We start from the raw sequence: 259,388 nt of genomic DNA, 5'->3' as shown, positions 1-259,388 counted from the left end.
TTAAATTGTTTTTAATTTCAGAAACCTCCTGAATCTTGATCAAATGTATGATGCAGTTAATGTTTAATAGCAGATCATGTTGTTATAGATTTTCTAAAACCATGCCAAGTCAACTTATTTTGAAGAATGATTAGCTACTTAGTGTTTAATATTCCAAAGAATTAGTAATGAAAATAAATACAGCCTTACATATTGCCTAAAATTACTGGTTATCACTTCATTCATTTTCAACTAAACCTAAGTTACTGTTTGAAACAACTATAGAGAATTGCCACAGTTTTCCTTGGCTATATTTACAAGCAAAACTTACATTCGCCCTTCCTCGATCAGTGAAGGAGTTGAAATGCTTAGATAGTCCTTTGAACTGTGATTCGTCTATTCCATCTGCTCCAGCCATGTTTCTGAATTAAAATTCAAACAAATTAGGTCATTTCACAAAATTAAATTGCTGCTATAGGCTACATTTATTTAGGCCTCCAAGTGGAGTACCTGTTAATTAAAAGTACAGTGTGTTACAAGTAAGCCATAAGTTAGGCCTATTTACTTAATTCTTACAATGGTTACCGGTAATTTAATTTGCACTTTCTTAAAAGAAAAAAATACAGAACTAACCACTAGATTTTGAAATCAACACGAATGAGAGGTTCTAAGTAAGAAATCCTTTTAAAACAACACAACTAAATTATTTATAACTCACAACATAATCAGTTAAAAGAAGTGAAATTTATTTTTAAACTACCTACTGTACATTTGTTTTTAAGTGAGATTGGTTTATATTTACTGTACTTATTCATCATTATTAAACGCTGAATTTGTTTATTTTAAAAATTAAAATGAAACCTCCAAACAGGCATAGCCTTAGAGGCCCTAAGTTAAATTTTCTCTTTATGTATGTAGCATAAAATCACAATGAAATAATAGGTAGTTTAGATAAACTAATCAATTTTCTTGATTTTCTGTAGGCTTAGGCCCTAACTGATTGTACAAATTGTAAAATGTTTGTTATAAAGAGAAAATAAATTATTATTTCATTTTAACTACATAACTTAGTCCTAAAAAATACGGTAACTTAAGGCTAGCAATGATGAGAAGAAACCCGATTTAGTTGACAAGGTCGATAATAGGGGTTCTTGTAAGTTGAATTCTCTTTTAACAGCAAAGCCTTTTTACAGCATAAAAGATTTCTTTGAAAACAAGTTCAATTAGTTTTTTATTGTTAATGTCAGATGTGCTGTTTGTTTTTTATTGTCTAATGTTAAATGTATGTTTTTATTGTTGAATCTCCTGTTACCGCCCATAGAAATTTTAACAATGTTTTTGTACTATATATTGTTGAGCTTTATTTTGTTATTGTGACTTTTTTAACTGTTTAAAAAATTTTATGTATTGTTGACATTTGTTTTATATACCGGTACTTATAACTTATACTTTTTTTTCAATCAACTTCTGTGATACTTAACTTACTCCCGTTATAAGTGGTAGAAATGTGCCTCTTATTGACTAGTAGAAATAGTCGACTAGTCAATTGAAATTCGATAGAATAGGCTAACTTAGGTCTTACAATTAGTAGTCGGTAAAACAACTAAACTCCGAGTTGACTGGACCCCATCACTATCCCCCATGATAGCCTAAATTTGACGGCTGACATACCATTACTGTAATTTTATCGTTGGGATTGTATATTGGAGTGACAAGTATTAGACTAATTTAGGCCTGCATTAATCCTGGAAGATTAGCCATCAGTTTCTGCTAAGATTTGAGTTACCTTATTACCGGTCCTTTATCTTTTTCCCCATGGGGGATTGATGGCGTCATTAAATAACATGAAAAACACTTTACGCAAATATGTAAGTTACATTATTTACAAATTTCAAAAAACATATTTTTAACACTGAGGCTGTGGACAGGCGTAACTTAAGTCAGCCCAGGCCTAATAGAGGGTCATCAAAATACTCCTTCAGCGAGTAGTAGGCTTTTCCTTTAAAGTATGCAGTGAGTACCTTAAGGAGTTCCTTTTTGTCAAGAAGTACGATGGAGTTTGGCAACTTATTAGGCCTATATATTGTTAACTTAGGGCTCCATTACTAAAGTTCAATGGACTTGCAACTTGCAACATTAGACTTAGACTATTGAAGTCTATTAAAGGTCTTGTTTAAGGTTACTAGTTTTTACCTATAAGTAGCAACTCGGTTAGGACATGGTAGGTAAGTTAGATAGGCTAATCTTAGCTATTTTCACCTTGTGAAAGTTGGATAGGTTAGAAAATAATTTTTATATATTTAGCCAAAAGTTATTTATCTCTTATCCAAAGTCATCTACGGGATTATGAATGGCTAGCTAGCTTCAAAAGATAAATTTATAGTCAATATAATACAAAAATAATATTTTTAAATCTTACGTTTCTTATTTCTCAAGAGCAGACAAGGGCAAGTAGAAACTTTTTTGACGGACGAAGACGAAGAAGAACAACCCAAGAAGAAGAAGTAAAAACTAAAAAGTTACTTACAAAATCAAGACGGTAAACCAGGAAAAAACTTTGAGGCAGCTCAGCTGACTAAAATGCTGGTTACTGTATTCAATACACCGTCGTGAAGTTAGCGGCTCTTTTCATCGGCGCTTTTTCGGTTTGTAATAGATGTGGGTTGGTACTCCTGCGGACGCCACAAACGTGTTGTGCAGGGATGTCGGAAACACAACACAATTCAAAGACAATACGGTGCGAAATGATGTTTTTATATTTATATAATGTCAATTATACATTGATAAAACGTGTATACAAGTTAAAACTAATTAATTGACGTATTTTAAAAGGCATATTTGAGACCGTAGTGTACATTATACGTAGCTATGGCTTAACATAACGCGATCAATTAAAACTCCGAACATAAAAAGTGCATAATCTTTTTTCCCAAGCCCATCACATCAACTTTGAGCTATTCTAATGGTAATATACAATGTGTAGAATACTCAGTATAAATATGATTAAGGCAGTCCAGTGAATTACGAAGCTATAAGGCAAAATGTATATGGTTGATAGTAACTCGTATCAGGAAAAAGTGCACAATCTTTTTCCTAAGCCCATCACATCAACTTTGAGGTATTCTAATAGTAATGTACAATGTGTAGAATACTCAGTATAAATATGATTGAGGCAGTCCAGTAAATTACGAAGTTATATGGCAAAATGTGTATGGTTGATAGGAACTCGCATCAGGAAAAGTGCACAATCTTTTTCCTAAGCCCATCACATCAATTTTGAGGTATTCTAATGGTAATATACAATGTGTAGAATACTCAGGGTAAATATGATTGCGGCAGTCCTGTAAATTACGAAGTTATATGGCAAAATGTATATGGTTGATAGGAACTCGCATCAGGAAAAGTGCACAATTTTTTTCCTGAGCCCATCACATTAACTGTGAGGTATTATAATGGTAATATACAATGTGTAGAATAATCAGTATGAGTATGATTGCGGCAGTCCTGTGAATTACGAAGCTATAAGGCAAAATCTATATGGTTGATAGGAATTTGCGTCAGGAAAAGTGCACAATCTTTTTCCTAAGCCCATCACATTAACTTTGAGGTATTCTAATGGTAATATACAATGTGTAGAATAATCAGTATGAGTATGATTGCGGCAGTCCAGTAAATTACGAAGTTATACGGCAAAATGTATATGGTTGATAGGAACTCGCATCAGGAAAAGTGCACAATCTTTTTCCTAAGCCCATCACATCAACTTTGAGGTTTTTCTTATGGTAATATACAATGTGTAGAATAATCAGTATGAGTATGATTGCGGCAGTCCAGTGAATTACGAAGTTATATGGCAAAATGTATATGGTTGATAGGAACTCGCATCAGGAAAAGTGCACAATCTTTTTCCTGAGCCCATCACATCAACTTTGAGGTATTCTAATGGTAATATACAATGTGTAGAATACTCAGGGTAAATATGATTGCGGCAGTCCTGTGAATTACGAAGCTATAAGGCAAAATCTATATGGTTTATAGGAATTTGCGTCAGGAAAAGTTTCGGTTTGTAATAGATGTGGGTTGGTACGCCTGCGGACGCCACATACGTGTTTTGCAGGGATGTCGGAAACAATCAATGACAATACGTCATTTGTTTACCATTCTAAACAATTCTTTAGCTCTGACAATGACCGTTACAGAACAGAATTTATAATTTCACACAAAAGATATCCACTTGTGATTGGAATAACCTTTATAAACAAAATTGATCGGCATAACTAGTTCTAGAAAGCGCAATTATTGTTTGAAAGAATTAAAGGGTAAGGGACCAAGTCCTAAAACCACATCCACTTCAATTACTATTGATCCATCCGCTATTAATAAACTTCAAAATGACGCCTCAATTAGTACCAATAGTACTATAATACCAACTAGTAGGGAAGTCATTATCACCTTTGGTTTGTGTGATCAGTTATCGGTGGAGGGGAGGGGGTGGTTTCAGGACGAGCGGGTGCTGAAGGTGAAGAGTACAGTATTTTACGGTACAGCAATACGGCATTATGGTATTTTAGCAATACGTAATAAAATAACTGTACTACGTTTTTAATTACAATCTCTTCTAGTATGTGATAGAAACAAATATAAATAAAATACACAAAATGTACAAATCTACTAAACAAAACCGGCAGTTGCTATTATATAAATTGTAGGTATCCATTTATCAGCGCTCTACATCGCCCTTTATTTTTATATAATTACCTATACAGTATATAGCAATTTAGTTCAAATTGCACATTTTTAAATAACGTGGGAAGCATGGGAATATTACCAAAACATGTTTGTAGCGTTTCTCTGGGGGTGATGAAGATTCTTATCTGAAGTGATCAAAATGTCGAGGTTTCTTAAGAGTCTAGCCTAGGAGGATTAAACATTAAGGAGAGGGCATGCGAATAGGGATATACATGTTGCGGTGAAGCCTAGTACCTAATAGTGGTGAAGCTTATGGCAGAACCGTTAAGGATTTAAAGTCAACGGTAGAACACTCGAGTGGCAAAAACCGTAGCTACCTATAATAAACATGGATGAGATTGGGAAACTTTTGCGTAGAATGTTTTCTGTGCTTTTACTAAAAAGCGAAATCTTTCTGCTATCGCATCCTCTGACGCCACAGTGCGTACGTAGAAGACCCTATCATTATTTTATAGTTATTTGATTTGTTTTTATGCAAATATTTTCAAATAGGTACTTCTACTTTTTTATGATTTGAGTATATGATTATGAACCACACAATCTATATTAACACAACTAGCTGTTACACACGGGCTTCACCCCGTTTGACTTCATAAGTATTAATAAAAATATTGGTTGGTTAAGTTAAACAGAAATTAGCAAAACATAATACAGTAATACAAACAAATAATAACACCTAAATTTAATCTTCTATATAAATAAAATTAGAGTTTTGTCTGTACATTGCTTAGAATAATGAACTTTTTGGTTATTTTTACATTTCATAGGTCAGAGAAACCGAATCAAACCTTATCTCAATTTCTGTCTGTCTGTCTGTCTGTCTGTCTGTCTGTCTATCTGTCATTCTCTTGGTAACGCTAAAATACGCACTTTATTACAACTACTCCTCAATAACTATAGCACTGTCCCGCCTGAAACTTATTTTCCAAATACTATACATATATGAGATGGTTTTAGACGTATTTCATCGAATATGAGACAGTTAGATATTTAACAGTAAACCCTTGAAAATCAAGTTTTTGTCGATTTTTGACGTGGAATTTCTGGAAGCCCATGTTAACCTTATGAGAAATGAAATTATTGAATCTTAACAGCTGTTTCAATTAAACAAGTTGGTTCTGTTCTGTGATGTTCAATAGCATTAAAGTTACAAGGATTACCAACAGGGTGCAGCACTAGCACTATTATTTCTTTTACATTTATGACAACAGCTAATTTGCAACCTGGAGGCGAGTGAGCGTAGCGAACGAGCTAACCTGAAGGCAAGTGAGCGTAGCGAACGAGCTAACCTGAAGGAAAGTGAGCGCAGCGAACGAGCTCCAACATACAGGTGAGTGAGCGTAGCGAACGAACTTCAACCAGGACGTGATTGAGCCATGCAAACGAGATCAGATAGTAAAAATAAAAGTAAGCCTACCGTTATAGGATCGACCGGCAGACACAGAGGTAATTTAACCTTTTATTGATTGTCATACCGATCCGGAACAACAAAAAACAACATAAAATGAAGCTATGTATAATAGTTTGGCCAGCATATCTTAAAATATGCAAACCAACTGCTGTTCTTTATATAAGAAGGTTTCAACTGAATATTATAAGATCCCCGTGCGTAGAACGGGTACACAGCTAGTAAGGTAATAAATTAAAATATTAAGAAACAAATAAGTACAGCTGAGGTATTTTTAACATTAGGTATATAAGTGTTCCCTTTAGAAAGGAATTGCGACCTTAAAGGGCAATTTATGGCATAATGGATAGTTTTGAGCAAGGTTTCTCGTAATGACAAACATTTTAAGTATATGGTTTATGGGGGTGTGACTTGTATTTTTCTCATGTGGGATTTATGGATAGTAGTAGGACAAAAAACATGAATCCTTTTTAAAACCACATTAACTGGCCATCTTAGTACATATTATTCGTTCATTAATACATTCTTCCTCTTATGTAGGTTTCTAATATTCCGATTCCATAATATGAGTTATTAATTTTGTTTGCGTGATTTATGTAGACCTATATAAATCTTTTAAATACTTCACTGCTATTTCAGTAACTTAATCTCTAAAATGACATTCTAACGGTCCTAATTGGTTGGCGTGTACGGTTGCCTTAAAAATGTTATATTGTAATGCAGGTATCTAAAAATCCCCCCCCCCCACACACACACACAAAACGGATCGGCGCGCGGTCGGGCTGGCTTCAACAAAACTAGAGCTTTTCCTCTATCCTCCTAAAATTTAATCCTACTACATTCTAGCTGTGTTAAATTTGCTACTATAGTTCGGCCGCTTAGAAAGCGACCTCCTCCAGCATTAGTTTAGCATTAGCGCGCAAGTCGTTTTCTAAGCGGCCGAACTATACAGTCAAAATCATAAGGGCATTTGTTATTATTATTCAGTTTGTTTACGTAAATATTTCCTCAAAATCTTCATTATAACGAATCTTGAACTTTTTACTTTATCACTGTAATTTGGTAACTTTCTATGTAGTTCTGTTTGTACATCAGATGCATTTACCTATTATTGTTTTGTGTGTGCATTAGATAAATTATCATGGCTATGGAATAATCAATAATCAGTATCCTTAAGCATAAATGCCCTTTTTCCGAAAACTGTATTCATTAAACCCCATTACTCGTTATTATTTACTCGTTATAGTGCAATTTTCAACGTAATGCTGTTATTAACTGTTTTCCAGTAATTTATTGAGATCTTCCACTAGTATAAGGTTTGTTAGCTTGTTCAGTTAGTAGATTTTATGACCTGTTTATGTCAGTCGTAAAACTCCAAAGAACATTTCCTGTCCAATACAGTGTTCATAGTATTAGGTATTGGTTTTTCTTGGATATTTTAGTCTCCTTTTGTGTTAGTCGTGTGTTCATCAGAGCCGGCCTTAGGTACAATGCCCACACATTGGGTATAAAATACAGAATAATTTAAAAGTATTAAAATTTTACAATATTTATGTTAATTATAAAAAAATAAAAGGGGGAATTATTTTATCATCAATTTTTTGTTTGCACCATCCAAGGCCGGCTATAGTGTTTACAGTTGAAATCTATTTAAAATTCGATATCTATCTCCACTGATTTGACAGAATTTTTTAAAAAAAGAATCGTCTTTATTACCTTATATAACGTATCTATTAAATTTTGAAGTAATACAAATTTTATATAAAATACTTTTCAACCCATTTTTAATGTCTTAAAAACAAATCATTTATTATGTTGAATAGTTGCTAAGGCTTAAAGTTAAAGAAAAACATTTATAAAAAACATGCAAAATTTAAATTTCCATGTTATTTATACTACCTACGTAGAATAATTAAACCGTTGCAGTTTGCTTGTTTATGAACACATTTGTATAAAATTTGGCAAATAAATTTATTTAGTAATAATCTATTAACATTTTACAAAAAAAAAATTACCCTTCGTTGTAGCAACTCGCGTGATAACTCATTAAACTTAGGTTATTATTTAACTTCGGAATAAACATGACTATTTAAGGAGATATTTTGATGAAAATCCAATCGAGCAAATAGAAATTCACTTATTCCGCTGGTTTTCTGTGGCTGGGGTATCTTGTTACTTCAGTTATACTACTTAAAACATTGATTAAGCAAATAAAATTATCCGACTATTGTAATACAGTGGAACAGTAAAGCGCTACTCATAAAACTCACAAAGAAAAATAAAATAATACATTGTCGACTTAAGCGTACAGTGACACTAACGTCTTGAAACAAACATAAAAAATCGTTTTACAATAGGATGAAAAGTCTATAAGCTAATCGGCACAATAAATTCGGACACCTAGACTAAAATCTAAAACTACAAATGAAATTATTTGATTCAGAGGAATCATGGATCAGAGTTTCGGTAAAACATTACAGTATAATGGAACAAATTAGATATTATTCTAGTTAGTTGTTTTTTTATCTTTATGTTTTCCAACATGTTTTGCTTACGTTTATAGTTTAAGGTTGTGTAAATAGATTATTTTCATACACGATATGTTTATAAAGTAAATAAAATAGCTTATTTAAATTTTTATCTTTTTGAAAAAGCAGTTTCATTTTGTTTCCCTTTCGTTAAGGTTACCTCTCCTCAGATTATACCTCAGATTTCTCCACAGATAATTGACTTGATTGCCTCAATCATATTCATAAATATTATATACTACGATGTATTTTACAATTGGAATAGCTCAAAGTTGTTGTGATGTGCATAGAAAAAATATAATGCATTCTTATTTGTTGCAAGTTCCTATCAACCATATACATTTTGCCATATAACTTGGTAATTTACTGGACTGCCTCAATCATATTTATACTGATTATTGTACACATTGTATATTACCATTAGAATACCTCAAAGTTGATGTGATGGACTTAGGAAAAAGATTGTGCACTTTTTCCTAAAGCGAGTTTCTATCTACCATATACATTTTGCCATATAACTTGGTAATTTAGGGGACTGCCTGAATCTTATTTATACTGACTATTCTACACATTGTATATTACCATTAGAATACCTCAAAGTTGATGTGATTGACTTAGGAAAAAGATTGTGCACTTTTTCCTGATGCGAGTTCCTATCAACCATATACATTTTGCCATATAACTTGGTAACTAAGGGGACTGCCTCAATCATATTTATACTGACTATTCTACACATTGTATATAACCATTAGATTACCTCAAAATTGATGTGATAGGCTTAGGAAAAATATTGTGCACTTTTCCTGACGCAAATTCCTATCAACCAAATACATTTTGCCATATAACTTGGTAATTTACTGGACTGTCTCAATCATATTTATACTGATTATTGTACACATTGTATATTACCATTAGAATACCTCAAAGTTGATGTGATGGACTTAGGAAAAAGATTGTGCACTTTTTCCTAAAGCGAGTTTCTATCTACCATATACATTTTGCCATATAACTTGGTAATTTAGGGGACTGCCTGAATCTTATTTATACTGACTATTCTACACATTGTAAATTACCATTAGAATACCTCAAAGTTGATGTGATTGACTTAGGAAAAAGATTGTGCACTTTTTCCTGATGCGAGTTCCTATCAACCATATACATTTTGCCATATAACTTCGTAATTCACTGGACTGCCTCAATCATATTTATACTGAGTATTCTACACATTGTATATTAGCATTAGAATACCTCAAAGTTGATGTGATGGGCTTAGGAAAAAGATTGTGCACTTTCCTGATGCGAGTTCCTATCAACCATATACATTTTGCCATATAACTTCGTAATTTACTGGACTGCCGCAATCATACTCATACTGATTATTCTAAACATTGTATATTACCATTAGAATAGCTCAAAGTTGATGTGAACTCCTGTCGGTTTCAACTTACTACAAGATTCCCGTACGTAGAACGGGCAAACAGCTAGTTAAATATAATAACCAAAAAAACAAGTAAAACTTCCACTCGTACTTTAAGGGTACGAGTGTGCTCAAAAGTTTAATTTACATATTAAGCTAAAATAGTTACTAGTTCCCTAAACCCCTTGATTCCCCCCTTCCTGAAAAATTTAGAACATATTTATTTAATTAACTATACCTAAGATAACTTATCGTTCGTAGACCATGTCCGGCATTGACCAGGTTGCCTACACACTCAAACTCCAGGAGACTGCCACTCTGTCTCTGCGCTTCCTACCCCCTCCCCAGTTTTCCAGTGATCAGCTGATCTTTACCGTCTGATGCGTCGCCGCTGTGACGCAAGAGTCACACATCTGATATGTGCACTGCTAACTAAGCTAATTAACTTGTGCTTATTAAAAGGGTCCTTTCCTGACGTCCTTAAAGTAGCTAGGACCATCCCACGATTACTAGAAAAATACCGGTATGGATCATAAACATAAACAAAGTGACGTTGTTGGTCCGAATCCTATACTAATAGCATTGAACATATGTTTTGGCAGTTCCATTTAAGCAATGTCAAATAATGTTTATTTCGGGCCAAAAACGTCATTTGTTTATGTTTATGATCCATACCGGTATTTTTCTAGTAATCTTGGACCATCCCAATCTTTAAAAAGGGAGATCCCTCAGATCCGTTTAACTACCGCCCCATATCTATCTTACCGGTGTTCTCTAAGGTAGGCTACTTGAGACTGTGATGAAGAGGCAGCTGATTAAATATTTTGAAGGTAACAACTTGCTTTCGGATGCCCAGCACGGCTTTCGAAGCGGGCGCTCAACTACTACAGCCCTAATGAATCTGACTGACCTCATCTCAGATGCCTTCGAGTGCCATGACTCAGTCATGCTGAGGTTATGTGATCTGAGTAAGGCGTTTGATGTTGTTTCACATAACATCCTTCTAGGGAAACTGAAAAAATCTCCTAGGGAGGTTGAGGTAGTAATTTAAATACTTTTAACCATTGTGGAAAGTAACTTTTTATTATAGGCCTACCTTAGGGCTATGTCTCATAGATCTATAAAGCATTGTTTAGTTTAATCATTGGATTTAACTTATGGACCAACAAGATCCGGTGACATTTAATTGTGAAGCATTTGTTTTGGCTTGAAACTGTCAGCTACTGTATTTTCGAAGGTTTATATATAATAGTTTGCCAGCATATCTGAAAATGTACAAACCAACTGCTGTTCTTAATGTAAGAAGGTTTCAACTGACCACGATAAAATGCCCGTGCGTAGAACGGGCACACAGCTAGTTATTTAATACAGTAGTAAACATAGGGAATAAACAGTACTGTACATTACAATAGAAACTATTACGGTGCATATACCAATAAATACAATATCCAATGAAGATCTACTGTTCTGTGTATAGAGTACAGCAATGAGGCGTTTGGATTAGTGGACGTTCGGATTACGAGAGTTCGGATTAAAAAGGTTCTACTGTAAAATAATTTGACTCTTGCACGACGTCCAAATCTCCTCATGTTCAAAAGGTACAGTAACTGCAATAAACATAGTCTTTCTTCAAGTCCTGGACGTCATTAAATTGGTTGTCGTGAAACAGGGCACATTCCACTCTTTAAAAAGTATTTTTTGCATCCTCGTACAAAGCCACTGCCAGATGTACGATGTCCAATATCTCAGCGCTGTCCCGTGACGTACAAAGAGCCTGCACACTGCAAACTGTTTTACCGACTATAGTGTATACTAACCTAGCCTAACCGACCCTGACATAAACTAACCAAACTTGACCTAATTTACTTCCGTATGCAGGAGCTCTGAATGTCGAGCGACAGGGTTGAGCTATTAGACGTCATGCAACTAGCAGCGGCTTTGTACGTGGTGCTACTGCTAATTTTTAAGAACATGACGACCAATTCCATGACGTCCAAAGCTTGTAGAAAGACTATGTTTCTTGCAGTAACTGTACATTTGGACATGATGAGATTTGGACACTGTGCAACCAGTCAAATAGTTTATACTGGACGTTGTCAAAAATTATATTTTGTACGTTGTGAAATTGACTTGTATCATAGGACAACGTGTAACACTCCCAAAAAAGAGGGTCGTCTGTTTGATCCGGAAAGATGTCAGAAGCTTTGATGGTTTGAAACTGGTCCTTCCTGGTTCATTGGGTCTTTAAACATCTTGTCTAAAGAAACGACTGATCTTAGTCAGTAACATAGACTGCATTTTACACTCACCCTACATTCATATTCAGCTTAAAGTAAGTAGGCCTAGATGAAGTGTTTACGCCTATTACTGCTTAGCTTAGTAAAGTGATTATTAATTCTCTGTGTTTCCCCAGGCCCAAATTCCGGAGTTACGTTCCTGAGGATGAATCACTGAAGGAGAACGTTGTTCCTGCAGCTAAACCTGGAGATGTAGACAGTGAAGTCAAGTCCCAACTAGAGGCAGCGAACTCCAAAGTGGTCATTGAAGAACTGGTCAGTGTTTAGTTATGTAATGTTTATGAAGGTTCTTTCTAAGTCAGTACTCATTATTGCTACGATTGCGAGCTGATTAACACGTTCGCTGCAGGCCACTCACCGGTGACTGCACTAGTTCCTTTCTGCCACGCTAAACGCTCACCGGTGAGTCTGGCATCGCCTACATTCCATTCAATTTTTGTGCAGTAGCACACCGGGAAGGATGGGTATTTTTATGCATGAGTTTAGCTAGGAATGGGTGCTTTACTGTGGTGTAGGTTAGTTGTAAATTTCCCGGTAAAATATGTAATAAAATAAAATAGAAGAAAAAAATATTGGCAGTTTAAAATATTTCTATTTATTAAACACATTTTGGGTAATTTTGTATTTGTATCCAACAAATATTTAGTAACAAATATAATGAGGACAATGGAGACATTGTTTAGGCGTATTATGCTCTGAGCCGTATTTCCCTAAGGGTGTACACGACAGTTGCCAGGGGCCTCTCTGGGGGCCTGCAAGGATTTTTTTTATTTAAGAAAATGAACTTCACAAAATTTGTCAGTGGGTTACAATTTTGAGCCGAGCTTTTACCTACGCGGTTGCTGAATGCACCCTATCTCAGTACTATTGGACACGTAGTTTTCACGTGATGGAACAACAGGAACAGACTAACACATACAATCATTCTTTCCCATTATAATTGTATTACATTATTTGGATTAATTAGATTGTACTTTAAATATGCCTTAGACTACTTGGTCATTGATCAGTATATGTGCAGTATTCCTGGCTACTGAAACAGCTGATCTTGGTCAGTAAAAAGCTACACAGATCATCTCACTCCATTCTACACTCATCTTTCGCTCATACTTGGGTTAAAATACGCACCTAGGTGGCGTCCCCCTCTCAATTAATTGATAATTAATTGAGTAATAACCCCAAAGTACTTGTTTCTAATCAAGGAGTTCTATTATTGGCTATAAGATACTGAAGAAGACATCCCATCTATATAGACCAGCTGTTGCCAATTATTTATTGAAAAAGAACATAGTTGTTGTGTGAGCCAGTCATAGAATGCGCTAGTGTCTAAAATTCTATTTTGTACGTTAAACTTTGTCGCTAACACAGTTTATGGGTCATGCCAGTTGCTATAGCTCACAATAAGTCGTTAAATCAGTCTGACTTGGAAAACAGTTCTTGTACTCAAAAGAAATCAATAAATTAGATCAGTGCTATCTGTAGGTGGCTCACATCAACTACGACAATTTTGTTTAAACAACTTGCGACAACTTTAACATGGGGATGGAATGTCTAATAGTCAAAGGTTCTATTGAAAGAGTTTGTTTCTAAACCAAAGTAATAAACCCAGCTCTCCAACATTGTAGTCCTAAGCTTGACTTCTAGGTTGCAGCTCATGTCAACTGTTTTTGTTGAGATTCACTTGCAGAAATAGTTGTATAACAATGTTTGTCATGGTAGCCTACTTGTGATGGTCCAAATATCAACCTTTGATATTTTAAGATCCTTGTTAAACAATCAAAGGTAAAAATAAAAAGGAACGTCAAAAGTTAATGATTAAAAATTCCTTTATTTCTGAGTCTCTCAGTAAAAACACTGCTGAAAGATTTACTCTTGTCAAATAATAATAACATAACATATGCACTATGCAGTAGGCCTAACTATGATCAATACAACGAGTATGATAAAATAAGAACCATACATAGAATTATTTTACAATTTTTTCGTGTATCTTTTGAAAGCTAGGACTCCCCGCTGTTTGAGATGTTTGGCAATATCATTGTAGAGCTTTGGGGCCAAATTCAAACTTTCACCCTCTTTTAGCTGCACTTTTAGTGGGCCAAGGCGTTTGCTGGGTCTCGCGTTTGAGTCACATCCCCTTGTGCCACAAGCTTCCGCACCAAGTAGGCTCTTGTTGTACTAAGATCCGGTGGCTGAGGCTGCAAGTCTGCACCCTGTACACAGCATCAATTCAAATTAATCTTTAATCAAATCATGCAAAGCATAGATTAATGTGTCATTGTTATTTTAAACTACTTGAGTCTAATAATAAAACAAATATATACAAAAATATTTACATTCATTGACAACAACCCCATAGCATCCTGAGATGGAGATACCCGATCACGCTTATGGATTGTGTAACTGAAACACATTGCATCTGCATGTTTTGCAAATGGGACATCTCTTGCCCAGAGATGCTGTTGCCGTTTGTAAAAAAACTGTGAGCACTGTCAACGCTATTGACTGTTTCAGCTTGGCTGTTTCTGATATTTTTGTATTGATACAGACCACACAATCTTTATTAAATTATTTTAATATTTAATTATATTTACACTGTTGTGTTGCTATGTTTCAGGACCTTTAAAATTTGCCTCCTCGCAAACCAGACTGGGACTTGAAGCGAGACGTTGCGAAGAAACTCGAGAGGTTAGAGAAGAGAACTCAGCGGGCCATCGCAGAATTAATCAGAGATCGGCTCAAGACGGGACAAACGGACCTTGCCACCAGCGTCAACATAGGAGCTCGTACAACGCAGGAAGATGTTGACGAGGACTAGACACTTGTAGATCTTATGTTGTAAATATCCATGTAAATAATACCAATACATTTTTGTACTGAACCTAAGTAATTTATATTTTGTGAAACACCTTGGTGGTAACCTATTTAGTGTTTAACTAACTTGTGTAATTTTGATCAGGAGAAAGGGGAATGGTGTGGTTCCTTTGAAGGTAGTGTAGGAAATTGATTATAATTCTACCATTATATAATCACAAATTGTCCACCCATACAAAATATTATTATTACATTATTTCAGTCAGCTGTCTGTTAAAATAAAATTGAATGTTTTTGAAATTGTAAATAGGATAAAGTTAGGTACCTTTTAGTTATTTTTGTTGGTTTGATTTGATTTGGTAATGAACAAATTACCTTTTTAGCGAATTTCCTATATAGGGAATAAGCTATTTCCGTAGGTCTCATGGTAAGACCCAGGCCCGGGACCGATTTCCTTTTTCGTTTTGAGGTCCCCAGAGGCCAAAAACACCATCCGTTCAAATTCATATATATATTTATATATGTGTCCGTTAGCGCGATAACTCGAGCAAAAATGATCCGATTTTGATGAAATTTTTGATTCCATTTTTTACTACTTGGTTTACGGCTCTCTGGGTCCGGAAGGTGTCCAGCATAGCCTTAATTGTCTTTTCCATGTCACGGAGCCGGGTTTCAATGTTACTATCTGCGTCAAGATATTCCTGACGCAGAAGCACAATCTCAGAGCTTTCCGACCGCGACGTCGCTGTGAAGGTTTCTTTCGGCATCCCTACAACAGTTCCTGGCAGTTCAACATCTACATCGCCAACATTTTCTGGACCGTTTCCAGCTCCACTTGCCGAAGGAGATCCTAACAGGGGGAACGTAGAGCACTTGAAAGGTGCAGGTGGCGGAGATGAACTTACGTTTTTCGGTGGTGGCGACCTCTTAAGCTTGGAGCTTCGATCAAAGGGGTTTTGCTCCACTTCAGACGTTTCTTTTTGCTCATTGGAGCTCCTATTCACTGATGTGTTTGTAGGATTTTTATAAAAACTCATCGTGTTTTCTCCAGCGCATCGTGCGGCAAGGAGCGGCCCGGAATCAGTCAGGAACGGGTATACCCTCGGGGACAAAAAACCCCTACCCCGGTTCCCCGGGGCCCGACCTCCGTTTGCCCAGCACCGGATACCTGACATGCCGGGGGTCGCCCGTCGCAATGCAGAGCCCGACCTCTGCATCCATGCCGCACTCCCTGACCAAGGACCGAAGTGGCTGGTTTCTCACGACCCACTGATAAAACCCATCGGCAGTGCAGAGCACACATCAACCCCTGCAACACAACAGGGGCACTCCCAGGGACTCCCAGTGAGTTCGTCGGTCACTATTTTAGTCGCCTCTTACGACAAGCCCGAGAAGGCTGCGGTGCTATTCTAACCCGGTACCGCACGGGGACAAACTAAATCATAGAGTTGCTCTATTTTAAAACGCACATCAGCACCACTTTAATAGCTCTCTAGGTCACATATTCTTCCCGTTGCAAAGCACGGGTATAGCAGCTTGTTTTTTTTAATGCATTACTATTATGAAAAGGCAAGTTGTTGCATTTTATTGGGTAAGACACTCTATTTAGATTCGGACCTTTTTTTGTGTCTTATAAACTTGAACTTTGAGACTTTTTTTGCTGTCAACACTGGAGATAACTTTTCCCCATTTTCCTTCGCATAATGGAAAATTTTGACAGAATTAAGTTAAATTTGCTTGGTAAAAGACTTATGATTGACAATGTCAAGGTTTGGGTTGAACGGATTTTATGTATAATAGCTGATGTGAGAACAAAACGTCTATCTAAATCCATACTGTAATGTAGTACCAACTGCACTCAAACAAATAAACTTATGGGAACAGAAAATTAAGATTTTAGGTAACTTGCAAACTATTCTACAGGAACTTAAATCAATATATTAATAGTGTGTCAATTGATTATTCTTTTCAAAATTGGTAACCAATAGGGCCTACACTTCCAACTAGATCCCAAGCATGACGCGAATGAATGTGCAATTAAATATGATATAAGAGTTTAATGTGGGGGGGGGGGGCTGAGAGGTGAAAAATGCAGGGTTATAGAAGTTTGTGGAGCGACAAAAGTTGAGAACCCCTGCTAATTATATTGGAGTTGAATTTCTGAATTATACATTTAAATATCTTTTAATATACAAGATTTAATGGAAACCAATTTTTATCTGAGACTCTGGAGATCATCTACCTTCTATATATATAAAATCCAATGTATGTTTGTTTGTCCTTTATGGACTCTGAAATCGCTTGACGGATTGTAATGAAACTTTCACGCACTATTAAGCACTATTCAAGGATGGTTTAGTGTGAAGTTTGGTGCAGATCTGTCAAAAGGCCTCCGCCTCATGGAATTAAAGAATCTTGAACAGCTTGTTCAACCATACAATTTGATTCTGTGATGCTCTATAGCGTTAAAAAGGTAATAGGTTTACCAACAGGGTGCAGCACTATTATTTTTTTTTTAATTTATGACAACAGCTGATTTATGACAAGTAGCAAACGAACGTCAACTGGAGGCGAATTAGCGTAGCGAATGAGCTAACCTGAAGGCAAGTGAGGGCAGCGAACGAGCTCCAACCTAAAGGTGAGTAAGTGTAGCAAACAAACTTCAACCAGGATGTGATTGAGCCATGCGAACGAGCTCATCTTGAAAATGAACGAGCATTGACAAAAAAACCACATTAGGACAGGACGATGTCTGCCGGGCCAGCTAGTAATTTATATTTTAGAAACTGTAGTGTGGGTACATCTCTCCCTGAATTATCCCTGATTTTTAGTATTTTAAACACCTAGTTAGTTCCACAATTGTAGTATGTGTGTTATGTTCAAACAAAATGCAATTCTTGATGGTAAGTTCAATCCATGATATAGGCCAACATCCTTCTATTTAACAATTTTGATAATCCAAATATATTTACTCGTGTAATGTACGTACAAATTTTGAAAATTAATATTAAAATCTAAAATGTGAGTAACCACACGGAAAAGCATTATTTACTGTGCAAATAACTTTAAAAATCACCATATTGTTTGACAAAAGCTGTACAACAAACTGGCATCTTGCACATTTGAAGCGCCTGCATTTTGTCCACGCAACACCCTCTTTTCACTCAAGCATTGCGAGTTGCGTTGCGCAGATGAAGGAACCAACAGAAGTCCATCATGGACTACTATCTACTGAATATCGATAAGATATTTGAGTTTTATCATTTAAGTCCAATAAACCTGCAGTATGGTATACTAACCTTTTTTTCACATTAATCACCATTGCAAATCAAAATGTTAAAGAAATGTAAATAAAAGTAATAAAGGAGTAGTTTTAAAACGTACACAGTTTACATGATAAAAATGTTCTCAACACATTGTTTAAATAATTTTGGATCGTTCTGTATACGGTAATTTTAAATAAAAAGATACACTCGTATAATAATGTATTCATATATTCATATTTATTTCATTTATATGGCCACGTTTAATGTGTTATATTGTTAACGACAATATTTGTGGTGTTGCGAAAAATATTACATGAGAAATATAAGATTAAACACCTACAAAAAACTACAACTTGTACTACTTTTGTACCACGAGAAACATTATTTTATCTAACCTCTAAAAACGAACATTAATAATATAACATTACAAAAAAATATAACTAAAATTCAAATAACGAAATAACATAAAGCAGACTTAATAGTTGGGATAAAATATATAATTAGCCATTCATTATAGTCCACATTTTGTTCATTAGTAATGACAAGTTTTGTCTAATTGATATGGCATGCTGGTAAACTTGAGAATCAGCTGTTCTTGAGTTCATAGATGCTGATTATTGCTGAGTCAGAGTGTAGTTCGTAAGAGTTACGTTCTTTTCCAGAAGTCATGAAACGAACAGCATCTCTTAAATGTAGTGATATTAAGTTTGTGGTTTCTTGATCTTTATAAAGTAAATAAAGCTAAATGTCTAAAAAATCATTACATACTACGATAAAGGCTTTATCACTATTTGCTCCCTAGGTAAGAATATATTTAGAACATAATAGATTATGCAACTTTTAGAGTTTTTAGTACAATTAATCCAAGAAGTAGAATTCGTCAGAGTAATTTTACACAATTCGAAGAAGCGGTTTTGTTCGTGTATACCATGAGTAATACAGGTACAGAAGGAATTTATTCACTTTTAGCATTTAATAAATAAATATAACGGTGATTAAAAGCGAAAACTAACAAAAACTTGAAACCTTTATAGCAAAGCGGTTTGGACATATCTATGAACAAATCTATTGTTTAAGTGGATTTACATTCTAAACTCATAATGAGTATGAATTGCCGCAGATTGCCAATTATTTTTAGAGTGTAACTAAACTCTTATTCTGTGATTTATTACTGTGATGATTAGACTATAATGTACACCGATAAATATCCTGATAACACGGCTTGAGTATCAGCACAGCCACCTCTAATATCAGCCTAAAAAGCGTTGAATAAATCCTTATCTTACAATATGCAAGGTTTCATCACTAACTGCAATATACTATGGCAGATTTTTTATTACGCCAAATATATGTGATATCTAATACTCCTTTTGACTGTGCATTTCAAGGCCACAGTAGAGTATTGTGTGATTATCTCATTTGAGGCAACATTCGAGACAACTGGTTTAGATCTATTTTTGTCTAACGAAAACAATCAAAATATTGCAAAGGTAAAATATTAAAACATAAGATAAGCTTAACATGCAATGATATAGACCATGAATACTGTACTACAAAATAATTAGGAGTTACAACAAAATCTTAAATCAAGTTGAAATTTTCCTAATTTTGTAGGAGTCGTTAATTTTAGTAGGTTGATATACTTGAGCGTCAGCAGCTGTTGCTGATTCATTGTCTGCGAATTCGAAGAATGTTCCAGATGCAGATAGATTTTGAGTCGAAATTAATGTTCTTCTTCTCTCTCGGTTGGTTTGCAGTACAGGATTAAAACTAAATATGATTGTGTGAAGGGTTTATTAAATAATTCAAAGAAATTTTTGTATTTATTAGAAAGAGGTAAACATAATATACAGAAATATTAAAATTTTTGCTTTTAAGGTGTGGAGTTTTAAATTTTTTAGGCCGATATAAGGTAAATTAGTAACGTTTACGAATTTTGCTTGATTTGGTTATAACTTTTAACCAATTTTTAAGAACATAGAATAAATTGTGTATTTGTGTAAATGATTTTACGGTTTATTTGCTTTTATGAATGGCACCCGATTCAATTGGTACTTGGGTAGTTATCAAGATGAACAATAAGGCTGGAATAACATATATGTTTTAGTATTTAGTTTTATTGAGATAGAAAACATAAGCATTAGGCCTAGTGTTGATGGATGAGTGAGCATCTTAAACAATACACTTTTCATAGGCTTGGATCTTAACTACATTGGAATTAACTACATTCAAATTTATAATTATTATGGGCAATACAGTAACCTGAACGTTTATTTTAACAGTTAATTTGTTAGTTGATTCTGACGTTTAGAGGCCAATCAATAATGAAAAAAACTTTTTTTATAAAGTAGACATCCGCTTTTCTGGCCATCCCCCATAATCAGTTAATGTTGGTCCTTGTTATAATGCAGAAGTCTGATGCATAGCTTGATAAATATTAAAATTCAACTATAAAAAGTAGAAACTGTGATAATTGTTATTATTTTATAGCCTCATCATGTATTGCATTTACTAAACATATTGTAGATCGAAAAACTACAATTCTGAAATGTCTGATGTCACAAGTCTTATTAAAAAGGGGTTTTGGTTTTTAACTCAAGAACACGGTACTTAATTTAAAAACTAAATTGCATTTTTATTCAGGTCATATTTCACTTTAAGATCAATTAACTGATTACTTTTACAGTGACACCTAACTCAAAGATTCTATTGATTATCGTACTAATAATTTTACAGACGCTTATCGACTTAACATTTTTTTACAAAACTGTTCTGTATAACAACTAAATAAGTAATTTACAGGTATAATCGGAAACTTGAGTGGGATTACAAAATAAAATAATCGCGTGGAAGCGTTGTTTATCTGTCTACCAGCTGATCGGTGAATTTGACCTAGTTTAACCTCCTCCTTTTTGAGGGTGGGGGGGGGGGTTGGTGAGGAGAGAGGGGAAGTCAGCTGTTGCATTGTTGTCTAAACTGTATCCAAATCCACTTGTTTTGTAACACTCTTATATCTTTTCCCTTTTGTATTGTAATATTTTTCTCATTGAAATCAAAATTTTAAAAATCAGATCTGTCGATGGATGTCGACTAGCGAATGTTTCATTTGTTACCGTGTTTTCTGAATACAAAGAGATGAACAGATTGTAAATAAAATCGTGATTACCGGGCAAAGTATTGAACGTAACACACTTTTGTTCAGATATGTCAACTACCTTTTCATACCACACTTAGGCCCCGTTTATGCACCAAGTGCGGGAGCGGTGCGATAGCGGGCCCGCTCCCGCTGTAAATGAGTCTGTTTATGCACGAAGAGCGATAGCGGTAGCGGTTGGTTAAAGGAGAATGGAAGGGGGACACAGTCTTGCCAACTCAAACTCTGCCAAATAATTAACACAACTATTTGTCCTAAGTGCACGTGCGCGTGGGTCAAGTTGGCAACCCTGTCTTCAGCCCAAGCAACCGCTGCGATTCCTAACTACACAGCGGGCGAATTAGAAATCGCAGCGGGAGGTCAACCGCTATCGCTATCGCTCTTGGTGCATAAACAGCCCCATTTAACTCAATGGTGTTAGAAATCGCTCCCGCTGTCGCTACCGCTACCGCACTTGGTGCATAAACGGGGCCTTATAGGCCTTATACGACGACGGAATTTGAATTCTCTTTATTCTAATCCACGTGACTAAAATTATCATCTGAAAATCTGCATGGAACTTTTTTGTTATGGTGTTACCTAGTTTCAAGAACTTATCATAATTAAGTTAGGTACCTGTTTGTATTTCTTATTGTTGTTGATTGATGTGGCATTTATTTGGCTGTTGGTTAAAGTGGCATTGTAGAAATACCCTCGCAGCAGCAAACCTGCAGACTAAGCGAATTTCCATTTACCTGGCTCGATTTCTACTAAAATAATCCCTAAAAATCCGATTTATTTCCTATTTGATTAAAATTAATTTTAGTGAGTACTTAGGTTTGCTGTTACAGGGAATATATTGAGATGTGTTTTTTTATTGCAATGTATATAGCTTAGTATTAAATAAAGACAATTTCCTAATTTGGATTAAATATATCCATAAACAACCAAACTACAACAGTTTATTTATTCTCCATAAGAATAACATGGAAATTTTAAATTTACAATTTTGTAAATTACCTCCATAACCATTGGGCATACAACAACACTTCATTATACAAAGTTATTCGTTTTTTAAGCTCTACAAAAAATGGGTTGGAGAGAAATTATGAAATTTTGTGTTTTTAGAGTCAAAAATGGGAAAAATCAGTTTTTACCCCATAAACCCCAGTTCCCATAGTCCGATTATGCTGGTTGTCCTGCAGGTTTGCTGCGGCGGGGGTATTTTTTACGTTGAGTGAGAGAACAGTACAGTAATTCGTTTTCCACACCTCCATAAAAGTAACATTCGATTTTAAAACGAGTAGGATAAAGCAGAAAGTGTTCAACTCATTTTGTGAAACCTGTAAGGGAATTAGGGAGTTTAACATGTTATTTTACTAGGTAATTAATTGTGATTAACATATTGAAGAAAAATTCAAGTTTTAAGTCAAAGTAATTTTACGCGGAAACTAACATTTTAGCTGGTAATTACAGAGAAACATCAGTTTGTACACTTGCCGTAATTTACATGATAATATTTGATACTAATATTTACTATTTATTTAATAATTGCTTTAAGTGTAAACGACAAGCTCACTGTTAGGTCAAGACATTAGAGAGAAACGACCTGAAGAATGTAATTAAAAATAACAATTAACAGATCTATGAGAAGAACTCTAAAAACGTGTGATGAAAGGGATTTGTTCCGAAATTGACGCAGAGAAAGCTTATCAATCAATAAGGTATTGCTTAAAACAAATCACGTATATTTAAACAAAAAAAGTCAATTTTACAATAATTGAGACATAACCTCAATCACAGATAACTGTTTTACCAATGGTTTTACCGCCCAGATACGTTGTTTTCACTCCACTCGCGAATCTGAGTCAATCTACTTGCAGGGGCCCATTTCATAATAAAGTACAAACTAATATTATTAGTAAATCAGCTGATCGCCCAATGCAAATCTAATGGAAATTACAAGTTACAAGTTGTAACTTGTAACTTGTAGTTTATTATGAAATGGGCCCCAGGTGTTAATCTCCAGCGATAAGATAACAAACGCCGCAGAGCTCAGCGCTGATTATTTATTTGCGACACCTTTTTAGCTAGTAACTATTCGGCGTTTTCGAAGTGTCCATAAACGTAATTATTACTACGGTGATAAATTATAATGGCATTTAGGTTGAGTGGAAATATGTGTGCTTACACGTTACTGAACAGTATTGTCTGATGTATATACAGTAGTTTATTTGTATTAATTGAATGCGATACGTTTGGATGTAGTAGGCCTAACGCTCTAATCTAATACTGATGGTGTAGTCTTGGAATAAAACAACCTTATTAACATCTCTGACAAAACTATACAAATCAAAATTGCATATAATCTCTTACTCGTATGTATAATCAATGATTCTAGATTATATGCATTCATTATTATTGAGTAATCATGACAATAACATCTGAATTATTTAATAAATATATCTAACACTATATACCTTTGTGTGAGTAAGAGATAAATTTATAAATAGTGTTCGAATGAAGTTTATCAAACATTAAGTGAATAAGTTATTTTTATCATCAAAATTAAACTGAAGCCATTTTGAGTATGCATCACCTAAAAACATTGACTCTAGATACCAGGATAGACATCAGCAGAGATATAATGATTAAATGGAGGTTGCACTCCTCGGGTGGGGGGGGGGAGTGGGTTGTACCTCTGGCGGCTATTTTGTAGTGTATTTTAGTTAAAATGAAGCAGACATAATATTTATTCAAAACTATCGGCAGTAAGATTTATTTCAAGGGAAGTATATTAAGTAAAATGTTGCACGCCCAAGAGCTATCATGAGTAAGACACAATAACACATTTCAGTTACTCCCACTTAATATTTGGGTTTAAAACTAGTGTCACAAATACATAATTAACGCGTCCCCGCTAAAAAACAGTTAAAATTCACGCTTCTGACTGATCGGAATAGGTCGGCTATCATCGGGTCCACTCGGTTCCGAAACAACGTATCCCGATGCGATGATCACTGTGCAACAACTTAATTAATTAATCTATGAAAGGTGACTGGCTAGTTTTTATCGCCAAAGGTTGGCACGCCCGACTTGGCGCACTTATCTTCCTTGCTCTTCCGGTTGAATTATGATTTTCCGGCTTTACTTTCCTTTAATCCTTTTCGCTGACGCCATTATTGTTCGTTCATAGATGTTAAAAGTGCTGCGTTATCAGTGACGCATGAAATTGAATTATAAAGTAAAAAATTGCGTTATAACATTAAATTTAGTCTCAAAACTTTTAAATAATGTACCAAGTAAGTAATTTTCAACTGATTGTAGTTGGTTACTTGGTTTTTGTTGTTAATTTCGACTGAATAAGTCTAGGTACCTCAGAAGCAATTGGACTAGGCCTAATAGCATTAATTTAGGATCGGATTTTGTCGTTTGTATTAATATTGCGTTAATTTGTTCGCGTAATTACACTAATAATGTAAGGAATAATGTTGATGGGTTATGTGTGTAAAATATTAATAACGTATTAATGAGAAATGATAATTTTCAGTTTCAGCCTAAACTTGATTGTCGGCAGTTTGGAAGGCCGCCATGTTGAATTAAATTAATTAGGTCTACTGATTTTTAGTGATACATTTTTGGAGAGGTTTTATGATTGATTAGGTGAATTATGTCGCAGCCTATGTTATGTTTGATATAAATAAAACGGTTTGCAATTATATAGAGTTTTTATCAAATAATAGTTATATTTAACGTGTATTTTATCACTGAAATTATTAATTGTATCAATGCTACGCCGACGCTATCTTAAAGCTCCCTTCTCATTGGTTGAAGGCAGTTGGGGGATTATTTCAACGTTTTTGTTGGCTTTTAATGACTTGATTATTATTATTAGCCAACTATTTTGATACTAATCTGTTGTGAAATGTGTTCTTTATGTATTTAATTCTTATTTTATGTTATTTCTGTGCATGATATGTTATTTTTTGAGGCAAGTAACCGAGCCTAAAATCTCCGGCCTAGGTTTGGGACTTGGGATATTAGGACATGAAGATTGGGATTTTAGAGTTTTATTTTTGTAATTAACGTCAGTTATTGGTAATACTCTTTTAGTTTATGGGTTAATGATACTACAATACTAATTATATATTATATCCTACTTGTATCAAGCACCTAACCTATGTGTGAGGTCAGGCCTATTCTAGCCTAGATTTCAGACAATCTGATATAGGCCTGGACTGTTTTATCTGGCGTTTATTTCTACTAAGCCTACTTCTTTTTAACAACCTAACATAGGTAAACGGGTATAGGCCTAGTTGACTTTAAAATTAATTTATTAAAACGGTTTAGCCTATATTTAATTTTTGAGATACCCATTACAGTTAACAGTTTTTTTAAATGTAAAATGTTATGAAATCAGACCATAACTAACTAACTGACAAGATTTCATTTTTTAACTGGTTGTTATAAAACGGCTAGCACAAATTGAGAAAAAAATTAAAGTTTATATTCATACCTTTGGATTCTGTTGATGGATTTAAGATTTAAGATAACAACAGACCCCTCTGACTTTATTGGGATTGAAATTCAATAAATATATTAAATGTTAACTTACTTAAAACCTATATTTTAGCGCCCCTGACCCTTAGGTTTATGATAGTTTTCAAATGAAGTTGAAGGGTTGTTTTAACAATATTTATGGCCTAATATAGGTTCAAGACTCAGATAGGTTAAGCTGTTCAATTGTTGTGGACATTACCATCATTTAGCCTTTTTAGTTTTCAATGCGTTTACATGTTTTTGTCCTAACTCCCCCTCCACCCCTTCAAATGAGATCTATTATATACACGTTGTTTAAATGTTAAGAACTTAATCTAAGTTTTCCCATTTGATAATTTATATTACAACAGTTATTATTATTATTTGTCAGCATCATTGGCTTAATGACTGTAACCCCAATTAATTAAATTATCACCCCCCCCCTTTCTACAAAGATGCTTTTATTCAAGCATATATATACACTTGAAAGTTTTTAAACTGAATTTTATCCAGTACTTTTTAAAACTCCTCCACCCTCCTTCAAATACAAAAAAACCGGTATTCAAATAAAATTTATGTTTAGTGTCATAAAAGACCTCGACCTAAGCATGTACTCCAAATTTTATCCTTTAGACCTACTTCCATCCAAGGGGGCGTGGCATTTTTTTACTTACTTTTATTTTGAGCCATAATGATATTTTAGTAAACGTGCAACGTCCAGTGATTTTTTCATACAAAACCATCTATACACGAGGAAAGGTTAAATGATTAGCTACATGTTTGTATTTTTTTTACCAAGTGTGGTAATACAATTTTAATGATCGTTGAAAAAATGTTGTACCTATGTAAAGGGATTAAAGTTAAATCGTACAATGATTTATCCGACCTATTAACGGCACTCACCTTTTAATGGTATCCGTTTTTACACAACACAAACACTTATACACAAACAAATGACTTATTTCACATTAGGGCAACACACTCGCGATCTCAGAGACTTTAACGCGTGTCGCTACCGGACGCGAAGCGATCATTGGTGTTCCAACAAATCGGCGATGGTATGTGAGATTCATACGAAACTGTTGCTCGTCCTAAATGCATCGCGTTAAATTAGTGTGAGTTTACGTCTGTCGTGCGAGTTCGCGGTTCGATCACAGCCTCAACGCAAAACTTTTCACCTTCCTTCATCGCCGCAAGAACTCAAGATACACGCGTGACGGTAAATGTTTCGTTTGTTATAAACCAACCCGCGTTTATTCCGTAACAAAATCGATCAGAGTATCACTCCGACAAATAAAATACATGCGTCGCAGACGGTTACTAAACCCAGACTGACTACTAACAATTTCAACACATGTGTATTGTGTAATGTCTTGTCAGCACTCGATTTCATTTTTTTCCTCGAACGTAGGAGCGATAAGATAACAACTAACGGTGCTTCTATCGACAAGTCTCTATCACATAAAAAGCAGCCAAGTGGTATATGTTTGATTGGTGTCCTCCTGATTGCGAACAGTCCTGATTGCGAACAGTCCAGACTGCGAACATGTTTGGGTCTACGAGGTGGAGGGGGTCGTCCGTGGGGTGGGGAGGATTCCTGATTGCGAACACATTTTGAGTGGTTGGGGTTTTCATCCCTTTCATAGAAACCCTTAACAGAATGATTTTGCCTAAATCACAACTTAAGACTGGTAATATACATAATGGAAAGGATGAATGTTCTTGAAGACACATATCTTTGTGAGACGTAGTATAATTTTAGGTAAAGCCACTTATTAACAGACAGATTCTTCCAGACTCACAAATTCGTTCTGATAATAGGCATTTAAAGTGGCTGTTTATTTAAAATTAATTATAATATGTTTGACTTAAACAAGCAACTACTAAACAATCTCAAAGTAAAAGAAATAAAACAATCATTTCATATGAACTAGGGTACCTGTTGCTCGAAATCGAGCAACTGTCAAGTGCCGGTATTATAGGTACAGAAGTTATTTTAAAACTACAGTTGTGGGGAAAAGGTAGTTGAAAATAAGAAAATTAATAAAGGAAATAAATCGAAGGACCAGCCTAAATTAGGCAAAGAAGTGAAACAATTCAAAATTGATATTGTTGGGATTTGTCAACTAAATATTTTACATCAAATCCATTATATAAAAGAAGTAAGTAACAAGAAAAGTTCCAATTTAATGTACAATGTTCAGGTTTGAGAGTAAATAGTGAAATTGCATTAAACTTAATACTGAAACTCACCGAGGCACCTCAGAATGTCAATCATTCACAATTTGACTGATGTCACAAATAGCCTTGGTAGATTCATAACTGGCTTCTTGAGTGATTAAGTCCAAGTTCATGTCTTGCTGGTTGATAGTAGGTATCACTTAAAAATGTCTTTTCATTCATGCAGAATTTAGTAATGTTCATGATAAGAATTGTATAAAGTAGTTTTACAAGTAAAATGAATAATATTTAGCTTGAATCCCATGACAAATGTATGTAGTTTTTAAAAATAAAATTGAGAACAAAAATTATGTGTGGTGATTGTGCTGAAGATAGAAATACAATGTTTTTTTTATAATAATCAAAAATATGATGTAAATAAACATTAAATTAAATAACTTTCAGCTGTCAAGAAATTGGGATGGGAAAGAAAAATAGGAAATTGTATTCAGAACAAAGAAGAAATAAAATTATAAAATATTGAAATCAATTTTGAATGAAAATATGGAAAGTGATGAACTAGTACGCAACAACAGTAATAACAGTAATAATTTTCGATGAGTTTAAAAGACCCGACTAAATACTTATGTGACTAATTGTAATACTAACGCTATTAAATAGCTCTTTGAAATAATAAACGCTTCTTGTATTTTAGCATTTTGTGGACCCGGCCTTATTTTTTAGTGTTTTCTACAAATAAATGTTTCCCGACTTAAAGCTTTTAACCAGTAAACATTTTTTGCATGTATTTATTTGATCGGACTTTATAGGTAGGTTTGCTTTATCACTGTGACAAAATCTGTTGTATATTCTTCATGTTTTTAAGTTGCTTAGCATAACTGACAAAAATGATTCAGCTCCCCAAGTGAGTGTGTACCTGGATTCCTTACTGTGAGACCAGGCCTCTCCTCTACTCTTCTTATACGTATAAGATTTCCTATTAATTTTCTCCTCCTCCTGTTTTCAACATTTCTCCTTTAAACTCAAGAAATTGTCTGTTCTTCCAACAAAACTGATTGACTGTTTAGATTTGTCTATTACCTCATAAATATTACAAACATCAATATTTACTCCCAAAAAGCTGGTGATTTTCTTTTTATATACAGTTGTTTTTTTTTTTATGTAATTCTTATGGGGAAGATGCGACCTTTGATAGCGTCTCGTGCCCTTAAGGGTAAGAGTTTTTTTAATTATTTGACACCTCAAACGTTAAAATCGGTCCAGAAATAACGGAGAAGTTTTGTTCACAAAAATAGCCTCACATATTAATATAAGAGAAACTGACTATAGTTTAACATAATTAGCCGAAATATCATGCATTTGCCAATATCACATTCCAAACTCAATCATTACCTAAAAAAACATCGTCAACGAGCAATTTAAATAGCAACTAAAATAAATACCATACTTACATACATCTTACACCCGAAATAACATGTATATGCATTACACATTACAACATCAATCATTCAATCACATTCCCAACTCAACAAGCAATTAAAACTCACGTTCAACAACAGCTACTAAACCATCTTTACAGATTCCAAAATATTTGTTCGCAGTCTGGACGACTCAAGTTCAGGTAGTCCACAGCATTTTTGAGGTGTTCGCAGTCTGGACGATTTTGCCCTTGTTCGCAATCTGGACTGTTCGCAATCAGGACACAACCGTTTGATTTTCCATGTAAATAACATATGTCTCTCACATGATCGGACTATGGAAACTAGGGGTAAAATTTTGTTTATCCTATTTTCTACCCTCGACATATAGCCTAAAGTTTAGCCATATAGGATTTGATAATAATTAACAATTTTACATTACTAGGTGAAACCCGTCGAAATTGACGGTTACTTTCAAGTATTACGCTAATTCATCTAACTGCGATAAATTAAGATAAATTATACATATTTTGAGCATTTAGCATATATTTATTTTTTGAGATACCCATCGCAGTTAATCTAGATGCTGACTAAGTAAAGTGTTATGAAATCAGACCATAGTAATCAACTTTATGTAAAGCTATTTATACAAAACTGCTATCACAAATTGAGAAAACATGTTAAGTTATTTGTGAACGAATTTCCCATATAGGGAATTTTAAGCTATTACCGTAGGTCTCATGGTAAGACTTGGATCCGGGACCGATTTACTTCCCTAGAAGCCAAAAACGCCATTCGTTCAAATTCATACAAGTGTCCGTTAGCACGATAACTCGAGCAAACATTATCCGATCTTGATGAAATTTGGTACAAACGTGTAAACGTTCATTCGAACGAGTTCGCGAACCAGCATGATCGGACCCCGTGGACGGGGTTTTTGGGGGGATTTATGGGGTAAAAATAGGGTTTTCTCGTTTTTGACCTTCAAGACTTAAAATTCCACAAATTTTCTCTGGACCATTTTGAAGAGCTAAAAAACAAATAATTTAGTAATTTAGTATATTGAAGTTTTTCTGTATGATTTTTAGTTGCGGAGAAAGTTTTAAATAAAAAATTCCCATGATATTCTTATGAAGTAAACTGTTGTAGTTTGCTTGTTTATGGATATATTTGGATCAAACCTGGTAAATCTATTTATTTTATACTTACCTATTAAGATTTTACTAAATAACACACTTTATTACCCTCCCTGTAGGCAGCAAACCTAGGTAGTTAAGCCTAATGTTATTTGAATAGATTTAATTGAAAATCTAATCAGACAAATGGAATTAGCTTAGTCTGCAGGTTTGCTGCGGCGGGGGTATTTAAATTTCCCTATAGGGAAATTGGGCTATTTGGGGCTATTACCAAAGGTGTCATGGCAAAACCTAGACCCAGGACCGATTTACTTTTTATTGTAATTTTCCCAGAGGCCAAAACACAATTCGTTCAAATTTGTATACATTTATATACATACAGAATATATACTGTATACGCACATATTTAAATATACACAACAGAGAACGCGACAACTTGAGTAGTTTTGGCCCGATTTTAATGAGATTTGGCTTAAAAGGTATACTACTAAATAATCTTGAATAAGTTCGCGATTTAGCAAGACCGGGGTCATGGAAACGGGGTTTTATGGGGGTTTAAAGTTTTCAAAAATAGTTTTTATAAATGTTTACTTAAAAAATGAACATTTTTATTTTTCATTACAGCCATCTAGCTTGACAAACAAATAATTTTGTATATTGAGGCGTTGTTGTACAATTATGTTATACAGATAACCCCCCAAAACTGTACATTGGATTCACATGTTATTTTTATGGAGAAAAAGGGAACTGCTGTAGTTTATGATTGTATGTTTTCCAAATTTGGCAAATTTATTTGTTCAATCTGCTATTCGATTGGTAAAACACCTTTTACCTTCCCCGTAGCAGAAACAACCTAGGTAATCGTTAAATCTAATCTATATAATTAATACGCTACATGGAACTTTGTCGGTTAAACTCCTCCGCCATTTCTCAACCGATTTTATCCATTGACGTCTCATTGGAAAGAGCGTGTTGCGTAGATTTGCAAACTGGTCTTACATTTTTAAAAAGTCCCTTGGGCTCTGCCCCAGTGGCTTTGAAAGTTCCCATGTTATCCTTATGAAGAACATAATTGTTTACATTTTGATCAGCTGTATAATTTAATTGCTGTTATTTATTTTTCAATTCAATGAAACTCATTGAGTATATTTATTTACTATTTTAGTTTGTGTAAACATAACCCCCAAGACAGTTTGTGTTAGTGTGGTTGTATCTTAAATTTGTATATTTATCGTTGTTTTGTGTCGCTATGACGGGTCGTATTAGCATGATTGTAGCTTAAATTTGTGCATTTATCGTTGTTTTGTGTAGCTATAATTAGTTTTTGTTGTTTTTTCTTTAAATGCCTCCGACGCGACGACAACGAAACATGGACAGGAGGCGTAATCGTGATAACGACCGCAGCGAAAGAACAGTGGCGCGTAAAAGCACAGATACATCCCCCTACTAGTAGGGGTTATATTATCTGTGGTATAAGGCTTAACTCATCAGTCAGCACCTGACCCTGAACAATCTGCAATGTTAGAGAGCTAATTTAGTATTTTGAAGCTAAGGAGAAACCCCCCAAAAAGTGTATGTTAAAAATGCTGAAGTTATTCATAAGGAGAATTAATAAACCGTTTTAGTTTGCTTGTTCTTGTTATGGGATATATAATCCAATTCGGCAAATTTGCCTATTTCATACAAAGCTATCAACATTTCAATAAAACCCATATACAAAGTCCCTTCCTTGTACAGTAGCAGCAAACCTAAACGTTTATTCAAATTGATGTTATTTAGATAGGAAATAAATCCTTAGAATTTGAAGCGAATGTTTTAGGGGTAATCCAGCCTGGTAAATGGGAGGCAGGTTCGCTTCGGTAGGGGTATTTATTTAATCCATCGTCCAAGTTTTGTGTTTGACAGCCCTGAGCTTTTCACCCCCCCTTCACCCTTCAGCTGTTTTATACAGCGAATTTCCCTATTTAAATACGTGGGGAATTTGTTATCTGCTCGCTAAAAAAACCGAATTGAATTTATATATCAACAAATATTTGATTCGATTATCGTTCAAACGATCATCACTTGCGTCGCAAATGTTAGCTATAAACCACAAACCTGACTGTTTTATCAACACTCGCGTTATCGGGCTTCTTGAAAAAAAAAACAGATAACACAATATAGAGTCCGTTTTACTGAAAATATTGATCGTAGCTTCTCCATTCCTCCAAATCCAAGGCGATAAGATTAAACTACATGATGCTTCTATTGTGTAGAACCAAATAGAACTATCGCAGAAGATAACGTCACAAAACGGGCTCGGTCTTTCTTTTACTAGGGTTCCTTTTTGTTTTCGATACTTTTGCATATCGTGGACATGTTGTGCAATTCTATTCTAATTATTCTGTTTGATAAATCACAAATATCTTACTACTTTTTATAACGATTTACCAAATTAAAACAAATTTTAAACCGTAATAACAGCTATAACACATCCACATATACCTGGAGACGAGTTAGCGTAGCGAACGAGCTAACCTGAAGGCAAGTGAGCGCAGCGAACGAGCTCCAACCTAAAAGTGAGTGAGCGTAGCGAACGAACTTCAACCAGGACGTGATTGAGCCATGCGAACAAGCTCACTTATGAAGTTAAACGGGGCAAAGCTCGCGGGTACAGCTAGTACTGTATTTAATAAATGATTAGCTACAGCCACGAATACTTGAACAGAACCTAACTGCAGTTTTCAATTTATCTGTGGGTTCTTCGGGTAGTCAAGTTGTAATGAGAAGGTATTCTTGTGACAAGGCGTATACAGTAAAACCTCAGTAACTCTTGAGAGCCCAAGGGTTGTCGAGCTTGGGGGTTGGTCAGTTATCCAGAACATTTAAATTTTAATGGGACTTAACAAATACTTAACAGACAACATTTTACACAAAAACTTACGTACATGAATATTTTTACATATTGGGTAAACAATCTTCAAAGCAATTTTGAATGTTCAACAATTAAAACTAAATGTTCTGAAAATTGTTTTTTGCGTACACCCAGTCAGCCGTTGCGTTTCGAGTGATACAATCATTTGAAACGTTATAGTGTTTTTATAGTGAAGTTTTGCTGTAACCCCTATTATTCATCCTAAATTAAATCTAAATTAAAATTGACTCTACTGTTTCCAAGTTAACTGTAGGTGTAAGATGCAGGAGTCGACATACAGTGACTGCAAAAATGCATTATTTGACACCTTATACTTATACTTTTCAATCAAATGGCGACCATACAAAGTAGGTATTTTAAGCCAAGTGTGAATGGAGATGAGTGTAGGATGAGTGAAGCAATCTTGTAGTCTTGTTAGGGACTAAGGCCGAATACTATAGACCTATCACTTTGTTTTAAATACTTATGACACAGACAACTTTTTTAATATTTTTAATTCGCTTTTTATTTTCAGGTTTATCAAATAAGCTGTGTTTATAAACAAGCAGCGAAGTTACAAATTGATGTTTTTCACCAACTAACGACTGTCGAACTACATCTATGGTAAGAATTCAACCTAAACCAATTTATGGCAGTTTTATTTTGTGTATGTTATTTTATAAATTAATCGGGCATAGAATATACACGAATTCGGGACGCTAACTCGGCTAGCCACTCAAGACAATTCTATATAATCTACTGAGGTAATTAAAATTCGGTTATAATTAAGCGTTATTGTTAGCCGTGTAGGCTAACAATAACGCTCACCACTTTATTTATAACAACATTCACCAATTTATAACAAAGTCGCCTTCTTCTAACAACTTCTCCTGTTTCCTTTCCGAGGGTGTATTCGCTCACACTCACTCACTCCCATGGCCATTTATGCCCAAGGCGGGATTTGGCCGCACCAACAACTGCTTTCCATCTCTCTCGATCTTCTGGTATTCGCAGCTGGTCTAATTTTCGCGACCGCGGCTTCTTAACTATGTGATTCATTAACTCCTTCATTTGATGTGATGCAGGTTTGCAGTGCAGCGCTGTCATGCAGGCAGTTCATAATATCTTGAAGGCGCTATAGGCTGTGTTGGTTACCGTAAAGCATTCGGTATTACTCCACCGTTCATGTCTCCAAGAGACATGCTAGGCCCCAGTGATTCAAAAGATAAATAAATAAAAAGGCCTTTATTTACAAGCGAGTTTCATATACATGATTTTCAAACTTACTCAAGTCAAACTAAAACTAAACTAACCTAATATATACAGAAATTTAATATACAAAAAAACTACAAAGAAAAAACATTTACAATTTACATTTGTTTTTCTGCATTGCGGCCCTGAATGAGCCATACGATTTGGAGCTCTTTATGTCTTGAGGGAGGCCATTATACAACTGCGGGCCAAAAAAAGAAAATGACTTTCTTCAAGATTCAAAGATTCAAATGCTTTATTCGCCATTCAGTACAAGAAGTACGATAGGCTTTGTCCCCTACATTAACAAATAACTGCTGAAATAATATTACCAAATAATTTCACTCGATTATTTAACAAAATTCAAATTCACACAGGAAACCTGACAGAAAAAATTAAGTAACAAATCACAACACATGATTTTTTTAGACAAAATACAACACAACAGCTACATCATTAGGCAAAATAAACAGTACAGAAATGGTAACAGCTGCATTTGAACAGAACAGTTTATAATTTGAGTTCAGTCCCGACAAACAACACTGATGGTAGAGAATATTCTATACACTGTATACCAAGTTTATGATCCATACAGTCTCTGTTCTACTAATATCTGCATTAACGGTTTTGATAATTAAATCAGCTGTTTCCCAGTGTACTGCATTTAAGTCAACAGTTATCTTATGCCATTTTTAAAGTGTTAAACACTGCTTCCACAAGGATTAGTTACAATGAAACTTTGAGACTCGTGTAGCGGATTACAGGGCCGATTTACCGAATAGGCACGGTAGGCACGTGCCTAGGGCGCGAGGCAATTGGCTTTTTTGGGGGGCGCCAAAAAATTGGGAAATAAAAAAAATTGGTAGTTGTATTTGCATGATCGCAGTAAACTTCCAAAAATCCCTCCCGGCCGTGTAGAAATCGTAACCGACTCCCGCAATTGAGGCAAAATTCTTACTATTTTTCACGGTCGTGTATACATAATTATTGCCTTCCATGATCGCGGCAATATATGAACATTTCCCGCAGTCGTGAGGAGATAATTATCGTGTACCGCGAATGAGGCAAAATTCTGATCACCCTACGCAGCCGTGAAGACATCATTAATTGTACCCCGCGGTCGTTTGTTTATAGCAATTGCCTCCCGCGATTGAGGCAAAATGGTAATCATTTCATGCCATCTTGTGGAGATCATCATCGTGTCCCGCAAATGAGGGTAAATTCTGAATTTTCCCGCGAATGTATGGACATTATCATCGTGTCTTGCGCTATCGCCATTAAATTCTAAACATCCCTCGCGGCCGTGAAGACATCATTGATCGTCCCCCGCGGTTGTTTGTACATAGCAATTGCCTCCCACGATTGCGGCAAAATGGTAATCATTTCCTGCCATCTTGTGGCGATCATCATCGTCTTCTGCGATCGCAGCAAAATTTTTGCTGTTTCCTGCGTTCGTGTGGACATCATCATTGCCTTCCGTTATCGCGACAATATTCTGATCATCCCTCGTGGCTCTGTAGATATTCAATTCAAATCAATTCAATCACCATCGTCTTCTTCGATCGCGGAAAATTCTGATAATCCCTCGTTGCTGTGTGTAGACATATTGTCGTCTCACGCGGTCACGGAAACGTAACTATTGTCATTCGCAATGGCGGTAAATTGAAAATTCCAGGTGCATATACAAAATTCACGCATATTTCCTGGTTCAAAAAAACTCAAGCAGAATTCACGGATTCCCAGTTTTCCTGGTCGGTGGACACCCTGTATATATATATATATAGCAAAGGGGCGCTACTATATAGTTGTGCCTAGGGCGCTGACAGGGTCAAAAACGGGCCAGAGCGGATACCTGGGAGAATTTTTCAGTGTCATTATAGATGTGGCACTCTTTGATATGGTCTTCTATCACCACAACAAATTTTAAAAACCATTTCCTCAGCCGTCCAAGAGGATTTCCGTGTTGACAAACGCATAAGAGACGTATAAGATCTTCTCTCCTTTTGCTCGCTCCGCTCTATACATGGTTTTACAAGGAAATTGAGCTATTTAAGCTATTATGCTTTGTTTAATGGAATAATTTCTTATGGCATTCGTCTGTGGGGGAATGGCCACAGTATTGATAAAGTCTTGCGCTTACAAAAAAAGGCGATGCGTATAATCACACACTCAGCTTTTAAAGCACACTGTAAACCACTCTTTGTCAGCGAAGGAATTTTGACAGTGATTAACCAGTATATTTATGTTTGCCTGTTGCATGTTAAGCAACATCTGCATGAGTATCCACTCAGAAGTAGTGTGCATGGTTATTGCACTAGAAGCATGTCCTCACTCAATCAGCCTTATGTTCGTTTGAGTAAATCACAATCCCAGCATCGCACTATGTATATTAATCTATTTAATAAGTTGCCTGTTTCTGCACATAATGTGTCTTTCACTAAGTTTAAGTTGTCTGTTTACAATTGGTTGGTTGCAAGGCCATTCTACAAGCTCGATGAATTCTTTGTATTGCCTGTTGATATTCAATTTTAAATTCTGTCTGTCTGTGATATAGCCAAGGGCTGAGTTGTTTTATAAGTTATTTATCTGTTTGTTTGTTAGTATTGTCTTTAAATTTTATACTCTTTTCTTGCCCCTGCTATGTTTTTTTCTAACTTATTTTAAACACACTGCATGTATTGTATACACATTGCACCTGTTTTCATGTTTGTTCTAGTCTTTGCATACCTATGTTTTTTATAAACTTCAGTATTTTATTTTTAAGATGACTGTGATACTTTTGCATGTACTCTGCACTTGTTTATATTTTATTGTCTATATTTATTTAGCCTTATTGCCTGTAAACTTTAGGCTACTATTATGACGTTCATCCATTGCATGTGTTGTACATAGCGTTAACGATGAATAAAAATTCTTGATTCTTGATTCTTAAAATATGAACCGAAATCGGAATGCTTTTACTAGAAGAGCTATTAAATAGAAATCTATCTTCCATATACTCATATATTATCTATACTATTATAAAAAAGAGGTGGTGTCTGTGTGTGTGTATGGGAAAAGTAAACGCGAAAACTACTGGTCGGATCGGGCTGAAATTTGGCATGATGATAGCTCACATTCCCGATTAACATATAGGCATATTTTTATCCCAAAAATCCTTTCGGGCTCCGCCCCAGTGGCTCTGGAGTTTCCCATGTTAACCTTATGAGAAATGAAATTATTGAATCTTAACAGCTGTTTCAATTAAACAAGTTGGTTCTGTTCTGTGATGTTCAATAGCATTAAAGTTACAAGGATTACCAACAGGGTGCAGCACTAGCACTATTATTTCTTTTACATTTATGACAACAGCAAAAGGTGAGTGAGCGTAGCGAACAAACTTCAACCTGGAGGCGAGTGAGCGTAGCGAACGAGCTAACCTGAAGGCAAGTGAGCGTAGCGAACGAGCTAACCTGAAGGAAAGTGAGCGCAGCGAACGAGCTCCAACCTAAAGGTGAGTGAGCGTAGCGAACGAACTTCAAAAAGAACCGAAATTTCTTAAACCATGTCCTCACTCATAACTGCTATAAGCATTTGATACTTATATGCCAACCCCGTACGAAGGACGGGTACTCTGCTAGTATCCTTATATATAATACTTGAAGGAAATTTATACAAAACACTATTTATTTAACAGTAACAGTAAAACAGTATTTTTTGTCCAGACGCCTCCTTTCACCAATTCCTACGATAAAAGTAATCGGGATTTGCCCCACAGGCCATCAAAATCACAATGTATTTTTTATGATGAAAAGTTTTTGTTTACTTAAATAGACAAATAATTTGTATTAATTGCATACTAAAACAGCTGTTCATAGTGAACTCATGATGCACACAAGAGCGTTCGTTTTCAGAGTGAATTCATTTTCAATTTCAATAACTGGAGTGATTGATTATATTATCTTTGAGTTGACTTCGAGTCGTCAGAAATTATCACTGTTACTCGTCTTGAAACTAATGCCAGTAATACTTTGCAATTGCTCGAATTCGAGCAACAGGTGCACTAGTATACATTTAATAGGCAAACATGACTTTTTATGATAATTGTTTTGAAGTTGTCACAAAACCGATCACCATGTTCAAGGTGTCGTTGGATAGGTTGATTTGCCACCAAACACAAAATTTTGAAATTCCTAAAGACCTCTGCCCCAATTGTCTTCTAAATTTCAATGTTATCCTTGTGGAGAAAATGTTTGTTTACATTTAAACAGATAAATAGGCCAACTTCAAAATTTCTACTAATATTTTAAACAGTTGATTATATTTAAATAGTAATTCATTCCTACATAGGCTATTAAGATAAATTTAATTATCCTTCGTTCACAATATTTAGGCAATTAAAGAAAGAAATCTATCCCCTCCACTTGACCATTTCCTTGAAAATAATAGCTCAACTGCTGATTAAGCAACAATGTATGTATATACAAATACCCCCGCCGCAGCAAACCTGCCGACTAAGCGAATTTCCATTTGTCTGAATTGATTTTCAGTTAAATATATTTTAATAACATTAGGTTTAACGAGTACCTAGGTTTGCTGCTACAAGGAAACTAATAAAGTGTGTTTTTGAGTAAAATATTGATAGCTTAGTACAAAATAAATAAATTTGCCAAGTTTGATCAAAATATATTCATAAACAAGCAAACTACAACATTTGACAATATTCTCCATAAGAATAACATGGGAATTTTAAATTTAAAATTTTTTTAATTTTCTCCGTTACTAATAATCGAACAAAAATACTTTTATATACTAAATTATTTGTTTTTTTTAAGCTCTTTAAAAAGGTCTAAAGAGAAATTGGGAAATTTTGTGTTTTGAGGGTCAAAAGGGAGAAAAACCAATTTTTACCCCATAAAACCCCCCGTAAAGCCCCGTTCCCATGGTCCGATCGTGCTGGTTCGCGAACTCATTCAAGTTTATCCCACTTTACACCTTTAAACCAAATTTCATCAAAATCGGACAAACATTACTCAAGTTATCGCGTTCACGGACGTATATATATATAAGTCTATATATATATATATATACATATATACAAATTTGAACGAATAGTGTTTTTGGCCTCTGGGGACATCAAAATGAAAAAGTAAAACGGTCCCGGGTCTAGGTCTTACCGTGCCACCTACGGTAATAGCTACTTCCCTATAGGGAAATTCGCTAAAAAGTGGTGGGGGAGCTTCCCCTCAAACCGCCTTGTGAACAAATTATAGTTAAAAATCAAGAGATTTACTGCACTAATTGTTGTGTTTTTAAGATCTGTGTTTTACTGCAGCATGACTAGCATGATCTAATTTGTTGAGGATACAATGTCAAAAAACTTATGGCTTTTTATCCAGTTTCATCTATTGTAAGGGATGGCACCTGCAGTCTCCTGTGTGATTGTTTATGATAGGTGCTCCAGAAACATGATCAGAAGTTCTTGATATTAGTATATTACAATATTATCCATCATTGAAAAGAATATTTGATGGAATCATATTGGTAGCGATAAATGGGTGACAAAATTGTAGGAAGTTTTCAGAGAAAGTGTATTTTCAATCTTCAAAGGGGATTACATTTAGTTTGGGATTTTCTCGGGACGGGATTTGTTCCAACCATCAGCGATTTTGCGGCGTCGTGATTAATGATATGATAATGCAATCGTGGAATATGTTCACAAATTTGACATAATGGCATTACATGTTCACGGTGGTCCCAAGATCGAAGGGGAGGGGTTCACACATTTGCTGTGATCCTGGGAGATGTCCAAGATTTTACTAATGTTATTGGAGCACGATGATGATGTCCTCCGTGGTTGTGGGAGCTATATAAGGTACAAAATAGGATTTTAGACACTAGCAGTATTACATCTGTGACTGGCTCACACAATTAATTAACTATGGCGACAGCTGATTCATAGATGGGAAGTCTACTTCAGTATCGAATAGTCAATGGTGTAGCAATGTATGCTACAACTTTTGGAATCACATTAACTGTTTTTTATATCACTCAAATAATTGGATTTCTTGATGTCATTGGACATTGAAAAACTAAAGAAAAAGACAATCCCTATATGGATCCAGGAATCCTGTCGGTTACTTCAGGACGGTTTCTCAACTTCCTGTACAAATGATGAAAATCACTATAAATTTCCCTTCCAAAGTTCACAGGATTACCTACTCATGGCCATCATAAAAAGTCTTTGAGGAATAACATTTTATCATTGCTCCTCGTCAAGACTTAATCATCATGAGGTGCTTCCATATTGAATGATATCACAACACAAAGCGAGCAAGCATAGAGGGAGGATGTGTCCATTCCAGTTAGGTACTCATCTTGAAATAGTAATTGAGTAAGCTACCATCCTAGCTATCTGTGTACAGCCAGGCACAGCTGTTTACATATCCTAAGGCTATACACCCACTAGAGTGATCTGTATATAAATTATTATTATAACTGCAACGATTTATTTTGTTTCTAGAACCAAACGCACACTGTCCGATGTCTGTAGAGAGAGAGCAGGGGATTTAACAAAAACTGCCAGTTCAGCATATACAAGTTTCTGATGCATGTACAGCTATGCCGCCTAAAGAAGGTACTGTTATTTGCTTAAATATTGTATTAATAATAAAAATACTGTAAAGTTTACAAAAAGTAGTGATATTTAACACTAATAAAAAAAAATTAAAAGAATAATCAAATATACTAATAACATTTTACCTTGTGATTATGGGACCTCTACTTCAAAAAATTCATCTCTTAGAAATTAGTTTGAATTCAAGCGATAACTATTCATTGGTAATGTAATATATCCCTTTTCTACCAAGCCTAATTATTATGAATAGTAAGTAAACCAGTATTAAGAAGATGAGTAATTGGGACAAAACCACTAAACTGAGATAATTAGATTAGGCATGTGTGGATTTTCTTAGACATATCTTTGTCTAGACATTTTGCTGAGCCGTACTATACTTACTTACTTACTTACTCCTGTGGCCATGTAAACCCAAGGTGGTTTTTAGCCTCGCCAACTCCGCCTCCATTTTTCCCTGTCTTCGGTCAATTCTTCTCTTTTTTCTTATCTCCCAATTTTCTTACATCTTTCAAGACTTGGTCACTCCAACGCAGTCTTGGCCTTCCTCTGGGTCTTCTACCATTTGGTCTACCCGTGTATACCTGTTTAACTAGACTCTTCCCTTCTTAAAACGTGGCCTAGCCACCTCAATCGTTTACTCTTTATTAAAGCAATTAGGTCTGGCTCATTATATAAGTCTCTCAGTTCACTATTTTTCCTTACCCTCCACACTCCTGCTTCATGAATAGGTCTGTATATTTTCCTAAATACTTTGTTTTCAAAAGTAATTAGCTTTCTTTCTGAATACTTTGTTAAAGCCCAGATTTCACAGCCATATAGTATTATTGGTTGAAGTATCGTCTTGTAAATCCTTATTTTAGTTTTCTTACTCAATAATTTGCTGCTTAATACCTTATTCAGGCCCCAGTAGCACCTTTCCGCAGATCTTATTCTACTAATAATTTCATTATCTTCTCTATTATTACTGACTACTGTTACTCCTAAGTATTTAAATTCATTAGTTAGTTTAAAGCTATGGTTCGATACTTCTAAAGGTGCTTCATTAATATCAATTTCTCTACATATTTTCATATAATGTGTTTTGTCTTCATTAACTAACAGACCAACTTTTTTAGCTTCCACTAATAAATTTTCTGCTAGATTTATTAGGTCCTGTCTATTTTCTGCAATAGGAGCCGTACTATAGACAAAAATAATTAAATATAGACCAAACGCAGTTCTGCGGTTAGCATATGTTCTGGCGTCCACTGCTAGGAGTTCCATGTAGCTACGGCGCACACCGCTGCATTGTCTGCTGATAGCATACAGCGAGGAGACAATGACGGCAACGAATCGAACACAGAGCATGCTCTAGCGGTACATCGCGGAACCTTCTTTTGACAGTCTATATTTATTACATTTGTTTTGAGAAAGGGTTGGTTTCCCCAGAAATAAGAAGTAAAATCGTATATAACAATCAAGCCTTTATTTTAATTGAGCTCTAAAACAAACAGCAACCCTACAAATAAGACTATTATAACTACAATGTGAGAGCCGACTACAGAACCGATCTGGAGGCTGCGCATTCGCTAATCTAGGTTCCCTGTTTTACGTTAAACCTTTGAAACCTGAATAATAGGAATGAACTTCTCCTTTTTTACTAAAAAATGACGACTAAACGACAACCCCTTTGACTCCCAAGTTATTCTGATAGAACAAAACTGAACTCTACTCTTTCTCCCAAAAACATGACTTAACTTTTAAAACTCCCCGTCGGAGCTGACCTCAACAATAGTAATTACTACATACATACGTAATTACTACTTTTGTAATCATGTCAAAACATTGGTTTGAGTATGTCAATTATTCGGAAATAATAGTTAAAAACATTGTTTGTTGCAGATATCTCACCTGGACGAGTTATGAACCGTAAAAAAAGATCAACCGTACCATTTCAACACTAAGGTGATTCAAGACTCGATAGTGTGAAGGAAGCAGCCATCTGGATTCCCCTGTTTGCAGGTTTTTGGTTACTGTCATACTAAAAGTATTACCTTTATTTTCATATAGGGTGGGTCTTTGAGAATCATCCTTTGGATTGAATCTCAGCACTTTTACTGAAGAAAGACAGGTTAACCAGCACTGGTTTTTATTACCACAATTTTTGAACAACTGTTAAGCAAGCCCATAAAATATGAACATCAAACAAAGTGATGGTGTTGAATAAACAAAAAATACAGAAGTATTTTAGCCTGGAAAGGTTGTGAACTACAACAAGTAGTCAACAACATCTTATTTTCCCAAAAACAGTCCGACATATGGGATTGGGATATATGCAGTTCTTTGATGCTGCAGTTTTACAAAGTATGTAATTGACCATACTTTACAACAAATGTTTATGACGAGCAACACGATTGTTCAATAGCAGAGAAAAATTGGGAAAGTAGGAGTATTTTGGCTTGGAAAAGTTATGAAATACTACAATTGGTCAACAATTCCTTCTTTTCCCTGGAACGAACCGACACATGGGACTGTGATTTATGCAGTTTTATGATTCTGCAGTTTGCAAGTTTTCTGGGTCCTGTCCTATCAAACGTTAACGTGCATGCTTCTGGATTTGTTACGAGGGGAACCGATGACTTGTAATCTTGTGGATTCCTAGCACTACATTTATTGCAGACTCTTAAGTCAGTTCATCTCAGAGTTCAGAAGGTCTTGAGCACCTGTTATTTTTTGCATGTATATATTGCCTGTAAATATTGCCTGTTATTTTTTGCATGTATATATTGCTTGTTATTGCTTGCCGTATTTATAGCCTTGTCTACCCTGGAACGTACCGATACACGGGACTGTGATTTATGCAGTTCTATGATTCTGCAGTTTGCAAGTTTTCTGGGTCCTGTCCTATCAAACGTTAACGTGCATGCTTCTGGATTTGTTACGAGGGGAACCGATGACCTGTAATCTTGTGGACTCGTAGCACTACATTTATTTCAGACTCTAAAATCAGTTCATCCCAGAGTTCAGAAGGTCTTGAGCACCTGTTATTTTTTGCATGTATATATTGCCTATTATTTTTTGCATGTAAATATTGCCTGTTTTTTTTTGCATGTATATATTGCCTGCTATTGCTTGCCGTATTTATAGCTTGTATTTATAGCCTTGTCTACCCTGGAATGGACGGATACACGAGACTGTGATTTATGCAGTTCTAAGATTCTGCAGTTTGCAAGTTTTCTGGGTCCTGTCCTATCAAACGTTAACGTGCATGCTTCTGGATTTGTTACGAGGGGAACCGATGACCTGTAATCTTGCAGACTCCTAGCACTACATTTATTTCAGACTCTGAAATCAGTTCATCCCAGAGTTCAGAAGGTCTTGAGCACCTGTTATTTTTTGCATGTATATATTGCCTATTATTTTTTGCATGTAAATATTGCCTGTTTTTTTTTGCATGTATATATTGCCTGCTATTGCTTGCCGTATTTATAGCTTGTATTTATAGCCTTGTCTACCCTGGAATGGACGGATACACGAGACTGTGATTTATGCAGTTCTATGATTCTGCAGTTTGCAAGTTTTCTGGGTCCTGTCCTATCAAACGTTAACGTGCATGCTTCTGGATTTGTTACGAGGGGAACCGATGACCTGTAATCTTGCAGACTCCTAGCACTACATTTATTTCAGACTCTAAAATCAGTTCATCTCAGAGTTCAGAAGGTATCGTACACCTCTTGTTGTTCATTCATAACTCTTCTGAGCCAAATTTTTCAGGAGAGTAATCAGCAGCAAACACAAGTTCCAAGTATTTACCATGATATATTATTACTCTATTTCATATGAAACTATTGAAGAAAATATCACATATAAAGTGAAATCATAGGGTAAGGGACAGAATGGTTCCTCCATGACTCTTCTGAGACAAATTTTTCAGGAGAGTAGTTTGCAGCAAACACTAGTTTAGTGTAGACCAAATATTTATCATGTATGCCAAAACTAGGCATGAATATAAAGTACAAAACATACAAAGTACAGGAACAAAAACAATTACTTGTAGGTTCTTTTTCAGTTGATATACCTCTTGCCCTCTTCTAAAAACTGTCTTTTTAGACTCTGTTTTAGATTTTACAATTGTTGTGAACGACTAGTATGACCATGGGAATTCGTAGAATCTGCTTCCTGACATCTTAGAACTTCCTATACAAAGGCGATGTGAGCTCTGCCTCCTCTGATAAATGCTAAGGTAATTTTGTTTGATTTTGAATTAATCAATTTTATTATCAATTTATTGAATTATCAATTTGATTTTGATTTTATTTTAATTGAGCTCTAAAACAAACAGCAACCCTACAAATAAGACTATTATAACTACAATGTGAGAGCCGACTACAGAACCGATCTGGAGGCAGCGCATTCGCTAATCTAGGTTCCCTGTTTTACGTTAAACATTTGAAACGTGAATAAGAGAATGAACTTCTCCTTTTTTCTCAAAAGAATGACTAAACGACGACCCCTTTGACTCCCAAGTTATTCTGATAGAACAAAACTGAACTCTACTCTTTCTCCCAAAAACATGACTTAACTTTTAAAACTCCCCGTCGGAGCTGACCTCAACAATAGTAATTACTACATACATACGTAATTACTACTTTTGTAATCATGTCAAAACATTGGTTTGAGTATGTCAATTATTCGGAAATAATAGTTAAAAACATTGTTTGTTGCAGATATCTCACTGTTAATACCTCACCTGGACGAGTTATGAACCGTAAATAAAGATCAACCGTATTATCTCAACACTAAGGTGATTCAAGACTCGATAGTGTGAAGGAAGCAGCCATCTGGATTCCCCTGTTTGCAGGTTTTTGGTTACTGTCATACTAAAAGTATTACCTTTATTTTTATATAGGGTGGGTCTTTGACAATCATCCTTTGGATTGAATCTCAGCACTTTTACTGAAGAAAGACAGGTTAACCAGCACTGGTTTTTATTACCACAATGTTTGAACAACCTTTAAGCAAGCCCATAAAATATGAACATCAAACAAAGTGATGGTGTTGAATAAACAAAAAATACAGAAGTATTTTAGCCTGGAAAGGTTGTGAACTACAACAAGTAGTCAACAACATCTTATTTTCCCAAAAACAGTCCGACATATGGGATTGGGATATATGCAGTTCTTTGATGCTGCAGTTTTACAAAGTATGTAATTGACCATACTTTACTACAAATGTTTATGACGAGCAACACGATTGTTCAATAGCAGAGAAAAATTGGGAAAGTAGGAGTATTTTGGCTTGGAAAAGTTATGAAATACTACAATTGGTCAACAATTCCTTCTTTTCCCTGGAACGAACCGACACATGGGACTGTGATTTATGCAGTTTTATGATTCTGCAGTTTGCAAGTTTTCTGGGTCCTGTCCTATCAAACGTTAACGTGCATGCTTCTGGATTTGTTACGAGGGGAACCGATGACTTGTAATCTTGTGGATTCCTAGCACTACATTTATTGCAGACTCTTAAGTCAGTTCATCTCAGAGTTCAGAAGGTCTTGAGCACCTGTTATTTTTTGCATGTATATATTGCCTGTAAATATTGCCTGTTATTTTTTGCATGTATATATTGCCTGTAAATATTGCCTGTTATTTTTTGCATGTATATATTGCTTGTTATTGCTTGTTATTGCTTGCCGTATTTATAGCCTTGTCTACCCTGGAACGTACCGATACACGGGACTGTGATTTATGCAGTTCTATGATTCTGCAGTTTGCAAGTTTTCTGGGTCCTGTCCTATCAAACGTTAACGTGCATGCTTCTGGATTTGTTACGAGGGGAACCGATGACCTGTAATCTTGTGGACTCGTAGCACTACATTTATTTCAGACTCTAAAATCAGTTCATCCCAGAGTTCAGAAGGTCTTGAGCACCTGTTATTTTTTGCATGTATATATTGCCTATTATTTTTTGAATGTAAATATTGCCTGTTTTTTTTTGCATGTATATATTGCCTGCTATTGCTTGCCGTATTTATAGCTTGTATTTATAGCCTTGTCTACCCTGGAATGGACGGATACACGAGACTGTGATTTATGCAGTTCTAAGATTCTGCAGTTTGCAAGTTTTCTGGGTCCTGTCCTATCAAACGTTAACGTGCATGCTTCTGGATTTGTTACGAGGGGAACCGATGACCTGTAATCTTGCAGACTCCTAGCACTACATTTATTTCAGACTCTGAAATCAGTTCATCTCAGAGTTCAGAAGGTCTTGAGCACCTGTTATTTTTTGCATGTATATATTGCCTGTAAATATTGCCTGTTATTTTTTGCATGTATATATTGCCTGTAAATATTGCCTGTTTTTTTTGCATGTATATATTGCTTGCCGTATTTATAGCCTTGTCTACCCTGGAACGGACCGATACACGGGACTGTGATTTATGCAGTTCTATGATTCTGCAGTTTGCAAGTTTTCTGGGTCCTGTCCTATCAAACGTTAACGTGCATGCTAGTGGATTTGTTACGAGGGGAACCGATGACCTGTAATCTTGTGGACTCGTAGCACTACATTTATTTCAGACTCTAAAATCAGTTCATCCCAGAGTTCAGAAGGTCTTGAGCACCTGTTATTTTTTGCATGTATATATTGCCTATTATTTTTTGCATGTAAATATTGCCTGTTTTTTTTTGCATGTATATATTGCCTGCTATTGCTTGCCGTATTTATAGCTTGTATTTATAGCCTTGTCTACCCTGGAATGGACGGATACACGAGACTGTGATTTATGCAGTTCTATGATTCTGCAGTTTGCAAGTTTTCTGGGTCCTGTCCTATCAAACGTTAACGTGCATGCTTCTGGATTTGTTACGAGGGGAACCGATGACCTGTAATCTTGCAGACTCCTAGCACTACATTTATTTCAGACTCTAAAATCAGTTCATCTCAGAGTTCAGAAGGTATCGTACACCTCTTGTTGTTCATTCATAACTCTTCTGAGCCAAATTTTTCAGGAGAGTAATCGGCAGCAAACACAAGTTCCAAGTATTTACCATGATATATTATTACTCTATTTCATATGAAACTATTGAAGAAAATATCACATATAAAGTGAAATCATAGGGTAAGGGACAAAATGGTTCCTCCATGACTCTTCTGAGACAAATTTTTCAGGAGAGTAGTTTGCAGCAAACACTAGTTTAGTGTAGACCAAATATTTATCATGTATGCCAAAACTAGGCATGAATATAAAGTACAAAACATACAAAGTACAGGAACAAAAACAATTACTTGTAAGTTCTTTTTCAGTTGATATACCTCTTGCCCTCTTCTAAAAACTGTCCTTTTAGACTCTGTTTTAGGTTTTACAATTGTTGTGAACGACTAGTATTACCAGGGGAATTCGTAGAATCTGCTTCCTGACATCTTAGAACTTCCTATACAAAGGCGATGTGAGCTCTGCCTCCTCTGATAAATGCTAAGGTAATTTTGTTTGATTTTGAAGAATATTCCATTATAGAAAATGAGCTATAACCTTACCCTAAGTGTCGTGGTAAGACCTGGAACAGGGGCTGATTTACCTTTTTGTTTTTAGGTCCCCAGAGGCCAAAAACACCATCTGTTCAAATTTACGAATATTATTAAATATACGAATGTTATTTAAACGAATATACTAATAACATTTTACTTTATGATTATGGGACCTCTACTTCAAAAAATTCATCTCTTAGAAATTAGCTTGAATTCAAGCGATAACTATTCATTGGTGATGTAATATATCCCTTTTCTACCAAGCCTAATTATTATGAATAGTAAGTAAACCAGTATTAAGAAGATGAGTAATTGGTACAAAACCACTAAACTGAGATAATTAGATTAGATTTAGATTTAGATTTAGATTTAGATTTGTTGTCATGAGAGCCGAAGCCCCCTGACTGCTTACCCGGTACCTATCCTTCAGGACATACCCGGGCCCCATGATGTAGGCCGAAGCTTACGCATCAACCTTTAGCACATCATGGGCGGATGACTTAAGGTCATCAGGCTCGCCGGCTGCCGAAGCAGACCCTTCGGAAAGAGGGTTGCCCCTCAATCCTAACCAGGGATTCCGGCTGCTTGTTTAAGCGTCACTCCACCTGGGTTCCACTAGGTCGGAACCTAGAGGTCCATAGTAGAGCGCCCCGACGCATTTAGTGCAAGCAACACTCGGGACCTATCTCATCCCTGACAGGCAGAACCCGCCATCAATAGCCAGGAGGAAGGGGACCATCAGCACGCTGACGGGGGGAACCCCAACCTCCCATTTACACCGCTGCCCGATCGAGGCCTGACCCATTGCTGGGAACCAGAGATATCCAGAGCGATAGATCCCCAGATACCCCTGGCGGGCTCGGACCCAGCACCCGATCTACTTCGTTTGCCCGTCAGACCCAACATCACTGCCAGGCCATCAGGGTTTCCCAAAAGGAGGCAGGTATAGAAGTGGGACCCACCCGGATGAACCTATCCACCAGAGGTGGCGACACCCTTGACTCAATTGAGGTTCCGGGAAGAACCCCCCACACTCAAGATAACCATACCGTCCGTGCTCAGAGACAGGGATAGGTTTGCATAAGTACCTACAAACCGTTGCCCTCACACTGCGGAAAGTTACGTTGCCCTTGAGTGTCCCCGTGAGCTGCGGGTACTTGCCCGTTTTCACCTCCAGGAAAGGTTACTTCCAAAGTCGAGGATCTGCCCACTGAATGCTGGTCGCACACAACAAGCAGGCCGAAGCCCAAAGAACCACAGACACAGGTAGGTTAGAGATTATGATGTACTTCCATCTCTCCTAGAGCTAAACACCCCTCCATCCTGGATAAAGGAATGTCACTGGGACCCGATGCCCAGTCGACCATGTCTGTGGCCAACTTGAAAATGCCGATACCAACACGGAGCATTTACCTCCCCTCTGGGGGCTAGGTATTTCACCTCCCAGGACGAGGCTACTTCCAAAGTCGAGGATATGCCTCACAAAATGTCAGTCGAACACAGCAGGTAGGACTCAGTCACAACCACAGTTACAGGTAGATGAGGAGAGGCGGAATTAACGGCATCACTGAGAGCTAAACACCCCCCCCCCACCCTGAATGGAGGGAATGTCACTGGAGGCTCCCCCTAAGGGGCTGGCGCTTACCAGTCGTCCATAACTGTGGTCTACCTGAAGTGCCGGGTCTGACACCGGGCAGTTACCTCCCCTCTGGGAGAGCTAGGGTCCGCGTGGTCGCCCAGGCCACGAACCCACGCAAGCGTGAGCCCCCTGCGGTGAGATAATTAGATTAGGCATGTGTGGATTTTCTTAGACATATCTTTGTCTAGACATTTTGCTGAGCCGTACTATACTTACTTACTTACTTACTCCTGTGGCCATGTAAACCCAAGGTGGTTTTTAGCCTCGCCAACGATCCGCCTCCATTTTTCCCTGTCTTCGGTCAATTCTTCTCTTTTTTCTTATCTCCCAATTTTCTTACATCTTTCAAGACTTGGTCACTCCAACACAGTCTTGGCCTTCCTCTGAGTCTTCTACCATTTGGTCTACCCGTGTATACCTGTTTAACTAGACTCTTCCCTTCTTAAAACGTGGCCTAGCCACCTCAATCGTTTACTCTTTATTAAAGCAATTAGGTCTGGCTCATGATATAAGTCTCTCAGTTCACTATTTTTCCTTACCCTCCACACTCCTGCTTCATGAATAGGTCCGTATATTTTCCTTAATACTTTGTTTTCAAAAGTAATTAGCTTTCTTTCTGAATACTTTGTTAAAGCCCAGATTTCACAGCCATATAGTATTATTGGTTGAAGTATCGTCTTGTAAATCCTTATTTTAGTTTTCTTACTCAATAATTTGCTGCTTAATACCTTATTCAGGCCCCAGTAACACAAAAAACAATAAGTCAGTAAACTCCAATTCCGGGGAATTCCTCCACAGTTGGCAACACTCCTCCCAATTACCAAGTTGTTATGGAAATGGTCGCTAGCGCTTGATGCTCCAGTGGTGTGTGCCATAACTACACATTACCCCTAGCGGTCGGCGCCGGAATATACGCTAACCGCAGCACAGCTGACAGTCTATATTTATTTCTTTTTGTCTATGATAATATTAAGGTCATTAGCTTATTTTGTAGATAGGTTCTTGCTCCGTTGAGCTGATCTGTTTCCCATAAAATGTCCAAAGACTTGATTTAACCAACTTTACGTAAAAAAGGCTTGTCATAGTATTCAAAATGTTGTGAAAGAAGAATTACTACCTCCATGGTAGTACTTTTATATGTCAATGAATAAGTTTTTAAGTAAAAACCAATTTCACCATTTTTATTCACTATTCACTACTTTTTATTCCACACAGGTAACTGAAAGCAAGTTCCTGTCAAATTGAGATATTTTTACTTATTATTTAATACTGTTTTAGATCTTTGTCTGTAGTTTTAGAAAATTGTCTATAGTATATAAACAATAAATAAACACATTATTTGGTATTTAAAACTAACAATTAAAATTACCTGACAGTTCACTAGTGTTGGCCCAGAAAAATCAGAAGAATCGATATATGGTGAAAGAATATTATGGTGAATAAAATTCTAAACTAGGTTGATTGTACAAGAAATGTATTTATTAGTAAGTGTGGTTATTGTCTAACCTCTTGACGTATTTTGTTGTAGGCATATCACTGCGGTGTCTGCGAATGATCAGCACGGATTTTGATGCAGCTGTATTCTGCCCTAAAGTCAGGCTCCTTGATCTCAAAGGTGAATATCCTAATTGAAACAAATAAATCAATTGTTAAAAGTTGTTACACACATGGATACTGTAAAATGTCTCTTAAGCATTTTTAACATTTTTGCCATATTGAGCTGATCTGTTTCCTACATAAGATTCAAGGAAACTCTTTCAGTGGTGGAGCGAAATGCCAAACTACATAAAGACTATAACCTGTTAGACGATATAAATAGAACATTTAGTTAAAAACAGATAAGAGTCATGCCCTTTTTTATGGATCGGTGACTGATATCAATAGCTGTTGGCCACTGAGACCAAACAAACCTAATCACAGAACATTATGAAATTGTCAATTTTTGAAACTATGTTTTTGAATACCAAACAAATACATGATTTATATGACTAATAATCTTATATTAGTGGGACCACCAAAAATAGTAGAATCATTTAACACTAGTAATTAGAAGTGTGTGCCGGTCAAGTTAGGATACATGTTAATAATTCTTTGATTCTGTTTTAGATCACTTTTCGTGCGCGTTAAATTTTTCAAGAGGATCACACATGAACTTTCTATACGTAGATGTTGACATCAGGTGTCTTCTGTAAGAATTAGAGGTAATTTTTTTATATTTCTTGTAACTAAATATGTATAATAGTTTGATAAAAATCAATTGGATGAAAGATATTTTAAAAAACGCAAGTAATACAAATTCAGGTGTCTTAGTTGAATTAGCCTGCTTTACTGGGACGTCAGATCGATGGAGACTTTATCTACGAACAAAGTCATAATCATTCATTAAATTTAAACCAACCTTTTGGTTTCATGGGATCTTATTTCATGTATTTTGCATTGAAGTCTACGTGTAATTTGCAATAATTACGTATAATATACAACATTTCAGTTTAGTATGTAAATAGATACCAAATAGGTATAATTTAAAAGGCAATATTGGAATATCTTTGTAATTATAAACTCACAAAATCTAATTTTTAGATGATGTTTGCTCACTTGGACTTTGCTATTACAGGTTTTGAGTTGCTGTCATACCAAAGGTAGGAACTTTCCTTTTGTGTGCATTATATGTTCTGCCATCATTCATCGGATTGAGTCTTCGCTTCGCTGAAGAAATCCCCGTCGTTTAGTTTTAGGTGAATACAAAGAGGTTAGGGATGGTTAGAGTTATCACAGTTAATAAATTCATTTTATTAAAATTTTGATTAGATCAGGGATTTTCAGGTTTTTTTATTATACAGTGTTAGGTGAAATTTTACCTTATCTTCTCATGAATTGATTAGCCATAGGCTTTTAGAACAGATTAGGGATTTTCAGGTTTATTTATTAGATAGTGTTAGGTGAAATTTTACTATATTTTTTCATGAATAGGTTAGCCATAGGGTTTTAGAACAGATTGGAAATGTTTAGGTTTTTTAAAGTATATAGTGTTAGATCAAGTTTTACTATATCATCTCATGAATAGATTAGCCATAGGCTTTAGGACAGAATAGGGATTTTCAGGTTCTTTTTATCAGATAGAGAGTTAGGAAGATAATTAAGATATTATTACAGTAGCTCACAAAGGCTTTATAGCTATGATAGGTTAGTGCCAGGCCATCCTCTACGAGACATCTTCGAGAGCAGATCTTCAAATTCAAGACGCTTAATTATTTGTTTGTTTTGTGTGTGTGTGTGTACTTTTATATTTATTTCCATGTCCAGCTTCAAATCAACTGATATTGTTGCACGAACATAGTGAAAAACGTTGATTTGACGCGATTTCAGATATGAGTCATAAAGTTGGATAGTTTGAGTTGATTGTTAGATTTAGTTAAAAGAACCAGAAGAAGAAGAAGATTAAGGAAATCACAAATAAAAAAATAGGGGTAAGTTGCGTAGTTTTTCGTAAATTCGAATTTTATTGATTCCTTAACAGTTGCATACTGTACATATATTTTTATTATTAGATATTGTTTTCCTTTAACTAGGTGTTATTAATACGCCTTCTTTAAGTTAAGGAATAATTGTAGGATATACATATATTTTGTATTAAGTTATTTATTAAGTAATTTTTCAGTAGCCTGGTAAAATTTTAAGAAGTTTAACCATGAAAAGCTATTATATAACTTTTATCTACTTAGGCAAAGCCAGTAAATAGGGAATTATTTATGCCTTCAGCAGATGGGGACATCAATTGACCAAAAAATATATATAAAATAGATTCCTATGGGATGTTTTGCATGATTAAACTTCTAAGATTCTTACCAGGGGTGGCAAGGAGGGATAAATGGGCTTCGACCCTCAAATTCTTTCAAAACTCATATTGTGCGATATATTTCATAAAATTAAAATTTTTTTTCGAGTTTTTAAAACAGTTTTTGATTAGTAATACACTCCTTAAGCTTGTGTTACGGCCCTACCACAGTTCGGTAATATTGTGGTAGAAACAGGAGGCCCTCCAACTGAACATGGCCGAGGAGGCGCTTGTGGGTAGAGAGAAGAGGTAGATAAAAATAATTGTGTCTGGGCCTCCTCTCCCTACCACAGGTGTCCTTTATCCAAAGTATCCCGTGAACCTTATTCCAACCCACTGACATGATTTCCTTACTTTCTTCTCTTGATCCTCCTAGCTTCCATAAAGGCATCGTCAGAGCTGTATTCGACTACCTAAGTAAGTATCTTATCTACTCTACAAACAGAAACAGTAATACCAACTTAGTGTAAGTAGATAGCAGAAATTTACGATCTCAACCCATGGAATATTTAAAGTATCCAATTTTTCTGGGTCCTGTCCTATAAAACGTTAACGCTTGTGGATTTGTTACGAGGGGAACCGATGACCTGTAATCCGGCTGATTTCAAGCACTAAATTTATTGCAGACTCTAAAGTCTGATCATTTCAGAGTTGAGAAGGTATCGTACACCTCTTGTTGTTCATTCATAACTCTTCTGAGCCAAATGTTTCAGGAGAGTAGTTTACAGCAAACACAAGTTAAATGTAGACCAAATATTTATCAACAAAACTAGGCATGAATACAAAGTACAAAACATACAAAGTACAGGAACAAAATAATTACTTGTAGGTTCTTTTTCAGTTGATATACCTCTTGCCCTCTTCTATAAACTGTCTTTTAAGACTCTGTTTTAGATTTTACAATTGTAGCGACTAGTATGATCAGGGGAATTCGTAGAATCTGCTTCCTGACATCTTAGAACTTCCTATACAAAGGCGATGTGAGCTCTGCCTCCTCTGATAAATGCTAAGGTAATTTTGTTTGATTTTGAAGAATATTCCATTATAGAAAATGAGCTATAACCTTACCCTAAGTGTCGTGGTAAGACCTGGACCAGGGGCTGATTTACCTTTTTGTTTTTAGGTCCCCAGAGGCCAAAAACACCATCTGTTCAAATTTATCTATACATATTCATATACATGTCCATTAGTGCAATAACTTATGAAAAAATGATCGGATACTTCTAAAACTAGGTCCAAACTATTAAACATATCGTGTAAACATGTTTATTCAAACGAGGTTGCAAACCAGTATGATCTGACAATGGGAACAGGAATATATAGGTCGTTTTATGGGATTAAGATAGGTTATTCCCATTTTTTACCCTAAAAATATACAATTTAGCAATTTATTTCTAAATCCTTTTATAGAGCTTAAAAACAGAGCATTAAGCGTTGTTTAACCCTTACCGTTATGGAGAAGGTAAAAAAATTGTAAATTTAACATTTTTATGCTCATTGTTATGGGGAATAAAGTAAACTGCTGTAGTTTGCTTGTTTATGGATATATTGTAATACAATTTGACAAATCTTTGTATTTCATACTAATTAGCTATCAACGACTCAATTAAAAACACACCTTCTCTGTAGCAGCAAAGCTAAGTGTTCATTAATATTAAGGTTATTTGAAAGGTAATAAATCTGGTAATTTTAAGTTGATATTTTAGTGGGAATCTAGATAGGTAAATGGAAATTGGCTTAGTCTACAGGTTTGCTACGGCAGAGGTATAATGATATTTAAAATTATTTTTAGATTACAAATCAGTCATAAACAGAAACGAATAATCAATATTGTAGTATAAAAGCAAGTGTGCTGTTTGTCTAACCTCTGGACGTGCATTGTTGCAGGCATATCACTGTGGTGTCTGTCAATCAACGCAACTGTAGCCTTCACTACGTCCATCTCCTTCAGCACTTTGGTGCTAGGTGAGTAGCCAACGTTTTATATCCTAAAAGAAACAAACAAATCAACAGCTGTTACGTACATTGACACTGTAAAAGGTTTCTTAAGCTACTTAATATTAAGGTCATTTGCTTATTTTGTAGATAGGTTCTTGCTCCGTTGAGCTGATCTGTTTCCCGTATAATGTTCAAAGACTTTTTTTTTTATTTTATTTATTTACTTTACAATCTGTTCTATTATACATTGAACAATAAGTAAATACTATGTAATACGAAAAATTGACTTTGGAACATTAAAAATAGCTGTTAAGCACTCTCAACAACAATTTTTTCAATAAAAACACTTTACAAAAATCTGTAGGGCAGGTCGAGAATTGATGGCCTCTTAAGTCTGTAAATTGTATCCACGTTGTTTAATAAGTTAAGAGCTAAATGATTTTGATGAGATTCCAATTTCGTAATATATCGTTCACTTATGGTCATGATTTCGTCCTTAACTGTAGGCATCTTAAGGTCTTGATGTAGTGTCCTATTGCTGACATACCATGGTGCATTTGTTATCTTCCTCAGCATTGTCGATTGGTATCTTTCGAGAATTTCTATATTAGAAGTACTCGCTGAGCCCCATAGTTGCACTCCATATGTCCAGATTGGTTTCAATATAGTTTTAGCAATAATTTATTTTCTAGACTAAGTTTTGATTTTCTTCCGATGAGCCAATTTAAAGACTTGATTTAATCAACTTTACGTAAATAAATAAAAATGTCTTTCTTCTCAATAGAAGAATACATTCTTTATTCTGAATTGAAATCAAAGCTTTAAGACAATAAGGCTTGTCATAGTATTCAAAATGTTGTGAAAGAAGAATTACTACCTCCACGGTAGTACTTTTATATGTCAATAAATAAGTTTTTAGGTAAAAACCAAATTCAGCATTTTTATTCACTATTCACTATAAACACACCACACATTTAACTGCCAACAATATAAAACAGATTGAATCGTTCCACACAGGCGATTGAAAGCAAGTGCCTATCAATTTGAGATAACTTTTACCAATTATTTTATACTGTTTTAGATCTTTGTCTATAGTTTTAGAAAATGTTCTATAGTATATAAACAATAAATCAACACATTATTTGGTATTGAAAACTAACAATTAAAATTACCTGACAGTTCACTAGTGTTGGCCCAGAAAAATCAGAAGAATCGATATATGGTGAAAGAATATATGGTTATTAAAATTCTAAACTAGGTTTATTTTACAAGAAATATTTATAAGCAAGTGTAATAATCATTTAACCTCCTGACGTACTTTGTTGCAGGCATATCACTGTGGTGTCTGTCAACCATAGCAAAAGTTTATCAAGGGAAATAACGGAACTGTAGCCTACACTACGTCAACCTCCTCCAACACTTAAATCGCAGGTGAATATCCTAAGTTTGATATCCTAAGAGAAACAAATGGGTCAACAGTTGTTTCATACATTAACACTATAAAAAGTTTCATGAGCTACCCGATATTAAGTCATCATTTGATGGATAGGTTCTAGCCTTATTGAGCTGATAGACAACAGACAACATTGTTTATTATTATTTTCTCAACTTTGGTTGAGTAAACATTTTTAGTTGAACTGTTTAGCATATTTGGTTCAATGATGCTCTTGTCAGTGGTGGAGCAAAGTGCCATACTTCAAAAAGACTGTAACCTGTTCAACAATGTGGATAGAACATTTAGTTGAGATATGCTAGAATCAAACCCTCCTCCATGAATTGGCAAGGGACATTAATAGCTGATGCTGAAAACTGACGCCAAACAAACCTAATCATGGAACATGGTGGAAGCGTCAATTCTCTTTCACTATGTTTTTGAATACTACAAAAGTGGCTCTAAAGGTGGGATACATCAAAATTAAACACAGATAATTAAAATTAATTGCCACTCAAGCTAGTGTTTTTAATACTATGACAAGCCTAATCAAACCATAACTGTGGGACCACCAAAAAGTGTAGAATCATTAAACACAGGTAATTTAAAATAAGTGGCGGTCTAGTTAGGATTCATTTTAACAATTCTTTGACACTGTTTTAGATCTTTCCGACTGAATTGGGTGTCAACTTTTGGGAGAAGATCGTCATAGAATGAATTACAACTTTAAGCTGGACTTGAACTCACAAAAAATGCTCATGTGGACTTCGCTATTTGCGGGTTTAGTGTTGCTGTCGTACCAAAGGTAGCAACATTCCTTTTGTGTGCATTATGTGTTCTGCCATCATTCATCGGATTGAGTCTTCGCTTCACTGAAGAAATCCCCGTCGTTTAGTTTTAGGTTATTACAAAGAGGTTAGGGATGGTTAGAGTTATCACAGATAACTAAATTAATTTTATTTATAATTTTAATTAGATCAGGGATTTTCACTTTTTTTACTATACAGTGTTAGGTGAAATTTTACCTTATCTTCTCATGAATTAATTAGCCATAAGCTTTTAGAACAGATTAGGGATTTTCAGGATTATTTATTAAATAGTGTTCGGTGAAATTTTACTATATTTTTTCATGAATAGGGTAGCCACAGGCTTTTAGAACAGATTGGATTTTTTTAGGTTTTTTAAAGTATATAGTGTTAGGTCAAGTTTTACTATATCATCTCATGAATAGAATAGCCATAAGTCCTAGGACAGAATAGGGAGTTTCAGGTTCTTTTTATCAGATAGAGAGTTAGGAAGATAATTAAGATATTATTACAGTAGCCTACAACGGCTTTATAGCTATGATAGGTTAGTGCCAGGCCATCCTCTAAGAGACATCTTCGAGAGCAGATCTTCAAATTCAAGACGCTTAAATATTTGTTTGTTTTGTGTGTGTGTACTTATATTTATTTCCATGTCCAATTTTAAATAATCTGATATTGTTGCACGAACATAGTGATGAACGTCACTTTACGCGATTTCAGATGTAAGTTATAAAAGATGGATGGTTTGTGTTGATTGTTAATATTAGTTTGAAAAAAACCAGAAGAAGAAGAAGAAGAGGAGGAAGGAAATCACACATAAAAAGTTACTGGTAAGTTGTATAGTTATTCAAGATAACTTGAGTAATTTATGTCCGATTTTGATAAAATTTGGTTTGAAGGTGTAAGGCGGGATAAACTTGAACCAGTTCGCTAACCAGCATGATCGGACTATGGGAACGGGGGTTTACGGGGGGGTTTTATGGTGTAAAAAAAGGGTTTTCCCATTTTTGACCCAAAAAACATTAAATTTAGCAATTTATTTCCAGACCATTTTGTAGAGCTTAAAAAAACAAATAATTTAGTATATTGAAGTATTATTATGCGCCTAATGGTTACGGAGAAAATTCCAAAAAAATGTAAATTTAAAGTTTCCATGTTATTCTTATAGAGAACAAGTAAACTGTTGTAGTTTGCTTGTTTATGAACATATTTTGATCAAATTTGGAAAATGATTTCATTTCTTACTATTAACTATTAACATTTTACCAAAAAAAAACAAACAGTTTTGCCCTCCCTGATGCAGCAAACCTAAGTACTTGTTAAACTAATTCTATTTAAATAGGAAATAAATTTTATATTTTTTAGTAGACATTTTAGTGTAAATCCAATCAGGCAAAAGTAAATTCGCTTAGTCTGCAGGTTTGCTGCGGCGGGGGGTATTATTAGATATTGTTTTCCTTTAACTAGGTGTTATTGATACGCCTTATTTAAGTTTATTTTTTCAAATCATCTGATATTGTTGCACGGACATGGTGAAGAACATTGATTTGACGCGATTTTAGATATGAGTCATAAAGTTGGATAGTTTGAGTTAATTGTTAATATTAGTTGAAAGAACCAGAAGAAGAAGAAGAAGATTAAGGAAATCACAAATAAAAAAAAGTGGTAAGTTGTGTAGTTTTTCGTAAATTCCAATTTTAATTGATTCCTCAAATGTTGCATACTGTACATATATTTTTATTATTAGATATTGTTTTTCTTTAACTAGGTGTAATTAATACGCCTTCTTTAAGTTAAGGAATAATTGTAGGATATACATATATTTTGTATTAAGTTATTTATTAAGTAATTTTTCAGTAGCCTGGTAAAATTTTAAGAAGTTTAACCATGAAAAGCTATTATATAACTCTTATCTACTTAGGCAAAGCCAGTAAATAGGGAATCATTTACGCCATCAGCAGATGGGGACATCAATTGACCAAAAAATATATATAAAATAGATTCCTATGGGATGTTTTGCATGATTAAACTTCTAAGATTCTTACCAGGGGTGGCAAGGAGGGATAAATGGGCTTCGACCCTCAAATTATTTCAAAACTCATATCGTGCGATATATTTCATAAAATTAAAAATTATTTTGGAGTTTTGAAAACAGTTTTTGATTAGTAATACACTCCTTAAGCTTGTGTTACGGCCCTACCACAGTTCGGTAATATTGTGGTAGAAACAGGAGGCCCTCCAACTGAACATGGCCGAGGAGGCGCTTGTGGGTAGAGAGAAGAGGTAGATCAAAATAATTGTGTCTGGACCTCCTCTCCCTACCACGGGTGTCCTTTATCCAAAGTATCCCGTGAACCTTATTCCAACCCACTGACATGATTTCCTTACTTTCTTCTCTTGATCCTCCTAGCTTCCATAAAGGCATCGTCAGAGCTGTATTCGACTACCTAAGTAAGTATCTTATCTACTCTACAAACAGAAAAAATAATACAAACTTAGTGTAAGTAGATAGCAGAAATTTACGATTTCAACCCATGGAATATTTAAAGTATCCAATTTTTCTGGGTCCTGTCCTATAAAACGTTAACGCTTGTGGATTTGTTACGAGGGGAACCGATGACCTGTAATCCGGCTGATTTCAAGCACTAAATTTATTGCAGACTCTAAAGTCTGATCATTTCAGAGTTGAGAAGGTATCGTACACCTCTTGTTGTTCATTCATAACTCTTCTGAGCCAAATGTTTCAGGAGAGTAGTTTACAGCAAACACAAGTTAAATGTAGACCAAATATTTATCAACAAAACTAGGCATGAATACAAAGTACAAAACATACAAAGTACAGGAACAAAATAATTACTTGTAGGTTCTTTTTCAGTTGATATACCTCTTGCCCTCTTCTATAAACTGTCTTTTAAGACTCTGTTTTAGATTTTACAATTGTTGTGAGCGACTAGTATGATCAGGGGAATTCGTAGAATCTGTTTCCTGACATCTTAGAACTTCCTATACAAAGGCGATGTGAGCTCTGCCTCCTCTGATAAATGCTAAGGTAATTTTGTTTGATTTTGAAGAATATTCCATTATAGAAAATGAGCTATAACCTTACCCTAAGTGTCGTGGTAAGACCTCGACCAGGGGCTGATTTACCTTTTGTTTTTAGGTCCCCAGAGGCCAAAAACACCATCTGTTCAAATTTATCTATACATATTCATATACATGTCCATTAGTGCAATAACTTATGCAAAAATGATCGGATACTTCTAAAACTAGGTCCAAACTATTAAACGTATCGTGTAAACATGTTTATTCAAACGAGGTTGCAAACCAGTATGATTTGACAATGGGAACAGGAATATATAGGTCGTTTTATGGGATTAAGATAGGTTATTCCCATTTTTTACCCTAAAAATATACAATTTAGCAATTTATTTCTAAATCCTTTTATAGAGCTTAAAAACAGAGCATTAAGCGTTGTTTTACGCCTTACCGTTATGGAGAAAGTAAAAAAATTGTAAATTTAACATTTCTATGCTCATTGTTATGGGGAATAAAGTAAACTGCTGTAGTTTGCTTGTTTATGGATATATTGTAATACAATTTGACAAATCTTTGTATTTCATACTAATTAGCTATCAACGATTCAATTAAAAACACACCTCTGTAGCAGCAAAGCTAAGTGTTCATTAATATTAAGGTTATTTGAAAGGTAATAAATCTGGTAATTTTAAGTTAATATTTTAGTGCGAATCTAGATAGGTAAATGGAAATTGGCTTAGTCTACAGGTTTGCTACGGCAGAGGTATAATGATATTTAAAATTATTTTTAGATTACAAATCAGTCATAAACAGAAACGAATAATCAATATTGTAGTATAAAAGCAAGTGTGCTGTTTGTCTAACCTCTGGACGTGCATTGTTGCAGGCATATCACTGTGGTGTCTGTCAATCAACGCAACTGTAGCCTTCACTACGTCCATCTCCTTCAGCACTTTGGTGCTAGGTGAGTAGCCAACGTTTTATATCCTAAAAGAAACAAACAAATCAACAGCTGTTACGTACATTGACACTGTAAAAGGTTTCTTAAGCTACTTAATATTAAGGTCATTTGCTTATTTTGTAGATAGGTTCTTGCTCCGTTGAGCTGATCTGTTTCCCGTATAATGTTCAAAGACTTGATTTAATCAACTTTACGTAAATAAATAAAAATGTCTTTCTTCTCAATAGAAGAATACATTCTTTATTCTGAATAGAAATCAAAGCTTTAAGACAATAAGGCTTGTCATAGTATTCAAAATGTTGTGAAAGAAGAATTACTACCTCCACGGTAGTACTTTTATATGTCAATGAATAAGTTTTTAGGTAAAAACCAAATTCAGCATTTTTATTCACTATTCACTATAAACACACCACACATTTAACTGCCAACAATATAAAACAGATTGCATCGTTCCACACAGGCGATTGAAAGCAAGTGCCTGTCAATTTGAGATAACTTTTACCAATTATTTTATACTGTTTTAGATCTTTGTCTATAGTTTTAGAAAATGTTCTATAGTATATAAACAATAAATCAACACATTATGTGGTATTGAAAACTAGCAATTAAAATTACCTGACAGTTCACTTGTGTTGGCCCAGAAAAATCAGAAGAATCAATATGGTGAATGAATATATGGTTATTAAAATTCTAAACTAGGTTTATTTTACAAGAAATATTTATAGACAAGTGTAATAATCATTTAACCTCCTGACGTACTTTGTTGCAGGCATATCATTGTGGTGTCTGTCAACCATAGCAAAAGTTTATCAAGGGAAATAACGGAACTGTAGCCTACACTACGTCAACCTCCTCCAACACTTAAATCGCAGGTGAATATCCTATGTTTGATATCCTAAGAGAAACAAATGGGTCAACAGTTGTTTCATACATTAACACTATAAAAAGTTTCATGAGCTACCCGATATTAAGTCATCATTTGATGGACAGGTTCTAGCCTTATTGAGCTGATAGACAACAGACAACATTCTTTATTATTATTTTCTCAACTTTGGTTGAGTAAACATTTTTAGTTGAACTGTTTAGCATATTTGGTTCAATGACGCTCTTGTCAGTGGTGGAGCAAAGTGCCATACTTCAAAAAGACTGTAACCTGTTCAACAATGTGGATAGAACATTTAGTTGAGATATGCTAGAATCAAACCCTCCTCCATGAATTGGCAAGGGACATTAATAGCTGATGCTGAAAACTGACGCCAAACAAACCTAATCATGGAACAAGGTGGAAGCGTCAATTCTCTTTCACTATGTTTTTGAATACTACAAAAGTGGCTCTAAAGGTGGGATACATCAAAATTAAACACAGATAATTAAAATTAATTGCCACTCAAGCTAGTGTTTTTAATACTATAACAAGCCTAATCAGACCATAACTGTGGGACCACCAAAAAGTTTAGAATCATTAAACACAGGTAATTTAAAATAAGTGGCTGTCTAGTTAGGATTCATTTGAACAATTCTTTGACACTGTTTTAGATCTTTCCAACTGAATTGGGTGTCAACTTTGGGGAGAAGATCGTCATAGAATGAATTACAACTTTAAGCCGGACTTGAACTCACAAAAAATGCTCACGTGGACTTCGCTATTTGCAGGTTTTGCTGTCGTACCAAAGGTAGCAACATTCCTTTTGTGTGCATTATGTGTTCTGCCATCATTCATCGGATTGAGTCTTCGCTTCGCTGAAGAAATCCCCGTCGTTTAGTTTTAGGTTATTACAAAGAGGTTAGGGATGGTTAGAGTTATCACAGATAACTAAATTCATTTTATTTATAATTTTAATTAGATCAGGGATTTTCACTTTTTTTACTATACAGTGTTAGGTGAAATTTTACTTTATCTTCTCATGAATTAATTAGCCATAAGCTTTTAGAACAGATTAGGGATTTTCAGGTTTATTTATTAAATAGTGTTAGGTGAAATTTTACTATATTTTTTCATGAATAGGTTAGCCATAGGGTTTTAGAATAGATTGGATTTTTTTAGGTTTTTTAAAGTATATAGTGTTAGGTCAAGTTTTACTATATCATCACATGAATAGAATAGCCATAAGCCCTAGGACAGAATAGGGATTTTCAGGTTCTTTTTATCAGATAGAGAGTTAGGAAGATAATTAAGATATTATTACAGTAGCCTACAAAGGCTTTATAGCTATGACAGGTTAGTGCCAGGCCATCCTCTACGAGACATCTTCGAGAGCAGATCTTCAAATTCAAGACGCTTAATTATTTGTTTGTTTTGTGTGTGTGTGTGTACTTATATTTATTTCCATGTCCAATTTTAAATAATCTGATATTGTTGCACGAACATAGTGATGAACGTCACTTTACGCGATTTCAGATATAAGTTATAAAGATGGATGGTTTGTGTTGATTGTTAATATTAGTTAAAAAAAAACCAGAAGAAGAAGAAGAAGAGGAAGAAAATCACACATAAAAAGTTACTGGTAAGTTGTGTAGTTATTCAAAAGTTCAAATTTTATTGATTCCCAAAATATGTAGCATACTGTACATATATTTTAGCGAATTTCCCTATAGGGAAGTAGCTATTACCGTAGGTCTCATGGTAAGACCGGGACCGATTTTCTTTTTCATTTTGATGTCCTCAGAGGCCAAAAACACCATTCGTTCAAATTTTTATATATCTATATATGGATATATATAATTATAGGCTATATGTGTCCATCCGCACGATAACTTGAGTAATTTTTGTCCAATTTTGATAAAATTTGGTTTGAAGGTATAAGGCGGATAAACTTGAACCAGTTTGCGAACCAGCATGATCGGACTATGGGAAGGGGGGTTTACGGGGGTTTTTTTTTTGTGTAAAAAGAGGTTTTTCCCATTTTTGACCCAAAACACATAAAATTTAGCAATTTCTTTCCAGACCATTTTGTAGAGCTTAAACAAACAAATAATTTAGTATGGTATATTGAAGTGTTATTATGTGCCTAATGGTTAGGGAGAAAATTCAAAAAAATTTCAATTTAAATTTCCCATGTTATTCTTATGGAGAAGAAGTAAACAGTTGTTGTAGTTTGCTTGTTTATAAACATATTTTGATCAAATTTGGAAATTTTTTTAATTTCTTACTATCTATTAACAATTTACAAAAAAAAATCAGTTTTGCCTTCCCTGATGCAGCAAACCTAAGTACTTGTAAAACTAATTCTATTTAAATAGGAAAAAAATTTTATATTTTTAAGTAGACATTTTAGTGTAAATCCAATCAGGCAAATGGAAATTTGCTTAGTCTGCAGGTTTGCTGCGGCGGGGGTATTTATTATTAGATATTGTTTTCCTTTAACTAGGTGTTATTGATACGCCTTCTTTAAGTTTATTTTGTATAGGCCTAAGTTATTTATTAAGTCATTTTTCAGTAGCCTGGTAAAAGTTTAATGTCCAGTTTCAAATCATCTGATATTGTTGCACGGACATAGTGATGAACGTTGTTTTGATGCGATTTCAGATATGAGTCATAAAGTTGTATAGTTTGAGTTTATTGTTAATATTAGTTAAAAGAACCAGAAGAAGAAGAAGAAGAAGATTAAGGAAATCACAAATTAAAAAAAAGTGGTAAGTTGTGTAGTTTTACGTAAATTCCAATTTTATTTTTATTTTAAACATATATTTTTATTATTAGATATTTTTTCATTTAACTAGGTGTTATTAATACACCTTCTTTAAGTTAGGGAATAATTGTAGGATATACATATATTTTGTATTAAGTTATTTATTAAGTCATTTTTCAGTAGCCTGGTAAAAGTTTAAGAAGTTTAATCATGAAAAGCCATTATGTAACTCTTATCTACTTAGGCAAAGCAATCTACTTAGGCTTCAGCAGATGGACATCAATTGACCAACAAATAGATATAAAATAGATTCCTATGTAAGGTTTTGCATGATTAAACTTCTAAGATTCTTACCAGGGGTGGCAAGGAGGGATAAATGGGCTTCGGCCCTCAAATTATTTCAAAAATCATATCGTAAGATATATTTGACAAAATTCAAAAATTTGTTTGGAGTTTTGAAAACAGGTTTTGATTAGTAATCCACACCTTAAGCTTGTGTTACGGCTCTACCACAGTACGGTAATATTATGTGGTAGAAACAGGAGGCCCTCCACCTGAACATGGCCGAGGGAGCGCTTGTGTGTAGAGAGAAGAGGTAGATAAAAATAATTGTGTCTGGACCTCCTCTCCCTACCACGGGTGTCCTTTATCCAAAGTATCCCTTGAACCTTATTCCAACCCACTGTCGTGATTTCCTTACTTTCTTCTCTTCATCCTGCTAGCTTCCATAAAGGCATTGTCAGAGCTGTATTCAACTACCTAAGTAAGTATCTTATCTACTCTACAAACAGAAACAATAATAGGGTAATACAACCTAAGTCTAAGTAGATAGCAGAAATTTACCAAAAAAAAAGTAAGTAAAGTAAGTAAGTAAGAAAAGTATCCAAGACAGTTTACTACAATGGAAAATATAATATGTCGGCAAATAACATTTTAGGTCAAGCTATTCCATATTTAAAATTACTAATCTAAAAAATAACTGCCAACTATTAAACTGTCCCTTTAGGATTTGGAAGTCAAATGCAAGTAAATGAAGAGACTCAGGTAAATAGAAGTAAGTTTTGTTCCAGATAGGATTACTTTTAATAGTTCGTTGATCCTGTTTCAGATCTCTCCGATTGTAGCGGGAGAACTTTCCTGAGAAAATCTCACAGCAAGTAATTCAACTACTTCCAAGTATGAACTTCCCGCTTCGAGAAGCTGTTAATATCAGCTGTCTTTTTTATCATTTGCAGGTAGCTTTTTACATATCTAATAACTAAATGTTTAAATTGATAAGAATACGATACTCAATGGATTTACGTTACGACGTACATGCTCCGTAACTACACAGCGCTCCCAGTGGAGTGTGCCATAACCTATGGTAACCGCAGATCGTAAACCACAGTTTATTCTTTTAGTGTATGAAGATACACAATGGATTTACAGATCAGCATTACTAAACAGTAAACATGCAACACAACACCCAGTATGTTACTGAAAAATAAAGTAACAAATAAAATAGATCTCATGATATATTTAAATTACCTAACTGAGTACTGGCGTTTTTCCAAAATAATCAGTAAATTCTATATATATATCGAAGATATGATAAATTAAATTCTAGACTTGCTTGACTTTACAAGAAACATATATATTTAATTGTAATTGTGTTAATCCTTTAATCTTTTAACCCCTTGATGTGCCTTGTTGCAGGTATATCACCGTGGTGTGCTGGTGTCTGCCAATCGTACCAAAAGTGTAGCATGGGATTTAACGCTGCTGTATATTCTGCCCCACGTCAGGCTCCTTGAACAGTTTCGTCCCTTAAGGTGACTATCTAACAAATGATTTACTATTTAAAACAAAGAAATTAATAGTTGTTAAATACATAGCCACTTTAAAAGGTCTCTTAATTTTTTTAATGTTCTTGCTATATTGAGCTGATCTGTTTCCCATATGAGGCTCAAGAAGAATCTTGTCAGTGGTAAAGCAAAATTACAAACTACATAAATACTCAGGGCTGTATTTCCCTAGCAGTGAACACAGCAGTTGCGGGGACCTTGGCCTAGGAGGGGGCCCATCTATTTTTTTATTTGTTGATAAAATAATTGCACTGATTTAATCCGTTTCTCCGCGATTGAGAGAGACTTTGATGTCCACATGGTCGCGGGAAAAAGATAAGAATTTTGCCTCATTTGCTGAAGACAATGATGGTCTCCATATGACCGTGGGAGATAATTACCATTTTGCCGCAATCGCGAGAGGCAATTACTATGTCTACACATGTGTCCATATACAACCGGGGGTGACGATATAATGATTTCCACACAGCCGCGAGGGGTGATCAGAATTTGACCTCCCCGGCTATCGCGTAAGACGATAGTAATGTCGACACAACTGCGGGAAAAGATCAGAATTTTGCCTCATACTTGGTAGACAATGATAATCTCCCCAAGACGGTGGGATTTTTTCATATATTGCCACGATAATGGAAGATGATAATTATGTCTACACGGCCGTGGAAAATGGTCAGAATTTTGCCTACACGGCTGCGAGGATTATCAGAAGATTACCACAATCGCATGCAAATACAATCACTATTTTTTTTTTATTTACAATTTTTTGTCGCCCCCCAAAAAAGCTAATTGCCTCGCACCTTATATCGGCCCTGCACATTCCAATTAGTAAACCAATGGATCTTATGAGCGCTTGCCCACTGTACTACAGTCTAACAACTACATCATTCTGTCGTTGTGCATTTGTCCACTGAATCTGTGATCCACAACTGTCGCCTGACTGTTGTGCTCGCAATGGCGTACATGATTAAATGGGCGTTCACCCACACCACAATTTTTTTGTCGGATTTCGTGCGTTCTCCCCAATAGTCCTAGTTCTGGTTGCACCTTCTCTCTGTGCACTTTGCATACTGCGTTTGTTTTTTGGAGTGAATAGTGACAGTTGTGAGTGGAAATGGCATAAAATGAATTATCGGGTAGATCAAAAATAGCAACTGAAATGATAATCGACAATGATGATTTGATTTAATTAGTAGAAGCAAACCCAGTACTGTGGGATAAAACTTTAAACTATTATTAGGACAGAAATTAAACGAAAGAAGCAAGGAAACTAGTTAGCTCTGCTCTGAGAGAGGATTTTGAACAATTGGAGGGTAAAGAAAAAAAAGTCGGTTTTTTACTCAATTAATAATTTGATTAATTGGGTGAATCCAGTACTTCTGCTCAATCCTACGCTGCCTAATTCTGTGCCTCATTGCAACAACACTTAACAGATTCATTGTTTTACTATTTTTAATACAGAACCACTGTTAATATATTGCGCAACACACACTCACTCGTCCACAGCTACCGAGCAACTGGTCATTTACCCGATTTAAATGTGTCACACATACGTTAAAAATACAGTAAAAAACAGTAAACATGCAATTGTACGTAAATAAACCGATGTATAAATTGGAAAAATAAACTAACAATTAAATAAGATTTTTGTATCTATATCTTTGAGTTAGATTAAGTCATCTACAACATATTGTAAATTGGTTCTTGACCGTTGGAAGGTAAAATAAAATAATAAAAATAAAAGATCAAACGATAGATATTCTAGATTTGGTTGATTTCACAAGAAACGTATATAATTAATTGTAATTGTGTTAATCCTCTAATCTTTTAACACCTTGATGTGCCTTGTTGCAGGCATATCACCGTGGTGTGCTGGTGTCTGCCAATCTTACCAAAAGTGTAGCATGGGATTTAACGCAGCTGTATTCTGCCCCACGTCAGGCTTCTTGAACACTTTCGTCTCATAAGGTAACTCATACACTTGATTAACTATCTGAAACAAAGAAATAAATAGTTGTTAAATACATAGACACTTTAAAAGGTGTCTTAAGATTTTTTTGGTTCTTACCATATTGAGCTGATCTCTTTCCTGTATGAGGTTCAAGAACAATCTTCTTGTTACAGGTAGAATTTAAAATATATTTCTAACAGTGCATTTAGAGTGGAGTCAACATTTTAGTAGCCACAGTTACCAACCTTTTGTGTTTTAAAAAAATACACAAATACCAGTTGCGTCGAAACAAAACCGCTGTTACATTTGAACCCTACTTGCGACGTTGCCACTTCAATGGCTGTGGCCTAGAATTAAAGGGGGCCTGAATGTAAAAGAATATTACAATAAAAGGTTTAAATTACCCGTATCCGTCAAGTGATCCGGGTTTGTGTTAATTGACTACAGCCGTTTCGTGTTGTAAAAACATATCATCAGGTCAAAGGTATATTGATCTATTCCATGGTCTTCATAAGTTTTAAAGTTCACAGAAATAACACATACACGTATACAAAACATTAAACATAAATTATCCAAAACTAAAAATACAAAAACTCCTATGACCTACTTTCTACTGGCGCCATACGTGTCCGATGTATATTACGCGTTTTTCGTATTTTTTGTTTTGGCCAATTTATGTTTAATGTTTCGTGTACGTGTATGTGTTATTTTTGTGAACCTTAAAACTTATGACGACCATTCCATGGAATAAATCAATCTACATTTGACCTGAAAATGTGTTTTTACAACACAAAACGGCTGTAGTCAATTAACTACAAACCAGGATCACTTGACGGATACAGGTAATTTAAACCTTTTATTGTAATATTCTTTTATCTAGAGGCTATACCATAAAAATTAAAAGAATACTCATTGAAAGAGACCATATACAATTAATTAGGTCCCAGGTCCTACTATCAGAGTTGCGGTGGTTAGATATGCGACATATGTATTATGAGCGACTCATCAGTATTCTAAGTATCAGCATTGACTATATATACCTACATATATATACTATAAGGTGTATATAGTCAATGGTATCAGGTAGTGTGTCCCTGATACTAGTGATGATTGTTATCTTTCTTCTGTTAAGATGGAGGGAGAGTACTAGTTGCCAACTTGGACCTGCTCTGTGTCGCCGTCACCACAGGCTGTACAGACCGACTCGCCACTCTGAACGACTTTGGAAAGCAAAGTATTGGAAAATGCTCTGTTTATTTCTAATCTTTTTTTGTATTAAACTCTGTTTACAAAATTTTGGTGGTTATAGGGGGTTCTTTACATTTAATTACCTATTGAAAATTCATTAGACTTGATGAAAAAGTATATTTTTAACTGAGATAAAATTACAATGAACAAACATTAGAAGTGTAAAAGTGTATTTATTATTTATTTATTTATTTATTCATGCAACAAAAGATTATAAACAAAATACATTTTATACAAAGCTTCAAACACCTCAGTAGGCTTGTCTGCAGCTATAGATAGAGTCCAGTTCAAATTCCATTCACAAAATGCCAGTCAGTTTCATACCTTGTACAAGCTATTCTTCCAATCTGTTAAATACATAGAAAAGTAAACAAGCAAACAAACAGATGTTAATCCTAACATCTGCTTATTATTACAACATCTCCCCCTTTTCAGTTTCACTCATATCTTTTTACAGGTTTTACTAGTCTTCCAAACTTTGTTCCAATTTCTTCATTAGGATGACTAGATCGTAAAGCAGGATGATTATTGTTATTATTATTACAACAGAAACAATAGCTGGACAGATGTCAATAAGCTCAACCGCTTAATCAGCTGTTACATACATTAAGAGAAAAGTGTTGGGGAAACCCAGAAAAACTTCCCCTTCAACCACCTGCATTTTGTAAACGGACTATAGTGATGTGATTATTGTTTGGTACTGTGTTGTCCATTTATGTAAGGGTAAAAAAATATGCTATACTCTAACATCGTTTGCACGGAGTGCTCCGTTTTTTGTTTGTAAAAATATTTTGGTGCTAGACTTTATTAAATAGAATCAGAAAAATTCCCAGATGTATGGCTGGAATGTAGGAGCGACGAAAAGGTCTATACAGCGCTGTACCTCACTAACTCCCAATACCCTTTCCTAACCCACCCAAAATAACAAGACTGGATCGTAGTCTCCTCTATTCCCAGTTAGAGCTCTGAGAGGTAAAATATAAACAATATGTAAAATGTTTAGGGAGATTACTGGCGTAATCCTAGATTGGCCTTGTTTAGAGAATAGCCGGCTCTCTAACCCTGGCTACTGAGCCGGAGCACTCCTAACAAATTTACAGTTTTTTTCATTATTTTATTTTTATTTTGTGTAAGTTGTTACACAAGTAGTGTAAGGAGTAATGGTCACTTAAATATTACATCGGTTTGCTTTGTTATAGTATGAATAAAATTATTTAAAAAAAGATTTTTTAAATGCATTTTTTAGTAGAACATATTATTATGTAGAACATATATTTACAATGTACAATACAGTACTCTAGTTTTTTGTATTGTGGTGTATTTATGCATGACTGTTTAAAGGTATATAAGTCGATACAAAAAGGACTTAGTAGACTAGCCATGCACAGGAGTCCGGTGAAAGCTCCTGCGGTGTGTGTGTTCTTCACAGAGCAAACAAATAGCTTTTGAAATATAAACTGATGCGCTCGAACGCACCTATTAAGTATATCTTTTCCGACTGTTATTCAATTTCCGTTTTCCAATATAGGGGATAAGCTATTACCGTAGGTCTTATAATACCCGGACCTGGGACGAATTAACTTATTCGTTTAGATGTCCCCAGAGAACAAAAACACCATCCGTTGAAATGCATTCATTCCATTAGGACGATAACCGTTAACTTGCGTAACAATAACCCAATTTTGATTATATTTGGTATAAACATTTAGTAAACTTTACGCTTATTCAAATAATGAGTTTGGGAACCAGCATGCTTGGGCCATGGGGATGGAGTTTTAGGGAGGGAGTTTATGCGGTAAAAAATGGGTTTTCTTTTCATTTATAAAATATAAAATGTTCAAATTTTTTTTCAAACAATTTGTGAAGCTTACAAACCCAAATTACTTAGTAGATTGTTCCAAAGAAAAACGGTAAATCCGAAATTTCCATGTTATTTTATAGAGAATAAATAATCTTAAGCAGTTTTCTTTTTTATAAATATTTTTAATCAAACATGGCAAATTGATTTATTTCATACTCGCCTTTTAGTATTTCACTAAAACACACTTAACTGTCCTGTAGCAGCAAACCTAAGCACTCACTGAACCTAATGTTTTAAATAGGAAATACATTTTACAAGGTATATGACAGTGTTTTAAATATCTTTTGCCATCCCAGATTCAAGAACTTGCATTATAACTATTAGATCTACCTTTGTTGTAGTTGCCTAAGTTCTTCTTGGTAGGAGATTTGTATCACCCCATGAATTTCTCCACCTTGTGTTTCATCTTCAGGTGTTTTCTTGAATTCATCTTATTAATACACTAATTTATATTTACAATAATATTTACACACATGGTCACTAGTATTGCGGTCGGGTCGATCGGACAGTGACGATGTACATGTGGCAGAAGTATGGTGGATGGTCTTTCTTCCTCCGTTTCATTTCTAGACTTAGGGATGTCGGCATTAGGGCCGATCAACGGTTGAGGTTAATTTGACTCTCCTGGTTTATGGTCGGTGCTTTGATCTCTGTTGTTGCTGATGGTTAGGTGCTGTGTTTCCAGATTTGCTTGTTTCAATGTCGCTGTCGTAATTTGAAAATTGTAGGACGGTGTAATCTTCTTGTTTGTTTAGGAGGGTGTTCGATCCATTTATATTTTGTAACTTTCTTGTACTTTTGCTATGGGTTTTTGAGTCGGTTTTGTTCTGAATTGTGAGGGAATCGGGAATTGTAGAATTCTAGAGCTGTTATGATGACTTGTGTCATGCTCTTTAAATCGTTGATAAACTGTTCTGTTGGTGTAACCTATGGTATTGGTTGTTAGATGGTGGTTATAGGAAATATTTTTGTGACTCTCCCATCTTTAATTAGCCTGTCTTTTATATAAGGAATTTTGTGATTTGGGATGAGGTTGGTTTTCACTTTATAGGTAGGTGTGTCCAACTCTTTTGGAATTTCTAGGCTGATTTGTCTATATAGTTGGTGGATACATACGTATCTTTTGGTTGGGTCATGTACGTCTGGTTGTTTCCTTTTCCATTTGGTTGGTTATCGTGTCAAACCTCGAATGGTCTAATGCTGACAATCCTAGTCCAAGAATTGAAACAGAGGAAGAAAGACCTACTGCCATGACTACGCCACTTACTCATTGACACGTTGTCCGATCAACCCTACCGCTATACTAGTGACCGTTTATGTAACAATATTTTTGTAAATTTAGACATTAGTGTAGTGTAATAAGGAGATAAATTCAAGAAGACCCCTGAAGACGCCGCATAAGGTGGAGAAATCCATTTGGTGACACAAACATCTTACCTGCAAGAGGTCAGGCAACAACAACAAAGGTAAATGTGACAATTTTTTGTTAAACGCAAATCAGGCAAAAACAAATTTTCTTAGTCTGCAGGTTTGCTGCGGCACATGGTATTTATTCCTCACAATTTCTAAGCGATTTACTGGCAAGTCTGCAGGTCCTTGTGGAATGTAATTCAATTCCAATCTGGATTTGGGGTATATGTAAGTTTTTTGGTTTTTGTTAGCTAATTTTCTGTTCTGTGTACTGTAGTTATTTTTGTTATTCATTCACTATATTTAGGTGGTTTTAGGGGAAGAATCCCCTCCACTTGACCCTTACCTTTGAAATAATAGCTCAACAGCTGATTAAGCAACATACATTAAATACAAAAAATTGGTGGGGGAGCTTCCCCTCAAACCCCTTAAATATTGTGGACGGAGTAGTAATGCAGAGTCAACAATCATGTACACCATGTAGTTATAAGTTTCTTTTCTCTTAGTATATTGTTCTGTTAACATTTCATTCTACTTGATGCTGCTATTAATTTAGTTTGGAAAAAAGTAAAGTTTCTAAAGTCAGTAAATCTTAATGTGTTAATTGTAGTCTTGTAGAATCGACATGTTAAGAAAATTGTTCATGTAGGTTTATTTTTTGTGGTATTCAAAGGAAAGAGTAAGTGATGTAAGTTCAAAATTTGAAAGGGGTCAGATATTTTGAAAGAGGGCAGAATTTTAATCTGCCAGGGGCGGACATCATATACTAACCATGTCCAGAGGTATTATATTTTAATTAACTTCCTATAAGTATCCAATTGATTTTTAAAACCTTCCAACCTAAACTTGTATATTAAAAAACGATGGCAAATATTATGACAGCTAGCCTGACCATACTACTGGACCGAATTACTTGGGGGTGTACCAAAAGACAGGTTGTCGGTCCTATGCAGATTTTATTTGTATTTTTAAAATATTCATGTTAATTTTGGGTCTAAAATGGAAACTAAACTTTTTATGGAGATTTGACATGATGGGGCCAAATTTCTAAGCTTACGACAGCCACCCTGACCATACTATTGGACCTATTTACACGTTAGTTGTACAAAAATAAAGATTATCGGTCCTAAATGTGCAGGTTTTATTTGTATTTTGAGAATATTTATGTAAATTGGATTGAAAATGGAAATTTCTTTTTCTTTGAGATTTAACATGGGGCCAATTCTGTATATTAATAGACAAGCGTGTTTTTGAAACCCTTTTTTCTCAGCTCCTCTGCATCACAGGGATAATCTGTTAGAAAGATATTTGCCTGTAGATGTGCAGAATACTTTTATAAATTAAAAAAGGCTCAAAAATAAGGACAAAAATTAATTTAAACTTTTAAAAAAAACTTACATGGGCCTTATGGGTTGCCATTTTGGTGATTAAATAACAACAAAATATATTCAGAAAATAAAAAAAAATTGAAGAAATTCCAATTATAGATTTTGTTTTCAGCGTGGGGTGAAAATACCGAAGTTTGCAACAATACATACTTTTGGTTGAGTTTTTGACCACAGGGCGAGCTCTAGTTCTAACCATCATAATTCTACACAATTTATTAATTTATTTCTTTAGTTTATTTATTTATTTACAATCCTAACAAGACGTCATGGCCTGGCTGGCTATACTGTATTATAAATTGTGCTAACTCCGCAGAATGCGGTGACTTGAAACTACGGCAGCAAGAAACCCAAGCTGACTAAAGCTGATTAAAGAAATAGGTTTATTAACAATTTAAGATATTTAAACCAACCTAGGGGTAGGTCCGTGTCGCGACTCTCTTACTTTTTCCTTACTCCTGAACTTTATTGTAAATTATTTATGTCTAAATTTTACTTTTATTCAGTTTTACATTGTTTCAAATTGTTTTCATTAAACAAAATGTATTTATTTTAGTTAAATTAATAAATTGTAAATCCACTTGGTGAGTTTTCCTTAATCTTCCCACTCCCATTGGGTTAAACAAGCCAGCTACTACTCGTAGCTAGGTAGAAAAAAGTCATTTACCGTTCGTTTAGGGTCAGTTTGTTTTGCAAATATATCTGCTGTTTTATTATTATTCATTGCAGTGATAAATTGATGATACTGTAGTTACAATTGTTAATTAAATTACTTAGAATACCCCCAAAACTACTTCCAGAGTAGGTAATAAATTACCCTACATTTGCAGACAAAACAGTGGCCAATCGAGTTGAGGGTTGATTTTAAAGATCAAATTTATTCGCAAGTAACTTGTAAGAAAATGCGAAACCTGTTCTCGCCGCTTTAGCAGAGATGGTGTTATGAAAGAACCTTGTGATTTATGAGCGGGTGTCAGATGGCTGTTTTCTTGCTTCGTTGTTGCTGGAATTCAGTTCAAATGTGTCTAATGAATTACTATAAAATATTACATTCTTAAACGAAATAAACCCAATCAAAAACAAATAGTTGCATTATTCAAGTTTACAGAATAGTAGCCTAAAGCTTGTTTGTAAACAATTTGAGAAGCCAACTGTTTATTCTATTCATCTTTCAGATGATAACAATTTTTTATTTATTTATGGACATTAGGATAATATGCTCCATCTAAGCAGTATCACATCTTCTCAAAAAACTACTGTAATTCCATAAGAATATCTGGATGCTAATCAACATCTTGTGTATAGAAAAAGAACATAATTATGTTACATGCAAATATATAAACAAGCTCAAATACAGCCTTGAGTAAATACAATTTTTGTTTTTTGAAACAGTGGTAGGATTGACTGCCAGTGGCTCTTGAATCAAAAGTAAATCAATTAAAATCAAACATTCAATATGAAAGCTACAGCGATTGAAAGTTTAAACTTTCCCTTACAAATATTAATTAATTATTTGCAACTTATAACCCATTTACATAATTATAAATTATTTTTACTATCCTCTCTGGTAAAACAACTTGAGAGTTTGCAGAAATTGTAAATATAATTTTTAAAAATAAACTTAACTCAACATTATAGTGTATTTTCATCTGACTAAGACCAGATGTTTATGGCGTAGGGGTTGGCGATCCCATCGCCCGGTGGCTTGTCCATCGCAACCAGCCTCCCTGTCTCCCTACTCTTCATCTGAGCAGGGGCTGTGTAGCAGTGCAGTGTACATGATTAAGAACCTGTATGTGGCCCTCACGGATGTTTTAACTATAGTATTAATGCAAACACATTTATTTAAAAAGTAATAAATCTTAATTATATCTCTCATCTCTCTAACTTTGCTTTTACTGTCAACTGTTATTAAATTTACCTACTCGGGATTTACCCAGTCGATGAAAATAGTCATATCCATATTCATATTCAAACATCATTATTTTAAACTATGCCAGCTTTAAAATTTTGTCTTGTTAAATTTTTTATTCCATCAAAGTTGGTTTTTCTCCTATGAGGTTAATATGAAGGAATCTATTTATTTAATTGGAAACATTGTCTCCAATAATTTGAGAAAACTACTGGGCTTAGAAGCTTGGTAGGGATGCCCAAAGAAAGGTCTTGGTCTGTAGATGAGCCATCAAAAGAAAAAGTAAATTAATTCCCTCTTGTTTACATTATGGCCATATGCATAATTTTTCACTACATTTTAATGAAACAGCTGTTAATATTTAAATTGTATTTTAAACATCACACATTAATAGGGAGTTACTGAATTAGTCAAAAAGAAGTACAGTATTTGCAATGTTATTTTCTGATTTTAAAATTTATTTTCTTCTGCATCATGTCATGTTTTGCAATAAAACGTACCATTACGAAATCAGTGGAAAACCTTTATATCACACTAACTCTTAAAATTATTTCTTTTTGAAATTTATCATATATCCATATCTATTGTGCGGGTTTGATGTCTGCCTTTTTGACAAATTTTGCTTATAATTTATCATATTATTCAAGACAGATCATCATAAGTTCATGAGATTATTGTCATACATGTTTTCAATCATTGGAAACATATTCGGTTGTGTAATACAATACAAAATAATACAAGTGCAGAAGAGCACATTGCCCATATGAGCTGAGTCCATATTTTGTTAAATCAATAGTGGTTTACAGCACCCGAATAAAACTTTTAATAATGATTAAGTAGAAATAATATGTACATGATTTAGAAAGTCTTTAAGCTAGAATACGTACTGTGTATTTCCATGTCCCGTTAAAAGAGGTAGCCTACAAATGTAACCCATTTTGTTGCACAATCGCGATTTCAGGTACACAAACATTTGGGTTGGTTTAGTTTGAACGTTTGAAGAAGTAAAACCGCCAAAATACACACAAAATAGGGGTAATAGGGGTTGTGTAATCTAAATGTTAATACAAATTTCATTTATTTATTCCTCTAACATAGTTAACATACATTTCTATTATTTGATATTGGTTTCCTATAAGTAGGTGTAATTGAGGCGCCTACTTTAGTTAAGGGGTAGTTTAGGATAGACATAGATTTTGTGTTTTAAGTTATTCTTAACTCATTTTTCAGTAGCCTGGTAAAAGTCTCAGAACTTTAATCACGAAAGGCCACTATACTATACATCAAGGGTTGTCTAAAGGGGCAACCTTGTTAAGTAAATTAGAAACTCCTCCCTTCACCCAAAACAGGGCAGAACTCCTAAACAAAATTCACTAACTTTTCCAGATTTCCTGATAGAAAACCTGGTTTTCCCAGTCGTGATTACTAGTCACCGAGTGTATCTTATACTAGTGGTCTGCGAGTACACCATATTTTTGGATCTGGTCGGCCCTCGGACCAACGGTTTGCACGAGAGGTCTGTACGGACTGAAAATGATTATCAAGTCAAGCTTGGATCAAGTTGAGCTGAGCGTAAATTTCTGTGACCACTGAAAGCGTTTATGAAGATACACGTTTGAAAATTAATGATTTTACCCTGATCGTAGGGGACGATGATGTCACGTAAATAATGTCCAAGATTTTTTCTTAACCTCCAGAGTTGTGAATGATTTTGCTAAGTCCGTGTATGAAGTTCTCAATTTCGCCATGACGACAGAAGATGTTTTCGATTTTGTAATGATCGCATACAATTATCTCGATTATACTGTGACGGTGGAAGATGTTTACAGTTTCGCCGAGATCGCAGATTATGTTCTTTATTTTGCCATGACTAAAAAAGATGTTTCTCCTACCATGAAAAAAGTTGATAGTTTAGCCGAATTCCAGTATTAGCAGATGTTCTTGATTTTGCCATTATTGTGGAAGATGTTCTTGATTTTGCCGTGACCTCGAGAGGTGTTAACGATTTTGCCAACACCACGGATGACAATCACAATTTTAACGAGACTGCAGACTAAAACGGGTTTCCCTAGTGCAAATTTAAAATTCCCGTATAGTTCCAGATTCAACATGAATTTACACAAACTTCCTCAAACTCTCGGTCCGTATGGTCACCCTGGTGGGGTCTCATGGGGGAGGCTCCTCGCCCATATCGATGGAGGCGCATGAATACATTAAATGGTAAATTTAAATAAACTCTTAAGTATGGTTTTGCATGATTAAACTTCTAAGATTCTTGCCAGGGGTGGTAAGGAGGGATAAGTGGGCTTTGGCCCATAAAAAAATTCAAAACTCATAAACTGCGATAGACATTTGATAAAATTCAAAATTTTGTTTACAGTTTTGACACCAGGATTTATTTTTTTACCTACTTAGTAGTAATATACGCATTAAGCTTGTGCTACGGCCCTGCCATAGTACGGTAATGTTGTGGTAGAAATGGGAGGCCCTCCAACTGAACATGGCCGAGGGAGCCCTGGTGGTAGAGAGCGGAGGTAGATAATTGTGTCTGGACCTCCTCTCTCTATCTTAGTTGTCCTTTATCCAAAGTATACCTTAAACCTTTTTCCAACCCACTGGCCTGGTTTCCTTACTATCTTCCCATCATCCAGCTGGCTGTTATCAACGCATCATCAGAGAGGAAGAGCTGTATTCTACTAACTATGTAAGTATCTATTCAAGGAATAACAGTCATAGGGAGTAGAACCTTAATGCTAGAAACTACACTAAATATAGTGGAGCCACAACACGTTACATGAACATTATTAGATCGTGAAGAAGACAAAAAAAGGCTATATTTTACAAGGAAGTTGTTTGATTGCTATGGGAAGATTTGTTATGATAGGATCTAAACCTTTCTAAGTCCAAAACGTGTAATATCCGCACTTAACACTTGCGTCTGAATTGAACCACAATTGCATACTTTAGAGCTCAAGGAGAGTAAACCCATAGAAAAGATTTTCAGCGAATAAGGTTTTAAGTGAAATATCCTAATTATTTTTTTAACTGCTATTCAGTGAAAATACACAGATAACTATCTCTTTAGGATTTGGAAGAAGCTACAAAGACTGGCTTTTTACACACATTTTACTGTTTTAAGAAATTATTGATCATTGACTAACTATGCTAACCAATTCTACAACTTAAAACAGGTTGCACTGTCTAAAATAGGTAATTAGAAGTAAGTTTCGGTCAAGTTGGTATACCATTTAAGAATTCTTTGATACTGTTTCAGATCTTTTAATGAGTGTCAACTTTAGCAAGAATCTACTTAAGCAAGAGTCTACATCAGTGAGATGATTGCATACCGGTAGTACAAAGTCTGGCCTTTCTTTGAACTTCCTTTGCAAACATGTTGTCATCAGCTGGCATGTCTTCTGTAATTCTAAGGTAGCCTAATTTTTTGCATTTCTTTTAGGTAGCTGAATGTTTAAATCATTTATGTCTACAATAAGTAACAGTTAAAATACCTAGAAGATATTTTAACAATGTAAATCCATAGGTTTGTAGATAGATTTACTTGAGTGACAGAACCAAATGATAATTTTGGTCAGATATACGACCGCACACGGACATCGGTTTGCGCTATGTTTTGATGAGGTATTTGGTATTAATGAAATAATTTGCCGAGCAACATTTAAGTTACCAGTAGTTGCAATGAAATTCTCTATACCATAAGAATCCCTAGAAACTGTTAGAGTAACTGGAATGCACTGTTTCTAATATGAAAGAAAAATATTGAAAAATCCGTATAGTCCTACTACAGTAAATTATGTAAATAAAATTACCATAAAGTGGGTTGGTCTGAGGTTGTTGAAGTGTTCATCTTTAGAGTTCTGAACCAAAAGAGATTTCAATCGGAATATTTACTATTGAGAGTTCTGATAGTTCTTCCTGACTCCTGAGGCTTCAAAATAGCTTCTTTTTGCCGGAAAAACGTCAGTGTCATCAAAAACAGTAAGAAGTATAAGTAGGCCTAGCTTAAGCTTAAATTAGAAGATACCTAGTGTTGGCTGTTCCTCCATCTAAGTAAAAGTTTAAGTTTGGCGTTTGAGCTGCGGTTATTTCTGAGGGACATGATTGAATTTAAGTTTAGTCACTGATAGAATTCAATGTTTCAGAACATTTTGAAAAACTCATTTATAAAGCTAGGTCTACTCTTTGAGTAGTCTACCATACCTCAGCAAGTTTTTATAGACTATTGTAAATAGTTGGAGTTAGAGCATTGTTGACTATGTTGGAGGTAGCCTATTTGAGAAGGGCAGATCAGGGTTAAATTATATAGAGGTTTCTTACAAACTTAATTTCTGATATAATTTATTGAATATACTTACGGTTTTTTCATTGACTTTGAGATATAAACATAAACATAACCCTACTTTTCAGTTTACAATAATTTACATGACTTTGACTTGTATTGTTCATCATTGACTAAAGAAAACAAGAGCTGAAAAAATGAAGCAATGAATATGGAATATCAGAAAGAGAATGGGTGAAGCAAAGCGATGATATAATTATTGTGTACAACGAGGAATAACAACAGGACCTGAGTGTGTTGTACGACGACAATATTATTCCAATAATTCCGTGTGCACATAGCGTCCACACTAGTGAGTTTTATGACTATCCGCTGTACTATCCTGATAATTAGACCAATTTGTTAATTACAAGGCAACAAGGTGGTTCGGATTCCATTAGAAAGTACTGTAGGTCCCTAAGTTGCGATTGGCTATTAACATCTGTGTCCAAGGGCCGTTTTGGACTTAGTCGCTAACAAGACTACAAGATCGCCCCACTCATTTTACACTCATCTAAAATACCTACTTTGTATGATCACAATTTCAATGAAAAGTATTAAAGTATTAAGAGTAAGGCCTAAGGGAGTGTTTTATCTATTTTTATGGCAACACGTAATGCGATTGCGAATCTTATTACTTTCTACAGTCATCAAAAATTATATCTATCAGCATAGAATAATATAATCATTGTCTTGTAATTGCTAAAACTGTAATTTCTTTACCTGTCTTATGTGAATTGAAAAAAATATCAACATGGACTGGACTGAGACTTGCACTCGCACATGAATATGATTCTAATCAAGACATAGACAACGATTTCTTTACACCCCTTATGCAAACTAAGATTCGGTCATCTATAATGCTACAAGACTATTTCAAATGAAGAAGAGGGAATCTCCGTATTGCACCAAGTGTGGACTAAGACTAAGACAACTTGAAACAATAGAGCACATCATTACAGAGTGCCCAGCCTATAATAGGATGAGACATTGCCTTTATGCAAAAATAAAGAAATTTAAGTTAATTGGAATTCACCACCAACTGTCCAAACTCCAAACAATCCTAATGGAAAATAATTGCAAGCTATGGCCAACATTACTATAATGTTTAAAAGGAACAGGAATCCAACCTTGAGATATATTTAAATAATTAAACAAGACATTCAAATTGAAATTTCTTAACTAGAACTAGCATCATGCTGGCATTTTGAAAAAGCCCGGGAAAAATTGTATCAATGCAATAGTGTGGCTACATGGTTAGTTAAACCAAGCTAGCTTTACTAAAGCAAACTAGAAAAGAAGAAGACCTGCACATGTGAGAGAACAGAGAACGGCAATCAACATTACACAAACACAGAGGATACGCGTCCGGTAACCAGACGTGGATTAGGTGTCTGGTAACCAGACGTGGATTAGGTGTCCGGTAACCAGACGTGGATTAGGCGTCCGGTAGGGGGTCCCAGAACGCCATTACCACAACACAGAGGATACGCGTCCGGTAACCAGACGTGGATTAGGCGTCCGGTAACCAGACGTGGATTAGGCGTCCGGTAACCAGACGTGGATTAGGCGTCCGGTAGGGGGTACCGGAACGCCATTACCACAATGATACGATGTTCAGCCATCAGTGTTCGTGGTGTAGTGGATAGAGTGTTCGACTGAAATGCGAGAGGTCCCCGGTTCGAAACCCATCGGTAACTTTAACTTTTTGTCACAGATTTTGCTTTGAATGTAATTTCTTCTTAACTGTACATCTTTTGTTAGAATTGTTGGCATTTATAATTTTATGTTATGAAGAGAATTGAACCTTCATTTGATTTTTTTCACTATCAGCAAGTTTGGTTGGTTAGGTTAGGTTATGCCAGTAACTGCCGGACGCCTAATCCACGTCCGGTTACCGGACGCGTATCCTCTGCGTTACCACAATGATACGATGTTCAGCCATCAGGGTTCGTGGTGTAGTGGATAGAGTGCTTGACTGATATGCGAGAGGTCCCCGGTTCGAAACCCATCGGTAACTTTAACTTTTTGTCACAGATTTTGCTTTGAATGTAATTTCTTCTTAACTGAACATCTTTTGTTACAATTTTTGGCATTTATAATTTTATGTTATGAAGAGAATTGAACCTCCATTTGATTTTTTTCACTATCAGCAAGTTTGGTTGGTTAGGTTAGGTTATGACAGTAACTGCCGGACGCCTAATCCACGTCCGGTTACCGGACGCGTATCCTCTGCGTTACACAAAACATAACCTAAACCTATTTGTTTACATCATGCATGCAATTACAATTTTATTTTATTTCATGTTAAATTAAGTACCAGACTGTTTCGACTTTTGAATAAAAATATCGGACATTACTCCCTGGATCCAATTCTTACTGAAGTTAATTTTAGTAACCATTTAATGTAAGTAGGGTACTAAGTAAAGTAAAGTAGAGTTGTAGAATAGCCTAACTAGGCCTAGGCCTTTAATTTTTTTAACAAGGTTAAAATACAATCTCATAGGTAAGTTAGCTGATACTTTTTACTTCGTTATTAGGTTAAATTATGAGCTGTTGTTCTGTATAAATTGGCTGAAAGCGGGATGTGAATTAAATAAGTTAGTGCATACAGCTGTAACATGGCTTGAGAGTCAAATGCGGAAATGAGTTGAATCAGTACTTAGCCTATTTTATACCACTCGAGTATAAGTTATATAAGTATAACCGATATATAAGTTAAGTTAACTCAGTCACTATGAGTCAACAGCGCTGAATATAAATTTTTAAAAGCACTTGAATCTAAATAGCTCCTTAAATTGTATTTACAAGTCCGCATTGCTGGCAACCATAGGTTTGTGAAATACGCGAGTACTGACTAGAATCAGAAGAATCGAGCACATTTTACCCTCAAGTTGACTGAATCCTTGACTTGTCACTTCACTAACTTTAAGCCAGAGCGTTTACAGTACCGGTACCTTTTATTTTAGTTAGTTTTATGAGTCCATTTACTACATAAGGATTGATTTAAAAGTGTCTTTTCTTAATGCGGACATACATTATTAGAATGTCCAAATCTATGACCCCCCCCCCTCCTCACAAAAGCTAGTTTCTCTTGTTTTTCAGGAGGCCACAGAATAAAAAATTAAAGGGATTTTTATTAGGTACCGGTAAATAAACATTCACTAATTAGTAGGCCCTTGTTTATAAAACTATAGGTTTTCTATCATTTTTGTTCTAGATGGGTAAACTACAGAAAAAGGAGGGAGGAACAGGTGCAAGAAGAAAAAAGTTTAAAAAACCTCAAAAACCAGTATCAAATATACAACATGACGACCGAAAAAATACAAAAGAAAGTCGTAAACTCGCTGAAAAGAATTTAAAAACTTTAAAGACATTGAGTGAGACCGCTAACAGAAAAACAATAGTAAAACGGTTTGAACCTCAAACAAACAATAAAGATGGTACCATTAAAACTACTGATAAAGAGAGGATACCGGTGCCTGAAGAGCTCTTGAAAAAATACAGTCGTGGGGAAGGCATTAAAGGAGTTGGAATCAAAACCCATTTAGAAAAAGTTAAACTTCTGAAGAGTGATAAAGTTGTAGAATGGGCAACAGAACAGGCTGCGAGATCTACGGTTTTACTAACAGAAGATTCTGGGTAAGTTGTAATTTTACTTTTTACTAACTGAGCCTACTACTAACTTTTGACAGTACCCTACATTAAATGTGGAGTGAGCTGGTCTTAGTGGTAGAGCGTGGGGCTTCGGTCTAAACACAATTCTAGCGAGGAATCTAATCTACTCTAGAATGGGACCTACTTTAGTTAATCTAATCCAACATTGGTTCACTTTTTAATTTTGTTATACATTTTTGTAAAACAATTTTAAACCAATAACAAACGTTAAAACAATAAAACACTGTTAATTTTGTTACCATCTAAACTTGGTGGTATTTTCAAGGAGGTAAAGAGGAAGTACACAATCATCTCCACAATGCTAATAAACACATCCCAACAATTTGTTAATCGTTTTGTTACAATTACAGTTTTATTGAACCTGATGAAAACGAGGTAACAAGACAGTACAGCCAAGAGCAGATATCAAATAACGTTGACATCACCAGTGCTGCTAAAAGATTTGAATTAAATCTTCAGTTTGGACCCTACAGGTAATCAAATTGTTTTATTACTTTTTGTTTGACCAATAAAATACCTATAGTTGTGTGTATGTTACGTGACTTTTATGTTCCATTCCAATAGTCCCGTTTTCAGGAAGTATGTTGACTCAATAGACTGTTTTTCGAACCAAATAAATTCTTTTTAAATAAGAAATCTTTGGGAATTGGCTACTTTGAGATTGAGGACTTTATATTCTAAGTGTTTTGAGATTTTAAGTTTGAGAGATGTAAAGTAGGCCTAAAATATTGGCTACTGTATTTTCTTTCTTTGATTTAGAAGTTGTTCATCTTTTATTTTATAACTTGTAAAAACTGTGTGTTCTTTTAGTGTTATCTTTTTTCAAACTAAAAAATTGTTGTAGGTCTAGGCCTTTATATTTTTTAAGTAAGACACCATGCCTTTGACAAAATGCTCCTTTTTTTCTCCTAAAACATATTTAGTTAACTGTTGTTCATTCAATAAAAGGTTTTAACAGTTCACATTATTATAGACCTAGCTTAATATTATGAAATAAAAATATATGATTTATGGTATTGAAAATTATTTACAGAATGAACTACACAAAAAACGGACGTCATCTGCTGTTAGGAGGCAGACGTGGGCATTTGGCTGCTTTTGATTGGGTCACAAAGAAACTTCTATGTGAAACTAACGTAATGGAGACAATCTCTGATGTTCAGTGAGTACATAAATCTTAACGTTTGAAAACATCGTAACTCATTGGCCCACTTGTTTTTAGATTAGCCTTGAGGAATCCTATTAATTTTGGAAATTTACAAGCTTTCACAATGCTCACAGAATTCTTAGTTCTCTTAAAAACTCTACTTTTTTAATGTGTCTAACAACACATGTTTTTAAAGCTTCGCCGGTAAAATCGGCACCCAAATAGTTAGTACCAAAAGCACATCACTTAAACTTCCCTCCCCTCAGCTATGTCTCAGGGAAACATATTAAGTTTCAGTGACAAATCCCATTACATGTTACATTTAAGTAAGTCTGCTGAAGCTGAGTGTTATAGTTCGGCCGCTTAGAAAACAACCTCCTCCAGCATTGGTTTTGCATTAGCGCGCAGGTCGTTTTCTAAGTGGCCGAACTATAGTGTTATCCCTATTGCCTGGTAATCAAATGGTTGTCGGTTCCATCCTGAGATGAGTCGGTAGGTTTTTGATGATTCAAAACTGGGCTCAGCTGTCTTTGTGGGCTTTAAGTAACTAACTAATAAAACAGCTGTTCTTAGTTTGTAACAAAGCTACACAGGTCGTTTTCATGTTAACCTGCACTCGCCTTGTATTTATATTCAGCTTAAAATACACACCCAAGTGTACTTAACTAACGTCTCAAAGAATTGATGAGTAGGCAGAGAATATAAGTAGACACTCTCTTTGACTTTGAAAACTCTTGGATTTTAAACCTTGTTTATTGTGACAGGTGGTTGCACCAGGAGACAATGTTTGCGGTAGCGCAGAAGGACTGGGTCTACATGTACGACAACCAAGGCGTAGAGTTACATTGTATCAAGGCACTCAACAAGGTGTTACGCATGGAGTTTCTTCCGTACCACTTCCTTCTGGCCACTGGAGTGAGTCAGTTAGTTTATTGTTTTGATTTTTTTTTACGTTTTTGATAAAACTTAATTTTTTTTAGTTTTTCTTTTTACGTTTTTCCTTGTTGTGTCATGTGTTTTATGTGTAATCAAGGCTAATCTGGGCTCTGTCTACCACGTAAGCTAGCTGATCCCTATCCTTGTACATAATAATCCTAAAATACCATTATGACAGTGAAGAGTGCTAAGCAGATGTCAATCGGTCACTGAAAAGTCACTTATTGTACAAGGGATCATGCCAGTCATTGAAATGTCACTTTTTTTACTAAGGGTTCTTTCAAGTCTTTTGAAAATTATTCTTTCTACTAGTGCGTGCCACACCTAAAAATTTACTATCTTTAGTCTAAGGCTACTGCTACAGCCACACTTGGCGACCTAGTCGCTGCAACCAAATCACCAAAAAAATCATCAAAAAAAAATTCATCTGCGACCTGGTCTGAAGAGGTGTCACATTTTAGCGACTTCTATCTGTTGACTTAGCTTTTAATGAGAGAGAAGGACTTGTTGCTATTTGTTGCGTGTTGTCTAAAATGGAAGGAGAAAACACAAATTCAGAGTACATAGACTTAAACATTTGCTTAAGGATGATGTAGTTTCAAATTAAAAATTATTTGTAACATTTTTTAATGAGCGTAGATTTTAGATGATCTACCGACATTAAACATAACATAGTGCAAAAAATACAAGGTTTTGGATTCCTTCCTATTGTGTCAGAAGATACTTAATCCTCTAGGCTTGCATTTCATAGCATACATGTGTTTATTTTGTTCACAAAGATATCTGTATTAAACAGCATATTTTCCAACTGCACAGTAGGAACCACTGTTAGACCAAAACTGAACAAGATATACAGTAAAACAGTGCAGCAGCAACTGTTGAGTTTCATGTTTACCGCTTCTGTTTCTATCCTTTGTCGCAGTGACAAGTTTTCAAGTGTGGCTGTAGCCGAACAGTATTTAGCTGTGTATTATCATCTAAAAAAAAAATAAAATAATTAAAGATAGGAAATCATTTTTCATCCCACAAAATCAAAAACAAGAAAGAACACACTTTTTTTGCTTATTCATTATGTCTATAGTGCAAACAAAAAATATCTACAGTGAACATAGTAAATACCTTGCAATCAACACCTGGTTCCTTGAATTCAAAGAAGTTTTCCTACTTTAATAACTACGCACAAAACAACTCTAGTTCTTTACAGTTGAAGGTTGTAACTGATGGATACCTTGTGTAGCAACCAATCACTAATTAGAAAAAACTTGTGGCTCAGATACGTTAATAACTGCAACAATATTACAGACCAAACACTTAACATTAACAACCTCTAGGTTGGTGTTATTGAGCAAATCATACTCTTGTACAGTTTGAGAATATAAATCATGTATTAATTATTGAAATGAAAATTTTTTTAAATTTCAAATTTGTTTAGAATCAAGATGGATTCCTCGGCTGGTTGGATGTTTCCATCGGCAAGATGGTGAACCATTTCAACAGCAAGCAAGGTCGTCTGAAGGTTATGACGCAAAACCCCAGCAATGCCGTGATTTGTTTAGGCCACACCAATGGTGAGCTTTTACAAATTAATAGTTTTACACAGAATCTACTCACAGCTGCGTATGTATTGGAAATTTGGAAACACATGTTTTCAGTAACTTTATGGGCTTACTAAATACTAGTTGCTTTTCCCATTCTTCGCAACGGGGTGAGGACACAGAAGATAATAATGTGGTTCTTTAAATGTACTTTAAAAACGGTTATACATCCATCATTAACCATATACCTAGAGGGAAACGTCAATTGTACTGCTTAGTATGATCTGCGTTTTGATCAGTTGGGTTTGGTGTTCATGATGAAATTGCCTTCTGCTGCATAGTGTGGTAGGAGAGGTTTACTTAAAATAACTGTGAACAGCTAGGATATAAATTGCTGATGGGTGTAGGCTAATTCTTTGTCATTTTCACCTCAAATCAGACATTTTGCTTTCATTTTTGATACATACAATAGGGGAACCTAAAAAAAATGGTTTTCTATTAAGCCTCTAAATCACTGATCAATACGTGTTCTGGTGCAATTACCTGCTGCCAAGTGTTCCTTGTGACCTTGAAAGGCAACCGGTTTCGATCACCACGGGATCATCTTCAGACAAACATCATCATCTTCATTTCGTTCTTGCAAACACGTCGATTTAGAAAAAAAAATTGAGTCATGTTACAAAACACTTACACCTAACTTGTAAAAATAGCCAATAACCAATAGGTAATAGTAATTGGCCATTTTTACGTGTTTTGTAACATGACTCAATAGAACGAAATAAAGATAACAACGTTCGCCTGAAGATCAACCTGTGAGGATCGAAACCGAGGCCTTTCAAGGTCACAAGGATCACTTGGCAGCAGGTAATTGCACCAGTACACTAACAAAAATTATAATTACCGAATGATCATGTTCAAAAGGTTAATTGTACTAGTGAGACGTCCTTTGTCCGACAGGTACAGTGACAATGTGGAGCCCTACGGTGAGGGACCCCCTGGTGAAGATGTTGTGTCATAAACAACCTTTAACTAGTGTGGCCATCGACATGCGTGGACAGTGAGTTTATATTGTATCTCCTTACTTACATCTCCGTAGTGTTACACTGTGATTCCTTACTGATTTGGCGTTTGATAACCTGGAACCAGTTTAAAAGGGGTTTTTAAACTGGATAAGGCTTGTTTCCTACTTATAGCACATTCAGCAAAGTTTATGTGCAATTTTGAGATCAGCCAAGGTCTGAAAATGGTCTCATACCTATTTGTTGCCATGTAATCCTCAATTTCAGCAATATTTCAACTAGGACCAAGAAATAATGGCTAACTTTCATGGAAATCAGTTATACAGCATTTTAATGATCTGGCATTGTGGAAGTCCTGATTTACATAGTGTCTTCTATAGTTCCAAGAATTAAATTTTAACCAACTAACGTTATGCAGTTCTGTTACATAAAAAGGTTTTACACTTACACACACAACTGGGTGTATTTACACAAATTTAATGTAGTTTATTGGCTGAAAGAAATGGATTCAGAACCAACTTGCTCAAGAAAAGAAGTTCCAGAAAATCCAACATTAATCAAAAACTTCTAAACACATTTTCTTCTGAAGGCTTCCTATTGTAGTACCGGTAGAGGAATATCAAATAAATTGTATTGTGAACAATTTTTGTGCTGTCAACCTGCGTCCCTATCGCTGAGAGAACTGATGTTGCTATCAGCTGTTCATAAATACATGTGAAATGTATACTTAAAAAACCACAGCGGCAGTAACACTAGATTCTGGTGTCCAGCAGATTCAATCACAAAGATTTTATCGGCTCAGAGAGTTCTTTATTTCTTGCTGGAACTCTTGTCTTGGCAAGTTAAGATGTGTGACCATTCCTCCTTATACTAATATATTGGGATGTACGCAGACACATGGTGACGGCTGCGGTGGACAGGTCTGTTAAAGTGTGGGACGTTCGTCAGCTGACAGGACCTCTGCAGGATTACCGCATGTTCTCTGTCGTCAGCAATGTTGCCATCAGCCAGCGAGGACTGGTCGCTACCTCGTCTGGTAATGTTGTGGAGGTAATATAATAGCAGTATGTGATAAAAGACTGAGTTTTAAGGAGTTTGCGGATAGTAGCTTTGACTTTGGGTTAAAGTTGACATCCTATTCCTATGAGATACAGTAGTTTTCGGCAACTGCAAACTCATCCGTAAATTGCTGCCAGATGTTTCACCCTTATGAAGAGGCATCCTCAGTAGTAGCTATTTACAAATGATGATGCAGTTGACGCCGAAACAATCATGAATTAGTATCCTATTCCCATTTTTTCTCCATCACCAGTTGGGCAGTTTTAGTATATAGTTGAATTTTGATCCTTCAACAAAACATGCTGCTTTCAAGCACTGACTTCTGTTGAAAAACACACCAATCTTTTTGCCATACTGAAAGGACAATTTATTCCGAACCATATTCTAAATCATATATGTAAGATCAACTATCATAGTACTGAAAACTAAGCTTAATTTGTGAGAAGCTCATTCGAATAAGTTCTAACTACGCCATTAGGGTGTCTTTTTCAGAATCCAAAGTTTATGAGTAGGTTTACGAGAATGCAAAAGAATCCACCCTAGCACAAAAATACAAAACTTATTTACACAAATGAGAATATCTCTTAAAATTCATTTCCATTCTAGCTCCTGAGCTGTTGTATTCATTATAATAAATAGGTTACATACCTTATAAATCCGACAAACAGCTCATTTTAATTGAAGGTCGTTTACATGTTTCGGCTTGTATCGGCCATTGTCAAAACGTTGCAGTTGGATGGTGAAATCCTTGTCATTGTTTTCTACTAAAAGTACATACACAAACACATACACACGGACGGGACGAAAACATTACGAAAAACGAATAAAACTTTAAATAGGCCTATTAAATACACGGGCAGGACGCACGCACACCGTTGTCAAGGTCAGGATGCAGACTGGACTAGTTGTGTCGGTGTTGTCTTATCAGCTGATGTGGACTGCTGACCAATGGGCGTCGAACTCTGCCTTTGTTTTAATATGCTATTGAAAATGTGATGGGATTTGAATTTAAGTTTTTCATTCAGAATTACGCTCTCAAAATTGTTGTTCTCATTAACCTGTGCCTTATAAATTTCGAATTCTTCGAAATGGCTTTTGGCTGATATATACCTTAACCACATTGAGAATGAACATATATTTTCTGATAAAAATAAACTCAAAAATAAAATACTAATGTACCATCGTTATGTTGATGACACTATACTGTTGTTTGATGGAAGTGCTAGACAACTTGATATATTACATAAATATTTAAACAGCATTGATCCAAAGCTAAAATTCACCCTGGAAACTGAAAACGCCAATAAAATCAACTTTTTAGACCTCACTATTGAGAAAATCAACAACAAATTTGATTACAGTGTTTATAGGAAACCAACCACAACAGATATGACAATCCACGCCTCATCTTACCACCCGCCATCTCAGAAACATGCCGCTTACAACAGTATGGTACATAGGCTCTTGAACATACCCATGTCTATTGCGAATTATGAGAAAGAACTAGGCATAATAAAACACACTGCCATAGCCAATGGTTACCATATTAATTTAATTGATAAGCTCATTCACAAACATAAATCAAAAGCCAGTAAATCTGAGTTCACAAGAAAGGACAATGAGAAGTATGTTTGCGTTGAATACAGTAACATTCTGCATAACGGCCTATCCAAACAATTGAAAAAACATGGTATAAATCTATCCTTCAGAACAACTAATCGTTCCGTAAATATTTTAAACAATTCAACCAGATGTGGTGATAAATATGACAAATGTGGTGTATATAAATTAACTTGTGCCAGTTGTCCTAGCATGTATACTGGGCAGACAGGTAGAGATTTCAATACTAGATACAAGGAGCATAGACCAGATCCTCGTAATAAAAAACAAAAATCATCGTTTGCTCAGCATTTGGTCGATAAAAACCATGATATGAACGATATTAGTAAAGGCCTTGAAATCCTACATATTTGCCAAAAGGGAAGCAGACTTAACACTCTCGAAGAATTCGAAATTTATAAGGCACAGGTTAATGAGAACAACAATTTTGAGAGCGTAATTCTGAATGAAAAACTTAAATTCAAATCCCATCACATTTTCAATAGCATATTAAAACAAAGGCAGAGTTCGACGCCCATTGGTCAGCAGTCCACATCAGCTGATAAGACAACACCGACACAACTAGTCCAGTCTGCATCCTGACCTTGACAACGGTGTGCGTGCGTCCTGCCCGTGTATTTAATAGGCCTATTTAAAGTTTTATTCGTTTTTCGTAATGTTTTCGTCCCGTCCGTGTGTATGTGTTTGTGTATGTACTTTTAGTAGAAAACAATGACAAGGATTTCACCATCCAACTGCAACGTTTTGACAATGGCCGATACAAGCCGAAACATGTAAACGACCTTCAATTAAAATGAGCTGTTTGTCGGATTTATAAGGTATGTAACCTATTTATTATAAAGAGAATATCTCACCGTTTCTGCCAGCATTTTTAACCGAGGAAGTTTTGAGTTGGAAATGGAGTTGTGGTGAGGTTCAATTATGGCCAGAAAGTACTTCAACATGAAACCTTGTTGCTTGTTTGAAAAGTGTTGTAAATCAAATTCAAACAATTTAGTTAACTCATAAACAATGTATATAATTTTTCATGAATTTGTCAACTTAAAGAAATGTGCAGTATGACAAAATGTGTAGTTTGTTATTTTTTGACCCTCGATCGAAAGTTCCATGTTTAAAAAATTTTTTGTCCAAAAGATTCACATTACATCCTAGTTACCGATTGTATATCACAGTGGCATTTCAAGTATCAGTACAAATATCTAACATATTGCAAGATAGTGATTTGTTGACTTTTTCCAGATATATAAAGATTTCTGCTCGCCAGGAGAAGGGGATAAGCGAGCTTATTTGAGGCAAAAACTTTACAAAGGCGTTGAGAACTTACAGTTTTGCCCCTTTGAGGACATTCTCGGAGTTGGAACTTACAATGGATTTACGAGTCTTTTAGTACCAGGTCTGTTTTGGTTTTCAAATATTTTAACCAGATACTAGCTTCAGAAAAATATGTAAAATGATTAGGTAAAAGAATTGTTAAGATAAAATCGGCTGTTAGTTTCAGTTACATTTGGTTTTAAATAAATAAAGTTACCACACACTTATAATAATCTTCTTTGATAAGATTTATTGTTGGCGATGGTAGGCTATGTCGTTACAGGAGTTATTGCAGGTAAAAAAAGTAAATCCACTACTTAGGATGGACAGGTCCAAAAATTTTTGGTGAAATATAAATTCTTGGTCTTGCGCTTGATTCAATTTAATTAAGGATTTTCTCAGTGCGAGATTTGCCCCGACTGTCAGCTGTTTTGCTGCAGCTGTGGGAGAAGATCATGTGTTGACGTCAACTATACAAAATGTACATTTGTAATTTGTTGTGATAAATTCTTGATTCTTGACGATGATGATATCTCCGTGATCATATAACGTCCTCGATTTTGCTTCAATTGCTGGAGATAATGATTTTGTCCCTAGGATCGCATAAAACCAATTTACTCTCGATACTTCCTTATTTAGATAGTTTTTAACTTATTTTGTTTAAAAATATAAATTATAACTTTACCTAATCTTATGTTTCCCTTGTCTCTCTAACACTATAGTTAACACACTGCTGTTGGTTAAGTTATTTTATAACTTCTTATTTATTCCGACTTATTTGCAATATTTTCTATGATGACAGGTAGCGGAGAGCCTAATTTCGATGCTTACGAGGCAAATCCATTCCAGAGCAAGAGTCAGCGTAGAGAAGCCGAAGTGAAGGCACTATTAGAAAAGGTAAGGTCAAGTTTTGTTTAATTACTCGTAACAAATCAATAAATAAAATTGAAAATCTGTCTTTGAAAGTAGATGTTCTTGAAACAGGAACAGGAGTTTTGTCTCAGTTCAAATAATTGACTGAGTTTGTTTATTACGATCTACCTAGACGGTTACGTGTATGAAGTTGCTGTAATGTGATATTTTGGCATTTAACAACATAAATTTTTATTACATTTTTGCATGTAAATAGTGAACGTTTTTTCTTGAAAACATGTGTCTTTCATAAATATTGGCTGGGTAGCTGAGTGGTTTAAGTGCTTGTCTAACAGTCAAAAGGTCGCTGGTTCGATCCTGAGAAAGGTTAGTATCTCTTGATGGTTCGAAACTGGACCCAGCTGTCCCTGATCCTGACTGATGAAACAGCTGATATTAATCTGTAACAAAGCTACACATATCGTCTCACAACATTCTACCATTTCCAATCTTCCAACCATAAACACATCTACATTCATCCTTCACTCATACTTGGGTTAAAATACACACCTAGGTGGTGTCCCCATCTCAACTAATTGATAATTTATTAGTTGATTGATTTTCAAGCCCTCAGGTTTCAAGTTTTTGAAGTCAATTTAAGAAGTGTTGAACATGTTTCTGTTATTGTTTTCTTCAATAAAACTACCTTATTTTTAAACAAATGTTTGCTGAAAATTCTATTTGATCATTTTTTATTTGCTATGCTAAAACCTATATTTTACTGGTGGTATTTGACTTCCGTGGTACGTTGTATTGATATTCAAAGGTGATCATGTAACCCATAACCTCAAAATGTAAGTGAACTCCGCTTCTGAGATTCCCGGTAACCGAGGCGACACGGTCCCAACCTTGGTTTATCGGGAGTTTACTGTATTTCACAAATCAACAAGAATATTTAATTTTACAGATTCAACCGGAGATGATCACCCTGGACCCAGCCTCCATCATTGAGGTGGACTTGCCTTCCCTCAAAGACAAACTGGAAGCCAAGAAGTCTTTGCTGGTAAGCCCAAAACAGAAGTTTACTCTACATTTGTCCTTATTGGTCCTGACTAAATAATTCACTTTACCTATTTTTGCAAATATTGTACAGTCGCATAACTTGGTTGTTTGGATCTATTATCGTTTGTATATACATATACGTTCGGTCTTAGTAATATACAACCACAGGATAGAGTTCTGTAGAACTCACATGTTTTCAGGGTCGAAGAAGTCCAGACTGCCTGGTTGTCCCATGACAAGTCTGCGAAACTAGACAGCAATACTGTAGTAAAAATTAAAAGATTTTTTGTATGTACTGTCACTGGTAATCAAAATGTTGATCCTGATAGTTGGAAGATTTTTGGTGGTCCAAAACCATACGCAGCTGACCTTGATAATTGGGCTTTTAGTTTTAAATGGACCTGGCTATATTACTTAGTCGGTAAAATTCATTTGTGAATCTAACCTTTTTGTCTTGGCAACCTTCCAGTTCCTGAAACCACCAAACATTGACTTCACTCCTCGTAAAAAATCCAAGAGGCACGGAAAAACAGTCCAGATGGCAAAAACAAAGAAGATTATGAAAGAAAAGCAGAAAAGAGTGAGTATATCTGCCCAGTGTATTGTGGAAAAACGATAACCATTGTAAATATGCCCAAGTAATTTACTTATCCTAAATTATTGTTATTGTAAATTCACTATTTTCTCTGAAGGCTTATTTTTTTTAAACACTTGTACAGTAATAACGCATTTGAGGGACTTTTTTACTTTGCTTACATTTGGATTGATAATACTTTTTGGCAAAAAGAGCCAACCATGAAATAAATTATAATCCTAGTATCAACTAAATGTAAATGTTTTTAATTATTTTTTTATTTCTTGAATTTTAACCATAACATTTATATAAGGCAAAATTGTTAAGCAAGTTTCTCTCAGCCACTAGTTCTTGCTATAAAACGAGTTTGCAAATTTTTTCCAATATTTTGTAAATTTTAACTTTTTACCTTTATGAACATAAAAATTGTATTTTTTAAATTTGGATTAAATATTATCAACCACATGTAAGAACAAACACATACGTTAACATTCTGTTGGAGATGGTGTATAGAGTAATGATAGGAGTGTAGATGTACATTCGTTTGCGGCATTTCATAAAACTTCTCTTGAGTGGCTTTTGTATGTTCCATGAATTTGGGCATATGTTGTGTTAATGTTTCATCTGTTTGCGTGACTATTGTCCAATAGTGGCGAATGCCGTTGGCGGTGAAATGGTCAGGGTTTTTTTTTCAATGTAGGTACATAAGCTTTCCTTTTACAGTATTATCATTCAAGTTAGGATTATTTCCACACTGTCCATCATTTTTGTTTAATTTACAGATATATATTTAGAATCTGACAATGTCAAATGCATAATTTTGTATGACTAGAAACAAAAAAATAAAATCTTTAAGATTTAAATTATCAACTTATATATTCTGAAATCTTATTTATTTTACCAACAGCTAAATTCTTTATTTACAGGTATTAATCAGTGATTTGGAGGCTTAACTAAAAAAAAATTAAAATTATTTATTTTAATACATACAAATTAGTAAATTATGATTACACCTTTTCATGATTTCGTTAGTACTGGAAATATAATTATTCGGAAACAAATTTCTATTAGTTGAGCACAGTTGGATGTTGGCTAAAAATCAATTCTTTTTATTTTTCTCCAGGAGTTTTTGAAAGCTGTACAAGAAGCTCAACAGCAAGAACAAGAAGATGCATCTCAAAAACCAAAAAGTGTTTTGGATAGGTTTAAGCCACCTCCAAAGAAGAAGAAACAACCACTTTTTGTTCCATAGTCGTGTAAATAAAGTATGTAATTTTCTATGACATTTTAATAATCTACCTTTCTTTAAACTAAAGCTTGTACATTTGCTTATTGTCATTTCCCAAGTAGTTTACGTAAAAATGGTTGGATGACAATTTATGCAGTGTTGCCAAATCTCTAAGAAATAGAATTGGAGTTACAATCAACGGCAGTTCCTATTGAACTAATTTCATGCGGTCAATTCTAATTTTTATAAACGAATAGATAAAACATAGACACTTAATGCAATTATTTTAGTTTGAAAAGGCATAGTTAAAATACTATATAACACAAAGAAATTAGAAACACTATATGATTACGTTCTTTTTTAAATTCTCTTTTGGTGTTTATCTACACAAGTGGTATTTTTTAACGATTTGTCTAAAGGAACGCTCAAACCGTGGTCTTGTCACAACTTTCACCTGTTGTTTAAAAGCATCATTAAGCCTGGTTACGATATTGCTTGGAGTCGAACCAGCAACCTTTATACTTCCACCCAGACAATAAAAGTTCTATCTATTTGCTATAAAATGTTTTTTTATTCTACATTTAGCTCAAATACAACTGGATTTGAAGTGATTATAAATTGACAAATAGATGATTCCTTCATTTTTCTTTTTTATTAATAACCTAAAAACTCAAAATAGCAAACACGTACAGGAAAGGTGAAGTATATATGAAAATAGGTGGGCAAAACTAACACTCCTGGCACACAGCACGATTTTACCTGTCTGGGGAAAAATCAGCCGGATTTTGATTGTGGGTTTGTTACTTTCAATCTGTGCCAGTTTTTAACCAGGTGAGTAAAAATCGGATCCCCTTTTCACCAAAACTGAGTTCTGCATTAGAGTTCTCCAAGTGAATTTTTCTTTTTGTCTCCAATGGTTTCAAAAATGCGGTTTCAATGCATAGTACACTTCCTCTCAGATTTGTTTTGTAGCTTTTATCAATGTCTTTATAAATGTAATCTTTATAAATTTCCATCGTTTTGTCCCATAACACAATTTTGGATTGAAGTCAAATTAAAACTCCAGGGTCTATTAGGCCATGATTTAAACTAAAAACGCACAAATAACTAAATAAAATACAATAATTACGTATATTTAACTCAATAACTAAATAATTGAAACTGTATAAACAGAATAACTCAAAACTACACAAGATGAACTGAATTTGTGGACAACTTAACCTGCGTAGTGTGCCAGCGCCCATTTGGTCACGTAGTACACGGAGGTAGAGGCCTGGTTTTTTTCTGACTCGGAGCCGGCCTCCACATTGGCATCAACTGCGCCCAACCAGGGAAATAATCGGGCCCAGTTTGTTACCGGCTGACGAGAAAGGTCTTGTACGCTTAGTCGGTCGACTACAAATATTCACCCGTCCGATGTTCTGCCAGAAGGCTGAAATTGTGTAGTGGGCAAGGAGCACAAGTGTAGAAAATGTTATGTGTAACTTGGGTACAATATGTTTTCTGCATTTGAGACACTATTTAGCAGACATAACTGTAACTGTAACTCAAACACAATAATGTGATACCAAGTATTTAATAATTTTATAGAAATTACTACCAATCAAAATATTGGACTTAATCTTTGTATTATTTTTTTATTTATCTGACTACATCATTGTGTTGTTTCTGGCTTCACCATTATGTCTTAATTTTACTTAACCCTGAAATAGCAAGTTTTTATTATAAGATTAGTTCAATAGTTAGTTATGTCGTTTTAGTTTATTAACGAGAAAGCCTTCTGAATTGGGTTATTCATGATTCACCTAGGTATTGGACATTGGTACAAATCTAGATTAGATGGTGTCTGACATTAGGACACGCCTCTGTTGGAAGTAGAGAAAACATCAAGGACATGAATCCAAATCTAGAGGGAAATTAACCTAGTTGCGTGAAATTCAATCTACCTTCAATTCAATTTTATTTATATAAATGAATAGTTTCATTTATATTCTAGAGGTTAAGTATGTGGTAGAGATGACTTGCAAGATTTTTTCCTCTGAAATAAAGACTTTTTTACTTGATTACCTGGTAAATAAAAGACATATTTTAATGTTACCAAACTTTATTTATTCGTTAAATGCAAATTTAAATAATCACTACACCAGTTGCTGAACTATTAAAACTATATTGATAATGTGTTACCATCCCAAGCAAAATTAAAGCATTGAAACTAAACGACTGAATACAGACTTTAAATAAAGTGGAAAGGTGAAAAAAACCTGCGGAACCAGCTTTGTATTTTCAATTTTAACATTCTGATTGGGCCGTTTCTTTTGATAGTAATACGACCAATAGGTTTTGCATATTTTCCACTCATTTTGATGGTTTTTGATTTTTCAATGAACTTCCCAACAGCCATGTAATCTATATTATCTTTGTTAAAAGAAACAACTCTTTTAAGATCTTTTAGGAAGTCATTACCGTAGCTGTGAGTGAAGAAATCAGTCATAACTACGTTGTAGAGTACGTCCTTTTTCAGTTCCCTGTAGACCTTCCCTTCAGCCACCTTCACGCTGACCACACGTTTGCCTACTGGTCTCCCCAGATCGAACTTCATTACCAGCCCGGAGACTTGTAACAAACTAGCTTCAAACAGATTGCTGTTGCGTTTCTTCACATCACATTTCCTCACAGAATTCTCCAGCAAGGCCTTCAGATGACTTCCCTTCATCACTACAACTTCCAGAGAGTTTCTGTAGGGAAGAACATTCACCAAATCCTCCAGGATGATATCTCCCGTGTAACCAGGAACAGACTTGCCGAACAGAGACGCCTTGATGGATCCAGAAGGCACCAGAGCTATTAATACAGGCTTGCCATTACTAGCTTTGTAGTTTGCACTGACAAAATCTACAAAAGCATCAGCAATCAAATTTCCGATTGTGCACTCTCCAAATTTGCAGTAAGATGATCCACCTTTCAAAGCCACCTCTGTGGTTCCAATTTTTTTCCCGTATTTTGCAGCTATGATTTCGTCTTTACTTTTCAAAACTTTTTCAATATCTTTAAGAGCTTTGGCATCTGGTGACCCATTTAATAAAACCGGCTGTCCTTTGAAATCTTTCAGCTTCATCTTATCGTCAAACTTTAATTCAAGATGGCCCATGTACTTGGTTCCGTAGTACGCTTGGACTATCGGGATTCGTTTTTTTGGGTCCTCTATTGGCGAAACAATCGTCGGATAGGGTCCAGCCTTTTTATTGTTCGACATTTCATAATCGCTCAAAAAGGTGTGAGAATGTCCTCCGACAATCACATCGATTTCTCCTACATGTTTGGCTATGATCTGGTCCATGTCGTACCCGGACTGCCCCAGAGCGATGATGATGTCTACTTTCTCTTCCTTTCTCAACCTCTCTGTCTCAGCCTTTAGAGATTTAATTTCATCTTCAATCTTCGCTTCAGCCTCAGGAGAATCAGGTTTTTTAAGATTCTTTTTAGATATAAACTTAGTTACATATCCAACTATGCCGATCTTAGCTTTGTTTTCTCCCTCCTCCAAGGTTATCACTGTGGACCGACTGACTGATTGGAGGTCAGGAATCTTTGTGGTGTCAATGTTGGAGCAGACTACCGGTGCCTTAACTTTCTTGATGTATGGAGCGAGCCCTTCTATACCGTCATCAAATTCGTGACTCCCCAGGCCCATGGCTTGTGGCTCTAGCAGATTCATCATGTCTGCGGCAAGTTCCCATTTGAACTCCGTGTAGTACACTGTGTCTCCGAAGACGTCTCCAGAGTCCAAGTAGAGTGTCGGGACTCCTCTTCCCTTGGCTTCCCTACGAAATCTGATAAGGGAGCTCAGGACTCTGGCGAACCCTCCGTAGCACTTTGCTGACTGCTCTTGACACCGAAGTAGGTCTTCGCTGACCTCTTTGTAGTGTGAGTGCATGTCGTTGGTGTGCAAAATAACTAATGAGAAGTCACATTTTACATATTGAACCGCAAGTACTGCACACATCACAACAACCGTCACCTGCATTAGGCCAATCATGGTTTTACCACAGAAGAATAGTAGAAAAGAACAGCATTGACGGTTACACAAAAAGATCAAGTTAAGCAATATTTCCTTAACTTTTTCTTGTTAAACACTTACTCGCACTACCCTCACAACTTTCATCTCGAAACTGATGCTGTGTTTGCGCAATTGGTGTGATGTACGAGCAATTAGAGCTATTAAGTCTTGATGGATGGCATAACATCATCATTTATCGAAGTTTCAACTTATCATTTATGTTTTTAGTTAGTTTTTGAAGATTCATAAATGCTGAAAACTGTATGGAGAGCTGAGAACAAATGATTACCAACACACAGTTTGGCTTTTATTTACTTTTTTAGGAAAATTTCTGTATAAAGCACTTTGATTGCATTATTTAATAGTACTGTAATCATATCAAAACTGACATTTGCAGAGTAATAATATCGCTAGAAATAGAATATATTTTTTTATAAAATTAACATTTCAACGATTGTAATAGATTTTTTTTTAGATTTTAATACATTGTAGTAAGTTAATCGTTTTGGGACAAGCTATCGTAACTTAACTTAGTTATGCCTTATGACTTAACTTTTGTACCTTCAACATCTCCGAATCTACCCTAACGTAACACTCTTTAATTGTTCTCAAATACAAGACATATTTTTATTTATCATTTAAGAATCCAAAACTACTCATCATAACAATTTTCAGTAAAAACAAAATCTTACAAACTGGTGTCTTGGTATGTATTTTATTTAATTAAATATCATACCAAGACTTAAATTTTAAACATTCTAATAAATTTTGCTTGTCAACCTTTCATATAGAACTATTTTGTCACAAATAGGGATGGGTCGATTCTCGATTCCACCGATTCTCTGCAGTAATCGAGAATCGACCGCTAAAAGTCGATTCCTATGCCGATACCCGACACGTCTGTGAGAATCGCGCGGTCGGAAATTTACCGCTATTGCCGAGATCGCGCTAGACGATGACGATGACGATGATTCGTTACCGCGGAGGACATTCAGGATTTTGCCGTCACCGTAAAGAACAATGACGATGTATACACGACATCAGAAGATGTCCATGATTTTGCCGCAGTCACGAAAGACGATGACGTTTCGTTACCGCGTGGGTTATTCAGGTTTTTGCCGTGACGGCGGGAGACAATGACGATGTATACACGACTTCGGGAAATGTTCATAATTTTGCCGCGATCACGAAAGACGGTGACGTTTCGTTACCGCGTGGGTTATTCAGGTTTTGCCGTGACGGCGGGAGACAATGACGATGTATACACGACTTCGGGAAATGTTCATAATTTTGCCGCGATCACGAAAGACGATGACGTTTCGTTACCGCGTGGGTTATTCAGGTTTTTGCCGTGACGGCGGGAGACAATGACGATGTATACACGACTTCGGGAAATGTTCATAATTTTGCCGCGATCACGAAAGACGATGACGTTTCGTTACCGCGTGGGTTATTCAGGTTTTTGCCGTGACGGCGGGAGACAATGACGATGTATACACGACTTCGGGAAATGTTCATAATTTTGCCGCGTTAACGAAAGACGATGACGTTTCGTTACCGCGTGGGTTATTCAGGTTTTTGCCGTGACGGCGGGAGACAATGACGATGTATACACGACTTCGGGAAATGTTCATAATTTTGCCGCGATCACGAAAGACGAAGACGTTTCGTTACCGCGTGGGTTATTCAGGTTTTTGCCGTGACGGCGGGAGACAATGACGATGTCTACACGACCGCGGGAAATCGCCAAAATATTTCCGCGATCGCGAGTACGATGCGATGATATCTACACGACCGTGGAATATGTTCATAATTTGCCCATGATCGTGGAAGACGACGATGGCGTTTCTGATGATCAGAATTTAGCCGCGATTGCCAAAGATGACGATATTTTCTACACTACCGCGGGAAATTTTGCCGCGATTGTGGAAGACGATGATAATGTGCCGTTACCACAGGTGTTATTCAGGGGTTTGCCGTGTTTTAGGAGACAAATTACAATATCTTAAACGACCGCGGGAAACTTTTTTTATCATAATGGAGTCTATGGGATTGGAAATAAGAATCGATTACAAAGAATCGGAACCGGAACAGGCATCGGAAATGTCTGAAATCGACCCAGCACTAGTTACAAGTCATACTTAAATAGCTTGAATCATGCATTAGCATTACAATGGACTCTAGCAGTGGAGTTGTATTATGTGTGTAATGACTTAATTAAAATTCAAACACAACCTTATAAAATTGTCAACCTTCAGTCAATAAACTAAAAGCAAAAAAGCACTATTCAACACAATGTATATAAATTTAAAATGGCCATATGTTTCATCTAAAGCGCAGATCATATGAGAAGAAATGTACAATAGCTATTCTCCATTATCATTCGACATTTCTTTGGAATGCAACATTTCATTCCCATGGTATGTAGACCTACGTGATGAGGGATCAGCGAAACAAAGCATGGGAATCATAACAATTAGATAGGCAGCTTTGGTTGAATGCTACCAGAATTTTAACTATTGAATCCAGCAAGGCAGTTCCTTCAGAGCATTTTTTCCCTTGGAATTACTAATAATGGACTAAGTAATTCACCCGTTTGTCTTTAATTGTTAGAATGTTAATAGTTTCCCTAGTTTTGGTTTATATATACTGTATATTCTTAAAGAGATGTTTAATAATGTTTGCGTGGCTTTTACATAACTAAGTATAATAACTAAGTAAAACTAAGGGTATAACTAAGTAAATTGTAAGTATGCCTAAACCATGAACTATATATAAATTATAACCGTCAACACAGATTTGCATTAGTACGATTAAAGCATACAGTTTTTTTAGCTTCTCAATTTGGATATAGCCTATTTATTATTTTATTAAAATTTAAAAAAAATTAAATCAGTCAAAATATATTTATTAGCTTAATATAATATAACTATTGGAATAAAAAGTGTAGTTTATGTCTTATGCTTGATCTCTTCCTCTATACATAGACTACATGGTTTTAAAACACACATATGGAGAAATTTGTATTGGTCAACATTTTAGAATTTGAATTCTGGGGTGAATATCTCTTTTCGGGATCCCCCCCCCCCCCCCCAACCCAAAAAAGGGATTTTCGAAGTGATGTCTGTGTGTGTCAGTTTTGATCTTATTCGGTATGTGGGTCCTAATAAATTATATCTCCAGGAGTTTTTCATTTCTTAAACTTCTATTTTTATTGGGGATTTTTCCATAAAACCACTTAAAATAACAAAAATTACTGATTTTCACAAAAACAACACAAACAATTTTGATAAAAATTTAGTATCTTAGAATCCTTTTGACCCTAAAAAATTACACAACCCCCATTGCTGTACAAATTCCGGTACAAAAGTTTTTGCGGCTATTGTGATTTTCCCAATATCAGTTACTCCTACTCCCATCACTTGCGGAAAAAGTAGGGTTAAGGGTTTTTGACAAGCTAATGGGAGAAAGTGTACCAGATATTGCTGATATTGTTAATACTTTATCAAAGAGTAAAAATCAAACAAGGCCTTAAAGATCTCAGAAGTAATTATGAAAAAGAGGTTAAATTTCAGTATCCAAAGTAGATGGTCCCAACTCTAAGATCGACCTTGATCAGCAGTCCTATGGCCGTTGTACCCACGATCCTGTAATCCTACAGCCAGTGTTCGTTGTTCACAGCAGTCCTACCGGCGACACCTCAGGATGCGTTTCTATATTGCATTGTTGACTGTCTTCATTCCCGATCATTTGACAGGTAAAAACATATGTTTTTATAGATTCAGTTAAGGACCAGCTGAAGACATTTTGTGTGTTTATGTGTCGTTGTAGAGCGTATTTTGTCCATAATTTATAATCTTGTTTAACCGACTTTTAGCACAGAAAACGTACTGTACGTTTTCTGTGCTTTTAGGTACTATGTGTAGAGCGTATTTTGCCCATAATTTATTTCTTGTTTAACCGACTTATAGGTATATATAAAAATTGTTATCCAATAAATTAATATACACTAGAGGTCGTCTAGTGGTCGAAAACTCTAAAAAAAATATGTAATGTACAGACTTCTCGATTTGAATTCCACGCTGTTAATAAAACATGTGATTAGGATTTCTTCCATTTGCTTTTATTTTCTGTTTATACGTTGATATTATTTCGTTGCCGGCATGGCTACCCATAAGGCCCATGTTAATTTTTTTCAATTTTAAAATTCATTTTTGGAGCCTATTTAACAAATAATATATTTCTAACAGTATGCGAGGATTTTCTCTGTGGTGCAAACGAGCTGAGAAAACCGGGTTTGAAGAAACATGCTTGCCTATTAATACATAGATGTGCACTCAAATAAAAAAAAACTTACTAAAATGCATTTATTTTTGTTTGTGTAAATTTGAATAATTTTACTTTAGAAACAAACATGAAACTTTTAAAAGTTTTTAGTTTATACATAAGTATTATATACTGTATTGTTAAATTTTACGTTTTTATGGGCGGTTTTTACCTGTGATATTTGTAGGATTTCATACTAGGTATTTGTTTTTATTACACAGTAACATAGTAGGTATGAGTATAAACAGTAAGTAAATTATCTTGTTCCGTGTAACCTTGAATTGTACGGTCTGGCGAATCCACGGCGTTTTGTTATGTTTAACCTTTGACTATTAATACTTAACTAAAAAAATATCTTTTAAAAATAAAGTAGGTACCTAGTAAAATATTGGGTTTTTGTTTTATTTGTAACGACCTTTGCTCCATTTTAGTACGAATCTTGTCTGTTTTTCTTTCACGTTCAGTGCTGAACAAACATAACTTTCGCATAATAATTAATGTAAAATAATTCTGAAATTTAAAAAGCAAATCAAGTAAGAATAAATTGTATGTATTTCCAAAAGGTTTACAGTTTAAAACATTAACATATACCTACACTTTCGTGAAACAAAACACCTTGCTTACAAAATAAAAGAAACGTACATAAAAACTTAAATACATGGTCTTTTTAAAAGAATGCCGGGATTTTAAATGGTAATTGCTTGGATACTATTCAATGTAACTAAACGTTTTATACATCAAATTAACAAAGTTTTGTAATCCGTGTGGCAAGGGAAGAAGATTTGACTTTGGCATGAGTAAAACAGGTGCGGGGTGATAGGCTGTTATTGTGACTCATACGTAGTGTTATATAGTCAATGCTCATACGCCTGACGCCAGTCACCAGTACGACGTTTACGGCGCAACAGAAGGCACATATTTGTAATCTGTAGTTCACAGACTTTATATCCATTGCTAAATTAAACTAAATTTAAATCTACTTGATGTTAAAGAAGCTGCTTTAATGAGTTGAGTGGCACCGAAGTGTTTTGAAAAGACATTCACCTGGCCGGCTAAAAACAAGTGATGACAAAGTCGAAGAAATCCGTAAATTCTGCATCAGATCCCGAAAAATCGATTGCCTGACAAAGTCTTTAGTGTAACAAACCTAAATTCTTCACTTTATGATGTTATCTATAAAATATAGAGTCTTTGGGCCGAAAAGATATTCCGTTAAGACACCAGATAAACCCGCCAATCGCCCTAAACTTACATATTTTACCAGTTTTACGCTCATATAAGATTAAAATTAGAATTTAATTAAATCATTCCGAATCGTATGATAGAATGAGAAAACAGCTTTATTCTTTTCCCGTCAATTTGACGTTCAAATCGTTTAATTATCTTGAACAGGCCCCGAGCAACGACCGTTTGAAATCCCGGCATTCTTTTAAAAACACCCTGTACTTTTGAATGTTTACAAATTCAACGTTTGACCAGTTAATACACATGTCGGTACCACCAACCTCATAATTGTATCAAATATATTTCAATTAACTTAAAGAATTAAACCTTTGGACTCTGCGGGGCTGGGAGAGAGGATTAATTTATTTCGCAATGAGAAGACGCTCCTCGCAGGACCTATCCAAAGTTCAAGGAGACCAGGGATCCTTCGTCCTTCCTTAGTAATGTATCTTCATTATCATACTGGTACTGAAGAATAACTCCCGCTTACAGGGGTTCTCTAAATGCTAGAATTAATAGCCTGTCGCGGATGAGTGGCATCTCTTACGTACCTGGGAAAGACTTCAATTTAAAGGATGGTTCGGTTTTGAGAAAAGCTAGTATGCCTTTGACCGTATTGGGCTGTGTTTTATTTGGTTTTCTATGGTGTATTTAATTAATGCCATGTCGTAGTGGCAACTATTATATGGTATTATACTGTACTTATGAACATGTCGTCGGTGCACTGTTGGTTTAAGTGAAAAACGTCAGTTTTTCTTATCAGACGAGGTAACGTAGGCTAGTGGAACCTCGATAACAAGACTCTCGAAAACTAATCACTCTTGATAACAAGTGTCATTTTTAAATCCCCTAGGATTTATTTTACCCCTAACCACATGTTAATACAAACCTCGATAAGAAGACAACCTTCATAACAAGTCTTATTTTATAATCACCATGAGAGTCTTGTTATCAAGGTTCTACTACTTTAATTTGTTAGTACTGGTACATGTGCACGATAAACAATGTATGTACAGCTTTAAAACAATATAAATTGTATCTGGACACAAACTTGTTTCACTCAGTTAACTAATCTTTGGTCATGTTCTCACAGGACAGTTATACCCTCTTGTTTATCAAATGTTTGTTTTCCAGCTGTATTTGCCATTAGGTGTTAGTTGAGAAGTGATATTGATCTGTATTTTGACGATGTTATGTTTTGACACTGGAACATAGTATGATAGTATCGTCTAGATTCCTTTGATACAAAACAACATGTTCTATAAGAATTATCTGATCTATGATATTGTGTGCCCTTGAGTGTTTAACTAGGCTACGTCTTTTATATTATGTTGCACAAGTGTATGCGTCATCTACGTCCAAGTCCAAGTATGAAGATAAATTAGTTGTATTCCTACGCTGTTTGTTGTGCAACGTTCTTGGAAACCCGAATTTAAATCCCGACCAAAGCTGTATTATGTCGTAATTATTTTAGAGAGTAAAATAAAGAGAATTCAACGCACTTATCAAACATAGGACGTAAAAAACATGTGGACAAATCTACAATAGAATTTGTTAAGATACTTGTCCTCATTATTCGTACTCATCGCCTTTGTGGATCTCTGACCCTTATGGACCAGCGAAAGACAATTTTTAGGTTAATTTCTTTAATTGTTTTATTGTTCCGATTTTTCAACCAAAGAGAGCAAAGCAGTCTTGTAAAAATGAAATTAAAATAGGAAAGAAACGTTTAGTTGACGCCAGCGCACACCGTAGGGCCTATAACCAACATGAAACATGTCACATACTGTACTTAAATTCTGTCAAAATAGTTATTAGTGCCGCGGTTGCTGAGCTCGGGATTTAGCTAAGTTCTAGACTTAAACCAGCTCACTCTGGAGTTTTTTGCCATCCCATGGCTGTGGCTTTCCTCTTTATTAAGAGTGTTCTTAAACTGTTGGTGATTATTTTACGGTTCGGATTAAGTAACAGTTAACAGAAGAGCTTTCAAAAATGATGTAAGGATCGAATGTCCTTGAACGACCCGTTATGACGCAACTCGGGGGAACATCTCACACGTTACACACACAAACGTGCATTTACATACAACTTATCACACACACACACACAACGTGCATTTAAAAACGACACATTTACACATACATCGCGATGCTGCTTGCTGCACTTTCCCTTAAGTTTATCGACCAGTTAAGTTTAAGGACATCGTCACTGAACACCCCGTGAAATTTTACAGATTTTACAGAGAATACTGAAAACCATAATAAAAAAAACCATGATATTATTATGTTAATTTGTTTGTGACAACATAAAAGGACTGCTTGCTAATTAGTAGTTATGACCCTCATAGTTATTGATAATATAATCGTGTAGTGTAACCAACACAGTAGATAGATCGGTGTGTTTTCTTTAATAATTATATTGAGATTTTTTTACTTAAGGAGATCCTACTAGAATATTACAGTAGCGGTATTGGTACTTACAATTGTAGATTAGATTAGAGCAATAGTTTTAACTATTTAACTCATCAAAAATGTCAGTGAATAGTTTAATAATCCATCATTTTCCATTTTAAAACGCTTCATTTTTTTATCACTGTGTATCTTAAACTCGCCTGGGATTGGAATCGCGTCCGAAAATTTGCAGCATTGTCACTTTACTATTGTATATACAATATAATATACAACTATGCCATTAATTAAACCGTCCGGGAGTCTCCAGTTGGTCCACATACCTCTGTCGTCAGGCCCCATGACTTGCTTGCCTGTCTAACAATAAAATAATGTCCCATTGGTATCTGAGAAGTTCTATACGTTGCTGCGATTCAACCTGTATCCAGCATAAGTCCCTTATACTTTTATCAATGCTACAAGAAAAATATTCAAATACAAAAGTATGTAAACCGTGAATTATATATTTTATTTTACTCTATTATGGTCTGTAAAATTCTCTTCAGCTCTTGGAGGGGTTGGGTGGCCATAATGCTCCCCTGTAAATTTACCATCCTTTGGTATCAACTTAAGATGGGTTCAAGGTGTGTTCCTGTCCGGTATGTAGACTAAAAATATTTTATTTCTTAACTTTAGCTTGTTAAATCAAAGATTTATTTGTACTTTGATATTTTAAAGAAAAAATTAAGTACATACTGTAACATTTACCCCAAAATAAGAGTGAAGCATCGAGTCGAAACCATTGTAGGTGATAAAACTCTTAACTGCAATCAACTGTTTCTTTTTCAGTGGATGGACAGTCAGGGTCAGGATGTCCGGAGAGGAACGGTAGATTCGCCGTCCCGAGCCAGTGTGATGCCTATATTGAATGTGTAGACGGAGTTCCTGAACAGAAGTTGTGTCCGGACGGACTACTGTTCAATTCCAACGCAAAGTTCTTTGCATATCCTTGCCAATATCCTTCCGAGGTCGACTGCGCTGGGAGATCTGCAGTGCGTAAGTATCAAAAAGAAATGTCAAAATGTTGAGTATTAGAATTTTTGAAAAATTTTGTTGATAATTTTGATTGTAGACTTTTCCTTATCTTCTTGATTAGGATAGCATATGGGTATATCTCTTCTCACTTTTCTACAATAAACATTTCTCGTATTTGTAAGGTTTTCAATATATTTTTGTGTAAATCAAAGAGGTAATATTACCTGATGTCAACTTATTATCCACGCTTAGTCCTTGATTGGATTACACAGTTCTGGCGATCTACCAATGTATGTCAAATACCTCTTCCGGAAGTGCAGCGAAACAAATTTAGCATTTTAGTATCCTGAGTGTATACTACATAACTTTATAAACTTCTAAAAACGTTGTTTATTTCAATTTCAAAGAAACATTTCAAAAAGTAAATTCCATGATTAATAATTGATACAATTGTATAGAGCCCGCCCAGGCTACAGAGCAATGTCCGCATCAGTTTGGATACTACAGACTCGGCGACGCGCAGAACTGTGGCCAATTTATGATCTGCGCGAGCGGCGTGGGTCATGTGTTCGACTGTCCAGACGGGCTGGCCTTCAACGAGTACAGCCTTCGCTGCGACTGGCCTGACCAAGTGGATAATTGTGATGCAGAGGGTGAGTTGGACAAGGAACAGATTGGATGAAGAAATATCATGAAGTAGTTTTACATGGAACGAACTGCTAAAGAATTACAGGTTTTGTGCCATAACACCTGCTTCATATAAGTCTGTCCGAAATAAAGGGAACTAAAATGTCTCAGGACAGGACATTCCAGAGATGATGTACCAGAGGATTTTTTTAGAATGTTTCAAAGATGTTTTGCAAGTATCCCAGAGGATCTAGAATTATAAATATACATTTTGATTTTCCTAGAGAGCCATTGTGACCTATGAATTATTTAATTTAGAAATAAACTAAGTAAATCTACACTAAGATCTAAATGAGGTGACCACCTAATACATATGTTTTCCTCTGTTGCAGCGTACTTGGGATTCTCTTGTCCCCAGAATGATCCCAACACGATCTTCGCCAAAGAAGGTTACCGATTCTTCCGCAGCCCGGCCGACTGTCAGAAGTACTTCATCTGTATAGACGGACGGCCGAGGAGATTCAGCTGTGGTGAAGGATACGCCTTCAATGAACTTATCAGCAGCTGCGACGGAGTGGAGAACGTGACAGGATGGTGAGTCATAAGTAAATGCTTTAGTCGGATGAGTTGCTAGCCTAGTGGTTAGCGTCTCAGACTTCGGTGCGAGAGGGACGGGTTCAATTCCCAACACACACAAATAATATGGGTTTGGACTGATGGCCCTACAAATGTTTGTGTACCTCCAAGGGTGCATTCAAAATGCAACAGGGGTGGATAACAAGACAAATTACTCAAGAAACATGTTTGATTTTGTCATGAGTAAAAAGTAATCCCAAAAGTTTCCACTTGACATAACCGTTTAGAGAAGATGTAAAAACACCTATCGATTCAAGATCCAAAATAAAAATGACTTTGGAACATTTGTTGTGGTCGTCCTTTAAACATGAAGGTTTTTGTTTGTAAGAAAGAAATAAACCAAAATATTTGTATCTGTTACAGTGGATTTCCTCAGCAGAAACGACAAGTTGAAACGCAGAGACTTGATTTATTTGACCGAAATCAGCTGACATAGAAAATACAATTGCCGTCAAAGGAAGTTAAGGTTAAGTTATAGTCTTTACTGAAGTTTTAAAATTGAAATACTGAAGTTGAAATATTCCCAACTCCAACTGATATTAGTTTTCCTTGTACAAAGAATCCTTAAAACATAAACTCTTACGGTTTTGTCCAAAATACACCAAATTAGTTCACCAAATAGAATGTTATGTCATTGATTGACTGAAAACATGTTACGTTTCACCTTTTAGAAGTCTGCAAGAATCAGTGGACAGTGCAAAAATATATTTGCCATGCATTAGGTGAGAAACCTATACATTTGAAAATTGTTTATACCATAATTAGCAAAAATACAATTAATTGTTAGAAAAACTTGGATTTTTATTTTCCTTGCAACCACAACCCAAAGTTGTCAATCATAAATAATAAACCCCTGTGTAGCCAAAGAAAATGCCATATTTAACAAATAGTATACTTATTACTTAGTAACTAAGGCCTGAGCTGGGAAAATTAGCGAGTGTCGGCTAAAATTTTTTTTAATGGGGTGATGAACTATATTTTTGTCCTACTGCATCTTTCCCTAAGATAAATATAACTTAAAGTTTGTACATTGATTACCTTCAAATTTACCTCCCATAATGCTTCTTGTTTCGCTATATACAAACAGATGTTGCTGTTATAAGATGCAATATATATCGCTCAATCAACACAAAGTCAATTAATATTTACTTAAAAAATTCTTTTGTACCTTTACTTTACTATTATGTTGATAAAGGGGGATATTTGTTGTGAAAAATACAATGAAACATTAGAAAAAAACATATTTGCCAAAAAAATATGTTTTACAAATACGTTGGTAAGTCAGTAATTAAAGCAATTAGGACACAGCTGCCTACTTAACAAATAATGAGCCACAAATTAAAGTCAGCACCAGTTCTGGTTATTGCCGTCAATTCACAATATAGTAAAAACAAATTTTCATGAGAAAACTCATGAGATTTCCAAAATTCTTAAAAAGCTTTTTAAGGCAATAGTATATTTCGCTAGTAGTCACGAGATCGACGAGTATGGGAAACACTATCAAGCCCCGAAATGGGACTTTCGTGACGAGTATTGAACAATACTTTTTATCACGATGAAAAAACTACTTCATCAAAATAAAAAATAAATATCTGATATTTTGTAATATGTTCATTTTTCTAATCCAAACAAATGCTATACAATTAATTTTAGTGCATAAATCAGCTGATTGTAACTTTGTTGATGTCAGGCAAAGTATTGTTTGTGTAGTGAAAGTAATGTTTATGTCAGGATTAGTCAGCTGATCACTATTTGTTTTTGGTGTATGGAAATTGAAGATTTTTGAAGATCTCAGCTGTATGGAAATGGGCTATTTTCGAATACAGAGTGATGAAAAAGAATTTACAAATAAACACAGAAGTGTTCTGTGCAGCCGGTTTATAGATAAAATCATATGGTCTTCTAATATTTCTAGAATTACATGAGTCAAGTAATCCTTTTCAATTCATTGTCAAATTATTGAACATTCTTTCGTTAAGTAACCAAAACATCTTAATATACAGATTTAAAAATCGGTTCAATAAAAAAGCCAAACAGCCTTAATCCTTTACTCTCAAGAGAAAAAATAACAGTTTCATATAAATAACAAATATATAAAATAGAATATCAAAACAACAATGAAAATAACATATTCTTTTAAATTTAACAGAAACATTATGCTAGGTCCATATACATTTTTAAAGAGAAAGTTCAGCTCTTAGGGGAAGAGTTTTCTACCCTAATTACATGGAAAAAATACTTCCAATGGGCAACCAACTAAAACAATGTTAAAACACTTGCGGCACTTTTATTTTGTCATTCCATAAATGACACATAAACCACAATCCAACAACTTTTATTTTTAGTTACAACACTTTTATGTGATTTGTCGTCAGTGTTTCAAAACATATTTATCGTTAGTTGAAACTTCTCAAATACAGAAAATAAGGAATAAAAAGTCTCATAATTTATGTACCTCAATTATCCAATCCCAACCTTGGATTTTTATGGTCCAATAACTTTTTATCAAATCCTGCAAATTTGCTCGGAAATTAGCACTTAAAAAATATTGCAGAGTTTAGAAAGACAAATGGATGCACCACCTAAAAGTATTCTTCTATATTTGCAGAGACAAGTTATAAAATTCTTTAGAAGAAATCACCTTAGACTCAAAATATATATACATTTTATTTTAATAGAATTCATAATTTGTAACATTGTAACTATACAATACAAATACATTACAATTCCAAATGTGTATAATATGCAGAATACAATTACACCTGTAGATATACAATAGACTCATTGATTATAAAACAAAAGTATTTGACAATGGATTAAATTATAACACACCTATGTACACATTTTAAGTATTATTGGTGAGATGGTAAGCTTATCTGAATGGGAATGAGTCAATTCTGGTACAAGAAATACAAATACAATTACACAATTCATTCACAATAGTTAGCAAGTACTGTAATGATGTATATATATGTTTCTTGTACCAGGATGTCTTTATTCTGACACAACCCTGCCATTCCAACATCAATACTTAAAACCTTGGCTTGTACGCCATACGTTGCAGAATTATTAATTAACCTTAAACTATGTACAAACTTGTAGGAACTAACACATTTTCCCGATGGTTTTTAATTTTAGTAAATTTACGAGATTATAAATGAGTGTTTGTGAAATCAGTCAATTGATGTACGTTTACTTTTTCTTGTAACATTATCAGAGTTTTACTTATTCTTAAAAACTCTGTGGGTTTCATACAATTTTAATAACTTGTTTCAACTGGTTATTCACGATAAAATACAAAATAATATTAAAAAGTGATGTGTGTGGAAAAAACAATGTGGACGATATTCAACATTTGGAATGTGTTGCTAGTGGATAGCATCTTTAGACTTAGGTGCAAGAGGCCATATCTACATATTGGTCAATGCCAAACACTTTACACTAATAAACCAATAACAATTTTAAGCATTTGGACTACTTTAGTTTTAAAGTGTTTGCGATTCTTACATAACAAAAGCCACTGGAGTAAAATTAACTAAACGATTTGTTTAAACCTCTATATTTGGTAATTGTTGTTCTGAGAAATGAACGTTGTGTCTAAAAAGTGATGTGAATTAGTTAATTTTGAGCTGTATTGTTTTATTGCATGAGAATCCCTGACAAAGTTAAACGTAAACTACGTAATACTTATATTTGTAGCTGGTTTTACTTTTTTGAACACAGCAACACCTGTCTTAAGTTCTCGCTCTTGGAGTGTTATTCAAAAATTGTCCAATCTAAATTAAACATTTTAAAATACAACTAAACCGATCCTGTAAAATGATCAGTTAATAAAATGTCCTAATAAATGCTTTAATCGACAATACTTACATGGTATAGAAAAATTAGATACTAGAGTTTACACTTATGTCTTAGCTAACGGATATTTGGTTGTCGTTGTCGATGTCGTCCCAAGCATCAAAATCTTCGCCCCAGCCGTCCGCCTCGAGGTCGGTGGAAGGGGCGAACTTATCCGTCACTTTGGCTGCTTCAGTCACATGGACTACTTGGGGTTTAGAGATCACAGGCTCCATGTCACGGAAAATGTCTTCAAATTCGTCCTTAACTTTCGGTTTTATTCTTAGTTCCAAAGAGTTGATTCCGCCTTTTACGTCCTTTTTGTCTTTTGCAGCACTTTGCATTTCTGTGCTTTCACTTTTGCTTTCTTCTTCAGCCATGGTGAGGGTAAAACTTGGTTCTGCTGCAGTCGGGTTGGTCTAAAAATTACATAGATTACAAGGTAAAGTGTAATCAGGAGAGGAAACAATATGTAATGGTAAACAACACTCTTTGGAAAGATAGAAAAAAAAACAATGAAAATACCTTTGATAATTTTTTTAAGGTTAGAAGCCTATTTTAACCTTACATTTGCCTGTCCTACTAGACTACAGATCTGTGCGTGGAACGTATCCAACAAAGCAAGGAGTGAGCCGTTACAGTACAAGGGCGATCTGTACTGATAAAAAGTAGTGACGAGGATCTGAACCCACGACAACGCTGCCTTGAGCCCGAAGTCCGCGACACTACTGACTGAGCCACCGAATCACCAAAAAGAAATGCTTTGTTTTTCTTCAGAGTAAAGAAAAATTTACACAGTAAGGCCTGAGAGCTAGATTAGGAATAATGTAAATTAATTTGATATTAATAAAAAAAATGCTTCACACTAAACATTTAATTTAATTAGTTGATGTTTGGTAGAGTAACCAGTGCTCAATATAATTTAAATATTTACTACATTTTTGGTCTGTAGTTATTACTATTTTACTTGATATTTTGATGACAACCCCATCAAGCTTATGTAGAGTTAACAGCGACCGACTGTACCCTAGAATAAATTATGGATCCCACAACAAACATACCTTATAGTCCCAGTCTGGCCAGGTTTCCTCTTCCTCGCTAGGGGAGGGGGTTGGGACGTACTCCCCTCCGTCCGGTGACGGTCTCTCCGGCAGTTCTCCCTCAACGGCGCCCTCTTCTGTGAAGAAACAGTACGTTAGACATTAGACATATTAGACTGGCTGGTAGAGCCAGGTTTGAGAACACAATATCTTTGAAGAGTGTGCAGAGGATGTATCATCACTGCAGGAGCCAGATCCTGTGCAACTCCAGCCTTAGAGGTAATCTTGGACCTGACACCTTCTATGGTTGGAGGGAAGTGTGTCAGAAGTGAAGGAGGCTTTACTTAGGATAGAGGAAATAGACATATTATATTCTTTAAAACTGCATTAAAACTCCTCTAATCAGTCCTTGTGAGACCGGGACCTTGACCGGAACAGTAATAAGGTATCTAAGGAGCAGTTACGGATTTTGCCTTGATTGCAGGAGGCGATGATGATATCCCCACGAGTTTGGGATATATGCTCAGTATAAACATGATTTTTTGATGACTGCAGAAGATAAATAAGTTTTTGCCTTGGTTGTGGGAGATGGTAATGATGTCCACTTAATGCTCATGATATTACTGTAATAACATTGTCACCCCCCCCCCCCCCCCCCCACGACTATCGATTGCACAGTTGTATTAAGCGATGAGTCAAACTAGCCGAGGTCGTATTAATGGTGTTCTACTGTACTGAGGAGGCACTTGTTATCTTATCAGATAGCCAAGCAGCCAGGAGCTCTTAGCTCATCACTTAACTGATCCTAGATGATATGGAACTGTCGGAAGAGTCTAAATTAACTTGATCAGAGTAATAGATTCAGTGTCCACTGTGTTCCTGAGACCAAGGCATGGAGGTTCCGAGTAGGCAGATAAGCTGGCGAGGTATTGATTGAGCTACTTTTTATACCCGTAACCAGACTAGTTAAATTAAGTTATAAATAGATCCTACTAATATACTAACCAAGGAATTGAGAAGGATCTTCTTTAAAGTCTTTACTCTGCTGGTGTTTTGTTGAGGGTTTTACAGTCTGAAACATCAAAATAAAATTGTAATTCAGTCCATTTTGTTTTGGTATTGTTGTATATTGAATAGAAAAATAATTATATTTTATTATATGATTTTTTTCAATAGGTAGTGTGGATTTCTACAAGCAAGATGACACTAAAAAGGTTCTTACAGTTTTTGAGATCTGTAACCTTGAATTGAGACTATAGTGTTTCATTTGTTGTTACCTTTGGCCGGCCATCTGCAAACAGTTTCGCTCGCTTTCCTCCAATCACAACAGCACCGCCCAAGACTGGCACCAGCTCAGCAAGGGCTCGAAGAGTGGAACAGACGACACTGTCGTTGACATCCTTGATGCCTACCAGCAACTAGAAATAGCAAAGAAGTTAATGTTACAACACCTTAAACTATGATGTTTGAGATAAACACTTTATTTGGAGTGCTACCCCCTAACCGTACCAGACGATTACACATCTACATCCAACTAGAAACTTCTCATAACCATGATGTTCGGCTGGTTTTTAATAATTGTTATCTTATGAAATTTTTCTTGTGAAGGAAGGATGTGTTCAAGAATACACCCCGTCACATTACTGTTCACACTTTAACATTTCATATCTTTTAAGGCTAACTAACAAACAGAGATAAGGAAACCTCCCATTAAAGGCTGTATGAATAGAGGAGTAGGTCTCTACCAAAGTGGGAATCACTTATACCATAATGCGGTGCCAACGAAAATGACAAAGTTACAGGCCCTCAGCTACTTGTTGTTAAGAAGAACAGAATTTTTAGAGAAGAGAATGGAGAAAAATAGAAGCTGGTTAAGATTTTTGAGGTTTATTACAAGTATAAATAGAGGGGATGGAGTTAGGAATTGAATATCAGAAACAATTGAAAAACAGCTTAGTAGGGAACGTGGAGAAGGTATGACCAAGACGGTTTGGACTTGTGAGAAGAAGATAGCAAGAGACAATTCCTAGGAAACTGAAGCTGATAGTGATAGAGGAAGGAAAATGAGAGTAACACTTATAAGACGGATAAAAGGGGGAAGATATATGTTGAGTGAGGAAGCAAATGGCATAGGAAGAGGAAGTGAGGAAGGGGAAGATAGTAAAACCTAGTTGACATCTACGAATAAACAGAAGAATAAAAAAAAGATAACTTACCTCTGGAAGTATTCTAGTCTGCAATTGGACTTGTGAGAAGAGAGCGCAGTAGGATTGGAAGTAAGACAGTAGGATGAGCCTGATCTGGACATCTCGCACACAGAACAGCGGCAGAAGTCGTGGTACCATGTGTGTCTTGAATGTGTTCTCAGTGAACAAACCGTTCTCACTGCTGTCCTCTATAAGATTCAAATAACCAAAGATATAAAACATTGAAAAAAGGATAGTACATAAACTTCTTGCTACAAACCTTCAATCTATCATTTTAATGCAAATTTGACTGGATTTGTTCAACTGATTAAGGGCAATGGAGGGAGAAAATCAGGAACTAAGAGAACTTGTGGAAGGAAGAAAGTTTGTGGAGGCAGATATGGAAGCAGGAAATTCAAAAGACTTTGCTTCTATCACCAGAGGACAAGATCAGATTTCAGACCCCGAAACGTTACGTATTGTATTTTACCATTGTGATTGGAAAATGTCCCAAACAAACATTTAAACAAGATTAACTAACACCAACACTGAAATTCAAATAAATAATTGGTTCTGATGTAATACTTAACAGAATATACATGTTTTTGTTTTTTGTTCCTTTTTAAAATATATTTCTACATATTTATCTTCTACAAAATAAAAAGCCTAATCCCAATGTCTTGATGGCTCTCTTAACTTGTTATTTCAAAATTACCGAGGTCATTGTTGAATTTATACAAGTGACATAAAAATCTTTTATGGATCTTTTTTATGGATCTTTTTTAACAGTAGCAGTATCATTACGAATTAAGATGTTTACAGGATATGAATATCCTCACTTTTTGAATTTACTTTTAAATAGTTTTGGACAGGATATTCCATGAAGTGATAGCAACAGTGGAAATGATTGTGAAGTTTATTTAGGTGCTAAACATGCTTTCTTTGTACAGTTTCTAGGTTCAAGTGGAATCTTGCCCAATTCAAAGATGGCGGTGTTTTTGAACCTAACCTACCTCTCCGTGGTACAAACACCTGTGGCAGTAGGAACGCCTGGGCCGTGGAGTCGAGCAGAACCATCCGAGACAACAACAGTGAGCCCAGCTGACTAGCTACGGTCTCCTCCGGGAAACTGTTCAGCTTCTGTGATAGGTTCCTGCAATTACCACCAAAACGTGTCAGAGGCCGTAAAATATGTTATTGTAAACTAACAATACCCAACTCTAGAACATCTTAAATTTGGATCATAGTTTGGCAGTAATTTGTTATATTTAGACAAATTAATTAAGTAAAATATCAAACAAAATTCAATGGCAGTAATATTATTTTCATTTCAATTGCCAATTTCTTTAGCTTAAAAATACTAAAAAGTACTTTCAGAGTGACCTTTTTTCATGATTCTTCCAGTCAGAAATCCAACACAATCTCGATACTGCTATGTATGGCTTCAATAAAAACGTGGTGATAATTAAAAGCAGATAATTGGTAATGTGACCTTTTAAAAATCATCGATGGATCATGGAGAATACCAAACACAATGTCACACAAACCTGAAGAAGTCCTGTTTTTCTTCTTCTTTCTTGATGGGGAGATCCACCAGGAAGTTATGTATGGAGAGGAACTCGTGGGAAAAGAAGGGATGGGAGAGCAGGGAGGAGAGAGAGGGACGAACTTCGCAGTTTGGACTCTGAAGTTGCTTCTTACATAGCTCCAGAAAGTCTGGCATTCCTGGCACCTCATCTACAAATAAACATCTCGTTAGTCATAATAACGTAGCTCTTAAACAGGTGACATTGTCAGTCAAAATTGCACTGTTACAAGAATCAGTACATAGAGGAAACGAAAGTAGTATTAGCCATTACTTGAACTTCAAGGATTGATCACTGATTAAATTATGCCTACTTTTTTCATGTTCTTCCCACATATTATGAGTACAAAAATGAAAAATATATTTTTTCCCAAAACAAGCTTTTGGTAGGTCTAGATACCAACAGTGAGGACGAGTACAAAAAATTCGTAGTAAAATGCCTGATTTTTTTACTGACAAAAAATCTATCTGTCCAATGTTTAGCCTACAGTTTTTTTCTTCTTTTAGGTGGACCTAAAATCAAACCTACCTGGATTCTTGTTGATCAGCACTTCCGACGCCAGAACTCCGAAGGCGTACGCGTCCACAGCTGACACGGGTTGTGGAAGTGATTCACTCTCATTGGCCGCAACTGACGGGTCGTAACGGCGAGTTCTTGTCTCTTCTAGATAGCGGCTGCTCATCTCGTTAAATCTGGTAACAGATTTTATTGCTTATGATGATTCTAGGAATGTGCTTGCGAGTAATATCCATAACATCAGAAAACAAAGGAGGTTTTTGTGTATAATCTACCAACACATAAAATTTAAGCACAGTCAATTCCCTAGTTTGGTTCATTTTCCAAGATCACTGATCAAAAGCCCAATGGTCTAGGACAACGTGGTCCCTAGAGTTTCAAACAATTACAAAACTCTTGACTTTTCAGAATCGAACCAGCAACCATTCTGCAAGACAAGTGCCATAACCACTCAGCTACACGGCTCATACGAGATATTATTCAAATCCATTCAATCCTACGATCTTAAAGTAGATGTAAATTCTTTGTAAAGAAGATAAAACAGTTCACTAACCTGCAAAGATATTCTAGACCTCCGAGTTTCCATGAGCCTCCCTGGGTGACGTAGACGGACGCACGACAAACGTTATTGTGAGAAGCAGTTCCCTGGAAACCAGCCATGTTACTAGTCAAACTTGAAATACTGGATCTAAAACCTGCAGAGTTACAATTCTCCGTTCCATCCGACATTACTCCACTTCTCTCCTCCCCCTTCATTTTGTGCAGCCAAAATCAGGAAAAGAATACACAGTAGGCCTAAGCATATTTGGAAATGTATCTTTAAAGAAAACAATTCCACTATGTTTTCCCTCTAATTGAATTAATCGATAATAACTAATAGTTTAAATATTTACAATTCCTCAACAGTTTAAAGTTAACGGTGAACTGAGCTTCAGGTATGTAGGCTATACAATTTATACATTTGTTTGAGAACATTTTTTCCCTATTTAATAAAAACTTAAAACAATATTTCCACAAACTGGACTCGGATAAAAATATGATTTTACACTTTATGATTTCATCATTATATTGTTCGGTTTATACTGTTTTATATCCTATCCATGTTCTATTTTCACTAGGTTTGGATGGGAAAAGTTGGTTTTAAAATATTGAGTGTGTTTTTAGTCTAGGTTAGTTTCTCAGTCTTCGGTGTGTGAGGGGAATTTGATCTCCTCGGTAGGTATTTACAAACATGTGAGGAGTTTAACCACTTACTTGTAACACGAATAAAAAGGAAAAAATTATTGCGTCTGATTAAAAAGAGTGCGCAGTTAATCATTAGAGAAACCGAACTACTCACAGATTCGTGAAGGAACACCAACGCCTTCAATACACTCTGGAGACCCACGCAGATCTGCAATGAGGTTTGAGACGGAAGAACTTGAGCGAGAGGCTGAACTTGCTCAGTGGCTAGATGGAACTTGGAGCCCTTGCGCCAGTGGGAGACATACTTCAGAATACAAGGATGTCTGTAGACCATCACATTCTGTAAAGTGCTTTGAATGAAATAGTTGCAAGAGAACAAAGTGTATGCAATTATAACATTGTATAGCCTAAATTATGATTTCTTAGAAAATACTGAATTGCAGCTAACAATTCAAACAGCTCGCGCTGATAAAATTTGAATCCTGGTCCATTGCGACACTATCTGGATGCCTAAGTTTATCAGTGGCCAAAAATATTGGTGTCGTGTTTGGATTTTACAGCATTTTACTTAGTTAAAATTTAAAAACATGTATTTCTAAACTAAAATTAATAATTGGTAAAATTAAGAAGTAGTTTCATTATAACCTAAACTTTACCTTCCCAATCTAAATTAATTACATTCACGAATCCACATAAAACCCCACAAAACAAACCTTGACTTAGCCTATCATAGGCTGAATAGAACTAGTAAAACTCCAAACAACATGGGGATCAAAATGTTTAAATCTTTTGCCAAAAAAAGTCAAAGAAACAAGTGAAAATAAAACTTTTAAAAAACAATTCAAACAATAGGCCTACCAATACCTTATTAAACAACCATTAAAAATACCTAACTGAATTGACGAACACAAATATAGCCTAAACAATAAATAGGAAAGCAATGCTCAAGTACACTCTCACACACATACAAATTCACACAAGAAATTGAGGATTCCCCTTTCTATGAGGACGGCTTCAATGGTAAATGGTAAATGGAGTTAAGGATTTGAAATAAACCTTTGTGAATTTCTCTAGATGTGAACTCTCTGATGACACAGGGCATGTTGAAACAAATACAGATATTTTGGGAACACTTCCGACTGCATAAGTGGCTCCATGCAAACTCCAGCCATCCGTAACTTCAGTTGGAGTTTCATCTATGGTTAGGCCGGCTGGTTGACTCTTTTCATTGCCCATAGTCAGCTGAAACAAAAATTCCTAGAAGTAAGATATGCCTAATTAAGATTTGGAGATTAACATATTTTATAGGCCTATTGAAGTTTTTTTAACTTGTAATGTGTTGCGCAAATTAACGTAGGTTTAAGGTCTACAAAAAAAATTATTAGTTAGGTCCTATTGTGTTTGATCATAGCCATCTCTAGTATAAGGCCGCGGCGAGTGAAATCTGGCAACGTCGCATCCGAGGCATAGTCCAGTCGGCTCCTGCCATTAGTTTACAAAGGGGAGAGCATATTAAATGTGGAATTGACTCTAAAACTCATGAATATCAAATTAAATTTAGACAGAATAGAAAACTAGTGTTTAATTGAATCAAATCAAATCAAATCAATCAGGGAAAAACACAAAGGGAATAGCCAAATATAATCATAAACATATGACTTAAATACAATTAAAAGTCACGTGCTATCTTGTATACAGATCATGAGTGAAAGTCCAACATTTTGCACTTATAGACGGCGCATCACCGGTGATTAACCTGTTTGTTTTACACAATTAGAGACAATATGGTATTCGTAGTGACACAGTGTTATGCCTTATAAGTGTGTCATGCCAGGGTGTAAAAATGCCAAAAGCATTAAAAACTTAGGAGTATATACAATTATTTCACTTCCCTCTAGAAGGTCCGCGTAAATAAGACGAGTGGGTTAGAGCTATAGAAGTCCATGTCACTTGCCCGGCCATGACGGAATCAGTAGCCTACATAAGAATTGTGCTAATATTTAGTACCTATTTTGTAGCCTACTATATAGTACCAACAAACGAAAAATTAGTACCCCACTCGGTACCGGATAACTAATTAATTTAGGATTCCAGGCCAGTGAAACGCTGGCCCAGACATTTTCAAATTTGATCCTAATACGTATACCATCATTTAGTACTTATTTCGCACTATTTTGTACCTCCATCAATATAATTTGTACCTCTAAGAAAACTAAGCTACCAAGCTTAAACTGTACAGGTCAATGACCCCTCAGCCCGGCCATGTCGTAAACTTGTAGTTATAAGCTATGCTACTATTTAGTACCTATTTCGTACTTCAATTAAAATAAACTGTACCTCAAAGATAACCAGGCTGCGGGCCTGTAAACTGTAATGTACCATGCCCCCTCTGCCCGGCCATGTCTCAATCTGTAGTATGAGGTAAGCCTTTATTTAACACCGGCTATTAAAATATATCAAACTAACAAAAATATTTTAAACTAGACAAACAGAAAAAGTCTAATATTTCAAAATGTTGGCTGCACTTTAGTTTTCGTCCTACACTCATTGAACATGAACACATTGATATATAGATTATTTGATATATCGATTACTTCGTTCGGTTAGGTTAACCTCTCTAACCAAACTTGATAAATCGAATGAAATAATCGATATATCGATTCCAATGAGTGTAGGACGTAGACTAAGTGTAGCCTTAAAAAAAATTAATCTTTAATTTTATGTGTATCCTCAAATTAAAGTTTAACTTTTATGGAGTTAGGGAATTAGAAATACGAATCATGAAAATAGTGTATTAATAACAATCTTATGTTGTCTATATTTACATTTTGTCCCAAAAAAATTAGCCTATAGATAAACCACGATTACTAGAAAAATACCGGTATGGATCATAAACATCAACAAATGACGTTTTTGGCCCGAAAATAAACATGATTTAACATTGGTTAAATGGAACTGCTAAAACATATGTTCAATGCTATTAGTATAGGATTCGGGCCAACAACGTCATTTTGTTTATGTTTATGATTAACGTGACCATATATTTTGGAGTTCAAAGCGGGACAAACCTTGCCGGGGGGTCTGGGGGGGATGGAATACCCCCCAGCCAAAGAGGGGGGTCCGGGTCCTCCCCCGGAAAAATTTTGAAAAATAATAGGTGTAAACTAGCGTTTTTATGCAATCTAGACGTGATATTTTTTAAATCATAATTTGATTTTTATTTGAGTTTTTACTATATTTAACCTATTTGTTTAAGGTGTTTAAACATGAATTTAAATTAGTTCATTGGACGGAACATATCTTTACTTCGAAATATCCTCAAAAGTCAAAGTGGATAGCTTCACCAAGTGCACCCTAACAGCGGGAAATGAGCAAAGGAACTGAATTTACAAATGACGGATGGATGTCATCGGGATTCGGGAATAACTAATAAAAAGTAACATGGACAGTTTTTAATGTAATTTTTTATAATATTCATACAGTAAAAAAATGCATTGTTATCCCTATATAACATTTTATTCAAAAGTAAATATCCTAATACACCAATAAATGCTCAGTTTAATTGGTAGGCCTGCAAAAATCATCAAGTTTAATCTTGGTGTTCAATTCTAATCACCAAATAAACATTTGTAAATTATTATTCCACTATGTAAATGTTAACCAACTTTATCCTTAACATCCAACAAATGGATTGACAATGAGAATCTCAATAAAAAGTTTGCCATTTATTAATTTACAGTGCAAGAAATTCACAAAATCATCCTTAATAATAAAATAACCATTGACATTACATTACAAAAACATAACAAATAATACTGTAAATGAATACTAGCTCAAATTGAATAATTATTTGCATCTTAGTTTTTCTTAGCAAACGTAAACACACTACGGTAAACGACACAAGGGAACCACTTAACTTAATTAAATATTTGCTCAAACCGTAGCTCAGTCTACTTGATCTCAGAGTTTAGTGGTATATTTGTCACTGGAGGCTATTTGTTGCAACGCTTTTGGAGATGATCGTAACATTGCATAAAAGTCCTGACAACTCAAATTGAAATTAAATTTTGTTTGAAGAATCGATTTTAAAACATTGACAGAAAGTTGAGTTTTTTCAGATGTCCACACTTTTGTCATTGATGAAAATACTCTTTCAACAGATGCATTGCTCCCTGGGAGAGTCAACACATATTCCACAATTTTACTTGCGTATTCGCAGTTTATTGAGTTATCTTTAAAGTGCGTGAAGATCTTAGACCATCTTGAATCTGTTTCAACTTGTTCTTCGTTCCAATTAGCAACATTGCTTTCAACATATTTCAACACATACCCAATTTCATCGAATACTTTAGTATCACAATCTGGTGGAAAATACTTATTCTTAATTAAATAGTCAACTGACGGTTGGATGTCCTCCCACTTTGGAGTGTTCTTCAACATCACCCATTGAAATATCTCCAAGTTTTGAAAATGGACAGTCCATTGATCTAAATACTGCAGTGATGTCTCGTAAAACGAAACAAAGGTGTTAGTGATACTTTGTTTTTCTTCTTCTGAGCAACATTTCGTCATCAAATTGCGAACTATGTGTGGAACAAATTTGTTCACGGCCTTCTGTTTGAGATTTTCCTTCAAGATTTTTACTTGAACAGTTACCTCGATTGCTGAGACCTTGTCACCTTCTACATTTGAAACAGTTTGTTGAAACGTAGCTGCTTGGCTATGTATGAAATAAACCCATACTTCTGAATGTGGGTTTCCAAAAAACTTCCTCAGGATCTCAGGACATTTCGGCTGGTTAAGAAAGTACTCTTTAAGTGGCACAAAAAGCTTCAAAATTCTTTCAACTGCTGGCATTAAAGCAAGCCAGCGAGTCTTGCTGTATCCCAACATTTTGTGGTACTCAATGTCGACCGAATCACATATTTCTTTGAAAGCTTCCACCCTTACTGTGTACAGATAGAAAAATGAATACACTTTAACGACAATAACCTCTACATCTACTGGCAAACAATCTGATGCACTTAGTATGGCGTTATGCACTATATGTGCTGCACATCCAATGCCTACAATATCTCTGCCTAAAAAACCTTTTAGTTTGAAATAGGCCTAAACATTTTCTTTCCCCTTTCTAGCTGCACCACCAAAATTTGTATTGGTGTTATCCCCGCTGAATGAAATTACTTTTTGTGTTAATTGATGTTCTTGCAGCACGTCCTTCAAATAATTGACAATAATATCTGATGTTTCTCCGGGGAGGGATTGCAAATCTAAAACCTTTACTTTAATGCCGCTAAATTTATCAAAATAGCGTACTACAACAGGAAACATTTTTTGTGAACCATGATTGGATGAGTCTGTCATTATACAAACATAGTTGCAACTAGTCAGATCCTTTTTAAGCTCAGCCTGAGCTAATGGGGCAATAACTTGTGTAACTATAGCCTGTGTCTTGGTCTTAGCACAGTGGAACTTTGGTTCAAAACAAGTATTTATTACCTTGGATGCGCAGTCGTTGGAGCGGAAGCTGTGGTTCTCACGTACGGTGTGGTAGGCCCAGGCACCCTCAGCCGCTGAGACGTCCAGGTCTTTTTTGTTCGGGACGTTGCTTTTGAAAAATGAAGATATAGTTTTGCTCGAGCACGCAGCATGGTCAGAAGCAACATGTTTGTTTGACTTTAGGTGTTTATCAATATCATTAGCTCCTCCATGAGCAACGCTAAACTCAGTACAACACTTCTCACAGACTACATCACTTTTGTTCGTCTCAAACTTAAGTTTAATAAACGGATATTTCGATTGTAATTCACTATTAAATGTGCACTTCCGTTTGGGCATTATCTAATGCAACAGTAATTAAACCGTAGACCTACAATAGTCAAATCACAAACAAACTTGCACCGAATGTAAAGTTAGAGGTTAAGGTACACAAACAACTTGACAGTTTAGTTTACTGACAACATGCGTCTTTTGAGGCCGTAGTAGCCTACAGCGCTTCAACACTCGCGCGGAAATAAATTGTACTAGTGCCGATCGTTGCCTAGTACAGTATATTGTATAGTCGAGTTCACGCGATCGATGGATGAACGATGAAGTGCTACTTGTACAGTTAACCAAATAGGTTAATAGGTTGGTTTCCGTCAGCTTTCCTTAAAATTACTAACTAGTATTCTTACACGAACTAAACATTAGTGTGAAAAGGCGAATTTTCATATTCCATTGAATATTTCAAACGCCTGACCTCCAAAGCGGGACATTTTGGCGTCCCCCGGCCGATTGTGGGGACAGCGGGACAACTTGTTGTAAAGCGGGACTGTCCCGCCGAAAGCGGGACGTATGGCCACGTTATTTATGATCCATACCGGGTTTTTTCTAGTATTCGTGAGATGAACTTTCAATGTAAGTCATTTTTAAGTACCGAGTGAAACATTTTATTAGAATCAAAACGAGTTTTGTAAGGTTAATAACGCTACACTTTCATAAGTTTACATATTGATAATATTGCTATTATTACATTGTGTTATTGTCAGTATGCATAATGCCTTTCTGTACATTTGATGTCAATCGAATATTATTTAAGCACTTGGTTAACACCATTATTACAATATTTAGGCCCTAGCCTAGTAATAAATAAGTGACAAGTTCATGATAGGCTAGGCCTAGTGATTTTGGATCATGGATATTTGATTTCCTTAATATTGTTTTTACCTGATTCGAGATAGGTTAGGTTATGGCAGTTTCATTTTGTAATTGATAGAGAAAAAAATATCGATTATTTATCGATACTAGCGTAGCCCAGTTAAGAAACTGAACCCCATACCATTAACAAGAGAAGGAGAATATGAATAAACAAATACCTACACAGTTATTTAGTGAAGTTTCGCTTGGTTCATAAATATAAATGTCAGGACGGGAAGTTAACCTTTCAGTTTCGTCACCTGCCCAGCAGTCCAGAGCACTCTGCACTCCTCTGAAAATTCACTCAACCTCAGCGATCACTAATTTTTACTAATAACTCAGCATCAGCAGCTATTAAAGCAAAAAGCAATTAATTAGCAGAGTAGTAAGTGAAGGTTTGAAATTAATTGAAAGAAATGTCGTCTGTCACTTTACTTGTCTGTGCTGTCTTGTTGTTTTCATTTAGTTTTTTTTCGTTTTCAACGACCGTCTGGCCGCAGTAATGCAGTAAAATCACTGAGCTATGAGTAAAATCATAGATTAAACATACTCCTCAAGTATCCTTGAGGAGGGTATTTACTCAGGGGAGGTACGGAAGAGGTTACGATGACAGCTGTGGACTTCTTATTAACTGAGGGAACGCTATTACCGTAACAATACGGTTTGAGGACAACGGCTTCGGTGGTCTAGTGGTTAGCGTACCGGGCTGGCATGCAAAAGGTCCCGGGTTCGAATCTCGCTGGAAGCATTAACTTTTTGTCTCAGATTTTTTCATTATCAGCAAGTTTGGTTGGTTTGGTTCGGTTATGACAGTTTAATTTTATTATTAAGTCATTATAAAATTGTAATTGAGCAATTTCTAGTTTTATTTAATAAACATAATTATTTTTTCTATTACTAATCTTTTTTATATTATTTAATTATCAGCAAGTTTGGTTAGTTCGGTTAGGTTATGATAGTTTAATTTTATAATTAAAAAAATTATAAAATTGAATTTGAGGCATTTATAATTTTATTTTGTGAACAGAACTATTTTTGCGAATAGTAAACCTTCATTGACAAAGTGCTCTCTACTACAGCGCTGTTCGCGGAGGAATTTTGAACTAAATGCCTCATTCGTACCTCCCCTAAGTCAGACCCCTTGAGGAGTATGTTTAATCTATGGTAAAATGCATTTTCATTTTAGATAGGAACTAAATAAATGTAACAGCATTTAATAGTTAACAAGAAGCATTGCTTTTTCTTCAGTCTGCCCTGCCTTTGCCAAATCCCAATGGATTTTATATAAGTGATAATGCTGCAACCCCTAGGTCTAGCCTTAAGTAAAGTGAAAAACAATCCCGGACTCGTGCCTAGCGTTTTCGGGGGGATAAACTGTCGAAGTGAAAATTTTTGCAGGTAGTGTTGTGTTGTGCTCTTTAAAACGCTAGGAAAATTGCCTGTTTGGGTAGCCAATGTATTGTTTGATACACTAGGAATCGCAGGTTATTTTGTATACTCCTCTCTTTTTCTATTGGGTGGGATTCTGTACTTTTTTCTGTTGTATAATGTTATAGTAGTGATTTTTGACTTGGTATACAGGTGTGTAGCTGGCTTTTTTGGAAGCGTGAAGCGTTGCCAATTTTTTCTGATATTTTATTTTTGTATATGATTGGTACGTATTTTGGGTTTGGTTCGGGATTTTGAGTTGTAGTTTGGTTTTGTTTTCTGACAAATATCCGTTGGTTTTTGCAATAGTTTTTATTATTTTAATTTATTTTTAGTGGTTGTCATGATTGTAGTTGACTCCAATCATCCATAGAATAAAAAATGGCAGCATTCTGCTAATGGTTGGTTGTGTTACTAGTAAAGTAATTAAAAATAGTATAGTTACATGGGAGTTTAACCAAACCAGCTTTTTTAGAGAATGGGAAAAAGAAGGAAGAGAGAGAAAGTAAAAGTTTAAGATAAAGAAAAGAAAGTCCAAGAGTGTTCAATGTTCAATGGTTCATTCGTTTCTTCTTCTTCCTCGTCTCGTATTGTGTTTTGTGTATTCAATTCACTAATCACTATCCAATTCTTTGTGAATTCACTTCACACGTTCACAACAGGTTCACGTTTTGTTTAGTTTAATAGTTTCGTCAAGTTTTGCCAAGTCTCGCAGTGTTGCAGTTCGAATCATGAAACAAATTTATAATTTACAGTACTAGCTCAAACATTTATTAGGCTATATTTGAATTTTAAGGTTCCTTCAGAACTGTAGCCAATAACTTAAAATTAGGAGGCTTTGTTTTGCTGAGCTGAACTAGGCTAGATAATAGCTTTTGTGATCCTGAAACTAAAACTAGCCTATTAGCCAATTTCCTTCTTTACGTTTTTTAAACGATTTGTCAAATAGCAAACTACGACAAGTGACTCTAGGCATTCATTTTATCAATTATCTACGTATTCCCTGATTAACCTAGTTGTTCATTTCAATAACCATTAAGTAGGCTAAAATGTCATCGGTGACAGTTCTGTCTTAGCGTGGCCTTCCTTGCTTTCTTAGATGCTGGGTCGGGGTTAATAGACGCCACAGAACTGTTTGACATGAACAAACGAAGTTTTGGTTAATTTTACACCTCCCTTTTCCAGGTAGGCTTACTTACATTTTCACAAGCTTAAATTGTATGGGTAGGCTAAGTTAAGTTAGCCTCAAGCTTAAAACTTAGGCCTAAACTTATGATGCAACATTTAAAATTAACTTAGACTAGGCCTAGCCCTACATGTGGGTTAGACCATAAATTAGGCTAGGCCTATGAAAATTTTTAACTATGAACTAGGCTAGGCCTACTAAATGATTTTTTACCGAAACTTTGTTAAAATTAAGTTATTTCTTTTGTCAAGTACAGCCCAGGCTGCACTTTACTTTAGGTCCTACACTCATTCGAATGAAAATATCAATCGATATATATCAATTAGGCCTATTTGTTAAGTTATATCGTTTTGTTAGTTAGGACTTGTGTGAACCTGGCAGTAACTCCAGCCATAAGTAGTGCGCACGGCCAAAAAAATTTATTGCTGGCCGTTTTGCGGCAAAATACGTCCGCGAGCAATATTACCGATGATGCCAACAGATAGAGGACACTTTAACGGACACGACAGTATCAATATCATGTACCTGGGGAATAAGTTAAGGGGGGTAAAACCAGCAATAAGTTGTGCGCGCGCCCGAAAAAATCTATTGCTGGCCGTATTGCGGAGAAATACGTCCGCGAGCAATATTACCGATAATGCCAACAGATAGAGGACACTTTAACGGACACGACAGTATCAACATCATGTACCTGGGGGATAAGTTTAGGGGGGTATAACCAGCAATAAGTAGTGCGCGCGCCCGATAAAATCTATTGCCGGCCGTATTGCGGAAAAATACGTCCGCGAGCAATATTACCGATGATGCCAACAGATAGAGGACACTTTAACGGACACGACAGTATCAACATCATGTACCTGGGGGATAAGTTTAGGGGGGTATAACCAGCAATAAGTAGTGCGCGCGCCGGATAAAATCTATTGCAGGCCGTATTGCGGAAAAATACGTCCGCGAGCGATATTACCGATGATGCCAACAGATAGAGGACACTTTAACGGACACGACAGTATCAACATCATGTACCTGGGGGATAAGTTTAGGGGGGTATAACCAGCAATAAGTAGTGCGCGCGCCGGATAAAATCTATTGCTGGCCGTATTGCGGAAAAATACGTCCGCGAGCAATATTACCGATGATGCCAACAGATAGAGGACACTTTAACGGACACGACAGTATCAATATCATGTACCTGGGGGATAAGTTTAGGGGGGTATAACCAGCAATAAGTAGTGCGCGCGCCCGATAAAATCTATTTCCGGCCGTATTGCGGAAAAATACGTCCGCGAGCAATATTACCGATGATGCCAACAGATAGAGGACACTTTAACGGACACGACAGTATCAATATCATGTACCTGGGGGATAAGTTTAGGGGGGTATAACCAGCAATAAGTAGTGCGCGCGCCCGATAAAATCTATTTCCGGCCGTATTGCGGAAAAATACGTCCGCGAGCAATATTACCGATGATGCCAACAGATAGAGGACACTTTAACGGACACGACAGTATCAACATCATGTACCTGGGGGATAAGTTTAGGGGGGTATAACCAGCAATAAGTAGTGCGCGCGCCGGATAAAATCTATTGCAGGCCGTATTGCGGAAAAATACGTCCGCGAGCAATATTACCGATGATGCCAACAGATAGAGGACACTTTAACGGACACGACAGTATCAATATCATGTACCTGGGGGATAAGTTAAGGGGGGTAAAACCAGCAATAAGTTGTGCGCGCGCCCGAAAAAATCTATTGCTGGCCGTATTGCGGAGAAATACGTCCGCGAGCAATATTACCGATGATGCCAACAGATAGAGGACACTTTAACGGACACGACAGTATCAACATCATGTACCTGGGGGATAAGTTTAGGGGGGTATAACCAGCAATAAGTAGTGCGCACGCCCGATAAAATCTATTGCCGGCCGTATTGCGGAAAAATACGTCCGCGAGCAATATTACCGATGATGCCAACAGATAGAGGACACTTTAACGGACACGACAGTATCAACATCATGTACCTGGGGGACAAGTTTAGGGGGGTATAACCAGCAATAAGTAGTGCGCGCGCCGGATAAAATCTATTGCAGGCCGTATTGCGGAAAAATACGTCCGCGAGCAATATTACCGATGATGCCAACAGATAGAGGACACTTTAACGGACACGACAGTATCAATATCATGTACCTGGGGGATAAGTTAAGGGGGGTAAAACCAGCAATAAGTTGTGCGCGCGCCCGAAAAAATCTATTGCTGGCCGTATTGCGGAGAAATACGTCCGCGAGCAATATTACCGATGATGCCAACAGATAGAGGACACTTTAACGGACACGACAGTATCAACATCATGTACCTGGGGGATAAGTTTAGGGGGGTATAACCAGCAATAAGTAGTGCGCACGCCCGATAAAATCTATTGCCGGCCGTATTGCGGAAAAATACGTCCGCGAGCAATATTACCGATGATGCCAACAGATAGAGGACACTTTAACGGACACGACAGTATCAACATCATGTACCTGGGGGATAAGTTTAGGGGGGTATAACCAGCAATAAGTAGTGCGCGCGCCGGATAAAATCTATTGCAGGCCGTATTGCGGAAAAATACGTCCGCGAGCAATATTATATACTGTAACTAATAACTAATAACTGTAACTAATATATACTGTACTAGGTTTTCTGGTGTTAAACCTCTTCCCACACAGTTATACAAGTAACTAAGTTAGTATTTATAATATTTATAATCAAACTAAAACCATACTAGCAGAATCGCCTCGCCAATTCACCGAAATTATGTTCCAAAATATAAACATAACAAATTAGCAGATGACACTAGTTCAGAAACAGCTGATCTTGTGGTTCACCGCCGGGCCGCGCATCAGTCGCCCGCGCCTGCGCAGGGTACAGCCGGGGTACAGCGCTGGATGTGCGCGGCGCTCGCCGAGCCGAGATACTAGACACTAGACTAGACAGTGAGTCTGTTTTGTCTATGGTCTGAGTCGCAGTCGGGGTCGGCGACGGCGAGGCGGGAGCATCGATGTATAATAACTACATCGATGGGCGGGAGTCGACAGCAAGGTGGTTTTTCAAATTCGTTTTGTTATCGCGTAGGTCCGTGAGAACACGGTGTTACCTAAAATAATGTGTGGTGTTTAGTTTGTAGTCAATGTTTATTGTAATCTATGTATAAAGTCAAAAGTACCCATGAACTTTTGAGAAAACTACAAGTCACACCCCCATAAACCATATACTTAAAATGTTCGTCATGACGAGAAACCTTGCGCAAAATTATTCATTATTTCATAAACTGCCCTATAAGGTCGTAATTGCTTTCCAAAGGGAACTTTCCATTTACCTAATGTTAAAAATACCTCAGCTGTTATTATTTGTTTGCATTACCATTACTGTATTCTGTTTTGTTTATTTCATCTTAACTTAACCAATCAATAGTTTTATTAATACTATTGTAGTAACAGGGGTGGAGCCCGTGGGTAACAGATAGTTACTGTAGCAGCAATTCAGCTGTGAGATATTTGATTTATGGGAGTAAAAGAAAATAGTTGATTTATTAGAGTGATTGTAATTTTTTGCTGGCTTCTTTACTAACACGCTTTCATTTGTTTGTATTTCAGAACTGTACTAACAATTGCTATACCATTGCTGCACTAACCATTAATCATTGTCTGTTATACTAGAACCAGTGCACAGTAGCTATGTTCTATGTAGTCGCTTAGCCGCTACTTATTGCAATACTTATTGCTGGTTATACCCCCCTTTACTTATCCCTAAGGTACATGATATTGATACTGTCGTGTCCGTTAAAGTGTCCTCTATCTGTTGACATCATCGGTAATATTGCTCGCGGACATATTTCTGCGCAATACGGCCAGCAATAGATTTCATCGGGCGCGCGCACAACTTATTGCTGGTTTTACCCCCCCTAACTTATCCCCCAGGTACATGATATTGATACTGTCGTGTCCGTTAAAGTGTCCTCTATCTGTTGGCATCGTCGTTAATATTGCTCGCGGGCGTATTTTTCCGCAATACGGCCAGCAATAGATTTCATCCGGCGCGCGCACTACTTATTGCTGGTTATACCCCCCTAAATTTATCCCCCAGGTACATGATGTTGATACTGTCGTGTCCGTTAAAGTGTCCTCTATCTGTTGGCATCATCGGTAATATTGCTCGCGGACGTATTTTTCCGCAATACGGCCTGCAATAGATTTTATCCGGCGCGCGCACTACTTATTGCTGGTTATACCCCCCTAAACTTATCCCCCAGGTACATGATGTTGATACTGTCGTGTCCGTTAAAGTGTCCTCTATCTGTTGGCATCATCGGTAATATTGCTCGCGGACGTATTTTTCCGCTATACGGCCGGCAATAGATTTTATCGGGCGCGCGCACTACTTATTGCTGGTTATACCCCCCTAAACTTATCCCCCAGGTACATGATGTTGATACTGTCGTGTCCGTTAAAGTGTCCTCTATCTGTTGGCATCATCGGTAATATTGCTCGCGGACGTATTTCTCCGCAATACGGCCAGCAATAGATTTTTTCGGGCGCGCGCACAACTTATTGCTGGTTTTACCCCCCTTAACTTATCCCCCAGGTACATGATATTGATACTGTCGTGTCCGTTAAAGTGTCCTCTATCTGTTGGCATCATCGGTAATATTGCTCGCGGACGTATTTTTCCGCAATACGGCCGGCAATAGATTTTATCGGGCGCGCGCACTACTTATTGCTGGTTATACCCCCCTAAACTTATCCCCCAGGTACATGATGTTGATACTGTCGTGTCCGTTAAAGTGTCCTCTATCTGTTGGCATCATCGGTAATATTGCTCGCGGACGTATTTTTCCGCAATACGGCCGGCAATAGATTTTATCGGGAGCGCGCACTACTTATTGCTGGTTTTACCCCCCTTTTTTATCCTCCAGGTACATGATGTTGATACTGTCGTGTCCGTTAAAGTGTCCTCTATCTGTTGGCATCATCGGTAATATTGCTCGCGGACGTATTTCTCCGCAATACGGCCAGCAATAGATTTTTTCGGGCGCGCGCACAACTTATTGCTGGTTTTACCCCCCTTAACTTATTCCCCAGGTACATGATATTGATACTGTCGTGTCCGTTAAAGTGTCCTCTATCTGTTGGCATCATCGGTAATATTGCTCGCGGACGTATTTTGCCGCAAAACGGCCAGCAATAAATTTTTTTGGCCGCGCGCACTACTTATGGCTGGAGTTATTGCCAGGTTCACACCAATTTAGTTAGGTAAGGTTAACCTAACCTAACTGAGTTAACCAAACGATATATCGAATGGAACAATCGATATTTTCATTCGAATGAGTGTAGGACCTAAGTTAAAGTAAAGTGCAGCCCTCTGGTGAAGTGCAGAGATTTGAATTGCTTCGGTTCTAGGGTACCGTACGTATACTTGTCAGTAGTGTGTTAAATGATTAGGCATATCTGCGAGTGATGGATATGAATTATTTAGATAAACTTAGGCCTAAGTAAGTGTGTGGCTAAGCCACACACAAGTGAGGTAACTTGCATCCCACTTGCTCTTTGGGTCCCATAAGTTAGTAACCTAGTGTTCCATATTTCTGGTTGAGATGTCATTTATGTCATCCCTCAGAAGCACTAAGGTGTGCAATATATTACTGGCTATTGACTGATAAAATGCCTAGTTCTTTGAAAATAGCCTAGGCTGACAGTGGTCGATAGGGCCGGAAGATGTTATTAGTCTAAGCGCCTTCTTCTGCAGTAGGAGCAGCACACTGGATTGTGTGGCTATGACCCCACACCACCAAACCATTACCTACCTAATTGATGTCATAACTTCATTGTATTGGTTTGTTGGGACTGTTGGTAGTAAAAAAATAAATAACTATGGATCAATGATCAATGCATGGTACATTATGAGAAGGTGGGACGTGTGATCTTGTGCTTAAACTTCCTGATTAGATATCGTATTCTGTGTAGCCTAACGCATATACCTTCTCAACATGGTGGTTCCAGTTCAGTTTGCAATCAACCCAGAATCCTAGCAGTTTGACCAAGTGTTGTCTGCGAGGAGCAGCGTTTGCTTGTTTGGGGATTAGATTCAAAGGCATCAGAGATGTTCTTGAATAGGCAAGGAGTGCAGAGGTTGTGGTTCGTCCAGTTCTTAACCCATGTTGAGAACCATTGAACAAGTTACTTATTGTTCTTGAAAAAGACTATCAGTTGACAATAACAAAATACAAAGGACAAAACAAGAATAAACATTTCAGAACAAAGTAACAACAATACAAGCTTAAACTATCACAATTTCTCGCTCTAAACATTCCTACACGCTCTAAGTTATTGTTGTTTCATAACTGCCTCCAAAGCCTTGGAAAAAACAGGAAGAATTGATATCGACTGAAAATTGGAAAGCTGTGCAGGGTCACCTTTCTTGTAGATAGGAGTTGTTTTGGCTATCTTCAGGTTGTCGGGAAATACACCTTCAGTCAAGCAGCTGTTAGCTAAAAAGCAAGAATGGCAGTAATCATTTTAAATAGCTACAGATTTGAGAATGTTACCTGAAACTCAATTTACATCCTGACTAAAAGAATCCTTGAATCTTAATACTATTTTGATCAGATCTTTCTCACTCGCCTTTTTCCAATTTTTGAGGGTGTTAGTTGGGATTAGGTTGGAGAGGTAGTAAACTGCGTTAGGCTCTAACAGAGGTAGGTCGGAAATTATTCAAGAGGTAGTCATTAAAGTTGTCAGATGATGGAGATGATGGTACATGAGTGGATGGTCTATGTTGGTTAATGTTGTCCCGAGTGGCTTTGGCTTTACATGAATTAGGAGCATCCAAGATGGTCTGTGCATTGAAAAGTGTCATAACTAACCTTCTTTGGAACTGTTGGACCTTAAAAGTTTAGGAAGGACAGAACCTCATCACACGTTACGTCCGGCAAAACTCTTGAAACAAAAAACTGTAGAGGATGATTTTAATTTGTTTTTAAATCTCACTTGAATCGATGTTGTGTTTCTACTGGTTGTTAGTTTGACTTGATTGGATGTTACTCTTCTTGGCTGTCGGAGATTTTTGAACAACAGAGGAGTAGAGTAGGCCTACTTTGGGTTGTACAATTATCAAGCTGATCGGAGAATTGTTTGAGCCACCATTACAGTTAGTTCATGTGAATTTTTACTGTGTTTTTGTGTGTTCGGATTTCTTACATAAATAGCATCAAATATTATATATTGGCTGTAAAGTCATGATGCCTAATTTGGAAAAATATGATTTTGTGGATTGTCTATTTTTCTATAATTCACTATAATCTATAATTCACAAATCTCTCTTTTGCTGTTTCAGAATTTTAAGATTTTTGTTACTAGTCCCGCCATAGCAATACTTTAAGCCATGCAAGTTGATCATGGGAGCAAAATAGATTGGTTTCAGATGGAAAATATTAGCCTACATACCTACATGAAACATTAGCCTCAAAGCGTTTTGACCAGTTGACATTTTATTTACTACATGATCAAAATGCGTATCCCAACATTAACTCAACACAACTTATTTCTCTCGTAGAGACTATCGGTAGGCCTACCTTCAACTTGATCAGGTTAAGTGAGAGACTAGGCTATCTGTGACCCTTACTTTGCCTAGGGAAATAAAGAATTTTTAGTTGACTTAAGAAATGTGAAAGAAAAATAATGTAGGCCTCTAGCTATTAGCTATTTTCATGTTGTGATTTATTTTTTAGTCCCCTGTGCTTACTTTGTTTTTATTTGCAGATCTTAAAAAAAATGGCAGACACTGAAGAGATAAAGCTAATAATTAAAGGCATTTTAGTTTCAAATCCAAATGTCTTAAAAGCAAATGCATTACTGAAGGAATGTGAAGCACATCTTGAAGGGGAAATCCCCCTCAGAAAACTTGGATTTAAGAACTTTGTAGAGTTTTTGAAATCCATCCCAGCTGTTGTCCAGGTTAGTATGAAAACATTTTTTAGTATTCCCTAGTGATAAGTTTTATTAGTCTCAACCAGTCAACCTTTACTGCAGAAAGAATTGGTTTTTTCCCCAGCTCATTCACAAAATAGCAGACCACTAATTATACAAAGTGTTTGAGTTTACTGTAAGACAGGTCTCTTAAGAGAAATGACACCAGAATACACAACCAGCATGATCAGACTGTGAGAACAAGGTTTTATTGCTGGATTTTCCCATTTTCATCTTCAAAACATAAAACTAATTTCTCTCCAAACCATGTAGAGCTCAAAAAAAGAAATATATTTGAGTAAAAATCCAATCAGGCAAATGGAAATTGGCCAAGTCTGCGGGTTTGCTGTTAAGAATTAATAGGTATTGACAACAGAAGTTTGTGATTGCAGGTTCAGGCGGGATATGACTACAACCCAGAAGTGTACCCGGTTGTGTCTAACAAGAGCAAACACATAGACCAGTTGGTGTCGAGGCAGGTATCGAGGCCGCCCAAGAAGAGAGGATTTGACAGACCTACGAGGAGACGTCGGGGTGCGGCAGAGTCTCGTCCTCCGTCACGTCCCCCTGCAAGATATAGACCCAACCAGGTAGATTGAGATATTGTACATTACATAGTTCCTGAATATGATATAGAGAGAAATCCTCTTAGAACTTGCGAAGAAATTGGCAATCAATTAATTGGTTGTCGAGTTTCCAGGGCCTGCCCACATTTTCGGCTCTTATTTGTATTCCTGGTTTTTTTTTTTAACAAACTTGAGTTTTCTTTGTTTCATGGAAATAAATTCCTTTCCATCTCTATAAGTGTGTCAAAGTTTATTGTTTTTTTCTATTTCTATCAAAAACAATCCTGTACAACTGTTATTGTTACAGAGCAACAATGCCTACAGTTCGAACAGTTACACAAATAGCACAAGGTATCCCTCGAACAATGGACCTTGCAGCTCCAAAAGCTTATCCTCTCAAGCAGACGAACGTAGCAACCAAGTTTATTACACTCAAGGTGGGTACATTGAAATATAAAATTTTAAGCCTTAACATCTGTTTGGATACTTATTTTAAATAAAAAAAACCTATGTACTTGAAGTTGAATTAAAAGAAATCTAGGTACTCAAAGTAAATAAAAAAAAATCTAGGTGCTTAAAGTTAAATAAAAAAAATCTAGGTGCTCAAAAGTAAATAAAAAACATCTAGTTACTCAAAGTTAAATTTAAAAAATAATCTAGACTAGAGGGCGTCCAGTGGTCGAAACTCAACCAAAAATATGCAATGTAGAGAACTCTCTATTTTCACACCACACTTTGAATAAAACATGCGATTGGTGTTTCTTCCATTTGTTTTTATTTTCTGATCACCAGCATGACAACTCATAAGATCCATGTAAATTTTTTCAAAATTTTAAATTAATTTTCTGTGCTTATTTTTGAGCCTATTTTAATTTATAAAGGCATTCTGCACAGCTACAGGAAAATATCTTTCTAACAGTATGCGTAGATTTTCCCTGTGATGCACACCAGCTGAGTAAAAAGGTTTTAAAGAAACATGCTTGCCTATTAATATACAGATAGATAGATGCTCAAAGTTACCTAGTTAGACTTTGTTCTAGACACACCACTTAAGTGTACCATTGAATGTTTCATCTTTACCTTACTGTACTTCTATGTGGAAATATTAAGAATGAGAATGTAATAGCACAATAATAACCTTGGTGATTTTCAGATGCTCCACAGTCCACATCCGCATATGCTACAGAAGGATGCATCCCAGCAGGGTACGAAGATGACGATGAGGATGATGATTGGTTGGAAGATGAATTAGATTCGGAAGAAGAGATGTTCCAACAAGTGACTCAAGCGTATGCCAATAGGAACGGAACATCCTCCATGTATGTTTTGAGTAGGCCCTAATGTTGTGTTTGTGCACGTGTTCTTTGACATACACTGCATGTTTCATATTAATTATTTGATTCAGATTCAGATTCTTTATTGATCTTAATTACACATGCAGTGATATAGATCTTGTCATGTTGCAATAAAATACAATGAAAAAAAAAGAATGCATAAAAACAGTCTGCAAATGCAGATTAATGTAACAAGCAAAGTAGAAACTAGCATATGCAAAGGAAGACATGATAAAAAATCTTATAAATAAAAACACTGGCCTTATTAACTGATACTTCCTTAAATTCTATGAATGGTTTGTGAACTTGTCTTCCAGTCTTTTTGTAGTCCTGCAAGATACTTTATAGTCTCTTTTCTTCCGAATCTTTAAAACTCTGAGGCATGTAATTGATGACCATGACTGTAAGTAATATACTTGTTATCCTTATTTACAGTCTGACGTAATTTTCCCTTTATCGTAATATTTGTGCCAGTCTTAGGCTGATAGTCCAAACTGTCCTGCAAAGGCTGAATCAAACGGATCTAAATGACCATTGCTAGCAGCCTAATGTTTGAGTGTCTGTAACCTAACTAGAGTTGACTTATTACAGAACCACACCACCTTGTGAAGGAGCTGCAGCGGATTGTTACGACGAAAAGACTGGTCAGAATGAATACTTGGAGGACAGATGTTATATCAGTGATAAAATGATCACCAACTTCAGATCAATCCTGGAACATCATTCAGAAGGCATTTGGGCTGCCGAGCTTCCATCGTTGTACCATGTAAGTTAGTTGATTATTATTAAGTATTGGTACAAGTGATTTTATACTTTTATGTTTCTTTTGCCAGTTAAAAAAGTCCTGAATGGCAAAATATGTTTTTTCATCCCTTACAGAAATAATCACATTTCTGTTCCAGAAAAACTTTGGAGTCCGATTTGAGCTCCACGACTTAGGATACAGAAATATTTTGTCACTGGTATCATCCTTGCCTAAAGTGTTCTCTTTTAGAAGAGAAGGACCGCATGATTGGAAGCTCTATGATGCTCGATACGTCACCCAAGAAAGTCTTGACGCCAAAGGAGAATTCCTTATAACAGGTAAATTATATTGTATGTTATTAGACTTGGATTTTATCTCCGTTCTATCAGCATGGTGTTTTGTTTTTCAAATGTGTTGTGCTTGTGTCAGAAAAACCTACTCGACATGCTCCTTTCGGTTCTCAATGTCTACCTGACTTTTTTATTTGAGTGAAAACTGTAAATTCCAAATACAGCAATATTGATCATACGAATATTTATTAGGATTTAGGCTACTTTTTTTGGATCCGTTATGTTGTTTACCTTAACATTAGCATATGTTGAAAGTGTGTTAACATTTAATTGAAATTTACTAATGCCAACAAATGCAGGCTATTTTTTTCCTGTTGTTAAGTATAGTAGGAATCAAAATTAAAGTCCCATGTCTATCCCATCAAAGAACATTAGAAATTGGTAAGTGATTGTTGAGAATACTGCATTTGGGTCTGGCTGTGTAGTTTGTTAAGGGTTGAAAAGTTTCTGTTCAGATTTTGATAAAAATTAAAATCAGTAATCAGTAAACTTAAGTAGGACATTCTTTAGGTTAGGATATTTATTTGAAGTTGTGCCATGACATCTCTGTTACGTTTCTAGATTACTTCTATTTTTCTAAATCAAATCAAACTTTATTTTAAAATTTAATGGATACCTTTGTGGCGAAATGCAGTTGTTATGGATGTTAATTAAGATATCCGGGCCCAATATATCTACTTCTATCCACCGCAAAGTTGCGCACATTTCATCTTGCTCCTCGAACCTTATTACCTTATTAAAACCAAACTAATAATCTTGTTAATCTTCTTTAAGATTTGACTAGAGTGTAAATGTTTTTGATTACAACACATTTGTGCTTTTTTTAAAAAGATTTATTATTTTTTTTATAGAAAGCGAAGAATACATACCCGACTCCATCATCACTAATGTTAAAGAACTTTTGAAGAAAAACAGGAGTGGATTGAGGAGTACGGAGCTACTGGAATACTATCTTGTAAGATGATTAGGAATGTTATTGTAATTATTATTTATGTTATTGCAGCATTTATTCATTTATTCACGGATCTACCATTTTTACATAATTTCGGAGATAATACAATACTTATTTTTCAAATACAAATGACAAAATACAAGATTTTATACTAAACTAAAACATCATGAAATGACTAACAAGATAATACAACAATTACACTTGAATTACAAAAGTTGTAACAGTTAACCAAATGTGCATTGATTAAATTTAAAGGTCTCTCTCTATATTTAAGGCAGTTGAATCCAACCCTTGTATATCTAATTCACACCCCATTTTCTCATGTCTTGGAACAAATTAAAGGCCAAAGGTTGTGATATGAAAGTTTATTATGTATTCGCTGATTTACTAAATCAGGCTAGGCCCTTGCTCTCTATTCAACATTACTGGCAAATAGAGTTGTTTACCCCTCGATACCCAGGATATTTAGTTTTAATTATTGTTGAATATTTGAAATTTCTTTTGAAGATTGTTAACTTAATACGTAAAATTCATGCAAGTTTGATACGTAAAAATTAGTCTGTTACCTATGTATTACCGTAATTTATCATACCCATAAAAAATTTCAATGTTCTGGATAACTTGACAACATCCAAACTCCACAATCTCTGGGTCCACAAATTGTGGAGTTAAGGTTTAACTGTACCAAAAAACCATTGCACTTCTTTTCAATCAATAGCACTGCCATAGAACAAACAAACGGTATCAGCAATCTGACTCATCATTTCTCCGATTTAGCTTTTCAAAACCTTGTAGGATGGGCAAATGGTGGAGTTACTAGTATATTATTAATTCTTCAATCTTCAATTCAGTATATTTTATAGGAAAAAACACAAAGCTGCAATAAATTTTAATAATTTTTACAGGGTTGAGGGTAATGCCATTTTATTAAGAGTTAAAAGGGCCATAACATACAACATTTTAATCATATTTGTTTGAGGCGTTTGTGTAACAAGTTTTCTGTTATATTTGGGGGTTTTATGGAAAAAATCACTACCGGTATTAAAAATCATGATTCTTAAATATTTAAAAAACCAGAGATTCCATATTTTATTAGTGCCCATTTAACAGAAATCATCAAAATCCTCTTTACACCTCAACACACACATAGACAACTTCAAAAACTACTTTTTTGGGTCCAGGTTTGGAAATATCCCGAAATGGATATTCCCACCCTAATCTCAAAACTACAAATCTTTTACAAAAACAATACTTACGCCACATGTTATGTATAGTGAGGAGAAAGTGAAAATGATCATGTTCCATGTGATCATGTGTGATAATATTCACTGTATAGGTGTTAAAATTGTTTATACAAGTTGATAATTTTTGCTGCTCTGCTAGCTTGATTTAGATGTGATTGTTTGTAAGTAAGATTGTGTGTTTGTGGTTTTTCAGGAAGAATACAACAAACCATTGAAGCTAGATTTGCTCGGATTGACGATGAATGAGTTTGTTAACCACTTGAGAAAGCATGTGTCTGTAAAAACTTGTAGTGATTACTACTTTTTGTTACCAAAGCATGAGCGCATATCGTACGAAGCATTACAGCCGCCTGAAAAGGATGAGAGATTGTTTGTTACTGTAAGTCTTGTCAGTAGTAACTTTGTCCATAGAAATTGTTACTGAGGATGTCATAGATTTTAAGGTGTGGTTTTTGGAATTCAATATAATATGCTATGTTATTAAATAACCAGAACAGTATAAAAGTATTACCGTACTTAATCTGACAAGTGTAGCTGCTTGAAACGGAAGGTGGCTGGTTGAGAAGGCATTGGTCATGTGGATTCTACAATAAATTGATAACATTTTAAATTTATGCTATATTTTTGTTATTTTGTTTACATTTTGTGTAGAAATCCCCACAAACAAGCTACTAGGCCTACTCCATACCAAAAGTTTGTCTGATTGCATAATATGTGGCGTCAAATAGATGGGAAAAATTCATTTAATCAGTATATTTTATACACCAAACCACAACAAATTAAGGTACAGAGACACACTTATGGTATGACCATACACTTCCTGCTCTGGTACGTTGTGTACAACGTACATATCCAATTTTATAAACTAGACATAAAAATGTATTTCTCTCAAATGACTAGCCAAAATACAATTCAAATACATTTTTATACAGTATTAAATATATTAAGGTAATACAAGGTAACACTAAAATAATAAAATAAACGACAGGTAACTGAAGACAGTTGAACATTAGATAAACGAGCAAATAAATATACTATTGATGAGTAAGGTAGGGCCTGAACGGCCAGCACTGCACGAAAATTCCTATGGCACAGGGTCTTCCTCCACTGTGAGCGTTGTAATACATGAGGGCGAAGGAGGCATTATTGGACTCTGTCGTTGTGTTGCCCTTTAAGGTATCAAATAATAATAGCAACTGTTCTCTTATTTAATTACCAATTTTGATAATAACAAAGGATAGGTTTCTTGGTTACGAAATCACAATAGCTTACTTTTAAATACAACTCGAATAAAAGAAGTACAGTAACTAAATTAATGTGAACAGTTTCTTCTAAAATACTATTGAATGGGCGAAGCACACCGTTTTAAATTGATTGAAAAGTCTAAAATGTATCTCAGGGTCGGTTAACGGAAATGTAGCGAGGCTTGTTGTGTGTAGAAACAGCAAGGTTAGCTACTTGAGTTAGGTCACTTCTGGACTACTAGAGTAGACTCAGAACAACTCCCATTCTCTTTAATAGAAGCAAAAAAAGTGTAAATAGAGCTAACACCTTCTTCATCAATGTACAATAACAACGAACAAGTAAAATACTATATTCCTGATCATTATTCTATTTAAAATTATGCATTTATATTTTTGAGATAACGTATTCCTTTTATTTATTTTGTTAACCATGTATAGTAAATAATGTAGGGATGGTCAAGTCTCGAAATTTCGGGAAATTTTCGGGAAATTTTAATTCTCGTTACACGAGACGAGATTTCTTTTTGGCCGAGATTTTTATCGAGACAAGAATAAAAAAAAAAAAAAAAAAAAAAAATTAATAACGCCTGCAGAAAGTCAATGCAATACCCGCAATACAGGAGTGTGTTGTAGTTGCGTTTCCTTTGCGAAGGCGTTTTTATTTTATAAATTCTTTCAATGTAAATATTCATTTAATTATTTTAATAATATTACTTTAATAACATTTGAGAAGTTTTGTTAAGTGTAAGCAGTGTGAGGAATTTTTTATTACTATAAAAAGTCAAAACAAGTAACTATTTTATAAAAATTAATATTGCTTTTATTTTATGATTTATTTTATTTTAGGATAAGTTGAACTCTATCCTAACTGATATCACTATGTTTCCTAATCGTAGGCATTTTTAATAAGTTAGGCGTGATTAATAAAAAAATGTTATGCTGATGTGTTTTAATAAAATATTGTAAATATTCTTGCCTATTATCATTATTTTTGTATTTAAACAGTCATCTAACAATGTTACAAAATCAGGTAAAAATTTTGAACGCGCATTTCCCGTTGTGTATGAGAAGGGAAATCCCGTGTCGATCTCGTCTCGAAATTTTATGAGAAATAAAAAATCTTGTCTCGTCTCGTCTCGAACTAAAAATCCAATCTCGTCCATCCCTAAAATAATGTTTATAAAATAATATTAAGTTAGTACTTACACCATTACATCCCCTAGTCACCAGCACTAGTGCTAGACACCACTTGTGTTTATTGTTGAATGTTTCCTTTGTACTTTACTTGTCAGTGCCAAATCCCGTGTGCCTCTTTTCTTTTCTCGTATCTACGCCAGTGACATTTTTATTATGAAGTCATTTCAAAAACTTTTACGAGACAGCGGTCCAAATCCATCAAAGTTTTGTGGATGTGCCGGTGATTGAACCCATCCCTCCCGCACCGAAGTCCGAGATGCTAACCACTAGGCTAGCAACACAACCACTTGTTTGGTCAGTAATGTTAACACTGTCTAGGTGGAGTCCCTGAGTGGGATGGTACCCTCAGAGGTGGTCAAGTATGGTGAGGAAATTCCGATGCAAGCCCTTCCTCCTGTACAGGACTCTGGGCCTGACGATCCTCTTATGGAGTTAGAAGTGCGCATAGGCGAAGTTATGTCTCCAACCTACTTTTACTTCATGCTAAGCAATTCCTATGAAAGTCTAGAAAACATGATGGATGACTTACAGTAAGTGTCTGCAATATATTTGTACTGTTAACATCATTATCATCTATAATGAAATTTTGATTAAGTTTTACAAGAACCAGCACAATGGCCAAGATCAAAATATTCAAAACATTGACAAAGTGAATTGATTTTAACGCTGTTTAGGAACATGGAAGGAAAAAACGTAGGTGTGCTATTCCCGTCATATGCTGAATCACCCAGATTGCAAACACCATTTCACTCTTTAGAAAAAATTATAAAAAACAATAACAATTAAATCAAAACAACTATGTACTTATATAGTAGTTATCAGGTGATTTTCTGTTTGCAATCCGGGTGACGTCACCCTTATATACCTATGTTTTTTCCTTCCACCATGGTTTAGGAATGTTACAGAAGAAAATGTAAAAATTGTTCCCTGTGATTGTGCCTGAAAAGAATGTTTTTTAACAGAAATCATAAGATAGGAAATCACAGTTAGTCCAGTCAAGGAATGAGGTGTAGAGTGCGTGAGTTGGTAACTAAGCGATTCCTTCAGAAACTTGTTCAGGGGGCTTAGGGTGTTAACATACCAAAAGTCCTGACTCCTAGGTGGTGAGCCAGTGGGTGGAGGGGGGAAAAAGGGGGGGGAGAAAGGTACGCATTTTGGGTTTTTTGATTATATCTCAAAAACTATCAACTTTTTGTATACTATAGTAAATTATAAAATTGAAGAAGATTAAATATTCTACAAGAAAAGTATATAATGTGTTTATTTTGGTTCAACAGATTACGAGTTATAACTTTTTTAATTAATATCTTATCAAAATACTCCTTCCATAAGAAATACATGTAAATTAGTATGTGAAATGGGGCGAACCCTATCCGCCCAAAGGAAATATAACTGATATTCTGGAAATCTTGACAAAATTTCCAGTAATTTGACACTTTAATCATTAAAATTGATCCAAAATTAAGGCGAGGGCGAGGTAACAAAATGTCGAGTTTTGGTGTTTTTTTATTGGAAATATACAAAAAACCTCAAATCATCCCGTTTTTAAACGCTCACCCTCGCTTTAATCTTTGACAAAATTTCATGATTAAAGTGTCAAATTACTGGAAATTTTGTCAAGATTTCCAGAATATCAGTTATATTTCCTTTGGGCGGATAGGATTCGCTCCATTTCGCATACTAATTTACATGTATTTCTTATGGAAGGAGTATTTTGATAAGATATTAATTAAATAAGTTATAACTCGTAATCTGTTGAACCAAAATAAACACATTATATACTTTTCTTGTAAAAAATTTAATCTTCTTCAATTTTATAATTTACTATAGTATACAAAAAGTTGATAGTTTTTGAGATATAATCAAAAAACCCAAAATGCGTACCTTTCTCCCCCCCTTTTTCCCCCCTCCACCCCCTGGCTCACCACCTAGGAGTCAGGACTTTTGGTATGTTAACACCCTAAGCCCCCTGAACAAGTTTCTGAAGGAATCGCTTAGTTACCTGCTCACGCACTCTACACCTACTTTTGGATCATTCATTGACTGGACTAAGTTTGGTTCAGGTTCTGTTTATTTTGCTTTGAATTTTATAGCATTTTATATCTTTCTTGTAATATTGTGGAATTTGTGCAAATTTGTAGGTTAATATGTTATATATTCGACTTAACCTTTTGGCCTACATTTTTGAACATTCGCCATGAAAATATAAATTTCATGGAGGTGATTTTGGAGTAAATCGTGCTGGGAGAAACTCTAAATGGATAATACTGTTCACTTGATTGAATGAAATTGTTGACTTAAAAAGACACTAGAAGAGCCTGCTTGGTTGAAACGTTTCACTTAAAAAACAAAAAAACAGGAGCCTTTTTTTTAATTAAAAAACACAGGAACCTGATTGATTGAAACTCTTCACTTAAAATAAAAAAACAAAAAAAAAACACCGAAACCTGATTGGTTGAAATTGTTCACTTAAAAATTAAAAAAAAACACAGGAGTCTGCTTGTTTGAAACGTTTCACTTAAAAAACACAGGAGCCTGAATGGTCAAAGCTTTTCACTTTGAAAACACAGGAACCTGATTGGTTCACTTTAAAAACACAGGAACCTGATTGGTTACAACTGTCCTCTTTAAAAACCAACAGCTGATTGAAATTGCCTGAATTCATTTACAGTAATGCCAACAAGGATAATTAGAGGTTCTCTTGGTTAGAATTTTACAAAATACATTTCGAAACAATAAATGATTTGTTTTAGTTTTTGTACAACTCGCTGACCAATTTTTAATCACTTTGTATTGTTACAGTTTTTTGTACCAAAGGGAAGAGGATAAGTATAAAATACCAATACCATACATAAGAAAAGACCTCTATTGTGCCGTGAAGTATTGCGAGTTCTGGCATCGAGCAAAAGTAGTGGAAGTCAAGGGTAACGGTATTGCTGCGGTATGTTTTGCTCTTTAGATTCTGCATTTATTTCTTTGTAATAGTCATATTTTACCTTCAAAACCTAAGCCATTACAAATCTTGTTTAAGGGTATGGTGTAATTTTTTAACTAGGTACAAAAATATTTTGTGTACAACCATAGTTAAAGAAATTGAACTTTTAAATGGACATCAAGAAAGTGTAACAAGTTTTGTAAAAGACTTTGTACCTTGAAAAGGTTGACTCTACTATTTTTTATTTTTTTTTTGGGAGCGAGCTGGCGTAGTGGTTAGAGCGCGGGACTTCAGTCCCTGAGGTTCGATCCCCGCCAAGTCACCAATGGATTTTATCTAAGTGATAATGCCGCAACCCCTAGGTCTAACCTGAAGTAATGTGAAAAACAATCCCAGGCTCGTGCCTAGCGTCCTTAGGACAAAAAAAAAACTATTTTTTTTTCAAACCAACAAAATCACTATTTAAACCTAAGTTATGTTTTATAGAAAAAGCTAAGTGTTTGGCAAGGATTTTTCTAAAGGTTTCAAGTTTAACTAACTTAACTGAGGAATAAAGAGTCTAGGGCTGATGAAAATATATATAACAAATTACAAAATGGTTTTGGGATCTTTTATTTGCGTATTGTTAAGCCTCCGGACTCGATTTGTCTCAAATTAAACTATCTGAGCTCTATCACTTTAAAAAAAAAATCCATTTCTTAACATCTATTAGATGACATAGTGTTTTTAATACCTGTTTTTATACCTTACCTAGTTGGTCACTCGAACCTAAGCAGGTTTTTGGCCTCGCCAACAGCTTTTAAAGCAGCTAAAAATCTCAAAGAAAATATTTAATAGTGTAATATAAGTCTGGCAAAAACACCAGCGTAAAAAACTTTACATTTTTTATTAGAATTAATTTAGTTTAAGGAATTGCACGATTTCCACTCGTATATACAAAAATAGCACCTCTCACACTTTCAGATTGAGTACATTGACTACGGAACACCAGCCACCAAAGAGTGCTCACACCTTCGTTTCTTGACCAAAGACTTTGCACAACTACCGGCGCAAGCAATTTGCGGCAAGCTCATCGGTGTGAAGCCAAAGAATAATGAAACCAAATTTACAAGAAAAGTCAATGACGAGTTTTTGGATATGGTCACAAACAAAAGACTGATAGCACATGTGTACCAAGTCACTGAAAGGTTTCTTCACAAACAGGTAAATTGAATCTTTTTAAAGCATGACAAATCTGCTTGATGCAATACTTGTTTTATGTAGTATGGGGATTTTTAAGACTGGTAAGACTGATAAATTGCCTATCCCAAAGTGTGATAATAAACGCTTAAACACTTACATAAAGCACAGAATCTCCATTTTGAATCAGTGCTAACGCTATTTCAGTAGTGGGACTGCGGTGTGGCCTCGTCGCAGCCTTGTATTAGAGGACGCCATCGCGTGATTTTATCCTGCAATCACAGCAAATTACTGACGTTTAGTTTGTACATTAATATTAAAAACTTTAATACCTAGGCAAATCTAAACTAATGATTGTATTTTTTCAGACAAAAGTACAGTTCGAGATAATCCTCTTTGACACTGAAAATCCTAAAGGGGAAATAGTACTCAACGATCATCTGATAAGGACAGGGCTGGTCAGTCCCATCCCGCCTGAGGTGTGTAGTCTGTTTATAATTTAATTCCTAAGCTTGATATACAGTAGTCTCAACTAGGCAATCGGTTATTTGACCTGTGGTATCCAATCCTTATTTATGGCCAAATACCACAAACTGTGTGCTATTCTGTGTGGCAGACTGTACACTGCTGTAAAAAGTACTGTAACAGATGTTAAGCCAACTAGTTTCACTGTCCTGACCAACTCAGAGGGTTCAGACTCCTACTAATAAAAATCCTTTATTCAAACAGTACATTGATACATGAATTGTGTCAAGTCAACGATTAAACATATGTTTTATAAATTTGCAGCACTAATTAATTAAGAGCCATTTACAACTCTCTCCCTAACAACTACTGCAACAAACTGATAATATGAACTGCTGTACTTCAATTACTACCAGGCCCGGACTGGGACCATTTGGTGCCCTTAGCTATATGCAATGAAATGAAATGAAATGAAATGAAATGATTTATTGTCGTTAAAACTATGTACAAAGTTCATGACAATCGTCAAAATAAAAACAAAACAATCAAGATGGCTCTGGCAACTAAAATATCTAAAACTCTAAACCAAAGTACTCTTCATGTTTATACAGGCAAGCCTGGGTTAGAGTAGTTTTTATAGCATGTTTGAATTTTAAAACACACAGGTTTTTGATGGATGCAGGCAAGAAATTGTACATTTTAACACCTTGGTACTCAAAACTATTTTGAGTGGCTGTATACTTATGCCTTAGTGTAGACAGATTATCTTTTGATCTAGTACAGTAGTTGTGCACATCAGATATCTTTTCAAAGTGAGAAATGTTTTCTTTTACATATAACAAACTTGCCAAAACATACAAAGATGGAAATGTGAGAATGTTAAGACCCACAAAAAGGGGCTTACAATGTGTTCTTCTATTCACACTACAAATTAACCTCACCGCCTTCTTTTGTAAAGTAAAGAGCAACCTGTTAGCATAAAAACTGTTGGCCCACAGTGAGGTACCATAGGACAAATAGCTATGAATGTGGCCATAATATATACAAATAAGGACATCAACTGAAACAGTGGATCTAAGTGCTCTTATCATAAATATGCCTTTTACAATCTTAGAAGCTACAAAATCTACATGTGAAAACCACTTCAAGTTTGACTGCAAGTGAAAACCCAAAAACTTCAGAGTGTTTACATCATTACCATTACTGCTAAGACTAATAGTTAGGTCTTGAGTCTTATCAGCATTAAGACATAACTTGTTTGCATTACACCAGTCATTAATAACAGCAGATTTTGTATCCAATGTATCTGTAACGTCATTCAAAGAGTTACCCCGTACACACAAGGCCAAGTCATCAGCAAAAAGAAAGCTTTTTACAGATAAGTCATTAATATTACAAGGTAAGTCATTTATATACAGTATAAACAGGGTAGGGCCCAATATAGAGCCTTGGGGCACTCCGTGGGGCACTCGAACAGGGCTAGAATAAGTGCCGTTTAGATAGACTTTTTGCCATCTGTCACTTAGATAAGATTGAAAGAACTTAACCAAAACTGCATCAAGGTTATAGCAAGAAAGCTTATCCACAAGGAGATCATGAGCCACTGTGTCAAAGGCCTTAGACATGTCGTACGATCTAAACACTATACCACTTTTGGCCTCTAAACTTTGAAAGCAATTTGATATCAGTGCCTGGGTTGCTTGGACAGTGCTGTGTTTGGGCCTAAAGCCAAACTGACTACTTGCTAAAAGGTTACTATCCTCAAGATACTGAGAAAATCTACGATGTACGAGATGTTCCAAGACCTTCGACACTGCAGGGATAATAGATATAGGCCTATAGTTAGCAATAACATTTTTAGGCCCCTTTTTATGGACTGGTATAACCTTAGAAATCTTGAACTTGTTTGGGTAGCAACCTTGTGTTATACAGAGATTAAATAGGTATGTCAAAACTTCACTTATGTAACTAGAAGCTAACTTCAAGATGGGGACATTAATTCCGTAAATATCTAAACAAGAGCTATTGTTAAGACTGTTGATGGCTGCATACACCTCTTCTACAGTAAATAGTTCAAGCCTAAAAGCATTGTTGTCCTCAATAGTCGGAAGAACGTTGCAAGATGTCAAATTACTTAGATATTGCTCAGGACCATTAGAAGAGGCGGGAACATTACTTCTCAGGTTTTCAACACAGTCGACAAAGTAAGAGTTCAGTCCATCGGCAGTTAGGCAGTCAGGAATAGACAAAGGCTTACTGTTACAGTTGCTTAATTCATTAATGATTGACCAGGATGTTTTAGAAATATTACTAGAGTTTTGCAATAAACTGTTGTTATGGTCAAGTTTGGCTTTCTTGATTTCTTTGCGGTACTGCAACTTTAATGAGTTGTACTTAGTTTTAATTTCAGCAGTCCCTGCATTACAAAACAAAAAATATAGCCGGTCCAGCTCATTTTTCATTTTTACAAGTCCTTGATGATACCACCTTTTGTTAGGTTTGTTGTTAGAACCGACAGTTTTCAAAGGAATCGAACTATTTAAGGCCCACAACAGTTTGTCGAAAAACACTTTGAATTTAGCATTTAAGTCTAGGCTATGGTCATACAGTTCAAACCAATTCAACTGGCCAAGGTTAGATAAAAATGTTAAAGAATTCTGAGGATTTAATTTCCTAGTAACTTTTCTCGGTAAAGAAATTGGATTAGATTTAGAATATGACTCAATGTTCATTGACAGAAAGGCCGCATTATGATCTGAGACAGGAGTGTGTATAACTGAGGCTTCCCATCTATCTGGGTGTACTGAGGTCACAATATTGTCCAAGCAGGTACCTTTGTTTACACTTCCAGCTGCAACATTAGGCCTAGTGATTTCATTAATTGCAGTGTGAAGACCAAAACTAGATATTAGGTTTTTAAGTTCCCGGACTTCAATGCTGTCAGACAGGAAGTCTATGTTAAAATCACCTGTGCAAAAGAAGTCAAGTTTCACACCATGCATAGTTGAGAATACATCATGCAGTTTATCCAGAAATAAAGAAACATTACCTGAGGGTGGTCTGTAGAAGTTTACAATCACTGTTTTGTACTTAACGATGTACACCGCTGAGGCTTCAAACGTGAGTTCTTCCACTAATATACTCAAATTTAACTTATCGTAAATTATAAAGTCTAGGTTCTCTTTTACAAGTATAGCAGACCCACCATGTTTAGACATTGATCTAGCAAAAGAGGTTGCAACTAAGTAGCCTCTTAGGCTTAAGCTATTAATATCATTTTGCGAGACCCAGTGTTCAGTCAAACAAATCACATCCACACTACTGTCATACCCAAGCAATCGTAGATAATCTAGTTTGTTGGTAATAGATTGAATATTCCACAGGAGGATGTTTAATTTTTTAGCTGACCTAGATAGTGTTTTATTAGATGACTGGGGCAAGCAAATGTTAGAGGAGTTCCCAATCGCTTTGTTATGCGAAGAGAGTTGTGTGTCAGAGTTATCTGACACTTCAGACTCTACGTTAAATCTACAGAGTCGGGGGGAGTTTCTAAAAAATTTTCCTGGTGCTTAACAGTGCTTGTTGCTTTTTTAGCAAACCTGAAGGCATTTATATATGCCCCAGTAGGCCAGAACTCAGGCAAATATATTTTGTCCCACAAGTGAGCAGGAACCCCTACCTTAAATGTTCGATAGCCTGGGAATCTGTTCCTCATTTGTGTGACTTTATAATCACCACTAATTTCATCACTTATATATTTATTAACTGTGTCACAGTCAACGTCTGTAGCCAGCCTTGAGATAAATAAATACCTGTATTTGTTGACAGTTTTTAGTTTGTTGCTAGTATTGGCAGAACCTGTGATAGAATTTTCGTTATTAAAATGTTGTTTTCCAGAACTTTGTATTTGTTTGTACACCTTCTTAAGACCATTAGTGTTAACTGCACTTGTACTTGTTGTAGTTGGTAGGTTAGGGTTATGTTTATACGGTTTTGACAGTTCAGTTTGACGTTTTCCACCATTCCTCTTCACTGATGTTTTTTGTTTGGCAGGCGTAACAGTTTCGCTGTTTCGCTTGTCTACTACAGGAGCAGACGTCGCAGGAAAACTAGCAGAACTTTTGGCGGCAGACGACACGGGCAAAGTAGTCGAATTATTGACAGACTGATGACAACTACTAAGATTATAATTAGAATTGTCTTTATGATTGTGAATAATATTCTTTGAGTTGTCATTTGAAGATTTAGATGAGTCTATAAATTTTTCACTATTAGCAATCATTTTAGATTTATTTCTCAAAACACTTGCAAAAGTGTTACTATCTTTTAACATAAGATCACTGACAGCCTCTGCCTGATTAGACAAAGCAGTTTTTAACCTTACATTTTCTATTTTAATTTCGGAAATTTCTGCTTTAATTTCTGAGTTGTTTTGAGATAGTTCATTGATTTTTTATATCAAATATTCAATTTTCTCTGAACAAGGGCAGATATGGTTGACAATTGAGTTGGTGTCGTAAGCTACCGAATTGTCTGTGTTGTTACTCACGTTACTTTCAGCGACGGAGCATATATCACACTTCCAATCAATTTGAGAACAATTTCCCACAAAGTTTGATTTTGATAAACTGGTACAATTTAAATGAAACATATATTTACATTCACCACTACATTGGATTTTGTCAGATTTTAAATTAATGATTTTGTTACATGAGCCACATTTTAGTGACTTGTTTCTTGGCGGAGCCATCTTGATATGGTGCTATCTATACCGGTGGATTTTTAAAAATTAAGTGCTTGGAAACGAGTTTTTGCATTTTTTTGGCACTTATAGAAATTATAGAAACAAGTAGGTTTTATAGAAGGGTATTTACTTAGCCTATCGTATATTATTAAAATCAACTTTGTTATTTATTAAAATCCAAAATTCACGTTATATTCTAAAATATTTATTTAATTTTAAAATAATTTTTGGAAATTATTGTAGGCTTTAAATACTAAAGAACCGGTACCCTAAACATTCTATGGTATGACATGGAGGGAGTACCTACCTACAATTGTTGTCCGTTTAGATTGGCTCGGTGAAAAGATGGTGTTATAGATATCACTGAAAACAGTTAATGAAAACATCCTCCTCTGTTGGGGCTCAACTAAAGTTCATCCATTTTTATTCTAAAAATAACTACAGCAGTCTAATGGGAATGGAAGAGCTATGTATATAGTCAACGAAAATAAGAGAACATTTCATGTCTAATGGTATTTTTTGTTAACAGGAAAGTTTACCCCAAAAACTGGAGCCTGAGACTAACCCAATCTTAGAAAGTGATCCCAACATGTTATCCACAAGTAATATTCTATTCAGTGATGTATCCCCCGAAGAAAATGGCACACCACCTACCCTTCTGCCGAGTGGAAATGCGTCATTACCAGAAGACATCTCTTCAATAGCGAGTGGATCAACTTTACTTCCAGGAGATGACCCCTCGATAGCGCTTCTACCTAGCTCGGTAAATGTTTCTACAAAATGTCCAACTCTTTTCAAACGAATTGTCAAGTGTCTTTTAAAAAAACGCGACAAAAGTATAGATATTTTATCCCATCACTACTCCTTGGAATGTCCTAGTCAAAGCGAACCTGATAAAAACCCAAGTCCCGCTACGACTGAACCGATAGTACCTGAATCCAAGCAAAACGCTCAAGAATCTTCAGATTCAAGGGATATTAAAAGTATTTTGGCCAAAATAAAAGAGAGTCGGAAGGGAAATCCTTTTTTTGTGCCTAAGAAATCAAGCAGTGAGGGTTTAAATGGTACATGTTGCTCGGTTAATTCGCTTGAAACTTCTCCTCCGCCACATACCACTAATGGTTTAAGTAGTGAAACAGCTAACAGATCTGAGTCAGAAAATAGTATTCTAGAGAGTAAGTCTTCTGTTGGTTCAGTTTCTGAACTTCCTCTACGCAATGGTTTTACATCACACTCAAATCCTACAGAAGTAATTAAAGAGAAAGATTCACAAGTTGATGTATTAGCAATAATTAGACATGTTAGAGCAAAAAGAAGTAAGGCACAGTAATGGATCATAGGTTTAGGAAAGTTCTACGAAAGTAATCCTGTACAGTAGATCCCCTCTTCACCAATCCTAATGGGACTGGACCTAGTTCGGATAAAAAAAAGTCGGTTAAAACTGGCAATTCCTAAAAACTAAAAAAAATGAAGTGCACTTCAATTGGAGTTATATAATATAATCATTATTTTGAAGTTTTGCATGCATTATTTACACGATAAACTACACTAATCTCGATATAAAAGTCTTAAAAACCCCAAAACATGTTACGGTAAAATACTTTCAGTGAAATAAATTATAGTCGTATAGAGTCAATAAAAATTCTTATTTTAATACCTAATAACTTTATTTTAATTCTTATTTTAATATAATATTAGTTGTGCTTATTTAAGATAAAAATGCAGAATAACTTATTCTTAGTAACATCCTGTAGAGTTTAGCGTAATGTTTCCATCACCAAGTGTGGGAGCGGAAATGCGGGGATTAAGTGGCGGTTAAACCAAACTGCTCTCAAAATAGTCGGTTAAAACAAACTGTAATATTTTTCAAGCTAGTTTGGATAATTTGTTTATCGTTTGACGCAAGTTTGGTTAAGAAGGGGTCTACTGTAGAAATATTTGGAAGTATATGATATTAATTACATGACTTAAAGGCAAGAGAAATATTTTTTCAAACATTTTTTAAATTCTATGTAGACTGTTAATTCCTAATCAACTACTGAGTAAACATCCAATGTACATATTTAGATTAATGTGGACAAGTATCATTAAAAAACTAATACCTTTTGTTCAGGAGCAAATTTAAATTTTAGACTGATTGAAGGAATGTGTTTAATCGTTCTTCACACTCTGTACAAATTTAGCCTACTTCAAATTTTATTAACAAAACTAAAGTTGTTAATATTTTTGTTAAAATAGCATTTTTTACGTTGTTTATTAACATTAATTATGCTGCTATTAATATCAGCAAATAAGATCTTGTTGTGTTATTGTTCTCAAACTTTTTAATTCTCTTCATTAGTTTTACAACATAACATTTATAGTCGTTACATTAGTTTTTAAACACTTTTTTTGTTGAAGAACAGTTGTTAACGGTTTGGTTTGTTACACAACCTTAAAAGTAACAAATATGCTTTTAAGACAAAGTATTTTCTTTAAATGTCTTTGTTCCATGTATATTGTTTGGGAAAACTTGTGTTTTATCAATACAGTTTTATTCACACTAAACATATAGTATATTGTAAAATGTATTCTTGTGTTAAATAAATTGAAACTTTGTACTTTTTGTCTTATTTGTATAGTTTTTCTTTATACAAAGCACATGTTTTCCCTTATAATGTATATGGAATTACCTTGGCATGCACTAACTTACATCAGTGATGAATTTATGAAGCTATTCTTTACATTGCTTGACAAAATTTTAACTCTTGGTGATAAGATGAAGCTTATTTTTGGACATAACCATGTGCTTTGTTGAGAAAAATTATTATCCATTTCTCTCTCATTTATCTAAGTTAATTTTCTAGTGAGATTTTTCCACTATATATTTTTATTTTTTGTTTGGGGTTATAATAGATGCACTACCAAGTTAAATATAGTATGTCCTTCTGACCCTCTTTTGTTAATAGTTAACAACTATAAATAATAATAAACTTCTCTCATATTAAACAAATAATTGTGGATTTTAATTTTATATTTTAAAGACGAAACTAAAACCATACGTCACTTGATTTAAAGAATTACTTAATAATATAGACAAATAGAATAAATATAGACCGCCAGCAGTGCTGCGGTTAGCATAGGTTCTGGCGCCAAACGCTAGGCGAGGAGCGCAGGAGCCGTATACTTCCAGCAGACGCTGCAGCGGTGTGCGCTGTAACTACATGGCACTCCTAGCGGTGGGCGCCGGAACCTTCCCTTGACAGTCTATATTTATTCTATTTGTCTATGATAATACTATATTGAATAAGTCACCTTGAGTTTTTAGGTACAATCAATGTTAAGTTTTATCCACACAAAAATGGAAAAAAGTTTTTTATCATACTGTCCGGAAAACAGCTGTTTTTAGTGCTCTAAATAGTCTGCAAAATCATCATTTTTGGGTAACTTCAAATAGGGAACAGAACAAACATATGGTAAATTTGTTCAGTTCGCTAACCTAAAAATTGTATTAGTCATTATGGACGAAAACACAAGACACATTGGAAAAGTCCAATTTAATAATAGTAACACAAAAATATATTATGGAAACGCTGCTAATCACACAATATTTAAAAGTTATGTTTGTAAACAGGAGAAATGTAAACAACGATGACGACTTTGTTTAACCTCAAATTATGTGTTCTAATTTTGTAAAGATTAAAATGTTATTTCCACAGTATGGTGAAAATAGTTGCTCATCGAACATGGAGCGAAAGTGTCTTTTTGGTAATTGTCTTAATTGTATTCCCAAACACGATTGCGTACCAAAAAGAGCCTCTTTCGCTCCTTGTGATGAAAATTACTATTATATTTGCTTAATTTTCCAAACACAGTATACCCCTAAATTCGCCTCAGATAAACAAATATTTTCATTTTCATCCATTCACCTCACTCAGTACAGCAAACCTTAATTAATAAGAACATTACTAAATCCAGACAGCAGTTTATAGTATTTTCATGAAGCTAAGTCAGGAGAGTTCCGTTGAAAAAGGCAGTTTTGCCGGGTAGAATGGTGTAAGTAGCGTATATCCCTGTGTGAGTGTAGTGGTTCCAACAGGGAAAGGGCTAAGGTACCAATGTACTTAGTTTGATGGTAATTAGTTTATGTTATTTAAGAAATGATTACAGACATTGTGATAAAAAATGTCCGTAATAATCTCTCAAATACATAATCATGTTGTTACTACGGTGTGTATTACCTTTGACTATTGATACAACCAGACATTCCATTCTCATGTTAAATTTGTCACTAGATTTTTAATAAAAACCGCCGTAGTTGATGTGAGATTGTGCTGATATAAATTACTAAATTCTATCAAATACGAACTAATAGAATGACTTATTGTGAGCTATAGCAACTGTTATGACCCATTAACTTGGCCAGAAACAAAAGATAAGGTGTATAATAGAATTTCGGCTCACACAACTACATATTCTTTTTAATACAAAAATTGTTGACAGTTGGTCCACATAGATGGGATGTCTCCTTCAATATCCAATAGTTAATGGTATTATATTTGATACATTTTGCTATTCAGATATTTTAAAACATCCGTATTTTATTTGTTTTTACACAACACTATTCAATCAGTTTCTGTGAAAGGTGTCTTGTTATTTAAGTTACATACGATTCTAAAACGGTCCTGAAATAGTCCTGCTTTACTTCATACTTAAATAATCTAGACAACTTAAACAAAGTACGGATTATTGAGAGGTTGCTGTACCCAAAAACCAAATTTAAAAATCACATCTCAACATGTCTCGCCCAATCCACAGGGCTTTTGCTAAATTAAATCGTTTTTTTACACATGAACTTATTTTACATGAATCTAGATTGATGACCAGCTGAAGTTTGTGTTGGAATCCTTACTCCAAAATTACTCCCCTCCTCATCGGATCTCCTCTATCCCCTCTCTTCCATATAAGGTAAACACTTTTAGTTGTACAATTTTTAGTTTTAGATCTTTGACTGATGATTTAAGTAGACATCCTGTTTCCTTGTTATAACTTTAGTCAGTTTTAGTATAAATATGAACAGTTGAATTGAGTGACCGATGGAGTGATGTCAGAACTGATTTCTGAGGAATATGACAACTTTTTTCTGTCACATCAACTCTCAACAAAACTAGGGGTAAAGTTCCGTAGAGAACCTGCAATATATTATTGGTTTAAATATATCGATTATATATGGTTTGATATTATAATTGCCTTGATTTTAATTTTTTAATATACAAGTAAAATCATTGATAAAGTTGTTTCTTTTTATCCTTGGTTTCATCCTAAATTTGTACAATTAAAAATTACAGTCCTATACAGTTTCTAACCCTATGTGGTAAACCATATCAACAAGTTTTGGTTATTGTTTGTTTTGTTAACGTTCTTAAAATATATTTTGTTATTGAATATTGATTATTGATTGAATAACTTATTCATAAGTTAGTTTTGTTTATTAAACATTTAAAAAAATGTGAATAGATCATAACTCAATTTGATGTTTACAATGGAAAGACATTTTGAAGGGATATATCGAATTGAATTATAAATGCTTTTAACCGATGGCGATAATATATCATAGGTTCTCTGCAAAACTGAACCCTCAAAAAGTAAGGAAATATTATTTTGACGTAGCATACACCTTAAGTAGTTCATTCAACTGTGTTTAATTTGAATAAAAGATGGGCTACATCTGGCCCATAAAGATGGGATGTCTACTTAAATATTAATACATCAATTCTGGGTTATTATAGTTGATTTGCTTAGGTGGCTTAGATTAAATTGTTTGCCTGTTATTTTGTGGGTTGGACAACATTTGTACTCTGGTTATTGCATGCCATTCAATAAAATGGTTAAGAAAAATAATATTAGATTGTAGTAGATCACCCGATTGTTCTCTGTAGTAATGCTAAAGGTTAGCAATAAAAGACAATTGTATTTATTACCTAGCCGAGTTGAAACACTAATTTAAATGGTACTTCTTAACTTTCTGAATATCTAATCAGAAATCATACTTCTTCTTCCCTGTCCCAATATTTTATCTGAAACTCTACTTCCAGGGTGTCTTCAGTTCACGGAAAAGTTGCTGATTTTACTATCGGGCCACGAAAAACCGAGCCTAACTAAAATAAAGTTCCTCGAATCTATAATTTATTTTTCAGCTTGCTGCAGACAATGATTGAATTCATAATGCAGAATCACAGAGCCAACATATTTTGGGAGCAGGCAACCAGTTCAAATCGTTCAACACAATAGTTATTTGTGCAACTAGTGAGAAAAGTGAGCAATTGACTCACTCGAGAGAAATCCTTACTCACGAGCCGTAGGCGAGTGAGGAATGGTTTCTCGAGTGAGGCAATTGTACTTTGAACTCGAGTTGCACATTATACTTTTCCTACAGTTACCATAAAACAAATAAATTGGTGAAGAAACATAACCTATTTTTACACAGAGCTGAACTTTTAATATAACATGAACGTGAAGTGACAAATACAACAGTACAGCAGCTGACCAGCTGATTTACAGCCAGTGCTGCCAACGTATTTCGCGCGCATACGACGTTGCCTGCATGTTACACGCTCACTATTTCGTGCATTCACGTTGCAAATCTGGAGTGAGACAAAGTAATTAGAGTGAGACAATGTTAACATTGTCTCACTGATGAGCAAATTGGCCACTTTGCTTTCTCAAATCAGTGAGAGAACATGTACATTGTTAGGTAACTGTAGGAAAAATATTGTATGCCCGACTATCTCATGTTAAAGTCACTGAATAATATTGCCTTGTCAGTAACAAAGATTGAGCATGTTTAAGTCTCTCCCCCCATAAAGCCACTGAAATTTATTTTGACCAACTGGTAGATCCACTGTACTAATTCTTACCTAAAATAAAAAATTCTACTCCTTACCTGAATGAATATCTAGTATGAAATTCTACTTCTTGGTAGCCTGAACATAAAATCCGAATGAAAGGCTACTTCTTACCTGTCCGAATATCCGATGACAATACTACCTGATATTCTACTTACCAGTTGGAATATCCAATCTAAACACATCCTGAAAGTCTATTTCTTTCAAGTCCAAATATCGAGTTTAACAACTTCAAATTCTACAGTTTTCCTTCCTGAACGTACAATGTTTTAAACTACTGGAAATTCTACTTCTAGCTACATATCCATCTGCGGTAATGATAAATCTACTACAACTAATTTAATAGGCTTTTCTTGCCCTAATTTGCTATTAAAATCTATCCAATATTCAGCATCACATTGTTGGCTTCATTACTTAATTACTCTAAATTTATTGTGGATTTAACATTGTTCCAGAATATACCAGAGAAAAAAATTACTACAAGGCCTCCTCCGGGATTCAAGGTAAACTCCCATTTCTCTTTTGCCCCTTTTGTGTGTTCTCTGCTACTTGAATGAGAAAAATGTTTGTGTCTTACTGACTTAGGTTTGATATAACACAAACACTTTGAGCGATGTGATTTTGTTTCCTGCACAGTTTCCATTTTTGCAATGTTTGAGAGACACAATACTTTGCAGTTTGCAATGTTTCAATTTAACCTCTTTATGCTGTACAATTTCTGTAATTTCTTCTTGCTATGAGATGCATGGAATCATTATTATTATTGGTTGCATGTTTAGGCTACAAAAGGTAATTCGCTTGCAAAATTAAATTTTATCCTTCGCAAAATGAATTGCCTTGGTAAGTTTAGTAACCTTTTACAACACTCTAATACAATTTATCAGATTTATTTTTTACTAAATTGTGTAATAATTTTTAACAATATTTTTACAATTTTAAAATTAGTAGTGATTTTGTTGGGCTCATGCTATTATACCTCTCTTTGGGAAATATGTTTTTTTATGTATTTTAGTAAATCTATTAGTGGATTGCTATTGTGCATGCTTGTTCTGCAGGTTAGCATTGGGATTGATACTACAAATATTGGTAATATTTTAGTGTTATGTGTGGATTTCTAATAAGAGTGTATGCACAAAGGTGAATCCTTATAAAACTGTTCACTGTTGTATTTGTGCATTACATTCAGTACTTTAAAGCTTAGCCACCCATTTGCTGAATTTAAAAACTTACTTTGCATGTGTGAAAATATAGACATCAAAGGGCTGGTTTAGGGTCTTGTACAATCCATCTTCTATAAACATTTTTTAACTTAATATTTTACGATACAGATGTGTATTGTATCCCAGCCTTGGAAGTATAACGGTAAATGTCGCTAACCCTTTATGTCCACGGGGCTATTTAGTGATAGGTACATTAATTCCTATTTTACAAATGTTTCCCCTAAAACTAACATAAAAGCCTAAAAACAATTTTTTTGTAAACACTTAGTAAAGATAAGAAAAAATTAATTCGAGATGCAAAATCCACTACCAATCCAAATGGGTCTCCCCCAGCAAGCCCTTTAATAAATAGGTGAACTCATAAGTTCAATGTCGGACATGACCGATACGGGATTGAAACTTTTAAACTTTTGTCCTGGACAACAATAATTGGTCAAACCTATGGTCTACTGCACAGGGGAGCAAGCTGGTCTAGTGGTAGAGCGCAAGGCTTCGGTATTCTTGGTGTTGGGTTCAAATCCTGCCAATCACCGATGGATTTTATCCATGAGATAATGGCCGCAATCCTCTATGTCCAGTCTGAAGTAATGTGTAAGAACGATCTCAAGCGAAGAGAGCTAAGGGGAAATAGTAAAAAGTTGTCTACTGCACAAGCAACAGTAACCAACCAAAAACCTTGTGCATCAATAATATAGCTTTCAGAAGATTTTTACCAACTATGCTCGCATTTGTTGGAGTTAGAAGTTTTGTTACTCTTACGTCCCCGTGTACTCAACTACTCAATTATTGGTCCATATTAAAAAACAGAAATTTGCATTAATCATGCCACAATATCGTTATAGTTAAAACAAAAAGAACAATACAAATCATTGGAAATTCCTCTAATATCAAATAATAGCTATTTTAATAATAACCGAACCCATAAGCAACACATTCACTTACTGTAGCAACCTGTCTACAAGTTTTTTTTGTTTACTCTTGAACTTGCTCAAGTCTACCTCCAACTGAAGGGAGGGAAGAAGTAAAATAGAGGTTAGTGACCTTTGCAATATTACAAGTGAAAAATGGGGATTTTTTACACTCACACAATCACATCAGGTAAGCAAAAATTACTCCGTAAAATGCTGCATAGTTTGGACATCAGATTTTACTAATTTAGAAAGTTGTTAACAATGGAGAAAGATTCCTGGAGTTGTACAAATACTATATCAGCTATTAAAGCTTAAAAGGTTCAATTCAAGTAGTTGTAATGCTTTAGAGTTAAACAAATGTAACAGAAGATGGGTTATAAGCGATTTTAAACAGGTTTGATAAAGAGAACTATATTTAACACCTATTGACTTAGATAGTAAATATTAATCAATTTAGTTGAATATTCTTTGAAACAAAATTACACACTCAAAAATAGTAAATAATGTTTTTTGTTGTAGCCTCTTCCTGGTACATGTCAAAAAGAAGAGCCTCAGAATATTGATATGCCATCGGTCACGGCTTCGTCTACTGACACTAGCCAAGACCAGTCCTCCACCATCATACAAGTGCACAACTACTACAGTTATTCCTATCCTTCCACGTTGGGATTGCCAGCTGCTTACAATCAGCCACCACCGAACCCTTCCAATTTACCTTATGCAGGTCATCCGCTTTACCAATCAAATTCCCATATTTTGCCGTACAACCAACGTATCCCTTCAACCAATCTTTACCCACAGTATCAACCTGTTCTGCCACAACAACCCTTACCTCTTACTTCTTATTTTGTACCAAATCAGATGGCATTTCAACCTTTAACTTACTTTGTGAATCAACCTGTCCGGCCTAGTTACCAGAATTTCCCTTCTAGTGCTAGCATTTGCCCACATTCTTCACCTTTCCCTACCTCTTCTTATCCCACGTCTAGTCCAGTCAACCCCAGTTCTTCGCCGATTGGCTCATCAGGACGTTCATCCTACTCTGGTGTTCCCGCTCCAACCACTGTTTCTGATTGGGTAAATAATCTGCCACCAGTGTTAACCAATGCCTCTATGACCAAAGATGAGACTATTCTTCAACCAGTAACTCCACAACCGCCATCTAAAAGTGAGGTAAGATATTACAAATTAAATAGTAACAAAAGTTTTTAAATTATCTTGTGTGTATCTGCGCCTGTTGCATTATTTGGTTTTTTTTAAGGGATTGGACCAAACATTGGTCTTGTTAGTAACCTAACGTCAACTTTTTGTTAGGTAGCATCATTAATTGATAGTCCAATGAAAAATTGGACAAATTGGTACCTGGGTTCAGTTATAATCTTGCTTGGAAATCAAATCAAACAAGGGACCTTCAGATTTGAAGGCTAGTACTAAAACCACCCAGCAAGATAAGTTGTGTAGTGTGGCGTTACCTCTTGATTTTTAACATACTATTGGGAATATTTTCCTATACGGATTAGTTGAACACCAGACTAATGACGTTTCAGGATCTGAAATCTAACTTCTCATCCAAGTGGGAAAGACCAAGGCAAGGTTAGTGCTCTAACTGGAAAACACAATAGCACAAGTTAGCAGTGTTGGGTTGTTGTGTGTTTTTAGCACATTCAAATGAAATAAAAACCTAGATTGGTGCTGTTATGATCGAGTGTTGATTTCCAGTGATAGTTCACCTTTACTGTTTTTGTTTTGCCACTTTTCCCTTAACAACTGCATTTTTCCCATTCAAACGAGTTGTTGTATTATGGTATTGTGTCTACACTGTGCAACGCAGAATTGCGGGTTATGATGATGTCTTTATGACCGCAGGGACATGTAAAGATATTGCCACTATCATGGGTAGGACAACAATACCAAATTGTAATACTTAATGTTTAAGGTTTCATCAAAGATGTACGTTACATATATTTTTTTTATATAAGAAAAGGATTAAAAAATTATATCTAAGATATCTTATTTGTGTCTAGTAACTCCTTCCACTTCAAATCTCAATTTGCAATAGACCCATATCAAAATGAGTTTTACAAATCAAATTGTCTTCCATTATAAAAGCCTAATAGCAAATGAAAAGTGTGAAAATGTTTCATGGTAATAAATTCTATAACTATGTTTTTAGTGAGATTGAAATCTGTTGCTTCTGTACTTGTGTTGATTTCAGGTTCCCATCGTTAATGACATCCCTCGGCCTGCTACACCCCTGACTCCAGCTTCTGCAGAAGTCGCTAACATCTGCAAACACAGCAGACCCACTTCTTCTGCATCTCAAGCCTCTGAGAAATATACCAAATTCAGCCCTCTTCACAAAACCAACTCTGAAGATAGAATACCATTTAAAAGTTCTATTGAAAACATTCAAAAAGAGGAAGAAAAAATGTCAATTAAAAGTTTGAATAATAACACACTAAAAGAGGAAGGAAAAATGTCATTTAAAAGTTTGAACAACAATGCACAAAAAGAGGAAGATGAAATGTCATTTAAAAGTTTGATTGATAACGCACATAAAGAGATGGTCAAGCTAATGTCCAGATCCACTCCCTTGGAATCCAAACTCGAATCTCCTCAACATGAGATCATTTTGGATAATGAGGTGCAAGAAGCTTTCTCACTTCGTCCAAGCAGCCTTGAGCAGTTGTCTACGTGCGGCAGCCTTGTTAAGTCAGTGTATTCTCCTTCTTCGAAAGATGACTCGAGTGACGACTATGCTAGTGCTCCTGAAGAACTCGAAGAAGTCAATCACCCACTGGCTAGCTTAGTTTTGAATAGTCATCCAGTCTTGACTGAGCAAGAATCAACTTTGACTGAGCAAGAATCAATTTTGACTGAAGAAGAGTCAACTTTGACTGAACAGAATCCAACGACTGAGGAGCAACTGTTTCTGTATGAGCAACATCCATTGACTACGGAACTCCCAGTCTCCTCTGAACGATTATTGAATGAACAAAATGCATTACTTACTGAAGAGCAATCAGTATTTCCCAAGCAGAATCCAGTTGAGAAATGTGAACCTTGTGATGACAGTTTTTGGGACAATCTTGATATAGATGATACGCCACTTACCGAAGCTCATCTTCCCTTTTATGATATTGAAGAACAGTTACAACTAATACTGGATAGAATAAACACACCTACAGATGAGTCTGGCATAAAGATTGAGTGCCCTGAAGTATTAGAAAGCGTGAATGAACCAAGGAATGTGTCAGTTATGGAGTTTGAGTGCCCTGAAATAATAGAAAGTGTAAATGAACCAACAAATGAGTCAGTTATGGAGTTTGAAAACCCTAAAGTATTAGAAAGTATGAATCAACCACTAAATGTGTCAGTTAATGTGAAAAACGAGAGCCCTATAAAATTAGATAGTACGAACACCCCACCAAAAGAGTCCGTTTTGGATAATGAAACCTCTAAAAGGTCGCCCTTGTTAAAGATCAGCCAAATTCCGATGAACTGGAAGGATGCTTTTGACCCGGATGCTTTAAGCATCTCAAGAAAGTAAGTTTACCGCAATTTTTTACTACTTTTATGCTATTTTTTTTAGAGAAAACAATTGGTCAATCTTAAAAAAAATTCGTAGGCCTTGATGAAAACACAAAGTATAGATCATGTCAATTAGAGTAATGAACAAGATTTGAACGCACACAAGAACCGTAAGTCTACTACTGTGGTTTTTGTTATTTGTATTTTGTACAGGTCCCTACAAATAATTTCTGTTGGATTTAGCATCAAGTGGATCCCCAATGTTGTTTAAAGATTTTCCCCATTCCCTCTCACACACCAACCTAATTGACACAATCTATAACCTTGAAAAAAGTCAAATTCCTTGTGGTTTTCCTACCAAATAAATTACTACTCTTTGGTGGTTCTATATTCGAACAATTACTTTGGTTTTCTTGTAAGGATGTAATTATTTTTGTCTTCATGGTAAACCCTCCTATGGGACTGTAATTCTGTAAATTGTCTTTGACTTTTTGTATTTGTCAGTTATTCATATTAGAAATACTTTATTCCTACCACAATCAACAACGGCATAGCTAGTCTAGTGGTTAGAGCACTAAATTCATGTCTCGGAGGCTCTAATTCAAATCCTTCCAAACAACATTGATTTATCTATATGATAATGAAGTGGTCCTGTTGCATGGAGCCCGCTTATCTAAAAAAAGAGAGATTTAATCTCTCAGGTAGGTTTTAGAACTCCTTACACTAAAAGCCATATTGAAAAATCATTAAATTAAATTTGGCATATTATGTAAAAAAATGTGTTCTCTCTTGAAATTGCCAATACAATGTATGATAAAACAAACTGCTATTAAATGCAACCCAAAATGCACTCTGAGTTTCTTAAAACTGTGTATCGTCTTGTTACTCCATTATGATCCGTGAGTGTATGTCCCTGAATAATCCATAGAAAACAATTAACATAAACTTGGTTGTTTTTTCAGAGTTGATAACAACAACGTACAAAAAAAACCACCTCCAGAGAAGTTTGGAGTAAGAAAAGTTCCCGTTCAGATAATAGGTAAGTTTTCAAATTGTTCTGAAAATTGTGACCGTTTTATTTTGTGTGGTATGTTTTGTTATAAATGTCTTTATATGTTTTGTGGTGAGAACCTAATGTAATGTGATGTTTGAAAAGTGTTGTCTACTTTGTGTTTTGTGAAACGTACAACTGTACAAACTACAATATGTTGTGTTTGTTTCCCAGGAATTGAGAATAAACCGTTCCATCTGCTCTTCGTAGACAAAAAGCCAGCAATCGTGGCCTTGGAGTTCCTAAGTCAGTTTGTACAGGGCAGACCTCACACAAATGTGAAAGTGCTCGAATTGGACGAGTCTATAAAATTCTTCACCATAAATCAAACAAGTCATCCTGAAATACTCGCTGAATTGAACAAGTAAGTTGAAGAAAACTAATGAAATGTCAAGTAAAAGTTAATGATCGAATAGAAATGGCAAGTAAACCTCAACTTGAAAAAACTACATGTGACATTTTTGCCATACTACCCTAAACTAACCCACCAATAAATACTCCTACCGTAGCAAACCTACAGACCAATGAATTTTAATTTCTGATTGGATTTTAACTAAAATATTTCCATTAACAAGTCATTATTATTCCCCAGTCAAAATGCCATTAGATTTAATGAGTGCTTATGTTTGTTGCTAAAGGGAAAAGTAAAGTGTTTAATAAAAAAAATGTTAATATTATAGGATGAAATAATAAATGTGCCGAATCTAATCATCATACATAAAAGGAAAAACTACACTTTTCTTTTCTTTTTCTCCATAAGAATGACATGGGAATTTTAAAATAGTAGTTTTTTTTTTAATTTTCTTCCTAACCTTTAATATTGAACAACAAGGTTTCTTAATTATATGTTTCGAAGCTATGCACGATGACCATAATAACAATTTGGCATTTCCATGTTTAAATTTCAAAACCCCATAACAATAAGTTTAAGTTTATCCTGCCTTACAGCTTTAAGTCATATTTAATAAAAATACCCTCACCGCAGCAAACCTGCAGACTAAGCGAATTTTCATTTATCTGGCTGGATTTCTACTAAAGTATTCCCTGAAAATTGTCAGATTTATTTCCTATTTAAATAACATTAATTTAAGTAAAAAAATTTAAGTAAAAATTAATTTTTACCCCATAAACCCCTGTTTCAATAGTCTGATCATGCTGGTTTGCAAACTCCAGAGTACCATATTTCATCTAAATTGGATCATTTTTGCTTGAGTTATCGTGCTAACGGACATACACACACACATATATATATATTTCCCCTTAAATGGAATAAGCTATTACCAAATATATATAAATTTGAACGGAGGGTGTTTTTGGTCTCTGGGGACATCAAAACGAAAAAGTAAATCAGTCCTGGGTCTAGGTCTTACCATTAGACCTGTGGTAATAGCTTATTCCATTTATGGGATTTCGCAAAACTGTTCAAATCTGTTTATGTTCCCATCAAGTTGAGGAGTTATAATCATAACTTCTCTGAGAGGTTATGTTTACCGTTTTTAACCACGCGCTGGAATTGAAATATTAGACTACTTGACTATTAAATTTTGTAATTTATCTTAAGAATTAAAATTTGAAAAATTAGAAATGTTGACTGTTAAAATAGAGGTAACATGATTTGTAAGTTTAGTAAAATTAAATGTAAAAAAATTCCCACTTTTTATTTAACATGTTCTGTTTTTAGGTTATGAATTTCTATGTTATATTTCTGTGCAAAAACAAAGTTCATTCAGAAATGATTTGATTTGCTAAACATGTATCTTTGATAATTATTTATGTTTATGAAATACCTGAGTACCTAAGTATTCTAGTTATAATCAGCATGTGTCCGGAAATATTCATTAGTACAGTAGTACGTAATGAAATCCCATTTGATTAAGCTGGCATAAAACAGCTGTTTTCAGGACTAAATCCATGTGTGGGAAAGGCCGTTAAATTAGAGTAGTGTGGCAAAAATATTTTATAGTACTACAGTAGGCCTACATTATTTGGTGTTTGAAATTCTCATCGCATTTCATTTGAATTTGCTTTTTTCAGACTTGACGGATTTTTTGGAGAAGTTGAAAGGAAGGCTATTCTAAAAATGAATAAAGTACTCGTATTGAATTTAGCTGACATTCCAAAATGTTTGGGAGTTTTAAACAAGAGGAATGAGCCTCTTTTTCGTGATATCAAGGTAATTATGAATTAAAGCTAAGATAGTAAATAAGTATAATTAAAACCCTAGAGCATAATACTTCCCTTAATCAGAGTGTTCATAGCTCTCTGGTATATCCAACCAGGAAAGTACCCAATATTTCAGTTGGGTCCGGAGCGTCTCCATTAAATTGTATTATGTGTTCCTATTTTTTGTAACTTACAGTATTGTAAATTTGTTTACTTTAATCCAAGGATATTATAAATCATCTAAACAACGCTATGTTTTTCTGCTAATTAGTGTAACTGTAAACGTTCAATTCCAAATGAACTTTTCAGTGTATCATGTTTAATTAACTTTTCTAACCTTGGTAATTGTAGTAGAATAATTTAATTAATAGAGATTACTTTTTATCTTAATAAATGTATTTTTTTTCTAGAAAAACGGTCATCTGAGCCAAAAATCTCGTTTTATTCCGCACATGATCTAAAAATCCTGTTTTGTGACAAAAATCCTGCATACAGAAACACTGACAGCTAAGCACTCTTAAATATATAACTCTAATCAAATCTCAATCAAAATATAGCTTTAATCAAATTGTTGAATATCCGTCATTTTGGCTAGGCGAGAGATATTTACCTTGGGTACGTGTCATTGTATTTTTCTTGACAAACCCTTCAAAATGAGGGTCACTCAATAGGGATTGCTATTTAAAAAAATAAGTCACCCCTACCATCAACCCTGTTGGGGGGTTGAAAACTATTTTTGATGTTAAAGATTGCAGAACCTTTGTTTATAATCAGTGTCATAAACATATAATATATATATATATATATATATATATATATATATATATATATATATATATCTATTTCGGTTTTAAAAATGCAGCTTTGTTTCCATACTTAATTTGCACCCTGTATATTGCAGTTATAGTGTTGTGTTTGGAAATATTTTTCCTGAGATTTTTTAGTGAAACAGCCGGTCTAGGAGCCATTCTATCAGTGTCTATGATACATTTATTTGCAAATGCTAAGATTATTTTAAATTTGACCGCCCTATACAGAAAGACTGTATTGTTTTTTGGGGTTCAAGCAGTCCCATGCCATCTTGTATTTGAGCTTGCAAGATTTCAGTGTGCCCTTAACCAATGTGTGTGTGTGTGTCCAAGGCCACACTAAAAAAAACAGGCCGTAATGCTCGCCAAGCATGACGGCACGATAGAAGACAGCTATGACGTATAAGTGCTTATTTATTTATTTTCCAATGAAAGATTAAAACAAGCAGCTGATCACAAACGGCAAAATTACATCATTGCCGTCTTCTATCGTGACGTCATGCTGGACGAGCATTACGGCCTGTTTTTATAGTGTGGCCTTGGTGTGTCTCACTTATATGTGGGTTAGATAAGACTACTGTAGCTATTGTAGCCCCTTCCTAGACTAGTCTTGGTCTTAGGCTCCCAAATTCCAAATTTGTTTCGTGATTCTAAATAGATTTAACATTCATTTGCATAAGTATGGTCCTGAATATTCCTGTAATAAAAGTTTTGCAATTATCAAATATTCCTGTTTCTTGTGTTTTTTTTTTTTCAGTGTATCAACATGTGATGTTATAGTTTGTTGTTGTAGATAATATTCCAAATGTTGTGACGATGTGTGTTTGTTTCAGAGACTGATTGACGAATGTTCAAAGCTTTGATCAACCTTTCTCTCACAAGGCAACGTACTCAAAGTTAGTTTTAGGTCAAAAACTTATAACTTATCATATTTTATACTTCAGTACCCTTCTTGTTGTAAATTTGTAGTACAGTAGAACTCAAATTATACAAACTTTAAATATCCGAATTGTTTATAGAAAGAATGAAAAAACCATAAAAGCACAGTAATAAATATTTTATCAATGATTGTGGCAAAATCTTGCAAGTCTTCTGCGGTCATGGACATGCGGTTGTGGACATCATCATTGTTTCCTGTGGTTATGGAAATATCATCATAGTGTACCATGATTGAGGCCCAAATATCCCACAGTCGTGTAGATATCATCATCTCCCGCGGTCATAGAAACGCGTCATCGTTTCGGTAATTGCGACAAAATCTTGAAAATATTTCACGGTGCTGTAGATACCATCATAGTCTCCCACCGTCATGGAAATTTAGTGACTGCGGCAAAATCTTGAATATCTTCCTAGGTGTTGTAGATATAGCTTTCTCTCATGGTCATGAAATTTATAATTGTCCTCCACGGTTAAGGCGAAAAAAATAATTTTTCGATCATGAAATCTTCTCAGATATTTTCTGTGATTACAGTTACTATTTACTAATTAAAAGTTTGGTTCGACTCTGCCTATTTTCTTGAAAATACCCCAAAAATTCAGGTGAAAATACAATTATATGTATTTTTTATTATGCGAATGTCCCATTGATTAGGATTTTTGGAGTTCTATTGTACTGTAATATAATGTATAGTTTTGGATAAAAGGTATTTGTAAAAAACTAATTTATTAATGATTTAAAAAACTTACTAGCACCAGTTTCCAAACTACCCGATCTTGCTGTTTTTGAACTCATTCTTGTTAATTGTTTATACAGCCCTACTGATTCATGTTGAATTTCACAAAAAATAGGCATCAATTACTCAAGATACCGTGTTTACATAATCGTATAATATTTTTATCTATATACTGTACAAAAACGGTCCCGGGCGTCTAGGTTTTACCATTCCAACCTACAATAATAGCTTCTTCCCTATATATTTTTTTTAATATGTGTTGTTTTTTCTGCCCTAATTTATTTATGTTTTGAAAGGGAATGGTACAAACCCTGGTCTTGTTTCTATCTTACATATATTTAACTAAAAACCTATGTGGGAAATTCTCCAATAGGTGTCCAGTGCATCAAGCATCATTGTGAACTTCTATGGATTTATCTAGGTGATAGGTTTCCACGATCACGTCAGACTAAGAATAAATTATATATATTTTGTTTTTACCATCTACGCAATCAGTAGCGATGGTAAGAATAAAATAATATCTTCACACAAACTGCCACACTCAAGGATTATAAGAATAAGTTGTTGAAAGAGTAAAGTTAGAGGCTGACGTTTTTTATGCGTAGCAGCACTATCCATCTTTGGGGTAAACTACTATACTATTCTATACTATACTATTCGAAGAGGGTCATGCACGTTGTCTTAAGCCCCCCATACACTATCCAACATGTTGAACGGACATGTCGGGATCCAACGTCTTGTCGAACATATTGGACAGTGTGTGGGTTCTGACCCGACATGCTCGACGGATATGTCAGGTCGGATGCTCGGTCCGGTAGCACCACCCGACTCGAGCCGTCTGCCTGACATGTTGGACCGTGTGTGGGAAACCGTCGAACTGCTCGCCCGACTAGCCACAGTTTCCAGTTGACTTGTATTTAGCGAGTTGTGCGTGATAACCGTCCCATTTTTCCATGATGTCATTTAATGATAATAAACAGTTCTGGTCAGAATTTATTTAACTTTACAGAGACAGAAGGTGTTGTGGGATGTCAAAAGTAAACTCTATTGCAACAAGCATGCGCGTAAAGAGGAGCACGATATCCTGATGGAAAAGTGCAAGGAACTGTATCCAGAGTGTGATTTAAAGTTTGTTAAAAATAAAATTGAAAATTTAAGAGCCTCGTTCCGTAGGCTCTAAAAATCCCTAAATTCATTGCTAAAAATCCCCTCACAAACAGCTACAGTCGTCTCAAAATCCATCTCAGAACTAATATTTCACCTGACTTGTTGGGTAACATGCTCAACAGTGTGTGGGAAACACCCAACATAAGTCAGGTTGGATGATGGGTCCGTCGTCAGGTCAGGTTGTGAGGTCGGGTGGCATGTTCGATAGTGTGTGGGGGGCTTTAGGCTATATTGAGGTGGGGGTGTCAAAGGTATGTAGAAAGTTCTGAATGTTGTTGCTCAGGGGTGACTGATACATGTGCTATTTTTGCTATCTGTAGATTTTTCTGGGCCATTTTTACATGATAATAACAGGTGTCCAGGTTGGGCTGATTTCTATTCCGTGATCCCTGTTGAAGTTGAATTTGTGTTTCTTTATTTCTATGAACTAATACTTATCTTTCAAATTAATTGTTGGAGGTAGTAATGATTTTTGGGCTCTTATAATCTATGAAGTATTAAAGCACCGTGGAGGTGTCTGTTAGCGTGTGCGTGGATTTTCTATAAACAGCGTGGCTGTGTACACTAACGTCTAAGAAGGGAATATGGACTTTAACTTCCATTGTGAATTGAATGTTTTTGTGTAAGGAATTCAGGTGAGAAAAAAAATATCTGCAGTGAATCTAAGCCATGAAGCCATATGACAAAGGTGTCATCGATGTAGTGAAGGAGTAGTTTAAGCTTAAGCTCGAAGGATTCTAACAATCAACAAAATAGAATGTTCTACAAAACTCCACATACTTTCATCACCCCCACCTCCAATCCTATAACATCGTGCATGACACTCTTTGGTTGAATAGTAGGTTTTTCCCGAAGATGGATAGTTGATACGCATCCGAAACGTCAGCCTCTAGTTTTACTCTAAGGTCATCACCCGAGAACTAGATTTAACATTCTATGGATTTAGTTAGGGAGTTACAACTATGTATTAAGATTGTTGGCAGCATGTATCACTAACTATTTCAGTAAATTACTAATAATTTACTGATTTTGTTCCAGATTATGACAGCCTCTGACCACAGTGCCAATTTTATGTACTTAAGTGCCTTAGTATGTAAAAACGTTCAAAAATGCCAAATCGTATAGAGCAACAATTGAAACTGTTGCAAATAGAAACAGTCCGACATATTTTTATATCATGTTGTTGCCTTCATAAAGTTGAGTCACCAAGTATTAAAGGTTTTTTAGGGATATTAATTTAAGTCATTTTGTACTATTTTGTATCTTTAGTAACATGTAAGTTGTGTAAAAAAAGTTGTTTGAACTTTATCTCACCGATATTAAGTTTCTCTTTGTGAATAAATATCTATAGTTCCTCTACTTTGTTAGATATAAGTTTCTTGTTTGACATTAAGTTTAAAGTGTTCATTTTCATTAGATGTTTACATGTTTCAAGTCATTTGCTTTTAAGTTTATGTAATTATATAAATAAATACATTACTATTTGTTGACGGTATTAATGATGTTCATTATTACTTGGCCATATTCAACCTATTTAGTCAGTTGTCAAAGTATGTGGGCTTTAAATTTAAATCCCATTTTGCTTTGAATAATCTGGCATTGTAATATAATTGAAAAATGTAAAATGATTGTAAATAATCTCCATCAAGGTACCCATTTGTTCACTTCACATTGGTTCCGCCTCAAACAAGGGTTAAAAATATCAAAATGACCTAATGGTCTATACTGTCGATGAACTAAAATATCATCTTAAATAACTTTGTATGCATCCATAAGCCGTATCACACGAAGCCAATCGGCGGGAAGATTGTGCCTCAGGTAAATCTAAGTACACTAAAACAGTTAACCTCCTCATATCATCCTTTCTACATACTGGCCTCGTGTAAACGGCTGTGTTAGTGCATGTTTAAAATGTTAATTAGCAAGTTGTATATTTGTAAATGGCCGAATCTTCTAAGCCATGTTCAAGATGACGGTAAAAACCAAACACCTACCAAGGCACGTTTTAAATTGAGGTTAAAGAAAGAAGTCACGTGGATTTACTTCAAATTGCTCGATCGGCGGTGTTTGCCTCACATACCTACATTATCCATTGTTATTTTGTTATATGTTGTTAACTTTGTCCGTTGCTATGTCAACAAACAAAGGTAGATAGCAAATAGCTTACATTTGAAGAAGCTATACATCCAAAACCAACACTTTATTTTTTTGTAATGTCGGTAGCCCTGTAAATAAAAGAAATCTAATGGCAACATATGTAAAATAGCATATCGTTTAAACATCTTGTTTAAGATTAACAACTTTCCAATTTACACCTACTGTCTATTTCTTTACTATTTGACTGTTTGTAATAAACCAAAAACTAAATTTTCCCATTTAAAGTTCATGTTACTTTCCAAAGCCTAAAACCATAGACAAATAGAATAAATATAGACTGTCAAAGGAAGGTTCTGGCGTCCACCGCTAGGTTTGCCGTGTAGTTACGGCGCACACCGCTGCAGGCGAGGAGCGATATGCGACTAGCAGACGCTGCAGCAGTGTGCGACGCAGCAAACAGGTGGACAGTGGAACTTATGCCAACCGCAGCACAGCTGACGGGTCTATATTTATTATATTTTTCTATGCTAAAACTTAAACATATTGTTTAGTAATGCAACTCAACATGCATTTTATAGGGGAAAATTTAGTTATTCTTTTTAATTTTCTTTCGCATTTCTAGTAAAAGTGCTCCCGTAAAAGTATGTGTACGGTCTGCCTCACACTGTATATCAGTTCAGTTTTCAAAAGTCGATGTTTGTAGTTAACCAATTTTGCACTATAATAAGTGGTCTTTGAACAAATTCATTCATTGTGACATAACTGATGGCTCAGACTTTTTCCATTCTTTAGGCAAGAGTCCAAAACTAAGGTGTTAAAACAAGAGAAAGTTCACTGTAATTAACTGTGTCAAACACAGGAACTAATTATCAGAATACATATCACGATCAACATTAATATATTTCTGAGACGAGTATAATACAATATTAAAATACCATATGGCTGGTGGTGTTGTGTAACCACCTATAAAAATACAATATGAGTAAAACATACAAAAATAAACTTAAATGTAGCTTGTACTTAAGATTAACGTTGATGTGGTATCACAAATGGTATTCAAGTTCAACTACAGTTCAAGATCCGTTGCTTTGACTAGATGTGGCCGTTTTGAGAGCTATGCTTCTCTGATTGTTTCGGTGTGAAGTAAAGCGAGTCGAGCCACGCACAAGTGATGTCCTCAACTATCGTACGATCTGGTAGACTCTGCGCCATACCGTACAGCGCCATCTACAAAATAACATTGTATTTGTTTTTTATCCTGTTAAGTAAAATTTAGAAGTTTCATTTGTAAAAAAATACGAGTAGTAACTCGGCTCTTTCAGGGTTCCCACAAATATTGGGGGGGGGTCAATTTTCAAGACCCTAACAATAGGAGGTCAGAACCAAGATGGAAAAAATCTGGAATGTAATTAGTAAACTTCATTTTATGTTGTTGTTGTTCCGGATCGGTAAGACATACAATAAAAGGTTAAATTACCTGTGTCCGCCAATCGATCCTTGTGCTGTGTCCTATTACAGGATATGCATTTCGGCAGAATAAACTGCCATCATCAGTCCTAATATAAGTCCTTGTTCTTCCCCATTGGGTGCGTCTTGAAGTTTTGAAACACGTACACGAACGATATTACACTTAGATACATTACGAATAAAACATAAAACACGGTAGGCCTACTTTTATTGAGCTATTACGGACATGTAGACGCGCGTCGGTCGTGTGTCGAGTCTCGACTGGGGTCAGACGTTACTTGCAGAGTTGACCTTTGTCCTGTCTCTGTCCTTTGTAGCTACAGGTGGCGTTTCATTCAACTTTAACAATGCTTCGAATAATATGTTGGATTGTAGTGTACTTTTATCATTCAGGAGGTTGTGGGGGGTTGTTTTAGATGCTCTATAAATTTCATATTGCTCTAGTGATGTCATTACTCGACTTTTTCTACAAATGTGTAAAGGATTTAAATTTTCATTCAGGCTGGAATAACTGTGATTGCTGTCAATTAGGTGTTCGGCAAAATTGGATTGTTGTGTTAAACTATTTTTGGGAAGGTGTTCTTTAAACCTCTTAATAAATGGTCTGCCAGTCTGTCCAAACTTTGAAAAATGAATTTAAAAAACACGGAAAAACTGTAGCGTTTAGAACATCTAATAAAGTCCAAAATCTCCTCAAACCTAGAGCCCAACAAAATGTTAAAAACCTGAAAGATAAATCCGGAGTATACAAAATAACATGCAGTGACTGTAATAAATTCTATATTGGACAGACTGGCAGACCATTTATTAAGAGGTTTAAAGAACACCTTCCCAAAAATAGTTTAACACAACAATCCAATTTTGCCGAACACCTAATTGACAGCAATCACAGTTATTCCAGCCTGAATGAAAATTTAAAACCTTTACACATTTGTAGAAAAAGTCGAGTAATGACATCACTAGAGCAATATGAAATTTATAGAGCATCTAAAACAACCCCCCACAACCTCCTGAATGATAAAAGTACACTACAATCCAACATATTATTCGAAGCATTGTTAAAGTTGAATGAAACGCCACCTGTAGCTACAAAGGACAGAGACAGGACAAAGGTCAACTCTGCAAGTAACGTCTGACCCCAGTCGAGACTCGACACACGACCGACGCGTGTCTACATGTCCGTAATAGCTCAATAAAAGTAGGCCTACCGTGTTTTATGTTTTATTCGTAATGTATCTAAGTGTAATATCGTTCGTGTACGTGTTTCAAAACTTCAAGACGCACCCAATGGGGAAGAACAAGGCCTTATATTAGGACTGATGATGGCAGTTTATTCTGCCGAAATGCATATTCTGTAATAGGACACAGCACAAGGATCGATTGGCGGACACAGGTAATTTAACCTTTTATTGTAATTAGTAAACTTTTGAAATTTCTCTCATTTTGGACATTTGTTAGTGGAATCAGTGTTATAAATGTAGCAATTTTTACCGTATGGAAACCAAACCCGTCTACTACTTATAACAAAAATATATTCATGTTTCACTGAAGTAAATTGTTTAAAGAAATTTTTCCCCACTGGTCTTAGTCAGTAGCAACACAGAGAAAAAAGGTACAAACAAAGGAAAGTCGCTTATGAGACGATCATGTGATTTCAGCGTTTCAGCACTAGGATGTTGTGTCAGAAATATAATTGTGACGACCAAGGAAGAGCCCGAACGGCAAGCACTGTACGGAAATTCTTATCGCTCAACGCACATGATCTTCCTCCTCTGTTGTAATATATGAGGGCGAGGAAGGTGGTGTTGGACTTTGCCCTAGACACCACTCAAGCGTACCATTTAGCGTTTCCTGTACCTTCTCTGTCGTAGAACTAGCAAAGCTACACAAGGCATATAATGGTAACAATAATAGTACTGTGATCGAGATCAAAATGACAATTTACTTTGTGATGATGTTATAACCTGAAGATTTCTTATCTTCTGAAGAATAATCTGAAGGACCACATAACGGATAAAATAAATCACTCTTATATGAAAAGAACTATTAGAATAGGAACTCTATAATTTCAATATAATTTTTCCACTGAAGCTACCTATCAGAAAAATAAATGACTTACACAAAAAAATTCTCTAAATTCATCACTTTAAAATATCAATCATTGCCTCAAAACAAAATTCATAAACATTTGCCCTCTCACCTCTCCCCCTTTGGTCAACTCTTGAAGATCAGTTGATGTCATAATTTGTTGCACTCCTAGCTTGACGTCCTCCACGAAGCGATCAATGACACCATCCACAGTGTGCATGACGGTCACTGTCATGTGGATGCTGTTGAGAAAAACACACAAAAGTCTTAGAGAAATACATAACTTCTTGATCAGTACTGTACGTGTTATCAACTAAAAGATACGTCCAATAACACTCAAAAATATATTTACCTAACCCGCCATGTGATATTTCCCTATCCCAAGCGTGATGTATACAACTTCCTTACTTCTCGAGTGATGTAAAGTATCAAAAACTCACTCGGTGATGTAATGAAACCCATTTATAGCTATTTACATTACAAGTGTAGTAAGAGCGTTTTTACATCACGCAGGTGAATGTTGTGCAACGAGCGGAAGCGAGTTGCATAATTCACCGAAGTGATGTAAACACGCTCTTGCGTAACGTGTAATGTACAAGATTTTACCTGACCCGACAATATACAGGGGGTTACGTATATTTTTTCATTATATTTTTCATTATCCATTTCACTCATCTTCTAACAGTAATGTTCATTTACAAACAAAAGCTAGGTTAGGAAAATTCTTCAAAGCATATCAATAAAATTCAAACACAGCTGATTTCTAGCGTTGAACGTCGTTGGCTCCATAGAGGTATATTTTTTAAGTTATCCACTCAATGTTATTTAAATGGGTTTCATTACATCACCGAGTGAGTTTTTTTCAACTTTACATCACTCGAGAAGTAAGGAAGTTGTATACATCACGCTTGGGATAGGGAAGTTTAACATGGCGGGTTAGGTAAAATAACATTGAGTGCTTAACTTAAAAAATATAACTATGGAGCCAACGACGTTCAACGCTAGAAATCAGCTGTGCGCTTGAATGTTATTGTTATGCTTTAAAGTATTTTCTTAACCTAGCTTTTGCAATTTTGTTAGTAAAAGAACGTTACTGATAGAAGATGAGTGAAATGGATAGTGAAAAATATTGTACGTAAACCCATGTATATTGTCGGGTCAGGTAAAATCTTGTACGTTACACGTTACGCAAGAGCGTGTTTACATCACTTAGGTAAATTATGCAACTCGCTTCCGCTCGTTGCACAACATTCACCTGCGTGATGTAAAAACGCTCTTACTACACTTGTAATGTAAATAGCTATTACGATTTTACTGCTAACTCACAAGATGGTAAATATGCATAAAGATGTTTGGTAATGATTGATTTTGATTGGACACTCCATTCATCATCAGACCCAATAGGCGAATGTATTCTTAGGGGAATTTCAGCCAAATTGTAAATACAGAACTTTTCAGAGCAAAATGCCACTATCAAAATCGATCACCACTTACAATCTATGTATATTTACCGTCTTGTGAGTTAACAGTATAAGCTTAAATATAAGTGTTGTAAGACGTATCTTTATTGGGGGAGCGAGCTGGCGAAGTGGTTAGAGCGCGGGACTCAAGTCCCTGAGGTCCCGGGTTCGATCCCCGCCAAGTCACCAATGGATTTTATTTAAGTCATAATGCCGCAACCCCTAGGTCTAGGCTGATGTAATGTGAAAAACAATCCCAGGCTCGTGCCTAGCGTCTTAGGATAAAAAAGACGTATCTTTTATATCTGTAAGTAGAGAAATTTCGATGTCAATCAATACATAATATTATCTTACTTAATTCTAGGGATATTTCACTCTATAGTTCAAATTAATAGTCAAAACCAAATATTTAATATACCAAGTCTCAAGAAAATTAAAAAGATTGACGTAATCTCGAAAGCCATAAAAATAGTTAACCTGCAGTTTGCCTGCGCTATAAAAACCTATTGATTTTTATTAGGTAGTAAAAGTAATGTAATATAAAAGTTCAAATTCTATACTTTGAAGACATTTTTATTTCTGTTTTCCAGACGGAAGTGCCATGATTGATTGAGATAAATCATGACACTGCTGAGACTCTGGCAAGTACAGTTTTCAAAATGATTTATAAGATTTAGAACTGTTTCAAAGTAAAGAAAATTAACAATAAAAATAAAATTTTACAGCAGGCCCTAAAATATTATCTACAACTGCATTTAGATTCGGATTTGAATTTTTGTTTTAAGTCTTTGGTTTTGTCTATTACAAATCATAAGCAACAATATTTTCTAGCAAATTCTTTTCAAAACCTCAACCAACAAGAGGTTGGCGGCATCTTTTAACCTTGCATTTGCCCGTCCAAATAGACTAACTGCCCATGTGTGGAACGTATCCAGCAAAGCAAAGGGTGAGCCGGTACAGTACAGGGGTGAACTGTACCGATAAAATGTTTTCGGCAGTGACCAGGATCCGAACCCTCGACATCGCTGCCTTGGGCCTGAAGTCCGTAACACTACCGACTGAGCCACCGACTCATTATTACCGTGAGCACGTACGTTTTACGTTTTAGTTAAGTTAAAACTTGGAAACACTTACCCAGGCGGAAACTGCAGTGAATTTATATTCCACTGCTTGGATTTAAGAATTTCAGCCAATTTGTAAATATGGAACTTTTCAGAGCGAAATGCCACAACTGACGTCGCAGGAGTACCGAATAATGTCAGTTCTTCAATCTCTCGCAACCTGGAAATTAAAAAAAAACTAATAGCACTTCCACATACTGTTTCAGTGACATTTAGAAAAAACAAATTAACTTATACATGTAATTGAATAGCTGAATGGTTGGTAATAGGGCTCGCATAACAATTTGGTAGACCAATGAGAAAAATCAGCTGCCTTTTGATGGTTCAAAACAGAACCAAGCTTTCCTTGAGCAATGGCTTTTTGATGCTGGTTAAAGAAACATCTAATCTTAGTAACGAAACTACACATATAATCCCCTCCTTTCTAAATTCACTAAGCCAATGTATTCATATTCAGCGAAAAGTATGAACGCAAACCACATCACATGCTTAGAGAAGTAATCATCAATAGGTCATTTCTTGTAAGATATATAAGAGTACGATTGTATTTCAAGAGCAGGCTTGTTTGATTGAATCTTACAGTTGATTCTTACTAGCACAAACCTCGGTACTCAAATATTCTAAATAGAATTAAATCTGTCTTAAATTGAAAAAATTTTTAAGTGTTTTCAAATGTCCTTTGAACTGCTGTGGGATAAAATTTAAAGCAAAATGTGATGAAGTAACTCACTTCTTTTCAAGATGTCTCGATGTAGAGATGACTTTCTTCGTGGCGTCTTTGTAGCCCTCCAATCCAAAATGCATCATTGAGGCCCACGTCACTGCTATTGTGCCTAGAACAGATAAAAATTATTGTAAAAAATTAAATATCTTGAATTTGTTTTTGCAAAACAGCTGATTACCCAAACAAAATTTTAATTTGCTTCACTCCGCACTTGATAACTCAACAAAACAAAATAAATCCAAAGTCTTTGTTGGAGGCACAGGGCAGTAACAAAATTACTATACCTATAATAGGTTTACAAAATTTAAGCGGTTTTAGGGGAAGAAATCTATCTCCTCCACTTGATCCTACCTTAAAAACAATAGCTCAACAGCTGAGGTTTACATAATGTCAAACAGCTGCAACATATGGATTAAGCAAAAAAAGTATTGCAACTTCCCCTCAACCCGCCAACAATTTGTGAACTGAACAGACTATAATCAAAATTATAACTTAAAAATAATTTGCAATAATTGGTTCTTTAAGAGAGATTTTTATAGATAGTGAGCTTAAATTTCAAGGTTTTAGGTGGTGTAAATCAACTTAGGATCGATTCCTTGAAGAATCTCCCTTATGGATAACATAATCCAACACAAAAAGATGTTATGAGTACCAGAATAATAGTTGGTGTTACATCATCTAAAACTATGCCATAACATCATATCTCTTGACTTAACTCCAGAGTAAATACTCAAACACCACAAGACTTAATTATTTATTTGAAAAGGTTTTAAAACATGAGAGTATTACCACTATCACTTGATAAAAACACTGTTCAGAATCATAATACGTTGTTATAATCTCCACATAATAAAAAGCTCAATGACTTTGCTGAAAACAAAACATCCCCTTGAGTAGCCTTTTAAGGTTCTTAAATAAATAATCTATAAACTCCTTGGAAAACATAGTAAAATTTTTTAATCATGAAAGTTCTAATCCCTAAATTAACTTTCAATTTTTCAAGAAAACCTCCAGCTGTTAACTAGATAATATTATTTTACCCAACAATTTTGCTAAGACCGTGGAGTTATGTTTTTAATTTCATCGAGACCAACAGAAGACAATTAATTTCGGCAAGACTGCAGAATATGTTCTAGATTTCACTGTGACCGTAAAAGCTGTTCACGACTACTCCGCGATATAGGGGAGATCATAGGCCTATAAAATATTAAATATAAGCAAATTGCAGGGTTACAAGTTACAATTACATTTTTTTCAAATCAAGACTTTCTAAATCGGAGGGGGGGGAGTCTGTTTTGATTTATCTGCTGTTCACATCAGAGTCTAACTTTTGTTATCTTTTTTATAAATTTTATCACTGTTGCCTACTTCATTCATTATCACTATTATCTATTTCTAGTCTGTTATTGTTATCACTATTACTCGTTTCCGTATTGCATCTATCCCAACTGTCAGTATTGTTGCCAATTATTATTGTTAACTAGTTATAGATTATTTATCGCCAAGCATGTTATATATTTTATTTGTTATTGTTACCTATAGTTATAGTCTGTTATTCGCTGAGCATGTTACTTAATTATTATGATTACCTAGTTAATTCAACTTTCACTCTTCAATTGTCACAACTGCATGTCATTTTCATTGAACATGTTTTTCAACTTTTCATTTTAATCTTTGCATATATCACTGATGTATCTGTACAACATTTATCAGCATGTAATAAGCATCTTGTCGCATGTATCACAATGTAAAACGATTGTAAAAATGGTGTTTGCCGTAAAAATAAATAAATAAATAAATGATGGAAAGTGCGTTACGTTAGGGAAATCTAGATGAACTTACCGCCGGGTCTGGACCCGTTGACAGTGGGTGACCCGTATACTCCACCGGGCCAGTCTGTAGTCACTGTGTATTGGTAACTACGGTACTTCTCATCACAATACAACACCACTGAGGATCCCTTGGGTGTGTAACCATACTGCAACATCACAGCAAACCACAAATAAACACACCATCAACAATTTGGACCCACTTGTTAGCGGAACACAGGTGTTCGTTTTGGAAAGAAAAGGTTCAATTTGCTCGAGATAGTTTTTAAGTTCGATACAATTCACCTAATTGAGTGAAATTGAGTTAACTTATTTACCAAGTGTAACCTGAGGAACTCTTTTTTTACAATACAAGTATTTATGGTTAACTCTGAGAACTGTCTGAACAAATAAAAAAATTACCATCCAATATTTTTTTTTATAAAAGAATAAAGCAAATCCAAACCAAGTAAGATTAAAAACGTTTTCCTTACATAACGGATTTAATTAATCGCAAGTGCAATCATTTGTAGAGTACCCGTAAATGAAAATAGAGATTCTTTGTGTATAGAATTGTTCTTGAGTTTTGATAACCGGGAAAAAGAATTTGAATCAGTGTTGTATATGGCTGGGAAACTTACATTTTTAAATGAGCGTTTTCAGTCGAGACTCGGCACACAACCGACGCGCGTCTACATGTCCATAGTAAAAATAAAAGTAGGCCTACCGTGTATTTATGTTTTATTCGTCATGTGTGTAAAAGTGTACAGTTTGTGTATGTGTTTCAAAAACTCCAAGACACGCCTAATGGGGAAGCTCAAGACCTTATATTAGGACTGATGATGGCGATTTAATTTCACCGAAATGCATCTCCTGTAATAGGATACATTAGGATCGACCGGCGGACACAGGTAATTTAACCTTTTATTGATTGTCATACCGATCCGGAACAACAACAAACAACATAAAATGAAGTTATGTAGGCCTATAATAGTTCAATTGCTGTTCTTTATATAAGGTTTCAACTGAATACTATAAGATCCCTGTGCCTAGAACGGGTACACAGCTAGTCCATCATAAAATATTGGATATTTTTTAGTATAGACTGACAATAGTTTCATTAAATCTCATACGGCCATAAACTCAAATTTTCAACAATCAACTATCTGAACAAGTCCTTCACTAGGAAAAAAATCATTGCGATGTTGTTTTACCTTTTTCTGTATCTAAAAGCCCCTGGATTCTCATCTAAAAGTTTCTTCATCATCAATAGGCTTTCCCTTGAAATATGACAGTCCAAATACTATTCCTAACCAAATTAGTTCTGTCAAGTGCAACCTTTACTGAATTTTCACAAAGTCCACACTTTTTTCCAAATCCTACCTTAGGAGGAAGCTAAAGGATGATACACTATAACAGAGTTGTTAACTATAGGCCTACCTTGTGAGTATCCGCTGATATACTGACGATGCCGTCAACAGCAAAGTCGAAGGGAGCAACGGGATACCCAACTGACGGCATGAAAGCTGTGAGGAAGCCACCGAGACAGCAGTCCGAGTGGACGGGAATGTTGTATTTGCGTCCGAGGGCAGCGATCGCCTCCATGTCGTCTGATGTTCCGTACGGGTAGTTCGGCACCGAGCCCACCAACTACACAGAAGCAGGTTATGATGTATGGCTGTGAAATATAAAATATATTGTTTCATCTTGGTTCATTGGAGCAAGTGCAACAAAAATACTTGAAATTTTGAATACCAAACACAATTTTGAGTTTTGAGTACTTAATTCATGAGCTATGTCTAATTACCTTACCTCATAACTATGACACAGGTAACTAATAACTATGAGGTTTTACTACAATGTATCCTCAATTAACTTACAGAACATTTACAAACAACCTGGAATCAGCCTACAAAGGCATGCAGTATATATTAAAACTAACCATAACCGTATTCTTAGAAATTGCTTTTTCCATCTGCTTGATGTCCACAGTACATGTTTTCGGGTCGACAGGTACATAAGTGATCTTCATGTCCAGGTACTGAGCTGCCTTGTCGAAGGCGGGGTGAGCTGTCTTCGGCAACACAATCTCTCCTCGCCTAATCCCTCTCTCGTGGTAGGCAAAGTCCCTTAACGCCTTGCAAGCCATCAGAATCGACTCTGTGCCCCCACTGGTCATCTGTAATGAAACTACTGCGTTAGGGTGACTTGATTAGTAAAAGAACACTTGTGAGAACGTCCTCAGTATTTTGTCAAGCTAGAAAAATAATGAATTGTGATTTACTCACAGTCCCACAGGAGTTTGGTCCGCCATGGAACAGCTGGGCCGTGATCCTAACCACCTCGGCTTCCATCTTGTTTATGCCTGGGAACACGTCCGGGTGGAGAGGGTTTGTGTACGATGTCTGACCGTAAACCTTGGACACTAGGTCCAACAACGGCTGGCTCTGGAAGTACACTGCGCCAGACACGAACCCGTGCTTCCAGTCAAACTCACCTGCATAGCAAGAGGAACTTACAACGTAGAATTCACAATGGGTACAAATAAAGTATAGGAGCACGGAAAAATCGCTACAGAACTTCAAGCTAGTAAATGTAGATAAGGTTAGGTATATTTATATCACACCGAAACCCGTGAGTACATATACAGCCTATGGGAAGTCAAAAATGAGTGAAGGATGAATGAAAACCCCGCTTTATTGCTGACTAAGATCAGATGGTTGAGCCAGGATAAGCGTAATAATCAAGAAAAGCTAGGTTGAATTTTGAACCAACAAAGAGCTTTTGACTTTTCTCAGGACCTTCTGAATACTTGGCGAGCACTATATCAACTCAGCGACCCATCAATTACGTTTTCAGCATAGATAAACATTGGAAATATATAGATTGTACTATAAAACTCAAGGTGGAAAGAGTAGGCTACATATTATAGAACTCAAGGTTGGAAACACTACGTCATAAAACATCTGGTAGGAAATTTATACAAATAGCACTCTCAAAAAGATAACACTTCCATTTATTTTACCATTGTTTATCGATAAGACTTTTCATGGATGTGATCCAGTTAAGTCAGTTTTAGATGGTTTGTTGATGTTAGCGAGCGTTGTTAACTATTTAACTACCGTACCACAGTTTAACAGTGACTCATAGATCAACTCTGGCAATTTAATATTTAATTAGATAAACATGTGTTAGTTGTTAACCTTAACCAGTTGTCATATGTGTAGGCTAAATACAATTGAACTTCAATAGCAATTCTGTAAAGAGAATGATCAATTTAGGATTAGGACACCTTGAAAATGCAACACAAAACACGTGAAAATTGTAAACTCCAGTATGCAGTTAAAAATTATTAATTCCATTGTGCCAGATTGCATTGTAAATGTACTTACCGTTGCCATTTTAAGACATTAAGTGCAGCTTAAACATACAACAAACTTTTGTAAGCAGAGGTTATAAGTTGTGAAGATATTTCGTGCTACCCTTACCATTAAAAACAATACAAAATAATATTTAGGCTTAACAATTCGGTGGAATCAAGAAAGGTTATTTTGTGCTTAGTAAGGTAAAGCAGATAACTGGAAATATATCTCAGACGGACAAGACAAACTTAGTCCTACCTAAATGGAAAGCAGTTCACTCTGGTACAAGAAACACAAAAATTAGAATATATCACTGTACTGTAACTAGCAGAATTTACAAAATTATTGTAGTTTTAAAGCCAAGAAGAGGTGTGTGTCTTTATGTCCAACGGTGGCCTGGGAGTCTAAAAGAGGAGAGACAATTCAATAATCTAGTTTTTGTGAATAGTGTCAATTTTTTGTCTTCTTGTACCATAACGAACAGCATTGGTAACTGATACTAAACCCATTTTAAACCAATCATGCCCTACGCACTAACCCTTAAGCCCTTGTGCCCTATGGAGGTTTAATCTATGATGAACGGCTAGCACTGCTAAAGGAAAACTAATCCTCTCGGTTATCAAAAATTAGAGCTTATTAAACCTGAGACTCTATCAAGAACTTCTTGTTTGAGTAAAAGTTAGCTTTTTTGTCAAAACACATGAAAACAAAAAAAATTATATGTCAATTTTGAGAGGAACATTGATCGTGAGAAACAATCAAGCAAACAAGAACTACACCACATCGTAACAGTGAAAACCCCTCGGTACAAATTAACTTACCCAATTCTACGCACTTTTCTACACATCTAAGCACCTCTTCATCCTTGGCACCTTTGTCCGGAAGACAAAGGACGAATGGAATGTCCTTTACACGCTTCTCAGCGTCCTCCATAAATTTGTCTGATATTTTCTCAATTTCTGCTTTCAACTTATTTCTTACTGCAGGAACCTTTCTCAAAAGTTTGAAAAATGCTTTTCTGGCACGAACATGGACACCTGAAAAGACACAGAGTTGTAAGTTATAGTAGAGATGGTAAAAAAGACCGGTAAATCTCAAACAGTGCCTGATTTGACAGAAATGCTTTCTTCTCTTTTCTTCTAACGCCTCAGAAGAATGTGATGTACATTAGATGATTATTTTAGTATTAAAAACTACGTAGGACTCTATTCAGTAGGTATTTATAGTAATTTGGTTTAAATTTAAATTAAGAACAAAAAATGCTTACTTTCTTCTTGAAAAACAAACTGCCAAAACCAAACAGCTGCCAGCACCGATGTTGTAGTGATTGTTACGATTTCCCAAGGTTCTCTCTGGCCTGCACAGCTGTTGATGAATACTTTTAGAGCGGAAACTGGTTTGCCAACAATGTCCATTTTATCTGCAAACATAACAGTGGTTAACCTACAATAGTTGATTAGGTCTATATGAATGTAATAAAGTAGACCTGTAAGTAATGTCAACAAACAATTTTGCTATAATAGGTCTATCTACCCGTTTTCATACTCTAAACACTTACCAGGGAGTGGGTGTATAAAGCCTAGATTTTTTACAATAGTGACCAATTATGACCAGTCACTCTTCGAGACTGTTAAGAATCAAGAATCAAATGTTTATTTCCAGTTCTCTACGTAGAGAACTGGTGTCCATGCTTAATAGGCTACTAATTGGCCAAAGAATTAAGTTTCATAAATCCAACAAGTTCCAGCATAACTCAATCAAAATTAATTAATTAATTTAACTTATTAATTTGTCTGTTTCTTGAAAAACATGAAAATTTTTGTGCCTCGGGTCTAAGTCCTACCCAGTCTAAGAGCATATTCAGAGGGTAAGGTAAACTGCCCAAACGCCGAATGACTGCCCAAATCCGAACGAAATATATTCAAAACGAAATATTAAGAATTTCAGTCCACTACGGTTTAAACTCCGATTGTCACCGTATTCAGCGTTTTTCGATCTATAAAAATCAACTTCACTCCATTTTGAAACATTTGAAGCGTAGATTCAGAAGGCTGTGGATTAGTTGACCGTTAGAGGTTCGAAGTTTGGCGGGAGTGAAGCTTCGATTTCGTCTAAGACAAGACATAAGGTAAGTGAGATAAGGTTTTTTCAATTCAATTCAATTCAAATTAACTTTCAAATTAAATTAATTTTCCCTACTTAAACTAAACCATTTACATATTTCTTTGTTTTAAACTATTCAGTATGCGTTAAAGCTATTTTTAAGTGCCAATAAATGATAGAAGTATTGATTTAATTATTAATTATAAGCCGTTTGGAATTAGGCAAGCCAAAAGCTTGGTTTGCCCAAATCCGAACGATCGTTCGGGACTTAGGCGTCTGGTACTTCCCAATTCCGAACGGCTCACTTAATGATTGAAATAAGTTGTAATTTTAACCAAATATTGTATTTTAGTGAAAATAATTTATTCTAAAGTTTGCAACATATTTCAAGGAATCAAAAAAACTTTGTAATTGTCCAACATTAGCTTACAATTGACTGTTTTTAAAGAATTAATTCCAATATAACAATGTTGACATCGCTCAAGTTCCAGTTAAGTTAGACAACATTATTTGTGCATTATTTTAGGTTTTGTTTATTACTCACTAGCAGTACCTCATTAAACAATTTATTTAAAGTTAAGTATTATTTCATGTTTTTTTAATGTGTAGGCTACTTGTATCTACACAAATTTTGTGGTTTGCAGGAAGATGCCTTCTCCAAGCCGACCGATATCTAAACAAAGATACACGCAAGAAGACGTTGAAAAGGCTTTGGACGCCATAAAAAATTATGGGTACTCCATATCCGCGGCAGGCGAGAGCGTATGAAGTCTCAAAGACTACTTTGTATGACAAGCTGAAAGGAAAATATAAGGAGAACGCGCCGATCGGCTGTCCTGCTGTTTTATCGGATGAAGAAGAAAGCCACATTGTACAGTAGGCATTGGACATGGCCAAAGCTGGATTTTCAGTCACCAGGGACCAGCTCGTTGAAAGTGTTGCCCGGCTCATAAAAGACCTGAAAAGACCAACGCCATTTAAAAACAATGTTCCTGGTGACAAGTGATTCAACTTATTCCTTGGCCGCCATCCCGAGATCGCCAAAAGAGTCTCCCAGGCATTCTCGTGCCAATGTCACAGAGGGAGATATCCGGGCATGGTTCGGCGAAGTCAAAGGCTACCTAGAGTCTAAAGGACTACTCAACATCTTCCTTGATCCTCGTCAAATTTTCAATGCCGACGAAACAGCATTTTTTTATGCCCTAAAGGAAAAACAGTCCTCGCCAGAAAAAGTGAGAAGGCTGTTTACCAGCAAACTGGCAACGACGAGAAGGAGTGCTTGACAGTTCTGGTAAATGCAATGCTGCAGGAGAGATGGCCCCACCAATGGTGGTTTTTAAATACGAAAGAGTGCCCCCTGCCATTGTCAGAACTTTCCCTGCCGATTGGGGACTAGGAAAATCGGAAAATGGGTGGATGACCCGAGAAACATTCTACGAGTATATCGCCAACATTTTCCATCCTTGGCTTCAATCGAAAAACATAACTTTTCCAATTGTATTGTTCATCGATGGGCACACATCCCATATGATCTTCCATTTCTCAACCTACTGTTCGCAGAATGACATAGAGGTAATAGCCCTTTATCCCAATTCCACGCACCTCCTACAGCCCCTCGATGTAGCCGTGTTTCAGCCACTAAAAACACAGTGGAAGACCTGTGTTAATGACTGGCGGTTCAGACATGATGGAAAGAGGATGAAGCGAGAGGAGTTTTCTCCTCTTTTGAAAACAGTCTTGGACAAAATTTGGATGCAAAGGTTGTAGTAAATGGGTTTAAGGCCACTGGTCTAGATACACTTGACCCTGAAAAAGTGCACTACAACCTCATCCTCAAAAAAACTACTAGACCTGCAAAGACAAATAATCTTAAAAGAAAGGCCGAAGAAATCCGAGCTCATCTGAGCTATTTCGAGGTTAAGATGGGGCTTGAGAAACTTCAGAAGTTTGCCCGCGGAGAAATTGAAGTTGAATACCAGTCATTATTTCAAGTGTGGAATCCCATCAAGAATGAGCTTGCCACCCTAAAAAAAGAAATTGCTGCGTCTGAGAAGGAAAATGAACCTCCATTTCCATCTACAACTTCAACTCCGGTTCTTAAACGGCCGTCAACCCTAACATCTGCTGAAGATGAGATTGTGGAAGACGTGCTGGCCTTTCCAATCGACTTTGATGAAGACAGAAGTGACCAGGCCAGAATAGTCGAGGGCCGGATAATTGCAGACGGCAACTCTTCCGTGGACGAACAGGGTCTGCAAGTTTCGTTCCCGTCAGTAGACATTTTTGTACATAGTGTATAATTTGTATATAAACTTAGCCTAAGTGTATTTTTATTTTAAGTTTGTCGTAATTAATTTTGAAATAATTTTAAATTGCACCCGCTGTGGAGGGACGTGGTTTCTTTTCATTCAAAGAAAAAGTTATGTCATATAAGTTTCGTTCTCGTCAGTAGATATTTTTGCACATAGTGTATAATTTGTATATAAGTGTATTTTTATTTCAAGTTTGCTGTATTTAATTTTGAAATAAAAACTATCACGCAAACCAGTAACTTGCATTCCACTAATGAGCTTAATACTTTGAGTTTTCCCTTGGACTGTGCGTTGTAATAGGCCTAATATATTTTGTTAAATCGACTGGGCAAAAATACATAATCTTGGTGGCCATAGTAGTTAGTAGTTTGCTACTACTGCGAGTTATTTTGTCGCTTACTGATCATATCGTCATCAGGTATGTTACTTTTTATACTAACGGCATTAAAAACTTAAATTCAAAGTGGTTCAATTTAAAGAATCCAGTGTTTAGAGTGGAGACCAGACTCGTTCGGATTTGGGAAGCCAGCGTTCGGATTTGGGACGTACGCCATTCGGTATTGGGCTATTCATAGTTTAAACGTTCAGCACTTGTATTACGTTTTTTTACAATATTTGCCAAGAGATACTTGTTGTTTGTGACATAAAATTGAATATTCGTTAAAAAAAAAATCCTTGTAAAACAATTAATCAAGCCTGGATTTAACCAAATAGGATAAAAATACAATAGAATGACCCAACCTCCTCTAACCATTCGGAGTTTGGGCTGTTTACCTTAATATAGTTATCTTGAGGTTAGATCAAATGTCTAGGTTCAACTGTTTGTACAGGCCTACTAATAGGCTATAGGTAATGTTACCTAGCACCAGCAGGAATAACCTATTTCATGAATGTTGATACTCTAGGACTGTAACTTATTAATTTCCCTGACGGCCAAAGTTTTCCTCTAAATGAGAAGTTATAGGCCTAAACAGGCTACAGTTATGAATATAAGTTAGGCTTTGCCAGAATTATTAGCGAGTGCTCTACTGTCTTAGAATTGAATTGCTGACCAACTCAAATTTGACTCGCTAATCCTATAAGTTAGGAGTAAATAGGTTATAGTTGTTTTAACATGAAAATTGTTGGAAGAGCTAACTTAATTTCACATATTTAAGTTACAATGACACTGAGAGATCCCAGTTGTATTTAACTGTAGCCAACTCAAATTATGGGTAACTTACACAGTTTCTGAACTGGGCTACGCTAATATTTATTGAAACTATCGATTTGATTGATTATTAAACCTTCATACGATTTTTTCACCATCAGCAAGTTTGGTTGCTTAGGTTATAATTTAATTATATATTAGGCTAGATATACTGTAGGCTACTTTTATAGATTATTAATCAATATTTTCAATTTGAGAGTTTCAATCAATATTAGCGTAGCCCAGTTAAGAAACTGTACCCCAAATTATAATGATAGGCCCTACGGTACGAAGATATATTTCAACCCATCTCTTTAGAAGGTAACATCTTAAAATAACACTTAGGCCTATTAGGCTATAACATTCTCAAAGAAGTAGAAGCCTATGTAAGTTAGCTATGAAGTCACTAATCATAAGTGGACATAGGCCTAATAATTTCGTTGATAATCAAACAAAATTATTTTTTAGTTAGAGCAGTTTTTACTTACATGAGTTTTAAGTTAACTGTTGGGGTTGTTCAGTAGATACAATGACTAGACTATAACCTTAACAATGGCTCAAAATTCAAGACGAAATCCACATAAAGTGCACCATTGTATTGTTTCTGACAATTTAGAACAAAAAGCCAGTTGTAGATAACAAACTAACACAATGCAAATGCATGAATCAATGAATAAACAGTTTTTTTACTTTGAATATCAATCAAATTCAGGGTTATGTTGGTGAAGTCAACAGAAGTGATGTAGATGTAGCTTGAACTTGGATTGGAGTGGATGGAATGGAACAATGGAACTGCAATTTCTTGGAATGATCAGCTGTGCTGTCTCTGTCTGCACAGTTAGTAAAAACACCTGATTTTATTTGTCAGCTACTCAGCTCCCTCCAGCTGTAAATATTTTTGTTCTTAGTCAGATGTGACAACCTTGCTTTTCTACATTGACCTTCCACATTTACCTTAGGATACTGACGTTATCATTAGTCAAAGGCCATCAGAAGATTGTTCAATTCTATAATTAATTTATGTTCGTGTTTGTTCCACAACTTCAAAAAAATCATTTCAGTTTACAATTAAGGTAGTGTTGTTGAATATCACTGAGCTTTATCATGATAAGAATCATAAAAATTGATTTGGGATTTGTTATTTTTATATTTTTTGACAGATTTCTTACTATATATTCAATTTTAAATATAGTTATTTGTGGTTCTTCTTACTAATTTGACATAAACATAAGTGTACCCCTCTCCAAATTCTTTGAGCACAAGAAATTTTTTGTTTCACCCACATTATGAACATAAAAACGAATTCTTCAAAACAAAGTTTCAAAGGTTACACACAGTGTAAGGTAATAATCCAAGATGAGAGCAGCTGAGCTTTCTTTGTGAGTTTCACCGTAGATAAAAGGAATAGTAGGAGTGTCTACTCCTTTTATCTATGGTTTCACCAGACCAGTCTAAGAAAGACTCCAAATGCCTAATCTACAGACAGAGCACATAGCTGACGTTTGGCAGAGACAACCAAGACTGCCCAACAGATATAACAGCCGGCCACTCCAACAATGGAGAAAACCCCAAAGCCCAAGATGAATACTGTAGTATTCTAAGGTTTGGTAGGGAAGTCAAATGGATTTCAGATGTTTTTGTTCAGTTACTATGCTCCATAGATACCTTTTAAGATAGTTGTAAGTGTAGGTGTTTGTTGTTTCTCTTGTGAGTCTTGTGGCCAGTATATTGACCATGTGCTCAAAAACTTCCAAGTTTTCCAATCCGATCCATATAACTTGCTAAATAATGTTACAAAGTCTACAGAATTGTGATTATTTAAGTCTTATATCTACCTTATAATTACTTGGTTAGGGTATAATAACTCTGTGAATATATAACATTTTTTTATTAAAAAACAGATCCTTTTAAACATTAATTACACAACACGAGAGGATGATTGATAAGCATGATCCATTGCAATAAGTTGAAAATAAAATTGTATCTATTGCTTATACAGATTTCATTCTTCACCCTTCAAGTATCCCCACCTTCAAGTACACTGTTTATTTTAGGCGAGCCTCTCCTATAAAAGCTTTGCCGTTCAAGTCATGAGTTGACATAAAACCAGAGCTAGACGGAACACAAACCCTCGATCTATAGTGCTGTCTCCTGGAAGAGAGGACACTGTAACCGCCCAGTCCTTGATCAGACTTAGCATAGTAAAGTATTTTGCACAATGGTTGTGAACATAAAGCACCTGTGTAATCTGTAGTAGTTATACACTTGACTCCAAGATTACAGACCAAACCAGTTAATTATCAGCAATTTTGTTAGACAACCCTTCTATATAGGCCAGCTCAAGCTTATTTGTTATTGTGTCTATCAACACCGGTGGCATTTATAGATTTTGTTTTCAAGGGAACGGTAAAAACCCTGGTCTTGTTACTAACCTCAACCTGTTGAGAGAAAGTATCATTCATGGATATCTCAATGACAAATGTCATCTGGATCTGGTGGCGATCTTGCTTGGAATCAAAGCAGTGACTATCAGATTTGAAGGCATGAGCTATAACCACTCGGCCACAAGGACAATTTAAATTTTAAAAGAAAAAGGTTGAATATGAGATATTCACAGAGTACGCTAATGACTAAACTCGACTTTCTCTCTAAGTTTGTCTCACTGAGATAGTCATCCTATCAGTTCAAAAGTTTGTGTATTCCATATTTTGATTCTATACCAACAATAGACAAAGGTTAAACTGTATTGTAGGAGGATTGTTGGCGATTAACTTACCTTTGGACATTGGGACAAAAAAGTTTGAGTATTTCCTAAAATTTATATTAACAAATTCTGTGTGTTGTGAATATCAAAATACTTGTACCTAACTAGATGAGGTGAGAAACGGGTAATCGTTATAGCATTCCTTTGATATATTGATGGTCAGTTTGGTTCATGGACCCTTATCAATCATCCTTTACCTGAGAAATTATCTTACAATAACATTCAAGCAGCATTACAGACAACAAATCTTGTGCGCAGCGTCTGGTAACTTTACTTCACTCCTTTGCCTACAGCCTCGGACACGGACTTGAACCCATCCTTTCTGCAACAATACAATGTCAGAGTAAATCAGAACGCTAACAATGTTTTAAGCTCTGCCGATTGACTTTGCTATCAAGAACTAGAAATGGAGATTTTAATTACAGAAGGTATCTTCTAGGCATATGGGAGTTGGATTGCTGAGTGACAGTTCTTGCGTAACAATCCGAAAGTTGGTTCAATTCTGAGTAATGTCAGAAGCTTTTGATGGTTTAAAACTGGAACCAACCGTCCAGCTGGGAAATTAATCGTCAGACTTTTTTTACAGTTCAAACCAGACCCAGCTGACCTTGATCATTGGGCTTTTAATAAATGATTCTGACCAAAGAAACGTCTGATCTAAGTTAGTAATGAAGCTACAAAGGTAAACTCACTCCGTTCTACACCCAATCTCCATTGCAACCGTCGAAAATATAAGTACAAGGCTCCATATCCATGAGTATAGCCAATTCAACACCAACGTTTACATAGACTTACTGCAACAGGTCGTCCAGTTCTTTCTTAATGCGTGTCACCCGAGGAGGGCCGTGATAGATGAAAGCAGTATACAGCTGGATAAGACTTGCTCCAGCCAAGATCTTATTGTAGGCATCTTCTCCAGAGAACACCCCACCTACACCGATGATCGGGATCTTCCCTGCAAAAAAATTTATCTATATGGTAAATAAGGTTAAAATGTCAAGATTTAAAAACATTTTGATGGGATTACAGAATTACATGAAGTTTATTTTGGAACATAAAAACAAAAGACTACACACAAAATGTCAATATCACTGACAATTCTTTTACAAGGAAGATTTGAGAGGAGAAATATGTCTCCAGGTTTGATGGTGACAAAGAAGTCGTTGTCGTTAGTGTTGCCAATATCTGCACATTGGTAATGTATTAGTTTAAATTGTATCTAATCTTGAATGCGAAGAATGATCAGTTCACAAAGTTTTCTTTGCCATGTTAGTTGTTTATACTTTGATAATTAACATTTATATAACAGACGCTATAGTTTAGAATAAGTTGTAAGGTATTTTTCAGTTTGCCTTGGTATTTATTCAATGATAACAGAAACAGGTAAAACAGAAATTAGTAATTGATAGACACTGTTGGTGGCTGAATTCTACTAATTTTGTGGTATCCAGTAACACTTTATTTCAGTATTAGAATGTAGCTTAACACACTTAATTGAGCGTCCGACCGAGTATGCTGCAATCGTTAACTGAATTCTGTTTGTAAATACTGACTTTTAAACGGGGAATCAAATGTATATTTCTCTTCAAAGTCAACAAAGGTTTGAAAAATCTACATGGTAAACACAACTCTTTTTTGTAGGCCTACATACAGATTTATTCTAATTAAAATTTACCCTTTGTGGCAGAATACATCTCTGCTATGAGCTCCGTAGAGGCCCCAGATAAAGGGGCCCCGCTCAGGCCACCGCTCTCCTGTTTGTAAGGCCCCGTCAGGCCATCCCTCCCTACTGTAGTGTTGGAGATAACAAGTCCATCTACCGCACACTGAAACAAATGCGAGATCCTAAAAAGTGTTTAAAAGTTGTAAAGAATTCTAAAAATGAAAAAGACTCAAAGATTTTCAAAGAGCAATCTTTAACGATTGACAAGAAACTTAATGCAGGGAGTGAAAACATTCATGTTGATTTGCGGTGAGATTAATTGAGTTTTGTAAATTGGACTAAAGGGTGTCCAGAAAAAAAATCAAAAATACAAGGACAATTCCAGGATATTTACTTTACTTTGGACTCGAAAGACGTCCGTACCTTAGATCCCTCCCCCTCCTATTTTATTTTTAAACTCCTTTTCATTATTAGTTCCAAGCAGATTATTTTAGTATGTAAACTGATGTAACAGAAACAAACATTAAGATTCACTAAATGTTTACAAACAATTTGTTTGAATTTGTTGTAAACAATATTAATGTATAATTTAATTTAATATAACAAGAAATTGAATGACACACTACCTCGGGTTTTGTAAGCACTTGGGCAATGTCTTTCTTTTCATTCGATGTGAGATCAGGCGCAAGCTTCACCAGTAGCGGAGGTTTGTGTGTTCCGGGCAGAGAGTTCCGTGCAGCAACCACCTGACGTAACAACTCTTCCAGCTGTTCCTTGCGCTGCCAATCTCTGAGCCCTGGAGTGTTAGGGCTACATATCAAACATGCTTGATCAAGCATGATGATTATGTAATACAACAATACGGCTATATCAAATGTATATTAAACATAGTAAAGAAATCACTTTTGACACTCGGAAATGAGACTGACAGTATTAGTGTCAAATAAAATGTAAGGAATATTGAATATTTTACCTAAAGTTACAGGTAGCATTTTTTATTTAAAATAGCTAATTCTGTTTCTAGATTCCTCAAAACCTTTGATACTAATGGCATAAAGGAATCGCGTATCCTTTATGCTTACTGACTTAAAATTCTATGAGTATTAGTTATATCCAAGTTCATTGACAACTGATTAAGATTCATTTCCTACAATAACAGTGACATTCTTATCTCCCACTATCACAGCAACATCATACAATTTCAATTTAAAAGTAGAAAACTTCCAGAAGAATATTAAGTAATCTCCTTAGAATGTAAATAGTCTTAGTCAATATTCCATTGCATACAGTTTTCAGATTACATTTAATTTTGATAAAAATCTAATTGATTTCTGGGATAATGATTAGTAGTAACAATAAAAACTGCAAGTGTACTGAATGTAGACAATTCCCCAACAATTAATGTAATGAAATTAATGTACTGACTGTTACCTTGATATATTTATGACCAAGTAGTCAGCTATTTCTCCAAACAGTTTTATCCCTTTGACGTAATCATCAACTGGATCACTCGATTCTTTATTTTTTCCCAGATTAATCCCCAGAACTCCATTGAAAGTTTTGTTTTGTTTCAACGATTCCAATCTCTTGTAGACCTCATCGTGGCCGTCACTATTGAAACCATATCTGAAATTAGAGTGAATACATAATTATAGACATACATGACCTGATATATACATGACGAGTCTTTAGAACATTGGTTACAATTAATTTGAATTCACAGTTTTTAGCAGAAGGCCTACAGTAGATCTCCACTTGTCAAAACTCCAACTATCTAAATCGCTTAGGTACAGAAAGGCCCCGCAGGGGGCCCACGCTTGCGTGGGTACGTGGCCTAGCGACCACGCGGACCCTAGCTCTTGCCCCCCCAGAGTTACCCCAGTGGGTAACTGCCCGGTGTTTGAACCAGCACTTCAGGTGGGCCACAGTTATAGACGACTGGGCAAGCCAGCCACTTTGGGTTGTACCCAGAGTGAGAGTTCCCAGTGACATCCTCTATCCAGGTTGGGGAAGTAGCCTTTCCTGGAGGTGAAATCGGGCAAGTACCCGTAAGCTCACGGGGACACTTTAGGGGAACATAACTTTTCACAGTGTGAGGGTAACGGCTGGGCGCACTCCAAAAGCCAATCCCTGTCTCTGAGCCCGGAAGGTATGGTTATCTAGAGTGTGGGGGGTTCTCCCTGGAACCTCTATTGAGTTAAGGGTGTCGCCACCTTTGGTGGATAGGTTCATCCGGGTGGGTCCCACTTCTATACCTGCTTCCTTTTATTCCCTGATGGCATGGCAGTGATGTTGGGCTGGATGGGCAAACGAAGTAGATCGGGTGCTGGTTTCAAGCCCGCTAGGGATATCTGGGGATCTATCGCCCTGGTTATCTCTAGTTTCCCAGCAATGGGTAGTGGTGCTAATAGGCGGTTGGTCCCCTTCTTCCTGGCTTTGATGGTGGGTCCTTCCTGTTAGAGTTTAGATAGGTCCCGAGTGTTGCTTGCACTAGACACGTTCAGGGCAGTTCATCATGGTCCTTCAGGGTGTCGTACCTGGCGGAACCCAGGTGGAATGGACGCTTGACCAAGTAGCCGGTATCCCTGGTTAGGATTGAGGGGCAACCCTCTTTCCGAAGGGATGCTTCGGCAGCCGGTGAGCCTGATGACCTTAAGTCATCCAGTGGTGTCGTGAAGGCTGGTGTGCAAGCTCTGGCTGATACCATGGGCCCGGGTCATATTTGTAAGCTACTAGGTTAGGCGTCGGGGTGCTTCGGTACCCTCGACAACAGTCTAAGTCTAAGTCTAGGTCTAGTTTAAGGTACAGAAAGGGTTTTAAAAACCAAAAACTACAGCAAAATAATCATTATTAGAGACAGCAGAAGCTTGACCATGGCAAAATCCTGAACATATCCCATGGTCGAATGGGACAATATCACCAACTCCTGCAGTCATGGAAACATTACCATGGTCTTCTATGATCGCCACAAAATCATGAAACTCCCGCAGTTGTTTGGAAATAATCATTGTCTCCAGTGGTCACAGAAACATCATCATCATCCATGATCAGGCAAAAATCTTGAATCTCCTGCGGTCATTTAGAAATCATGATTGTTTCTTGGAGTCACAGAAAACCATCATCATCCTTTACGATTGCAGCGAAAGTGTGAATTTACAAAACAACAAAATATTTTAACATGTTTTTTTATCTCAGCTCAGTGGTGATATCTAGTTAGCAGCTTTGAAATAAAAATGATTCGGAGCTGGTGGAAAGAGGCTCCAAACATGATTTGGAGCAAGATGGCTCTTGAGCTGATGTGCAGAAAAAGTAAAATCACCGCACAAACGGCAGGACGAATTTAGAAGTTTCCAATTGAATTGATTAAAAATAAAGTCAAAGATAACGGGAATCGATATTCACATTTGACTGGATTTTGTATTTTACAGAAATAATCGGATTCAAGATGTTTAACATTTAAAACTCTTTTACTTGATCATCACTGGTAAGCACCACTAAATTAGCAAGCTTTGCCTTAAAATGGAAGTGCTTTATAAAACATGTTTAAATCGTCCAAAAATTACTACATTAAAACATATCTCAAGAATCTCTCATACCTGTTTATGATGGCCTGATTCTCCGTCAGCCTGAACACTCGAGGCTTGGAGTTCCCCGGCTGAGGCTGCGGTGTGACAGAGCCGACCTCGACAAAACCAAAACCGATGTCATGCAGCCCTTCTACCGCCTCCCCTTGCTTGTCAAATCCTGCAGCCATGCCAATGGGGTTCTTGAACTTGAGACCCCACACTTCTGTCTCCTGGATGAACATTTAGTTGATATATTTAACTATTTATATTGTATGGGTTTAAACACTTCTAACTAGTTTCTGGCAATAGTAAAGCTCTATTTTAATGTTTATTTAACTGGCCCCTCGTTAAAAACATCAACTATCACCTTATTTTTCAAGCATTAGGACCTATTCAATTTGCTATGAAAACAACCTTTTAAAAGTATATACAGAGTAGGCCCTAACAGAGTAAACACATGGTGTGCCACACTCTAAAAAAATTGATTAAATTGAGCAATGAACTTTAACAAGATATCTAGCTTTAAAAATATGACAACTTACCAGAGAATTTCCGTCCACATATTTCGTCTTTGGAAGTAATTTGTATTTTGACGTTATCACTCCCAGATTATGAGCTGTCTCTGGATTGAGCTTGTGAACCGCTGGTAATACAATCGCCTCGTAAAACTTCTCATTTTCATTGTATATGTTGTAAGCAGAAAACAGACCAATTCCCCCGGAGAAAACGTAGACGCAAGACGTCAGCTTTTTCTGTACATATTAAAAGTAGGCCTATGTAGGCTATGTAAGAATCATTATATCTACATGGCATGGTAGGTACCGTTAAAGTATAATTATAAATTAAAGTTAATGGGTTATTGTAACTATCAAATTGTTCAATGCGTTTCATATTTAAGTTTCACTAAACTCAGATGGGTTATATGAGTATAAAAACAAAGCCAATACGTTTTTCAAAAACGCTTTAAAATTTCAAAAATATCCACAGACACAAAGTTTTTAATATCCAGATAGTCTCACTTTATGTGTGCTCCTACAATGTTTCTATAAAATAAGGACTAATTAATTTTTTAGCTTAATAATTGTATAGCCTAACTAAAATTTAGGTAGCTGAGTCCATTTAATTTCCAGATAAATGATATGTAGGCTACATCTTCTGTATTATAAGATATTCTCTTACTTATAGGCCCTAACTTAAGTACTGGTAAAAAACCTAAACAGTTCGAAGAAGCAATGAACCTAACTTAAATCTTATCTTTAAAAACATTACTTAGGCCTATCCTTATGGTAATAATAGTCTATGTTACTTAGATAGATTCTAGACACAAGACTATAGTCCTCGCCACCCTAAGTTGAGGCAGCCAAAGGCCACACTAGATACACGCCGTGCAGCCTTGGGCTGCCTCAACTTAGGGTGGCGAGGACTATAGAGTTTGGACCTTTACCGGTACCCTATAAAACCAAAGCCATAAGTTTCGGTAACACAAACATAATTAATGACAACAGGAAAAACGATTGAGGTAACAAAAAGAAACCTACGACATACTTAGTGGATTAAATAAGCCTTTTAAAGATCACATTGGATATGATTTTCCTGCGAAATAGTATTGAATGTATGTTTTTAGTATGAAAATTTTATGTCATATCCTAGACTAGGGTGTTTTAAAGAAGATTCTTTCACATTGCGCTGTGACACATGATATAGGCTAACTTAAACTTAATTGCTCAAATATTGATGCAAGGCTGCACTTTACTTTAGGTCCTACACTCATTCGAATTAAAATATCGATTGATGTACTTATCGATTGTTTAATTCGATATATCGTTTCGTTAGTTAGGTATAAGGTTAACCTAACCAAACTAACCAAACGATATATTGAATGAAACAATTGAATAATAAATATTTTCATTCAAATGTAGCCTAAATAGGCAACAGTAACGATAACCTAAATAACTTAAGTTACTTACAAGTAGCTGTTTTGTAGTAGAGGCTGTTCCCATTCTTCCACCCACAATGAAACTGAAAATTCACTAAGTTAGATTCATTATGTGAATAAAGCACAAAGTATAATTTTTACCTACATTTCCCAATATAATTAGCCTATAATCAAGAAATTTAAACAGAATATAGGTAAAATACTTAGGCCTATTACTAGCCTAAAGTTTTAAGCCTTCACTTAGGGCCTAGTTTGTATTGGATAAGAGCAGCTAAAATTACAATTAATAGTATTTAATACTGATAATTTATAGAGAATGATTGCCAATTGTACTAAGTTAATTCTTTCCTTACCGTAAGTTAACTACAGTAATATATAAGTATAATTGTCATAACCTCAAATCTTTTTGACGGATTTATGTAATATGAATATATGTAAACAACAAACATATTTTTCCAACTGTAAATGTCGCAATTGTGGTGGCCTTGATTAAAAGTCATGAGGCCCCAATGTTCACTTTTTGTGATTATCCGTCTTCTTTTATTGTTTATTCAGGAGAATGATATTGACTCATTACATTTTGTTATTTACAGACATAAATGTTGACAATGTCCTGTAATATTTAGTTTTAGTTAGTTATAAAGTATGACCAGACTTTTTTTATAGCCGATAGCTAAGCTATGGCGTTTTGAAAAAAAAAAACATGCTCGAGGAACGCTAAATGTGGTTCCTATCAATGGTGTTAATATGTTATTTTTAAGTTAAATATAATAATATATTACAGTTTGTGTCAACTTTTGATTTTGTTTGATTTTAAGGCACATTAAGTAGTTCTAGACTCATTATAGTCTCTGTGTCACAATTTAGTCACACAACTGCACTGTTCGTTTAGTCATGAGTTGAGTAAGAATCAGAATTATTTATTTGTCATTGGACATTACAAAAAATGCATTGACAATTAATTGTCATGTATATAGCATGGCTACAGTCAGGCTAGACATTACAGATAACATGTCTAATATGTTAATTTATGAGGTGTCAGCTCTGTGGATTCATGAGGTGTTTGTGTGGACCCTCAAGTCGCTTCCATTAATATACAAGAGCTAAGTACCTTGAATGAGCTCCAATATTGGCTTAAAAAGTGGAGGATAAAAGTCAACGAAAATAAGTCTAAACATATTTTTTTACACTGAGAACAGAGTACACAATCCTCCAGTATCCATTAATAATGTAGCTTTAACGGAGGCAGACAGTATACATTTAGGTCTAACTCTTGACATAAAATTAAATTGGAAATCTCATATCTGGTGCAAGAGACAGCAAATGGAATTAAAAATAAACTCAATTGGCTACTAGGTACAAATTCAAACTTATCATTTACTAACACCATTTTACTATTTAAAGTTATGATCAAACCGCATTCAACTTTGGGGGACCTCCAGCAAATCCAACAACGAAATTCTTGAACAATTTCAGGCTAAGACTGAGAAGAATTATTGCCGCACCCTGGTTCGTATAAACAGTAAAATTTTGAATTACTTCAAAATTAAATCAGTAAAAGAAATTATACAAACCATAGTAAAAAGTACCAAGAAAAATGAGAATATCAGAACAATAAAATTCACAATAACAATTTTTGGCAAGACTTGTTGATGAACAGGTTCTTGCTTCCTGTCATTTTTTTTATATTTACTTATTGTTCTTATAAACAGTTTGTAAAATAAATTCTGATAAAAAAATCAGTACGGTAGTTAGAATAAAAAAAATACCATTTCTATATTTGGAATATTAATATTGGAAATGGAATAACATATAACATGTTTGTTAATAGTCGCCGGATAGCTTAAAAATGTTGAATGAAGTTTCTTTATTCTCTAGAATTTTTATTTATTCTCCTTACATTGTCATTTGGGACAAGGTTTACAATTCAAAGTTGAGGCTCCAAATGCACCAAAATATAAAAATTCATAATTCCAAGAGTAAATAATAGATAAGTTGTATAAGGGAGTATGTTTTATTTATGGTTGACACTGCGGTGTCCTTAGTCAATGAAATAGGTAAGGTAAGCTATGGTGCTAAATTATTAAGGTATTTGACCAATGAATATTTAAAAGTTGGTATATAAGCAATACTGTAATTTAGAAGATTGTTATTTTAAATTTGTAGTCAATTAATTGTATACGTTCCGACTTTAAGCGAATTAGGGAAGTAGCTATTGGGCCTAATGTAGGTGGCATGGTAAGACCCATAAATTCATATACCTTTTCTATTGTTGTATCTAGAGGCCAAATACACCACCCTTTCAAAATTTTTTGTATGTGTGTGTGTCCGTGGACGTGATAACTAAAGTAATTTTGGTCCAACTTTGATAAAATTTGGCTTGAAGTTGTATGCCAGGGCGGGATAAAATTGAATGAGTTTGCAAACCAGCATGACCAGACCAGGGGAACGGGTTTTAAGGGGTAAAAATAGGGGTTCTCATTTTTGACCCTCAAAACATAAAATTTCCCAATCTCTCTCAACCATTTTGAAGAGCTTAAAAAACAAATAAGTCAGTATATTGACATGCTTTTACTGTTATTGGCCACGGATAAAATAAAAAAAAATGTAAATTTAAAATTTCCATGATACAGTATTCTTATTTTGAGAATAAGTTTAAACCATTTTAGTTTGCTTGTTTATGGATACATTTTGATTAAACTTTGTAAATCAATTTAATTTATACTAAGCTATTCATATTTATAACAAAAAACACACTTTATTACTCTCCCTGAAACAGCAAACATAGGTACTTGTTAAACCTAATGTTATTTTAATAGATTTAATTGAACGGAAATGGAAATTCGGTTAGTCTGCAGGTTTGCTGCAGCGGAGGTACTATTTAAGGCTTGGGTCGACTTGGGATATTGACTTTTCAGATCCATTATCTGTATAGATGGATCAACATTGTTTATAAGTTGTATCACAATATAAATCTAAATCTCCCAATCCAATAATTAGCCATGTACTATTAAACACAAATTAAGTCTGATTCCTTGGATTAAAACAACTGAATTGATTTCACTAAAATTTCACCAAAAGATGTTACGTTACTGGAAGTAACTACCGTACTTGGAAGTTACCGTACTGAGGATTACTACACCGTATAAACAAAACACACTTGGTCTATGATATAACCTTTGACTATTAATACAACTAAAACATACTCTCCGCTGTGTCAACTAGTATAGTGTTGGTTTATTTACTGCATGTTTTATTGTACAACTAGCTGTACCCACGGAGTTCATAAGTATTCGCATGGCTCAATCACGTCCCGGTTGAAGTTCGTTCTTGTTTTCAGGTTAGCTTGTTCGCTACGCAAACTCGCCTCCAGGTTGATGTTCGTTACATATATACATATATATATATATACACACACACACATACATAGTTCCTCTTTTATAGATATAGATTACAACATAAGCCACTAGAATTTTTTTTCTAAAATAGCTTCAAAATGCTAACTTTTCCCAACGTTGCCATCTCTTTGAAGCTACTTCAAGAGAGACCTCGGTCATCAAAAGTTCTATTTATAATCCACAAGTTATATGTCACGTGATCATGCTACAAGTGTCGCATAAATACAACACACAATACACTAAAGAAACATAACATACAATATTTACACAGTACACTTTAGGGAAGATGTGGATTTCAATAGGACAAATGCAAAGACACAATTGTATACAAATTATTTATTTCAACTTTACAACTATTTTGTGAACCTTCACAGTGTGATCGAGGCCACAGCTGGCCAGATGAAGGTCAATGCTCTCCTGATTGTCCTCCGTATTTACATTCACCGGACGAAACGCAAGCTTCTTGATGCTTAGGTGGTGACTATGGCTGTAAAAAGCGTTAAGGAAACACAGTAAAAAGTGATAACAATTAATAATAATTGAAAATGAAAATACAAATATCCACAATAAATATGAAGTAGTGCTTGGCAGCTTTGATTAGGGATATACTACCACAAAGCCATCCATTGTTTCAAACCCAGGAAAATACTCTCTTTCCAGCTCCTTTGTAAAAATTTTGTCTTGGTGTTTCTTGAGCCGGATTGAACTGATTTCCATTCAGGTAAGTCTGCTATCGTATCTTAAGTCCTTAAAACATGCGGTTTCTGTTGCAGAATGAAACTAATATGCCTACATTTTTAATACACAGCACAAGAACAAACAATACACAACACTGAGCAAACCCCATTTAGTCATTATTGCAGTTTCGGGGCTTTCACAATCAGGGTGTCTACCAGATTTCTCAAATGGAATTCCCGACTTTTTCCCGACTTTTCATTACCATTTTTATATAAATCCCGACCAAAAACTCGGTCCATTCTCCATGTTACTACACCTTTTTCCGTCTCCCGGTCATGGTACCTTCGTCAACATATGTTGTCACTTACGACCCAGCGAAATCACTGACGATCGAAACGTATCACATGCCAAGAAAATCCCGTATTAAATGTAGGGGTGTGTGAAGCAGCAAAACATTTCAACTCAAAGCAACGATTTGATTTTAAAAAATGTTGATGTAACTCGATTCGAAGCAACATGGAATTTTTCTATTCATACTTCTCAGTGGAGTGAAATATCTGTTTTCAATCATACATTAAAAGAACCAGTATTTCTGGAAATATCAGTGAGCTTCTTGCCTATTTCATAATTTTTACTTGCAGCATCATTTTGTTAAGTATGTTACCTATTTTATTTTATTCATTTTATAAATAAAGATATGTTTGGGTGTAAACAAATAAAAACCTTTGTAAGATTTAAATACTGAATCTTTCAATTGGTTTACATTGATAAAATAAGAGGATAGAATCAGAACTACAAGGTATACATAACTTCTTGTATGGCGAAGCAATGTCTCAGTGTATGCCATGTACTTGGATGGCAATAACCTGTATGGCTAAGCAATGTCTCATTGTATGCCATGTACTTGGATGGCAATAACCTGTATGGCTAAGCAATGTCTCAGTGTATGCCATGTACTTGGATGGCAATAACTTGTATGGCTAAGCAATGTCTCAGTGTATGCCATGTACTTGGATGGTAATAACTTGTATGGCTAAGCAATGTCTCAGTGTATGCCATGTACTTGGATGGTAATAACTTGTATGGCTAAGCAATGTCTCAGTGTATGCCATGCTACTTGGATGGCAATAACCTGTATGGCTAAGCAATGTCTCAGTGTATGCCATGTACTTGGATGGTAATAACTTGTATGGCTAAGCAATGTCTCAGTGTATGCCATGTACTTGGATGGTAATAACTTGTATGGCTAAGCAATGTCTCAGTGTATGCCATGTACTTGGATGGTAATAACTTGTATGGCTAAGCAATGTCTCAGTGTATGCCATGTACTTGGATGGCAATAACCTGTATGGGTAAGAAATATCTCAGTGTATACCATGTACTTGGATGGCAATAACCTGTATGGCTAAGCAATGTCTCAGTGTATGCCATGTACTTGGATGGCATTAACCTGTATGGCTAAGCAATGTCTCAGTGTATGCCATGTACTTGGATGGTAATAACTTGTATGGCTAAGCAATGTCTCAGTGTATGCCATGTACTTGGATGGTAATAACTTGTATGGCTAAGCAATGTCTCAGTGTATGCCATGTACTTGGATGGTAATAACTTGTATGGCTAAGCAATGTCTCAGTGTATGCCATGCTACTTGGATGGCAATAACCTGTATGGCTAAGCAATGTCTCAGTGTATGCCATGTACTTGGATGGTAATAACTTGTATGGCTAAGCAATGTCTCAGTGTATGCCATGTACTTGGATGGTAATAACTTGTATGGCTAAGCAATGTCTCAGTGTATGCCATGTACTTGGATGGTAATAACTTGTATGGCTAAGCAATGTCTCAGTGTATGCCATGTACTTGGATGGCAATAACCTGTATGGCTAAGAAATATCTCAGTGTATGCCATGTACTTGGATGGCAATAACCTGTATGGCTAAGCAATGTCTCAGTGTATGCCATGTACTTGGATGGCATTAACCTGTATGGCTAAGCAATGTCTCAGTGTATGCCATGTACTTGGATGGTAATAACTTGTATGGCTAAGCAATGTCTCATCTCAATGAATAGCTTATATAATTAATGTCAATAATTTGAATAATGTCAATAAGTTATATGGATACTGATAGTCAAAGTATCATTATCAATGTAACAGTCAACTACGTATATGTATACTGATTCAATGACGTATAGATACTGATTCAAAAAGCTATTTGGATAATGATTCAATAACGTATATGGATACTGATTCAATACCGTATATAGATACTGATTCCATAACGTATGGATGCTGATTCAAAAACGTATATTATGGACACTGAATGCCCATGATTCAAATCGTTATTTTGATCATCACTGAATCGAATTGGAATTCCGATGCATTTTCGTTTCATCCCCCACCCCTCAAATGTAATCCCGTTCCAATGATCAGAAATATAAGATCCAGAACATTTTTTTAAAGTTTTGGGACCCGTTCATCACTAATTTTGAAAGGTTAGATTATTCCCGACTTTCGGCCGAAATTCATGACTTTTTCACGACTTTTCCCGACCTTTCAAAATCCCCGACTTTTTCCCGAATTTCCCGGAATTCCCGACTGGTAGACACCCTGACAATGAATTACGATCATTGTCTAATCGTCTATACAGTTCTGGAGTTTGGCTTGTGTTTTGTATTAAATAAACGTCACTTTTGTAGCAAAATATATCGGCATCAAAAGTTGTTTTCTTTGCTTATCATCTTTTCTACCTATCATTTTGGTACCTAATTCAACACCTGCCAGGTCCCATAAGAGTCAAATGATGGAGAATCAACTATTTACTTCAACAAAATACAAGTGGAAATATACAAACATTGAAATAACTGTTGGTTAAAGTTTCCCAAGTGTTAGTAAAATATATAAGTTGCTCCCCAAAACTCAATATAAAAGGATACTCGCCGCTGAGCTGGAATAGAAATCGCCACGGCGACGGAACACTGGCCTTCCAGCCGTAGAGTCGTATTTCTCCAGTCTCCGTACCTGCTGCCAAGAGGTACTCGAGTGGGGAGAGAACAAAGCCATGGGCGAACGACAAACTCGTGATGGACTCCTTCAACATGACATAATGACATGGCAAGGCAGCATGGCATGGTTTACAAGTTTATTTCAATGCATATTTACACTGCATCCATTTTTCTATTCTCTGAATTAATGATCCAGTCTGATAAAAGGTTGACGTTAGGTAATAACCAGGACAGAGTTTGAACTGTTCCCTTGCAAAACAACACAAAATATTCTACTTAGAAAAATCATTACAAAATAATTACATTAAGTTACAATTTACAGTCTCAAATGTAAGTAGCCTACAAAACAAATATAAACAGTTTTTTTTTTCATTACAGGGTAAATCTTATTACATAAAGCGAGCAATAAAAGAATCACAGGGCCAGATATTTTACGTCCAAGGGCCATATTCTTTTAAATCCTTGACAGTAATTGTGCAAACAAATTTCTAAATTTCCATGTAAACAGCTTGAACATTAACAATGCTTCAGGTTTATCCAACACAAAAACAAGATCACTCAGGCATTTGTTACCATTTATTTATATTTTATTTACCTCAGGTAGATCTAGGTGGTCGGAGGAGGGGGTGAAGGGGCCAAGGGTGGGGTGGTTTTCTTCCCCTAATCCCCAGACCACAACTTTTCCATCCCTCGAGCCTGTGGCAAAATAAGCAGAGTCGTGGCTCCATCCGCAACACCAGATGATTCTTGTGTGAATGCCAGTGTTTTTGTCCGATCTCCCGACCAACTTAGGTCCTAAACCCAACAAGTCAAATTTGAGAAACTAATTAAACTAGTGAACACGGACACAGATTTTCGTGAATTATTGTCTGTCCCTCCCTTATGGTGCAGACTGTAACGGATTTGAAATGTGAAAAAGAAACTAGGACATGTTTACCTGTAAATAATGAGTGCTTGGAATTAGAATTCATCTATATATTTAATACGCGACATGAAACTTTGTGAACAATTAGGCTTTTTTGTTTTAAGATTTAACCCCACATAATATATACCAAAATGTTCGTCTAGGTGTGTAGATGTGCAAACTGGCTTTAGATTTTCGAAATATATCTTTTTAAGGGCGTGGGCTGCCCTCAAAGTTCCTTCCATAAGGATAACATTGTGACTGATTTGAATGTTATTCTATTCTGAAACAGATGTCAATACGTTAGTCAAAAAATTAAATCCCAGCTGTTTTGTTTGGTTTTGAAGTGTAAACAGTTTGCATGTTTAGAAACCCGGCAAAGAAATGTTACCCATAGGACACGAAGGAATAAAAGTTTTACATTATATTTTTGTTTAAACATGCCAAGGACCCGACGACATAAGAAATATTGCCAGTCGGACACGGCGAGTCAACATACGGCAAGCAATGCAAAACGTAAAGAGCCTAGACGTGGAGCAGGAACAGTTAGTGGCAACGTGTACTTACACTGACAAATACAAGAACTCAGCAGCATTCACTTGGCGAGGTGGCATTAAAATGTCAGAAATGTGGCGCACTACATTTTAAGAACAAAGAGGGCTAGGCGAAGGATTTTCATCCTGCTGCCATGAAGGAAAAGTGAATCTACCACCATACCGAGAAATCTATTATATCCAGAGCCTACTAAATGGAGCAAATCATTTGAGCAGAAAATACTAACAGAATATTTAGATCGTACAACTCTGTGCTCGCAATGGTCAGCACTCGAGCTAAAATTGAAGAACACAAAGGTGGAGGGCCTTTCATGTAAAAGGTGCACGACACAATTTATCACTCAATTGGCTCCTTTCAACCGTCAGAAGGGGAGCATCCCACATATGTCCAAATTTATATCCATGAACGTCGAAACCGCTGTTCAAGTAAGAAAAATTCTAAACAAAGATAATGGCTCTTGCAGCACTGAACTCATACACATTTTGACTCAACATTTGGTTGATATTATTAATCCATACGCGCAAGTTTTCAGCATGATGAGCTCCGTCCTGCAAAAATACTCCTACTGAACAGCAAAAAAACTTAGAATGCATATAGCCAACGATCGAGCTCAAGACCAACGTCGATACAACGACGCAACTTCTAACGACGTTGATATATTATCCTAATTTATTATTCGTGCGAATTCGCACGTGTTCACCTAGTTTTTGTATAATAGATCAGATTACTTGGAACTAAAAGTACATGAAAAACTTGTATTTGACAATCAATTGATCAAAAAATTGACAAATTTGACAATCCCTTCTCAGCAATATGCAGACACAAAACTAAAAATGTATGTAAAATTAATTGGTATATACTGAATTCTGACTAATGCTGGATTCAGATGCTATTAACCCTTGATTAATCAATAGAATCGATCAGCATCCAAGAAGAAGTTGAAGTTAAATGGTATAGCAAGTCCGAGGTTTGTAGTGTTCCTTAAAAAAATGGAAAAATAAAATGCCAAATGGTGTTAAAAAACACCACTCAGATAATACACACATTTCAAATAAAAAAAATATGATTTTTGGGATTTGAAACATTTATAATTGGATATTTTGAATACATGAACTATACACAACTGTATTTACAGTGGCAATTTTGAAACACTGTTACATTATCTATGGGTACAAGTTGTGAGTTTGAATTTCAACCTACCCGAGTCGCTCTTTTGAAAGACGGACCAAGTTCTGTCCCGAGAGACTGAGAGAAGATATTTGTCATTGGGAGAAAACTGGAGTTGTGTCACAGTCAACTTGTGGGAAACAAGACGGCCGACTTTCCGCCATGTAGAGGTATCCCTGGAAAATAAATCATTGATTGAATGGATTCAATGTTTAATCTACAACAAAAAATCTTGTTGGATATTAGAGTGTGTATTTATTAACTTACAAAGTTACATCATAACATCATGGAACATTTGTAAACTATAGTTCGGCCGCTTAGAAAGCGACCTCCTCCAACATTGGTTTAGCATTAGCGCGCAGGTCGTTTTCTAAGCGACCGAACTATAAATATTAGCCTAATATTACTTTTAACAAGTAAACAAAACAGTTTTCACACTTGACCCTCCCAATTTTTACTCAACAATCCATTTAAAGAATAAGTTCTTACATGACAACCAGTCTTTTACATGACGTATTCCTTTTATGGGTTGCTTATAAAATGGAACAAGGTTAACAGTTAAGTTAACCCGTTGGCATACTCAAATTGCACTACCTGTACCTGAATAAACACGGAAATTCCTATATTTTTGCTCTTTTATTGACTTCCAAAACTTTTTTTAGGGAAATAATTAGAGAGTGAAACCTGGGGCACTTTAAAGTTTCGTACTTCTCTATAAGATTAACATAGGAAACAAACATTGTTATGGAACTCCAGCTGTTGTCAGAAATTAAAAGTGAGAAGAAGAACATAATATGTTCTTTCAAATAGTAAATATTTCATTTCAACCAAGTAAGTAAATGTTTGAATCAAACTGTTAGCAAACTTGTTGACTGTTTACAATTAACATATTATGTTAATTGTAAACAGTCAACAAGTTTGCTAACAGTTTGATTCAAACATTTACTTACTTGGTTGAAATGAAATATTTACTATTTGAATTGGGGTTGGCGTAAATATTACATATTACAATGGAAGTAAACGAGAGAGCCTGGATAAATTGCTAAATACTAATAAATTACTAAAATAATCACTAAATAAATTACTAAAAAGAAAAACTGAATTAACACTGTGCTGCATTTCTTAGTAATCATTGAAAGAACCGATTTGCAAACTATGGAAACATAGGAAAGTCATAGAACACCACCAAGGAGAAGAAATAGAAATAATGTTTTTTAAATTTTATTTATAATCGTTATTATTGACAACCTAATGCGGCTATGAGTAAGGCTATTTGTAGAAAACACTAAAAAACAAGATCAGCTTTTGAAAAATGATACGATATGTACAAGAAATGTTGATAATATCGATCTGTTATGTACATCTTGAGTATTTCCATAATCTTTAAGTCAAATCTTTTAAAGTCATCAACATTTTTGACTGTTATCCGTTTTAAAAGTAACGCCTGTAATACTTAGCAATTGCTCGATTTCGAGCAACAGGGGCACTAGTTTTGTACTAAGAGTCCTAAGAGGCTAGCGGCCATCTTGGATAATTTCAAACAGCTGCTAATGAGTTATTTATCGCCGAAAAGTATTTTTCAAACACCAAATTTATTATAATTTTAAATATCTACTAAACTGTGAGATAAGAAATGTTTTTATTAGTTTTGAATTGTTCTCCAAAGGAGGCATATAAGCTAACGGCCATCATGGATTTGCCCGCCATAAGAGCAATGTTAATTTCGTTAATTTCAAACAGTCGCTGAAGAGTTAATTATTTAACATCACAAAATATTTTTTCAAACACCAGAGTGATTGTAATTTAAATATCTAGTTAACTGTGAGATTATACATTTTCTCTTTAGTTTTTTAATGGTTTTAAGAGTTAGATTGTCTAGGCTCCAAGGACTCTTAAACTAATATCTCCCTCCTCAGAAAGATTGGAGACTATTTGCAATTATCTATATGCCGGTCTATTTCACTCGTTTGTTAACAAGACAGTCGCGACATTTTGACATAAAACATAACCTCAAAACTCTAACTTGTTTACTTTTTTTGTTTTGCAGGACAGGTTGGGCAACCAAAGAAACTAAAAATACCTAATGCAGATAGACAGAAAGAATTATTAACCTGAAAAGTGCTGCGATCCCTCGGAATAATGTCAAACAATGTCGCAGCAATGTCCCGAGACAGCTGAGTTCCTTCTAGGAATTACAGAGCACATTAGCGGGACGAAAATGTTCAGTCCAAATATGCCAGTGGGTTAAATAACTTTTATCTAATGTACTGAAGTGGTGTAAACAGTGTTAACCAATAGTTGGTATGCCTAATAATATTCTTATGTCTAGTGTTTAACTACAGTTTGTAAGACCGGGACGGGTAGCGTCGTCCTGTAATCCAACTACAGTACTAGGAGGTCATGAATTGTGGATATTTATAGGCATGCACTGTGGATGCGATACTCCCTGGTGTGGATTAACGTACGCACGAGTGAGTACTCCGACTATCTGCAGTGCTATCCTGATAATAAGACCAATTCGTATATACCAAGGTCCAAGGGAAAAATGTAGTTCGGATTCCATTATAAACTGTAGGTTCCTTAGTTGCCATTAGCTGTATGGGCTATTAATTAACAGCTGTGTCTAAGGAATGTCGGCCTTAGTCACTAACAAGACTACAAGATTGCGCCACTCATCCTACACTGCTCCATTCATACTTGGTTTAAAATACCTACTTTGTATGGTCGCCATTTCATTGAAAAGTATTAAAGTATAAAGTATATAAGTATTAAGACTAATCAAACTACTATTACCGAAACATACTGATTCAAAATGAAATTTACCTGGGAGCTGATATTACAAAGACCTCTTTGTCGTACTTTGGCTTTCTAATAGATTTTTGCCTAAAATTCATTTTGCAACATGAATTTCCCTACAAAATAATTATGTAGGACATAAAAAATCAAAAAAATTATCAGATATGCTAAAATATGTTCAGACATGCTAACACATGATCAGGTATGCTACAATTAATAAGTTCACAAACCAACATAAGATGGCCGCGTGCTCTTCGTTGGTGGCTTTACACGCAGAAGCTATCACTTTGCCATCTGCGGATGCTGCTAGGCTGAATATGTCGTAGCCGTGTCCGTAGAGTTTCATGGTTTCTGACCACAAGAAGTCTTGCAACAGCATATCTTCCGGTGGAGGTGCTGTGGACAGGTTATGTTCAGTAGTACCAAGAAAATACCCCAGCCACAGAAAACCTGCAGACTAAGCGAATTTCCATTTGCGTGATTGGATTTACACTAAAATATCTCCTTAAAAATATCACATTTATTCCCTATTTAAATAACATTAGTTTAACAAGTACTTAGGATTGCTGCAACAGGGAGGGTAAAAAGGTGTTTTTTTGTAAAATGTTAATAGTAAGAAATTAATGCATTTTCCAAATTAGATCAAAATATGATCATAAACAAGCAAACTGCAACAGTTTACTTATTTTCCATAAGAATAACATGAGAATTTTGAATTTACAGTTTTTTGGAATTTTCTCCGTACACATTAGGCGCATGATAACGCTTCAATATACTAAATTATTTGTTTTTTAAGCTCTACAAAATGGTATGGAAAGAAAAAACTAAATTTTAAGTTTTTATGGTCAAAAAATGGGATTCCCCTATTAAACCCCTGTTCCCATAGTCCGATCATGCTGCTTCGCGAACTAGTTCGAATAAACATAGGTTTACACGTTTGTACTAAATTTAATCAAAATCGGATGATTTTTGCTTGAGTTATCGCGCTAACGGACACACGGATGGTGTTTTTGGTCTCTAGGGACCTCAAAACGTTTACAAGAAGACTGTGTCTGTGTACAAGAGGACTATCTGTGTCTGTGTACAAAAAGACTGTGTCTGTGTACAAGAAGACCATCTGTGTCTGTGTACAAGAAGACTATCTGTGTATGTGTACAAGAAGACTGTCTGTGTACAAGAAGACTATCTGTGTCTGTTTACAAGAAGACTATCTGTGTATGTGTACAAGAAGACTATCTGTGTATGTGTACAAGAAGACCATCTGTGTCTGTGTACAAGAAGACTATCTGTGTCTGTTTACAAGAAGACTGTGTCTGTGTACAAGAAGACCATCTGTGTCTGTGTACAAGAAGACTATCTGTGTCTCTGTACAAGAAGACTATCAGTGTCTGTGTACAAGAAGAGTCCACTAAAATAAGGCAACTTTAAATCAAGAGCAAGTAGTATTATATTCAAACTACTTAACAGTTTTTCTGCAAGTCTTTCTATTATTTAATGAGTAAATTTTTTTACTTTTACTACCAGATCCGGTATAAGGTCTCAAATAGAGCCGCTTACCACTTTTATTTTCCCTCCTGCAGGCACATTTAGGATTTTTTTCATTTTCCCAACAGGTTTTTTCTTACTTATTTGTTTTTTTAATTTTTGAAGTCTGACCTTTTCCCCCACCAAATTTTGCTTCATTTTTCATTATGTCACTAACTGCCCAGGCGGCAGCTCTCTCACCAATAACTAGAGTCTGAAACTTTTACCCTTTGCCAATTTAATAAGCTGTCAGCCACTGATCTAATTTTACTATCCTTCGATCTTGAGTATGCTATATCGTGGTTTTTGCATGCAGCATCCAATTTATTTATGCCCAGATCACCCCTTGCTTATCTCTTCCTTAAATTCGTTCCAGGTCCACAGTACTAATAGCCGGGTATGTGAAGTTTTACAGGTAAAATACCCTGTGTCTGTGTACAAGAAGATTATCTGTATCCATACAGGGTGAATAAAAAGTCAAGACTCCCCCCATTTAATATTTTTCTAAGTTAGAACACAGTTAGGACACAGATAGTGTGTTTGTGTGAGTCAGTGGCCCAAGGCAGCGATGTCGTGGGTTCGGATCCTGGTCACTGCCGAAAACATTTTATCAGTACAGTTCACCATTGTACTGTACCGGCTCACCCCTTGCTTTGCTGGATACGTTCCACGCATGGGAAGTTAGTGTATACGAACGGGCAAATGCAAGGTTAAAAGAGGCCGCAAACCTCTTAAAAAAATATATATATATATAGTCTTCTTGTACACAGACACAGGGTATTTTACCTGTAGAACTTCACATACCCGCCTATCAGTACTGTGGACCTGGAATGAATTTAAGGAAAAGATTAGCAAGAGGTGATCCAGGCATAAATAAATTGCATGCTGCACGCAAAGACCACGATATAGCATACTCAAGATCAAACTATAGTAAAATATACACAGATACTCTTTTGGTGATCGTGCAAACTTAGCACAAAGTTTCATTTTATGATTTTGAAAATGTTTAGCGTCTCCCAAAAATGAGGGATTTTGGGCTCAACTGGAGATTAAACAGTATGATTTAAATTGACATTCTGTTAATATTACGTTTTTTTAACCCAACCTTATGATAGTGTGTATCTAGATCCGGATCCAAATTTTTCAAGATCCGTATCCGGAACCAACATTTTCTTGGATCCGCCCATAACTAGAAAAAATAATGAAGTTTTTCTTTTAATTTGAAGGTTATTGTTGGGTTGAGGGAATGGTTAACATGTAAAAACCACATTGACTAAATAATACACGATTCAAGATTAAATGGAAAACTTCTGCTTTGTTTTGATTTCAAAAGATATGTTAAAGATTTATTCTACACTTTTTTGTTTTCATAAATTTACTAACATTTTAAATTTGAGATTTATCATAGTGTTTAATCAATATTTTGTATGAAGTGGAATAACCTCAACTGCCACTATTAGAAAACAACCTAGGAATAAAGATTAAATAATAGGTCTGTAAAGGCAATATATTTGTTCATTAAGTAAATACTATGACAAGTTTCAGTGGGCGGAAAAACAATTTTATTTGGAGGAGATCTTAACCAGGTGCCTGTTGCTCCAAGCAAAAAAGGTTCAAATAATATAGCCTAGCATTCACGGTAAAGGGATCATCCAATATAACAGTAAAACCTTGGTAGTTTCCGTTTCTTAAAACTAACCAAAAATATGTCGAAGATGCTGATGAAAAGTAATTTCGTAATTGGTTTAAATAAACTGGGTAATGGAGCCCTAACCATTTGCCAAATAGTTAGGGAATCAGCCGTTGAGTAGGCCCTTTTTTGATAGAATATGTAAAGTCAATTGCACCTTTAGTAGGAATACCACCACACAATCTTACACTACTATCTTACAATAGTTTTTTCATGTTGATCAGATCAGAGATACTTCTTATGTTGAAGAAATCTAGCGTTAAGTTTGGCCAATACGATGCTTTTGCTTTACACTAATTTTAGTAAACCTTTACAAAAGCAGCATAAACATAGAAAAATAACTGGGTCGAGGTAATAATTTAGTGGATTTGACCAAGAACTAAGCTTATCTCAACACACCTTTATTTGACTTTCCATATTTGACGAATTTCCAATATTTTAATCAGGGAAGCCTTTTTATCATCATTAACCAAAAGACCAAAGCTACCTTAGTAAACCAATATTTATTCACAAACATGTTTGCTGCCTTTAGAAGATTTAAACCTCTGGAGAAATTTAAATTATTTATTGAAAAAAAAACATCAACAAAAGCAAACAAAGACAACCAACAAAGAGTTTTATACACAAAAAAGACATGTTATGCGCTGGGATATCTATACTGACACATAGATAATTTTATTCTGAGTTTGTTTAAATATTACAATAATTTGTTTTACATTTGAGCTTTTTAGGGACTTATGTCCCAACAAGCCACTAGTCTTAACATAAAGTCCCTATAGAACAACTCTTTCTAAAACTAAAGAAACCTTCCATGTATAATACAGAATTGAATTTAATCTTGAGTGCAGCTGTTTCTTTTATCGAATCAGTCATTGATTCAGTAGACAAAGGACATTATACAATTGGCATATTTTAGGACCTTTCTAAAGCATTTGATAGTGTAAAACATAGTAAATTACTAGAAAAACTTAAAATAATTGGAATATCAAAAAAAGCTCTTAACTGGTTTTCTTCCTATTTGACAAATAAATCTCAATTTGTGAAAATTACCCATTTGACAAATCATAATAGAATTATCAAATCATCATCAACTTATCAACCAATTAAATTTGGGGTCCCACAAGGTTCAATTTTGGGGCCTTTGCTTTTTTTGTGTTACTTTAAGGGCATGGAAGATAATTTAACCTACAAGCAAAATTCTATATTATGTCTTTACGCTGATGATTCTAATTTGATTGTATCATCTAACGCTCCAGAAGAAACTGAAATTTGTACATATGTAGAATTAGAGAATATTGGAAACTATTTCTACAATCATAACTTATTATTAAATTCACAAAAAACAAAACTTATAAATTTCAGAACAGCTCAGAACAAAATTACAAAAGAGCCAACAATAACTTACAACTCAAATAACATTCAAAAGGAAAATCTGATCAACTTTCTGGATTTAACAAGAGATGAAAATTGAAAATTTGAATTGGGATAAACACACACAGAAAGTTTAGACCAAAACTAACTCCGGAATTTATGCATTGTCAAATATGTCCTTTTATTGTAATTTTAAAAACCCTAAAAAATATATATTTTGCTAACATCTACTCTCATCTTTCATTCGGTTTAGCATTATATGGGTCAACAAAAAAATTTTATATGGATAGCATTCTGAAGAGGCAAAAAGAGGCTATCAGAATTATGCTTAAGCTTAAACGAGAAGATTCGGCAAATCTGAGGAAGTAATAAATTAAGTACATTCTTATAATTTCAGGAGAAGAGAGTTTGTCCAGCCTCACAAATTAAAATTTTTTGAAAAAAAACCCTCATAGGCTGGTAACGAGTTTCTAAAATTTGTCCCTGAACTGATAAAAAAATAAACAAACCTATCTAAATTCAAGAAAATTCTAAAAGATTATTTAATAAATTTAGCATTGTATTCTTTTGAGGGAGTTTTCCACCTCCCATACATAGATATAGTATTTTTATTTTAAGTATTCTGACACTATTCACTGTACCACCAATGTACATGATTTACGATGAATAAAGATGTTTGAATATGAATATGAATATTTCCACTCATGCTGAGGTAGTTTCATAAAAATCTGGAATTTCTCAGAGTATCCTGGAAATGCTGGCAGTCCTTGAATTTGGTTCTGAGTTTTGAAATTTTACGAACAAAAATTAATTGGATTAGATCAATGTTGCACTGTACTCACCATCAAGTTGTGGTGGACAAACGTTAGGGTTCACTTCGCTCCAAATCTGTATCACTTCTAAAGTCGATTTACCTGAGGAACATATTTTGGATTGAATTATATTCTTTATTAGTAATGAAAGAATAAAACACATCCATTAACTTGTGACATTAAATATTACGTAAGCAAAATACCCTCTTGTCAATAACTACCTTGATATTTGATGATTTCAGAACATTTTCCCTGACCTTTCCTGGTCATAGATGAAATTTCTCTGACACTACACCAGTTTCATTGACCCTAAAATCTAAGAGTTTCCCTAAACTTCAAATGTCCCTATCTTTCCCTCACCTTACACCAATTTCCCTAGCTTTCCTATTTTGTGAAAATACATTAGTAGCATATGAAAGCAAATTATATTGTATTGTGTAAAAGTTGAATACTCCACTATAGGGATGGAAAAGTCTCAAAATTTCGGGAAATTTAAAATCTCGTTCTACGAGACAATTCTTTTTTTGGTCGAGATTTTTTTGAGACAATAAAAGAAATTAAAAATGCCTGCAGAAAGTCGATTCAATACCCTCAATACAGGAGCGTGTTGTATTTGCGTTTCCTTTGCAATGGCGTTATAATTTAATTAATTCTTTACCTACATGTAATGTAAATATTACATTAATTGTTTTACCCTTTGAGAAGTTTTGAAGTGTAAGCAGTGTGAGGCATGTTTTACTACTATAAACATAGCCAAAACAAGCAAGTATTTTATACAAATTGATATTGTTTTTATTTTATTTTAGGATAAGTTTAACTCTATCCTAACTTAAATCACCATGTTTCCTAAGGGTAAGCGTTATTTTAAAACGTTTTTATTAGCTCGCTTTCTTGTCCGGTACAAATTTTGCAATCAATTTTATACTAACTTCCCGATGAGCTAGAGACTTGAAACTTGAAACATAGCTCACAAATGGAAGACAATGCAACATTATATCATTTAATTTTCATATTTCCCTTGGGCTACGCCCCATGGGCTTGTTTTTATTAACTCGCTTTCTTGCAAATTTTGATACTTCCCGATGAGCTAGAGATTTGAAATTTGAAACATAGCTCACAAATGGGTGACAATGCAATACTATATCATTTAATTTTCATATTTCCCTTGGGCTACGCCCCATGAGCTTCTTTTTATTAGCTCGCTTTCCTACAAATTTTGATATCAATTTTAAACGAAGTTCCTGATGAGCAAGAGACTTGAAATTTGGAACATAGCTCACAAATGGATGACAATGCAATATTATATCATTTGATTTTCATATTTCCCTTGGACTACGCCCCATGGGCTTCCAAATTTTTCATGTTTACATTTTGAAAGAATGTAAATATATCAATTAATTTAAGTCAGCTGTAAATACTTAAATTTGACAGTTTGAAGAGCAGAGGTTAAGAGGAACAGGTTATGCTCCCAAGAGATTCTTTATACAAACAAACATTTCAAAATAAAGATAATCTGATTGCAGATAAAAAGGTGTTTGCTAATAATGTCAATTGTTATTTATTTAGTATTCTATAAAGTAAACAATAAATTAAATAGATTGATATATTTATAGTTAGTAGGTAGGCCATACATTAAATCTAATACATAATTATATATGAAAAGAAACTCAAATTAACCTTAGATTTCCCACATGCCTCTGACTTAATCTGATATAGATGCTTGAAATAGATCCACACACATTAAAAACTAAAAAGTAGAAAATAATTTATAAATAAAAAACCTTTTTAAAACAAAACGTTTTTAAACACACTAAAAAGTTGAAAATAATTTTATCTCAAAATTTTATGAGAAATAAAAGTCTCGTCTCGAACTAAAAATTCAATCTTGTACAACCCTACTTTGCAATCAATACTACACTGTGCTCACCTATGCAGCGGTTTTTTGCGTCTTTTATTTTGTCTATTTCTGCCTGTTTCCATTCCTTGTTGGATAGCCCTAGGGGGGGAACTGACGCTCTCATTGACACCAATTTACCCATCTCTTCAGGTGTTTTCCCTGTGGAATATATTCATAATTAGAAGATAATCGTCATCTCCATGTTTCATCTTAGTTCTTCCTTGACAAACTTTGAAGAAAGTCATCCCTATGGAAGAATGTCTATATCGATGAATTTTTACCATAGAGGGGAATACCTAAGGAATTTTCTATCAAAAAAAGAAATTAATAAACTATAGAGAAATTAATCTCCATAATATGTGTCTCAGTAAATATAGGTTTATAAGAGATTAGCCTAAACACTGCACATACTTAGAAAATACACTAAAAGAAAAACTTTTCCATCAGAGAATCGAGTCTTGTTGTTGGACAATCCCTGATATTCTGTGAAGAAGATGTTTACCAAATAACTTGGTAAATTATTTGATTTGTCTGCGATGAAAACCCTAATCTTCATTGAATATGACAAAGGTTGTAATTGAAGACAGATTGCTTCAGCATCTATCAAAGCTTCCCTTGAGCATCAAAACAGTTCAGAAAATATGTGAGCTGTAGTAAGAATATTAAATCAGATACTAATATATCTTTGAACTTAAATCTAATAAAGTTTATTCTATTTCCAAACATAACTCCTGATTAACACTAAACTTGGTGTACCTTCAAACTCTTTTGCCTTTGAAGAATAAGGTGCGCAGAGCCTTAGAAAGTTATCTACGAAGATTCGCGTCACATTGAATGCTCGGATGACCTTTTCATCGGCTCCAGACACAAAAGAGAAGTGTGGTAAAATTGCAATGCAGGATATATCATACCCATGGATCTGCGGGCGAGCCATCTCGTGCCACGAATAATCCTAAAGAAGAGATTTGTAATATCAGCTTTTTGTCAATGGAGTGTTAGTTTGATAATGCTAGCAGTACAGTCATAGCGAGGATGAGAATACTTGATCTTTGATACGAGACGCAAAGGCCAAGTGAACCCACCCAAAAGCACAGCATGAGACAAACCTGAAAAAAGTTAGTAGCTTTTTGATGGGTTGAAACTGGACCCAGCTGTCCATTGGGCTATAATGGTCCTGGCTAATGAAACAGCTGATCTTAGTCGGTAACAAAGCTACAAAGGCCATCTCATTTTATTCTACACTCATCATTCACTCATTTGGGTTAAAATATGCACCCAGGTGTCGTCTCCGTCTTAATTGGTTGGTAAACTTGTAAACTGTAGTCTACACTGGGACTCAAATCGGTTTAGATGATCTTATACACATGTCAAGAAATAATTTACAATTATTTGGTTTTCAGCTATGTAAAAATCTTAAAATTTTTCTTAAAAGTAATACAGAGGTACATCTAAATATTAGTTTATACTTGGCTTTTTTGTTTTTGTGGATTGTGTTCCACCACATCACCAGGTGCTCATGACTTATTCTTTTTTTATGCTAGTTCGATACAAATATTCAGTTTTTTTTTTTTTAATAAACGGTACCAATTATCAGACAAACTAGGCATGTAAGCCCATCTTAATACAGGCCCTCGTTAAAAATACTGAAAGAGTCTACTTTGTTACCTTGCTATACTATCTTGTTGAACCTTGTTGTATATAATCCATGCAAAACATCTCGACAAAGTATTTTGGCAAGTGTACTGTTTCATCAAACATTCTATAGTAAAGTAAACCAGAGCTTTCAATAAAGTGTTTCACTGATCTGATAGAATCTGAGGGAAGTCTGTGACTACCTCAAAGCAGTGTCAAGGCACCTCAACACCATGAACAATACACATTAACACCATCAACTACATTTATATTAGGCAGATCATAAAATACATCAGGCTATACAATAGTATTTTTTTAGACAGACATCTAAATAGACAACACACATTTCCTATGTTTCAAAACTAAAGTTTCAAGGAATTCTTTTAAATGGTTTTGAGAAGTACCTGTTTCAAAACCGTCTCAAGGGTAGCAGTTTTACGATTGGAGAACCCACGGACCCAAGGAGCGTACAGCCTCGCCGTCTGGTCGCTGGAGACTGTCATGATGTAACGTCCAAACTTTGGCTCCCAGGCGAGGTCGTTGACTTGATCGAAATGTCCCCCCACAGTGACCCCGGGACTCCAAATTCTCTGAGAGACAATGAAATCTACTTTAGTACTTCTCATTGAAATGGCCACCATACATAGTAGGTATTTTAAGCCAAGTATGAATAGTGGCGCGATCCTGTAGTCTTGTTAGTGACTAAGGCCGACATATTCCCTAGACACAGCAGTTAATTTAAAGCCCATACAGCTAATGGCAAATAAGGGACCTACAGTTTATAGTAGAATTCGAACCACATTTTTGTCTTGGTATATACCAATTGGTCTTGTTATCAGGATAGTACTGTGGATAGTCGTAGTACTCATTAGTGCGGACGTTAATCCACACCAGGGAGTATCGTATCCACAGTGCATGCCTATAAATAACCACAATTCGTGACCTCCTAGTAGCTGGATTACAGGACGACGTCACCGTCCCAGTCATTTACTAAATAATAATACTAGATACAAAATAAATAAAATAAAATAAAATAGACTAGAAACAATAAGGGTGTTCCAATGTTTTACAATTAGTCTCAAAATGTTCAAAATTAGTATTTTTAAAAAGTAGCTTCACTTACAGCCACTCTGCGCCAGCGGGTCTTGTTCCCAAAGATACTGGGTATCACTATGAAGGTGCTGTACTCGTCCAGGTTGGGGCCCCTAGTCTGCTCTAGCAACAATTCTTCGCTTTCATCTTCACTCACACAGAAAGTTCTTTTGTCTTCTTCTTTTTCTTCTATAGAAACCAGGACCTGTAATGTTTCATTTCACTTCATACTAAAAATTGTCCTAGGAATTAATTCCTTGTTAATTTTATAATTTAATAATGTATTGCCCTAAAGTGTTAGGAATGTTTCATTACCCCTCATAAAATCATCAATATTTAATATGGTTTTGTTCAAGGAAAGGCTCTAGGCCAGGATTTTGAATTGTAGAAAAAGATAGCAACTAGCTAACCTTGAAAGTGTAGGTAGGCCATAGAACAAGTAGAAAATACACTGTGCACACAATATTTCGTCCTCTGAAGGACTTTGTCTTCATAGATGGGTAAAGATGGGCAAAGTTTAAGAAACCTTCTTAAAGAGTGAAACGCTTCAACCTCTATGCTAGTTCTGCTAATTTGATGAATATTTTTGATCTGGACACATGGTCTTGAAAACCTGGAACTCTTCTTAAACAACATAAATAACTGCAGCCCCCTTAAATTTTCGTGGGAAACTTCTGATACCACCATCAACTTTCTAGAGATGTATCCGTCAAAACGGTCAACGGGATCATAACAACAACAGTTCACAAAAAAGCCACTAACCACCAACACAGTACCTCCACTTTGAGAGCTGCCACCCGAACAACGCTAAACGTTCACTCCCCTGCAGCCTAGCCCTAAGGGGCCTCCGGATCAATAGTAAGGAAAAGGATGTCCATTGCCCATACCTATAACCAAAAGCTTGAGACTGCCATTGAGAATAGAGGATATCCACCTGCACTTCAAATCCCAAATTAATGGAGCCACCAACGATTTCAAAAACTAGAAACATAAACCACAAAAGAACGTTGATTCAGTTAACCTAATTACAACCTACGAACCTGGCCTATCATCAAAAATAAACAATCTCCTAAGCTCTGGCTAAAAAAATTTACTAAACTCCAGCCAAATAAAAGTATAAAGAAAAAAAGAAAATCTCTGACTTATATATTTAAATAAATATTTAAATATACAGGGTGAATCTTCTAAGCTGTCCTAAACAGATTACAGTCGAACGGCTTGACATACAGAGATGAAACAAAACTTTTCCCCACTAATTCATACCCAAGGAACAACGTAAAAATGTTTTTACCATTTTTAAAATACAGGGTGTTCAAGAAACTGGGGGTCATGGGTTCGAATCTCAGAGTTTTCAAATGTAAACATATGTCATGTTATGCATCATTGTAAAGCTCTAGACTAGACAAATAATTTAGTGAAAACAGAACTAATTTATCTTTGTCCGTTTCAAAATGGCGGCCGTTTTTATAGAAAATATTGATATTTACAGAATACCCTGTATCTTGAAAACCACTAAACTTATTTTCGTTCTGTTTGAAAATTCTTAATCCTCGTAGGTTCAGCTTTAATTTGATATATGACAAGTCATCATTTTAAAAACTTAATATTTTTTCTATGATTTTAATTTTTTTTTTAAGTTGGTAGCCTTGTAAATGAAATTTTTTAAATGGTAACATATGTAAAAGTGTGTATAATTTTGAAGGTCTTGTAAAAACAAACAACTTTTAAATTTAAACCTACCGTCTATCTTTGGTCGTTTTATAGTAATTAACCAAAAACTCCAATTGCCCATATAAAACTCATGTTAAACGCGCAGTACCATGGGAATAGTGTATCTCCATCCACTAATCTTCAGTACGGTACGTTTAACATGGGTTTTATATGGGCAATTGGAGTTTTTGGTTAATTACTATAAAACGACCAAAGATAGACGGTAGGTTTAAATTTAAAAGTTGTTTGTTTTTACAAGACCTTCAAAATTATACACACTTTTACATATGTTGCCATTTAAAAATTTTCATTTACAGGCTACCAACTAAAAAAAAAAAATAAATCATAGAAAAAATATTTAGTTTTTTAAATGTTGACTAGTCGTATATCAAATTAAAGCTGAACCTACGAGGATTAAGAATTTTCAAACAGAACGAAAATAAGTTTAGTGGTTTTCAAGATACAGGGTATTCTGTAAATATCAATATTTTCTATAAAAACGGCCGCCATTTTGAAACGGACAAAGATAAATGAGTTCTGTTTTCACTAAATTGTTTGTCTAGTCTAGAGCTTTACAATGATGCATATTAAGACATATGTTTACATTTGAAAACTCTGAGATTCGAACCCATGACCCCCAGTTTCTTGAACACCCTGTATTTTAAAAATGGTAAAAACATTTTTACGTTGTTCCTTGGGTATGAATTAGTGGGGAAAAGTTTTGTTTCATCTCTGTATGTCAAGCCGTTCGACTGTAATCTGTTTAGGACAGCTTAGAAGACTCACCCTGTATATACTAGGCCTACTCTCCTTGCAATACTCTCAAATGATCCTCAACTGATTGGTTCTTTAAAAATCTTGGTTGCCCCTGGGTTGGAAGAACAAAGTGAATAAAAATAAACAACAGAGCGTTGGCAGTGGAAGCTGTTAAATAAAAATTGAGTGGGCCCTGTAGGATAATATTATTCCCAGAAGTCCTTAGGGGGTTCCTGGTACTGCTTTTAGTTCTTCCAATGCTGAAAACAACCTTAAAACTACACTGACTCTACTTTGCACATTACCACACTAGTGGCTTCTTACTGACTACAATTACTAAAAACTCTTTTGAATGAAATTGTACTCTCCAGAAATGAAATACCCAAGGTTATTGAGAATTCGACAGACAAACAACAATTAAATTTATTTAATAATAATTTTTGAGAATCAATACAAGTGCAACAATTTGATTTATTATTTAATATCTCTGTTAAATATAACACAAATCGTGTATAAGATAAGTGATGTAATTACTCAATGTCTGAGTATAACTGCCATCGATACTTTTGTAAGAAATGTGAACGCAACCCCTTGGTAGGAGAAGTGATTGACGTGGTTACAATTCAGCCGCGACTGCGACAGTGAGGTGTGAAATTAATCTGATCTTGAGATGATCCAACACTCACAAATCCTTCTCGTTGGCCAACGACTATGAAATTGAAATGCGTGTCTCAAAGTCCAACCTGTTACACAGTACAACTGTTCTTAACTCAATATTATGGCATGAAAAATTATTTATTATTTATGGCTAAAAGAGTGTTATGGCGGATTCGTCTATAATGCAACACACACACTCCTACTATCCACGATCGCAAACTAGCATTGAACCTGCAGTCCACCTCAACTTCCAATTATTAAACTTCCTAATTATTTCACCAATGGCTATTATACTCTCGCAAACTATTAATGTGAATAACGCTAAATTACAAAAATAATGTGTGGTTTTCGCGTTTTTCTAATTTGATGTTTGTTCTCATCAAATTCAGTACAAAAGATCTCTTCAAAGAACCTCCCCGTCTCGTGTACAGGCAACCTCCAAACCTGAAGAACGTACTCGTCCGACCCCAACTACCTAATCCTTCCACCAACTTACCAGAATCACTTCCCCAAGGCTGATATCAAAATGTTCAAAATTAGCATTTGAAACATTGCTTCTCTCACCTGTGCTCTGTGCCAGATGTGGAAGCCTCCAGTGTAGCTGTGTGCTAGTATGGTGTTGCCTCTGGGGCCGAACCTAGTGCCGTAGAAGCCCAGAGTGTTGCCCCCCACCTCTCCCATCCTATCCTGCTCTAGCCACACACCCCCACCTCCGTCCTCGGGCGCCCACACCACCACGGTCTTGTCCAGTGAGGCAGTCAGCAGTTGCAACGGTTGAGTCCACGACTTGCCTGAGTCTAACAGTATTAGGCCTTTGTTATGCATGTCATTACACTTTTACATTATACTTTTGAAAAAGCTCTTTTCCAGGGGCCAAAATATATTAAATTAATCGATTTGAGAACTAAAAGTCTTCTATAAAAATTTCATTTGTATTTTAAACATTTTTCAGTTTGAGTTTTGAGGGTAGAATTGTCACTTTAGGTCCAACTAAACCTTATAAAAATTCCTCGAAGTGGTGTGTTTGTGTCTGTAGGCTTACACAGACACACACATGTAAGGAATTTTAGGCTTATGTGTTAGTATGATTTGTACAGTACTACACCTGCAGTCTGATTTTAATGAATTTTTGGGAACTTTAATTTTTAACGGTGATTTTCCGATAAAAACATTAAAAACCCATTAAATAAAAGAAAAATCGGATATTCACAAAAACTCGTTGAAATTATTATTATTGTTAAAATTTAGTATGTTATGGTATTTTTAATTATCAACAAAACGGTCTAACCACCAATGCTGTAAAATTTGGGCTCAAAAGTTATTGCAATTGTCCCCAAAAAAATCGTCGTTACAACCACCACTTGCCCAAGATAAGTGTTGTTGACAGGCTAATGGGAGAACATATGTGTCAGATTGCTGATACTGTTTATTACCTGTTAAGACAGGTGGATGCCAACACAGGCCGTATACTCTCCCATCATGCCCCAGTAGTACAGACTCCAATCCTACATCCAGCCTCCTGTGTCCAACAGCGATCTGCTGTTGTTCAACAGTCAGCTCTTTCTTCGCCCCATCACCCGTCGTGTGGTGGAACCTCCACAGCCGAACTGTAGCGTCCAGACTGCCACTGGCGAGCAGCAGATCCCCACTGTCTGTACGACAAAGTTATATTGTGAAGGTCATGAAGGTAATAACTACAAATGGCTTAACACATTGCTTATCCTTCACCCTTAGGGGTGTAAGTAGAATAGGGATGAGCATTGATAGGTCAACCTTAGATTTACCGATAACATCGTCGTGTTATCAGGGGACAAACATTGACTACGATGTTTTTCAATTTGGGTTTTTCATCTGCTTTCTGCTTAAGCTAATTAACCTAGCTACTAGCTAGACATTCCATCCCCATGTTAAAGTTGTAACCAGGTTTTTAATAAAATTTGTCTTAGTTGATGTGAGCCACCTACAGATTGCGCTGATCTAAATTACTGATTTCTGCCGATTACAGCTCGTGACACCTAAGCTGGCACTTGGCCTAGCGCGGGCAGTGTAGACGGGAGGAGGGTGGAGGTAGGGAAAAGACCGGACTGCAAACATTTCCCCTGCTTCACGGGGTTGACTCCCCTTATTATGTACTTGAGCGCCTTCATATGGGTCGCGAGGACAGTTGATGCTACCCGCATGACGGGACATAATGTTTTTGAAATAGGTACTAGTAGCGATCGGCCAAGTGCCAGCTTAGATGTCACGAGCTGTACATGATGGTTTTTACCAAGTCAAACTACTGGAATGACTTACTATGAGCCATAGCAACTGTTGTGACCCAGGAACTATGTCAGTAACAAAAAATAAGGTACAAAATAGAGTTTTAGACACTAGTGCAATCTGTGACTGGCTCACACAACTACATTCTTTTTTAGTAAAAAATTGGCGACAGCTGATCCATATAGATGGGATGTCTTCTTCTGTATCCAATAGTCAATACTACTAGCTAGACGGTCTGGATATGGTAATTTCTCTTTCACATTTACAAGGCAAAATATTAGTCTTGATCGATTATGCTGGAGCACGAGTGCTACCGCTGAAATTAATTACAAATGGGTAGATTTTTGGCAGCATTTCCAACAACCAACTCAACAATGTAGACTGTAGAGGTATCTCATTCTGAGTCTCCCTCTACCTTTGTCTAAGTCTGGTCCGTGTGCGATATTTTTGGAGCCTTTCAATGGATTAAATACAAAAAAACAATTCCTCCTTGAGACCAACAAAACTTTAGTTACTTAGTTAACTTTAGTTATTTAGTTACGGAAATTGATAATCTCATTATTGTCAATATTCTTATCGAGTCAAAAACATCTATGTTTCACAAAACATCAGTAACATACCATCGAACATTGATAGAAAAAATTAATTTTGAAAACATTGGCTATTTTATAAACTCTGGGCTCATTTCTATAGTAGACCCTCTCTTTACCAACCTTTACTAACAATCACTTGGATTAAATCCCTTTGATTCCTAAAAATGGTTGAATATACCAATTTTATTCAGGAATGATAAACCAACTTCTATTTTACCTGGACAGAGATTGCTAATCCAACTAGCAATTGATACAAGGTCGGGTGTCCTTGATCGTTGCTTTTAATAAATGCTTCTGATTAATTAAACAGCTGATCTTAGTAAGCAACAAAGCTAAGCACATCTTCACTCCATTCTGATTCTTCACTCACCTTGCATTTATTAAAGTATTCAGCTAAAAACGCACCCAAGTATGCGTGGTCATAATTGATAATTAATAATTTATTGAGGCCATATGTGTGGGTTCTATTCTAAGAATGCTATCAATCTTAGACTAACATTTCAATGGCGTTAGTAAAACTGTTTAAACTTGGGGAACAAAAACTGCATTGTGAAAGTAACCAACAAACAGACTAGAGGTACCTAATTACTGATTTCTATGTGATATCAAACACGAAAAACCTCATCTGAGCCATAATTACTGTCAAACACCTTAGGCCAATAAAAATTTTATGAAACTAACATTTTTGTTAATTCTTCAACCAACCTTCACAAGTGAATTGCAACGCTGTAACCCAATCCTCGTGGCCACGTAGTGTTAGCTGCTTGACGATCCTGTCAACTTGTGGAGCAGTGGTGTCGTCGCTGGCACTCGGCTTAGTTACGGGTTCATCAGAACTAATTTGCTCAGCTCCTGAACAAATTCATGATTAAGTTACTAAGATAAGCATCTTGCATTACTTTTTAAATCATATTGACCGCATAGTTAAACAAACTTAACCCCTGAAAAACCTGGATAAACATTATACATCTGCTGTCAAGAATTACATGATAATTTTTTTAATTAATCTATACAAGCACAACTAAAATACCCCCGCCGCAGCAAACCTGCAGACTAAGCGAATTTCAACTTGTCTTATTACATTTTTGCTCAAATATTTCCATGAATAAGACATATTTTTATTCCCTATTTAAATAACATTAGATTTAATGAGTGCTTAGGTTTGCTGCTACGGGGAAGGTAAAAAGTGTTTTTTGACCATAAGTCAATAGTAAAGGATGAAATAAATAAATTTGCCAAATTGTATCAATATATATCCATAAACAAGTAAACTACAACAATTTTCATTTTCTCTATAAGAATAACATGGGAATTTTAAATTACACTATTTTTTAATTTTCTCCATGACCGTTTGGCATAAAACAGCGCTTTAATATACTAAATTATCTCTTTTTTTAAGCTCTACAAAACGGTTTTAAAAGAAATAGAAAAATGTTTTGTTTTAGGGTCAAAAATGGGAAAACCCCATTTTTACCCTATAAAAATAAACCCCCGTTCCCATAGTCCGATCATGCTGGTTCGCGAACTCGTTCGAATAAACGTATGTTTACACGTTTGTACCAAATTTCATCGAAATCGAATCATTTTTGCTCGAGTTATCGCGCTAATGGACACATAGATATACTGTATATATAATTTTGAACGATTAGTGTTTTTGGCCTCTGGGGACATCAAAATGAAAAAGTAAATCTCGGTCCCGCGCCCAGGTCTTACCATGAGGCCTACGGTAATAACTACCTCCCTATAGGGAAATTCTCTAAAACACACCCTAAGTTACAAAGAAAATTTTCAAGACCCAAAGATCATTGATTTCTAGCATTTATCTTGATTTTCAAATGCGATTTTCGGGGTGAAATAGACATTTCCCCAAAAGTGCCAATGGTAAAAAGTGCTTAAAATAGTCTAATTTAGGCAGATAAGGCATAAAATGCAATTTTAACATAAGTAGTATAAGTTCAGTATTACCAAAACGAACGATTGTTCAGTATTCTTTAGCCCAACAGAAACTTTAAATACAACTTGTTTCCCAAATATTGAGGTAGGCTAATTCTTTCAAATGAATTCTATGAATTGGAAACATTAAAAAATCCCTGTGTGTAGGGAAAACTAAGGAAAATTGCCCTTGCCAATAACCTTATAGCCTACCTACCTTATGAAATTTATAAACAAAACCTTTTAACACTAAAAAATCAAAAGAGGTTATTCCTTAAATACAAAATTGAGTACTTATCCTAAGTTTTTTACCTAATTTTCACTTATTAAGCAGAATTTAAAACTGTATTACTAGTAAATAATTTCACAACAAACATTAACTGGAAAAAAGAAAACAAGTTTTGTAACATATGTTCACAGTTTATCAGAAATCCAATCATATGGTAGCAAATAGTTTGTTTTCAAATTGCAATTAACAAAACAGTTTTTAAAACATAATATAACCTATATTTAATTTTATTATACACACAAAAATCCCCTGTTGACAATGTTACATGTACAGTACCAAAAAGAATGATGAAATTATGATTAGATATTAGGAGTTAAGGAAGGGTAAGAGTTATTTTTTTAACCAACCAATTTTATCAAATTTTGTTTTTAATAGTTTTTACAAAACAGAAAAAACAGGCCAATTTTAGTAAACTTTAGTAGTAGTTTTTTTGTGTATAAAATGCCTGCATTAAATTGCTGAATCTATTCAGACAACGTATAAATGGAGTAAAAAAATTTTTAGGATTTTATACACTTTGACTAGCCATTCTATCAGGGTTTAAGCTACGGTAGCATTTTAGTTTGCATTTTTGTTGCAAATATATTAAAGAATAATATTTTTGCTACAGTTGTCTGAAAGTTTGTAGCATTTTTGCTCAAACAAATTTCATCCCAGCCTATTACGCCTATTACAAGTGTGTCAAGCAAAGTATAGAATAAAGACTTAAGTTACAAAAAGATATTTACTTTTCAATATTGAAATATTTTGTGTAGGCCTATGGTAAAGTTAGGTTAGTTAAGTAGATTATTTTAGATTAGATTGGCTAATACCTTAATAATTTATAAATAAAAATTTTGTTTGAAACTAAACGTTTTCAAACGCACTAAAAAGTAGAAAATAATGTATAAATATGTGGAGAGTATAAATACGTGTAAGATTTAAAACGATAAACGTGGGGATGCGTTCAATAGATAATTAAAATTACCTTCACCTATTGAACTAATGTATTATTATCTATTGCATGCACCCCACGTTTTTTGTTTGAAATCTTACAAGTATTTATACTCTCCACATATTTATAAATTATTTTCTACTTTTTAGAGCGTTTAAAAATGTTTTGTTTTAAAAAATATTTTTATTTTTCTTTAAAAAAAATATTTTTATTTTTCTTTAAAAAAAATATTTTTATTTTTTAATTATTTTCAACTTTTTAGTTTTTAATGTGTGTGGATGTTAAATCTATTTCAAGCATCTATATCAGATTAAGACAGAGGCATGTGGGAAATCTAAGGTGTATTTGAGTTTCTTTTCATATATTTATGTATTAGATTGAATATATGGCCTACCTACAAAAAATATATCAATCTATTCAATTTGTTGTTTACTTTATAGAATACTACAGAAATAACCATTGACATTATTAAAAAACACCTTTATCTGTTTATCACCGTTATCTGTGTTTCAAATTTCAAGTCTCTAGCTCATCGGGAAGTATCAAAATTTGCAAAAAAGCGAGTTAACAAACACAAGCCCATGGGGCGTAACCCAAGGGAAAAATGAAAATTAAATTATATAATATTGCATTGTCTTCCATTTGTGAGCTATGTTTCAAGTTTCAAGTCTCCAGCTCATCGGGAAGTATCAAAATTTGCAAGAAAGCGAGTTAACAAAAACAAGCCCATGGGGCGTAGCCCAAGGGAAATATGAAAATTAAATTATATAATTTTGCATTTGTGAGCTGTGTTTCAAGTTTCAAGTCTCCAGCTCATCGGGAAGTTAGTATAAAATAGATTGCAAAATTTTTACCGGACAAGAAAGCGAGCTAATAAAAACGTTTTAAAAAGGAACTCTTTTGGAATAATGAAACATTTTTGTATTGTTAGGTTAAATTTTAGGTTATTTTATTTTAGATGAGATTAGTTGATGTCAAACGAGGGAACAAAAGTCTAAAAACGCCCCACACCAGCGTATTTTAGCCTATAGGCCTACACTTAACCTTTAATAGCAACGGCTTAAAGCAAATTTCATACTTCGCTTTGTTCATTTTAGACATTATATAGAAAGCATTTTGATAACATACTTTGTGAACATATACAATCAACTTTAGTATAAGATTATGAAACAAAGTCAACATTATTTCAATAAATATCTTAGTTAGATAGTTCCCGTTGTAGTGATGAAATCTGAAATATGCATTTCAGATATTAAAACCACCCACAATGCCAGTGTGTGAAAAGATCAAATCGATTGTGTGCACACCAACACATAAATGTTGTGAAATATTATGTACAAAATGTAAAACACTATCACATACATCATCTAAAAGTGTAAACATCAAGACCAACGGACAACAATCCAAAACAAAAATTTTATTCGAGAAGATTCAACCGAAGAAATTTTGTGGTACGAAGGAAAACAGGGAGGAAAACGTATCCTCGAGGAAGCCCACAAGGAGGGATTTAAGTCATGTTAGGCCAAAAGTGTCCAAAGAAGAATCGTCCGACAGCGATAGCAGTGGTGAAGAACCAGTTGAACCAAAATGGAAAACTAGAAAGCCTTCGTTTTTCCCTCAACATAAACCTTCAAAAAAGTCCGATCAAAATACACCTAATGAAGAAACTGCAAAAAGTAAACGGGCACCTAAAGGTTCAAAAGTATCCAATCAAAATACAACTGATTCCCCAGCAAAAAGTAAACGTACCCGTTCGACATTGTCCAATAAAAATCTTCGCGATAAAGACCCTGTAAAAGGTAAATGGGCAAACAAAAACAAAGAGGTTTACTCAGCTTTAACATCAAACCCTACATCTTCACAATACTGGGTACAGTCGAACCTACAATACATCATTGTGCTCCCGATGGTGAGTCAACGACGTAATTCACCGAAAATATCTCCACCCCCTCCGTCTCCGCCCGATGACGACTTGGACGACTCGGAAGAGGAAAAACCGAAATCTCAAGAATCAAGTGAATCTGAAGATTCTTCAATACTTCCAGCGATTGAAAAACCAAAATCTAAAGAATCAAGTGAATCTGAAGATTCTTCAAAACTTCCAGCGATTGAAAAACCGAAATCTCAAGAATCAAGTGAATCTGAAGATTCTTCAAAACTTCCAGCGATTGAAAAACCGAAATCTCAAGAATCAAGTGAATCTGCAGATTCTTCAAAAGATAAAAGTGATAAAAGTAGCGAAAGTAAATTGTCTTTCGAACCAAGATCAAACGCCCAACTCCCTATGCCCCAGAAGACGAAAGGATTTTGCTGCGTCAAAAAACAAAATAGTGGATGAACTTAGTGTTGATAATGTTTTCTATTGTATTACTTGGCTTATAAGAAGAGATTTTGTATTAAGAGACCCACTTATATACTGGTTGATTAAATTTGAGTAAAGTACACTTTTCTTTCATAGATTATTTTGGTTCAAAAAACACTAAACTTATGTCTTTAAGTGAATTAGATTGAGAAATTACAAAAAAACCACTATTTTTTTTAATATAGACTTTCCAACGCAAATAACTTTAAATCTTTCTAAAGATAATTTAAGTCTCAGTTTACAGCAAAGTACTTGGATAGGAGTTTGTAAAATCTGTACTTATATTCGTATGTTAGTTGGGAGATCTCAATATTTCTCAACTATCTACATCACAAAAAGTCTGCTAAGGACAAATTTACAATTTTGCTATTGTTTTGTGTTCAAATACCAACAATTCAATATTTAAAGCCCTCAAGAGATAGTTCTATATGCTTGGGACACAATGAAACTTGAATAAATGCAATGTGCCAATAAAACTAGATGCTTTTCATAATTAAGATATTAACTAAATAACAAAAATATTAATCTTTGTGTCCAATTGCCTGATGCATAAAACTCAAAAATTTGGCGCATACTTTGTACCAAAAACAACAAAGGACAAAAGAACCATACAGATAACAAGGGTTTCTGGATCTCGTTCAGAGTTTTTTGCATGCTTGGACTTAAATACTAACACGTGTAAATAATCTTTTTGTGATTTTATAATAATTATGATTTGTGCTGATGGAAGTTTTTGTTTCAGGGTTGATTAATAAAGGAAATTATTCAGTTAAGCGTACTTTACATAAAAAGTTATGACTAATTTACTGAGAAAACTATTTAGAAAAAAACACCCACACAAGGAACAAAACAACTTGAACCAGCCGATAAATCACATATCATTCAATAATCATGAAAGTCCGGAAAATTCGTTTTTAATTGATTTAGAAAACCCTCAGCATGTTTATTACAAAGAAAAACCTTATGAAAAGATCTCAATCTTCGACCAATCGAGAACCAATGAACACCTGAATATATCACAAAAAACACCATGGGAACCTATCGTGGAACAAAGTATTGCACCTCGAAAAACAAGCATGGCATTAACAAAACCCCAAGTGTTTACATGGAAAAATAAAGATGCGTACGTATACAGAATAGACTCTACGCACTCACCAGTTGAAAATCCTGATTTAGAATTTGTGATTTACATCCCAATCGATACTGCGGTAACATGGCTTAACTCTATGGATAAAACCCCAGAGTATATGTCGAAGCATTCCATCAACACAAAGCTTGAAGAAGAAGGTATGATTATGAAACCAGAAAAAATACACGGAGCAGAAGAGGATAATCACAGCCGCAGGTGCACGCTGCTCAGGTGGCAAAATAAGTCGAAGAGTAACTCAGACTCTTCAGACACAGACGATGAAGATGATGAAAAGGATGAAGACGATGAAGATGATGAAGATGATGAAGACAAGAAGGATGAGAAAGACAAAAAGGACGCAAAAGACAAAAAAGAGAAAGGGAAAGAATCCAAAAAAGACAATGTTCCAAAAGCAAGTAAACTTAAGGAGAAAAAAGTGAGAGGGCCGAAGAAGAAAGTAAAGAAGGCAAGGAGAGTGTATACAACGTATGAAGTCGATGAAGATGAAATCAGCTTAGGTCGGCTCAGGCCGCAAGAAACCCCAAGACAACCAGTGAAAATAGTGGGGAAAAACGATTTATCTGATGTATGATTTCAAACAAATGGCTGGCCCAGTTTCATCTCTAAAACTTGTTCTGCAATAACCAAGCAGATTTTGAGAAAGTCTACAGAAATATACTTATTTTCTAATTAATACTTTTATTTATTACAACTACAACTAAAATCCTGGACACATATTACATGTTAGAAAAGGACTCCAGGACACAAGAAAAAACTCATATTTGTCTGTTTGTAGGCCTACTTTGTTTACAGACTATGTAAGACAGTGGAACTTTAATAATTCTATCACTAAAAGAGCAGAAAAGCTATGTGATTTATTCAGGAATTAAAATAGGTAAGTCTAGTAATAAAAGGGTTACACTTTACGTCACATAACTGTGCATAAGTTGAATAAATTTAGAGGTATAGTTTAGTCTATCTCTGACATTTGTTTGGGCAAAGACATATTGGTTTCGTATTAACGACAACATCGTTGCTTGATTTGAAGAAACATATACTATATGTAAACTTAAAGAATAATTTGTAAACGGAAAAATCACAACAGAGCTTATACGTTGTGTCCATTGCAAATAATCATTTGATGTTTTTTATCATTCTTTTTTGTTTGATCTTTTCCCTATCGTAACGTTTTTGCAATTACGGGTGGGTACGCAAAATTGCCTACGTAGTATAGCACAGGCCTATCAAATCTCTATGGTTGTGCTGCTAGCCTAGTAGATAGTGACGAAAGTTGTTCTGAAAAGCTGGTGTACCAGAGAAACGCTTAATAAATAAAGACATTTTTATTTATTTATTTATAGCTTGACAGACTTCGGGGCAGGAGTACTGCTAGTTCTCCTGGTGCAGTTTGGAACCCATTAGAGTATTTTGCAGTTCTATCACAATGAATTTAGTTTTTGTTTTTTTCATTGATGAAGTCGGAATTAAAGTTAGAAAGTAGGGATTGACGAGATTGGATTTTTAGTTCAAGCCGAGACGAGACGGGATTTCCCTTCTCATACATAACGCAAAATGCACGTTCCACATTTTAACTTGATTTTTGTAACTTTTTTAAATATCTACTGATTTATGACGGACTGGTTGAATACAAAAAATAATTATAAACAAAATTATTTCAACATTTTTATTAATCAGTATAAAAAAGCAAATAAAAAAAGTATAATACCCCCGCCGCAGCAAACCTGCAGACTTAGCGAATTTCCATCTGCCTGATTAGATTTAAACTAAACTAGGCGGAAAAATTTCAGTCCGGCCGGCAGGCGAATCGTTGCGTGTATGGGGACCCTCCTTTCACAGAGTTTGGCCTTCTGGCCCTCGCCGGCCGGCAGATCGTTACGTGTATGGGGGGCCTTAAAACCGTGTACAATTCAGATCAGCTAGTTTACACAAATAAAGGCAAAGTATCTTGCAGTTTTAATGTGAAAAATCATCTTGTAAACAAATGTTGTGTAACCAAATATGTTTTTATTCCATCATAGGCCTATACGATATGCATTTTAAATCCGAAAATTTTACAATAAAACAGCAATTCTGCAATTTTTACGATGTGAAAAGCTTTGAAGTGAGATTTGCAGCCGATTCGCACAGACGCACACTGATTATAAGTACGGTAGGGGTACACTTCCATATCTGTTGGCACAAACAGCCGAATGAGTAATTTTGATTATTCGATTGTTTATTTCAATATATCGTTTGGTTAGGTTAACCTTACCTTACTAACCAAACGATATATCGATCAATATTTTCATTCGGTTGTTTGTGCCAACGGATATGGAAGTGTACCCATAAGTAGCCTACGGTAGAGAGAGTAATTTTGTCAATTGAGAAGTGAATAGACCTAGTCAACGACACCACCTTCCATAGCATACCTGCCTCTTCCATAATTATCACCAAAATACAACTACTATACACAATTTCCAGTAGGTCTGAATAGAAACGAACTAAAATAAAACGATAATTTCCAATAAAATTCACAGTACACATAATTTAACTTTGGTGTCCTAACATTAAAACTAATCGTCACTCCTATCCTTTATATCAATTTCACTGCATTAATTGCTAAATAAATAAGTGTAAACAAAGAAAAGTAAAAACAATAACAGTTTGTTTTGAAACAGCTGTTTGGTTCAAAAAACATTCATTTGAAAAAAAGAACTGGTCACATGTAGCAGGAATATAAAATGTAAACACGCTAGGAAAGCTAATGACGTAATTGTCAATGTTTATTATCCATACCGTTATCAGTTCTATCCTTGATATTAACCCACCCTCATTGAATAAACGAACATCGTAATTTCCCATATTAGTTCATTTAAACTACAATATATTCATAGTTGAAATAAAAGTGATATTTTCACGTTTGGGGGCGCTGATATAGGCGCCCCTAAACGTAACCACAACTGAACACGATTTCATAAAAGGATGGTTTGTCTAATTGCAATATCCTAGGTCAATGTTGACGTTGTGTTCAATTTATGTCATCCATCTGTTTATCTAAACCCGGCTGAGGTTGTGGTGGTAATTTAAAAACGTGATTCCTGATTATTCTTGATCTTCTTTTTATGACATCAATAGCCTATTTCCGGGCCTAATCCAAACAAAGTTAAATAACATTACATTAAATAACATTAAAGTTAAATAACAGACAAACATTAATTGTAAACAAAAAGCTACCATTAAGAATTAAGACATGTAAACATCGTTATTTTTCTAATCTTTCCTTGAAAAGTGGAGCAGTAAAAAAATTTGCATTTATCCTTTTTTATTAAGACTTGTGTACAGAGCCTCGATTTGTACTGTGGTTTAATTAATTTTGGTTAAAACTGTGGTTTAACTATCTCTACTAATCTTACTTATTTACTATGACAAAATAAGAGTAAATAAAATAACCTCATAGTTCCATAGTTTATATTTAACCAGCTGTTAGTTAAAACAAATTATATTACTCTAAAACAAATCGAAGATTACAAATATTGCTTTAAAAAAGAATTTGAACTTCCTAGTATTATACTATGTATATTTAATTATCTGTCATCCTCTTACAGAAGAATTGAACGTATCAATGATTAGTATTAGACATAGTATAAATAAGTCAACCCTAAGTATGTCTTTACATTTTTATCCAAATGCTGAATTTGTGACACAAAAGCTGAATGTTTACAGCTGTTATGTTAAGCAAATTATTTTATGCCAAAAGCTAGTTTAGAATCTTAGCGTCGGCTGCTAGACTTTTTAAAAATTAAAACTTAATTTCTAAAAAACTGGGACCCTAAACTAAAATTATGGCTTCGACATTCCCTAGTTCTAAAAATTATCTTTCTTTCAACACAAAAATCATGAAAATCCGTCGAGTGGTTGATTCAGAATCGTGAAATAAAAAAACACTGTTTCGTTTTAATATTATAGATTGTCTCCTTAAAAATATCACATTTATTCCCTATTTAAACAGAATTAGTTTAATGAGTACTTAGGTTTGCTGCAACAGGGAGGGTAAAAAAATTTTTTTTTAATGTAAAATATTAAAAGGTACTATGGTTTAGTAAGAAATTAATGTATTTTCCAAATTTGATCAAAATATGTTCATAAACAAGCAAACTACAACAGTTGACTTATTCTCCATAAGAATAACATGGGAATTTTAAAATTACAATTTTTTTGAATTTTCTCCGTAACAATTAGGCGCATAATAACGCTTCAATATACTAAATTATTTGTTTTTTTAAGCTCTACAAAATGGTTTAAAAAGAAATTGTGAAATTTTGTGTTTTTAGAGTCAAAAATGGGAAAAACCTATTTTTACCCCATAAAACCCCCCATAAACCCCCGTTCCCATAGTCCGATCATGCTGGTTCGCGAACTCATTCAAGTTTATCCTGCCTTACACCTTCAAACCAAATTTTATCAAAATCGGACAAAAATTACTCAAGTTATCGTGCGGATGGACACATATATATATATATATATAAATTTGAACGAATGGTGTTTTTGGCCTCTGGGGACATCAAAATGAAAAAGTAAATCGGTCCCGGGCTTAGGTCTTACCATGAGACCTACGGTAATAGCTACTTCTCTATAGGGAAATTCGCTAAAAGGCTAATACTGTTCCTAACATGTGCTGCAATCTAGGAATCAAATAAACAAAGTTTGTCCTTTTTATGTTCACCAGTATAGGCTAAGTCAAATCATTTTAGTGGATTTGTTTTTACCTTCATACATAAAATAATGATATTAACTGTTTTATGTTTTATGCTATCAAAAGCGTTGGACCAATCCATAAAGCTGGCAAATATTGAGGTTTCATTCCTAGATTGGTAAGATTTTATTCCAGTGAAATAGGTGTAGTAATTCATTTTCTAGTTACCTGTCAAGTTTAAGGCGGGGTTCGAAGGCTGGCTGAATGTATATACATGTATATTGGAGTCGTCCAGGCCAGCGGCTAAGATGATAAAACCACCTGGTGAAACAGTTAAAGAGGCGGCCATGCACAGCCCTGACGTCAACAACAGAACCTTCTTACACTCCACAGCTGTTGACCAAAACAAAAGTCCCAGTTAATTTACGAAACTAAGGTAGAAATCCAATTCCTCCAAAACCTTTAGTGGAATTGAGGAATCTATTCTTTATACTTTGTATTTGTTACCCAATCCAGAATAGTAGTTAATGTGTACGTTTTAGACAGTATTTAAACATGATTCAACCTTCATGTTATTGGTAACCCAATGATCTGCACACAGCGACATCTTTAATTGCGCTGACCTCGCTGGCATTTTCTGCAATCATGATAATATTGTGAAATTCCCATCCGAAAATTATTTAAAGCCCCTAGAAAAAATTGAAATAAGTTTTCAATTTTGGGATTGATAATCCCTAGTTTGGTGTTTAGTTAAATTTGGAATTGATAGATAAATATAATATGTAGTATATTTTAAAAAAAATTGATAATCCAAATTTAAAATTATTTTGTGAATATTTTTTATAAATTAATCTTCCTAGTTAATTTTCAACCGCTTTGCTTTCATTCATTGTGGCATCCTGATCTCTGGAATCAAAATGACATCAAGAATATTTTACCAGAATTATATTTTAGTATCGGAATCAAACATCATCAGAATCAACCTACATTTCTAAATGTGACTTTTACAACAAGTGACAGTTGAAAATGCTAACAGGATTACTAAAAGGTTACAAACCATCCCCTTGATTACGCTCCCAGATCCTAATGGTAGAGTCTACCGCTGCGGTCACAATGACGAGGCTCTCTACGATCTTACGTCTTCCAGCTGAGAGACGGCAATATACTGCATCGACCACATTCACTGGACCTTGGTGACCTGCAGACAAATAGCAACTCACTCTCAAAGTATCATTATTTCAAATACTACATCAAACAAAAATGTGCAAGTAGCTTTTCACATGTTTTATGTATGTGTAACCTACAAATGTGTCAATTCATTTATGTTGTTTAGCTGTGCCCATAATTCATCTCTCTAATGGTTATAGGCCTAAATAAAAGAGATGAAAAGAAAAAGAATAGTAGGCCTATTTGAAAATAAAGTGTGAAAAATCAATGGACATATATGTGAACAAGGGGATTGGAGAAGAAAATACAATGGATAAGGGATCTTAAAAACATCGCAGATGTAACTTGATTGGAGAAATTAAGTGTCGAAGAATCAGATGACCAGGACATCTACTGCGAAGAGTGAGGAATGTCTTCTGAAAAAAGTATTGAGGGCAACCCTGATGGGAGGCGACCTCCAAGAACACCCAAGCAGAGGTGGTGGAAAAAAGTGATAGTGGATATGGAGAAATTTGGAGCAGTGGATATTAGAGGACCGGATAACGTGGCGAAGATTTATTGGTGCAGCTAAATACTCCGATATAAACGACCCTGGGATTAAGAGTTAATTTGTAAATAAATGCTAGCCTACAATAACTAGGCCTAAAGCCTAATTTCTTACACAGCCAATATTATAAGACGTCCAAAATTATGATTAAATTGCAATAGGCCTAAACCATTATTTCTCCATAGCACGAAACCAATTAAAAAATTACAAGCATCAGCATTAAAAAATCCTTAATCTATTCCGTAAAGTTCTACCACGGACCTTTTTTACTCCCAACACGTGTTGGGAAAAATACAGAACAATTACAGGATGAAAGATGATATATTAATCATGCTACTGCATACAAAGTTGACTAAATTTATTTAAAACAGCACCTACAAATGTAAATAAAACACAAACATAAGTACGGTACCGTATCAGTAATAACAAAGCCCAGAAGTTCTAGGACATGCCAGTCGACACCATAAATCTAGGTTGCCTATATACCGTACTCTAGAATAATAGGCCTAAATATAACACAAATTCTGCCACTAAATATATTTTAACGTAGGTATCATTTTATTACCTTTGAGTACACTTGTCACAACGAACCTATCTTTCTCCTTGGTCCAAACTAAGCCGCACTGGTCAGTAGAAACTGACAAAAATTCATCTTCTGGTGAATTGTCAATCTTTTTAACCCACTTTACAGCGTTTACTCGGTCCTGATGACCAGTGTATGTCGCCAAAACCTTTCCACCATGATCCTGAAAATAAGCATAGCATGACTAAAGTTTAGTGTATCATAGATTGGTTACATTTTAATCTACATTTTAATTTAACTTTAACAGTTTGAAATCCAGGGATAACTCATTTTTGTTTTTAACTTATTTTCTCATATTTTGATCACAAAAATAAAAATTCTTTTAAAACGAGTGGTCAGTGTGTACACTCACGGTAAGGATAGCTTAAGTTAAAGTTGCATATCGTGTGATACAATTCAGAACAGTACAAGCTACGGGATAACAAGCAACAATAAATACAAGTTGACAAACTGGAACAAATTCACAATAACGATCTACTAATTCAAGAAAATTATTAGATACTAGCAAACTAAGTGAACTAAGTGAGTGTTAGTTAAGTGGAAACTAAGGAATAAAAAGCTTTGTTAATGTTATAGTGGTACTTTGGTATTATCCGGAGGCCACCTATTTTAGAGGGATTTTTTACCAGAGACCAAAAATAACTACATAATTGAAAAGAACACACTTTAATTGACTTACTGTCCAAATTTTACACGATTACGATAAGCGGCCTTTGAGTTCTGCTTCCCAGAAGGCAGCGATGTCGACGAGGATTGCGTTGAATGCGTTGCCGCCGCTAGCTGCCACAGGTACTCCGCCAAGTAGGTATAGGCTACAGAGCGCTGAGGCGGTAATGTTAGGTTGGGTTATCATAAATATGTTTGTAGGACTTTCCTCATTTCGTTATGAATCGAACGATACAAGATGAGTCATCACTCAGGACACTGACCCAGATACAAGGCGGTGACAGGTGATGCACACGCTCCGGTTAACTTGGAGGGGATTTGGCGGGCGAAAGTATAACTTAGGGCTATCTGGTATCGTTCGATTCATAACGAAACGAGGAAAGTCAACAACATATTTATGATAACTCGGATAATACCAAAGTAGGCCTACCGTTATAGTTATTGTTTTTATTTATATTATATTATATGATAAAATTAAAATCATTGCGATATTAATTATTGAACCAGATAAATATCGATATTTACCTGAGTTATATCGTCATTCATCCGATAACTAAATATATCCAAGTGTACCCATCAGCAGAACTTAACTTAGATGTAGGCTACAAATCCACCTGTTTAAATGTAAATCTATTGTTATCAATTTTTCCGAATAAAAATCAACCTACCGTAAGTTTTTTAGGTTAGGACAAAAGTTACATTTCGTTATCTTCGTCTAAGAAGGCTATTTACAATTGGATTTAATGCCTTACAAAATGGTAGCAGGCCTAGGCCAATGTAATTTATTATTCCAAATAATTGTTTGGTTGGGTAGAGAGACGTTGTTTTTAAGAATTTAACCCTTAATTAAAGCTTCTAGGCCTAACTTAAATGGTTCTCGAAAGTGGGGAAGTCAATACATTAGGCCATCTACAGTTTCTATTGACTGTATTGAAGAATTGTTTATTGAATTTAGCAACAATTTAAAAGAAACTATTTTCCTGAATTGTCCTTTATGACCGGTGCAACGGACATCCTTCCCTCCATGGTTTACTAGGGAGTTAAGATGTCTTGTATCCAAAAAGAAACAAGTACATGCGAGATTCAAGAAGTTTCATAATCTTGCTGATCTGGATAGATTCAGAGAAATTCGGAGCCAGTGCAAAAGGCTAGCAAGAGTGTGTCACTCCAACTACATCAATAGAATCGGCGAGAGTCTAGACAGCGATCCCAACGTCTTTTGGAGCTATATTCGCAGTCTACGAAAATCACCTTCAACACAGGAAATTCTTCATCTAGAAGACAGAGTCGCAACTAATCCACTTGATATGTGTGAAATGTTTGCTGAGTTTTTTTCTTCGATATACAGACCACCAGTGAATGAAGCCCCGGACTATTCATACAATATGGACATCAACTTGGCAAGCATAACTGTTTCAGCATCTGAAATCGAGAAAAAACTGAAGGATCTTGATCCAAAAAAGGGGGCCGGACCAGATGGGATACCAGCCAGTCTGCTCAAATTTTGTGCTGAACCCTTAGCTCCGATAATAACTCTTTATTTCAACAAATTGTTGCGAGCGGGAATATTTCCTCGAAATATGAAAGAGGGGTTCATTGTACCGATTCATAAGAAAGGTGATTTGTCTGACGCCAGAAACTACAGGCCGATCGTTATTCAGCCAGCTCTAGCAAAGGTTTTTGAGAGCTTGGTCCTCGATAGAATGTCCTTTGCATTTAAGAACACCATAATCACTGAACAGCATGGCTTCAGGTCAGGAAGATCGACAACTACGAACCTAACCGTATTCACTGGCCGTATCCTATCCGCATTTTCCAATGGAAATCAACTGGATTGTATCTACCTGGATTTCATCAAGGCATTTGATATAATTAGCCACCCCCACCTGCTGAACAAGTTAAAGGATTTTGGAATCAATGGATCGGTTTTGGAATGGTTCAGGAGCTACTTGACACATCGCACTCTCCGAGTTAAATATGCTCTAGCCCTCTCAGGACCTATACATGCAACTTCAGGTGTTCCCCAAGGCTCTCATCTTGGACCATTTTTGTTTAGTCTCTTTATAAATGATATAGCTGAGTTCATCAAAGGGCATTTTCTTCTGTTTGCCGATGATGTCAAGCTGTATAGAGAAGTTGGATCGGTGGAACAACAAGTTGAGCTGCAGAATGACATGGATGGAGTGATTGAATGGTGTCTTCGTAATGGGATGGACTTGAACCCGGCCAAGTGTCTAGTTATGTCATTCTCTAGAGCTAGACAGACCCTTCAATTTAATTACTGTCTACAAGGATTAATTATCAGGAGAGCTGATCGAGTTAGTGATCTTGGGGTGCTCATGACACCAGATCTAAACCCTAGTGACCACATCTTGAACGTCTGTAGCAGTGCGAGCCGTGTATTGGGCCTTATCAACCGGACATGTCGACAGGACTTTCCAATTTCATCATTACGAACACTCTACGTCACGTTGGTAAGGCCGGTCTTGGAGTTTGCTGCTGTAGTTTGGACCCCTCATCAGATTGGTCACTGTTCTCAGCTCGAGGCAGTACAGAAAAGATTCTTGCGGCTAGTTGGAGCTAAACAGGGACAACGTTATTGGGATGTTGACTTGAATGAAATGGCACACCGTCTGAACCTTCCATCATTATCTGCCCGAAGAATGCTACTTGACCTGCTGTTCCTTTTCAAGATAGTTAACAACCAGATCGACTGTCCTGAGATCCTCCATCAATTGGACTTCAACGTTCCCCATCATGCTCGCCGACAACAGCTGTTCTGCAAGCACTTCATACCAACGAACTATACCTACCAGAGCACAATACCAAGGATCATGAGAGTTGGGAATGAGGTTTGCGCTGACTTGGACTTTTTTGGTTGCACCATCGAATCCTTTAAGAAGAAAACTGTAAATTTAATCTGTCGTTAATTCATGGCCATTGTTATTGTTATTATATTGTTACGTACTGTTATCATATCGTTGTTATTGTCATTATTTGTATAGTTATATTCTTGTTGAAAGAAATTGTTGCTGATCTTATAGAATTATGTCATTATAGGTTTTGTTGTCGTCTTGTTATTGTTACTATTTGTTGAAGTCTATTACCGGTATTGTTATCTTTTTTGTAAAAGTTTAAGTTATTGTTATTCTTTTTTCGGAGTCTTTATTCTTCACTTGTTATTGCTTACTAAAAATTAAATGTTACGACCTTGCCTTTTTTGAATTAATTTGAAAATTTGATTGTTTGTTGGATGTAGTTGTTTTCAATTCATTCTGTGTTAAATCAAACTGTGAAACTGGACATTGTTTTCAACCCATCATATTTATATTTGTATTACTTTTGTATTGGTGTATCGCCGTTTATAATAAATAAATAGGCCTAAATAAATAAATAAATAAATAGGCCTAGGCCTTAACTTATTATGATTGAAAATAACGTTTTTGGTTTGGTATTTTTCATAAAAGCGACTGAAGGGTAGATGGAAGGGTAGATCGATATATCCTTTGGTTAGTTAGGTAAGGTTGACCTAACCTAACTAACCAAACGATATATCGAATGAAACAATCGAATAATCGATATTTTCATTCGGTTGTTTGTGCCAACAGATATAGAAGTCTACCCCGATTGAATCGGAGGGTCTCATGAGGGTTTCACTATAAAAACATAGATGAATAAATTACATGTTGGGAACTTAAAATCAAAATTTACCTTGGGATCATAAATGGCTACTGCATTACAAGCACCATAGCAGATAAGGCCGTTATTACCCCAGTCAGCTGCATGAGGAGTTCTGTTGCATCCACAGGATATGAAAACAGGTTGTACACTAGCTATAACAGGTTCCATGCTCAAGCAAATTCTTGACAAAATTAAATATTATTTTGTGACATAAAAGCCCGAGAAATCAACAGAGATAACTTTTGAGTTAGGTTACATTATATTGTTAGGTTATGTTATGGATGTTCCTTCACTTCACTCATTCACAACACGACTGGGGACTCACTCACGCTCACACTCACTCCACTGACATTTCACTTCAATGTTCAATCCAATCCAATCCAATCACGCAGTCATTGTTGCCACCACCACCACGTTGTTGCTACCATCTTCAAAAATGTTCCAAAATCGTTTGATCCAAAGTTTATATTCCCGATCTAGTCGGGTAAATATAGGATATGACCTTAAAAAAATTGCAAGAAAACGTTTTATGGTTTTATTTTGTAGAGTTGGGTTTGCAGAATGACATACTAAAAGTTGCCAAAAATCGGTGCACGAGAAAACCACTAAAATCACAATTTAAAATGGCGGCTTTTTTCAACATTGGACAAATTAAAAAAACATATTTCACATGTATTTGTTATGCACATTTTTTCGAGATATTGACTTGGGACCACCACCTGTATTTATTGAGTGGTTAGTACTTCATTTTGATAGGGAACATGTTTTTGGCCGCCATCTTGGATCCGCCATATTGGACATAGATAATTTTCTTTCAATGTAATGATAGTGTTGTGACACATCATTACCAACTACATTTTTACACTGATTTCAATGCCGAAATCCGTTTTTAAATATCTTTATTCATTTAGAAGATATATACAAAAGAAAACTCTGCACCATACATTTCTTATGGACGTTTCGTAGTTTGATATATTTTTTAAAATTATTTTTCTTATATCTCCAGTTCTTATTAACGCTTGTAGTTCGTTCTAGGCTTAAAATATTCAGTAATGTAAGGGCTTTCATTTGAGCTCTTGATCATTAAAATCAGACGAGTTAAAGACCAGCTACAAACCTCAGAACAATATTAAATTTAACTTTTTATAAATATATTTTTATTAAAAGATTTATAACTCGGGTTGTTAATACGTCACCGAGTTCTTTCTGGTCTCAAATTACTCAGTAAATGTTTGGCTTTAATTTTATTGATCATTAAACAAAATCTGACAATTTTAAAATGAGTCATGGGCCATAATTTAACATTAAAATGTATTTATTTTGAAATTTGTCTTTAGTTAAAGACGTATATCCCCAATTCTAAATAACTCCCAAAACTCTTTATAGTCTTAAATAATTCGCCAAATTATTGACTTTTATTTTAGCTATGGATTACGTTCCGGGAGTTATTAGGGTTTGGGATATATGTCCTTAACTAAAGACAAATTTCAAAATAAATAAATTTTAATGTTAAATTAAGAACCATGACTCATTTTAAAATTGTCAGATTTTGTTTAGTGATTAATAAAATCAAAGCTAAACATTCACTGAGTAATTTGAGACCAGAAAGAACTTGGTGACGTATTAACAACCCGAGTTATAAATCTTTTAATAAAAATATATTTATAAAAAGTTAAATTTAATATTGTTCTGAGGTTTGTAGCTGGTCTTTAACTCGTCTGATTTTAATGATCAAGAGCTCAAATGAAAGCCCTTACATTACTGAATATTTTAAGCCTAGAACGAACTACAAGCGTTAATAAGAACTGGAGATATAAGAAAAATAATTTTAAAAAATATATCAAACTACGAAACGTCCATAAGAAATGTATGGTGCAGAGTTTTCTTTTGTATATATCTTCTAAATGAATAAAGATATTTAAAAACGGATTTCGGCATTGAAATCAGTGTAAAAATGTAGTTGGTAATGATGTGTCACAACACTATCATTACATTGAAAGAAAATTATCTATGTCCAATATGGCGGATCCAAGATGGCGGCCAAAAACATGTTCCCTATCAAAATGAAGTACTAACCACTCAATAAATACAGGCGGTGGTCCCAAGTCAATATCTCGAAAAATGTGCATAACAAATGCATGTGAAATATGTTTTTTAATTTGTCCAATGTTGAAAAAAGCCGCCATTTTAAATTGTGATTTTAGTGGTTTTCTCGTGCACCGATTTTTGGCAACTTTTAGTATGTCATTCTGCAAACCCAACTCTACAAAATAAAACCATAAAACGTTTTCTTGCAATTTTTTTAACGGTCCCTATGTAAGTTTGTTTAGTTTGCCTGGACTAATCGTTTTAGCCCAGTCAATAAAGGTTTTGTGTCGAAACAAATTAGAGACAGGCAAAACTATATACCAATCGTTAGTACCCAACTAGATATACATTTCCCCAAAAGTCCCGAAAAATCCCCCGGTGCTTTCCCCCCTACCCCCCCTCAAAGTCAAAATTGTATGGTTTTACTAAAACAAGTCTAGTACGTACAGTTTCCACATGGATAAAAGATTAACCTGGAAAACACATATTTGGTGTAAAAGACAACAAATGGACTTGAAGGTTCGTAAACTCAACTGGCTTCTAGGCAAAAAATCAAAGCTTTCATTGACCAATAAACTCACACTTTACAAAGTTATGATCAAACCTATTTGGACGTACGGGATACAGCTTTGGGGAACGGCAAGCAAATCCAACTTAGCAATTATTCAAAGATTTCAGTCAAAGGCGCTGCGAAGAATAGTTGATGCTCCGTGGTTTGTCTCGAATCAAACAATCCATGAAGATTTAAAAATACCTACAGTGATTGAAGAAATAACGAGTATTAGCAAGAAATATCAAGAAAAACTCGAAACCCACCAGAACAATTTAGCCGTTAACTTGCTGGACAATGGTGAATTTCCCAACAGACTAAAAATTGTGAAAGTTCTTGAACTCCCATACCGATTTGCATAGTTTTAGTTACATGATATGACTATTTATTTTTCCAAGATCTTTCACTGGAGAGATTCTTGGTCAAGTCATTTACTTATTTTCAGTTGCGGTCTGAGCGCCGATGAGGAAGGACCTCTTATCTCGTCGTTCCAACCTTATCTGAACGCGTGCCTAGTCCTGCTCAGTGCCTACATTACCGTCTGTTTTAGGTTATGTAAGTCTTTGCAACACATGTTATTTATTTAATTATTTATCTCGTTTTTCATTTCTGTGAGTCAGCATGAGTGGCAAATGCGGAAAGTGCGACGTCTTATGTTCGTCCGGTGAGACTACCGCCAAGTGTACCGCATGCAAGTCGACGTTCCACGCCACGTGTGTGCGCGGCTTTACTAAAACTAAGACTCGTTCGTGGAAGTGCGAAGGGTGCAGTGAAGAAGCCTCGTCAGTGTCATCCCTCGACAAAGACTCAAGTGAAGATAAGTCATGGTTTCTCAGTGCCCTAGATGACCTAAAAACTAAAATCAATTCTAACACAGACGAAAGGGTATCAGCTCTTCAACAACAGCTGTCTGAGTTTAAAATTCAGTTAGACACCATAGTCCGGCGTACAGACTCCGTGGAGACGTCTCAACAGCATCTGGAAGAGAGATGTACCAAGTTTGAAGAGGAAAACGTGCGACTTCGTGACGAGCTCCGGACGACGCGCATGCAACTCGCTGACATCGAGCAGTACTCCCGTGTCAACAACCTCGAGATCACCGGCATTCCTGTAACTGCGGAAGAAGACATTTACACCTGTCTAGAGATGCTAGCCAATGTCATCGGCGTTACATACAGGAGGGCGTTCATCTCCATTGCTCATCGGCTTCGTTTGTTCTCGGATAAACTCGACCACCCTCCCATCATCGTACAATTCACCTCGAGAACAGCGAAGGACGCCTGGCTGTCAGCGGCGAGGCGTAAGAAGACCATCGAGACCAGGGAGATCGCCGCAAACCTTCGTCCAGGGAAGGTGTACGTCAACGAGCATCTGACACCTCTCAACAAAACCATCCTGGGACGGGCCAGACGACTGAAAAAGGCAGGGAAACTGCACTACGCGGGATTCGTCAATGGCAAGATCCTCGTCAAGCTGTCCGAGGAAGCAGCCGCCATCCGGATCCAGCAGAAGGCAGACTTGGATAAATACGATGATGTTAACAGTAATTAGGTAAAACTACCATTTTTTTCATAATTTATTTTAGGCATGCATAAAATATACTACAAATCTACTACAAAATAAAAATTTATAATATTTTAATTTTATGATAAACTTATATGTTGTATTCAGTTATGTTTCTTTCTATGGTTAAAGCTAAAGTAGTTTCATTTTTATCAAAATATTTATTGATCTCAGTTCAGTTAGCTTTGCTCTTTGAATTTAAATTTAGAATCACTATTTTAATGTTTCTTTTAATCAAGGTCGTTGTTATTGTTATGTTTATGTCTTTCACATTTTTTTTTTTTTTAAAGCATGATTATTGCAACATAAATATGTTTCATTATTCATTAACTTTTATTTATTATTTGCAAGTGTTGACTTATTTTTTGTTTTTTTTACCAGCCTTTATCACTACCATTGAGAGAAAAACTAATTATCTAGTACTCTAAAGATCATGTGTTGAACAATTGCATGGAGTTTAATAAGTGAAATATTTCATTAAATTATTTGTTACCTCAGTTCAATCTTTGTAATAGCATGTTTCTTTGCATGTAAAATTAGTAGAATTATTTATTCAGTATTTAATTGAGATGCAAGGGATGCAAGAAAAGTCCATTAGTTATTTTATAATATTTATTACACCAAAATACCATTAATTTAATTTAAGCTATTCAATAACAATTTTATTTATTTAGTTCCAAAAGAAATTTATGTATTTAAGTGTTCTGAGGTAAAGCAATCCTAATAGTAAACTTTCGTGTATTAACTCATATTATATCTAATTCAAGTAATTTTCGATGATTAGATTTGTATGGTTTGATTAATAATTGCATAATTTCATTTTATGTATGTAAATATTAATTTATTATTTAAGTTATCAGGATAGGCACGGGCAGGGGGGCCTATGCGGGACGATGATTGGCAACATAGATGAAAATACACCTTTTGAATACGATTCTTGCTTGGAGCTGGATAATGTTTTTGAAACCGAAATTTTTTTTAATGAACCCCCAATAAATAGTAGTCTTAAAATATTTCACACGAACATCAGAAGTTTCTCAAAAAATTTTGACAATTTATCAGTGTATTTACAGTCTTTGAATGCTAATCTAGATATCATCGTCTTATCAGAGTGTTGGTTGAGCGGGGGGGAGGTGGGTCACATGGACGGGTTTGACTGTACAATGACGGATACACAAAACAACAAAAATGACGGAGTCATTGTTTTCATCAACAAACAACTGTCTGCTACCGTAACACAAGTAAACATCAACAGAGTTTTTGGTATTTCTTTGGAATTCAGTCTTTTTAATAAAACATTCAATCTGTTAGCTGTTTATAGGACTTTTGATTGTGAAATTGATCATTTTATATCTGGTTTGGAATGCTATTATAATCGCATAAGTAAAGATACTAACTGTATCTTTTTGGGTGATATTAACATCGACTTACACAAAACTGATGCAATAACGGATCTTTACTTAAACACTTTACTAGGTGCTGGACTAGTCCAGTGCATCGACAAGCCGACCAGAGTGACACACAACACATCTACTTGTATTGACCACATTTTTGTCCGTTTCCAAGATATGAGACGAGTCAAATCTGCTGTCATACACTCTCATATCACTGACCATTACAGCACTGCTCTTACAATCACTAACACCATTCATACACCTACAGGAACTGACACTCAGTCACAGAACCAATTTCGCACCTACATTGATCACGCTACATTAACTGAACATATTACAAAAACAGACTGGAGTCCAATCATGAGCAATCACGAGGTTAATCAGTGCACAGCATGTTTTTGTTCGACACTGAGTAACTGCATCAAAGCCTCAACTAAAACAATCAAACATCACTCTACAAGATTTATAAAAATAAAGCCTTGGATTACCGTAGATCTCATAAAATTAATTCGAAAACGAGACAAGCTAAGTAAAAAGATCAAAACCCAACCGTTTAATTTATTACTACTAGATAGATTCAGGGCCCTGCGCCTATCTTTAAATCAAAACATAAAAATTGCAAAGAAAAATTATTATAGGGGTAAAATTTCAGAATCTAACAGGGATCCAAAATTATTTTGGGGCATAGTTAGTGAAATATCAGGCAGGAATTGCACTAAGGACCATTTCCCATTTGAAAAAGTTTTACCTGGTTCTTCGAATAATGCGAACATTAAGATTAAAATAGCAAACGATTTCAATAACTTTTTTACATCAGTAGGTTCTAAATTGGCCAACTCAATAAATTCAGCTGGGGCTCCAGTCGTAAACGACGCTGACTTCTCACTTGACACGAATTTTACATTCAACACGGTCACACACGCTGACATAGAACGTTACGTCCAGGGTCTGCGCGGAGGGTCTGCGCCGGGCCATGATGGTATCTCGG

General features: G+C 35.4%; 9 protein-coding genes, 1 long non-coding RNA gene and 1 pseudogene across 18 annotated transcripts; 5 read left to right on the top strand and 6 right to left on the bottom strand.

The window, feature by feature from the left end:
- The first annotated feature begins 10,976 nt into the window (after positions 1-10,976).
- On the top strand, positions 10,977-15,252 carry LOC128993180 (coiled-coil domain-containing protein 12-like; annotated as a pseudogene).
- A 25,383-nt stretch (positions 15,253-40,635) lies between these two features.
- On the bottom strand, positions 40,636-82,459 carry LOC128993511 (uncharacterized). 2 transcript variants are annotated; one of them, XR_008490763.1, is made up of 6 exons: positions 82,386-82,459; positions 70,138-70,238; positions 62,682-62,804; positions 56,471-56,593; positions 52,277-52,394; positions 40,636-40,854 (listed from the first exon to the last, which is right to left on the bottom strand). It is a non-coding gene; the product is annotated as an uncharacterized LOC128993511 (long non-coding RNA). The 2 variants fall into 2 exon arrangements; XR_008490762.1 differs by lacking the exon at positions 40,636-40,854 and having other exon boundaries at positions 52,228-52,394.
- Positions 82,460-84,293: 1,834 nt separating this feature from the next.
- Positions 84,294-98,419, top strand: LOC128992000 (WD repeat-containing protein 46-like). Of its 3 annotated transcripts, none has more exons than XM_054415329.1 (13): positions 84,294-84,362; positions 85,569-85,990; positions 86,377-86,499; positions 87,060-87,188; positions 87,938-88,088; positions 89,542-89,677; positions 90,602-90,701; positions 91,557-91,713; positions 94,582-94,735; positions 95,456-95,550; positions 96,473-96,568; positions 97,037-97,147; positions 98,265-98,419. In XM_054415329.1, the coding sequence occupies exons 2-13, from the start codon at positions 85,569-85,571 to the stop codon at positions 98,391-98,393; spliced, it is 1,803 nt and encodes a 600-aa protein (XP_054271304.1). In that variant the 5' UTR covers positions 84,294-84,362; the 3' UTR covers positions 98,394-98,419. The 3 variants fall into 3 exon arrangements, with proteins under 3 accessions (XP_054271304.1, XP_054271303.1, XP_054271305.1); XM_054415328.1 differs by lacking the exon at positions 84,294-84,362 and adding an exon at positions 84,592-84,755; XM_054415330.1 differs by lacking the exon at positions 84,294-84,362 and adding an exon at positions 84,783-84,854.
- A 1,166-nt stretch (positions 98,420-99,585) lies between these two features.
- Positions 99,586-102,405, bottom strand: LOC128993178 (protein 5NUC-like). Its single transcript, XM_054416940.1, has 2 exons — positions 100,833-102,405; positions 99,586-99,686 (listed from the first exon to the last, which is right to left on the bottom strand). The coding sequence occupies exons 1-2, from the start codon at positions 102,403-102,405 to the stop codon at positions 99,586-99,588; spliced, it is 1,674 nt and encodes a 557-aa protein (XP_054272915.1).
- Positions 102,406-106,098: 3,693 nt separating this feature from the next.
- LOC128992491 (protein obstructor-E-like) lies at positions 106,099-113,431 on the top strand. Its single transcript, XM_054416083.1, has 5 exons — positions 106,099-106,183; positions 111,213-111,419; positions 111,857-112,051; positions 112,418-112,619; positions 113,025-113,431. The coding sequence occupies exons 1-5, from the start codon at positions 106,132-106,134 to the stop codon at positions 113,095-113,097; spliced, it is 729 nt and encodes a 242-aa protein (XP_054272058.1). The 5' UTR covers positions 106,099-106,131; the 3' UTR covers positions 113,098-113,431.
- Positions 113,432-114,813: 1,382 nt separating this feature from the next.
- Positions 114,814-130,119, bottom strand: LOC128993600 (protein-associating with the carboxyl-terminal domain of ezrin-like). 2 transcript variants are annotated; one of them, XM_054417588.1, is made up of 12 exons: positions 129,869-130,119; positions 124,068-124,253; positions 123,166-123,351; positions 122,380-122,471; positions 121,839-122,002; positions 121,272-121,461; positions 120,738-120,877; positions 119,755-119,933; positions 118,816-118,956; positions 118,544-118,610; positions 117,560-117,675; positions 114,814-116,917 (listed from the first exon to the last, which is right to left on the bottom strand). In XM_054417588.1, exons 2-12 carry the CDS (start codon positions 124,245-124,247, stop codon positions 116,573-116,575), a joined length of 1,800 nt encoding a protein of 599 aa, XP_054273563.1. In that variant the 5' UTR covers positions 124,248-124,253; positions 129,869-130,119; the 3' UTR covers positions 114,814-116,572. The 2 variants fall into 2 exon arrangements, with proteins under 2 accessions (XP_054273563.1, XP_054273562.1); XM_054417587.1 differs by having other exon boundaries at positions 129,873-130,119.
- A 1,652-nt stretch (positions 130,120-131,771) lies between these two features.
- On the top strand, positions 131,772-178,041 carry LOC128991457 (uncharacterized). Of its 3 annotated transcripts, XM_054414355.1 has the most exons (22): positions 131,772-132,302; positions 140,095-140,289; positions 140,694-140,891; positions 141,175-141,304; positions 142,021-142,186; positions 142,793-142,967; positions 143,104-143,284; positions 144,148-144,251; positions 145,686-145,871; positions 148,252-148,463; positions 150,736-150,874; positions 151,832-152,071; positions 152,416-152,526; positions 157,786-158,019; positions 164,596-164,643; positions 166,791-167,444; positions 168,487-169,817; positions 170,765-170,841; positions 171,028-171,217; positions 172,888-173,026; positions 174,659-174,732; positions 177,704-178,041. In XM_054414355.1, the coding sequence occupies exons 2-21, from the start codon at positions 140,107-140,109 to the stop codon at positions 174,686-174,688; spliced, it is 4,728 nt and encodes a 1,575-aa protein (XP_054270330.1). In that variant the 5' UTR covers positions 131,772-132,302; positions 140,095-140,106; the 3' UTR covers positions 174,689-174,732; positions 177,704-178,041. The 3 variants fall into 3 exon arrangements, 2 of the variants coding, with proteins under 2 accessions (XP_054270330.1, XP_054270331.1); XM_054414356.1 differs by lacking the exon at positions 145,686-145,871; XR_008490652.1 differs by lacking the exons at positions 171,028-171,217; positions 172,888-173,026.
- A 1,608-nt stretch (positions 178,042-179,649) lies between these two features.
- On the bottom strand, positions 179,650-197,149 carry LOC128993327 (sphingosine-1-phosphate lyase-like). The gene is made up of 11 exons (XM_054417144.1): positions 196,885-197,149; positions 192,060-192,212; positions 191,614-191,829; positions 189,719-189,927; positions 189,373-189,609; positions 188,871-189,080; positions 187,465-187,600; positions 185,629-185,731; positions 184,912-185,058; positions 182,430-182,559; positions 179,650-179,989 (listed from the first exon to the last, which is right to left on the bottom strand). The coding sequence occupies exons 2-11, from the start codon at positions 192,205-192,207 to the stop codon at positions 179,855-179,857; spliced, it is 1,671 nt and encodes a 556-aa protein (XP_054273119.1). The 5' UTR covers positions 192,208-192,212; positions 196,885-197,149; the 3' UTR covers positions 179,650-179,854.
- A 1,129-nt stretch (positions 197,150-198,278) lies between these two features.
- Positions 198,279-206,749, bottom strand: LOC128991903 (dihydroorotate dehydrogenase (quinone), mitochondrial-like). The gene is made up of 9 exons (XM_054415178.1): positions 206,679-206,749; positions 206,357-206,408; positions 204,932-205,141; positions 204,420-204,619; positions 202,255-202,449; positions 201,450-201,633; positions 200,836-200,986; positions 199,956-200,115; positions 198,279-199,482 (listed from the first exon to the last, which is right to left on the bottom strand). Exons 2-9 carry the CDS (start codon positions 206,387-206,389, stop codon positions 199,431-199,433), a joined length of 1,185 nt encoding a protein of 394 aa, XP_054271153.1. The 5' UTR covers positions 206,390-206,408; positions 206,679-206,749; the 3' UTR covers positions 198,279-199,430.
- Positions 206,750-210,046: 3,297 nt separating this feature from the next.
- Positions 210,047-253,107, bottom strand: LOC128992541 (elongator complex protein 2-like). Of its 2 annotated transcripts, none has more exons than XM_054416166.1 (17): positions 252,836-253,107; positions 248,441-248,621; positions 247,219-247,359; positions 246,390-246,554; positions 235,528-235,674; positions 233,401-233,619; positions 232,532-232,764; positions 228,876-229,049; positions 228,157-228,342; positions 226,877-227,072; positions 226,151-226,279; positions 224,254-224,325; positions 219,057-219,222; positions 216,064-216,206; positions 214,000-214,199; positions 213,336-213,490; positions 210,047-210,210 (listed from the first exon to the last, which is right to left on the bottom strand). In XM_054416166.1, exons 1-17 carry the CDS (start codon positions 252,971-252,973, stop codon positions 210,060-210,062), a joined length of 2,796 nt encoding a protein of 931 aa, XP_054272141.1. In that variant the 5' UTR covers positions 252,974-253,107; the 3' UTR covers positions 210,047-210,059. The 2 variants fall into 2 exon arrangements, with proteins under 2 accessions (XP_054272141.1, XP_054272142.1); XM_054416167.1 differs by having other exon boundaries at positions 232,532-232,758.
- LOC128992542 (bromodomain adjacent to zinc finger domain protein 2B-like) lies at positions 237,269-242,223 on the top strand. Of its 2 annotated transcripts, none has more exons than XM_054416168.1 (2): positions 237,269-237,366; positions 239,227-240,410. In XM_054416168.1, the coding sequence occupies exon 2, from the start codon at positions 239,245-239,247 to the stop codon at positions 240,313-240,315; it is 1,071 nt and encodes a 356-aa protein (XP_054272143.1). In that variant the 5' UTR covers positions 237,269-237,366; positions 239,227-239,244; the 3' UTR covers positions 240,316-240,410. The 2 variants fall into 2 exon arrangements, with proteins under 2 accessions (XP_054272143.1, XP_054272144.1); XM_054416169.1 differs by lacking the exon at positions 239,227-240,410 and adding an exon at positions 241,082-242,223 and having other exon boundaries at positions 237,304-237,366.
- Positions 253,108-259,388: the final 6,281 nt, after the last annotated feature.

This window comes from Macrosteles quadrilineatus, unplaced genomic scaffold (genome assembly GCF_028750875.1).
Source record: "Macrosteles quadrilineatus isolate MER2022 unplaced genomic scaffold, UCM_ALF_1.0 Scaffold_4__1_contigs__length_99947679, whole genome shotgun sequence".
NCBI lineage: Eukaryota > Metazoa > Arthropoda > Insecta > Hemiptera > Cicadellidae > Macrosteles > Macrosteles quadrilineatus.
This window is presented reverse-complemented; position numbering and strand designations above follow the sequence as displayed.

Bases quoted from the DNA above. Each gene is read 5' to 3' on its own strand.
- LOC128991903 (XM_054415178.1), bottom strand. From the start codon at position 206,389: ATGGGAACAGCCTCTACTACAAAACAGCTACTT. The intron at 205,142-206,356 runs GTAAGTAACTTA...TAATATGTACAG, and splicing joins CTACTACAAAACAGCTACTT to AAAAAGCTGACGTCTTGCGT. The intron at 201,634-202,254 runs GTAACAGTCAGT...TTTGATATGTAG, and splicing joins TTGGTCATAAATATATCAAG to CCCTAACACTCCAGGGCTCA.
- LOC128993327 (XM_054417144.1), bottom strand. From the start codon at position 192,207: ATGGACATTGTTGGCAAACCAGTTTCCGCTCTAAAAGTATTCATCAAC. The intron at 191,830-192,059 runs GTAAGCATTTTT...GTGTCTTTTCAG, and splicing joins GTTTGTTTTTCAAGAAGAAA to GTGTCCATGTTCGTGCCAGA. The intron at 189,610-189,718 runs GTGAGTAAATCA...GTTTCATTACAG, and splicing joins GACCAAACTCCTGTGGGACT to ATGACCAGTGGGGGCACAGA.
- LOC128992491 (XM_054416083.1), top strand. From the start codon at position 106,132: ATGCGTTTCTATATTGCATTGTTGACTGTCTTCATTCCCGATCATTTG. The intron at 106,184-111,212 runs GTAAAAACATAT...TTTCTTTTTCAG, and splicing joins CATTCCCGATCATTTGACAG to TGGATGGACAGTCAGGGTCA. The intron at 112,620-113,024 runs GTGAGTCATAAG...TATCTGTTACAG, and splicing joins GTGGAGAACGTGACAGGATG to TGGATTTCCTCAGCAGAAAC.
- LOC128991457 (XM_054414355.1), top strand. From the start codon at position 140,107: ATGGCAGACACTGAAGAGATAAAGCTAATAATTAAAGGCATTTTAGTT. The intron at 140,892-141,174 runs GTAGATTGAGAT...TTATTGTTACAG, and splicing joins CAAGATATAGACCCAACCAG to AGCAACAATGCCTACAGTTC. The intron at 169,818-170,764 runs GTAAGTTTACCG...TTGTTTTTTCAG, and splicing joins GCTTTAAGCATCTCAAGAAA to AGTTGATAACAACAACGTAC.
- LOC128992541 (XM_054416166.1), bottom strand. From the start codon at position 252,973: ATGGAACCTGTTATAGCTAGTGTACAACCTGTTTTCATATCCTGTGGA. The intron at 248,622-252,835 runs GTAAATTTTGAT...GCTTATTTTCAG, and splicing joins TAGCCATTTATGATCCCAAG to GATCATGGTGGAAAGGTTTT. The intron at 229,050-232,531 runs GTGAGAGAAGCA...GAAACATTACAG, and splicing joins ACATCTGGCACAGAGCACAG to GTCCTGGTTTCTATAGAAGA.
- LOC128992000 (XM_054415329.1), top strand. From the start codon at position 85,569: ATGGGTAAACTACAGAAAAAGGAGGGAGGAACAGGTGCAAGAAGAAAA. The intron at 94,736-95,455 runs GTCTGTTTTGGT...CTATGATGACAG, and splicing joins TACGAGTCTTTTAGTACCAG to GTAGCGGAGAGCCTAATTTC. The intron at 96,569-97,036 runs GTAAGCCCAAAA...GCAACCTTCCAG, and splicing joins AAGCCAAGAAGTCTTTGCTG to TTCCTGAAACCACCAAACAT.
- LOC128993600 (XM_054417588.1), bottom strand. From the start codon at position 124,247: ATGGGCAATGAAAAGAGTCAACCAGCCGGCCTAACCATAGATGAAACT. The intron at 117,676-118,543 runs GTTAGTATATTA...GTTTCTTCACAG, and splicing joins AGATCCTTCTCAATTCCTTG to AAGAGGGCGCCGTTGAGGGA. The intron at 116,918-117,559 runs GTATGTTTGTTG...TGTAATTTTTAG, and splicing joins GGCCAGACTGGGACTATAAG to ACCAACCCGACTGCAGCAGA.
- LOC128992542 (XM_054416168.1), top strand. From the start codon at position 239,245: ATGCCAGTGTGTGAAAAGATCAAATCGATTGTGTGCACACCAACACAT.
- LOC128993178 (XM_054416940.1), bottom strand. From the start codon at position 102,405: ATGATTGGCCTAATGCAGGTGACGGTTGTTGTGATGTGTGCAGTACTT. The intron at 99,687-100,832 runs GTAATGACTTCC...GGTTGGGCGCAG, and splicing joins TTTCTTCACTCACAGCTACG to TTGATGCCAATGTGGAGGCC.